Source organism: Schistocerca americana, chromosome 11 (assembly GCF_021461395.2).
Source record: "Schistocerca americana isolate TAMUIC-IGC-003095 chromosome 11, iqSchAmer2.1, whole genome shotgun sequence".
Lineage (NCBI taxonomy): Eukaryota > Metazoa > Arthropoda > Insecta > Orthoptera > Acrididae > Schistocerca > Schistocerca americana.
The window spans coordinates 122,080,879-122,369,236 of record NC_060129.1 but is presented as its reverse complement, the minus strand read 5'-3'; the positions used below and the strand labels follow the sequence as shown (position 1 = coordinate 122,369,236).

General features: G+C 40.4%; 2 protein-coding genes and 1 pseudogene across 3 annotated transcripts; all 3 read right to left on the bottom strand.

The window, feature by feature from the left end:
* Window positions 1–23,311: 23,311 nt before the first annotated feature.
* Window positions 23,312–42,248, bottom strand: LOC124553845 (S-phase kinase-associated protein 2-like). 2 transcript variants are annotated; one of them, XM_047127834.1, is made up of 2 exons: window positions 42,065–42,248; window positions 23,312–24,912 (listed from the first exon to the last, which is right to left on the bottom strand). In XM_047127834.1, the coding sequence occupies exon 2, from the start codon at window positions 24,908–24,910 to the stop codon at window positions 23,534–23,536; it is 1,377 nt and encodes a 458-aa protein (XP_046983790.1). In that variant the 5' UTR covers window positions 24,911–24,912; window positions 42,065–42,248; the 3' UTR covers window positions 23,312–23,533. The 2 variants fall into 2 exon arrangements, with proteins under 2 accessions (XP_046983790.1, XP_046983791.1); XM_047127835.1 differs by lacking the exon at window positions 42,065–42,248 and adding an exon at window positions 40,597–40,640.
* Window positions 42,249–95,363: 53,115 nt separating this feature from the next.
* Window positions 95,364–271,419, bottom strand: LOC124553360 (zinc finger protein 664-like). The gene is made up of 8 exons (XM_047127233.1): window positions 270,994–271,419; window positions 242,855–242,923; window positions 218,677–218,739; window positions 198,751–198,834; window positions 191,905–191,991; window positions 163,632–163,712; window positions 136,473–136,510; window positions 95,364–97,338 (listed from the first exon to the last, which is right to left on the bottom strand). The coding sequence occupies exons 1-8, from the start codon at window positions 271,036–271,038 to the stop codon at window positions 96,519–96,521; spliced, it is 1,287 nt and encodes a 428-aa protein (XP_046983189.1). The 5' UTR covers window positions 271,039–271,419; the 3' UTR covers window positions 95,364–96,518.
* Window positions 214,065–214,182, bottom strand: LOC124554306 (annotated as a pseudogene).
* Window positions 271,420–288,358: the final 16,939 nt, after the last annotated feature.

The following is a 288,358-nucleotide window of genomic DNA, read 5'->3' as shown; positions in this document are numbered from 1 at the left end:
GGAACTTGTTGATAGTTGTGGTGACAAAGCACAGGAATATGATAAGAATAATGAAGTGACAGCTGAAAATCAATTGCTACATGTCTTTCCTGATGAGCTCATGGTTAATCAAAGTGGTGATAACAAAAGTGAAAATATTGTAAAAGAATTAGATTTGTGTGATATTATTGAAAGTAAAGGAAGCCAATTCTTAGAATTCCTGTGGAACCAGTATAATGAGAGTTGTAGTAGCAAAGTGTTTTGGTATTGTCTAAGTATAATTAGTAGAGTTTTATGCCCACGCTTGTGGGAGAGTAAAAGAAAGAGTCTGAGTGAAAAGTACATAAAGAGTAGGGAGATATTTTGTGTGCAGCCAAAGTGTAAACTTGACACTAGTAACTTAGAATCTGAAAATCGGGTAAACCTGATGAAGACTGAAAGGGAGGAAGTAGATGAAAATTATAAAGAAATTGAAAAAGATTTATTATATGAAGTCCCCGAGGGGAAGGCAGATGAAAAGGAATTAGGCTGTCCATACATTAAAATAAGAGTAAATCAGTGGGAAGGGCACTGTCTTATTGATACAGGAAGCTCCATATGTGCAATATCAGAAAAATTTAGAGATAAAATTAGAGATGGTAAGAACTTTGTAGAAATGCCGGTTGTAGGGGTAAAAATCAGAGGTGCCCCTGGTAGGCAAAGTAAGGTAGTTAAGAGTCAAGTATTGTTAATGTTTCAAATTAAAAATGTGGAGTTTGAGCAGGGTTGCCTTGTGGTCCCAAGGTTAGAAGAAAATATCATTTTTGCATGGATTGGGTCTTAAAAGTGGGTGTAAGCTTCTCTTGGGAAGATAAGACTGTTATAATTACTGAACCTGAGAAAAATAGTATTCTGAAAACAGAAATGTACATCCTTAACTGTAGTAATTCTTGCAACCATATCAAAGCTGTTGTAAGCAAGGTAGATAATCAAGCCATAAGTGATAACACATCCTTTGATCTTATAAATGAACAAAATTTTGAAGAATTAGTCGAAGTAAAATTGAAGGAAGCTGTAAATCTAAGTGAAACTCAGAAAAATCAGTTAAGAGAAGTGTTATGGGAATTTCAGGATACATTCAGTGAGAGACCAGGGAAGGTAAAAGACTATCAGTGCAGACTTCTACTCAGAGATCATCATCCTTTCTTCCTAAAACCATATGGCATTCCATTCTCCAGGAAAAAAGATGTAGAAAGGGAAATCCAAAAAATGGAAACTTGGGGGATTATAGAAAGAATTAGAAGTGCTTACAACAACCCATTAGTAGTTGTGTCTAAGAGAAATGGTGGGGTTAGACTTGTACTTGACTCTAGGCACCTTAATAAGTTTTTGATTAGAGAAAATGACCATCCTGACAATATGGATGAACTCCTGCACAAATTTGATAATGTAAAATTTATGAGTAGCCTAGACTTGACATCTGGTTTTCACCAAATACCACTTGAACTTGATTCTAGGAAGTATACTGCCTTTTTGTATGGTGGCAAAAGTTACCAATATTGTGTTGTCCCTTTTGGATTGAATGTATCTGTGGCTGAATTTATCAGAGCACTGGATTTTGTATTAGGTGATGAATTGTCTTCAAAATTAATAGTATATGTAGATGACATTCTTGTAACTGGAAAAACCTGGGAAGATCATCTAAACCTTCTGAGACAAGTCTGTTCAAAATTGAGGGAAGGGAGAATGACTGTAAAATTGGAAAAATGTTGTTTTGGAGTTAATGAACTGAAATTTTTGGGGTATAATACGAGGGCAGTTCAATAAGTAATGCAACACTTTTTTTTTCTCGGCCAATTTTGGTTGAAAAAACCGGAAATTTCTTGTGGAATATTTTCAAACATTCCCGCTTCATCTCGTATAGTTTCATTGACTTCCGACAGGTGGCAGCGCTGTACGGAGCTGTTAAAATGGCGTCTGTAACAGATGTGCGTTGCAAACAACGGGCAGTGATCGAGTTTCTTTTGGCGGAAAACCAGGGCATCTCAGATATTCATAGGCGCTTGCAGAATGTCTACGGTGATCTGGCAGTGGACAAAAGCACGGTGAGTCGTTGGGCAAAGCGTGTGTCATCATCGCCGCAAGGTCAAGCAAGACTGTCTGATCTCCCGCATGCGGGCCGGCCGTGCACAGCTGTGACTCCTGCAATGGCGGAGCGTGCGAACACACTCGTTCGAGATGATCGACGGATCACCATCAAACAACTCAGTGCTCAACTTGACATCTCTGTTGGTAGTGCTGTCACAATTGCTCACCAGTTGGGATATTCAAAGGTTTTTTCCCGCTGGGTCCCTTGTTGTCTAACCGAACACCATAAAGAGCAAAGGAGAACCATCTGTGCGGAATTGCTTGCTCGTCATGTGGCTGAGGGTGACTATTTCTTGTCAAAGATTGTTACAGGCGATGAAACATGGGTTCATCACTTCGAACCTGAAACAAAACGGCAATCAATGGAGTGGCACCACACCCACTCCCCTACCAAGAAAAAGTTTAAAGCCATCCCCTCAGCCGGTAAAGTCATGGTTACAGTCTTCTGGGATGCTGAAGGGGTTATTCTGTTCGATGTCCTTCCCCATGGTCAAATGATCAACTCTGAAGTGTATTGTGCTACTCTTCAGAAATTGAAGAAACGACTTCAGCGTGTTCGTAGGCACAAAAATCTGAACAAACTTCTCCTTCTTCATGACAACGCAAGACCTCACACAAGTCTTCGCACCCGAGAGGAGCTCACAAAACTTCAGTGGACTGTTCTTCCTCATGCACCCTACAGCCCCGATCTCGCACCGTCGGATTCCCATATGTTTGGCCCAATGAAGGACGCAATCCGTGGGAGGCACTACGCGGATGATGAAGAAGTTATTGATGCAGTACGACGTTGGCTCCGACATCGACCAGTGGAATGGTACCGTGCAGGCATACAGGCCCTCATTTCAAGGTGGCGTAAGGCCGTAGCATTGAATGGAGATTACGTTGAAAAATAGTGTTGTGTAGCTAAAAGATTGGGGAATAACCTGGTGTATTTCAATGCTGAATAAAACAACCCCTGTTTCAGAAAAAAAAAATGTGTTGCATTACTTATTGAACTGCCCTCGTATTTCAGAAAAGGGAATCTTACCTGATAAGGATAAACTTGAGGCCATTGTAAACTTCCCTACTCCCAAGAACAAAAAACAACTCAGGTCCTTTTTTGGTCTCACTGGATTCTATAGAAAATTTCTTAGTACCCTAGCTTTAAATGCAAACTGCTTATGTAACTTACTAAAAAAGAATACTGTTTGGGATTGGACACAAGAATGTCAGGATGCATTCGTGGAAATAAAACAACAACAAATGTTGTATAGACCTGTTATGCTGTTACCATTCTGTATAATGACAGATAGTAGTGAGACAGGTTTAGGGGCACACTTGTTTCAAAACATAGAAGTAGAAGGAAAATTAGAACACCATTCTATTGCTTTTGCTAGCCGGGTTTTACAAAAGTATGAAAAATCATATACAGTCACAGAGAAGGAACTACTTGCCATCCATTGGGCATTTAATAAGTTTAAAAGTTATCTTTTAGGGCACAAGGTAATTGTTTTCTCTGACCATAAAGCTCTATCATACATTCAGGAGTGCAGACTCTATCATGACCATATAACAAGGTGGGTTTTATTTCTTCAACAGTTTGACTATGGGATCAAATTTATTCAGGGTAAACATAATGTCATTGCAGATGCCCTTTCCAGACTACCAGTAGGTGCAGATGTTGAAAATACTTATGGAAAAGAGGAGAAAGAGTTCAAACTTATGTACTTAAAGGGTGTAAAAGATGAAGTTGAAATACTGAAAATCTGTAATGATATTCGTAGAAACCAAAACCATGATGAAAATTGGAAATTGGTTAAAAGTTATATAGGGAAAAGGGGAGGAGAAAAGGTAGATCAGTATTATAAAGTACAAAAAGGGATTTTGTTTAGGAGACCTAGACCTGACTTAGACAATTGGAAACAATGTTGGCCTGAGCAATGTATTGACACGTTAATCAGTTACATACACGAAAGCTTCGGACACTGCGGGGCAACAAAATGTATACAGAAGATACAGGAACACATATACTTCTACAATATCAGTAGGAGAGTGAAGAAAAAACTTGAAACCTGTGATCGTTGTCAGAGAGTAAAAGTGAGCAACCAAACATCTAAAGGATTGATGCAAAACATTTTACCAAATAAAAACCTTGAATTGACAGCTATTGATCTATATGGACCACTACCAAGGTCAAGGGGAGGGTATAGTTATATCTTCGTTATAGTTGACGTTTTCTCTAAATTTATAAAATTGTATACATTAAAGAGAGCAACCAGTAAACAAATTATCATCAAGCTGACGAATCATTATTTCACAAATGTTGGTATACCCCAGGCCATCATGTCTGATAATGGGTCACAGTTTACATCTAAATTATACAGGAATAAAACATATTTTGATTTTGGTTTGTCACCCATCAAGTAACCCAGCAGGAAGGTACATGAGGGAAATTGGAAGGCTCTGCAGAACATACTGTAGTAAAAATCATGTTAATTGGATTGAAAATGTTACTGACTTTGAGGATATAATGAACAGCCTACAGCATTCATCCACTGGTTTTTCACCTTACGAAGTAATGTTTAATAGACGACCTGCAAGTTTGATTTCTGAGAATGTTGATTTCCCACCTTGTCAAACTATGACACCCCAGGAAAAGAGAGACAGCTGTTAGGAACACTATGAAAAGACAAGGAGAGGTAAGAAAACGGAGACATGATGCCAGAAGTAAAGGAGTACAGCTCAGGACAGGAGATCTGGTTTTAGTAAAAACACAGGAAAAATCTAAATTGATGAGTTCTGAAATAAAGAAATTTTTTGACATCTATATAGGCCCCTTTGAAATCAAGTAAAACCCACACCCTAATGCCTATAGGCTAATCTACCCAAAATCCAAGAAGTTATTTGGACTGCGCAATGTTACAGAGTTAAAACTCTACAAACATGACCCATAAAATAGTCATTAATAAGTAAAATGCTGCTCGGAAAGAACTAGTTGACTGGCCCAACTACATCACTTTATTGTTTTATTATTCAAGGAAAACTTCATGTCAAAGTGTGGGACTATGTCAGCTAAAAGTATGAAGTAGATTTTGTGTTAATGTGAATTATGTCTGTACCAATTTAACTTTGTTCTCAAGTATACCCATTCATTAAATTTGGTACGAGATCAGTGTGTTGGACTACGAACCATTCTACAGTGTCGTAGTAATGTCTCTTAACAGAAACCAAAGTTAATGATGTGGACACTTTTAAAGTAATAAGATATGAATAGTGATTGTGTGTAAGAAGACAAAACCTTGTCATTTGTAAGCTATGTCAGATGGAACATTATTTAATGGATAAAGCAAACTGGAGGTACTTGTCAGATTATGAGAGTGTATTTTGAAAGACCAGGTATGTTATAGTGTGTTAAAAATATAGTGGGTAGTCATGAAATTTAATCATGCAAATTAAGAATGTATTGAGGTTTAGAGCATTATGGAAACAGATGTTGGTGTATTACTTTTGAAACACTTGTGATGGATTGAAGGTTATGTGATACTAATTTTGAAGTTTATATCGTGGGAGAATATTTTGTAATAGTTTAGATAATTTAATGTTAAAGTGAATGAAGAGCTGTTAGGAATTTATCCCATACCCTGTTACACAATTTGGAATAATTTCTATTCATGGCAGTATGCTATTTGAGCACAGGAGAGTAAATAAAAATGAAACACTGCTTAATAATGATGTAAAGTTAAGGTATAAATACTAACAATCTTACACAATTTAAGTGTAGAGTTTGTCATAATTTGACCTATAAAGCTGAAATAGATGTACAATGTGAGGATACTGCAATTATAGTCGCAATCATATGGAACGTCTCAGCTATCTCATTATAAAGGAAACATAAAATCATAAATATGTAAACCAATCTGACTCTGAAAATACAGTGCTGATCACACATAATTGAATTTGCACTGGATTCACCATGTGATTCCATTCATCACGTATACATGAATTTTCCCTAAGAGACAACCATTTAACATTGCGTATAAGTATTACAATATTTTGAACTATGTCTATTTTATGTATGTGGTTAAAAGAACCTGTTGATTTTAGAATAATGATTTCTTTAGATTTAATGGTTGTTTTGGGCACAAGCCATGCCATAAGGTATTTTATTGAAGCACTTATATTAAAAGATTGTGAGAGATGCCTGCATTCCACAGTTCACCTAATATACTCTAAAGAAACCACTGAAAATCAGAAGAATGAGGTTAACTAAGATGCATTAAGTCAGTATTGAAGTAAACTTGCGTTTATGCATATACTATATAATCATGTACCCATCTTAACACGGCTCTGCAGCTACCATGATCAATTAAAAATAAGGTGCCATATTTTATTGTTAGTTATAAGCTCATTACACTTATTGCTCAATGCAGCCAATGTAACTTTCAAATTGTATATCATGGAAAGTGTATATATATAACTAAGATCACTTGGGAAACCAATTTTATTACTAACTTTCGGAACTGGAAATTTTATTATGATGTGTGTATTAGATATATTTTATTCCACAGTGACACACAATCCCATGCATGCCATGCACGGACTTGTGTGGGGGGGGGTATTATAACAGATCGTAAGATCGTGTATGTCAGTAATTTCTTTACGTGTAATGTTTTACGTAAATATAGCCTTTGACTGCGAGTTTAACAACTAAGAGACAGTTATCTTTGGTCATGCGGAAAGGAGGTCGATCTTTGGTAGAGGGGTTTAAAGGGCTTTGGAGAGGAAGCGTGGGCTGGAGGAGGTGGTGATACAGATGTGGTGTAAAACAATGTCTTATTTGATATTTTTGTAGAAGTGTTAAATGTGAATAAATGAATTAAATAGTGATGTGCAAAACTAAAAATCAAAATACCACGTCGCCCTACAAACCAGTTAGTCTCATCCAAACACAAAGAAAAACTGCGGGAACATCGCAATGGAATCACCTCTAGACTTCACGAAGACAACAACACAGCCATCGATATGAGTTAAGTACCAAACTGTTTGTACTTGTTAACGACCTTGGACTATAAATTTGAATCTCCTGTAGTGCCTGAAGTCACCACGTGGACAAAGGAGTAGGACAACTCAAAGAACTGTGGAAATCTTAGGGAAATACGGAAAATCTTAGGAAGAGGTCTGTTAAAAGTGATGTAAAATGGAATGATCATATAAAGTTGATCGTCAGTAAAGCAGATGCCAGACTGAGATTCATTGGAAGAATCCTAAGGAAATGCAATCTGAAAACAAAGGAAGTAGATTACAGTACACTTGTTCACCCACTGCTTGAATACTGCTCACCAGTGTGGGATCCGTACCAGATAGGGTTGATAGAAGAGATAGAGAAGATCCAACGGAGAGCAGCGCGCTTCGTTACAGGATAATTTAGTAATCATGGAAGCATTACGGAGATGATAGATAAACTACAGTGGAAGACTCTGCAGGAGAGATGCTCAGTAGCTCAGTACGGGCTTTTGTTGAAGTTTCGAGAACATACCTTCACCGAGGAATCAAGCAGTATATTGCTCCCTCCTACGTATATCTCACAAAGAGACCATGAGGATGAAATAAGAGAGATTAGAGCCCACACAGAGGCATATCAACAATCCTTCTTTCCACGAACAATATAAGACTGAAATAGAAGGGAGGACTGATAGAGGTACTCAAAGTACCCTCTACCACACACCGTCAATTGGCTTTGCGGAGTATGGATGTAGATGTAGATGTAGATCCCAAAACTTTTCCACTTCTTTCCTAGACTTTGTTAGAAAAGTCTTTTCATTAGTAGAGGCATGGACATTAATGATGGTATAAATTTTGTTGGATGCTTTTAAACTCAAAGTTGCAATTCTAGGGGAGCTGGCTTGAAAATTGAATCTATTATTTTCACATAAACCCAGTTCCAAATTGGGAACATTCCTTCATAGCCCTTATTCCAGGTCTCCCATTGTAAATTCTGTAGCCTTGTGATTCGAATGGTTCTTCTGAAGTATTTCTCATTTCCTGGAGTCCCGCTACTAAAATTTTCTGTTTATCTAATTCACCTGGCAAATTCTTTAGTTTTCCTGCTTTAAGTAGAGAATTAATATTATGAGTTGCAATGTTGCTGATCTGATCTTGTTTGATCCTGTTCTTATGAGGTGGTATAAGATTGGGCGATTGCCAATGCTCCAACTCATTGATGCCTTCTAGGTTTGCTACCCACTGAATCTGATGTAGCCTTCTTCGACAGGAGAGTGGAAAATTTTTCCTAAATGACCTTTCCATGGTAGACTTTAGAAGGTAGTTAACCTTGGATGGGGCAAGTATAGTTAGTATAGTAAGGAAGTATGTGATAGTGAAGGTTTTTGTATTTTTGAAATTTTCTATGTTACATGTACGTGCACTGTACACCATGTAATCCTACAGGATCAAATAAAATTCAAAAGTTATTGCAGTTAAGGGACAACCCTATGCCCTGTGGAAGGTCCAGGAGCAAGACGTGCCCAATCCACCCTCCCTATTCCAGTCCTTACCCAGTCCATCTCTACAACCCTTCCAATCCCAACCCCTTGCCACAGGGTTCATATCCACCAACCTGCTGTCCACCACAATTAACAGCCACCAACAAACTGTGGCTGAGAGCCAAGTAGACCACTGTGTGGCACAACATGCCCCTAAACATTACATGCCAGATTTCAATGGCTTCTTCACTACCCGAGCCACCTGTACCAACACCAACTCAAAGGAAGGCCTCGGCGCTCGTTGGTGACGTCACGTCAGCTAGGCACGGCGAAAGCCAGGTCTGTTGCAGGCAGAAACACCTGGGCGTGCTTATCACTATAAATCTCTTATTTTTGGACAAAATGTTTGGTATTGTTTTGGATTCTGCAGTTTTATTTAGATGAAAGGATTTCTTACTATCGTAAAGCTACAAATGAAGATCATAGTTCTGTATTACTGAATCCTGTCGAAACAAATGTAGATCAATATGCAAAGATGCTTTCTCCCATTGCAAGCTTCGGAAATTTTACATTCCAGTAACTATATTTACTTGATCCGTTTTGTTACCGAAACTTACCCCAACCTCTTTACAATTAACTCGTTTCTTTTATTTATTTATTTTTGTTTGACATCGTCACTGGAAATGTGAACTAATTTACATGTGTAAATGTCCAACTGTTGCCAGTCATTAGATTATAGTTGTTTTCAACAAAAGGAATTCTAAACAGGAAACAAAATAGCTTCATACATCAAAAATACTGCTGAGCGTAAACTTTTTTAAACAAGCACATTAGAAAAGATAAATATTCCCCTATTGCAACTGAAAGGAGAAACTTTATAAGATAAAACAATTTTATTTGATCAAACAAGTATCTCTCTTTTGCCTCTTCTTCTGTCCCCCACCCCCTCCCCCGACGTGTACAATCGCAAGATATTTCATTAACATTCAGTGCTCCTCACCCCATAGTCAACCAAGATACCTAAAGAAGAGCTCCAATATGTTCACAGTTTCTTGTAAAAGCAACCCAATACAAACATAACTTCCTCAGATTTACAAATAAGGTAAAGAAGCATGAATTCTGTTGCTGCTGGACCATGAAGTTGTTTTTGTATGTCAATCCTTAAAACAGGTGGAAATTTAAGTTCAGGAGTACACTATTTGTTAAGAAGTGTAATGAATTGCACAGTTAATTGATTGCAGAACAATATGTGTTGGTCAACTACCGCCAATAGTTTCACATTTTCCTGTGTCAGAGAGGGAGACACCACCATTATGAGTATGCCTGCAACTGACCTGGCGTTCGTTGTGCCTATAGTCTGGGAGACGAGTCTTTGGTATTGACAGCTCGGTAGCGTCTTTCCGTTGCCTAGCGACCGCAGGCAGGCAGCCAATGATGGCCTGACTTTGAGCGGGTAGCAAGGGCCACGTTGCCGCTCTGAAACCCGGTTGCGCGCACTTATGAAACTTACCAGCGTCTCTTGTGCAGGCGGTGCGGTCGTTCGTCTGAAGTTGAATTTGCAGTTTATTTCGTTTTTGTTGTTTTTAGTGTTTCTTTGTTTACGTTTCGTTGTAAACAATGTCTAGTGCAGCGGGTAGTACCAGCCCAACACAAGAAGTGAAACAGAGGAAGAAAAGTGTGCTACACACCCAGGCCCGTGAATTCGTGTGCTCTGTGAGGGATTACTTTGAGAAAGAAAAGGACAAAGGTGGGCCCTTAATTCCTGTTGTTCAGGTTGTGAAGAGAACTGCAGCAGCATTGAAAATAAGTAAGAACACTGTTGTAAAGATTGGGAAAGAACAGTATAGTGTAGATTGTGACAAGAGTGGCACAACAAAGCTGCACACACCAGAAAAGAAGCGACCGAGAAATAAGCAGGTGATAGCTTTGGACGATTTTCAGAAAGACGCTATTCCTCGTCATATATACAGCTATTATAAGATAAGGGAACATCCCACTCTATCTAAATTACAGGTGTCGCTTCAGAAAGACGATCTTTTTAAAGGGAGCAAATTCTCATTGCGTACAGTGTTGAAAGACATAGGCTTCAGCTATTCACTGTTTAACGGACGCAAAATATTAATGGAAAGGACCGATGTAGTTGCATGGCGGTGCAGATTTCGCCGCAGGATCATGGGTGTGGAATTCGAAAGTATAGTGTGGTTAGATGAAACTTAGGTCAATGCCAGCCATTCTTTACATAGAGGCTGGAATGATGGAACGCCTGAGGGGACAATGGCAGTGCCTGTTGGCAAAGGAGGGCGTATTATTGTCTTACATGCAGGAACATCGAAAGGTTTTGTGCCAAACTGCTTGAAAATGTTTTGGCCAAAAAAGACGGGAGATTACCATGAAGAAATGAACAGTGTAGTATTTCAAGAATGGTTCGAGACGTCGCTTATGACGAATCTGACAATTCCATCAGTGATTGTTACGGACAATGCGCTTTACTATTCCGTTGTTCACGATAAGGCACCAACCTCGGCAACAAAAAAGGACGATATCATTCAGTGGTTGAAACGGCGAAAAGTAGATTTCAGAGAAGATTTAAGGAAGGCGGAACTGCTCGAAATTGTGGCACAAAAGAAACCCCAATTTCCAACATATGTAATTGACAAGATTGCTAAAGGCACAGGCATGAAATCGTTCGGCTTCCTCCATACCACTGTCACTTCAATGCAATTGAAGGAGTGTGGGCGCAGATAAAAAATTACATTGCTGCAAACAATAAAAAATTCATGATCTCTGAAGTGGAAACTCTCCTTCCAGCAGCTATCAATAAAGTGACAAGCGAGACGTGGGTTAAAATTGTAAACAGCACTGCAAGTGCCATCAGAGAGGTGGCCAAAACCGAAGGGGTTGTGGAAGAATGCATCAAAAATTTAATTACACATCTGGGAGAGAGCAGTGATGGTTCGAGTAGTGCTGAGGAAGACAATGTCAAATCAGATTCTGACAGTGATGTGAGTGGTGTTTTACCATTACAGTAACTACAACGTATTCAGGAATGTAAGGAGGTAGTTTGCTATCGATCTACAAGCAGATCATCATACTGTGAGTACTTTCTTCAGATTATAACTCTTAATACACTGACCAATTATTCTGTAGCTTGTAGTAGAACAAATTAATAATGCTAATACTTAACAATGGAAACCAAAACTGCTAATGTTCAACAACTTGCGAAAATAGTTTTCATTTCAGTTGTGAAGTTTAACAAATAACTTTATTAAGTTTCAGCATCTTAGATACTTGTACTAAATAGCTCTTATCAGTTTTCTAGTTAATATATTTCAAGCATCAACTTTAAATAAATTCACGCGTACCAATACGACTTGTATTTTGTCTCGCTTTTATTTCTGCTGCTAGAGAATGCGTGTGGCAGGCAGGGCGCCGCGTGCTGTGAGCCACGTTCGGCAACAGCGCCGTCTGCCCGCCGGAACTGTCAGTACCAATCACTCGTCTCACGGACTATAGTTGACGTGACGTCACGTACAAGCGGCGAGGCCTTCCTTTGAGTCAGTGTTACCTGTACCCTCGCCTCCACAATCAGATTTTCTGAACTGTGCAGACGGGCATTATCCTTACAACACATTCTCCACTCCTGTAATTATCCCAGCCTCAAGCTGCAGTAACATTCTGTCCTCACACCATTCACCCGAAAGTTTCTACTCCCTCAGTCCTTATCACCTCCTCCCCATTCCCGTCTCCTAAATTCTGTTTGCCACCCTCTGCCAACACATGTGCCCATCTCCCCTGCTCGTCTCCTTTCTTCTCTAACTCCCTGCCCTACAAACTCCTGATGCTGCACCTGCTAGCACTATAGTACCTACACACACACTGCCCAACGGCATTCCTCACCCGTACACTGCTATCCCTTACCCTTCCCCACCCCCCTCAAGATGGCTGCAACCATACCACGTGACGGTTCCATTATGGCCTGAGCTGCCGGAGATGGCAGTCGAGTGTGCGTGAGGTGTGCTCCCTCGTGTGAATGAAAGGTGAATGCTTCTCTTTTTCCAACAAAGGCTGTGGTTGGTCATCAATCTACTGACTGGGTCGATGCGGCCCGCCACGAATTCCTTTCCTGTGCTAACGTCTTCATCTCAGAGTAGCACTTGCAACCTACGTCCTCAATTATTTGCTTGACGTATTCCAATCTCTGTCTACCTCTACAGTTTTTGCACTCTACAGCTCCCTCTAGTACCATGGAAGTCATTCCCTCATGTCTTAGCAGATTTCCTATCATCCTGTCCCTTCTCCTTATCAGTGTTTTCCACATATTCCTTTCCTCTCCGATTCTGCATAGAACCTCCTCATTCCTTACCTTATCAGTCCACCTAATTTTCAACATTCGTCTATAGCACCACATCTCAAATGCTTCGATTCTCTTCTGTTCCGCTTTTCCCACAGTCCATGTTTCACTACCATACAATGCTGTACTCCAGACGTACATCCTCAGAAATTTCTTCCTCAAATTAAGGCCGGTATTTGATATTAGTAGACTTCTCCTGGCCAGAAATGCCTTTTTTGCCATAGCGAGTCTGCTTTTGATGTCCTCCTTGCTCCGTCCGTCATTGGTTATTTTACTGCCTAGTTCCTTAACTTCATTGACTTCGTGACCATCAATCCTGATGTTAAGTTTCTCGCTGTTCTCATTTCTACTACTTCTCATTACCTACGTCTTTATCTGATTTACTCTCAAACCATACTGTGTACTCATTAGACTGTTCATTCCGTTCAGCAGATCATTTAATTCTTCTTCACTTTCACTCAGGATAGCAATGTCATCAGCGAATCGTATCATTGATATCCTTTCACCTTGTATTTTAATTCCACTCCTGAACCTTTCTTTTATGTCCATCATTGCTTCCTCGATGTACAGACTGAAGAGTAGGGGCAAAAGGCTACAGCCTTGTGTTACACCCTTCTTAATATGAGCACTTCGTTCTTGATCGTCCACTCTTATTATTCCCTCTTGGTTGTTGTCCATATTGAACTACTTTTTTCAGAATCTTGAACAGCTTGCACCATTTTATATTGTCGAACGCTTTTTCCAGGTCGACAAATCCTATGAAAGTGTCTTGATTTTTCTTTAGCCTTGCTTCCATTATTAGCCGTAATGTCAGAATTGCATCTCTCGTCCCTTTACTTTTTCCTAAAGCCAAACTGATCGTCACCTAGCGCATTCTCAATTTTCTTTTCCATTCTTCTGTATATTATTCTTATAAGCAGCTTCGATGCAAGAGCTGCTAAGCTGATTGTGCGATAATTCTCGCACTTGTCAGCTCTTGCCGTCTTCGGAATTGTGTGGATGATGCTTTTCCGAAAGTCAGATGGTATGTCGCCAGACTCATATATTCTACACACCAATGTGAATAGTCGTTTTGTTGCCACTTCCCCCAATGATTTTAGAAATTCTGATGGAATGTTATCTATCCCTTCTGCCTTATTTGACCGTTAAGTCCTCCAAAGCTCTTTTAAATTCCGATTCTAATACATCTCTTCTAAATCAACTCCTGTTTCTTCTTCTATCACATCCGCCAAATCTTCACCCTCATAGAGGCTTTGAAAGCTTACGTGTGTCTTAATTGTGTGTCTGCAGCTTAGTGTGTTATCCCTATAGTAAGAGACTATCTTTCCCTACATTGTTGGTATTCCCCCTACCTGAAATTAGTATTCAGGTACTGCTGTGATAAAGTGACAATCTTGACGCTCCCCAGAAACCGGCACCCATTCAGCCAAACACGTCAATACAAGAGCACCGCCCATAAAGGTGTTCTCTCCAGTGCGGCTCGGCAAGTGCGAGTGCAGGCTGGTAACGCTCGAGTGCGGGCCGGTAACACTCTGAGCTACAGGCTGAAATCAAGACCTTGTAAGATCTGTAGGATCATGTTCTATACTGACCTAATGATGACACCTTAGGTGCATTACTCCAAATAAGCTTCGACTCTATTGTGGTCATGTTTTAAAGTCTGTTTGCTGTCTGACACCTGCAGGGGTCACAGGGGTCATTCAGATGTACGTGATTTGTTGGTAATGTAACAAAAGATACAATTTGGAATCCAAAACGCATATTCTTAAGAAGGAAAAAAAAAAAGGAAACTGGATTCATTTGAAATTATATTTACCTTAAATGTGCATTTTTAAGATTGACTCTGATAGAGGTCATCAATTTAGTAGCATGTTTGCTCCTGCTGTGAGAGAATTAGCAGTCTACACTTATCATAGACGTCCAGGGGACGCCCGGATGTGCAGAAATTAGCAAGCGAAACACTTTTCCTGCTCCTTTTCACATTGGAAGGTCCATTAACTGCCATTATGATCAATATACATTCGACAAATGACCACACAAAACAAAACTTTACAGGCTTTGATACTAGCGTAGATGCTGCTACTAGACTGAGTAATATAACAGTGAGCGCGAACGCTTATAAGCAGCAACCGCACTGGCTCGTGGCTTGTTGTGACGCTTATAAGCGTCAGCCACAGCGAAAGTGTTAAGTGAGAAAAATAACATCAAAATCTTAGACCAAAAAGTTCATCACAAGTGGTCATTCCTATTTCCCCTCTCGAGGTAATTTTGCTTCAATACAAAACTACAGCATTTTGGCCCATTGACTGATACATTATTGTTGCCAAGTCAAGGGGGGGGGGGGGGGGGGGGATCTCAAAACACTGTAATGATAAAGACTTCCTTGTCTGTGGAAGACTGACACTGAACATTAACTAGTGTGGTGGCCAAAGATGTGGTGGATTCAGTATCAAAAGCGTAATCCATTCACACTCGTCTTCAAGGAAACTCTTTGACTGCATGTGGAATTTTACTTCACGCTGAAGTCTAAAATAGGTCACTCATATATACTAAGATGGTATCTGTTCTTTTGGACATGTCTAAAAGAACAGATAGCATTGGTGACCAAGCAGCTCGTTAGAATGAAATTACAATGAAATGAACACCCTTAGCTGCTTACAGGCGTTGACATACGTCAACGGGGACAGATGAAACTGTGTGCTCTGACCGGGACTCGAACCCGGGATCTCCTGCTTACATGGCAGACACTCTATCCATCTGAGCCACCGAGGACAGTGTGACTGCAGGGACTTAACTCTGGCATGCATCCCGCAAAACCCACATTCTCAACGTATTGTCCCGCACTACATTCGTAGTGCCACCGCCCATTATATTCATTACTCGCGACGCGTTGCCGATTCCCGTAAGAGTTCGGGCACTGTCTGTGCATCTGCACAGAAGAAGAAGATGGTCAAGTGGCCGGTGAGCCTTAACTATATATAGTTCTTTCGGACATGTCCTCAGTGGCTCAGATGGATAGCGCGTCTGCCATGTAAGCAGGAGATCCCGGGTTCGAGTACCGGTCAGGGCACACATTTTCATCTGTCCCCGTTGACGTATGTCAATGCCTGTAAGCAGCTAAGGGTTTTCATTTCATTGTAATAGGTCACTCAGTTACTCTGTCCAAAATTGAACAATTTCATTGTTATACTTCAATAAAGGCTGTACACAGGACCACAGGCTATAATCGAAAGAAGAAAAAAAGGAATGTTGGTGAACTTTTGCCCTTGTTTCCACCTGTTCATCACCACTACTTCCAAAATCGTCTTCCTTCTGTCACTCCTGGAGGCACTGGGCCACTGAATGGCAATGACAAGAGTAATGAGCACCAACAGAGATCTTGCAAATACAACATTGTTGACTGTCATGTGTATTTTCATAGAAAATAAAATATCTGTCTGCATAATAAGTGGTGTAACTTCCTTTAGGCCTTTGTACTTGTAACTTGATAAAATTTACTGCAATTGTTACGTTCACTTAGAAAAAGCTGTTCCCATAACATATGATAAAAAGTTAAAAATTGTATTGTTGAATTTCCTACAACAATCCCTTGACACCTCAAACCAAGATGTGAGGTTTATAGAGGGAGGGGGGCTAACACGCGTCTTGAAGTAAACCTCATATCAGTCTGAGTCAATTAGTGCAAGTCACAAGCTGTTAGCCACAGTGGCTGCTGTATGCTCTGCCATAGAATTTTTGAAACATAACATGTGAGTGAGTGAGTGAATGAATGAAATAATAGCATTTCATATTTTGGACTATTGCTCTGCTTGTTACTATTACAGAAGGCATAGGGAGGGGGAACATTTGGTGTTAGCAGAAGAGCCAACACCGTGCTACTAGAGGAGGCCGAAATGCACGCGTTTTAGCTCAGGCAGGCTGGCGTGAAGAGGGAAGAACTATACCGACGTGAGGTCTGGAACATGACAAGGAATGAGAATTCAGAAAGCGGACGTAATTAGTTTGATACTTAACTTTAATCCATTAATGATGAACGTCGCTCTTGAAGTTACATGATTCACAATATTATCTGTTCAGAAAACATTCTTGAAAATAGTACTTATACAAGGGCTATCCACAAAGTACATTAAGTTTTGGAATTAAAAATTAATAAAGTATTGGAAATTTTTTTTATTATACAGGGTGTTACAAAAAGGTGTGGCCAAACTTTCAGGAAACATTCCTCACACACAAATAAAGAAAAGATGTTATGTGGACATGTGTCCGGAAACGCTTACTTTCCATGTTAGAGCTCATTTTATTACTTCTCTTCAAGTCACATTAATCATGGAATGGAAACACACAGCAACAGAACGTAACAGCGTGACTTCAAACACTTTGCTACAGGAAATGTTCAAAATGTCCTCCATTAGCGAGGATACACGCATCAACTCTCCGTCCCATGGAATCCCTGATGCGCTGATGCAGCCCTGGAGAATGGCGTATTGTATCACAGCCGTCCACGATAGGAGCACAAAGAGTCTCTACATTTGGTACCAGAGTTGTGTAGACAAGAGCTTTCAAATGCCCCCATAAATGAAAGTCAAGAGGGTTCAGGTCAGGAGAGCGTGGAGGCAACCAATCCGTCAGTCACCGAATCTGTTGTTGAGAAGTGTATGAACACTTCGACTGAAATGTGCAGGAGCTCCATCGTGCATGAACCACATGTTGTGTCGTACTTGTAAAGGCAAATGTTCTAGCAGCACAGAAACTAAAATGAGCTCTAACATGGAAATTAAGTGTTTCCGGACAAATGTCCACGTAACACCTTTTCTTTATTTGTGTGTGAGGAATGTTTCCTGAAAGTTTGGCCGTACCTTTTTGTAACACCCTGTATACAGATGAAAGCCACACTTAAACACTACTTTTCTACATAGTTGCCATTTAAATTAAGGATGGACGGGCTTGGAAATTCCTTTGTCATAAAATTCGGCCGCCTGCGCCTTCAACCGCGTGGTTACCTCTTCTTTTGGGACAGAAAAGGTGTGATTTTTGTGGATTTCCTAGAAAGAGACACTACAATAAACTCTCAAAGGTATTGCCAAACTCTGCACAACCTCAGAAGAGCAATACAAAACAAGCACAGGGGAAAGTTGGGCTCAAAGATCTTGCCGATTCACGACAACGCCCGGGCCCACACGGCAAATGCCACTCGTGAAGTTCTCGAATCTTTTAAGTGGGAGTTGTTTCCTCATCCGCCGTACAGTCCCGACCTGGCACCAAGCGACTTCCACTTATTCCCAGCAATGAAGAAGTGGTTGGCTATGCAGCGTTTAGATGACGACGCACAGCTTCAAGAAGAGGTGACCACGTGGTTGAAGGCGCAGGCGGCCGAATTTTATGACGAAGGAATTTCCAAGCTTGTCCATCGCTACAATAAGTGCCTTAATTTAAATGGCAACTGTGTAGAAAAGTAGTTTTTAAGTGGGGCTTTATCTGTAAATAATAAAAAAAATTTCCAATACTTTATTTATTTTTAATTCCAAAACTTAATGTACTTAGTGGATAGCCCTTGTAGTAACTGAATATGGCGCCTTGCTAGGTCGTAGGAAATGACGTAGCTGAAGGCTATGCTAAACTTTCGCCTCTGCAAATGAGAGCATATGTAGACAGTGAACCATCGCTAGCAAAGTCGGCTGTACAACTGGGGCGAGTGCTAGGGAGTCTCTCTAGATTAGACCTGCCGACGTATACTAACAGACCGCGGCCGATTTAAAGGCTACCACCTAGCAAGTGTGGTGTCTGGCAGCGACACCACAGAACAACACTAATGTGACTTTTTTATATATAAAGTTTCACCAACTGACAACCAGACCACTTTCCAACCTAACCCCAGACCTTGGACTATGCCACAGATCTGTCTGTAACCTCAAATGAGATTCAGAAATTCTAAGGAAATCATTGACTTATTTCTGCATAACTAGTAAATGGTGAAGTAATCATTATATATCACTTACAAAGATATTGATATGAGGCAAATGCCGCAGGCGTCCACACACCCATAATCAAATAGCTATGACTGGTTAGTATGTGACAGCCACATAGAAGGTATTCAAAAGATAAATTTGAAGAAAAATAAAGAAGGGTATTCTTAAGTTCATCATTTAATAGTATCCAGGTGTCTTCATCATCAGACCGAAAACTGGCTTTATACAGCTCACCATGCTAGTCCATCCTGTGCAAGCCCCTTCATTTCTACATAACTACTGCAGCCTGCATCCACTCTAACATGCTTACTTCAGTCTAGCATTTGTCTCCTTCTACAGTTTTTAACACCACACTTCATTCTGTTATCTAACTAGCTGCTCCTTGATTCCTAAGCTAGCATTTAGTTTTTATGAAGTGATCAAAGCACAGTGGAATGGAAGAGAGTGCACATATGACAAGGGCAGTGTGTTGGCACACTATCAGTACAGTGTTCACACCGCAGTAGTGAAATATCAAAAGCCGAAGCGAGATCATTATTCTGATCTTTGCATAAAGATATAAAAAGAAACTAAATATGTCTGCTTGTGTGTGTGTGTGTGTGTGTGTGTGTGTGTGTGTGTGTGTGAGCGCGCGCGCGCGCGCGCGCGCGCGAGCGACTGTATACCTGTCCTTTTTTCCCCCTAAGGTAAGTCTTTCCGCTCCCGGGATTGGAATGACTCCTTACCCTCTCCCTTAAAACCCACTTCCTTTCGTCTTTCCCTCTCCTTCCCTCTTTCCTGATGAGGCAACAGTTTGTTGCGAAAGCTTGAATTTTGTGTGTATGTTTGTGTTTGTTTGTGTGTCTATCAACCTGCCAGCGCTTTCGTTCGGTAAGTCACCTCATCTTTGTTTTTATATATAAAAAGAAACTAAGTTCTCCTGGCGATATTTGGCCCTTATAAAATAGCAGGTATTCTGATCCCAAAGCTGTATTTCATGTGAGTCCCTGAACAGTCCACAAAAAAAGGTTTGTACAATGCAGAATTGATAAGACATACGTACATTAAGACTAAATGTCTAGGAAGACCTGTCTCATTGAATTTTAGTTTCTTTAACTACCTTAAACTACAATTAAAAAAACTATATAGCACAAGGGTGCAGTTGCTTCTACCAAGCAGTGAGAATCTTGTGTCTTGCTATCACTTTGTCAGTAAATTTTAGTGACTGTATGTATAGATGGACATCAGATATCTATTCAGAGATAGTTACCCATACTGATCTCTATAATATAACAGCATCACCTGCTGCAACTTCACCAAGGAAAGGGAAGGAATGTAGAAAACTGGGGAATGTTGATGATCATTTCAATATACTGTAAACACTTAACTGCATTCACCAGTAAAAACAGGTGATACGGAAGTAAAACACCTATACAATAAAAATTTGTTATAAAATAGAATAATAAATAGCATATTAAACAATACCTATTCAGCTGCAGTTTAGCACAGGTCAAGGATAATTTGTAAATCTTTAATAACATGAACTTGGGGAAGATGACAGCATGTGAGCCACAGCCGTCAGGTAAGATAGGCTGTCCTAACATAAGTTCTAGCTACAAAAGAGAGTACACTACCTTGAGGATAGAAAAGTGGTTGAAGGGTAGAACGCTGCTTCACAATTAATGCCCCACAATACGATTCAGTTAGGTGGACTCAATATATACATTGGGCAAGAAGTGAAGGAAACAAAAGAAAAAATTTGGAGTAGGAATTAAAATCCATGGAGAAAAATTAAAAACTGATGACACTAATTCTGTCAGAGACTACAAAGGACCTGGAAGAGCAGTTGAACTGAACGGACAGTGTCTTGAAAGGAGGCTATAAGATTAACATCAACAAAAGCAAAATGAGGATAATTGAATGTAATCTAATTAAATCAGGCGATTCTGAGGGAATTAGATTAGGGAATGAGACATTTAAAGTAGTAGAGGAGTTTTGCTATTTGGGGAGCCAAATAATATGATGGTGGAAGTAGGGAGGATATAAAATGTAGACTGGCAGTGGCAAGGAAAACGTTTCTGAAGAAGAGAAATTTGCTAACATCGAGTACAGATCTAAATGTCAGGAAGTCTTTTCTAAAAGCATTTGTATGGAGTGCAGCCATGTATCAATGTGAAACAGGGACAATAAGTCGTTTAGACAAAAAGAGAATAGAAGCTTTTGAAATGTAGTACTACAGAAGAATGCTGAAGATTACATGGGTAGATCAAGTAACTAATGAGGAGGTACTGAATAGAATTGTGGAGAAGAGGAATTTGTGGCACAACTTGTCTAGAAGAAGGGATCAGTTGGTAGGATATGTTCCGAGGCATCAAGGGATCACCAATTTAGTATTGGAGGGCAACATGGAGGGTAAAAATTATAGAGGGAGACCAAGAGATGAATACACGAAGCAGATTCAGAGGGATGTAGGGTGCAGTAGTTACTTGGAAATGAAGAAGCTAGCATAGGATAGAGTAGCATGGAGAGCTGCATCCAACCAGTCTCAGGACTGAAGACCACTACAACATGCCATCGAGGTAGGACCTATACCGTAAAAGAAGTAAAACGAGATAGAGGAACAATACCGCTGTAACAATTTAGAATTGTGGTGTTAGTATTTTTCTGCATGATTTAGTGTGTTCAACTGTTTTACAATGGTAGGATTCCATTATTTGAAGACTCACACTGAGATAGTAATGCGGAAGAATTTATCTGGATAGTGCAGCTCCTTCAAGTTACATATTTGGCGAAATGAATGAAAAACGGAGAGTGCACCTGAGTTTTGTTGTCTACATAAGACATAGAGAACACAAGTATCGAGTAAGGAGCAACAAAGAATTACAAGTCCCTCTTGGTCTTCAACTCCGCACCAAAACAATTTACGATTATGTAAGTAGAGTCATGTACGTAAAACTTGCTTGCTTACAACTTTAGCACAACCAATAGTACTTGTTAGATGCTATAAAATCTAGAAGAAGGGCACATATTTATAGATAAGCTTCTGGATGATGAAATGCATGTATCCAGGCTTAGCAGGTTTTCACAAGCTAAATTAATTGTTAGTAATCGCAGTTTCGAACATTTTTATACGAGTGCTGAACTACATGGTTTGGTTTGTAAATGTTCTTATGGGAAGGTCTTTATTTTGATGTAATTAGTCTCTCTGCAATTCCTCTGGCCTAATGGCTCCAACCAACGTGGATTAATTTTCTATGCTGAAGAATGACTTACCTGTTTCATGAGTAACAATGATTAGCAGTAATTAGTCGAACACGGAATGTACTTTATGGTACAGACAAACGTACGTACGTACGTGTGTGTGTGTGTGTGTGTGTGTGTGTGTGTGTGTGTGTGTGTGTGTGTGTGTGTGTGTGTTTTGCACATATTCCTGTTAATAAATTTAGAAGAGAACAAGATGGTATGAAGAAGATTAGTGTGAAAACAGAATTCTTCTGACTGGATTGAACGTTAAATCCACGGACTAATTTCAGCCCATGTACACTTAACAGTTTGAAACAAACCTAAGATGGGTTGAAGATCTTTTAAAATATAGAGACTAGTTCACTGCAACGTTAGGTGTTATGAATTTTAATTATACGTTTGGAACAGAATACCGAAGGAGCTGCGACTCCCATAGCATCATCCATCTCAATGGGGAACTATTAAGTGTAACAGATCTCTACAGTGTAAAGTGATATGTTATGACACACACACACACACACACACACACACACACACACACACACACACACACACACACACACTCTCTCTCTCTCTCTCTCTCTCTCTCTCTCTCTCTCTCTCTCTCTCTCTCTCTCTTTCTGCACCTATAAATGAGATGTTAAATTAGGGGAGGGTCATATATTCAATGAGAAATCGTTCAAATATAACTTGCAGAAAACATTCTTGGCAGATTAAAACTGTATGCTGTACTGGAACTTGAGGCCGAAACCTTGCCATCACGAGCAATACTCTTACTTATTCAGTTTTGTAGTCACGACTCTTTCTCCTCTTGTACTACCATCCAAATATCACAGATATTCTTCTGCATACCTCACAGGACTAGCAACTACTAGAAGAAGTGAGACTTTTGAGAAACAGATTAGCCAAAGCCAAGGTGTAGTTTCCAGAGTTAAGTGTTCACTCAGCAGTTCAGAGGTTCTTTTTGTAAACGGTTTCCCTCGACATCTTTTTTCTTAGGTGTGCTAGGCCAGTAAAGTATGCAGGGAAGTCCTTTTTAACTTTGGATTGTAGGAGAAGTGGTAGTGGCAGAAGTGAAGTTGTGTGGGATATTGTGGAAGGTGACTGGAGAACTCACAAGAAGTGAGGTTCGAGTTTGTATCCTGACATGGCACACAGTTTTAATCTGCCAGTAAGATAGAAAAAGGTGCACACACACACACTACTACACAGGGAAACATTTATTGAGCAAATGAACATACGTGGCAAATAAATATACATCAATCTATACAGGTGTTGACACCTCTGCTTAGAAAAGCTCGTGTAACAGAAGTTTATACAAAGCAATCCGAGCAATAGATTTTTACTTGGGGCAGACTCAATTGGATGACTTCACTGGTAAAGTTGCACACTAAGTGGTGACATACAAGGAGAAAGGTTCAAATTATTCAGGTGTTCAAGTTCCCAACGGGCATCCACCTCCAACCCGTAAACTCAGAAAAGCAACAAAGCGCGACGTTGCGACCACTGGCTGAGGGACCTCCCGGCGGCGTCCTGTACGTAGGCCAGCGACAGAGTGTCCAGTCGCGGCAGTGACGACACCGTTCCGGAGAGTACGTCCACATCGTCCCCGCACCTTCTCGGACCAACGTCTCGAGCCGCGTCAGATTGCACGGGCTCGACAGTTCCGACGTGTCGGGCCAGGTAGAGTTCTTGAGGCAGAGGCGGCGCAGTCTGCGACAGTAGCGGAGGAAGCCCAGTTGGACCAGCTCTGTGTTGCAGAGATTCAGTTCCTCGAGCAGCCGCAGGAACGGGAGCACCTCGGAGAGTTCGTCACCGGTCAGAGCGTTGTTGACGAGGCAGAGCGAGCGGAGTCCGGTGGGCAGGTGCTTCAGACCCGTCAGCACCACGTCCTCGGCCTCGACGCGGAGCTCCCGCAGCTGGCTGCAGAACCGCAAGAAGGACAGGTCCGAGAGCATTCCGCAACGGTCCAACTGTAGCTTCTCGAGAGACCTCAGACCTGCCGCGGCCACCTCCATATCCGCTCCCCCCACACGGCAGTCGCACAGCCGCAACATCTGCAGTTTCCCGAGGTGGCGGAGCTCCGCGTACGCAGCCGACGGCAAGTCGTCGCAACTTTCCAGTTCCAGTTCCTCCAGTTTATCCGAGCAGTGCCGTAGGAACGTCAGGTCGTTCAGACTGCGGCAGTGGATTCTCAGAACCTCCAGCCGGCCGAGCCCTTCCAGAGAGTCCAAGTAGTTCGCCGACAGGGACTCTACGTCGAGGCTCAGCTCCGTGAGAAACGGGCACAGCTCCAGGGCAGAGATGATGGCACATTCCGCCCTAGTGCCCGGCTTGAAGAGTGTCAGTGTCGGGTTCCCTCTGACGATCTTCAGCGTCCGGAGCGCTGTAAAACAGATAGGCGAACGAGAAGAGAAGACGATATCTGCAATGCTGAGATCAGTTGTCACGTGCGTAGACCCTAGTCTCTGACAGTCCTGCACAGCTCGTATGTCAGACATATTGGTCACTGACAAAAACAACTGCGGGTAGTAAATTTTCACCTCAAACATTTTGGCCACCTTGATTTCGATTTCCTGCAACAGTGGTACGATGGACAATACGGCGCACGTCTCGGCAGATTCTCTCGGACTTCTATTGCTGACGTACCTTTTCCCTTTCCACAGGTGGGTGAATCCTGTCACAATTTTGTACCACTGCTTGCACACAGTAGCACATCGGACCAACTCTGGGATGGGCAGATAGGCAAAGACGCAAAACAGTACGTCGTCTGGCGGGTTGCAGGCGAGTGTTGGCGATTCCATTTCTGTGGACAGAAAGTTAACAGTTATTCCACAGAATAAGTATCGCTAAAGATTTCGTGCGTGTCACTTTTATTTAAGGTATGTAAGAGAATGTCAGGCAGGGCAATTTCATGTCAAATTATACAAGCCAAAATTACTCAATCGTGAATTTCTGTGGAAAAAAATGTACGTCAGACATCTGTATCACCTGTGTTAATAAATAAAATATTTTCATTTTAAACTCATAAAAACTGTACAATATATTCTTTGCTTAATGTGTCAGTAGTTACTGCTATCAAAGTGGGTAATATTTTTTCTGTGTAAAGTGTCAGAAATTTTTCAACATTCTGCATATTTCACATCACTGAATTTCTAATGTAGAACATGCATATTGACAACACTGTTTCCATCTTTCTTCCATTTATAACAAACGAATGAGAACTTGCACATGAATTGTTCTGCACAGAGTTTTGTTTTTTTGTTTGAACTTTTTGTTAGATACAGTGTCAGTGAGGAAAAACAGGAATGAAAGAATGATGTGTGCGGAAGATGAAGAAAGACAAGAAGATGGTGTTTAAGAGAGTGAAAACGCTTCCCAATTGTTGGAAATCGGTCAGAGGTGTTGCAGAAATACCTCGGTCCTGCAGTAACTGTGTTACCATCACATCCGTTCTGCAGGAATGGTTATACTCACTACAACAAGAAATTTCACTGAACTTCTTGTTGTAGGCAACCTGAATAATCATCATCACTGGAATGTGATCTCAGGAAGACAATGCAGATGTTTATATTCCTGAGTGTGAAGTAGTTGATGTGTTGAATGTCAGCATATCTAATTTAGCATCTAATAGGTCCCCTTTTAAATGGCCAGGTAAGATAAGAAGCACAAGAACACAACAGTATGTAGAAAGAAAAGTGGAAGAAGTTGCACAAAGTTTTACAGAACCATCATCTACCAAATTTACTGAAGTTTATAATGAGGAGGCACTTGATGCAGAACCTAAATATAATGACAAATGCACTCAGTGTGATATGTGGTTTCAAAACCTAAACACTACTATTTTATTACAATGAAATGAACACCCTTAACTGCTTACAGGCGTTGACATACGTCAACTGGGACAGATGAAAATGTGTGCCCCGACCGGGACTCGAACCCGGGATCTCCTGCTTACATGGCAGACGCTCCATCAATCCAAGCAACCGAGGACACAGAGGATAGCGTGACTGCACGGATTTATCTCTGGCACTCTTCCCACGAAACCCACATTCTCAACGTATTGTCCCGCACTACATTCATAGTGTCCCTGCCCATTATACTCATTACTCTCGGCACGTTGCCAATTCCCTGTCGATCTCATTTTTGAGGCATTTGTATTCCTTTTTGCCTGCTTCATTTACTGCATTTTTATATTTTCTCCTTTCATCAATTAAATTCAATATTTCTTCTGTTACCCAAGGATTTCTACTAGCCCTCGATTTTTTACCTACTTGATCCTCTGCTGCCTTCCCTATTCCATCCCTCAAAGCTACCCATTCTTCTTCTAATGTATTTCTTTCCCCCATTCCTGTCAATTGTTCCCTTATGCTCTCCCTGAAACGCTGGTTTAGTCAGTTTATCCAGGTCACATCTCCTTATATTGACACCTTTTTGCAGTTTCATCAGTTTTAATCTACAGTTCATAACCAATAGACTGTGGTCAGAGTCCACATCTGCCCCTGGAAATGTCTTACAATTTAAAACCTGGTTCCTAAATCTCTGTCTTACCATTATATAATCTATCTGATACCTTTTAGTATCTCCAGGATTCTTCCATGTATACAACCTTCTTATATGATTCTTGAACCAAGTGTTAGCTATGATTAATTTATACTCTGTGCAAAATTCTACCAGGCGGCTTCCTTTCATTTCTAACCCCCAATCCATAATTTCACCACCGCCACACTTAATCCTACCAAAGAAAAAAGCACTAGAAAATGAAATTTGGAATCTAACACTTCCCTTGACCCCGGATGTTATTATTCAAAATTTATCCAGTCGGCTCCTTTGGGTGTTTGCTGCCAACAGCAAATCTTAGACCACAAAAACTTTACGGTTACCTTACAACAATGGAATGGCAATTGACATAGTATTCTGTAGCATGCTTTGGTTTTTGATGGGTTTTCTTCTTCGATAACATTATTTGTAAAAGTAATTATGTAAATAAAGGCTGCATATCTTTTTTACAAAATACTATTTCCCATCGAATGCTTACTCCGAAATTTTCTAGCTCATCTGGGATGTCAACAGTGGATCTTTCAGTCATAACATCATCGACAATGCGATGGGTGTGCTTTTGTTACACAATGTAAGTGCAGGGCACGTGACGCCCTTAGCCAATCAGAACACAGAACAGAGCACATTACACGTTGTGTAATCAGCCAATCACATATTCAAGCTGCGAACACACAAACGTTAAGCATGAAACTTGAACAGACACTGGAAAGTAATGTAGAATATATGCAGCACCAAGCAAAGCTATGCTGTAACATAAATTTAGTTTTGAGGAAATTGGAAACATAGGTTTCACCACAAGGCACGGAATTTTTGCTGCCAGTCATGCTTGCAACATTCTTCAAAAGAATTATTGCTTCACAGTTCCGCCGGGCGGGTAAAGTTCACCCACTTCAGCAAAAAAGTGATTTACAGTAAACCTTCGTTAACACGAATCCGAAGGGACCGAAAAATCAAGAGTTCGTGTTACAAAAAATCGTGTTAAGTGAAAAACACAGATTTTAATAAGTATACATGTACAGCAGTACACTACTGTGTAATACACCACTCTTTGAATCACGTTATTGTAGACTTACAGCACTATAAAGTGATTGTAAAATTACAAGTAGGCCTACTCACAAATTATGTACGTTACTTTCTCGGAAAAAATTCGGTCATGGTTCGCTGACGTTCACGGGAACGATAATATTTTGTAATTTCACAACCAATTTTAACGACAGCGTCCGTAAACCCAGAAGTGACGTCGGATGTTGAAGCGAACTGTTCTAAACAGTCCAGGCTGGTTGGTTGGTTGGTTTGGGGAAGGAGACCAGACAGCGTGGTCATCGGTCTCATCAGATTAGGGAAGGATTGGGAAGGAAGTCGGCCGTGCCCTTTCAAAGGAACCATCCCGGCATTTGCCTGGAGTGATTTAGGGAAATCACGGAAAACCTAAATCAGGATGGCCGGACGCGGGATTGAACCGTCGTCCTCCCGCTCGGTAGTCCAGGCTGTAAACATCTCCTGACGGGTAGGTGGAATGGTATCTGTTTTCTCTTCCTCTTCACTTTCTTCTGATGGCCCATCTTGCACCTCGTTCACAGCTTTTGGCACATCCGATTCCACAGACGCACATACGGCATCATCGTCTACACTAATTAATTCTTCGAAACTAATCACAGGGTTCGCAACGTCCTGCAGAACTGTCCGTTCATCAGTGAAGTGGCGGCTTCTAACTCGTGGACATCTTCAGTGTTGCTATGTCTCCAAGCTTTGTTAAAGCACTTCCCTGTATGATGTGGCGATACTGACAAGGGAACATCCCCATCGCACCCCCCTCAGATTTAGTTATAAGTTGGCACAGTGGATAGGCCTTGAAAAACTGAACACAGATCAATTGAGAAAACAGGAAGAAGTTGTATGGAACTATGAAAACATAAGCAAAATATACAAACTGGGTCGTCCATGCGTAAGATAGGCAACATTAAGGGCAATGTGAGGTGAGAAGAGCCGTGGTCCCGTGGTTAGCGTGAGCAGCTGCGGAACGAGAGGTCTTTTGTATTTTAACTTTTTATTTTCAGTTTATGTGAAAAACTCTTATGTTTTCATCACTTTTTTTGGAGTGATTATTACATCCACAAGAAAACCTAAATCGGGCAAGGTAGAAGAATCTTTTCACCCATTCGCCAAGTGTACTAGTTAGGTGGGTCGACAAATTATTCCTGTCATGTGACGCACATGCTGTCACCAGTGTCGTATACAAAATATCAGACGTGTTTTCCTGTGGAGGAATCGGTTGACCTATGACCTTGCGATCAAATGTTTTCGATTCCCATTGGAGAGGCACGTCCTTTCGTCAACTAATCACACGGTTTTGCGGTGCGGTCGCAAAACACAGACACTAAACTTATTACAGTGAACAGAGACGTCAATGAACGAACGGACAGATCATAACGTTGCGAAAATAAAGAAAGCAAAATTTTCAGTCGAGAGCAGATTTGAACCAAGGACCTCTCGTTCCGCAGATGTTCACGCTAACCACGGGACCACGGCACTCCTCGACTGACATTGCCCTTAATGTTGCCTATCTTACGCACGGACGACCCAGTTTCTATATTTTGCTTATTTTTTCATAGTTCCACACAACTTCTTCCTGTTTTCTCGATTGATCTGTGTTCAGTTTTTCAAGGCCTATCCACTGTGCCAACTTATAACTAAATCTGAGGGGGGTGCGATGGGGATGTTCCCTTGCGAGTTCCAGGCTGCTGTGATGGGATTTTATTGCGTCAAGCAGATTCGAATTTGGGGTTGCACTATTGTTTTCAGCGCACGAATTGCAGCTCTTACAAGTCACTTACGATAAGCTCTCTTTATGGGAGAGATTATGCCTTGGTCCAAAGGCTGAAGGCGGCTTGTGGCGTTGGGTGGAAAAAACTGGACCTTTATGGTTCAAATGGCTCTGAGCACTATGGGGCTTAACTGCTGTGGTCATCAGTCCCCTAGAACTTAGAACTATTTAAACCTAACTAACCTAAGGACATCACACACATCCATGCCCGAGGCAGGATTCGTACCAGTGACCGTAGCGTTCACTCGGCTCCAGACTGGAGCGCCTAGAACTGCACGGCCACTCCGGCCGGCGGACCTTTATGTTGGATAGGTTCAGATCATGAACGTTATGGGCAGTACATCTGTCCAATGTAAGAAGAACATGTCTATTTTGAGCAACCATTCGACTGTTGAAACGAAGAAGCCACTTGCGAAATGGTGTGTCATCGATCCCAGCTATCTTGTGGTGAGAGTGGATGCAAGGTAAAGTGTCCATATTTATGTTTTTAAAGCAACGTGGTTTCTCGGATTTACCGATAACCCAAGGACGAAACTTCTCACAGCTGTCAGCATTACAGCACAGTACAACAGTCACACGTTGTTTGCTTCGTCCTCCACCGTGACACTTGTCACCTTTTGTCCCCAGGGTGCGATTTGGAAAAAGATTGTAGAAAAATCCAGTTTCATCCATGCTAAACACATACTTTTCCCTCACTCGGTTGAATTCATGCAACCAGCTGTTTGCACTTTCTTCATCAACTTTATTTGCTTCACCACAAATTTGTACAGATGAAATTGAATGTCTCTCTTGGAACCGATACAGCCAACCAGCAGAACAACGCAAGTGTTCGATGCCCATGTCTTCAGCAATAACATTTGTTTTTGACTGAATCACAGAGCCAGTTAAAGGTATGTTACATGCACGCATAAGATTGAACCATTCGTCTCGATGTCTTCATACTTGGTGGTACGAAGTCGTTTAGATTTGTTTCTCGATACTTAATAATCGTAGATAAAGTAGATTTAGGTATTCCAAACTGCTCTGCAATTGCTGTTTTCTTGGTACCACGGTCCACTTCATCTAGAATCTTAAGCTTTAACTGTACATTTAGAGCTGTCCGTTTCCTCTTTGCCATTTTCGCGTGCTACCGTTGTTGTTGTTGTTGTTGTTGTTGTCTTCAGTCCTGAGACTGGTTTGATGCAGCTCTCCATGCTACTCTTCCTGTGCAAGCTTCTTCATCTCCCAGTACCTACTGCAACCTACATCCTTCTGAATCTGCTTAGTGTATTTATCTCTTGGTCTCCCCCTACGATTTTTACCCTCCAATACTAAATTGGTGATCCCTTGATGCCTCAGAACATGTCCTACCAACCGATCCCTTCTACTGGTCAAGTTGTGCCACAAGCTTCTCTTCTCCCCAATTCTATTCAATACCTCCAAATTAGTTACATGATCTACCCATCTAATTTCGAAAGCTTCCATTCTCTTCTTATCCAAACTATTTACCGTCCATTTTTCACTTCCATACATGGCTACACTCCATACAAATACTTTCAGAAATGACTTCCTGACACTTAAATCTATACTCGAAGTTAACAAATTTCTCTTCTTCAGAAACGCTTTCCTTGCCATTGCCAGTCTACATTTTATATCCTCTCTACTTCGACCATCATCAGTTATTTTGCTCCCCAAATAGCAAAACTCCTTTACTATTTTAAGTGTGTCAATTCCTAATCTAATTCCCTCAACATCACCCGACTTAATTCGACTGCATTCCATTATTCTCGTTTTGCTTTTGTTGATGTTCATCTTATATCCTCCCTTCAATACACTGTCCATTCCGTTCAACTGCTCTTCCAAGTCCTTTGCTGTCTCTGACAGAATTACAATGTCATCGGCAAACCTCAAAGTTTTTATTTCTTCTCCATGGATTTTAATACCTACTCCGAATTTTTCTTTTGTTTCCTTTACTGCTTGCTCAATAAACAGATTGAATAACACCGGGGAGAGGCTACAACCCTGTCTTACTCCCTTCCCAACCACTGCTTCCCTTTCATGTCCCTCAACTCTTATAACTGCCATCTGGTTTCTGTACAAATTGTAAATAGCCTTTCGCTCCCTGTATTTTACCCCTGCCACCTACAGAATTTGAAAGAGAGTATTCCAATCAACATTGTCAAAAGCTTTCTCTAAGTCTACAAATGCTAGAAACGTACGTGCTGCAGTACCGGTTGTAACTGTAGTTTTTATTCAGTATTCCAACTCGATACGGCTACTAACAGAGCACCTGTCAAATCTGGCACTGAGTGCGTTCCTAAATGCTGCTGCACACATTATTTCATGTCTTACTATGTCCAGCATGCGCCGATTGTTGAGGTGATAATCGCGGCTACCTACCTACAATACCCGAAATTCGTGTTAACCAATAATACATATCATTAGAATTAATGTATTCCTGGTGGGACCAATATTTTTTTCGCGTTAACCGCGAGTTCGTCTTATGCGAGTTCCCGCTAACGAGGTTATAGTGTAATTTTTTTTCTGGCGATCTGCTCTAGGGAACATGTACTCCGCTAGTTAACCGCAAAATGTTTATTAATCTTTCTGCCATATCGTGGGATTGCATCTCTGACGTCCCGCCGTATTTTTTTTTTTTTTTTTTTTGTCCTCACTGAATTCCGTCGAACATTCAATTTCCTACAATTTCACGTCTATTGTTTTGTTTCCTTTTCCCAAATTTCGCCTCGTCCATTTTAACGACGACTCCTGGTCTTCCAACTGTTAAGTGTGTACCGTCAACTCGATACCCGCTTCGTGACAGAAGAAATCCCAGTCCGTCGCCGTACGCATACATGCCGAAATTTGGGGTCTAGTGAAACAGGGGATACAACCCGTCGGCTTTGACCAATGACGTCATACATTAGTCATAGATAATAATGTCTGTACCGGATAAGCGCTATCATTGTACATTAAAATAATTATTCGTAATGATATTGAGGTAATTAGTATTGAGGTATTAGTTTGTTATTGTAGAACAATAATTAGTGTCTTATTTTCGTTTATAGAATTGGATTTGTCTGTTTGTGGGTATGTAATTTTCGTTACTGTCTGTCTAGGCGAGCTTCGGTTATTAATCGATATTTCCGTGTGATAAATTCACTTTCCCATTAGCTTCTTTCACTGTATTTCACTATTTTGACATTTCACTGCTTTTCCCCACCAATATGTGTATTTTCATGTTGTGAAGTATGTAACAGAAATTTCTCGGCTGTCGATCTTCTTTCGTTTCCCAGCACTAGTATCAGTAGGACATTTACGATTGTGTACTTGCTATATTACAGGCGAAACCCCTGACACAACTAAAATTTGTATCCCGTCCTTCACTTCGCCTTTACACTGACACTATATATGTCAATTGGCGAGCAAGATACAAATGTTGCGTATAGCTATATAGCTCAAGTAACGAATGGGATACTAGCAGCCTCCAAGGCAACAAGTAAACTGTACCCCATAGTGAAGTACGGGATACAAATTGTACATGTGTCGTCTTTTTGTCTCCGTATAGTTCAATTGAGGTACAGGTTGCAAATGTAACGTACGTCTATTTCCCTCTTTTCATTACCAGCGTACATATATCGAGGTCAACGGAAGTCTGGTATACATATATTACATACGTAGGTCCTTCTGTCATCAGTAGTACTGATATGTACGTAAGAAAAGACTGTTACTAATAGCGGAGACGAAATAAACAACACATCTACAATTTGTATCCCGTGTTCCACTTAGAGTTTACTGACGCGCAGGATACATCGTTCAAGGGAAGAACAGGACAGTAATGTTAGTGAAAACGAAGAAATCGACTTACGACAAACTCGTATTACGTAGTGTACTTAAGCAATGCAGTTCGAAAGAGTTTCGAGATACAACTGACATCCATATAACGTGATGTATTCTTTGCTAGTAATATATTTCATTCATTTCTTTCCATTGTATTTTGCGGAGAAATACTAAGATACAAACACGCGATATCGTTAACGTGAAAATACTACTGGCCCTTATATACGTGAAGTACAGTTTTTCTCTCTTCCATTCCTTTGTTTCTGAACATTCTTCTCAGCTCTTTCATGACCTCTGGCGAATTCTGACGTCATTGGTCAAAGCTGACAGGTTGTATCCCCTGCAAAACTAGACCCGAAATTTGTGACAAGTTTCACCGTCTTCGGATAACACATGGAGCATGCGACTACCCTTCGGCGCCCACCGTCGGCGCCAGCATCGAAACGATATCCTCATTGAATAAGAAATTCGAAAGGACCTTGCATTTAGGGCGTGGAAGCACATTATGAGAGACCATCCACGATCATAGAGTAAACATCTCTGGAGAGAGCATTGCGTTCTGCGCATGTCGTCAACAGTAAACCAGGATTGATTGTCACGTGTTTTCGGGACTTCGCTGAGCGTGTGTGCTTACTGCAGAGTTTGAAGTTTATAATATCAAGAGTTTTGCTGTGTTTTCAACGTCTGTTGGTAGTTTAATAGCGATGGTGAATTACTGTTGTTACGGATGCAAAGAAAAATATGTGAAAGGAGAGATAGTAACTTTTCATGGGTCCTATGTTTAAAAATTTCGAGACGCATTATAATTAAGGCTTTATTCTGTAGACCTATTTTTCTACGATTTTATGACTATATAATAGATATTACGGCTCGTACAAAAGCTTACAAACAATCGCTTCCTCTCGTAAATTTGCTAGTGGAACAGAAAAGGGAATGGTTAGTTGTTAGAGCAAATACTATCCTCCATGCATTTATAAGTGACTTGTCGATTATGTATATAGATTTGAAAGACGGGAGACAGATAAGTTCAATAGAGTGGGAGTCTGTAATTGTCTTCGTATAATGTGTGTGTCCAAACCTTTTTGTTTACTATAAAGTTACAGTAGGAGACCATGCTAAGTGTGTCTGGGACATGGAGAATGATTGTGTAATTTATATTTTATATTCCCGAAGGATGAACAACGAGTAAAGATGTGGCTCCAGAAAATAAGTAGGAGTAATTTCGTCCCCACAAAATATTCCAAAGTATGTTCAAAACACTTTGAAGAGGAATGTTTAGACAGAGAAAAGTTTGGATGTGTGTGGCTGACACGGCCGGGTTCCCGGGTTCGATTCCCGGAGGGGTCGGGGATTTTCTCTGCCTCGTGATGACTGGGTGTTGTGTGCTGTCCTTAGGTTAGTTAGGTTTAAGTAGTTCTAAGTTCTAGGGGACTGATGACCATAGATGTCAAGTCCCATAGTGCTCAGAGCTATTTGAACCATTTTTTTTTGTGGCTGAAGGTAGATGCTATACCAACTATTTTAAATTTTCCACAGCAGACAGCACCTACTACCAATTTTTGCATTCAGCTTAAATATATTTTCTGCACAAATCAGATTAAAAACACAATAGTGTAGCTAATCGAAGTACACATTCATCTTCTTTGGTGTACTATGCCTTCAATTTATTTTCTTCAGCATTTGATTAAGAAGCGTAAAATATTCGTAAACATGTCCCCAAACTCTTTCATTTGTGTCACTTTCCACTTCCCTTAATGGTGTTATATGGGTTGACTGTTACATGGCCAAATGTATTTGCTTTACAGTACATTTATTCTCCGATCCCCTTTTTTATCCCCTTCTTACTCAGTCTACTATTTGTTTAATAAACTGGGAGCAAGTACTTAAAATGCGATAAACAAACACTTCGAAGTGTCACCAGTAAGAAAAATTGTGCTTTAGGTCGCAAAAAAACTAGAAAATAAATACGCAGAAATAGCAGAAAAAGAACGAATTAGCAAGGATATAATCGCTAATGTGTGGCAAATTCGGTGTTTTTCGGACACTTGCAAAAGTACTAACGTACTGTCAACTCGTTTTGCAAGATTATCACTGCAAAAATGTACGTCAGGTTCTATAATACTGTAACGTGCCGTATCATACCGAAAACTACCAAAAATCGAGTGCATCTGAACTGTGACATCTATCGCAAAGAAGCGAGTATCACTTGCCCTTAAAAGTTATGTAGCTGGTTTATTCCCGGTATCAAATGGATACTGTTAAAATGTCTGCGTAACATACATAAATAATCCACGACACGTACGAAAAGAATCCGTCTGTACTAGGGATGTAGTGACATTCGACATATACAGGGAGCTATACGGACAAACACACGTCGTCCCGAGATCACGTGACCAGGCCGGCAATGTATGCTGACAACACAATCTCTGTTCTGCGCATGTGAATGCTCACTCCAGAGGATATTTACTCTATGACCACGATCATGGTTTACCTTTACTTATTCTATAAAATGCAGCCTCGCCGACAAGGCAGCGTAAGCTGCTGCCAGCCCGCCCCCTTCCGGAAAAAAAAGGCAGCCTTCACACACCATATTGCCTGAACTACGCCAAGGCAACTGATAGAGGGCTTCGAATGAGACCAAATTTCGTAATATGTCACAGTACTCCATACACAGCTCGCAGGATAATGTGATGTTTCACTGGCCTTGAGGGACCGCCAGAGTTGTACTGCGAAGATATCACATCAACTCTGGTCAAAAATTGACACTTCCGTGAAACATTTATAATTTAAGTTTTAGTGACGAGTTCCTGAAGTTATGCTCTTACTTTCCTGCCTACTCACGCTATGGCAATCTCGATACATTCGCGGAAATAGTCGATTATTCATGAAATAAGTTATACATTTCGCTGCTATGTCACAAGCTAACTCTTTCACCACATTCGCGTTGTTTTGCTTTGACATTAGGTGGTTTCTCCCACTAACAAATCAACAGTTCTTTGAGCGTAAACTCGACATCTGGCTAAGCTACAGACGAGTGCAACCCACAATCAGATTTTTTCTGCCAATTAAAGCTGTGCTCTTATGTCCCAGCCTAACCACACCAACGGAAATCGCAAAATATTCGGAAAATACAGTGGAGAACATTTGAACCACAATTGTAAAGAAGATCACGACCTATTCTTAAAACTGCCAAATATTTGCAACATCAGATAATGTAGAAGTCTCCACTTGTCTCTGAAGCAGTTTAACCTTAGATAACTAAACCCCACTCCAGCCCTCCCCCACCCCCCCAACCCCCAAAAAAAAAAAAAAAATCACGATTGCACTTTGTCCCAATTCGACATTCTCGTCAATAATTTGGGCAGTACAATGGTCAGTATATAGTGCGAAACGGCATTTTACTCTTATTTTGTATGTGACATACCACTGACGACCTTATTATTGTAATCAACTAAAGTGCGTGTCATTTACGACGGCGGCCAAGTTTAGGTTCGTTCTGTGCATCTGACGTCACAAAACACAATCAGCTAATGAACAGAGAACGACATTGCCAGAGCTCGACCGCAGTGCAGACCACGGACGAGTGGCTTCAGTTTTAGTCATAAATAAAGTAATTGAACAAAAGCAATGTCTTGATAGCAGACTTTCTTTTATAGAAAGTTTGGAAAAAGCATTCTTTGTACTAATTGCTTCATATTCTATTAATTAATTAACCCAAACAAGCAATAAGCCTCCTAATTCAGGCGATAGCAAGGAAAGGTGTTTGTATTATTCTCACGAACCGCTTTTTCGCAATAAAGAACAGCGGTAATTGTTTATTTCCTATTTTACTTCGATGAGACGTGAATAATTCATCGTCATACCAACAGCGTTTGTCAGCATTTTGCATGATGTTTTAAAGTCCTTCAGGTATGTCAATGAATGACGAGTTGCGCAAGCGTGATGGTTAAGGTGTTTGACTGCTAAGTAAAAGGTTCTGAGTTGAAACTTTGTTCGGTGCATAATATTTTCTTTATTTAAAAACAATATCGAAGTGTCTTACATCATGAATTTTATTAGTTTGAATTTAATTTTTTGAAATTTCTAGTCCTTTGTCTCTTCATTATAATCATAATAAGTTTTCGGTTTTTCTAATTTTGTCCTCCAATATTTCTTTTCACAGCAACTAAAACCAATGAAAAGCCCACATACAATATTCATGTTATCTGTTTTGTTTGTATATCTTCTCTTCCACAGTCGCTGTTTGACTATTCATATTGAAATATATTCTTTGCGACACTATTAGAAGTATTATTTAGAGCAGAATTTCGGCTCGTACGTTGCTGAGCTACTTGTTGTCTGACGCAATTCTTTGCTTCGCTGCTTTGGCAACATCATCATATTCAATGTTTTCGTCAACTGATCTATGTTTTGGCAAGTATTTGCTGTCCCTTGTGACAAACAAATTTTTTGCGTATTGCGCCTCACTGTCAATATATTTTAGTTTCTATGTTTTATTACGTCCACAATTCAGTTTTGTGTACTTCGCCAATTTTGTTTTAATCAGAACTTTTTAGAAAAAAGCGAAAAGACTCTGGTATAAATAAAACTTTTATTACAGTCGCGAAAGACGGAATATTTCTCAATATTACATACGACACATATCTGGTACTTAAATTATATGAGATATTGTTATACAGTAAATTTTATATGAAATTTGGGTATATTGTCCATATTTCATTCTCAGCATTATGGCAACCAAAATCGTCCATACGGAAAGTATGCGCTATGGACTTCTACCCCTGTAAAATCTTCAAAATTTCGTGCAATGGTTTACTACATTTAATGCTGCACAATAACTGCGTTAAACATCGAAACAAAATTAAGTCATTTATAGGGGGAAGGTACCGGTCAAGAAGATGTGTAAAAATCAAATTTTTGGGCAAAATAGTTTTTGTGAAATCAAATGATAAGTGTGTCAAAGCAGTCGGAACACCATGTGTCAGCACAGGCGAGCAGTGCAGTGATGACAAAATCGCGCACAGCGCGGAATACGTCTCTGTAGCAGCGAAAGGGTTAATGCGGCCGTGGTGGCTTTACTTCATAAACTGCGCGCTCCCCCCTGAACATAAGTTTGCGAACTATGCTATACTGTACTATGGCGTTGTTTCTCTTGGCGCATGCGTCGTTTGCAACTGGCAACGCAGCAATCTCCCGCGTCTGGGCGGGCAGCGCGAGCGGCCAAGATAAAAGAATTCAACTATAGTGTATAACCTATGGCTTCCTTCGAACAAACTACTAAGTTAAAATTTACGATATAGTTTAGTAACGATTTCACAGTCTCTCTCCCTTTAACAGTCTAGGATTAAGTTCTGTTGTTACGTCCGAGCCGTACCACACCCACGGAAATCGAGATAAGGAAACCATGACATATTCGGAATAAAAGAGCCATATATTTCTTGCACATAAGAACAGCAATATCACGGCTTCATTCGCATTCACTTAATATTTCGTCTTACATTCCTGTCTAACCACATCTACGGAAAAAAACACCCACTCTTTCTGACGAGCAAAATTACTTATGTAGCCACAGCTCTATTTCTATAGTGCATGTATATTAATGTGTGTGTACGAGCGCGACGAAACAGTCACTTTGCCATTGGTTGAATAGATCACGTCTGCTGTGTCGCTGTAATTGGCTAACTAGATCACGTGGCCTCAGATTAAGTTCGTTCGCGATACAGTTGCAACCACGCGAATGCGTTCGACGCACGCATTCTCCCAGTTCCTGTGGTTTGTGACTGGTTGATAGCTGGTTAAATTCGAAACACATACGTTAAATGATTATTCGTCGATGAGTATTTTAATACCATAAAAAATAAATCTGAAGTGTGTGCCCACTATGTACTTTTACCACTAGATCTATATAAACATCCAGCATCTGGGCACAGTCATTGGAAAAATGACTGATGTGGGGTATATAGAGGAATGTTCGATTCGCGTCGTCTGCTTTGACCAATGACATACGAAACATGCGACAACCGCCGAATACAATATGGCGACTGTAACTGCAAAAAGGTTTCTATCTGTTCGAGTTGCGGCCGATGGATGGTTGCAACTGGTTTCGAATGATCAGAGGGAATCGTTCTGACTGGCTCCTAAGACTTCCGTAAGACTGATCCAAAGATATTAACGCGCGCTTACCCAAAACTTTGTGTTTATTCTAGTTGGAAGAAAGTACTAGGTTAGTCTTTTCAAGGACCTCAACATTTCAACCTTCTGAAAATTTAATACATGTTGGTATAATTTTATTTTCTTGAGGGATTTTTCTGTGCAAATCTGTTACATATATGAAGCCTGGGTTTTCAAAAGCAAAAGGATCTCACTACCTTCTTTCAACGTTACTTTCAAAATGAATATTTTTTTCTCTTCAATACAAGCACCCGATCACAAGAGCCGATAGTTGGGGGGTCACATACTACAGTCATTGCTATAAATGACAAGCGATCATTCATCTGGCTCATTTTAGTGGGGAGGTTGCATAGGTAGAAATAAGCACACATTTATTAGTGAAATTAAGCTGGCTATCAGTTTCTTAAAAGTGGACACATTGCGGCCACTCCCAAATAACTAAATGAACGATAATTTATCTTCAAAACAATGTCTAGTATTTGTAACGTCTGGGCGTTTTCTAGATTTGTTTATTCACATTGGTACCAATTATCTGCAATGTAAAGTCAATCAGCAACAAAATTTGTGTTACCAAAATCAATGAGGCAAGCCTATCAATTTTTTTCATGCATAAAAAAAACAGGAAGTTGATGAGGAAAGTGGTATCAGGAATAATTAAGAACATTTTCAATTAACATTTTGTATCACTGGTTCTCAAAGAAGTGCCGACCACACGTGGGAGGTAGAAACGTCAGACTCAGTTTCATAACAAAGCTTGCTACTGCCACTCTATAAATACGTAATCATGAAACACTGCAACCCCCTTTTTTTTCGCACGACGCATTTCGACTATAGCCGTCTTTTTGTGATCAGAAGATACTGTGCCTATTACATTATACAGAAAGACCCACGTAAACCATCACTCATACTGTTTGTGAAATTTCAGTGTGTGTGTGTGTGTGTGTGTGTGTGATGTAGGCGGCGCAGTACTGTATCTTTACCTCAAAAAGACGACAGTACAGTGTTAGGTCAGCAGAACACACAAACAGCACACAAAAGACTTACGTAAATATTTTCACTTGACTTTGAGAATAAATTCTCAAAACTCTTAGTGCTAAGCACGAAGAAAATACGTACCCGATGTATTATTTCATTACTTAAATCAGGGTAATTAAATGAGAAACATCTGAGCAACGCGAAGACGGCAGAAACGTCAACTAGCGCTACAGGTCAGAAAACGAAACACGCGACTTTTTGCGTGCGAGTAAACGCCAAGGGGTCTGACAGTCTGAACTATCACAAAGCTGCGCAATCGCACTAAAGACAGTTTGAAGACGGTAGCACTTTGTTCTCATAGCATTACTCGAACGAACCTATTGTTTAACAAAAGCACAGCGCACTCCCGATTTCAGAGTTTCCGAAGCTACCAGGCCGTATTTGGTGGATTTTGTATTGATATTTGCGTATAACGCAAATTTTTTCAGTTTCAATGCTGCATCCCACAATAGACCTAACGAAGAGAGGTCCTTTTCTCCTGGATTTGTTGTGCTACAGTGCCAGGAAGTCCGATATCGATATATAAAAAATTTACATTTGTCCCCCCTCCACAGAAATAGGCTGGTCTATAGCATATCCAGAGATCCCTGTTAGACTGGAGGCAGATAATTTGGACGAGTTGGCGAAGGTAGCGACATAGAAAGTCGAAGCTTATCGTTGCAAGCAGGCCTGTAGTAGCCTAATTTTTAGGTTCGCGCCATGTGTAAACACACTTTGTAACAATTACCGCAGTTCTGATCCTAAAGAAAAATGCTGGTTAAATTTGAAACACATTCCGTTAAATGATTAGTCGTCGATGAGCATTTTAATACCACAAAAATAAATCTGAAGTGTGTGCCCACTATGTACATTTACTACTAGATCTATATAAACATTCAGCATTTGGGCACAGTCATTGGAAAAATGACTCTTATTGGGGAGGGGATATATAGAAATGTTCCATTCGCGTCGTCTGCTTTGACAAATGACATGCGACAACCGAGGAACATAATATGGCGACTGTAACGTTATGTTATTGATTTTTTGAAACTGGCTAAGCTACAAAGCAGTCTGTCACCACAAGTGTTTTTTCTTTAGCACCATATTAGTTGTCTTCGCCAACTAACGAACTGTCTTCTTCCAACCTAATCTACACCTCGCGCAAAGCTACAGATTAGTCTTGTCATCAAACCAGATTTATTTAGTTTCACATTCATTGGCTTCGTCATCTCACAACCAAACTGTCACCTTCCAACCTAACCCAATCCTTCGGATAAGCTACCTCAAAAGTGTTTTTTTTTTCTTTCAAACTTCGTTGGCTTCGCCAATTAACAACAAAAATGTTAATGTGTGCACCGACGGGTGACAGCAGCCATTAACATTACGTCACTGGCCGAAGACTCGTATTGATTAGATCCTCACGCGCACTGTAGTACAAGGACACATTACACACAATAACGAATCATCGTGCATGGAAGAAGTGGAACACGTAAAGTTTAATTTAACCACACAAAGTCTACATTTAACAATTTGTTTTTTCATACACAAAGCTAACTTGACATACACTTACTTTGTAGACAAAGTTTGGCGAAAGAAAGGCTTCCCTATAACAGCGAACTTTCCCTTCGTGATTACAAAGAATGACAAACAATATACATCAAGAAATACATCGACTATTCAGATTAGAACCGTACGAATTACACAAATAAAACACGGCCTCACAGCCGACGCGACCCGCCCTCCTAGCTCCTACTATAAGGCTATTGATTTTCGGATGTCAGTGTTGCCAAACGCTTCAGAGGAAATTCCGCTAGAATGCGTTCTATTTTGCAGTACAATACGCTAGATTATACCGATATTTTTTTATAATTACAAGTGCTAAAATGTACGCAATCAGAGAGGCAATGAATGTATGCTGCACAATGAAATGTTACTTGTTTGTGTAAACGTGTTGCACAAGGTCACTCGTAATCTTCGATGTAAAGAAGGCAGTAACAAAAATTACACTTTGCCGTACCACCTGCACAGGCACTGTCTCAGATCCTTGTTTCTAAATGCAACTAAAGAAATGAGAAAATCATGTCCAAGGAATTGCACACTACAAATCGAAACGAGAATTTGTTTTGTTGGCTCAGTTTTATGTCATATTTTTATACGTTACTGGCAACTGTCGGCAAATAGAAGCATCGATATATCAGGGCTTTAACATTTAAGAAAAAAGCATCGGTACGCTACGACGAGTATTTAATCTCAACGTTATACAGTAACTATATTACAAATTTGTTCAAGTTAAAACACTATAGGTATTTGTTACGTGGCAGACTCGTCTGCGAATCTTATAATTTACGTTAATGCCTGAATCCTGCCTACTGCATAGACTCGAGCTTTTCTCGTAGACTACCAGTTTGCTCTATATTTTTATCAGCCAGATTCTCCTTACTGCATCTGTACCTTAAGAAAATTTCTTCCCTTCGAGCGTGCAAAGTGTAGAACAACGCACAGTGCTGTAGCATTATTCAAACGAAAATTACGAATATACACAGTAATAAAGTAGAAGAGCTTTTTGGAAAATAAACATTCTGTGCCTGCCCGAGCACTACATAACCACAGAGTTAGAAAACATATATATGAAAGATTACACCCTTCAAACTGGACTCGCATTCGGGAGGACGACGGTTCAATCCCGTCTCCAGCCATCCTGATTTAGGTTTTCCGTGATTTCCCTAAATCGTTGCAGGCAAATGCTGGGATGGTTCCTTTCAAAGGGCACGGCCGATTTCCTTCTCCATCCTTCTCAAACCCGAGCTAGCGCTTCGTCTCTAATGACCTCGTTGTCGACGGGACGTTAAACAACACTAACCTAACCTAACCTAACCTAACACCCTTCAAGCTTTCTAATACAGAGCTAATGTCGGAAAAGGAGAAGTTTTTGCATATCTTAAAAGAACAAAACTTCAAAAACATCAAGCCTGATAGATTTTCTAGTGATTAGTACACACAAATATCTGGCTATGTATAATATAAAAAAATGGTTCACTTTTAATTGTAACTATGTATAGGTCCCATCTAGGAAATTTTAAATTGTTTATGAGGTATCTGGATTCCTTTCAAAGCTTTATATGTTTGTTATGTTATTGCTGATTGGTGAGTAAGTATTTTTATATATCCAGTTACATTATACTGTGTTATCTGTCAGACAGGAGCAAGCAGTCAATAGTCTGTGGTGACTTAAAGGGGAAAAAATGATCTGGAAACCTTATTAGGATCCTAGAATTTCAGCACAGCAATTCAGATCCTACCATTTGAGCTCAGTAATTAATTTGCCAACACTGGTGGATAAAGACAGTAGGACTGATAATGTTTTCTTTGGTGAAGCTGAAAGTAAGAAAGTAACTGTTTACCCAGCAAAAATTGCTTTGTCTGATCATGATGCACAGTTATTTAGGATAAATAAGCATAGTGCATCCAGTACAGATACTCCTCAGATACAATAATTAATGACTCCAGGACAAATGTGTTTAAGAACAGTTCACAAGAGATGACAAGGGATGATATTTATAACGAACCAAATGCTAACGTAAAATTTAATCTATTCCACGATAAATTAATATCATTATTTCAAAATTGCTTTCGACATAAGCTATTCAAGAAGGACATTAAACAGCTATGTAAAAATTACATGTACCACTAGAGGGTTTAAAGAATTTTGTGAAAGGAAAAGGGAAATGTATCTGTTGGGAAGAACAACAAGAGATATTGCAGTAGTTACACACTACTAAACTGCTCAAAATTATGAAGAGAAGTTATTTAAAAGTCAAGAAATGTGCACATAATGTCAGAAATCGGCAATTCTGACAACAGCATTAAAGCTATATTGAATGTAGTGAAAAAAGAGATAGAACAATCAGCTACAGAACAGGATAGCATCACTATCAAATTCAATGAAAGGACTGTAAATAATGAATCACAGGTAGCAAATATATTTAATAATAATTTCTTAAATATAGCATAAAGCATAAGGACAAACAGCTCAAGTGGAAAATTACAACAGTATGTTGAGAAAGTAACTCTCATAAAATTCAATCATATGGATGTACCACCAAGTACTCCTTCTGGAATTAAGAAAATTATATATTTTCTCTCTCTCTCTCTCTCTCTCTCTCTTCTCTCTCTCTCTCTCTCTAAAAAAAAAAAAAGATTTATTCCCATATAATAATCCCTGACTTAACGAAATGACTTACGTAATGCATCACTAACACAGTGCAATTTTCCAGAAGGACTGAAATATGCTGTTGTTAAAGGTCTCTTTAAAGAAGGTGATAAGAGGGATGGCAATAACAACTGACCTGTTCCACTTCGCATTTTCCAAAATTTTTGAGAAGGTGATGTATTGTAGAACATAGTCTCACCTTAGCAACAATAATATCCTCAGCAAATCACACTTCAGGTTTCAGAAGAATTGCTCTACTGAGAATCTCACATACATATTCACTCACAAAATTTTACAAGCATTACATAATAAAGTAGGGCCGGTTGGCATTTTCTGAAACCTATCTGAGGCACTTGACTGTGTGAGTGATAGTATTCTCCTATATAAATTGGAGTTTTATGGACTATATGATATAGCCAATCAATGGAAAATGTCATATCCAACCAAAAGAAAGCAGAAAATTGTATTTAGTAATTCGATCAATATAGTCCAGGGACATAATTCTGGCTGGGGAGAAAAAAAAGGGGGGGGGGGGCATGAATGGTGTTCCCTAAGGCTCCTTCTTAGGTCCGCTATTGTTCCTCATAAATGTAAACAATCTTCCACTAGTATTGTAATCAACCCATGCATATGTACAAAAACAGAAGAAATAATAAATATTTTTAAAAGTATTATTGATTGCTTTTCTGCAAGTGGTCTCACACTCCATTTTAAAATGACAGCATATTCAGTTCTGCACATCTAGGGGCACTACACCAATGATACATGTAACACATGGTGAGGAAATAATAGATAAGGTGGAAACATCAAAATGCTTAGGTCTCCGTATTTACGAGAATTTGAACACACTATATTTATGAGTATTTGAACTGGAAAAAGCACTTTTTGGAACACCTAAAACAATTTAGTTTAGCCAATTTACACTTAGAATGATTGCAAATCTTGGGGAGAGACAAATCAGTAAGTAGGCATATTATGCATATTTTCATTCAATAATGTCATGTAGAATAATGTTCTGGGATAACTCACCTTTCAGAAAAAAAAGTCTCCATTGATCAAAAATGAACCATAAGAATAGTATGTGGTGCTCACCTTGATCATCTTGGTCCACAGCTCATGGTCTTGTGGCTAGCATTGCTACCTCTGGATGACGGGGTTCCGGGTTCGATTCCTGGCTGGGATGGGGATTTTTCTCTGCCCGGGGACTGGGTGTTTGTGTCGTCCTCATCATTTCATCATCATCCTCATCATTCGTGACAGTGGCTAGATTGGACTGTGAAAAAAAAAAATGGACTGTGAAAAAATTGTGACTTTGAACGGGAGCTGATGACTGCGCAGTTGTGTGCCCTACAAACCAATCATCATGATCATCATCACGATCATCTTGTAGACATCTGTTTAAGGAGTTGGACATTCTGACTACTGTTTCACAGTGTATTTATGAACTCATGAAGTTTATTGTAAATAATCCAGTACAGGTCAAAAGGAACAATGATTTACATAATTACAATATCAGAACAAAAAATGACATTTGTTACTCCACATTAAGGTTGGCTTTAGCACAGAAAGATGATGCACTTTATACATACACAACATTTTAGTTTTTGGTTGTGATGGTGTCCTCTGTAAAGGACAATGTCCCAGAGATAAATCAACATGGTTCTGACCAAGGTTTTCAGGATGTTTCCCTAGCTTGTAGGGTATGTACAAGAACTGGTAATTCCCTCCCATTTACTCCTAATTGGGATCCCCAATTTGCCCCACTGTCAGATTGTTTTAATTGGGCCTTTAATGGACTGTATCTCAAACAGCTAACTCCACTCATTGGGGGAAGCGTGCAATGAAAGACAATTAGAAACTACAGACCAACTATTCTCAAGATGTCAGACTGATACAAGAAAAACGCAGAATTTACAGAGAAATTAAAAGGACAAATAACCCATAATTCAAACATCTATGGAATAGAATGAATGCTCAAATAAAGCGCAAAATTTCAGACCATCAATGCAGGCAGTGGGTGAGACTTGTAGACAGATAGACTTTCGTGATGGTGGCAAGTTCTGGAAGAAATTTAAAACCCTTACAGGACAAGCAATTAAGCCCAGCTCGCACATTCTCTTAGACGCAAAACCCATTACCAATGAAAGAGAGAAAGCTGAAGCCTTTAAAAACATACTGGAAGAAGTATACTCTTTCCCCCAAAGACATTAACTTTGATAACAATTTCAAACAGTCCACCTCCAGAAAGATAGCAGAACTATTAATGACACTCATGGTAATGACTGAGGAAGATGATACACTGAAATGTGATGTAACAGAGGATGAACTAATTAGTGCCACATAAGCTGGAGGTAATTCTGCCCCAGGTGGAGATAGCATAACTGGACTATATACAGGGTGTTACAAAAAGGTACGGCCAAACTTTCAGGAAACATTCCTCACACACAAATAAAGAAAAGATGTTATGTGGACATGAGTCCGGAAACGCTTAATTTCCATGTTAGAGCTCATTTTAGCTTCTTCCACCCACGCTCAATGGAGCACGTTATCATGATTTCATACGGGATACTCTACCTGTGCTGCTAGAACATGTGCCTTTACAAGTACGACACAACATGTGGTTCATGCATGATGGAGCTCCTGCACATTTCAGTCGAAGTGTTCGTATGCTTCTCAACAACAGATTCGGTGACCGACGGATTGGTAGAGGCGGACCAATTCTGTGGCCACCACGCTCTCCTGACCTCAACCCTCTTGACTTTCATTTATGGGGGCATTTGAAAACTCTTGTCTACGCAACCCTGGTACCAAATGTAGAGACTCTTCGTGCTCGTATTGTGGACGGCTGTGATACAATACGCCATTCTCCAGGGCTGCATCAGCGCATCAGGGATTCCGTGCGACGGAGGGTGGATGCACGTATCCTCGCTAACAGAGGACATTTTGAACATTTCCTGTAACAAAGTGTTTGAAGTCATGCTGGTACGTTCTTTTGCTGTGTGTTTCCATTCCATGATTAATGTGATTTGAAGGTAATAAAATGAGCTCTAACATGGAAAGTAAGCGTTTCTGGACACATGTCCGCATAACATATTTTCTTTCTTTGTGTGTGAGGAATGTTTCCTGAAAGTTTGGTCGTACCTTTTTGTAACACCCTGTATATGAAAGTGCCTGCTGACAATAATACTCCAACACTAACCACACTGGTTAACTACTGCTTTATAAATGAAATTATACCACTGGTATGGAGAAGGATCAAGGTCATACTGATCACAATAGCAGACAAGCCACCGACAGACCCAACATCTTACAGACCTATCTCATTTCTAACATACTCGCCAACTGACAAAGTTCGATGATGAAAACCACATGTTTCCAGACACACAAGCTGGCTTCAGAAAACAAATACCAATGAATGACCCTCTACTAAGGCTTACAACAGAACAGATGCGACAAAATCTAGCAGCGCCGGACACGGCACACTGGTTATCTTCCACACCGACTGTGCTTTCGACAAAATCTGTCATGAAGGCTTGCCGTACAAACTGACAATAGGAACACTGACCAAAACAGTAAGACTCACACGAATGCTACTTCGAGACAAACTATGCAGAGAACATGTCAATGATGCCACCTCAGATGATTTCACATCACAAGCAGGTGTAGCACAAGGGGGCAATCTGGATCCCCTTCTCCACACTTCGTACACTATTGACATTCCAGAAACCACTAGGGATAATGAGAAACTAGCCTTGCATCCAGATGGCACTGCTTATCGGCGGTCCACCCATATACAACAGAGGCAGACACACCAGTAGATAGACACGCTCCAGACGCAGATGAGAAAGTGGCAAATAAAGCCAAACGCCAATATATATTGGCCACGACATCTTGGTAGATGATTGTTGCAGTGTCTGTGTGTATATGGGCTGCATTTTTTCATGTGACTAGTCAAGTCGTCAATGGCAGCACGGCACCTCTTGCCACAATTGTCACAAGTGTATCTGGCTGCTGAGGCGGGAGCAGTGGTAGCATTGCAAAGCTTTTTCTGCCTCAATCTGTCTAACAAGCCTTCGTCATGTTTCGACCTTCCAGATGATATATCATCACGCCACTCTGGTCTCGTGCTAGCCCGTGCCTCCCATCTGTTTGTGTCGATTCCAAAGCTCTCCATATTTCGTTTACAGGAGTGCTTGAAACTCAATATAGGACGTCCTACAGGTCTTTTGGCTATAGAGATCTCTCCAAGCATCACCTCATGTAGTTATCTGTCAGGATCCATACGGTGGACATGTCCCAGCCAGCGGAGTCATCTCTGCTTCAGGATAGCTGAAATACTGTTGCAGTTTTAGATAGCACTGCTTCGTTGGTCACTCGGTCCTTCCACGTTACTTCGAGGATGGATCTCAGGCAACGCATGTGAAAAGCATTAAGGCAACGTTCTTATATGGCATAGGTAGTCCATGTTTCCGATGCATACAAAAGGATGCTCAGGACACAAGTTTGATATACAAGAATTTTGGTGCTCAAAGAGAGTTTGTTGTTTTTCCAAACACATGTAGAGAGTTTGCCAGAAGTTGTTGCAGCTCTTCCAATGCGAGCATCAATTTCCTTGTCAACAGACATGTTTGATTCTATAGTAGATCCAAGGTAGCAGAAGTTGTCTACAACTTGTAGAGTAGTGCCAATAAGACCCAGACAATACTGTTTCGACATTGTGCCCTGTCTCAGAAAAGGTGGCAAGATGTGAGGCACCTACAACTCCACCTATGGAATGTCCCACTGACACTATCAACAATACAAATTACCTAGGCAAACATCTACACAAATATTTAAATTGAAGGACACACTAAAAAAAGACCATTGGCAGAGTATGCAAAAGACAAAAACTAATATGACTTGTACAAAGACAATTCCATGGATGAAGTCCCACCAGCACTTATAAATCATATGTAAGAGCAGTGTTGAATTATACAGGGTGGTCCATTAATAGCGACCGGGACAAACATCTCACGAAATAAGCATCAAACGAAAAAAACTACAAGTAACGAAACTTGTCTAGCTTGAAGGGGGAAACCAGATGGCGCTATGGTTGGCTATGGTTGGCCCTCTAGATGGTGCTGCCATAGATCAAACGGATATCAACTGCGTTTTTTAAAATAGGAATCCCCATTTTTTATTACATATTCGTGTGGTACGTAAATAAATATGAATGTTTTAGTTGGACCACTTTTTTTGCTTTGTGATAGATGGTGCTGTAATAGTCACAAACGTATAAGTACGTAGTATCACATAACATTCCGCCAGTGCGCACGGTATTTCCTTCATGATACATTACCCGTGTTAAAATGGACCATTTACCAATTGCAGAAAAGGTTGATATCATGTTGATGTATGGCTATTGTGATCAAAATGCTCAACGGGCATGTACTGTGTATGCTGCTCGGTATCCTGGACGACATCATCCAAGTGTCCGGACCATTCGCCAGATAGTTATGTTATTTAAGGAAACAGGAAGTGTTCAGCCACATGTGAAATGTCAACCACGACCTGCAACAAATGATGATGCCCAAGTAGGTGTTTTAGCTGCTGTCGCGGCTAATCCGCACATTAGTAGCAGACAAATTGCACGAGAATCGGGAATCTCAGAAACGTCAGTGCTGAGAATGCTACATCAACATCGATTGCACCCATACTATATTTCTATGCACCAGGAATTGCATGATGATGACTTTGAACGTTGCGTACAGTTCTGCCACTGGGCACAAGAGAAATTACACGACAATGACAGATTTTTTGCACACGTTCTATTTAGCGACAAAGCGTCATTCACCAACAGCGGTAATGCAAACCGGCATAATATGCACTATTTGGCAACGTAAAATCCATAATGGCTGCGACAACTGGAAAATCAGTGACCTTGGCGGGTTAATGTATGGTGCGCCATTATGGGAGGAAGGATAATTGGCCTCCCATTTTATCGATCGCAATTTAAATGGTGCAATGTATGCTGATTTCCTACGTAATGTTCTACAGATGTTACTATAAGATGTTTCACTGCATGACAGAATGGCAATGTACTTCCAACACGATGGATGTCCGGCACATAGCTCGCGTGTGGTTGAAGCGCTATTGAATAGCATATTTCGTGACAGGTGGATTGGTCGTCGAAGCACCGTACCATGGAATGCACGTTCACAAGATCTGACGTCCCCGGATTTCTTTCTGTGGGGAAAGTTGAAGGATATTTGCTATCGTGATTCACCGAAAACGTCTGACAACATGCTTCAGCGCATTGTCAATGCATGTGCGAACATTACGGAAGGCGAACTACTCGCTGTTGAGAGGAATGTCATTACACGTATTGCCAAATGCATTGAGCTTGACGGATATCATTTTGAGCATTTATTGCATTAATGTGGTATTTACAGGCAATCATGCTGTAACAGCATGCATTCTCAGAAATGATAGGTTCACAAATGTACATGTATCACATTGGAACAACCAAAGTAAAATGTTCAGAGATACCTACGTTCTGTATTTTAATTTAAAAAAACCTACCTGTTACCAACTGTTTATCTAAAATTGTGAGCCATATGTTTGTGACTATTACAGTGCCATCTATCACAAAACAAAAAGAGTGGTCCAACTAAAACATTCATATTTCTTTACGTACTACACAAATATGTAATAAAAAATGGGGCTTCCTATTTAAAAAAACGCAGTTGATATCCATTTGACCTATGGCAGCGCCATCTAACGGGCCAACCATAGTGCAATCTGGTTTCACCCTTCAAGCTAGACAAGTTTTGTTCTTTGTAGTTATTTCGTTTGATGCTTGTTTCGTGAGATATTTGGCCCGATCATGAGCAATGGACCACCTTGTATAGCCTCTCCCGTGGCAGGTATAACCAGCAACAGAATGGCTGTACACCACCAAACAACACCAGCTGTGAAGCATCCTCCACCTACTGTGGTGCACCTCAGCTGATGACACCCACACTGTAGCCAAAGCTGTCCCACTGCAGACAAGACTCGCAACCCTTCACGCCAGGTTCAGAAGACACATCCTACAGAACAGACGAGACATGAGTGACATCCAGACACAGTGACCTAGACACACAGCCAAGTCCAGACACAAATACTTCAATCCACCAACAATCATAGCACATAACACCAGCACCGAGTATGGTGACACCTCAGAAGAACAGCTTACTCCGACGGAAGATGTGCCACTGCCACAACACCTAGGCCCTCACCATGAAAGTGGTGATAATGTTGATAGTTTTTAACAGATGACTGCATTGACATCAGTCTAATATTAAAGTATACTAATAAAATAAATAAACAAATGAAAATAAAAGAAGCAATGTAAACCAAATTTACGTTAAATCATGTACATACCATGTAAAGCAAAAATAGCTGTGTGTGTGTGTGTGTGTGTGTGTGTGTGTGTGTGTGTGTGTGTGTGTCTCCTATGTTTCATCTTTGTGTGATGATTATGTTTTTTTTATCTTCCCCTACAAACAATTTAATTTTCTTTCTTTGATCTTAATATGTTTTAGCACTATATGTAGTTTTCCATAACTGTAACAGTGTTTAACCTCTACTTATGCCAAAAAAGTACTTTTTAAAGACATAATTTTCTTTTTTAAAAACTAAACTACTGTTAACACTAGACAAGTTATGTTAACCTAATACATTAAAAAAGAAGAAGTAAAGAGAAAAATAATTCCTGAACAGAGACGACCCCACCCTTCTCCTTAAGGAAAGGGATTTATTTATTTATTTTTTTTTTTTAAAGTTACGTATACAAAGTCTAACTGGAATGTGAGTTGTGCTAGTATATGGCAATTACCATGGTGGACATGATGTTTGTTACAGCAATGAAATGTTGCTGTGTTCATACTTTTCCCTTTTTTTCTTATTTCTTCGAATGCTGCCGAGAGCCTCGTTGGTTGATCTGTAGCCCAAAAGCCTGGCTTCATTTCCCACTCACAGTTCCATTATAGATGTAATTGTATCTTCCACTCTGGTTTGCTCCCTAACTCACTGATGTATTTCCTGTACCTCCCAGTGATTCCCAAAATGTGCCTACACATTACTCTCAAACCTAACCTCAGCTTTTGAATAGTTCTCACATTTTGAGTTTACCGGCGTATATCATTGCTAAAAGTCAAAACGTAATTGCAGGATTTATGAAATTGGAAACCCTATTGAGTTTACAGCAAAGCACCCTACATCATTTCTACTCTTCTGTTTATTACTTTCCCTGTCCATCAAATCATTATCATCAAGTGTTTGTACAGGGTGGGACAAATAAAAGTGACTGGACGAGTGGATACAATTGGACAAGAATGCATGCACATTGTAATGGATCTGGGAGATGTTATTTTTTTACCGTATTTGTCGATACCGAATTGTAAATGTTTCCTTATATTTTTGTCAGAATTTATTATAATTTGTCTTATTATATGTTAATTTACTTCTGTTTTTGAGAGTAAAAGCATATTGATTACTATTAGAAAATGTATCAAAGAATAGCAAAGAGACTGATTGCAAATGGAAACTTGTGAATTGTGTAAAATATCTTTGACGATGGAGTCGTCTTTGACTATAGTCAGTCGGCAGCTAACTCTTGGTGTGTGTTGACGGAAGAACAATGTGAAGGTCGCCGTCATAAATAATTTTGAATTATGTTACTATTATTTTTGTATTAACTAAAAAGAAGAAACTACATTTGAAGAAACTGTATTTGAAACACCAAAATGAGAGAAACACGTTGAACCACGTCTTTTCTGCAGCTGACAACGATGCATTGTGGAATCATACTTAGACAACTGAAGCCAAGACTAATATCGCCTTGCAAACGTCAAACGGAAAAGGTACTGTCACGAAATATGGCAAATTTAAGTAAATAAAAAGTAGTGATCATATTTTCAACTTGTGTCTTAGCCGGGATGCCATATTTCAACATAGCCACACTCGATGATGTGCACACCACATATATGTCCACCATGTGAGCCACACCAGTTCAGAGCGTAGTGCAGGCTGTGTCAGTGTGAGTGGATCAGTGGAAAAGGATGATGATGATGATGATGTTTGGTTTGTAGGGTGCTCAACTGCACAGTAAACAGTGCCCGTACAAAGTCCCAATTTTTTCACAGTCCAGTTTTCTTTTTCACAGTCCAATCTAGCCACTGTCATGAATGGTGAGGATGATGACGAAATGATGAGGACAACACAAACACCCCATCCCAGAGCAGAGAAAATCCCCAACCCGGCCGGGAATCGAACCCGGGACCGTGTGATCCAGAGGTAGCAATGTTAGCCACTGGGGTGGAAAAGGAAGTGATGGTACTCACAATGGAGCAGGAGGTGTTTGTTGTGGAAAGGTATATGACCACAAAGTCATTGAAACGGTGTGGCCAGTTGTTTGCTGAGAAGTTTAATGGTGTCAAAGTGCCAACAAAGAGTGCCGTGCAATACTTGGTCCGAAAATAGCGTCAGACATGATCTGTTTTTAACAAGTCAAAAAACATTCCAAAACATGCTCGTACTCCAGAACATGTGGCTACAGTTCACCAGAAAATGCTTCAGAATCCTACCAAAGGAACTCGACACCTGTCACAAGAGATCGGCAGATCACTTCGTGTGAATGAATACTCCATTTGGATTTGCACATGCATCCCTACCAAGTATCTGTTGCTCATGTATTAAAAGCAGCAGATGCTCCTCAGTACCTCCAGTTTTGTGAGTGGCTGTTCACAGAGATAACAATGAATGGCTCGGACATGAATCTGTTCTTTATGTATGATGAAGCCTAGATTCACCTGAGTGATTATGTCAACTCACAGAATCACAGGTTCGGGCCAATGGAGAATCTGTGTAATTTCCATGACACACCACTGCACGATCAGAAGGTTGGGTGGGATTTGATGTGCAGTGTCTGCACATAGCATTATTAGTCCCACCTCTGACTTCGGCACATTACATTGCCAACATTTTGAAACCACTTGTGGCAACATTAACAAAGGAGGAAAAGATGCTCAGTTACTCCCAACAGGATGGAGCAAAGCAACTGCCCATACAACCAGCCAAATCTAGGAGCACATTTACACAGTTTTCAAGCCTGGCAGAGTTACTAGCACAGGTTAGTTCGTTCGCGGCCCTAGCTGGCCATCCATGTCACCTGCTCTGTCAGTGTGTGATTACTTTGTGCGGGAAGTCCTCAAATCTAAGGTGTATCGCAACAATCCTCGTAGTCTTCAAGAACTGCAGCAGAACATTTCGGATGAGACTGCAGCAATTCCAGCACTCCAGCTTTAATCTGCCTTCAACAGTTTGTTTACGAGGGCCCTAAAGTGCCAAGAGATGAATGGTGGTCACTTTCAACATCTGCTTTCAGGTTATTACTGTATTTCCTTTCCTCTGTTGTGTTTCTTTGTACCCTGGAACACTGGTCCCCAGGCCACTGTTATTTGCCTCACTCTGTACATTATTTTCATCGACATCTACATCTAATCTAAATTTATACTCCGCAAGTCACCCAACGCTGTGTGGCGGAGGGCACTTTACGTGCCACTGTCATTACCTCCCCTTTCTGTTCCAGTCGCGTACGGTTAGCAGGAAGAACGACAGCCGGAAAGCCTTCGTGCACGACCGAATCTCTCTAATTTTGCATTCGTGATCTCCTCGGGAGGTATAAGTAGGGGGAACCAATATATTCGATACCTCATCCAGAAACGCACCCTCTCAAAAGCCGGACAGCAAGCTACATTGCAATGCAGAGCACCTCTGAAAACATTGAGTTTCAGTCCTGTTTCTAAACTTACCATTTTAGGTCCTTACCTCAACTGTCCAGGTACATCTGCACTAGAGAGAAATAGCACGGTGACATCAGCCAAAGAAAGGTGGTTACAATATGTTCTATTAACATTTTTTTGTTTTTCCAGTTACAGATGTGGCCGTCTTAGTGTTTGTGCCAGTGAGGAGGGGAACTGTGTTTTAATTCCAGGTAACCAGAATAGGCTAGGAGCCATCAGTGGATGTCCTCAGTATGTATGGCAATGAAGAGGTAAACTACGTTTTATACTGCATGTTACCAGAAACAAATTTTGTGTAAATGAAGAACATTATACAATGGTGACTTACCGAATGAGGCAGTGCAGCTTTTAAGACACTGGCCTAATACCTGGAAGGTTGAGTTGGTCGGTCTGGCCATCCTGATTTGGGTTTTCTGTGGTTTTCCTGGATTGCTAACACAAATGTCGGGATAGTTTCTTAATAGAGGCCTCAACTGAACAGCTGTACTATCCCTGTAGGCTAACTGTCCTATCCTTATAAACTGTGTTGCGTATGCTGTGCACTGTATATTTTTGCCTACTGATTTGCATTGTATTATCTTGACAAGTCCTGTATCATTGTGAGATCATCCTTGGATATATAAAGGTGAATAAATAATAAATAGAGTTGCTGTAGAAGTGCCAGAGTAGTTTTTCTGGTATGGAATTCCTCTTACCGGCTCTTCTCTCATTTCTGAATCTGTCACTCACTGTTCTGATGAAGTCCAATGGGAACTGTTGCGATGTCTTTCTTTGACGCTGGGTTGGCAACTGCTATGATTTTTATGAATAACACGTGGTGCATGCAACTATTAATCTGCCTTTTTTCCCATGCTACTGTGCAGATTTGGGAATGCTGTTAGACCATTTTCAAGCACTTGGTTAAAAGATTATTTTATTAAACAGTTTAATACTGTTTATCTGTTACTGTTAATCTTTAGTACATAATATACACACAGAAAATCTAGTGTGTTCAGTATCTTTTTTAATGGCTTGGCCTAATAAGGATGACATGAATGAATTTATGTCTTATATCTTTTCTCCTTTCTTTGCAATAGGTTTTCATTCTTTCCGTATGTTTTTCTTTTCTTTCTTCTGTCTATGCTGCACTTGTCTTTTTAATTGTTTTAGTTTGTTTTTAGTTTTGCTCTCGACTTTCATCTTTAGCCTACTTATTCCCTAGTTATTTCCATTTCCTTCAGGTCTGTTCTTATTTGATCCCTATCATTGGTGTTTTCAGGTTTCTGCCAAAAAAGTTATCAATGTAGGAAAAGATAGATTTCTACTTACCGTAAAGAAGACACGTCAAGTTCCAGAGGCGCACAATTAAAAGACACTCACTTGTAGCTTTCGGCCATAGCCTTCATCAGTAAAGAGAACACAGGACACACACACACACACACACACACACACACACACAAAGCAAGCACACACAACCGCCAACTCCAGCACCTCGGGCCAGGATGCAACATCATGTGGGATGCAACCAGGCAAAGGGGAAGTGATAGTAGAGTACAGGTGGGGAGACAGATGAATGCTGTCTGGTGAGTGTGCAGGGACTACACTGCTGACAGGTGCAGCGTCAGGAGGTTGTGGACAGGGAGGTGGGAGAAAAAGGAACAAAAAAGGAGAGGTGTGGGGACAGACAGGCAGATGCAATGGCAGAGGGCTGCAGATAAACAGGGTGGAAGACAAGAACCGTGAGGTAATGATAGGACAGAAGGGATGGAAACAGTTGGGTGGAGGGTGTGGGGACAGTGTGTTACCATAGGTTCAGGTCAGGATAATTACCGGAGTGGAGAATGTGTTGTAAGGATAACTATCATCTGCGCAGTAGTGGTGGAGGGAAGGATGCAGATGGCTCGGGTAGTGAAGCATCCATTGAAATCAAGTGTGTTATGTTCAGCTGCACATTGTGCTACAGGGTGGTCTACTTTGCTCTCGGCCACAGTTTGGCAGTGGCCATTCATCATGGTGGACAGTTGGCTAGTAGTCATACCAATATAAAAAGCTGTGCAATGATTGTGGCAGAGTTGGTAAATGACATGGCTCCTTTGACAGGTGGCCCAGCCCCTGATGGGTTGTGGCAGGACTGGAATAGGAAATGCTGGGTGGCTGGGTTGGACAGGTTTTGCACCTGGGTCTTCCACAGGGATATGACCCTTATGGTAAGGGATTGGATTGGGGGTGGTACAGGGATGGACTAGGACGTTGTTGTGGTTGAATGAGCGATGGAACACCACTTTAGGAGGGTTGGGAAATACCTCGGGTAGGATGTCTTGTACAGTTTTAATGTAAAAAGATTTGTCATTAAAACTGACATTACCTTGCAGGTCAGTCAGTTACATCTGCACTTGCACAGGTATGCTTTCAACTGAAATGGTGGTTTCGAAAACAGCTTGAAAACAGATGTAAGAGTGAAAGTGTCCTCACAGTGTTTATAAAACTATCCTTATAATTCTTTCGAAGCCACAATGAATTCCCCAAACCTTGGATTTTCTTTAACACCAGTGAGCATAGGGAACTGGACTGTCTTTTGTCATAATGTGTCCCTTCTACAGCATGATTTTATTTTTAAATTCATCCCAATCAAATTAGAAAGAAGTTACCTTGCAATGTCTTACTGTGGGCAGTGTGCAGTCAAGTCCAAATAAGATGCAGTCTGCATTCCATTCCGGATGTCCTAGTATGCGTTCCTGCATTCAACAATAGCGATTTTGAAATTTAATTTGATTTAACGAGTGTACTTTGCAATAGTATATTAAGTCTCCAAACTCTGCGTTCAGTTCTATTGAAATTTGTTTGCAGCTGACAACGGAATAATGAATGTGACTTCAGAAATTTTACTATCTGTGCCACCGATTTCTTCAGTGCAACAGGCTTGCAAATTAGCACAAAGTGCATTTTGATGTACAGAGCAATGAATCCCAATTGCCCGTTGTTGTAATTTTTTGCTCTTTCATTATTATTCATCTTTAAATTCTTCCTGCACGGTATTGTAACGTCGTTTCAAAGCAAATATGTAGTACTTGTTATTTATGCAGTTGAGAAAACTTATCCCTCTCTTCTGTCACTCTCATTCATTTTAAAGGACTGTGATGATAGATTGCTGGCTGCCTCTTTTTGTGCAAACAGCCATCAAACCTGTGAATGTCCCTCATACCACGAACAAATAACAATGGTTAGAAAGTGCTGACGGCATGATTCTGCCACGAGTTGCGCCAACCAAAAAATGCCGCACCACAATGCTAAATGAAATGTCGCGCTGTTCTGTGTACTTTAGAGAAGTACCAAACAAAGCCGAATGACAGGGCGGGCCTATGCCTGCCGAAATCTCACAGGCCGTGGCTGGCCCTGAAATAATATAAAGAAAAACGAATGCAGCTAAGGCAATATGGCCAGCCTAGTGAACACATTATCGTGGCCAATGTACATAGAAAGGCAACACCTGCCACAGCAGTACAAGTTTTAATGCCTAGTTGCTCAGTAGATGACGACAATGAGACTGAAAAGACATATCATGATGTAATAGAAATTACTCATACAGTTAAGGGAGTTGCAATGGAAGGAGATTCGATAATGGGAAATGAAAGAGAATCAGAAATAGTAGGACAAGGACTGGGGGAAAAAGAATGAAAAAGGAAGCCGCCTGGTAGAATTATGCATCAGGCATTGTTTAATGAATGCAAACATTCAATTAGGAGAAACTGATCGGTTTAAGTTAGATTATGTAATGATTGACTCCTCTGTCAATTAAGATGACCTGTGTAGTGTGACAAGATACTGAAGCTTTCACTGTTGTCCTTCCTACCTAAGCGAATAAAGGGGAAAAAGCCTGAATAGTAATGTAATCCAGGGTTTCCCAAGAGGAATGGTTAACTTTCAGGTATATGACTGGAAAGCTCATTTAAAGCAAAGAACTTCGTATGGACATATGAGCTGTTCCAAACAGTTTCTGAGACAGGAAACATTTAATGTACATTGTTATTTATTTTCAGTTCTATTCAGTCCTTAGCATAGACGAATACATTGTTATTTATTTTTGGTACTATTCAATCCTTGTTGTTGTTGTTGTGGTCTTCAGTCCTGAGACTGGTTTGATGCAGCTCTCCATGCTACTCTATCCTGTGCAAGCTTCTTCATTTCCGAGTACCTACTGCAACCGATATCCTTCTGAATCTGCTTAGTGTATTCATCTCTTGGTCTCCCCCTATGATTTTTACCCTCCATGCTGCCCTCCAGTACTAAATTGGTGATCCCTTGATGCCTCAGAACATGTCCTACCAACCGATCCCTTCTTCTGGTCAAGTTGTGCCACAAACTTCTCTTCTCCCCAATCCTATTCAATACCTCCTCATTAGTTACGTGATGTACCCACCTTACCCTCAGCGTTCTGTAGCACCACATTTCGAAAGCTTCCATTCTCTTCTTATCCAAACTATTTACCGTCCATGTTTCACTTCCATACATGGCTACACTCCATACAAATACTTTCAGAAACGACTTCCTGACACTTAAATCTATACTCAATGTTAACAAATTCCTCTTCTTCAGAAACGCTTTCCTTGCCATTGCCAGTCTACATTTTACATCCTCTCCACTTCGACCATCATCAGTTATTCTGCTCCCCAAATAGCAAAACTCATTTACTACTATACGTGTCTCATTTCATAATCTAATTCCCTCAACATCACCCGACTTAATTCGACCACATTCCATCATCCTCGTTTTGCTCTTGTTGATGATCACCTTATATCCTCCCTTCAAGACACCATCCATTCCGTTCAACTGCTCTTCCAAGTCCTTTGCTGTCTCTGACAGAATTACAATGTCATCGGCGAACCTCAACGTTTTTATTTCTTCTCCATGGATTTTAATACCTACTCCGAATTTTTCTTTTGTTTCCTTTACTGCTTGCTCAATATACAGATTGAATAACATCGGGGAGAGGCTACAACCCTGTCTCACTCCCTTCCCAAACACTGCTTCCCTTTCATGTCCCTCGACTCTTATAACTGCCATCTGGTTTCTGTACAAATTGTAAATAGCCTTTCGCTCCCTGTATTTTACCCCTGCCACCTTCAGAATTTGAAAGAGAGTATTCCAGTCAACATTGTCAAAAGCTTTCTCTAAGTCTACAAATGCTAGAAACGTAGGTTTGCCTTTCCTTAATCTTTCTTCTAAGATAAGTCGTAAGGTCAGTATTGCCTCACGTGTTCCAGTATTTCTACGGAATCCAAACTGATCTTCCCCGAGGTCGGCTTCTGCTAGTTTTTCCATTCGTCTGTAAAGAATTCGTGTTAGTATTTTGTAGCTGTGGCTTATTAAACTGATTGTTCGGTAATTTTCACATCTGTCAACACCTGCATTCTTTGGGATTGGAATTATTATATTCTTCTTGAAGTCTGAGGGTATTTTGCCTGTTTCATACATCTTGCTCACCAGATGGTAGAGTTTTGTCAGGACTGGCTCTCCCAAGGCCGTCAGTAGTTCCAGTGGAATGTTGTCTACCCCGGGGGCCTTGTTTCGACTCAGGTCTTTCAGTGCTCTGTCAATCCTTAGCACAGACAAATATGGGCCATATAGGTAATACTACACTTTGGGAACTGTTATAATGAAATAAATCTGTACAATGTATTCCTTATGCCTCAAGTAGACACTGTCATTGGCAGGAATGTTTGACACCATGCTATTTACTTAAGAGCACCAAAAATATGGTTACGAGCATTGTCTGTGAGATTAATTTTAAATCCGATGGTATCAGTACCTAAAAAAAACCACATTAAATTAAAATTAGAGCGTTACTACCTAATTGCAATGCATTTTCCTGTCTGTGTGAAATGTAATTACTGTGTTACTAACAAAAACAGTAATTAAAATACATAAAAAAACCAATTTAAGGAACTTCCAGGCCATTTTTTGAGACTGTTATTACTGCAATTGAGTACATTTTTACTGATGATACGAAACATGTTAGGAAGGAATTATATTCGATATTTTTTATGCAATCCTCTAAAATGCAGTATGTACAGGGTGTTTCAAAAATGACCGGTATATTTGAAACGGCAATAAAAACTAAACAAGCAGCGATAGAAATACACCGTTTGTTGCAATATGCTTGGGACAACAGTACATTTTCAGGCAGACAAACTTTCGAAATTACAGTAGTTACAATTTTCAACAACAGATGGCGCTGCGGCCTGGGAAACTCTATAGTACGATATTTTCCACATATCCACCATGCGTAGCAATAATATGGCGTAGTCTCTGAATGAAATTACCCGAAACCTTTGACAACGTGCCTGGCGGAATGGCTTCACATGCAATGAGATGTACTGCTTCAGCTGTTCAATTGTTTCTAGATTCTGGCGGTACACCCGGTCTTTCAAGTGTCCCCACAGAAAGAAGTCACAGGGGTTCATGTCTGGCGAATAGGGAGGCCAATCCACGCCGCCTCCTGTATGTTTCGGATAGCCCAAAGCAATCACACGATCATGAAATATTCATTCAGGAAATTAAAGACATCGGCCGTGCGAAGTGGCCGGGCACCATCTTGCATAAACCACGAGGTGTTCGCAGTGTCGTCTAAGGCAGTTTGTACCGCCACAAATTCACGAAGAATGTCCAGATAGCGTGATGCAGTAATCGTTTCGGATCTGAAAAATGGGCCAATGATTCCTTTGGAAGAAATGGCGGCCCAGACCAGTACTTTTTGAGGATGCAGGGACGATGGGACTGCAACATGGGGCTTTTCGGTTCCCCATATGCGCCAGTTCTGTTTATTGACGAAGCCGTCCAGGTAAAAATAAGCTTCGTCAGTAAACTAAATGCTGTCCACATGCATATCGCCGTCATCAATCCTGTGCACTATATCGTTAGCGAATGTCTCTCGTGCAGCAATGGTAGCAGCGCTGAGGGGTTGCCGCGTTTGAATTTTGTACGGATAGAGGTATAAACTCTGGCGCATGAGACGATACGTGGATGTTGGCGCCATTTGGACTGCAGCTGCAACATGGCGAACGGAAACCCGAGGCCGCTGTTGGATCACTTGCTGCACTAGCTGTGCGTTGCCCTCTGTGGTTGCCGTACGCGGTCGCCCTACCTTTCCAGCACGTTCATCCGTCACGTTCCCAGTCCGTTGAAATTTTTCAAACAGATCCTTTATTGTATCGCTTTTCGGTCCTTTGGTTACATTAAACCTCCGTTGAAAACTTCGTCTTGTTGCAACAACACTGTGTTCTAGGCGGTGGAATTCCAACACCAGAAAAATCCTCTGTTCTAAGGAATAAACCAAGTTGTCTACAGCACACTTGCACGTTGTGAACAGCACACGCTTACAGCAGAAAGACGATGTACTGAATGGCGCACCCACAGACTGCGTTGTCTTCTAAATCTTTCACATCACTTGCAGCGCCATCTGTTGTTGAAAATTGTAACTACTGTAATTTCGAAAGTTTGTCCGCCTGAAAATGTACTGTTGTCCCAAGCATATTGCAACAAACGGTGTATTTCTATCGCTGCTCGTTTAGTTTTTATTGCCGTTTCAAATATACCGGTCATTTTTGAAACACCCTGTACGAGGTCTGATGCATAGATTTTTTCCTGACTATCGATAGCGTCAGTTGCTGACATGCAGCAGTTGAGTGAGGTAGTGTGTTGTGCTCGCGTCAGTTACTCATTGCAAAGGAAATGACTGAATGAATGAAGCAGCACTACTGCATCAAATTTTGCCAGAAACTGGGTGACAGCCAGTTAGAAATCTTTTGGGAGATTCAGACAGGTTTTACTGATGATGCTACAGCCATCACACACATTAAGGAGTGATACAACTGGTTTAACGATGGTTGCACATTGGTGGAGAGCGAGCCACGTTCTGGTCAGTCATCAATGCGCCGAAATGACCAGGTTGTTGCTAAATTGAACACTGTGGTGATGCGGGATCATCGTGTTGCTATTAGAGAAATTGTGTAAGAGGTCGGCATCAGCACTTTTTCGGCACATTTCATTGTGGCCGAAGATTTGGCTACAAAGAGTGTGTTGGCGAAATTCTTGCTGAAGCTGCTGACGGTGCAGCAAAAGCAACAACTTCATGCTGAAGTCTCACAGGACATGCTGAACTCCACAAACAGTGATCCAGACTTTGTGAACACTATAATCACTAATGACAAGTCACGGGTGTACGAGTACAACCTGAAAACCAAATCCCAGTCGTCACAGTGGAAGCATTCATCATCACTGAAACTAAAGAAGGCCCATCAAGTGTGCAGCAACGTCAAAGTGCTGCTGACTGCTTTCCCTGACTCCTGCGTGTGGTACACTAAGAGTACACATCACAGGGTCAGTCACCAAACTGTCATCAACGCGCCAAAATGACCGGGATGTCCTCCGTTGCCTACGTGATACTGTGCGGTGCAAGAGACCAAACTTGCGCTCAACAGGACGTTGACGCCTCCATCACGACAATGCTCCAGCACATTCCTCACACTTGATTCAGACTTTTTTGGTGGATTACTGTGCTCTCTCTCCTGATATGCCTCCCTGGCACTTCTGGCTGTTCCCCAAATTCAAGACGCTATTGAAAGGAACACAATTTCAGACAAGAGAGGACATTATGGCGGCAATGACAGCTGAGCTAAACTCCATTCCAAATGAGGCTTTTTCGGCATGCTCCCGACAATGGCACCACTGGGAGAAGTGTGTGGAGTCCAAAGGGAAGTACTAAGAGGGTGATTATGGTCCGAAGCTCCAGACAAGTCAATCTTTTTTTTCCCCCCAGCCAAAGGTCGGATAGTTTTCTAACAGACCTCGTATTTACATATCAGATTATTTTCACTCTGAATGAGACTGTTCTGTAACAAGATTCATTTACTACCTGGCGACATTTTAGTGTATGATTCATGCTATGGCATTTTTCGCTGAGATACATGTCAAATTTCATTGTGTCTTATCAATTTTCTGTTTTTAACAATCACTGAAATTGTAGCAAAATGTATATAAGGCTCATGCAGGACGACTTTCGTAGGTCAGTTTTGCACAAACTTTCAAGGTGGCCATTGTGCTGGGCTGATTTGTAAATATGTAGCAATTATTCAAGGCACAAACTGTGCCGATTTAGATCAGTTGTACTGTTGCTTGCTCATTATATGGATGACTTCAGATTGGAAATGAATTATTCAGAATTCATAGACATGTGTGGCACAAATTAATGTGGGCAAATTGCTCACTCTGGTCAGTTACTGTTACACCCAGATTTGGACTTCCATTTTCTACAGAAACAGCAGCAGATCATTCTTTTGACACAGATTACTCGAGTTAAGTATATGTCCAACAAGTTCACCCACTGCTTCACTTTCTGCAGATACTGGTATTTCTACATCTATACTCTACAAATCACAATGAGGTGCTTGACAGAGGGTATGTCTCATCGTACCACTTATTAGGGTTTCTTCCCGTTCCATTCATGCAGGGAGTGCGGGAAGAATGACTGCTTCAAAGTCTTTGCATGTATAGTAGTTATTCTACTCTTATTCTCGCGATCCGTATGTGAGTAATATGTAGAGGATTGTAGTAATTTCCTAGCCACCATTTGAAGCCAGTCCTTGAATATTTCTTAGTAGACTGTGTAGGGACAGTTTACATCTATCTTCAAGTCTGCAAGTTCAGTTTCTTCAGTATCTCTGTGACACTCCCCAACAGATCAGACAAACCTGCAACCATTTGTGCTGTCCTCCTCTGGATATGTTCAATATCCCCTGTTAGTCCTATTTGGTGTGTATCCCACACACATGAGCAATATTCTACAAGGGGTTGCACAAGTGATTTGTAAGCATCTCCTTTGTAGACTGATTGCATTTCCCCAGTATTCTACCAATAACCCTCCTACCTGCATTACCTGAAACTGAGCCTATGTGATCATTCCATTTTATATTCCTACAAAGTGTTACATCCAGGTATTTATGTGAGTTGGCTGATTCCAACTGTGGCTTATTGATATTATAGGATATTATGTTTTTTGTTTAGTGAAGTGCACTGTTTTACATTTCTGAATATTTATAGCAAGCTGCTAATCTTTGTACCACTTTGAAATTTTATCAAGAACTGACTGAATATTTATGCAGCATCTTTCAGATAGTACTTCATCTGCAAGAAATCTGAGGTTACTAGTAAAAAAACACACACACACACACACACACACACACACACACACACACACAAAACTTTTATTTAAGCAATATATCAATGTAATTCAGTAACTTTATAAAGTTCAGTGCATTAATTGACTATAAAGTATTTGAGACCAGTCAGTTTGTTACTTTAAAGACTGAAGGAACATTATTGGTTTTGTTATTGAAAACTTTTCAAAACATTTAATGTACATTGTTATTTATTTTCCGTATTATTCAACACATTGTCAGGTTTACGTGTATATACTTGTACAACAGTTAGCAAACATTTCATGTGTTTTATCAAGTATCAATTGAAAAGCGTGTATTTTTAACACATTAACCTCTAAGTATCATTGCACACATCACATTACAGCTATTGTACAAAGACCGCGGACAAATATGAATTCAACAGGCTACTTTGATTGCAGACAGGCATCCTGAGGAAGGAGGTTGAAAGTAACGAGGTAGGTTGGGCTAGAATAAAATTTCAAAGAGGTTGGGTGGGTAGGACACACGTGTATGCCACTAACACAAAAACATATATATATATATATATATATATATATATATATATATATATACACACACACAAATATCCATCCGCATTGGTATGTGCGGATGGATATGTGTGTGTGTGTGTGTGTGTGTGTGTGTGTACGAGTGTATACCCCTTCTTTCCCCCTAAGGTAAGTCTTTCCGCTCCCGGGATTGGAATGACTCCTTACCCTCTCCCTTAAAACCTACATCCTTTCGTCTTTCCCTCTCCTTACCTCTTTCCTGATGAGGCAACAATTTGTTGCGAAAGCTTGAATTTCATGTGTATGTTTGTGTGTCTATCGACCTGCCAGCACTTTCGTTCGGTAAGTCACATCATCTGTGTTTTTAGATATATTTTTCCCACGTGGAATGTTTCCCTATATATATATATATATATATATATATATATATATATATATATATATATAAAAAAACAAAGATGAGGTGACTTACCGAACAAAAGCGCTGGCAGGTCGATAGACACACAAACATACACACAAAATTCAAGCTTTCGCAACAAACTGTTCATCAGGAAAGAGGGAAGGAGAGGGGAAGACGAAAGGAAGTGGGTTTTAAGGGAGAGGGTAAGGAGTCATTCCAATCCCGGGAGCGGAAAGACTTACATTAGGGGGAAAAAAGGACAGGTATACACTCGCACACACGCACATATCCATCCACACATACAGACACAAGCAGACATATTTAAAGACAAAGAGTTTGGGCAGAGATGTCAGTCGAGGCCGAAGTGTAGAGGCAAAGAAGTTGTTGAAAGACAGGTGAGGTATGAGTAGCGGAGATTGAGGCCTGGCGGATGACGAGAAGAGAGGATATACTGAAGGAGATGGGAACTTGCCCTTCAGTATATCCTCTCTTCTCGTCATCCGCCAGGCCTCAATCTCCGCTAATTTCAAGTTGCCGCCACTCATACCTCACCTGTCTTTCAACAACTTCTTTGCCTCTACACTTCGGCCTCGACTGACATCTCTGCCCAAACTCTTTGTCTTTAAATATGTCTGCTTGTGTCTGTATGTGTGGATGGATATGTGCGTGTGTGCGAGTGTATACCTGTCCTTTTTTCCCCCTAAGGTAAGTCTTTCCGCTCCCGGGATTGGAATGACTCCTTACCCTCTCCCTTAAAACCCACTTCCTTTCGTCTTCCCCTCTCCTTCCCTCTTTCCTGATGAGGCAACAGTTTGTTGCGAAAGCTTGAATTTTGTGTGTATGTTTGTGTTTGTTTGTGTGTCTATCGACCTGCCAGCGCTTTTGTTCGGTAAGTCACCTCATCTTTGTTTTTATATATAATTTTTCCCACGTGGAATGTTTCCTTCCATTATATATATATATATATATATATATATATATATATATATATATATATATATATATATATATATTCTGAGGCATCAAGGGATCACCAATTTAGTATTGGAGGGCAACGTGGAGGGTAAAAATCGTAGAGGGAGACCAAGAGATGAATACACTAAGCAGATTCAGAAGGATGTAGGTTGCAGTAGGTACTGGGAGATGAAAAAGCTTGCACAGGATAGAGTAGCATGGAGAGCTGCATCAAACCAGTCTCAGGACTGAAGACCACAACAACAACAACATATATATGCCTCTACACTTCCGCCTCGACTGACATCTCTGCCCAAACTCTTTGTCTTTAAATGTGTCTGCTTGTGTCTGTATGTGTGGATGGATATGTGTGTGTGTGCGAGTGTATACCTGTCCTTTTTTCCCCCTAAGGTAAGTCTTTCCGCTCCCGGGATTGGAATGACTCCTTACCCTCTCCCTTAAAACCCACATGCTTTCGTCTTTCCCTCTCCTTCCCTCTTTCCCGATGAGGCAACAGTTTGTTGCGAAAGCTTGAATTTTGTGTGTATGTTTGTGTTTGTTTGTGTGTCTATCGACCTGCCAACGCTTTTGTTTGGTAAGTCTCATCATATATATATATATATATATATATATATATATATATATATATATATATATATATATAAAAATAAACACAGATCGTTACTTTGCCAACACATAGATTTGGAATAACAGCTAAGCGGAATGGATACCGTCTTGAAAAGAGGTTATAAGATGAACACCAACAAAAGTAAAATGAGAGTAATTAAATGTATTCAAATAAAATTGGGTGACACTCGGAGAATGTGATTAGGATTTGAGACACTAAAAGTACTGGATGAGCTTTGTTATTTGGGCACTGTGTATAGCAAGTTAAGCATTTTTGAAGAAGAGAAATTTCTTAATTTATATAAGGTTGGTGCAAAAGTTTGTAGCATTTTTCCATAAGTTCAATAAACACAATAGATACACATAACAGAGACTTTTGTCAGCAATAATACAGTCTAATTTACTGTTTGCAACATCCTGCCAATGCTGGGATATCTTTTCGATTCTGTGCTGTATAAATCACACGGTTTAGGTGAAGAACTCGCCGAGCCATGTTTGGAGAGTATTTTAATCTGTAAAGGAAGAAGTTTCTTAAAGATTGCTTCATAGAAAGTGGAAAAGTTGAAAATCTGAGATGCACGATCAGGTGAATAAGGTGGGTGCAGAATGACTTCCCAACCCAACTCTTGCGTAGTGTTTTTTGTCGATCTAACAGAATGCAGGCAAGCGTTATTGTGGAGCAGCATCACTTCACACTCTTTCTGGTCATTATCACTGGATTGCGTCTGCAAGACATCTCAGCAGTGATGGTTACACATCAGGGAAGCAATTCGTAGTACACCATACAGTCGCCATCCCACCAGATGCCTAACATTATCTTTTGTCGATGAATGCAGATCTTTGCACGGGGAATTATCGCTTTCTTTGACTCAACCATTCCTTTCTTTTCCTTCCGTTAGCATAAGACACCATTTTTCGTCACCAGTAATGATACAAGATTTGCTTGGTCAGTGTCGCTCACAAGCCAGTTGATGATGGGAAAGCGGAGACGCACGTACGGCCACTTGCTGATTTTTGTAATTTTGGCTTAGAGCACTCTGTACCCATACACCCGATTTTTTAACTTTCCCCACCGCATACAAATGTCACACAATGGTGGAATGATCACAGTTCATTACATCTGCCAGTTCTCGAGTCCACTCAGGTGGATCTCTGTGGATTAATGCGCTCTTACGATCTTCATCAAACCTCAAATTTCTTGCTGAATGTGGAGAATCACTAATGTCAAAATGATTCTCCTTAAAACAAGAACTCTATTTTCTTGCTGTGCTCTGCCCAATGGCATTATCCCTTTTCACAGCATAAATGTTTGTGGCTGTTTCCACTGCTGTCACCCCTCTATTGAAGTGGACTATGTCAAGCATCCACAGCTCCACTCACTATTACCAAATGACAAATCAACAGTATGTAAAGTCAAATAGCAACAGTGAGCTACAAATAAAAAATGACAACTGATAAATAAACCCATAGCTGCCCAAATACCAACATGCAAAACAAAAATGCTACAAACTGATAACGTTCGTATTCCAGCACAGTAACTGTGATGAAATCGACGCTAGCTACTTAGGTTGGTCGTCACATCCAGAAGATGGCAGTGTCTGTGGTCTGGAAGTAGGCCAAACTGTGACAAAGTCTGCTCCTAATATCGGATGCACTACATTGGGGACTATGAATTGCCATTTAAATCGATACTGGAGACCCAGGTTGAGTGCTAATGTCATTCATCCATGTGTTTGAATGCTGGAGCCATTGGTGGCAAACAGGTCACAATTATCATAACTATGGTAAGGTAGACATTTGGCTGGGCAAACAGACACATCTGCTCTGGTTTCTACCAAGAACAACTGTTTTGTGTACTGCCCAGTGACGAAAAGGCAATGGCTGTTATCTGTTGAGTCAGTTGCCGTCATCACTGAGCGCTCGTCATTGCTTCTCATTTCACATGACGGGTTACACTTGTTGGCCTACGTACTGATCACCTGTGGTACCAACATACCATCGTGGTTGATGAAGAGCGGCTACGACCACGTGTTGAGCTATGGCGCCAATGTCGGTTGGTACTTGCACGCAGAGCCACGACCTGTGCTTTAAGCCCTGCTAGTTGTGCCTGTAGCAATGTAAATGTTGCTGTGGCAGACCTCTCTGGTTGTGGTATGATAGCTGCCACACTTGCACATTGATACGAGGTGCGGCTAGAAAAAAACCGGACTGATGCTGGAAAAAACATTTATTTACAATTATTTACAATTTCATGTTATCTCCTTCAATGTGCTCTCCTCCTCGGTCTCTACACCGCTCCATACGAATTTTCCACTGTTCATAGCAGTGCTGCAGATCATTTTCAGTAAGTCCATACATTACTTCCGTCACTTTTTCTTTTACTGCTTCAACAGTCTCAAATCTAGTTCCTTTCAAAGCTGACTTGACTTTAGGGAAAAGAAAAAAGTCACAGGGGGCCAAATCAGGTGAGTAGTGTGGATGATCTAAGATGGGAATGTTGTGTTTTGCCAAAAACGTCTTCACTGACAACGCACTGTGAGCTGGGGCATTGTCTTGGTGAAGGATCCATGACTTTTTTCTCCACAAATCGTTCCGGTTTCTCCGTACTCGCTCACGTAGGGTAGCCAGGACGCTAATGTAGTAATGCTGATTCACTGTTTGTCCCTCTGGTACCCAATCAATGTGCACAATCCCTTTGATGTCAAAAAAAACAATAATCATTGCCTTGAATTTCGATTTTGACATTCGTGCTTTTTTTTGTCGTGGAGAACCAGGAGTTTTCCAATGCATCGATTGGCGTTTAGTTTCGGGATCGTAAGTAAAAAACCACGATTCATCGCAAGTAATAACATTTTGTAAGAAGGTGGGATCACTTTCAATGTTTTCCAGGATGTCAGAACAAATCATTCTTCGGCGTTTCTTCTGTTCAATTGTGAGACACTTTGGAACCATTTTTGAACACACTTTGTTCATGTTGAAACTTTCATGAAGAATCTGCCTAACACTTTTCTTGTCAACTCCTGTTAACTCAGACACTGCTCTGATTGTTAAACGGCGATCTTGTCGAACAACTTTACCGATTTTTTCAATGTTTGCATCAGTTTTTACTGACAATGGTCTGCCAGTGCGAGTGTCATCACTGGTGTCTTCGCAGCCATCTTTAAATCGTTTAAACCACTCAAACACTTGTGTTCGCGATAAACAATCATCACCGTACACTTGTTGCAACATTACAAACATTTCACTTGCAGATTTTCCTAGTTTGAAACAAAATTTGATGTTAACACGCTGTTCTTTCTGTACACTCAACATTTTCCGACGCACAGACACGTCAACTACTTAAAACAGACGCCACGGGCAGACTGAGTGCAGGAGGCAGATGAAACTCGAGCAGTAGGCGGAGCGAGAGTCACGTGACACGCCACGCGACCTTTAGCCTTATTGCATTCGTTTTATTGTTTCACCAGTACTAGTCCGGTTTTTTTCTAGCCACACCTCGTAAATTTCCACTGCACAGCCAGACATCTGCATGGCGGCGTCTAAATCTCCTGCACACTTAAGTATCTGACACACACAGCGATTACGGTTACTACAAGCCACACTACAAGTTGGGAAACGGGGCCAAATTTCTAGTAGTTTACTGTCGAGTTGAGATTTTCACACACAAATGTTTTATTCATATCTTACAGAAACTAGCAGTATGGCAATAAACAGCCTTTTAAACACGCCGCTTACGGCAATCTAGTAATTTATAGCAATACAACAATTTTAAAAAAAATTCTTTTTTAAAAAAAGAAGTGACAGTACGGCAATAAACAACCTTTCAAAACACGCCGCTAGTGGCAATCACGTCATTTATAGCACTACAACAGTTAAAAAAAAAACACCCACAGAAGCTAGCCGCTAACGGCCATCAACAAAATTATGGCAATGTAACAGCTTAAAAATTTCTTTTAAAAATGGCAATGAAGTCATTTATATCAATACCACAGTTTAAATTAAAAAAAAAAAAAAAAAAAAAAAAAAAAAAAAAAAAAAAAAAAAAAAAAAACACACAGTAGCTAGCAGTACAGCAATAACAGCCTTTCAAAACACGTCACTAATGGCAATCAAGTAATTTACAGCAATACAACAGTTTAAAAATTTCTTTAAAAAACAAAAAACACACAGAAGCTAACAGTACGGCAATAACAGCCTTTCAAAACACGCCGCTAATGGCAGTCAAGTAATTTATAGCAATACCACAGTTTAAAAATATTTAAAGAACATTAGTAAATAGGCTACTAAAGTAAATACAGAACTTTGTTAATAAAGTACGGTGGGGTAGTGAAGCTGCCAACATTGCCATAAAAAAAAAATACCAAAGGTCTCAGCAAACACACGATTAATGGCAATAAAGGAATGGAGGAATTTAAAAAAGTTTTTAAACAAAAGTGTCCTGGAATAGCATTAGAACATAACAGATATGATGGACCTGTGTAAGGCGGCCACAAATCACCCACTCAGGGATGCTCTGGCTAGGCAGAATACTGACCAATTTAAATACGCCTGTAAATACAATTGCCACTCTCGGGCTGGTCACTGCACTGACTTTTAGCCAGCGAAAACTTGTAATAAGATGGCTTAACTTGCTGACAGAATTAGAGCTAACCTCGTGCAAGGAAACATTACACCACACAGTCCTGAATGAGCGACCACATGATCAACCAACAAGAAGCATGAATTTACTCATATCACATGACAGAGTAGCGAAACAATTAAACTGCCAAAACTACACCTCCCATCGGGCAGTAACGAGAGGAGGAGGAAAGATCACTGTCTTCAATTACACCGGTGCCGGGGACAGGAAACCCGATCGCCGGAGGCCGCAAGGCAGAAGAGACACTGGTTACGCAAACTTATTACTTAATGATTAAACCTTCCACTAACTTAACTTGCAATTATGCTCAAACAGGCAGTACACGACCTCCGATGGTAAGGATCCCCACATCCGACCGCGTACGCGTCGCCAGTGTACCCGACACGCCACGGTCACGCGACGACACGCTCTGTCACCGGAGTTCACGTCTTCTCTGCAACGTTGACGGGTAGTGACCGCTCCTTCATGTTAGGTGTCTCCTTTTTAAACTCCAGTGTTGATACGGAGGACTTAAAGAAGCTTGTTAATGTCCTACCAAGGTGAAATGAACAGCAACTACTCGTGGGGCGATTCTGTATACAATCAACTCGCAGGGAGCTCTTCTGTCAACTCCACCTGCTCGTTACACACAACCGACATACATCACGTGGCGACTCGGTGCAACCGACCATGCCTGCTCCACACTGGCGAGCCACACGACCCTCCCGTGTCCACCAGACTCTCTCTGAGCGCATGCCCCTACTTCCGCGCCACCACACGAAGTTACCACTGGTCAAAGATCTCACTTTCTCCATAGCAGTTTCCCGGAAGCAAAAATGCAGATATCGATAGCAGGGAAAAGACAACCAAGCAGCCACTTAATGACAGACAACATATCAAACAAACATGTCAGGGAAGAAAAGGAAAACCAAAGCAATTTAAACACAAGGTGGGCAGGCATGACATCCATATGCTCCTCACTATGTCATCGCTGATTGCACTATTTGCCTAAGTGTGCAGATGAAGTAATACACTCCTGGAAATTGAAATAAGAACACCGTGAATTCATTGTCCCAGCAAGGGGAAACTTTATTGACACATTCCTGGGGTCAGATACATCACATGATCACACTGACAGAACCACAGGCACATAGACACAGGCAACAGAGCATGCACAATGTCGGCACTAGTACAGTGTATATCCACCTTTCGCAGCAATGCAGGCTGCTATTCTCCCATGGAGACGATCGTAGAGATGCTGGATGTAGTCCTGTGGAACGGCTTGCCATGCCATTTCCACCTGGCGCCTCAGTTGGACCAGCGTTCGTGCTGGACGTGCAGACCGCGTGAGACGACGCTTCATCCAGTCCCAAACATGCTCAATGGGGGACAGATCTGGAGATCTTGCTGGCCAGGGTAGTTGACTTACACCTTCTAGAGCACGTTGGGTGGCACGGGATACATGCGGACTTGCATTGTCCTGTTGGAACAGCAAGTTCCCTTGCTGGTCTAGGAATGGTAGAACGATGGGTTCGATGACGGTTTGGATGTACCGTGCACTATTCAGTGTCCCCTCGACGATCACCAGTGGTGTACGGCCAGTGTAGGAGATCGCTCCCCACACCATGATGCCGGGTGTTGGCCCTGTGTGCCTCGGTCGTATGCAGTCCTGATTGTGGCGCTCACCTGCACGGCGCCAAACACGCATACGACCATCATTGGCACCAAGGCAGAAGCGACTCTCATCGCTGAAGACGACGCGTCTCCATTCATCCCTCCATTCATGCCTGTCGCTGCACCACTGGAGGCGGGCTGCACGATGGTGGGCCGTGAGCGGAAGACGGCCTAACGGTGTGCGGGACCGTAGCCCAGCTTCATGGAGACGGTTGCGAATGGTCCTCGCCGATACCCCAGGAGCAACAGTGTCCCTAATTTGCTGGGAAGTGGCGGTGCGGTCCCCTACGGCACTGCGTAGGATCCTACGGTCTTGGCGTGCATCCGTGCGTCGCTGCGGTCCGGTCCCAGGTCGACGGGCACGTGCACCTTCCGCCGACCACTGGCGACAACATCGATGTACTGTGGAGACCTCACGCCCCACGTGTTGAGCAATTCGGCGGTACGTCCACCCGGCCTCCCGCATGCACACTATACGCCCTCGCTCAAAGTCCGTCAACTGCACATACGGTTCACGTCCACGCTGTCGCGGCATGCTACCAGTGTTAAAGACTGCGATTGAGCTCCGTATGCCACAGCAAACTGGCTGACACTGACGGCGGCGGTGCACAAATGCTGCGCAGCTAGCGCCATTCGACGGCCAACACCGCGGTTCCTGGTGTGTCCGCTGTGCCGTGCGTGTGATCATTGCTTGTACAGCCCTCTCGCAGTGTCCGGAGCAAGTATGGTGGGTCTGACACACCGGTGTCAATGTGTTCTTTTTTCCATTTCCAGGAGTGTAATTGCAACTGTGTTATTACACCGAGCTCTTCTGTGTGCAGCAATTTCGCCAATCTCTTGGTCTCTGACCGTGACAGGCATTTGATTAGTGCACTTTTAACTGTTGCGTGCCATTCCACGGCTGGGGGTGCAGCTAGGATATCCTGTACTTTGCCAGACATCTCTTCATTTAGTCGACGGTGACATGAGCCAATACAAACTCTCTCTCCTATAGAGCAAACCAAGGCATTGGGCTTTGTTTCACTGATATGCGGCTAACTGGCGGGATCACTGGCACCTTGCTTGTGGCTGCTGGTTCTGATTAGAGTATAGGCTAGGCTCCTCTGTAAGTTGCACGAGAAGTACGCGGTGCAATCATCAGATGTGTACATGTTTATGCATACGCTGTAGCTGACGTGGTCATTTAACTCGTTAGGCAGTGCGACCGTGTCAGAGTCACCACTACATGTTGGGTATTTGACAAGATTTATTCCAACGTTTACAAAGCACAACTACAGGGACAATGCATTACACATAGCGACCAATAGTAAAAACAAAGAATAAACAACACTATGGCTAAATGACATCTCAAAAACTTCTTTGGCAAGCGGCACTATGCAGCAAGATAATTTTCCGCTATCACTACGATATAATAAAGTTCCTGACTGTTTATTTCTGTCAGCATCTGGAGCCTAATCTCAGGAACTACTATAGGAATTTTGTTAGTTTTCACTAACAGATAAGGAAGGTTTTTGTATAGAAATTATTATTATAGTAAGGATGTGTCTGTAACATATGTATTATTATCTGTTTCATATTTAATTGGTATTTGGGGTGAAATGTCGTAGCGATGATGGGAGATACGAGTAGGTCAGCCGCAGAGATGGTAGTACATGGTGGAAAAAGCAGTAAACAGCTGCCGCAACTCCAGAGAGCAGTGAAGCTTTACGAGGGTCTTTAAATTTTTTCTGTCACTACAAATTATAATTTAAAGTCCCACTGTGTTTTTACTGTCTGCTTGTTCAGGATAACCTCTGGAACTACTGTAGGGATTTTGTTATGGTTTTCACTAATTGACAGTCTGTGTCACGAAGAAAGTTTTGTGTATAATTTATGTTTTTATATACAATTTATTACCACTACACCAGTGTTCAGCTATAAATACTTACAAGGGAACCTCCCCATCGCACCCCCCTCAGATTTAGTTATAAGTTGGCACAGTGGATAGGCCTTGAAAAAATAAACACAGATAAATCGAGAAAACAGGAAGAAGTTGTGTGGAACTATGACAAAAATTAGCATAATATACAAACTGAATACTCCATGAGCAAGATAGGCAACATCAAGGAGAGTGTGAGCTCAGGAGCGCTGTGGTCCCGTGGTTAGCGTGAACAGCAGCGGAACGAGAGGTCCTTGGTTCAAGTCTTCTCTCAAGTGAAAAGTTTAATTTTTTATTTTCAGACAATTATCAAAGTTCAGGCACTCACACATAATCAACTTCGCTCTCCAAAATTCCAGGACATGTTCAGATTTGCTTGGACATGTGCAGGATTTGACGGTCTACACACGGAAAAATTTGAAAACGTTAAAAACATATGTTTTGACAGAGCACAGGAATAACTGTGCGACTATGAAACTGTTGCATTCATTTGTTGCAGTTTATGTGACAAACTCTTATGTTTTCATCACTTTTTTGGGAGTTATTATCACATCCACAAGAAAAGCTAAATCGGGCAAGGTAGAAGAATCTTTTTACCCATTCGCCAAGTGTACAAGTTAGGTGGGTCGACAACATATTCCTGTCACGTGACGCACATGCCGTCACCGGTGTCGTATAGAATATATCAGACGTGTTTTCCTGTGGAGGAATCGGTTGACCTATGACCTTGCTATCAAATGTTTTCGGTTCCCATTGGAAAGGCACGTCCTTTCGTCTACTAATCGTACGGTTTTGCGGTGCGGTCACAAAACACAGGCACTAAACTTATTACAGTGAACAGAGATGTCAATGAATGAACGGACAGATCATAACTTCGCGAAAATAAAGAAAGTAATCTTTTCACTCGAGGGAAGACTCGATCCGAGGAACTCTCGTTCCACAGCTGCTCACGGTAACCACAGGGCTCCTGAGCTCACACTCTCCTTGATGTTGCCTATGTTCCGCATGGACTACTCAGTTTGTATATTTTGCTTATTTTTTTCATAGTTCCACACAACTTCTTCCTGTTTTCTCGATTGATCTGTGGTCAGTTTTTCAAGGCCCATCCACTGTGCCAACTTATAACTAAATCTGAGGGTGGTGTGATGTGGAAGTTCCCTGGTTAGTACTGTCTGTGCAACGCTGGGGTGGGAGGGGAGCTCCGAGGGAGGAGGAGGAGGACTGATTTCCATGGTGCCAGTTCGTCTCCTCCCCTGGCAATTTGGTATTTGCACCATCACACAACCTTGTATAGTTCCTCTGTATTCCACGTAGTGATTGATATCATATGTGCACATGCTGCAATGCAGTGGTGACAGCGGTGTCCATGGTGGCCACAATGTGTGGTGCACGCTCAGGTTGGCTCTCAGTTTCTAACTGCCCGTTTTTACGAGCCCATTGTCAGATAGGGGCAATATGGCAAAGAGGCGGAGTTGTGTTGGCCCCAATTGTGGGTTTTGATAGCTCGACTGCAGTCTGATGATGAACTCTGTGGTCTGGTTTTACTAAGCACATCATCATATGCAGAGTTTTAATGTTGTTGCCCACTGTTTTGAGTTATAGCATTAGCTCCAGTCAAGGTACAGACTTGTGTAATTTGCAGCCGAAAGTGGTGGTTATTCCGTGGTCAATCACTGTCTGTCGTACATTGCTTCACCGCTGTCAGCACCTTAAGGCGGTGAAAGACGACTCGAGAAAGTTTATTTCAAGTGTCTATTATTTGCAAAGGATTGTTATAACACATACCTACCATTGTAAAGTGATGAGAACGACTTACTGAGTTAGTGGTCACCTCTCAAAAATGTGATATGCATTGATTTTCTCTTTATTATTGTTGTCATCAGAATAATCGAAAAGGGAAGAACTGGCGGGCTGCCGCCTCGGTACGGTTTCCGAGACAGGGTAACTTAGAATGTCCTTACAGTGTGCTGTTGCACAGTCAGACTGTTCCCAATAGTGCAGGGCATTGTGAGATCAATTTTCTTAATGGTCACTGGTATTGATTTTGTGTAGTTTATTTTAAAGATTTTTATAGTGTTGCTCTTTTGCCTTTTGTGGCAGTTATTATACGAGGCACGTCTCTATGAAGTAGGGTGCTTCGCTCATGTAGAACAGTGAAGTGGCACACCACAGTAGTTAGCTACTTCAATTAACGGTGCTCGACCGTAAGCACTGATCTGGGTGCGGTTACACTGTCTTATTTGATTTGTTCTGCACAGCGCCCTAAGTTCAGCAGTACTAAAGCCTGTCTCGTGCTTCCCCTTTGCATGACAATGTCCAGTTATGGTTAAGTTTATTGGCATCTGTAGCTGATTTTGTAATTCTGTGGGTGTACTTACCAGCCTGTATGGCAGTAACTTAATTGTATTTGAGCATGGTAGTTATGAGCTCGGCCAGCCCTAATCCTTTTTAAAGTATATTAAGTTTTAAAAGTTTTGTTGCTAAAGTTTTAGCTCTGCTTCTCCTGTAATTTAAGTTGTTTGATTGATAAAATTAAGCCCTAGTTTTTAAGTTGTCCGCACCCTTGGGGTTTGTAATACATGAACATATAGTGATATTAAGTAGTGGGGTTCCTGCTGTTGGCATCGCACACCGGTGGCTTAAGGGATATGCTCGTACTAATTAGAGAAGGTTGAATAATATTTATCTGTTTATTGAATTTTAAGCCCTTATGTCTGTATTATATTAAAAGAATTTTAAGTTTTCTTCTTGTTGTCACCATGTTTTGCGCTGGATGTTTAGTCTGTCCTAAGTCACTTGCAGGATGAAAGTAGTAACTGAGGTGGTAGCTTCAAGGGTCCTATTACAATGTGTTGCAGTTATACCAGGGTCATGTCTCACAGCTGGTTCTGCGGGATGCCTCCCTGAGATTCGACTGAGCTGGAGAATTCCGTCAGCAGGACCAAGAGGGTGCCTTCCATCTTCTCATCATCCAGCAGGTGCCGGCCATCCTGGAGAGCTTGATTTTTTTGTTTTCTGGTACTGTTTAAGGAAGCAAAGGGATTTCATTTCATTCAATTCAGCTTCAACTGTTAATACTCAGTCCTCCACTTCCATCAAAATTAAGTGCAAGGGTGTTAATTCAGAGCATGGTTGATGAGTGTGGAAGTTGATGTTGAACTGTGTTAATTGATTTGTTAGTGAATATTTTGCGACTGTTTCAGTACGAGTGTATGTGCTGTAAGTGATGCACATCTGCTAAGGCAAGGTGAAATAAAATACGATGTCCAGATTGGAGAAGGCCAGGATGAAGGTACAGTGCAGGAGCTACTTAGCACACTCAGGAAGTTTGGGGAGGTACCTTTTTCTGTTTCATCTTGTGGCAGTGAAACAGTGAGTGATATGCTATTGCATATTAAAGAACCAGCTACTCGGATGCATGCAGTTCGAGAATTTTTTGTTGTCGGTAAGCTGTCGCTGTTTAAGCAACATAGGTTGAAGACAAAGATAGGACACAACCAAACAGGAGGAAGGATGCTCAACAAATTAAGGAAGAAGAGAAAATGCTTAGGCAGTTGGGGTAATTGCACCATGATTTGAGCAAATTATTGCTGTGGGTGGAGTTGGAGAGTTGAGGAGGGGTGATGATGTGGAAGAAAGGGGAGAAGAGCAGCGTCAGTGCAATCCATTGTTAATGACTTGTGGAAATAGGGGGATAAAAGGATTTGGTAAACTTTCCCATACCTTGCAGAATTTTACGAGTGATAATGGTATGATGTGTGACAGTTCTGTTGATAACATGGTTAAGTTCTTATATAATTTAGTTGATCTACACGAGAGGCAGATTATTTGGGGCTGCGGACACTGAATTGTTAGTTTTAATGTACAAACAGCTATAGATCACGATGATGGGACTGAGCCAACACTGAAGTCAAATTGTGTCAGAGATGATACCCGAGCACGCCCTCCACGAATGGTTTATGTACATTATGACAGAGAGCAGGCACGAAATATGTAGAGTAAAATGTAGTGTTAAGGCTCTTGGGTTGAGTTACACTGAACATCATGTTATTAACAGACTAAGACTTGTGGATAGACAAAGAGCAGTATTGTGTCAAGTACTGCAGAATTATCAGCATTCAGCAGTTAGAGGAGCTGTCATACCAGGTTCAGGGAATAATATATGCTGACCAAAGAAGGCAAGCTAATCTTAAGATCAGCCAGGTAATTGTGATCAGAGTAGGGGCAGAAGAGAGAAATTACAATTAAGGAGAGAGTGGCAGTCAAAAACAGATACTGTATAGCTGAAATATTGCAACTGAGGATAGGGACGCTCCCATTTGTTTGTTCCTAAATTAATGAGGAACTCATCTGCAGATTATTGGATTCTGGAAGCACCATCATGGCTACTGATCGTTGTTGGTTGGAAAAGAACCAACAATATTATAAATTTCCGCCAAAAAATCACAGGTTGTGCTTGTAGGTACTGTTGAAGTCAAATCGTAAATTCATAATTTCACGTGGAGAATATGGATTAGGGTCGTGGACAACCTTATGAGAAGTCTGATATTAGTATGTGATTTGACTGTCAAAGTCTGTCTTGTGCATAACTGGACTGACTGGTAGTTTCAGTTTAAGTTTTCCAAAGAAATGAAATTTACATTTTGTCAACATCATGGTGCAGGTGTCCATGGGAAGGTATGGTGGAGGAAATGGTGGGTGGAACCAGGGGTACAGTAGTGTGAAATGATGGACCAATTCCACCATTTGTCAGATGAAGATGAGACTAAGAAGAAAACATTAGGTGTTAAGTTCCCTCATGATCTAACTTATAGATTAGTGCTTACCCATTTGATGAAATAGAAGTGACGAGGTGCCCGTTCAGTGACAGCCTTATACATTGTCACCTCCTCGCATGAAACAGCTAAAGCTGGTGGTAGAGAAAATGTTACAACAGAGGGTTATTCAACGATCCCCTTTGCCTTACTCTTGTCCTTTATTTATGGATAAGAAACTGCAAGGAAGAATTCGTCCTGTTGTTAAGTACCAGGAATTGAATAAGAAAATAATTTTGTGTTCTGTACCTCTGCCGAACTTCCACTTGTTTTGCATTGTTTAGGGGAGCTAAAATTTTCAGCATCCTAGACTTAAACCAGGCCTATTATCAAATACTCCTTGAAGAGTTGTCTACAATAACTGCATTTAGCACAAATTGCAATTTATATGAGTTTGTACTTTCAGCCAGTGCCGCTATATTATCTCAACTTCTGGTTAGAGTGTACAAGAGGGAATAAGTTTGAATTTCCTTACCATTACTTGAATGATGTGGTAGTCTATTGTGTATCTATGCAAGAGCAACTTCGACATGTTGAGATAGTTTTTGAGAGGTTACCTAAGGCGAGCCTTACATTGAATCCTGACCAAGTGAAGTTTGCTTGCCCATCGCTAGTTCCTTGGACCTCACTATACACAATGAAAAGATTAGTCAGATTATAAAGTTTCCTAACTCTCTCCCCCCTCCCTCCTCCCACCCCACCCCCCTCCGGCCCCTGGTGCTGCGAAGCAAAATTTATATGTTTGGTCAGTTTTTTAGGTAGTTTATTCCTGGGTTTGCTCAGAAGGCAGGCCCCTTGAATGCATTGTAGAAAAAGGGAGTGAAAGTTTAGGCGGCCTTTCTCACTTTTAAAGAAGCATTGGTGGCAGTGCCGGTATCAGCATTGCCAGATTTTGATAAGACATTTATTGTACAGACAGACATATGCGTAACTGACAGCTGGAGGAGCCATCCTCCTTCAAGAAGACGAGGAAGAGCATCATCCAGTTGTCTTTGCTTTGCGTTCCCATACTCACATGGAGCAACAGTACTCTTGAACCTTTGGCAATATTTGCTCTGGAAAAGTTTAAGATACATTTAGAGCACGAGATTTTTGAGCTTGACATCGACAATCAAGCCCTTAGTTTAGGATAAGGCCAGGGTGTATACATGGACAAGGAAAAAAAATTCCCGGATTTCCCGGTTGAAAATACACTTTCTACCGGGAGAATATACACTTTTACCATGTTAAGTGACAGTATACTTTTCCTCGGCGCTGTAAAACTTATCACTCCTTAGAATGTTTATGGTTTTCTACATAGACGTAGAATTTCCTGGCACTTTAGCAAAATGAAACTCAGGGTGGAAAAACACTTTTTGAAAATATCTTTGATGTGCAGCAACATATACGCTGCATTTTTTTGTGCTACGAAGATATAAATTCCAACTCCATCAAATATCGCATGTTGGGGGGTTGTTTTGGGGGAAGAGACCAAACAGCGAGGTCATCGGTCTCATCGGATTAGGGAAGGATGGAGAAGGAAGTCGGCCGTGCCCTTTCAAAGGAACCATCCTGGCATTTGCCTGGAGCCATTTAGGGAAATCATGGAAAACCTAATTCAGGATGGCCGGACGCGGGATTGAACCGTCGTCCTCCCGATGAGAGTCCAGTGTGCTGACCACTGCGCTACCTCGCTCAGTATCGCATGTTACTTTCTGAAACATTGAAATCGAGATTGCGACGCGCTTTTGTAAGCCAGTCATAGCTCATGTCACGTGATCTCGCCAGCTGATGACCCATAGGACACGTAATGTAGTCAACCAATAGCAAGATCAGTCTTAAGTAGAGCGAACATACAAACAAGAAAAGTTAGTGGTTTAAATTAATATACGTGGTGTTGCTACAAGAAAAACAAATCTTTCACATATAATATTGGTCTCTAAGATTAATAAGCTGCAAGACAAGCTAAGCTTCCACATATAATGTTGATCTTTTTGTGCATGTTACACTTTAAGATACATCACACAAATGTGCCAGTAAAATTTTTAATAATGACGTAAATGTCTGATCTTCTGCGCTCAAAATTCTTCTAGATGGTCGTCCTCAAAGAGTTGATTTTTAAATGAGAGTCAAACGCTCTGTAATTTAAGAAATTCATTGTACATTCTCGCACATAGTCCATCTTGCGTGAAAGGAAATTTATTTTGAAAGTAACGCTTTTCAAACCACCATTCGCAATATTTTTCCCGTGACCTGTTAGAAGTTGGTTCGTTACAGCACTTGCCAGAGAGCGCCAGATAACAGGCGTCACTGCGCTTGTGCGGCTACGATGACGCAGGAAGCCAGTATGTTCGTAAGACATTAAAAGATCTTGAATTATCTTGTGAAAGGAACAAGACATCAGAAGATACTTCAAGAGCCTCGGAATTTTGTAAATCATACTAAAATGCATAATCCGGTTTATTTAGTGCACATTCGTTAGTCCAGATTCGGATGTACCAGTACTGTAGTATCTCATGTTCCTTTTTTTATGGCATAATTCCATACGAGCTAGAAGATGGAAAACGTGCACTTGAAATGCAGCGAACAGTTGAAACTAACCAACAATGTGAAATTAAACACTTCGTTTCAAATATACTGACGGCCTCTGTGGATAAGATTAATAAAAGCCAAATTTCTTCAGCAAATCGTCAAAAATAACTTCATTGCTCTGCAAGGCAATTAATCCTTGACTGTCAGAAAAGTGGAAATAAAATAAAATCTGAAACTAATAACATATTTAAGCCTTCCGTAATTATGTGAATGTTTTTTAATTCACTTGATAGCTCCCGGCCACAGAAACCTGTTTTGTTTTCATTTGACGTGAGAGCAATAAACAGAGAGGAAACAGCACAATCACTAAACGTAAACACAGGTCACGTGGAGACTACCCACCTCCCCACCACAACTTAGACTGCTCTGTGCATCAGCCCTGGATCTACCATATTTCCGAACCGGGGCAATATTAAGCAGTGGCCTCTAGTCACACATCTGTTAGCCAGAAGTGGGAGAAGGTACTGCTCATACGCGACTCAACTGCGCATGCGCATGAGCCCGCTCGCAACTGCTCAAATGAATCTATTTACAACAGCTGTCACGTCACGCTCATCGGAGGCAATTTGCTGTTGGCAGACGCTTGTATGAGCACTGTGTTTTGTTGTTGTATATGGTGCAATTCCTTTGCGACTTATGTTTTATTTTTCGTTTTTTTTATTTCCCCCTCATTCATGTTTTGTTGTTGCAGTATTATTCTACAGAAGCGGGATACAGTAATATCCTTTGTTAGAGTATTGGTTCTTATCAGTCAAAATCACAAAAATTTAACTGATAACTAAAACAATGAAAAATTCACGGATTTTTCCCGGACGAAAAACGAAAAAATTCCCTGGTTTTTCCCAGATCTTCCAGTTGTCCTGGGTTGTATACACCCTGAAGGCATATCAAGGGTGTGGACAATATGGTCACAGATGCCTGGAGTCGAATTTGAGGACCAGGACCAGGATTAACAATGTCTGGAGGAAAATGGTTCATTGCCTTATGTCTTGTTTGCTGTGTTGGTCAAGCATCCCAAACTGTTTCATAGAGTTGAGAAATATCAGAATTACTATTGACAGTTGCTTTCAGACTTATAGACGGGTCACCTCGGATGCCATTAGTGCTCGAGTACAAGTGTCCCATGGCAGTGTGCGTGCCACTGTTTGCAACACACTTGGTTACCGGAAGGTTTGTGCTCAGTGGGTCCCCAAATGTTTGTCTGAGGAACAGCAACAAAACAGAATGGGAATATCACTGAAACGTTTGGCGAGATATCAGAATGAGGCCTTTCCAAGATCACTGCCAGAGATGAATCCATATGCCCACTGTTTCAACCAGAATCCAAATATGGGAGTGTGCAGTGGAAGCACGCAGGGTCATCTAAACCAACGAAAATCTGTTCCACAATATGAGCTCCCAAGGTCATGGTGACTGTGTTCTTTGATGATTAGGGGCCTTTGCTAGTGGAATTCCTCTCCAAAAGAGAAACAATAAATGCCACAAACAGTGCGATGCTCTCCACCAGCTGTGGATAGCAACCAATAATAAACACCGGGGTATCCTCACTTCAAGCATCATCTTATTGCACGACAGTGCCTAGTCTCATGTTGCCAATCGAACACAGCATCTTTTGGCATCGTGGAAGTGGGACTGCTAGAACACCTCGAATGAAGACCTGACCGGAGCCTCTGTGCTCTGGGGCCACCACTATGGATTGGATGAAGAAATGCAGCAAGCTGTGACAGTGTGGTTCCACACTCAACCCAACGGCCTGCTCTTCCAGAGCATTCATCTCAAGCCAAGATGGGATAAGTGCCTCAACAGCAATGGTCATTATATATAGCTCTATTCAGTAATAAAGTCTGCATGTGGAAATTGACCTTTTCATTTGAGTGCACATATACATTTGGTATTACAAAGACGAATAAGTTTTGTGGTTGTTAAACACGCAATCCATGCTAAAAATGAGATTCTTTAAAAATTCACTGTGCAACATGGGAATGTTGTCCTGTACTGTACACTAATCTTACTGCAAAGTGGTATGTTTTAAAGCTGAACAGTACATTAGCTGAAACGAATGGTATTTGTTGTTTGAATACTGACTTGCTTTTTCTTTTCTGGTTAACACTTCAACTATGAGGTTTAGAAGCTTCTTTGCGAGGGCATACTGGGAATGTTTAGTGAATTTAGGAATTTTCTCGAGAAATTTATGGTTTCGAGTTGGTGTATCATTCTATCGATGTATTTAAATATTTTTTTCCTTCCATACTTTTCTTCTGTATTCACCGATTTCTTTGTCAAACTGTGTCATTTTTTGTTGTTAAAATTGTTTGTTCATGCAATCATTCAGTGTTTACATAGCTCTCTACAAGTGGATACATTTTTTTATGAATTGTGCACTGTCTTAACTACATTACACAACTCACCAGTTAAGAAGGTTTTGCTCAAGTGTGAATCAATGTGACGCATGCGATTTGCATTTGAGAAGACTCGTAAGGGGTTGAAAGCATTGTAACAATCTCAGATTTATTTCTTGGAAAATACATTTCTGTAAAAGCATCTGCAGATGTCCAGGTAACTACCAAAGTGAGAACTTCTGTGAAATTTAGAAGGCCGGGGAAGAGGTACTGGTGGCAGTAAGGCGGTGAGGATGGGTTGTGAGCTGCACTCAGGTAGATCTGCTCGATTAACACAGCCCCGCAAAAGGTAAAGGTCGCAGGTTCGGCACACAGTTTTAAAATGCCCACTCAGCTGCAGAGTAAAAGTTCACTTTGGTAACTAAACAACATACTTATGGAAACCATTAGAAATCTTAACCTGTATGGTTGAAGAGGATGTGAACTCCTCTGATCCCTAATTGGAATCCAGCAGCACTTACCCACTGCATACTGCAAACATTACAGAGGACATGGTTGGCACTCTTTAAATTACATTGGTAGAAGCCGACCTTGGGGAAGATCAGTTTGGATTCCGTAGAAATGTTGAAACATGTGAGGCAATACTGACCCTACGACTTATCTTAGAAGAAAGATTAAGGAAAGGCAAACCTACGTTTCTAGCATTTGTAGACTTAGAGAAAGCTTTTGACAATGTTGACTGGAATACTCTCTTTCAAATTCTGAAGGTGGCAGGAGTTAAATACATGAAGCGAAGGGCTATTTACAATTTGTACAGAAACCAGTTGGCAGTTATATGAGTCGAAAGGGAAGCAGTGGTTGGGAAGGAAGTGAGACAGGGTTGTAGCCTCTCCCCGATGTTATTCGATCTGTATATTGAGCAAGCAGTAAAGGAAACAAAAGAAAAATTCGGAGTAGGTATTAAATCCATGGAGAAGAAATAAAAACTTTGAGGTTCACCGATGACATTGTAATTCTGTCAGACACAGCAAAGGACTTGGAAGAGCAGCTGAACGGAATGGACAGTGTCTTGAAAGGAGGATACAAGATGAACATCAACAAAAGCAAAATGAGGATAATGGAATGTAGTCAAACTAAGTCGGGTGATGCCGAGGGAATTAGATTAGGAAATGAGACACTTAAAGTAGTAAAGGAGTTTTGCTATTTGGGGAGCAAAATAAATGATGATGGTTGAAGTAGAGGGGATATAAAATGTAGACTGGTAATGGCAAGGAAAGAGTTTATGAAGAGGAGAAATTTGTTAACATCGAGTATAGATTTAAGTGCCAGGAAGTCGTTTCTCAAAGTATTTGTATGGAGTGTAGCCATGTATGGAAATGAAACATGGACGATAAATAGTTTGGACAAGAGCAGAATAGAAGCTTTCGAAATGTGGAGCTACAGAATAATGCTGAAGATTAGATGGGTAGATCACATAACTAATGATAAGGAATTGGGGAGAAGAGGAGTTTGTGGCACAGCTTGACTAGAAGAAGGGATGGGTTGGTAGGACATGTTCTGAGGCATCTAGGGATCACAAATTTAGTACTGGAGGGCAGCGTGGAGGGTAAAAATCGTAGATGGAGACCAAGAGATGAATACACTAAGCAGATTCGGAAAGATGTAGGCTGCAGTAGGTACTGGGAGATGAAGAAACTTGCACAGGATAGAGTAGCATGGAGAGCTGCATCAAACCAGTCTCAGGACTGAAGACCACCATAACAACAAGTCTACATGTAGTAGCAGTACCTACAAATCTATTGTTTTTTAAGTATGTGTGTGGTAAAAATGCCACATGCTAGTTGGGCCTCTTTATAGCTAACTTACCTTCAGAAGCAGGAAGGAACAATTTTCACTGCATGTATTTCAGGTTCCGTACGTGACTCATGAGGCATAAACATCTATTCTTGACAAAGTGAGTCACTGGTTTCAGAACCCAAACATCAATGCACAAGGGGAAAATAATAAATTTACACATTTCTATAAGCCAAATACTGCATTTAATTTTCAAATGGTACACAGTTTCATTACTTGCAATCCACAATTAATCAACATTTATGGTCTGGCTGCTACACCAGTACTGAGTCCGCCACAATACTGCTTGCTGGACATTATCATTCATTCCACACAGCAAGTCTATAAATATATAATTTCCTAGCAGCTTTCAAGTAAATTGTGGACCAAGAGAAACCCACTTGGTTGCCAGAAATCTTTTCATGTTGCCTATCTACAGGCAACACACAATGCAAAAACTACCACTTTTGTACATAAAATTTTCTTCGTGAAGAAGCTGCATCACGTTTGAGTTAAGACACGAGCTTTTGAAGATATTCACTTCCCCTTCATAGGAGCTGACCCACTGTTGACAGCTGTGTGTATTTCTCATACGGAATATCCCCTGCTCCAAGTGATGTCACCCCACCACTAGCGACACAGACTGTCAGTGTAAGTGGCTCGAGTCTTAATTCAAAAGTGGTGCAACCTAGCCAGTGAGGAAGTTTTGTACATGGGCACCACTGTGAAAAACACAGGACCACTATTTTTGTGTTTACAGGATGGTGGTCGCTGCAGTTTTGTTATAACTTAAAACAGTATGTATTGTTAAAAGTATATGTAGAATAAATTATTTTCATAAAAAGGAGTTCAAAATGTTTGAAACAAGAAGTACGAATACAGTAAAGCTTCTAAAATAAGGAAACATGAACACTGTAAGAAAAAAAATGTGGAGAATCTAGATTAAAAGTACGAAAAGGAATTTTTTCACCCATAAAAGCTGTGGAGTCTTAGGCACTTTCCTAACGAGTCCACACAAATGGACAAATGGATCAGCTGACCAGTAAGCAGAAAAAGTGCACCCATTAGAACCACGATTCGGGTACTCGTGGGCGACAGCTTAGATTCCGAGTTCCTGAGAGAAATTTACTGTGTACCACTTTTGCATATCTCTGAATCTGAGCATCATTTAGGTTATACAAATATGTTTTTCCAGCTACGATTATTACATTACAATAGCCTAATATATAATTTTGCTGATCTTCTGTAAGGAGACGGTTCAATAAGTACCCATGTTTAAAGAAAGGCATCACTGCTAACGCAAGATGGTGTTACTGTCATGAGCTATGCTAAAACAAAAATAACACAGTTCCCCACATTGCTTCGGATTTTTCAGCCATTTCACTGAGCTGTGTTACGTGGTTTCCACTGAGATGGGAAAGTGGATTCTACTTTTGGGATGGGAAAATGTCAGACAATATAAAGGTGAAACTGAACACACCCTACAATACAAATGGTAACAGTAAGACATTGAATCAACAAACTTAAACAAGACTTAACCAGGACACCGGGCACATGTTATCACACGAACTGGAAAGGAATGGTCCATGATACAATTCTCACTCTCAAATTAAAGTGCACAAAAGGGCAGAGGCTGTAGTGTGTCTATAGGAATGGCAGTTTTTAAAATTTTATGTGCCAAAAAAATCACATGCTAGACGGATGTAATGCTTGCTGATTGTGGACCAAAAGTGGGTGTGACTCTGAACTTTGAAGCTGTTTTTGGAGCAGCCAAAGTGAGATCCAAAGGATCTTTTGAGTTTAGCCATCAAGGAGACCAGGAAATACCGAAAAAAAGTGTTGCTTTCCAGTGGGTATGCTCTAAAGAAGGAAAATTGGTCCCAGCAGCTGAAAAAGTAATGGTCGATTGTTTTCTACGATGCAAAGGATGTCATACTTGTATACTTCACTGGGTAATATTGCTGTGGGATATGGTACCTTCTCAATACTAAGCCGACGGGAATACAGCTCTATTACGCAAAGAAGAAAGTGCCATTTCATGGCGACAACACGATAGTTCCTCCATCGACAGTTGTCGCCGCAAAATTGCACAAAATCTGCCATGTCTTGCCGTATTCACTTAAAGTAGTTCAGATTCTGCAATCACTTCTCATTTGCTAATGAGAAGAAATAGCTTACACATAGGAAACTGCACCTATTACAAGACTCAATATAGAGAGGTTGACAATTTTTGCTTTTTTTTAGGGGGTTAAAAGTTGACTGAAATGTTTGGGAAAGTGTATATCCTTGTAAAAGGGACTACAAAGGGTAAAAGTTGTCATCAAACAGCCGGCCGCAGTGGCCGAGCGGTTCTAGGTGCTTCAGTCTGGAACTGTGCGACCACTACGGTTGCAGGTTCGAATCCTGCCTTGGGCATGGATGTGTGTGGTGTCCTTAGGTTAGTTAGGTTTAAGTAGTTCTAAGTTCTAGTGGACTGATGACCTCAGATGTTAAGTCCCATAGTGCTCAGAGCCATTTGAACAATTTTTTGTCATCAACAGGAAGGTTGTTTTGAACACTGCAGTGCTTTATCTAGGAGGCACGGTCCAAATGGCAATTGTATGCACTTGCTTTGCTTTGCTCCCACGCCTGAAATGGCTTACCCAGCCTATTATAATATTGGAACCTACAGTTTAATGTGGTCTCTGAACAATGGTACAACCTGACGTTTTGCACATTAACAAACATTACTAAAGCTAAAAAATGATCACCGAGTGATTAAAATACTACGACTGACAGCGAGTCGGCCGTGAGATGTTCGCAAAAATAGTTGGGCACTTCACCACCTCATGAATCCTGACATTGGCAGGGTTTGGTTTATTAATTTTTTTAATTAAAAATTTTTTAATGCCTAGACCACAATTTTCCTATTACAACAACATTAAAGTATGATAACTAGTTTCGGTCGCTCAGCTCAAAATGTCGTGTTTCGTGGACTTATCGTAAACTGGTAACTAACCATCTGAGGATCCTTGTCCATTGTAAACCATGATCCTGCTTCTCAAACCATTTCAGGAGAAAATTCAACATCAATGGCCTGCAGAACGAAACTATTCACTATCTGTTGCAAGACACACTTTTGGATCGACTTCACAGTGCCTGAGCTAACACAACAGATGTTGAACAGGAATGGTCCACTTTAAGAAACACTATCAAGAAGACTGCAGAGGAGGTAACTGTTTTTGATGCAAAGAAGAAAAATGAATGGTTTGATGACGACAATGAAGTGATTAAGATCATAAGAGTGTCAAGTGGGATGCTTACCTTTCTCTTGCTCAAGATCCATCCTTTGTGGAAAAGAAATCACACTTTCTAGAGCTCAAACAAAAATCTCAATAAAAAGCCAAGTAACTCCAAAATCTATCAGATGCCTGGGACTTGCAGAGTTTTTATGCTGGAATAAAAGGAATACATGGGCCTGTTCATTCCTCATCAGGAACCTTGAAAGCCACCAGCATGACCATTCTGACAGCCAGGACATCTTGAATCATTGGAAATACCATTTCAGCTCACTCTTAAACTGTGGTTCTACTGCTGGAGACGAGTTTTTCAAACATGTCCCACAACATCCCACACAACCTAGTATGGCAGTCCCACCGACATTTCATGAATTCAGCTAAGCTCTACATAGGATGAAACCAAGAAAGGCATCCAAACTGACAGCGTCCCCCTCAGGATCATTCATAGTGGTGGCTTGCCTCTAAAAACCAGACTCTTCTCCCTGTTTCTTCTAATGTGGGAAACCTGTAAGGTATCAGCTGACATTAAGAACTCCACAATTGTCACCATCTTTAAAAAAGGTGACAAAAACATATGTGGTAACTACCGTGGCATATCCTTGCTCTCTGTGGCTTGTAAAATTTTTGCTAGGACACTGTTGAATTGCCTGCAGACTCTTTCTGAGACTGTACTTCATGAATCTCAGAGTAAATTTTAGCCGCCTCCAGAGGAACTATTGATATGATCTTCTATGCACAACTGCAAGAGAAGTGCTGAGAACAACATAAACCTTTACTATTTTTGTTCTATGACCTAAAAAAGGCCTTTAAAACAGTGCCCAGAGAAGCTATGTGGAAGGTCTTAAAACGTTTTGCTGTCCTGAACACTTTGTTAGACTGATCCAAGCTTTCCATGATAACATGTCTGGGCAAGTGCTAGACACCAGAGTAAAACATCTGACAAATTCCATATTGCTAAAGGGCTCAAACACGGGATGTGTTCTAGCGCCAACCTTGTTTGCTCTGTACCTGGCAGCCATGCTTTACAAGACATCGTCTGTAAACAATGCAGGAGTAGAACTCGAATACAGATTTGATGGAGGGCTTTTTAATCCAGTCCAGACTGCACTCTAAAAGATTCATGAGTCTCACTCAGGTAACTGAACCACAGTACACTGGCAACAATGCTTCTCCAGCTCATACACACGCAGAGCTACCACTTTCTGTCAATTGTTTCCGTAATGCATATAAACCGTTTGGCCTGACCATCAACATCCAAAGAACAAAAGTACTAGCACAACCCACTCCTGGAACTGCCACTCCGGATCTCAATATCTCTATTTACAGCAGATCTTTGGAGTAAGTAGATCACTTCCTCTCTAGGAGGTATATTATGAACTAATTGCTTGTCAGAAAAGGATGTGTAGAACAGGATGCATGCCGCACATGTTGCTTTTAGTCTCATACATCAGGTCTTTCCAAATAAAGATCTGATACTATGCATCAGACAGATAGTTTATTGAGCAGTTGTAGTTTTTAGCCTGTTCTATGGTTTCTAAACTTGGACACTGTATCACTGTGATCTTCAGAAGCTAGAACGCTTCAGCTAACAGAAGCTTAGATACACTATGAACATTGAATGGATGCCTTCGTATCATACACTACGGTTCTCGAGAAGGCAAAGATGTATAGTATATAAGCCACCATTATTGGTCACCAACTCAGATGGATTGGGCATGTCCAGCAGATGAGAACAATAAACTTCCTCGACAAACTTTTGATAGCGAATTTAGCACAGGTAGAAGGCCCTGTGGTGCTCCTCTGAAGTGCTATAAGGAACAATTCAAGAACAACCCGAAGTCTAAACACTAGCAGAAGTTCAGCTACTGTGTTACATTCTGTGTAGGAATTTTGGAGGCAGGAAAATGAAAAACATCAGAGTTGCAAACTTCACCACACCCTCCACACTCTATTATGTGTAATGTATGTAGCGGCATGTTTCACGCCAGGATTTGTCTCTTAAGCCATCATACACATCTCCACACCTGAACTGCCATGCAACAATGAAAATGCAGGAGAAAAATGAAAACTTGGATATGAGTATCAGCAGCCGCTGACAAAATATTTTAATGCTTAGAAGATAATATACCGTTCAGACTATGTGGTGAATGAGCACTGGAAACTATCATTAGTGGTAGTAATGCAATAACATGCATTAGTAAAGACCAACACAATAACAGTTCGTAGTTTAAAAACATCACTGTTATCAAGTCAGGTCATCTCGCAGGATGACGGTAAAATGAGAAAATGTTTGTTTAGGCTTGTCTCACCAGGATGGTGGGCCTGCACCATTTTCCTATTATCCTTCAACGTGTACACATTAAGTAGACTACTTCATACACCATGCAGCATCATTCTTGTGTACACCAGGTTACAGAACAGCTGAAAATCTTTGTAACTGTTGCATATATTGCTCTCACAATAATTCTTATTGCAAGTCATAAGCTTTTGCTCATATATTCTACTCGATCATACATAATTTTCTTAGGCTATGTCTCCTCCATATGTTACAGATCTGAAGATGGTTGTAGACAGCAACAGAAACTAGTTATCATACTTTTAACTGTGGCAGGAAAATTGTGGTTCAAGCATAAAAATCTTTTCACTTAAAAATTTTTTTTATTTAATAAACTTTACCAAGTAGAAACCAATAAGTAATTAGTTTTCGCAATAATAATACTAATTTGGTTAAGGGCACACCAAATTATCCCACGGTCTGACTGGAATTTGATTCCCGAGAACTTTCGGTTTTGAGGTATGTGCTTTACCATTTGACTGTGGCACTAACTTTTTTTGAAAAAAGAAAAGTCACCTTCCTTTGTAACCTGGGTACTCAATGAACTGCCATCATTCTTCAGAGCTGTCTACTTTGATACACAACTGACAATTCCGACTTCTCTGAACTACCTGTCATTTAACTATCCTGGAGGACTAATGGCAATGATAATTCCAGCTTTTCACTGAGCTTTACACTACTAGTACCTTGACACGTTCTGTAGAGTCCACACAGAATAACTTGGCCCTGCCACAGAAACACATTCTCGTCCTGAGAGCTGGACGATTCCACGCTCTGTAACAAATGGGCAGCCACCTCAAAAGTCTGTCACCTGCCAGACTGCACACTCTGAGCATTCTCTTTGCTATCTCTTTATTACGCAACATTGCACCACAGTATTCGTGCTCCATAGCTGTGTGGAAACTTCTTTGTAACTGAGCACATGTGATTTTATGCAATGCCAATAAATTTTTGTCACAAAAGGAAAGAAAGAAAGCAAGCAAACATCTCGTTAACCCTTTGAGTACCGTGGTTTTTGACTGAAACCACCATTTTTTTAAAATTTTGTTTACTTTTAGCATGAAACCACCAATGCTGTTGCAAGACAAGACACAATGTAGTGCTACACTGAGGTACTTTAGGAGTGCAGTGCAGTACAGCAGTCACTTATAGTATTTAGAGCAACAGTCAACAAGCAGCTTAAAATTTGTCAAATTTTAGGTCCATTTTTGCTTGTTATTTAGGACTACAACTTGTTTTAGGCATTGTGAGTTCATGGAAGGTTTGAGTTGTGGGACTGTGTCTAAATCACCTCTTTAAAACAATTTATTGTTCACTTTTTACCAACTTTTTCTGGTATTCATTGCTTATTATGATGACAAAGGTTAATTATGTGAAAAATTTTAAAATTTTACATTTTTTTCATATTTTTAGGACTCCAAGGGTTAAAAAACGAGTTTGAGAGGGTTGCTGGAACTGCTAGGTATTCCAACTGCATGATAAAAAAGTAAAGGAAAGGGGGGAGGGAGAGAAAGCTTCCCAAGGCTATACTTCTTCAGGAAAAACCTCAAACAATGAGAGGAAAGTATTTATATTTACTTAATAGTGTTGACCAATTTCCATGTGAAACAAGTCCTTCATTTTATATCTGTATCATAATAAGGGATATGTTATAATACAGTAACTTTTAAAACACTTTTTGTTGTACGATATTTTCTTCTGGCCGTGCACAGTCGCACTTGTGCCACTTTGGTCAACCCTCTGTTTACACAACTATTTCTTTTCTGGTGATCTAGTGAGAAGCTACTAACTCTCAATGTGTATATTTGTCAAATTGTTTGTCTCACCAGACTGCTGTTATAAGAGCCAAAGGAAATGAATGGGAAATAGTGGTATTGGGATAGGGTTGTAGCCCGTCCCCAAATTTATTCAATCTGCATATTGAGCAAGTGGTAAAGTTGGTGTAATTCTGTCAGTGACAGCAAAGGACTTGGAAGAAGAGTTGAACGGAATGGCCAATGTCTTGAAAATAGGTTATAAAATAAACATCAACAAAAGTGAAACAAGGTTAATCGAACATAGGCGATACTGATAATACTGGTCTAAAGATCATGCACTAAAGTAGTATATGGGTTTTGCTATTTGGGAAGTATAATAACTGGTGATGGCGGAAGTAGATATGACTGGTATTTGTGAAAGAGACATACTATTAACGTTGAATATAAGTTTGTGTACTAGGAAGTTTTTTCTGAAGCTATTTGTCTGGATTGTGGCCTTGGATGAAAGTGAAACATGGATGATAAGCAGTTCACACAAGAAGGGATCAGTAGCTACAGAACAATGTTGATGATTATATGGGTATATCAAATAACTAATAACAAGGCACTGAATCATATCAGAGAATAAAATTTGTCTCAGTATTTGGCTAAAACAAGGAATCAGTTGTTAAGACTCATCTAGAGGCATCAAGGAATTGTCAATTTGGTAATGGAAGGGAGTGTGACTGCTGGACTACAGTTGGCATGTTCAACTAGATTTAGGGTGCAGTAGATATGCAGAGATGAGGTTTACACAGGATAGATGTGGAGAGCTGCACTAAACCAGTTTCCAACTGAAAACCACAACGACACTGACACAACCTGTTAATACCATTGTTCACTGACAGTATCTTACGAATTATGTGACGTGTGCATTTGTAGGTCAAACTGCAAATCCCCAAAGTGCAAGGGTTGTTTGCCCTAATGAAATCTCTCAGTGCCATTCATGCAGGTACGGGCCAAGTTATTTTATGTGCACTCCGACAAGCTCAGCGATGTGCGAATTGACTCAGAGTCACTAACCGTAGTAAGTGATGTGGTGTTCCACGAGGTTTCGTACTCTGCGAGCTGCACCGGTAGGACTGTGAGGTGCACAGAACACACTGTCATCGTCAAGAACCCGTGTCCCTCACACCAGGGCCTGCACGGCTTCAACTACGGCTGTGGCTAGGTAGACGTGGGAACGCGAATGCACCCTCAACCGGCCGGCCGTGCCGAACGAGTCGCCACAGACACCGCACGAGTAGCGCTTCCGACCCGTGTGCACCCGCCGGTGTTCGTGCAGGTTACCTGAGCTGACAAACGTCTTCTGGCATACCTCACAGGCATAAGGTCGCTCGCCTGTGTGCGTACGAGAGTGGACTTTGAGCTTCTCGTAGGACGCGAAGGCCTTACCGCAGGTGCGGCAGCCGAAGGGCCGCTCGCCTGTGTGTACGCGAGAGTGCGACTTGAGGTTGTCGAGCCGTTTGAAGGCACGTCCGCACGCCTGGCAGCGGTACGGGCACTCACCCGTGTGCACGCGGCGGTGCACTTTGAGCTTATCGGCGCGCGCGAACGTCTTGGGACAGGAGTCGCACGCGTACGGCCGCTCGCCCGTGTGCACGCGTGCGTGGATCTTGAGGTAGTCAAACTGCTTGTAGCACTTGCCGCAGACACCGCAGCGGTACGGCCGCTCACCGGTGTGCACACGCGCATGTGCCCGCAACTTGTCTGCACGGAGGAACGGCCGCGCGCACACTCCGCAGCGCAGGTCACCGGCATGTGACTTTGCGTGCACCTCGAGTGCCGCCGCCGTCTCGAACGACGCCTCGCAGCTGACGCAGCGGTGTCGGCCGTCGGCCTGCGGTCCCGGGAGGTGCAGTGAGGTAGGAAACAGCCCGGCAGCTAGGTTGCCACTCGAGCCTCTGTTCTGGATTCCGCTTCGGTTTTCACTGATGTCCTGGACAAACCTGTAACACATGAATAAAAAAATCAATTCTGATCAGTTCACAGCCACAACTTCCTCTTCTATTGAAACTGTATAGTGTATTACACTCAAATTAGTATATAATCTGATACACTACTTTACCATACCACAAATGTTACATGCAAGATACATAGGACAAAACTTTAATCCCTTGTTACTTAAGGATTAATTGTTAATTTCTTAGTGCTATTTAATTTGCGCATTGAGCAAGCAGCCAAGGAAACAAGGGAGAAATTTGGAAATGGAGTTACAGTTCAGGGAAAAGTAATAAAAGCTTTAGCATTTGCTAATGACTTTGTAACTCTATTAGCGAAGGCAAAAAACTTGGAAGACAAGTTGACTAGAATGGATTCCATCTTGATAGGTGATAATAAGACGAAAATCAATAAAAGTGAAATAAGGCTAATGGAATGTAGACAAATTAAATAAGAAGATGCAGATGACACATTAAAGAAGTAAATGAGTTTTGGTATTTTGATAGCAAACTGATGATGGCTAAAGTAGACACCATGTAAAACACAGAAGGGGAATAGGGAGAAAACTGTTTCCTAAAATGAAGAATTTGTCAACATACAATATTAATTTAAGTGTTGAAGGTATTTGGAGTGCAGCCTTGTGTGGAAGTGAAACTTGGTTGATAATCAGTTCAGAGATGAAGAAAACAAAATCTTTTGAAATCACGTGCTACAAAAGAATGCTGAAGATTAGACGGGTAATGAAAAGGTGCTAAATCGAACTGATGGCACAATTTGACTAGAAGAGGGGACCAGTTGATAGATATTCTGAGACATCGAGGGATCACCTGTTTAATATTGGAGTGAAGTGTGAGGGATAAAAATTGTACAGGGAGACTAAGAGATAAATAAAATAAGCGGATTCAAAAGGATGTAAGTTGCAGTAGTTACTAGGAGACGAAGAGGGTTGCACAGGGTAGAGTAGCATGGAGAGCTGCATCAAATCTGTCTTCAGACTGTAGATGACAACGACGACAACAGCACCACCACCACCACCACCACCACCACCACACATATGTGTGGGTACAGAATGCTTCTGATAAAGACGGCTGCCACTAAATTACTCAGAAAACGTTATATCTTTCGTCCATTATTTATATATAACTTTTTTCAAAATGCCCATTATTGTTATACGTTTGTAAGAAATATTAATATCAAAACATTTAGAAAATTATGTAATATAATGGAAAGTCTCCCATTTTTGTAAAAATACTGCTACTGAGACTACTAAAATTGGACACAAAATTGTCCTCTAGACAAAACGAATATGTTACCTAAATGGAAAAACTTAAATCTCAACATAAACAGATGGTGCTGTTAATTCTAATCGGATTTGTATAACAAGTATTATTATCTAAAAACACTCAAAAATGTTGCTGGGCACTCTTTTTCTGTGAACCCTTTTGGTGGCACAGTTCTTGGCTGGTTTCTGCATTGTATAGAAGTTTAGTGCAGGTACAATGTGTTTACTGTGTTTGGAACAGGAATAAAAGATATACAGAAAAAACTAATGGCCTGTGACAATTCATTTATAAACATGTGGTATGGATTGCAACCCAAAAATTCTTTTTGCAAACAGAGATCACTACTTATACTACTGTGCTAACAATAACAAAGGTGACTGATGGAAATATAAATGTTGGTAGGCAGAAAGAATATTCACTAATCTTGACACAAATTTGAAAATAATTTCCAACTTACCCTCTTATTTCATTTCACACTGTGGGACTGTCACAAATCAATTCACATACGATATTGATGAAGTTTGCAAAATAACGGTATAATCAGTGTTCAGCACTGGAGAGATAAGAGGAAGTAAGACTCCATTCACATTCCAGGACACACGACACAATACATGGTGCGTGTCTGGGAAATACATGTTCCGCAGCTGCATTCTGTTGCCATTTTATTGGAAATTCACTTCCACCCAGTTAACAGTCACCAAGACCTCTGCCACATCTTGGTTAAAATTTATAAATGGACGTCTGCACGTCATTTGCTATGTACAGCACGTCTTACCAACACACCTATGTGTCAAGTTGGAGTGCAGCCAAAGGGAAAATCATACACTACCTGATCATAAGCATACGGCATTAATACGAGGTGTCTCAAAAATCTGCGGAGGAATAACAACCCATTCCTTCTCCAGACCCAAAACTGAGAAGGTAGATGCTGGGTCTGGCGCGAAGTTGACATTCTAACTTGTCCCAGAGGTGTTCTGTTGGGTTCAGTTTGGGACTGTGAGCAGGCTAGTCCATTTCAGGAATGTTATTGTCCACAAACCACTGCCTCTTAGATGATGCTTTATGCCAGGGTGCACTGTCACGTGATACAATCATCGTCTCCAAACTGTTCACCAACTGAACACAGTACACAATGCCGTAAATTGTGTTCCTATTCTTTCACATATAGTATTTTCTTAAACACAATAAGGGGCCCACACACCCTATACTGTACCACCACCTCCTGCGTACCCCACTGTTAGCATTACGCATGACGGCAGCTGATGGTCTCTACACAGTTACCAAACCCCTCCACTGATCTGCCCCAGGATATATCGAGATTCGTCACTCCAAATCACTCATTGCCGGTCCTCCACTGTCCCACAATGTTATTCGTAGCATCGTGTCGAGCACCTCCTAGCACTGACTACAGAAATATGCGGCTTATGAGGAGCAGCTTCACCACTGTATAACAGGCTTTTTGACTCCTTATACACAGTACGTGCTACCTGGGCAACCGACAGCACTTCAGAATGAACAAATGGTTTCTTCCACCGATTTCGTGCAATTTTTTACGACCTCCATGCACAACACTTGGCTATATGAGGTCTGCCTGGACTCAATTTAGCTGCCGTTGTTTCTTTGCGTTGCCACTTCACAATGTCCGTCAGTACGTGAGGTCTGCCGTCTTAGTTTACCTGTGGTTGTCCCTTCATGTTTCCACTTCACAATGTCTGTCAGTATACGAACTCTTCCCAGTCTTAGCTTGTTGTCCTGAGACTGGTTTGATGCAGCTCTCCATGCTACTCTACCCTGTCCAAGCTTCTTCATCTCCCAGTACTTACTGCAACATACATCCTTCTGAATCTGCTTAGTGTATTCATCTCTTGGTCTCCCTTTACGATTTTTACCCTCCACGCTGCCCTCCAATGCTAAATTTGTGATCCCTTGATGCCTCAGAACATGTCCTACCAACCGGTTCCTTCTTCTTGTCAAGTTGTGCCACAAACTCCTCTTCTCCCCAATTCTATTCAATACCTCCAAATTAGTTACATGATCTACCCATCTAATCTTCAGCATTCTTCTGTAGCACCACATTTCGAAAGCTTCTATTCTCTTCTTGTCCAAACTATTTATTGTCCTTGTTTCACTTCCATACATGGTTACACGCCATACAAATACTTTCAGAAACGACTTCCTGACACTTAAATCTACACTTGATGCTAACAAATTTCTCTTCTTCAGAAACGCTTTCCTTGCCATTGCCAGTCTACATTTTATGTCCTCTCTACTTCGACCATCATGAGTTATTTTACTCCCAAAATAGCAAAACTCCTTTTCTACTTTAAGTGTCTCTTTTCCTAATCTAATTCCCTCAGCATCACCTGACTTAATTTGATTACATTCCATTACCCTCATTTTGTTTTTGTTGATGTTCATCTTATATCCTCCTTTCAAGACACTATCCATTCCGTTCAACTGCTGTTCCAAGTCCTTTGCTGTCTCTGATAGAATTACAATGTCATTGGTGAACCTCAAAGTTTTTATTTCTTCTCCATGGATTTTAATACCTACTCCAAATTTTTCTTTTGTTTCCTTTACTGTTTGCTCAATATACAGATTGAATAACATCAGGGAGAGGCTACAACCCTGTCTCACTCCCTTCCCAACCACTGCTTCCCTTTCATGTCCCTCGACTCATATAACTGCCATCTGGTTTCTGTACAAATTGTAAATAGCATTTCCCTCCCTGTATTTTATCCCTGCTACCTTTAGAATTTGAAAGAGAATATTCCAGTCAACATTGTCAAAAGCTTTCTCTAAGTCTACAAATGCTAGAAACGTTGGTTTGCCTTTCCTTAATCTTTCTTCTAAGATAAGTCGTAAGGTCAGTATAGCCTCATGTGTTCCAACATTTCTACGGAATCCAAACTGATCTTCCCTGAGGTCGGCTTCTACCAGTTTTTCCATTCGTCTGTAAAGAACTCGCGTTAGTATTTTGCGGCTGTGACTTATTAAACTGATAGTCCAGTAATTTTCACATCTGTCAACACCTGCTTTCTTTGGGATTGGAATTATTATATTCTTCTTGAAGTCTGAGGGTATTTCGCCTGTCTCATACATCTTGCTCACCAGATGGTAGACTTTTTGTCAGGACTGGCTCTCCCAAGGCTGTCAGTAGTTCTAATGGAATGTTATCTACTCCGGGGGCCTTGTTTCGACTCAGGTCCTTCAGTGCTCTGTCAAACTCTTCACGCAGTATCGTATCTCCCATTTCATCGTCATCTACATCTTCTTCCTTTCCCATAATATTGTCCTGAAGTACATCGCCCTTGTATAGACCCTCTATATACTCCTTCCACCTTTCTGCTTTCCCTTCTCTGCTTAGAACTGGGTTTCCATCTGAGCTCTTGATATTCATACAAGTGGCTCTGTTTTCTCCAAAGATCTCTTTAATTTTCCTGTAGGCAGTAACTATCTTACCCCTAGTGAGATAAGCCTCTACATCCTTACATTTGTCCTCTAGCCATCCCTGCTTAGTCACTTTGCACTTCCTGTTGATTCCATTTTTGTGACATTTGTATTCCTTGTTGCCTGCTTCATTTACTGCATTTTTATATATCAGCTTAGGTGTGGTTATTCCTTCACGTTTCCACTTCACAATGTCCGTCAGTACACGACGTTTGCCTAGTGCTTGCTCTCTGTGTAGTTACGGCTTTTCTTTCACGTTTCCATTTCAAAACATCTGTCAGTACATATAGTCTGCCTGATCTCATTTTAACTGTAGTCATTTCTTTGCGTACAGTTGACTTGGGCAGCTTTTAGAACAGATGATTTGTTGCTCAGGTGACATCCAATTACTAGTCCATGTTCAACATTGTGTAGCTCTCCTGACTGACCCATTCTTCTGTTATTGCTTTTTTCTTCTGACAACACCTCCTTTTATAGTGACAGGTTTGCCCGTCATGACATGTAGCGACCCACTCTATATTTTGTAGGTATGTCTGGATACTTTTTATCAGATGTTGTTTGTGGCAGCTAGTGAACAGCTATTAACTACATATGTAGACAGCAAGGTCATTAATAACATGTGCAGTTACAAGCCTGCCGAGTATACACAGCTCACTTCAAATGCGCTGATGATAGCTATTCTGTTGTTGAATCTGCAACAAAGTACAGACCGAACTGCGACTGACTGCTGAATTACTTGTTGTTTTGAATTACATCACAATTGTGCAGCGCAAAAGTTCTAATAGAATCTGATCTGACAAAATAGAGGTGCATTCTTGCTTTTCCTCCACACTCTGCTTTTAGCCAAATATCGACATTCGTGTTACTGATAAACACACAGTACATCTGCACCTTTCCTGCTGAAACGCAATTAATGATTACATGCAACTTAGGAATACTGGTTGTGCTGACAGCTTTCAAATTATTTGCTATGTGGGTAGCGCTTTCTTCATGTCCTCCATTAGCGTCGTCATATACTTCTTTTATGGTATGTGTTTTCAGAGGCATAATACATATTTTTTGGAGATGGTAGTATGTACTACTTTGGGTAAACATTTTGTATAATGTGTGGCCAATTTTTATTGCTTAGAGATTTCACATGTTGGTGCACCAGGTGCTTATCAACTGTCAATTTTATATTGTAGTCCAAGTTGTGAAGTTGTGGTTGAGTTTACATAACTTATTCTCAACTGATTGTGACTTGTTGGGCTGTTATCTCGCCATGTCATCTTACAAGTCCCTACTACGTAGACTTATTTGAAAATCATATTCCACTACTGGAAGCGGCTCCTTTAGCTACTGGAATGGGCGTGTTCGTCCAGCACGATGAGGATCCTGCTCATTCTACTCCCCAGGCGACAATGTCCTCTAAACCTGCCATTACTCAGTAGATGGAGCATCAGAAATGGTTACGACGGTCCCCGCACATCATCACTTTAGATTTTAGCCTGTGGCAATGGTTGGAAGGTGATGTCTACAAAGAAACGTAAACACGACAGATGAACTGATTATTCAGTAGGAGAAGGTAAAGGTGACGTCAGGAGAGTTACTGTGGTGTTGCCGAGAGAATTCGAAAGTTTATTGGAGTAGAAGGTGGAATTTATGAAACTCGACTTTGAACTTAATGTTTTATCCGAACCAGTCTATAATACTATTTTCTAAAATAATTACTACTACTCTACCAAACACACTATATTCAGTAAGTTTTGCACTGTCTGTGTCAAAATCATATTACAGTATACCCCCATTAGCACAAACTCGCATAAGACAAACTCGCAGTTAATGTGGAAAAAATACTGCTCCCGGCCAGAATACATTAGCTGTTACGGGAAGTCTTATTGGTTAACAAGAATTTTGGTTAAGGTGAATTACGAACTCTTTTTCAGTCGCTAGCACAATATTATTACATTGTAACATCCCATGTTACATTACTTCTATCCCATGTTACGTTACTTTTCAGTGTTAATTTTTTTCCAAAATGTATTCAAGAATAGCTAAAACCCCACTGTAAATTTGTTTCTAATGTACTAAAGGTTGGCAGTCATGATTATCACCTCAACAATCAGCATGTATGGTACATTAAATAAGTTCAATAATGTGTGCATTAAATTTAGAAATGTATTCAATGGCAAGTGTTCTTTAGTCACAACCCAATCAAGTCAGAATACTGAATAAAAATCTACAAATGGTAGTATGCAAAACATGGCAAAGAGGAAACATACAGCTCTAAATGTACACTAAATCTTAAGATTCTAGGTGAAGTGGACCATGGTACAAAGAAATCAGCAATTGCATAGCAGTTTGTAATTCCCAAATCTACTTTATCTGTGATAATTAAGAATTAAGAAAAAATTATTAATGCTGCTGATCAGGTTCTGGAAACAAATCTAAATGACTTTGTAGGGCTAAGTATGAAGACATCGAGACATTACTGCCAGAATGGTTCAATCATATGCGTGAATCTGACACATCTTTAAGTGCCCCTATGATTTAGTCAAAAACAAATGAGATTGCCAAAGATATAGGCATCAAATACTTCACTTGTTCTGCTGGTTGGCTGTATCAGTTCCAAAAGAGACATTCAATTTCATCTGTATAAATTTGTGGTGAAGCAAATAAAGTTGATGAAGAAAGTGCGAACAGCTAGTTGCATGAATTCAGTGGGATATGCCTCATGTGATGTGTTCAATATGAATGAAACTAGACTTTTCTACAAACTTTTTCCAAGCTGCCCCCTGGGGATAAACTGTGGTAAGCATCATTGTTGAGCACGCAGTACACAAAATGTAACTATTGCCTTCATATGTAATGCAGCCAGCAGTGAGAAGTTTCATCCCTGGGTTGTTGGTGTAAGTACGAGAAACCGTGTTGTTTTAAAAACATAAATACAGACACTTTACCTGGCAAATATTCTAACCATAAGAAAGCTTGGTTCGATGGACTTCTTCATTTCAACAGTCAAATAGTTGCTCAAAACAGACAAGTTATTCTTGCATTGGGTAGACACACAGCCCATAACGTACAGGATCTGAACCTAACCAACATAAATGTTCAGTTTTTTCTACCAAATGTGACAAGCCACCTTCAGCCCTTGGGCAAGGGCACCATTTCTCCCACAAAGAGAGCTTATCACAATTGACTCGTAAGAGCTGCAATTTATGCTGCTGAAAACAATACTGCAACCCCAAACGGGAATCTCCTTGATGCAATAAAAGCCACTGCAGCAGCCTGGAACTCCGTATCACCACATCATATACAGAAGTGTTCTCACAGAGCCTGGAGTCATAGCAACAGTGAAGATGTCTACGAGTTAGATAATGTCGCTTCACCTGATGAATGGACAGTTCTGCAAGACATTGAAAACCCTGGGAATAGCATAGAGGAATTCATTAGTGCAGATGGCAGTGTTGTCGTATGTGCTCCTGTGCCAAAAGTTGTGACAAAGTGCAAGAATGGTCACCAGAAGAAAGTAAGGAGGAGGGAAACACAGATACCATTCCACCTACCCGTCAGGAGATGTTTGCAGCCTTGGACAGTTTAGAATCATTTGCTTCAACATCTGACTTCACTGCTGGGTTTACAGACGCTATAGTTACAACTGGTTGTGAAATTACAAGATTATAATTGAAACAAATGAGCCCTCGGTCACAATTATTTAAGTCTTATTGATCAGCCTTCAACACTTCTAAGAGTGCCTTCAACAGAATTAAACAATTAAAATGGCCTATAAGATAGTTTTTTATATATATTTTGTGACTAAAGCCCTTCTGGCCTGTTAATCATTCTATATGGACACGTAAGTACTGCTTCTGTCTTTTATTGTTAGTTAATGTCTTTTCCTATAAATCTGTAAGTATGTTATAGGCCATTTTAATTCTTTAATTCGGATGAAGGCACTCTTAGAAGTGTTGAAAACTGGCCAATAAGACTTAAATAATTGTGACCAAGGGCTCATTTGTTTCAATTCTAATTTAGAAATGGTCACTGAACCAAGCAGCCATGTTTAAAACTTTGAAATTACAAGATGTTTTTGTTCCCGTGAATGTAACTGAACCATGCTTGAATTTGTTCCAAGAAAATTCTGTAATTTGTGAGTCTTGTACTTTACAGTCACTTTATAAGGTTATAAGCCTGCAGCAATGTAAAGTGATTGATACTGTAGTGTACTATGCATTACTGTACTACTGTACATGTATGAGGGACATACAAAAAGAACCGAGCTGGAGGCATAATTACAGAAACCAGAACTTGTATGTTAGAAGTACTGACCCTGGCTGTTGAGACACTTGTCCCACTGTTACACAAGATGGTGAATGGCTGTCTCATAAAATTTCCGGGGCAGTGATGTTAACCGGTTGCGCACATATAGCTGGACGTCATTGTCCGAGATGAATCGTTTGCCCCTCAGGGCCTTTTTAATGGGACCAAAAATGGCGTAATCACAGGAAGAGGGATCCGGACTGTATGGAGGTTGGCTGAGAAGCTCCCATTTGAATTTCTGCACGAGTGCTGTGACTGTGTTTTAGCACAGTTGTGGAGCAGAATGACCCCACGGATGAGGTTGCCTGGTCATTTTGATTTGATCGCTTGGGGAAGGGTGGTCAAGATTTGCGAGTAATGTTGGGCATTCACTGTTGTCCCATGCTGCAGGAAGTGAATCAGAAGGGGGCCATCTTGGTCAAATAAGAACGTCAGCGTAACCTTTCCTGCACTCGTGTGGACGGCGAAGTCCAGCTGTACGTGTGGAATTGGTTAACATCGCAGCACTGGGAATTTTATGGGACAGCCATTCACTGCCCTGTGCCACAGTGGGACAAGTGTCTCAACAGCCAGGGTCAATACTTCTAACATACAGGTACTAGTTTCTGTAATTATGCCTCCAGCTCATTTCTGTCTGAACGCTGCTTACATACGAGGGTTGTTTTTTAAGTAAGGGCCGTTCGCACGTATAGTCCCGTAGTTTGCGCGGACGCCGCAACAAGCCACCGCACCACTTGCTGGCAGCCTTCCCGTTCACACTGATGCAAGTTGCAGCTCTGTAGCTGACGTGTACGCATCGCTGTGCTACTTTATAATGTTTACGATTATTGAATCGCTCGCCGCGTGTGAGATACGGTCAGTGATACGTTTTTTGACCGCGAGAAGCCTATCAGCTGCAGAAAGTCATCGTCAGTTAACAGAAGATTATGGCTTGAATGCAATGAGTGAAGGTAAAGTGCGTCAATGGGTTAGAGAGTTTAAAAATGGCCGGCAAAACGTCCATGACAAAGAACGCTAAGGCCGGCCCTCTGTGATCACTGATGATTTGGTGGCTGCAGTCGAAACAAAGATTCGTGAGGACAGAAGATTCACAATTTCCACTCTTTCTTTGGAATTTCCACAAGTTTCAAGATCGGTTTTGTACAAAATTGTGTCTGAAAACCTAAACTTTAAGAAACTGTGTTCTCGGTGGGTACCCAGACTCCTCACAGAGGACCACAAAGGGAAGAGATTTGCCACTTCATTGGATTTTTTGATTCATTATGAGGAAGAAGGGGATGACATGTTGAGTCAAATTGTCACTGGAGATGAAACGTGGGTATCCCATATCACTCCCGAAAGCAAGCGACAATCGATGGAATGGCGACACACAACCTCACCCGTCAAGGTCAAAGCCAAACAGACGCTGTCAAAGCGCAAGATTACGGCAACTGTGTTCTGGGACCGGCGCGGTGTTTTGCTAGTGGACTTTATGCCACGAGGAACGAAAATCAACTCAGATGCCTACTGTGCAACTCTAAAGAAGCTCCGCAGAGCTATTCAAAACAAAAGGCGTGGCATGCTGACAAAAGGAGTTTTGCTCCTGCACGATAACGCTAGGCCTCACACCTCTCAAAAGACTCGGGATTTGATTGATTATTTTGCCTGGGAAGTTTTGGACCATGCACCATACAGCCCCGACCTTGCTCCTAGCGATTTTCACCTTTTCTGGTACCTGAAACACCATCTTGGCAGGCAGCGCTTCAATGACGACGATGAAGTGAAAGCGGTCGTGAACTCTTGGCTGTCGGAGCAGGTGGCCGAATTCTTTGAAGAGGGAATTAAAAACTTAGTTGTACGGTATGACAAGTGCTTAAATAAACAAGTCAACTATGTAGAAAAATAGGTAAAAGTGTGTACAATCAGAAAATAAAAGTTTTCTTACAAAAGTACACTCCTGGAAATTGAAATAAGAACACCGTGAATTCATTGTCCCAGGAAGGGGAAACTTTATTGACACATTCCTGGGGTCAGATACATCACATGATCACACTGACAGAACCACAGGCACATAGACACAGGCAACAGAGCATGCACAATGTCGGCACTAGTACAGTGTATATCCACCTTTCGCAGCAATGCAGGCTGCTATTCTCCCATGGAGACGATCGTAGAGATGCTGGATGTAGTCCTGTGGAACGGCTTGCCATGCCATTTCCACCTGGCGCCTCAGTTGGACCAGCGTTCGTGCTGGACGTGCAGACCGCGTGAGACGACGCTTCATCCAGTCCCAAACATGCTCAATGGGGGACAGATCCAGAGATCTTGCTGGCCAGGGTAGTTGACTTACACCTTCTAGAGCACGTTGGGTGGCACGGGATACATGCGGACGTGCATTGTCCTGTTGGAACAGCAAGTTCCCTTGCCGGTCTAGGAATGGTAGAACGATGGGTTCGATGACTGTTTGGATGTACCGTGCACTATTCAGTGTTCCCTCGACGATCACCAGTGGTGTACGGCCAGTGTAGGAGATCGCTCCCCACACCATGATGCCGGGTGTTGGCCCTGTGTGCCTCGGTCGTATGCAGTCCTGATTGTGGCGCTCACCTGCACGGCGCCAAACACGCATACGACCATCATTGGCACCAAGGCAGAAGCGACTCTCATCGCTGAAAACGACACGTCTCCATTCGTCCCTCCATTCACGCCTGTCGCGACACCACTGGAGGCGGGCTGCACGATGTTGGGGCGTGAGCGGAAGACGGCCTAACGGTGTGCGGGACCGTAGCCCAGCTTCATGGAGACGGTTGCGAATGGTCCTCGCCGATACCCCAGGAGCAACAGTGTCCCTAATTTGCTGGGAAGTGGCGGTGCGGTCCCCTACGGCACTGCGTAGGATCCTACGGTCTTGGCGTGCATCCGTGTGTCGCTGCGGTCCGGTCCCAGGTCGACGGGCACGTGCACCTTCCGCCGACCACTGGCGACAACATCGATGTACTGTGGAGAACTCACGCCCCACGTGTTGAGCAATTCGGCGGTACGTCCACCCGGCCTCCCGCATGCCCACTATACGCCCTCGCTCAAAGTCCGTCAACTGCACATACGGTTCACGTCCACGCTGTCGCGGCATGCTACCAGTGTTAAAGACTGCGATGGAGCTCCGTATGCCACGGCAAACTGGCTGACACTGACGGCGGCGGTGCACAAATGCTGCGCAGCTAGCGCCATTCGACGGCCAACACCGCGGTTCCTGATGTGTCCGCTGTGCCGTGCGTGTGATCATTGCTTGTACAGCCCTCTCGCAGTGTCCGGAGCAAGTATGGTGGGTCTGACACACCGGTGTCAATGTGTTCTTTTTTCCATTTCCAGGAGTGTATTTGTATCTTTTTTTAAAAATAAAAACGGCCCTTACTTAAAAAACAACCATCGTATGTATTAAAATCTGTGTTTTTCACTTAACACAAACTCATGGTTTTTCCTCCCTTCAGATTCTTGTAACACGGTTATGCTGTAATAATTTTGTAATGCTGTAATAATCTATTTCACAGCAACAGAATGATCTTTAGCACAGCCGAAGGTCTAGGTTACGTTGGTAGATGACTAGCTGAGAGGCTGGTTCTGGTGGCACACTGATCTGTAACATTGCCATAGGTTTTCATTATTTTTAACTAAATTATTTGGTTGTGTTTGTGGGCATCTCCCCTGCAAACTAAGTGTTTCTCTCCAGAAATACAGTTCAATCGTACTCAAGCACCTGGTATGTTAAGGTTGTTGATACATTAAATGCTCTCCCTCAATCAAAATGAAAGCATGGTTACACCACAGGCTCAACAAATTAGCTGATCTACCATCATAACTTCCCATGACCACTCGCGGCAGGTGTTACCAACACACCCTTTGAGGTTAGAATGTTGATGGTCTTTTGGAACTTATACCTGGGTTTCTGTGATTTTTCTGGGTAATAGACATTCCACAACTGTATTATGGTTTCTTTTTATGTATTTTTTTTCATTCTTCATTATTAGTTAAGGGGTCACAGCCCCATTATAGAACAATCTTGTATAAAAACAGTACACAGAGAGTGGATCATTACATTACGGTACAAATTTTGGTAAACTAGTGAAGAATAGCTACGTAATCTGCAAGCAAATAGGTCTACTTCATCACATGAATTAAACAAATATGGTGAAATTACAAGTTGTGTCATTCACCTTCAAAACTAATAGATAAGATTGAGGAGCAGAGCCCCTTCACTTTATTATTATCATTATTATCGAGGCTGTCACATTACCTCATTTGTTCCCTAAAACTGATAGTATAAATCCGTGTTTCTTGAATTTAGTACTGCAGTAAGAAACTGGTGGAGGTCATCAACTATCTTACAAATTTAATGACAGACATCCTTTCCTGCTTCATTCATATTTTAACAATGTTAAAACATTCACAACAATGTTTAGTTTCACAAGATGCATTTCAGCAACGTGCTGCCATGCCAGATGCCTATTTATGAATTACTTATTACTTTGTGATTCCAACAAAATCATCATACTTATAAAAAATATAATGTAAAATTACGAGCACTTGATGGTAGCAGCATGGTATCAGAAAGTGTTACACGAAACTGAATACATGTATTAAAAGGAGGCAAACAGAAAAAAGTGTTATTTATATATGATCTTTTCCACAATATGGCAATTACAGAAAACTGACTACTAACTACAACTAATAATAATAATCAAGAAGATATGAAGTAAGATTATAAGTTGATGTGTCTCCATAAGCCTTCACCAGTCTTCAAAACAACTCTAGGTTTAAAGACGATTTACTTCAAATCTCTCTGATTAAATTATATCAGTTTAAGTTTTTGTTCCACAGACCCAAAAACGAGATGATTCTCTTGGGTGTGGAACATGTAGAAAGTGTAACATAAAAAACATAGAACATCTGAATATAATTCTCAATTCCCTGAACATTTATCAGGAGATTGTTAAGCTATGTGGATATATTACAGTAAACTGGAACTGCTAATATTTACAGAATTAATACACTGTCAGAATGAAACACAGTTATACACTCTTAATAAATTTATCATACAGAAAACTGAAATTTTTATATAACCTGATCTAACAGTCCCTGTTAAGATATTTGTCTATACAGTAGGGATTGCTTACCAAAAAGTCTTTGAAACTCAGTTTGAACTGTGCTTTGCCTGAAACCGAGTTTTAAATGGTTGCTGGCAGGTTATTGATAATGTGTCTTCCTGAATACTGGACCCCTCTTTGGACCAAGGTAAGTGATTTTAGGTCTTTAAGTAGATTGTTCTTGTTCCTAGAACTGATACTATGTAGTGAGGTATTGGTTGGAAATAGAGACATATTATTTGCAACAAGTTTCATTAAGGAATAAATATACTGAGAAGCAGTGGTTAGAATACCCAGTTCTGTGAACAGCTTTCTACATGATTTACTTGAATTTACACCATAAATGAGTCTTACTAAATACTTTTGCTCTCTAAAAACTTTTGCTAGGTTTGACAAGTTATCCCAAAATATGACCCCCATATGATATAAATAAATGCAAGTAAGCAAAGTATGCAAGTTTTTTTTTAATATTTATATCTCCTACATCTGACATCATTCGCATAGTAAATACAGACTTGTTTAGTACTTCAGCAATTCTGTGGTACACCCTTCCTGCTTGATTTATTATCGGGTTTTAATGCCACAAGTTTAACACTGTCAACCTCTTCGATCTACATGTCTTCATATGTTAGACACATGCTGGAAGGAAATCTCTTACAGGTTCTGAACTGCATATAGTGGATCTTTTCAATGTTTAATGACAGTGAATTAGCTTCAAACCATTTATTATTGACAGTGAAAATTTGGCTAGCAGCCATTTCTAAATCTGTACAGGAACTGCTATTTATTGCAAGTTTGTATCATCTCCAAACAAAACAAACCTAGTATCTGGCAATGTAACAGACGAAAGGTTGTTAATGTCCACATGAAAAAGCAACGGACCCAAGATGGAACCTGGAGGAACACCACATTTAATTAATTCCCAGATGAAGACTGATTGCTTACACCACACGTATTTTGGAACAACATCCTTTGTTTCCAATTACTTAGGTAGCAGTGCCAGTGACACCACAATATTCTAATTTACTTTGGGGAATACTGTGATTCCCATGGTCAAAGGCTTTTGACAGGTTACAGCCTCTAATTTGTTATGTAATGAAGTAAGGACATTCTCACTGTACATGTACATCTATATCGAAATTCAACCTGTGTCTTGGATAATATATTATTTGCAGTCAGATGTTTAAGAAGACGCCTGAAAACAGCCTTTTCAAATATTTTTGAAAAGCCAACAAAAGCGACTTTAGTCAATAGTTTGACGGAATCTCTTTATCCACCTCCTTGTAAAGAGGCTTAACTTCAGCATATTTTAGTCAGTCTGGAAATGTTCCACTGATAAAAGATCGCCTTTACAAATAACTTAAGATAGGACTCAACTCAGATGAACACACTTTGATTAACTTCATTGATATGTTATCATAACCACTAGAATAATTCGATTTTACGGTGGATGCTACTTCTTTGGGAGAATGAGTGTAATTTACATTTTACTGGAGGTATTTGTAGAGACTGATCTCAGATATTCCACTGCACTGTTTCCTGAATCTGATAACACCAAGTTGTACTGCTGTCATATATTCTCCACATAACGTAACAACATGTCTGTAATAGTTGTACGCCATGCATCATTTGCAAAAGTCTCTCCCTTTTTTTTGTTCAAATGTTAGACATAAGTGTGCAAGGCATACAACTGTGACAGACCTGTTTTATTACACAATGTGGAGATTGTATGACAGCAGCACAGAAGGATCTGATTTAAATTTTCTTGACAAAGACAACTATTAGCTTCCGTATCAAGTTTCACATGCTACCTCTGCCGGCAATTTGTTTGTATTATAATGTATTTTTAAGGTACCTCAAAAATGTTACTTCCTGTCATCTTAAATTAGCTGAAAACTGCATTCACAAGATGCTGCATTATCACAGACAGTTCATTAACTAGTCCCACGGTGTCAGTATCTCACTATCTTTGCACTAAAATGAGCTGTATATTTTTCACAATTATATACAGAACTTCCATTTAAAGGTGTTTCTGAAGAAGAAATTACATTAGATGGAACGGTTTGATATGTGAGATCTGCTTTCCACAGCACTTATCACACTACTGAATATCTTCAAGCTCTCTAGTCCAAAGAGTTTCAGCCCAGTCCTCGGTCAGCAAAAATCAGAGGCCTTCGGTCAAAGAGTATGTTTGCTCCAGTATTTATATCCAACAAAACTGTAGCAAAGCAGCAAGCAGATAGCTGAACATGGGCACGTTGTATGGACACCAGCTGCTTCAACCATGTGCATTGTTGTCACATAACCATTCATTCATTAGAACCCATCAAACAGAAAGATTCTCAAGGACGTGGGATGAGTCAAGGTATACATTAACAAAAGACAAGAAAAACACAGAAACTTAATCTACATGCAGTATTAACAATAAACTATCACTATACTGCTTAATGTTATTTATGCTGATGACATAAGAGGGTAAGTGAATTATGATCCGAAATTTAGTTATATTTTTGTTTATTTTGGTAGTACTGTTGTTTTACATTTATGACGCATGCTTTGTTCTATCTTTGCAATTTTCACGCTGTTACGATAGTTTCATTATCGCTGCTGTGCTGTTAATTGTGGCTGCTTCGCTGTCTATTTGAACAAAGAAGAGCTGCGTTCAGCGATCCGTTTTTCGTGGTCGGAAGGCGTGTGAGGGGCCAAAAATGGTCGAAGATGTTCGGTACAGTACGGGAACAGTGTTTTGCCACAACAGAGTGTCTATGAATGGATTGAAAAATTCCAAAATGTTCGCGTAAGTGTTACGAATGATGAAGGAGCTGGACGACCGTTTACTGCCACAAATGAAGAAACCATTGAGCATTCATGTGAAATGATTCTCTTAGACAGACGATTAACTATTGACAAAGTGGCACATTGCCTCCAAATTAGTTATGGTTCTGCCTACAAAATCAATCCACAACAGACTTGGGTTTCATAAAGTTTGTGCAAGATGGGTCCCAAAACAATTAGCACAGTTACATGAACAAACGCACTTGGACATCTGCAAAAAATATTTGGATTGCTATGGTAATGAAGGGGACAACTTCTTAGACAGGGTCATTACTGGTGACGAAACATGGAGCCATCATTATAAGCCGGAGAGTAGACGCCAGAGTATAGTATGGAAACATACAAATTCACCGTGCAAGAAAAAGTTCAAGACCCAACCGTCTGCAGGAAAACTGATGCTTACGGTTTTTTGGGACACACCAAGTCCAGTACTGGAACATTATGGGGAAAGGGGCACGACAATAAACAGTGTACGTTACAGTGAGATGCTTACTGCCAGGCTAAAGCCTGCAATTCCAAGCGAATGCCGAGAATTGCTGTCAGAAGGTGTTGTGTTGTTGCACGACAATGCCCGTAAGCAGCCCACACTGCTGAAACACTCCAGAAACTCAAATTTGAAGTACTGGATCATCCTCCATATAGTTCGATCTTGCCCCTTCTGAGTGTCACTTGTTTGGTCCACTCAAACAGGTAGTAAGGGGGCATCGATTTGCCTCCGACGACGCAGCGAAAGAAGCGATGCATTCCTGGCTCACACCTCAACCGAGAACCTTCTTTTATGAGGGCATCAGGAAGCCTGTACAATGACGGATCAAGTGTGTTGAAATGCAAAGAGACTATGTCAAAAAATGATGGTCTTGTAAGTTTCCTATTTGATTACAATAAAATTTTATAACTACTTTGCAGATAATAATTGACTTACCTTCTTATAAATTAAATCAAGTAAATTAGTAAGGAAGCTGCTACTTTGCAAAAGGTCAGTTTTGCTGTACATCTGCTGCTTACTTGCCATTAGCAGCTTAATAATTACTTGTTGCAGTGGCATTTGTGAAGGGGAATATTTTTTACATCTATAAGTACCAAGTCCTATTTATAACACACTATCAAACCTGGCAATGCTTTGCAATTGCTACATTCCAATGGGAATCGGATTTATGAGGGCACACTGAAAAGTAATGGCTCTGACCTTTTTACCTCGTTCTTAATATAAGTGGAGACATTACATGTCACCCATATTACTCAGTCGACGTTCCCACTTTGATGATGCGAGATGCAACCCTCTGTCACTAGACGACTTCAAATTGCAACATGTAACATAGCGGTGTTTAACATAGCTCTGTCATTGCATGATAAACAGTGTGCTGTAATCGGGTTTCAACTGCAGAAAACGTGCCTTTAATTGAAATGCACAGAAGAATGAAAGCTGTGTATGGTGACGATTGTATCGACATCAGCACTGGACGATTCTGGGTTGTTTGTGTTCATAATGAAGGAAACGGTTGTGCTACCCTCAACACGTGTGACATAGCTCGGAGTGGACGACCACATACGGCAACTGGCGTGACTCATTGGAATCGGGATGATGAATTGTCAGAGAAACTGGTCGGATAACACAGACATAGCTCTAAGGTAAGTATTGCATATCACGAGAGTGTGTACAGACCGTCACTGAAGAACTGTGGTGTAGAAAACTGTGTGAATGGAGGGTACCTCAAATGCTCGTTCCTGATATTAAGCAGCGGAGACTGGGCATATGGAGAACCCTCATCTTCAGCAGGACAATGCCAGACCGTACGTGAGTGCTGCGACATCTGCAACAACCCGATGCCTCGTGTTCACTGCTGTGGGTCATCCTCCACACAGTCCCGGCTTGGCCCCATTCGACTTTCATCTGTTTCCAAACCCCAAAGAACAACACTTTCGAGGACTTCACTCTGATAGTGATGAAGCGATGATATCGTAGGGGAGGTTGTGGCTCCGTCAACAAAGTCAAACATTCTACAGTAACAGTATCGACAAACTAGTCTCTTATTGGCAGAAATGTGTTCGTCAACACGGTGACTATGTTGAGAAATAAATATGCAGGCATGAAATGCAAAATTTTAGTTCCTGGTTAAGATTTCCCCCACTTCGAAGGTATGAAACTCGAAATTATAGTAAATAGTCTGTGTCAGGAAGTTGTTTCTGAAAGTATTTGTATGCAGTGTAGCCATGTATGGAAGTGAAACATGGACGATAAATAGTTTAGACAAGAAGAGGATAGAAGCTTTCAAAATGTGGTGCTACAGAAGAATGCTGAAGATTAGATGGGTAGATCACATAACTAATGAGGAGGTATTGAATAGAATTTGGGAGAAGAGGAGCTTGTGGCATAACTTGACTAGAAGAAGGGATCGGTTGGTAGGACATGTTCTGAGACATCGAGGGATCACCAATTTAGTATTGGAGGGCAGCGTGGAGGGTAAAAATCGTAGAGGGAGACCGAGAAATGAATACACTAAGCAGATTCAGAAGGATGTAGGCTGCAGTAGGTACTGGGAGATGAAGAAGCTTGCACAGGATAGGGTAGCATGGAGAGCTGCGTCAAACCAGTCTCAGGACTGAAGACCACACCAACAACAACAGTCTGTACTAATACAGAAAGGAGAAAAGTTGCTACCAAAAAACTCAAAAAGTTCTTAACCATTTTACTTCAAATTTTCACATGCTACTCCAAAACATTTCAATTGTAAATCAGTTTCGATATATATGAATGCCCGATCTTGTGTCTTCTTTACTATTACTGCAAACAAAACCTTGTTTGGCTTAAAGTAACTGGGTAAATCAGTCGGGATCATTGGTATCAGCGTAAGAGAGACCTCTCCAGCTAGAGGATACTAGATTCAGTGACAGCATTTTGCATACTTTTAAGCTGCCAACTGGTAGTATTATGAAGTTTGGAATGATTTAGATTATAGTATTCTGATAGTAAGCCAATAAGATGTAAATACCAATTTGCTACTCTACATATGAGGGTTGGAACTTTAATAGTGGCAACTACTTATTTACACCTCGTACAAAATAGATACGTGTTTCAAAGTTTTACTGACCTTCAAAGTAGCCACCAGCATTGTGTATAACTCATTGCCAGCGATGTGGAAGTTGTAGGATACTCTTAACAGTGCCAGTTGTGTTGACAGTTCGAGCGGCACTGTCTATTGCCCGACGAATTAATAGCACTTCTGAAGTGAATGCTGTGAAGTGTTCCCTTCAGTTTAGAAATCGAGCTGAACTCACGAGGGCTTAGTTCAGGGTAGTGCAGTAGGTAATATAGCACTTAGCAGCCCCAACAGTCAAACAAATCAGTAACAGCTTGCACTGTATGTGCTTGAGCATTGTCCTGCAAAATGATGGTCAGGTCCTGCAGAAACTGTCATCATTTCTGTCTTTGTGCCGTTCGTTTTTGGACACAACCTACGACCAGCTTAGAGACAGAAGTGATGACACTTTCTGCAGGACCTCACCATCATTTTGCAGGACAATGCTCAAGCACGTACAGTGCAAGCTGTTATTGATCTGTTTGACTGATGGGGCTGCTAAGTGCTATACCACCTACTGCACTCTCCAGACTTAATCCCTCATAAGTTCAGCTTGATTTCTGAGCTGAAGGAAGCACTTCACAGCATTCACTTCAGAACTGCTACAAATTTGTTGGGCAATAGACTGCACCACTCGAACTGTCAACACAACTGGCACTGCTAAGAGTATTCTATGACTTCCTCATCACTGGCAACGGGTTATACACAATGCTGGTGACTACTTTGTACATCAGTAAAACTTTTAAACATGTATCTATTTTGTACGAGCTGTAAATAAATAGTTGGCACTATTGAAGTTCCAACCCTCATATTTTCTCTTAAACTTGACTGTGAGGAAGAAAACTAAACCCACCTTGCTGTGTACACAATTTTCCTTCATGTACACAGCGAAACAGCATGACTTGTAACTCTACTGACAAACTTTCAGAGGTAGTAGTGTGGATCAAAACCAGAGAAGGAAGTCTAGTAAACATGGGCTCTAAGATGTATACCTTAAGAACTGTGACCACTTGGGCATCTTTACTAAATCTAGGTCCTTGGTTTCCATATTTTGAGAGATGATAGCACAGACCAAAACATGAAAAAAATGTCCAATAAACATGGGCTAAAATGCAGAGCTCTTAAGGTGTGCATTTTAGAGTCCCCATTTACCATACATTTTTGTTGTTTTGGTCCATACTACCACCTCTGGAAGTTTGTTGGTGGATTCCTGGTTCACCTCGTTTGGGAGAAATAACTGTCTGTCTTTGATATGACATGATCAGAAGCTGCAGTATAGAATTAAAATTTTTGCCAAGGCCGGAACTTGAACTGAGGCCCCCAGCTTACTAGGACGTGCTTTTGTCAGTCAATTGTATCTTGTGTCACGTGATTTAGACAGCCAATGGCAGCAGATATTCAGAGCACAGGACACATGATGTAATCAACCAGTAGCAACATCACTATCAGGAAGTGTGAAGACACAAATAGGAAAAATTAATGGTTTTAATTAATATATATACAGTGTAGCTACAAGAAAGGCTAAGCTTTCAAATACGAATATCGTTCGTAATAATATTTTGCTGTTTTTTCCGAGATTGTGGTTAGGCAGGATCGAAAGAGCACACCTAAAATTGCAGCAGCTGGATATTTCTGATAAGCACAGTAACAAATTTCACTGCTATGCACCGAACATTTTGTGGGTTACCTCGCTGAAGATAAGTTCGGTCGAGCACTTCAGCTTTTCTGTAGAAAAGTCAATTACGTGTGAAATTGCTACAGGACTCACCTCCTTTTTTATGGATAACTGAATTGCTTATTTCAGAAGGATTATATGCCCTTATGACAGTTTTGAGAAAAATGGAACAAACTGTTTTAATATTTTACAAGGCCTTTTCTTAATTGTTTGCAGTCTCCTTGTGAGAGATACCACTATGAACAAATATTCTGACTTACTATATACGCTAATATTATGTGTATTTATTGATCGGAACTGAATATTTCTCTTGGACATAGGGCTTTTCTGAAATAAGTGAGAAATAAAAATGTTAAAACCTTTATATCAGCCAAGAAAGTGTTTAATGAACATAAAAGTAAATGTTAAAGACAATGTTTATAGAAATCACAATGTGTGTTCATGAAAACAAACTGTTTATCAATATTGTAAACCACAAATCACACATCATCTGTGTCCGGTACTGCTGCAGCATTTGGCCACTGACTGACAGTATTACAGAATTGTATGATGTGTTCTTCCTGCACTATATAAGCAGCCGACTTCTTTATATCTATCATCTTCTTTGCTTTGATAAGAATGTAGTCATCTGGATAGGCTGAAACAGCTGGGGAGTTTCATGTTGGATCAAGAAATTCCAGGTACCCCTGATCTGAAAATGTGTGGGTATTTAAATCATCGATCATACTGCAGGCTTTCACAGTCCCAAATACCTCATCATTGAAGACAAACTTATGAAATGCTGAAAAAAGTGAATGCTACTTTCAAGTACCTTTGTGATGTTACTGTCTCTATCTAGTGAATGTGTTGTGCTCTTGTAAAATCTCGTCCACCACGACTTGAAGTCCAAGATTTCGTCTGTTGAAATAACTGTTACAGAGAATTGTCATCTTGCACTAAATGACACGATCAGTTCAATGTAATCCGTAACAGTATATACACTGTCAATTCTTCACAGTGACATCTTGATTATTCCAAAAGCTCTATCAGATAGTAAAAAAAGACTGCCCACTGACAGGAAACAATACCTCTATTATCTGAATTCCAGGTTCCACGAAAACTTGACACATTCTTATTAAGCAGCGATTTTTGTTTTGCACTGGGTAGTTATCACTAAACAGATGAACAATTTTTATGTCCTTGCGGAAGCACATGGTGAGGTAGTGATACAATAAAGTGCACACTTCATTAGGACCTGTGTGGGCGACTCCTTCATGATAAAGGTAATTAAATGCCATATTGTCTTTCAAAATGTGAATGCCAAAAACATTAACCATCAGCTGCCAGAGATAAAATAGGTCTTGAACAGGTACTCCTGGTATATGAAGATTCTGCATGAAATCAAAACTCAGACTCAAAATTATGTTTATTTTCTTTGCACAGCCTTTCACTTATATTCAACACAGTATGAAATTTCTTGGCTCTCCTCTCATGCACCATTAAATCACAAACCGCAGTTCATCGAGATGCCTCATTCAAACTTGCTTTTTATTTTCACCATTAGTTGCTGACATTCACAACACACATCTACCTTGGTCTGTCGAAATAAAGGTGGTCAAAATCCCGGTTAAATATTTTCACATAGTATTCATTTGTGGTTGGAGTACGGAGACTTGTTTCTTTGGAAAGCTCTTGCATGATCTTTCTATTCAAATCAGCACTTACGTAAAGGTATGCTTTATCAGCACAATGTGACTCTTTCTTTCGAAATGATATGTGCTCATGAACTTTGGCATCTTCAAGTTCTGATGAATTACCACTATTTCTTTGTTAAACTGTAGGGCTCTCTCCAAACAGAAGTAGTGATCTTATTATTCTCACCGCTTTTTCACTGACTGCAAATAAGTGTACAAATGTTTGTCTGCAAATATGGATATGATTTGTTCCTACCATACAATGATATATGAAAGAATTTGCTTTGCACTCTTTCCTTCCCTTGGTCTATGTTGTTTTATTTTTTATGTCTGTATTAGGATCTCAAAGTAAAGATCTTGTTCATCTTTAATATTAAGGTCCAGAAAATGTGTGAGAATTGATAACTGATCATCTTGACTAATGGATTCAAAACATTTATAACTAAAGTTGTCCAACAGATTTTGCCGGTATTAGCTTACCTCGGTAATTGGTATGCTACAATCACTTTAGTTTAGCAGTTTTGATTACGTTTCATTTGTACAGCTCAGGTTGACATACACCTTTCCTCCTCTTTTTCTTATGGATAGGTTCAGCTTCACAATCAGATTCACTCATACTGATAGAATATCAGATACTATGACGACAAAATATCACGTCCTACTGTTTGCTCTACAACAATGACTTTGAAACAAATGCATTATTTATATCATTCTCCAGCCTTTTTGGACAATCACACCATCTCAATAAAGTACATGGAGTTGTTATTCAGAACTATTGAGAGCAAAAGCGCCCTATGTCGTGGAAACAAAAATTCTGCACACAGAAGACGGATCGCAAACATCTACTAAACTGAAAAGAAACTTCCTTTTAAAATTGCAGACATCATTTTTTGGACTGAAAGAGGAAGGTATAACACCTTGTTTTAAGCTAAAGCGATCCGTGGCACCTCGTATTGTGTCCAACGGCCTGCTAAGCCGAAGCCGGCGATCATCAGTATACAAGGGTGGTTTGAGAAGTCTGGCAAAAAATCAGTAAGAAAGGTTTGTTTTGTAAACATCTCACCTTGCTTCTCGACGTAGTCTCCACTGAGGGATATACACAACAATGGATAAGGTGAGGAATGAGGAGGTTCTCCACCACAGAATTGGTGGGGAAATGAACGTATGGAAAACACTGACAAGAAGTAGGGACAGAATAGTAGGACATCAGTTAAGACATCACGGAATAACTTCCGAGGTACTAGAGGAAGCTACAGAGGGTACAAATTGTAGAGGAAGACAGAGATTGGAATATATCCAGCAGATAATTGAGGATGTAGGTTGTAGGTGCTACTCTGAGATGAAGAAGTTGGCACAGGAGAGGAATTCATGGCGGGCCACTGCTCATAAAACTGACGAACAGGAGGGCGGGGTGGACATGGCAATCATCTGGCTTTTTCATTCCGTCAGAAAAATATGTTCTGTCAAACTTTGCAAAATACTCATTGACTGCCACTATCACTTCCTCATTTGATGAAAATTTCTTTACAGCAAGCCGAAGTTTCAAGTTAGGGAACAGCAAGTAGTCACTTGGGGCTAAGTCTGGTAAACAGAGTGGATGAGGAATGATTCAAAGCCAAATTAATGCGCTTTTGCCACTGTTACTGCGGATGTGTGAGATGGTGCATTATCCTGGTGAACAGTACTTTTTTGCATGCCAACCTTGGTCTTTTTTCAGCCAATGCAAGTTTCAAACAGTCCAACAAACAAGCTTAATAGGGACTAGTTATGATTCTGTCTTTTTCCAATTAGTCTTTGAGGTTTATTCCTTGCAAATCACAAAAAAAGAAAAAACAGTGGCCATCACCACACCAGCTGACAAAATGCTCTTTGCCTCCTTCTTTGCACTTTCACCATTATTTTGACTGCTGCTTTGACTCTGGGGTGCAATGATCGATGCAGGTTTCATCAGCAGTCAACAATCTGTGCAAAAAATCTCACGGATTGCATTTAAACCCCACCAAAGATTGTGTTGATATGTCGTGCCGAAGGCACTTTCAGTCGACTGTGAGCAATCGCAGTATCCCGCTTGCACAGAACTTCTTCACGGCCAATTCTCCGTGCAGGATATTATGCATTCACTCAGTTGAGATGCCTGCAATCTCAAGAATTTTTATTCGGCTGTCTTGCAAATCTCATATTGTGGACTTTGTCAATGGTTTCCTTTGTGCTGACCTCACTGGACACCAGGAGTGCACTTCGTCTTCGGTGTTTGTGTGACCACTTTTAAACTCAAATGGTTTTTCAGTTATGGTGCAGAGTCCACGTAAATTTCATCCAATTCTGTTTTGATTTATGTGGCAGTCCAACCCTTCAAATTAAAATGTTTAATAACAGCACAAAACTCAGTTTTCTTCATTTTCAATTGCAGCTGACACACTGATCAGTTCACACATCCGTCTGCAATGAATTGCATGCTGTAAATTGTTGATATTCTTCGTATGATCCTTGGAATAATCAAACGTAACAACCATGAAGGCACAGCAAAAACATTCCATTCTTTCGTGGAAATTTAGCAGACATATCATACTACCCTCGTATTTTGACTGGACTCATACAGTAGTGAGACAAGATACGAAGGACACCATTCAACCTCAGATATAAGTAGTGGTTACATGTAATACAGCATTTCCTCCTGGATAACCGTTGTAAGTACCTGGACTGTTTCTGTACAGGCTTGGGGACGTATCTGCCTAATGAAATAACAAGAGATGTCTGATTCTGTGCTATTCACAAAATTAAATCATCGTAAATTTTTCAGTATTGATCTACACTCTTTGTTTTACCTGTGGCTTGCGTCTCCAGTTTTGAGAGTTCTGTAGAAGCGTTTAATAATGAAATGAAATTGCAGTTGCATGGTTAATGGCTTGTATCTGGTATCACATAATTGTTTTCAGCTGCTTGCACATACGTGCACTGTGTTAAGTATGTACTAGCGTTACACGATTAACTTTTTGTCCACAAGTGAAATAAATCATGTATCAGCCAACGGTTGTTTAGGTACCAGGCAGACATTAACCAGTGTGATTTCCTTTCCTGTAACTTTGTTCATTACAATAGTATATACAGCAGCACGTCGTTTTTAAATAGCACCCTATATTTTTTATTCTTGATGCCACTTCCTCTCCTCAACACCTGTTGAAAAACATATTGCAATGAATCATTCGTCGAAATGTGATTTTGTTAAAATGTTAGACAAAATAGACCATCTGGGGTAATGTAAATTGTCCACTTGCTGCAGTCCAAAAAAAAAGGGAAAGACAAGAAGAATGTACACTGGTCATTCAATCAACCATCTTCAGTTGAAGGTTTGTGTGAGTACAATGTACAACAACCAAGAAAAGGTGGAAATGCTGTTTATGGAGAATGTAAGTTACCAGAATAGCAATTGCAATAATGTTTTTCTTATGTACAATATGGGTACACATATTACAGCACTTTGAACGATATGCAATAACTGTCTTGCTAACTTAATTCCCTAACTTACATTGTCAACAGTTATAGAAAGGATAGATCGCTGCTCACTGTGAAAAAGACACATTGAGCTGCAGACAGCAAGACGTTTACACCATGGGACAACCGGAAGATTCAGGAAAAACACGAGGTCCCCGCTTTTGATGAGTGAGATGTCACAGCTGTTTACATTTCTAACATATGGCGGGAAAATATTCCAAATGATGGTTTGAGAAGCCTTACTTTCAAAGTAAATTTTCTTATGCAAAAAATGAATTGCATTACGTGTGAGAATGTTTGATGAATTTCTTAAATCATGGAGCGTAATGATAATATGAAAAAGAAAATTGCTGCTCACCATATATCGGAGATGCCGAGTTGCAGATAGGCACAACAAAAATCGTGGAACGCCTGACTCCCATTCAAACATTTACACTTTGAGGACCAGCTATATCAGCCATTATTTAAAAATTTACTGGCACATTTGTGTTTGATGTATCTTAAAGGGTAACATGCTAGAAAAGAGCAAGCTTCAGGGTCAGTTTTTCATACTTATTTTAGTCGTATCATAGATTACAAATTATGCCATAATGATGGCAGAAAGTATAATTGAATAGCTTATTTTAGAAGGGCTGTAAGTCAACTTTTATGACATTTTTTGCTATGTTCTTTAGGGGTTGACTCATCATAGAATGTGGAAAAGCCCTCCATGTTCTATCAAATAGCCGAAATACACAGCAGAGAAATTCTCATCGATTTCAAAAGAGCCCCACATCCACGACATGCAATGAGTGCTAGAGTGAACGCAACGTATCTGTGAAACGAGGCAACAGACGGCAATATTACAGTGTGTTTCGACACTTGCTGCAGTGAGTGGCAATATGAGCTACTTACGTTCCATCTAGGAAATAGGGAGAAATAGGTTTTTTTAAAGTCATGATACTTGGGCCATGACCAAGGTAAAATATGCACACAAATGGATTGTTACGGATGTAGGCACACTGCAAATACAGCAGCAATTCTGTGTAGCGCAGATTCCACAAGTCCTGAATAGACACCCAGAGGGATCAGGTTCAGATCAGAAAAATCTGTTAGCCTCAACATCAACGTGAGTTCACTAACACTGCTGCACGATTCTGGCCTTGTGATACGGACAGTTATCCTACTGAAAAACGCCATTGCTGTTAAGGAAGATGTCAAGCATGAAGGGATGCAAGTGGTCCACAAAAATGTTCATGTGGTCTATAGCTGTCATGGTGCCTTCAACTATTACCATAGGTCCCATGGGCACCCAGGTGAATGTTCTTCACAGCATAATACTGGTACCACCAGTCCGTGTCAATGGCGCAGTTCACGTTTAGAGCAGCCATTCACTTGGATGGTGGCATACCCAGAAATGACCGTGCACACGATCTAGCAAAAGACATTAATCAATATTATGAAAAGGGTAGTTGCTACTCACCATATAGCAGAGGTGCTCAGTCGCAGAAGGGAACAACAAATAGATTGGGGAATGTTAGCTTTCTAGACAACATACACACACACACACCATGCAAATGCAACTCACACACACATGACCACTGTTTCTGGCAGCTGGAGCCAGAGACTCTGTGTGTGTGTTTGACAGAGGCCGTCTTGGCCGAGTGTGTGTGTGTTTTCGACAAAGGCCTTCTTGGCCGAATGCTAACATTCAGACAGTCTTTATGTCGTGCGTTTCTGCAACTCAGAACCTCCGCAATATGCGGAGCAGTAACTAACCTTTTCCTAATATTGTTACATTCCATCATGGATTTTCCGTTGTTTAAAACATATAAATAATCTGATTTGGTGGCAAGTTTCCATTGACCAGCGGTCCAATCTCGATGATCCTGCGGCCACTGCAATCGTAACTGACAGTGTTGTCAGGTCACCACATGAATATGTAAGGGTCGTCTGCTGTGGTAAAGCTTATATATATCTTAAAGGGTAACATGCTAGAAAAGAGCAAGCTTCAGGGTCAGTTTTTCATACTTATTTTAGTCGTATCATAGATTACAAATTATGCCATAATGATGGCAGAAAGTATAATTGAATAGCTTATTTTAGAAGGGCTGTAAGTCAACTTTTATGACATTTTTTGCTATGTTCTTTAGGGGTTGACTCATCATAGAATGTGGAAAAGCCCTCCATGTTCTATCAAATAGCCGAAATACACAGCAGAGAAATTCTCATCGATTTCAAAAGAGCCCCACATCCACGACATGCAATGAGTGCTAGAGTGAACGCAACGTATCTGTGAAACGAGGCAACAGACGGCAATATTACAGTGTGTTTCGACACTTGCTGCAGTGAGTGGCAATATGAGCTACTTACGTTCCATCTAGGAAATAGGGAGAAATAGGTTTTTTTAAAGTCATGATACTTGGGCCATGACCAAGGTAAAATATGCACACAAATGGATTGTTACGGATGTAGGCACACTGCAAATACAGCAGCAATTCTGTGTAGCGCAGATTCCACAAGTCCTGAATAGACACCCAGAGGGATCAGGTTCAGATCAGAAAAATCTGTTAGCCTCAACATCAACGTGAGTTCACTAACACTGCTGCACGATTCTGGCCTTGTGATACGGACAGTTATCCTACTGAAAAACGCCATTGCTGTTAAGGAAGATGTCAAGCATGAAGGGATGCAAGTGGTCCACAAAAATGTTCATGTGGTCTATAGCTGTCATGGTGCCTTCAACTATTACCATAGGTCCCATGGGCACCCAGGTGAATGTTCTTCACAGCATAATACTGGTACCACCAGTCCGTGTCAATGGCGCAGTTCACGTTTAGAGCAGCCATTCACTTGGATGGTGGCATACCCAGAAATGACCGTGCACACGATCTAGCAAAAGACATTAATCAATATTATGAAAAGGGTAGTTGCTACTCACCATATAGCAGAGGTGCTCAGTCGCAGAAGGGAACAACAAATAGATTGGGGAATGTTAGCTTTCTAGACAACATACACACACACACACCATGCAAATGCAACTCACACACACATGACCACTGTTTCTGGCAGCTGGAGCCAGAGACTCTGTGTGTGTGTTTGACAGAGGCCGTCTTGGCCGAGTGTGTGTGTGTTTTCGACAAAGGCCTTCTTGGCCGAATGCTAACATTCAGACAGTCTTTATGTCGTGCGTTTCTGCAACTCAGAACCTCCGCAATATGCGGAGCAGTAACTAACCTTTTCCTAATATTGTTACATTCCATCATGGATTTTCCGTTGTTTAAAACATATAAATAATCTGATTTGGTGGCAAGTTTCCATTGACCAGCGGTCCAATCTCGATGATCCTGCGGCCACTGCAATCGTAACTGACAGTGTTGTCAGGTCACCACATGAATATGTAAGGGTCGTCTGCTGTGGAAGCCCACATTCGACAATGTGTGCCAAACGGTATGCTTCAAAACACCTGTGCCTGCACCGGCACTGTCAGATCTGTCACAGATTACCACCTATCCCACTTTACAGATCAGGCAAGCCTCTGATCTCCATGTTCTGAAGTGACATGTGGATTTCCAATACCGTCTTGCCTACGTACGATTTTACCATCCTTCGACCATTTTCCACGGATGCTCACAATGGCAGCATGCGAACAGCTTAGCCATTTCCCAGATGCTAATCTTCACGCACTGGACCATAACAATCTGCCCCTTAAGATAAAAAGTGTGGTGTCACCGCCAGACACCACACTTGCTAGGTGGTAGCCTTTAAATCGGCTGCGGTCCATTAGTATACGTCGGACCCGCGTGTCGCCACTATCAGTGACTGCAGACTGAGCGCCGCCACACGGCAGGTCTAGTCTAGAGACACTCCCTAGCACTCGCCCTAGTTATACAGCCGACTTTGCTAGCGATAGTTCACTGTCTACATACGCTCTCATTTGCAGAGACAACAGTTTAGCATAGCCTTCAGCTACATGATTTGCTACGACCTAGCAAGGCGCCATATTCAGTTACTATAAGTAATATCTTCAAGAATGTATTCTGAACAGATAATATTGTGACTCATGTACCGTCAAGAGCGACGTTTATCATTAATGGATTGAGTTAAAACGCGTGCATTTTGGCCTCCATTCGTAAAACGGTGTTGGCCTTCTGCTAACACAAAACAAAGGAATTACATGCATTGGCTGTGAGTGGCCATTGATTTAAACCAATGGGGAAAGTTGAAATTGGTGCCAGACCAGGATTTTAACCTGGGTCTCCTGCTTACTAGGCAGCCAACCAGACACAGTGGTCATCAACACTGTACAGATTACTGCAGTGCCCCTCACCCGTTATTCCTTTTACTCGCAGCATTTTGGCGATTCCCGTAAGAGTTCGAACGTAATGTGCATCCACACTGAAGAGATCATTGGCCATTATTGCCTTAATTATTTACATATGTGGTGTCTGTTCTTTCAGACATGTCTCAAAGCTCAGACTCCACATATATAACCTGTCCTTTGTCAAAGTCACTTATGTCACTGAATTTCCCTCTCTGTTGCCTGTATTATTACCATACTAATTTCCCATTTGTCTCTTCTCTGCTTATATACGAGGGCTATTCAGAAAGTAGGAAACATTTCCGTTTGATGCCTCAAGGCTCATGCCGATCGCGTATATTTTGGCATGTGCATGCTCGGCAGTTCAGTCGGCATCCATCCGTCACAGCGGGAATGTCTCTGCACGTCTGGTTTTTTCAATATTCAAATTTGAAATGTGCACTGTAATCAAAAATCCTGCCAGTTGTGAGGTGCGTTCTGTGATACGGTTTTTGTTGATAAAAAAACCTATAACTTATAGAAATTTATCGTGAACTGTGCGAAGTGTACGGAAACAACGTAATGAACGAATGTTCCGCCCGGAAATGGTGCATTCGGTTTAAAAAGGGCCGAACCAATGTTCATGATGAAGAGAAGAGTGGACGCCTGAGCACTGGGACTGACGATCTTGTCGCTAAAGTTGATGAAACGATTCGTGAAAACTGTCGCTTCACAATAATGCAGATTTCATTTTCTTTTCCACATGTTTCACGGACTTTGTTGTTTGAAATTGTCACTCAAAAGCTAAGCTACCACAAATTTTGTGCACAATGGATACCCAAAATGCTTACAGAGCACCATAAAGAACAGCGAATTGGGGCATCGTTGACATTTCTGGAGGCCTACCACAAACATAGTGATTCATTACTAGATCGAATCTTAACCGGTGACAAGACTTGGGTGAAACACGTCAATTGCGAGACAAACTTACAGTCCATGGAGTGGGGGCACAGAAGATCCCCCCCAAAAACCAAGAAAATGTTTGCAAACCATGTCAGCAAGGAAGTTGATGGTGACAGTGTTTTGTGATACGCAAGGTGTGCTTCTTATTGATTTTCTTGAAAGTGGAGCAACCATAAATTCTGCTCGATACTGTCAAATTTAGCACAGCCTTAGAAGAGCAGTTCAACACAAACACCAAGGAAAGCTGATGTCCAAAATTTTGTTTTTGCAGGACAATGCCCGACCTCACATGGCAAACTACACTAAAGAACTCCTTAATTCATTCAAATGTGAAATTTTCCCTCATTCGCCCTACAGCCCTGATCTTGCACCACGTGACTTCCACTTGTTTCCCAAGATGAAGAACTGGCTTGCACCGCAGAGCTTTGATGATGACGCGGAGCTACAGGCGGGCGTGACTCAGTGGCTGAAGTCTCAGGCGGCACAATTTTATGATGAAGGTCTTTCAAAGCTCGTCCACCACTTTGATAAGTGCCTGAATGTGTTTGGTTACTACGTGGAAAAGTATGTCAGTTGCTCTTTCAGATGTATACAATCAAATGTATTTCTGGTACTCAGTTTTTTAGTTTTTTTTAATGCCAAAAGTGTTCCCTACTTTCTGAATAGCCCTTATACTTTACTTACCGTTCATGGGCCTATCAATGCCACCAAGCAGTATTCGATCTTGTGCGAGGTCAGTGGTCAATTTTCTGTCCCGTCATTTTAAGTTATCACTGTACAGTCTGCAACTGGACTGTGTGATACAAAGTGCCACCAACTGTGAGGTGAGAACTGTTATTTAATTCTTGAATGCTTAGACAATAAAAATGGCTGAAAGTTACCACAAACTAAAGGAAGTGCATGAGAATACAATAATGAATGAAAGAAATAACTTAAGGGATGAAAGTAAAAACTCACAGAAAATTTGGTGTACTGGCTCTTTCAAGGACACACACAAAAGACGGAGAACTATACTTGCTTTTGGATGATTCCTTTTTCGTATCTCTCAAACAGAATTCATCCAAAAGGGTTCACACAAGATCTAGCACAGTTCAATACCTCGTTTGCACTTCTCGATGATTCGACACCTCTGTTGTTTGATGAGTTGTTACCTTTACTCTGCAAATTATTTACCTTCCTCCAAGACTTTCCACAACTTTACCAATGCATGAAATATGAGGTGGTAGTGTGATATTTTCAACAACAGACCAACAAATGTGCCTGATGAAACCTGATCTGGCCACCTATCAGTCAACACACATGATTGGGAGAGCCAAATGACAAAAAAATATCATGCAAGCCACCATTACATGATACTTGAGTTTCTGGGTGGGAAATGTTTTGGAAATGATGCTGAAGTGAACAATTCACTGAAAAACTGGATTAACTGAGTAACTAGAACACAAGAAATCTAAAGCTTGTGGACAGATTTCACAAATCATCATCAAAGAAAGTTAGTGTCTTCATCTCTGAATAATTACAGGAGCCTATCCATTTGAACCTGCTTACTGTAGTCAAACTTTCATCTACCTCTAAAGTTTTTAACCGCCCACACTTCCTTTCATTACCAACCTGATGACCAGGATGTGTCCTTTCAACCAATTCCTTCTTCTATGCAAATTTCTTTTTTCACCAGTTCAATTCAGTAACTTCTCATTATTTATTTGGTCTACACAGCTAACCGCCAGCATTCTTCTGTAACATCACATATCAAAAGCTTCTATTCTCTTCTTTGTCTCTTGTTTGTTGTCCACATTTTAGAGGCATATAAGGTTAATCTGTAGACAAATTCTTACACAGAAGACATCTTAACACACAAATTTATATTCATCATTCACACATCTATCTTTCTCAGACAAGCTCTTCTCAGCATTGCCAGACCGCTTTTTGCATCCTTTCCACTTGAGCCATCTTCAGTGATTTTGCTGCCCAAATACTAAAAACTCATCGATTACTATTAGTGTCTCGCACCAAACAAAAAGTTTGTGGAAAACAATTTATGTCACCTGGGGCGGGTGTTGAGTCCTTGGGTAACAAGGTAATTCATGTACCGACATTAGGGTGGAAAAAAATATTTCTCGAATTTATTCAAACACATGCAAAAGCTTATAAATTTCAAAGGCAAATATTTTGAAAAACAATAAAAAATTTGTATCAAAAGGAGGCTTCTTTTTTTTTTTTTTTTTTTTTTTAAAAAAAAGAGGTGGCCTTTGTACCTTCATTACTAAGACATTTGTGAGATGATATAAGTTTTTGTAGTGAGTTTGGCATGCCATATAACACAGAAGCTCACTGGACAAATATGTCAACCCGAGGAGACATTGCATTAATACTGTGTAACACCACCTCTGGTGGTGACTGTGGCCTCAGTCGGGTGAGGGGGAGAGTTTTCTTCACATATCCCATACCTATTAGAGTCCACTCACTCACGATAGGATGCCGTAGAACTAACAAACTGCACGGATGTCGATTGCTACTGTTTCAAATAGACCGACACATTTTCAGTGGGATTAAGAAAGGGCACTTGAGTGTTTGTTAAACAAGGAATGTATGGCCATCTCCATTTGGATAGACAGAATGTCCACAACATACTCATCGCAAAAATTCGGAGGAAGGGAATATTCTCGGTTACTGAGAATGTCAAAGTAAACATCTTGGTTAATGTAGCGTACAACCTGAATGAGTGTGTCTCAAGTCACAGTATGAAAACCACCCCTAAAATGGCACAGAACTACCTCCAGTCTGAACAACAGGCTCCACACAGTGCAGGTTAAACACATCACCATACTGTTGGTGCACTCGATGCCTCGAGTCATTCGAAAAGGTACAAAATGGCGACCCATCGGATCACACTATGTCTCTCGACACTGTCCAGCTCCTGAGTTGTTTGGTCCACTGAGGACGTGCGGCTTTAAGTGCTGGTGTGAGTGACGGTGTTTTGAAAAGTGCCAGATTCGACATCCAGTTCAATGTTTTGAGCTGCACCAGCATTCACTGACAGCAACAGTTCCTGTTAGATCTGAAGCTGATCATCACTGGCAAGCTGTGCCACTCGTCTTTGGTCATTGTCAGTTAGGATCTTTTTACAACCACCGTTCTTATGCCGTGTTACACTGTCTCTTGCAAATAAGTTGGTCAGTCCACGTCACTATGCCCACAAATTGGGCAATTTTGTTAAGAATGTGGTCAAACGAGATATTTCCTACGTGCCATTCTATCACATCCCCGTGTCGACCATCCTGCTGCACTGATTCTGTACAACTGACTGGCGCACACACACACCATTTGATGAGAGACATTTTTATTTGTGTAGGTAAAGACAAGGCTGGTTTTTTCTTTTTCTTAATTTACTGGACCAGCATCAAGGACAAGAATGAAGCACACGCTAATCATCAGCGGCCCTATGTAAGGTGCATAAAATAATATATAAGTGCTATGGCTATAATTATATTATCTGAGTTTGGATGAGTTTACAATTAACGTGTATTTTGTGTTGGACTGTTCAGTACTTAGATACAGTTTACTTTTATGCCTTCATAGAATTTTTCAGATGTTTTATTAATTTTATACTCTTTCTCATACATTCTCATATGATTATAAATTAGGCAAATCGTGCTTTCAAATATCAGAGGCATATTTTGTTGTCAAAGATGTCGCTTCTTGTATATTTTTCTTATTCTTCAGTTTTGGTAACATGGGCTATCTCTATGTTCCGTTCACCCACTGATAATAATAATAATAATAATATATAAATATAATTGATATAAAAGTAAAATGTGTACATTTTGATTATGTTCTGCTTAAAGGGTTGCTTCATCTTTTGATGAGGATATTTGTAAAAGTTTTAATAAACTCTTTATAGTATTAATATTTACACATTTTACTTTTATATCAATTATATCCACACACATTATAAAAATGGATTTTGTGCATCTGTGTGTTTTTCCACATTTCCTAAACTACTGGACAGTTTTCAACCAAGTTTGGTACAAATATCTCTTACTGTCAGACGACAATCGTTTTGGGGATTAGGACCATCTACCTAAGAAAAGGGCTCGAGATGGGGGTGAACAAGAAGCATAGACCTCGACACACGAATTCCTACCCCAAAATGAGAGCATTTAGCAGCTTGCAGCAAACTTCATACATAATTTCAAACCTTTAAAAAGCTTTTTTCTTGCTGACATCCCTTACAAAATGATGAAAGGAAAAATGTTAATCATTTATCACTTTTCTCCGTTTATGCAGTAAATGTACTGCATGGAAGCACACCTATAAAGAAACACCTAAGAAATGCTAGATTTCTCTGCTAATTTTTATATATTTATTAGCAATGGGAGAAAGAAACACAGGCCACACACATTCCAGGATGGAATAATGACAATATTATGAAAAGGATAGATTGCCACTCACCATTTACTGGAGATGTTGGGTTGCAAGCAGGGACAACAAAAAGACTGCTAAACAAGTAGGCTTTCAGCCACAAGGCCTCCTGAAATGGACAATATACACACATACACATTCATGCAAACGCAGCTCACACACACAACCACTATCACTGGCTGCCGAGGCCAGACTGCGAGCAACTGCGCACGATGGGAGAAGCAGTCCGGTTGGTGGGGGTAAGGAGGAGGCTGGAGTGGGAAGGGTAGTAGGCTAGGAATGTGTGCACCAACATGCTGCTTATGGGAGCGTACAGGGACAAGGTGGTGAGAGGGTAGAGCAGCGAGGTGCAGTCGCGATTTTAAATGGTGGGAGAGTGAGGGAGGGAAGCTGAGAAGTAAATAGACTGTGGGTGCGTTGGGAATAGAAGGCCGTGTAGTGCTGGAGAGAGAGCACGGAAGGGATAGGTGGGTGACAGATGATGACTAACGGAGGTTGAGGCCAGGAGGATTATGGGAACATAGGATATGTTGTACAGAGGTTCCGACCTGTGCAATTCCTCCCTACCAAACAGTAGCTCTTCTGAGTTGTGCACCTATCCCTTTCCCTGTTCCCATTGCACACTCCACAGCCTCCTATTCCGCAAGTCTACCCCTCAGTCTTTTTTCGCTTCTGTCCTTTTATACTGCACCCCCCCCCCCCTCGTGCCCACTGTCTAACCTCCAGACTGAACCTAGCTGAACTACCCTCTCCTCCACCTCAACCCTGCATGCTCCCACAAGCAGCACTTAGCACTTTACCGAAACTTCCTGGCAGATTAAAACTCTATGCCAGACCAAGACTCGAACTTGGGACCTTTGCCTTTTGCAAGCAAGTGCTCTACCATATGAGCTACCCAAGCACGACTCACACCACGTCCCCACAGCTTCACTTCTGCCAGTACCTCGCCTCCTACCTTCCAAACTTTACAGAAGCTCTCCTGCGAACTTTGCAGAACTAGCACTCCCGAAAGAAAGGATATTGCGGAGACATGGCTTAGCCACAGCCTAGGGGATGTTTCCAGAATGAGATTTTCACTTTGCAGCAGAGTGTGCACAGATATGAGACATCCTGGCAGATTAAAACTGTGTGCCAGACTGAGACTTGAACTCAGGATCTTTGACTTTCGCACTGCAGAGGGAAAATCTCATTCTGGAAACATCCCCCAGGCTGTGGCAAAGCCATGCCTCCGCAATACCCTTCCTTCCTGGAGTGCCAGTTCTGCAGCTTCACAGGAGAGCTTCTGTGAAGTTTGGAAGGTAGGAGACGAGGTACTGGCGGAAATAGGGCTGCGAAGATGGGGCGTGAATCGTGCTTGGGTAGCTCAGATGGTAGAGCACTTACTCGCAACAGGCAAAGGTCCCAAGTTCGAGTCTCGGTCCGGCACACAGTTTTAATCTGCCAGGAAGTTTCATATAAGCGCACACTCCGCTGCAGAGTGAAAATCTCATTCTGGAAACATCCCCCAGGCTGTGGCAAAGCCATGCCTCCGCAATATCCTTCCTTCCTGGAGTGCTAGTTCTGCAGCTTCACAGGAGAGCTTCTGTGAAGTTTGGAAAGTAGGAGACGAGGTACTGGCAGAAGTGAAGCTGTGAGGACGGAGTGTGAGTCGTGCTAGGGTAGCTCAGACAGTAGATCACTTGCCCGCAAAAGCAAAGAACCCGAGTTCGAGTCTCAGTCCAGCACACAGTTTTAATCTGTCAGAAAGTTTCATATCAGTGCACACTCCACTGCAGAGTGAAAAATCTTATTCTGGAAACATTCCCCAGGCTGTGGCTAAGCCATGTCTCCGCAATAACCTTTCTTCCAGGAGTGCTAGTTCTGCAAGGTTCGCAGAAGAGCTTCTGTGAAGTTTGGAAGGTAGGAGACGAGGTACTGGCGGAAGTAGGGCTGCAAGGATGGGGCGTGAGTCGTACTTGGGTATCTCAGATGGTGGAGCACTTACCCGCAACAGGCAAAGGTCCTGAGTTCGAGTCTCGGTCCGGCACAGAGTTTTAATCTGCCAGGAAGTTTCGTATCAGCACACACTCCGCTGCAGGGTGAAAATCTCATCCCCCCCCCCGGCCCAGTCTCCTCCTTATTTCCACTATCCTCTTGCTTCTCCCAACATGCTGCTTCCACTCTGTGGCCTTGGCAGCCAAAGACCGTGGTTGTGTGTGTGTGTGTGTGTGTGTGTGTGTGTGTGTGTGTGTGTGTGTGTGTGTGTGTGTGTTGTCTACTTTCAATGAAGGCCTTTATGGCCAAAAGCTTACATGTTTAGCAATCTTTTCATTGTGCCTGTCTGCAACTCAAAGTTTCCACTATATGGTGAGTACCAATCTATCCTAATACTTCACAAGCATTCAATATATGTATCATATTTGACACAAATGAAATTCCAGTTCCCATAAGTCGAGCACCCGGGTCACGATACAATACCACTTTTTTACGTACGCAGAGGCAACGAGCTACATCTGGCAGGCAAGCACAAGCCACAAACCACCTACTTGGCACTAGCTAACTGCAGCCTACAGAGAGAATAAGTACGGGTCTTACCACGAACCGTCTGACGCTGCCCCGACAGAATCTTCTTGCTGAAACAATGGTAATGAGTGTTTAGATGAGATGAGATGTTTGCGTCTGAGGCACTGGTGGGTGTTTCGAGGTAGTAAAATTTGGAGGGTAAGTCGAGTGACGGGCCCGGTGCAGACAGCTTTTCAACATGCGCACACATTGTTACACCTACGTCACTCAAAAATTATGCACACTCACAGTACAATAAACAAAATAATTTTCATACAGTGTTTATCTCCTTCTGTAGTGTTCAGATTAGAGTTATAGACCCTGATATGAAGATATTTAACAATCTCCCATCAAACAAATCAAAAAATCATTACCAATTCAAAAATTATACCTCATTAGCCACCCCCTGCACAAATTAAGTGATTATCAAGACTCCTGGATTGAACAGTCCCATTAGGTACATGGAAAGTAAACCTGCAATGAGAAATAGTGTATTGAAAACTATTGTTACAGATGTAGGTAACTATTTTCTTTGAAAAATTCCAATGTAATCAAGTAAACACCAGAAACAGCAGCTATTTGGTACTACTGGGGAAGAAATAGCTTTTGTTAGGCTAGCAGTTTTCTTGCTGTTTTACTAGATTATATTTATCTGGGATTAGCAAAAACAGTGTTATACAATATAGTGATAGTTTATTTTGAATACTAGGGACTCATTTCCCTGTTTGATGGGATTTGTGGAACTCAATGAAGAAAAAAATGACAGAGCACAGCAATGAAATTAAAAATGGACTACACACCTAAAAATTGGTAAACTGGTGTTTTGAAAACCTGCGAGCAACAGGTGAGAGCTTAAAGACAAACTCACTTCAACAACAATCACACTACTATGCTGGAGCCTCAGCACAATATTTTTGACAACCAAATCCACATTGACTACAATACTTCACAAGCAATCGCGTAATGCAGAAAGGAGATATTTTGTGCCATTACTTGGAAGACAACATTATTTCACTGAGAGTGCAGATATGCACAGAACAGTCTTCTTTTTGGCCACTATTGCCAATCTCGTACACAGTCATTATCAAGTGGGTACATCTAGGAATGTATGCAATATTGCAGTGCTTGTGTTGTTCAGAGGTACTATGCCACGTTCTTTCGGTCACGCAAATCCGAAGGAACAGGCACTGCGGCGACTACAGCTGTTATACAAAATACATGAAATACATCTGCAGTTGCGAACACGGACAACCGTCAGCTGCTGCAGGCACGTGGTTGACAACATGTGGAAGTTTGGGCCTGGTCGTGAGAATTGCTCTGATAGCCTAATGGTAAAGCAACCACTCGCAATAAGTGGGAAATCTGAGCAAAAGTCCCAATCTAGAACAAATTTTCAATGTCGTAATTCCATTATATGCCTGATGGTTGTCTATATTTGCAATTGCAAAAATATTTAATGCGTTGGAATATATCTTGTCCAAAGTTCAAACTACAACTGAGGCATCTTTTGTGGGGCATTATTTGCGCACACATTATTGGGCTTGTCCACTTAAGAACAGTTATATAGCCAAACTACAGTATCCCACACTCTTACAAGCAAATATACACTCGCAGTGCAAATAATGTGATCTCCTGCGACATTTAAAAGAAACTGTGTTACCAAACCTGGAAAGAAAGAAAGAAAGAAAAACCGGTTATTCAGAACGTTCAGAGTAAAAGTGATGCAGATCCATAGTAGATTATTTCTCACTGCAAACCTCTAATATATAGGTATGTAGTACACAGATGATCCAAAGCATTATGACCATCTGCATAACACTTGTTGGTCCATTTTAGGAATGCGATACAGCAGCGATTGTGTGTGACACAAGTTCAGTAAGTGCTCGGTGGATTTCCAGAGGTATGTGGCACCAGGTGTCTACAGACAGGTCACGAAATCACTGTAAATTACAAGCTAGTAATTTGTGGGTGCAGAGCTGGCACTCAATAGCATACTGCATCAAGTTCAGAACAGGTGAATTTATTCACATCAAACTAACAAGTTTCTCAAAACACTGCAGCTTATTCTGGTCTTGCGAAATGGGCAGTTATCCTGCTGGAAGATACCACCATTGTTGGGAAAGACATTCTACGTCTACGTCTACATCTGCATCTATATCTACATCTACACACATACTCTGTAAGCTACCATACGGTGTGTAGTGAAGAGTATTGTGCACCGCTACTAGTCATTTCCTTTCCTGCTCCACTGGCAAACAGAGCAAGGGAATCACAAATGCCTCTGTATGAGCCCTAATTTCTCGTCTGTTACATTCGTGGTCCTTACGCAAAACGTATGTTAGCGGCAGTAGAATTATTCTGCAGTCTGCTTCAAATGCCGGTTCTCTAAATTTCTGAAAACTTTCCCTAGAAAAGAACTTTGCCTCCCCTCCAGCAATTCTCATTTCAGCTTCTGAAGCATTTCCATAATACTTGCATGCTGTCCGAACAGCCCAGTAACAAATCTAGCAGCCGACGTCTGAAATGCTTCCACGTCTTCCTTTAATCTGACATGGTACAGAGTCCAAACACTTGGGCAGCACTTAAGAATGGGTCACACAAGTGTCCTATATACAGTCTCCTTCACAGATGAACCTCAGTTTCCCAAAATTCTCCCAATAAACTGAAGTCGACCATTCGCCTTCCCTACCACAATCCTCATATGCTTGTTCCACTTCATATTGCTTTGCAACATTAGCCAAGACATTTGAATGACATGACTGTGTCAAGCAGGACACTATTATGCTGTATACAAACATTACGGTTCTGTTTTACCTACTCATCCACATTAACTTGCATTTTTCTGTGTTTAGAGCTAGCTGCCATTCATCACACCAACCAGAAATTTCGTCTAAGTTGTCTTGTATTCTCTTACAGTCACTCAATTTGACACCTTCCTGTACACCACACGGTATCATCAGCAAACAGCCGCAGATTCTGGCTCACCCTGTCAGTTAGATAATGTATGTATTTCAAAAATAATAGCAGTCCTGTCAAACTTCCCTGTAGCACTCCTGACAATACCGCTGTCTCTTACGAACACTCACTGTTGAGGGCATCTGAGGTGTAACAAATTATTCATAGAATGATGTTCCACATCCTTGATATCCACTGGCTAATGAAAGATGTTTCTCGGTTAAAGAAGTTAGTATGTAGGAAGCAAACCCCTTTTGGGAGGTTTTTCGAGGTTTGCACTGATTGTAATTGTACTAGCAGGACTAATGCAGCATTGGTAATGCAGGCGACCGCAAGAAAAAGTAACGAGAAGCAAGAAACCTAGCAAGATATGGATCAACCACTGAACTGGTTCAACAGTCTATTCCTAACACCACCATTATGGAAGTAAATACCAAGGAAACACTCTATTTGGTGACTGTGACAGGACATGAAGTGCAGTTCAACTCAGCACGTGATTTATCATGACCCACTGTTATGTGTCACCTGCTATATCATAGCAGTTCCAGTGGCAGTCCGCTACAGCAAGCCAGCAGCCTGACCGTTCACTGTAGCATACATCAATGGTGTACGGTGAGCTGTATTAGTTAGAAATATGTGACAAAATTGTATTATTTTTCAGAATAAAATACAGGCATCAGATGCAAAAATATTTGCATCTGGCGACTGAATTTTGAATAAAACAATAAAACTGTACAATTCGTATGTTCGCAGTGGACATTGTTAAGGAGTGACTTAAATATAGTAATGAGTAGTGGCAAACTCTAAATTATAATTTTAATATCAAATGCCTTTAACCACTTGTGCGATGGCAAACGAGGTACTGGAAGTAGGTTTATTGGCTAAATTTCAAAAGAATATGTTAAAGAAATTACAGGAAACTTTTACAGCTCAAGGAGATGATATCAAGGCAGGAGTAGCTAATACTAATACTAAACAAGCAGAAACTCATAAAGAAGAACTAGCTAATATTAATACCGAACTAGAAGAAGCCCTTTAACCACATGAAGATAGAATTAACACAAAACAGGAAGAAGCTCTTCAAGATCAAGGTGATAGAATATATATGAAACAAGAAGAAATACGAAGTGTAATATCAACACATGGAAACAGAATTTCTATCTTGGAAAATGTAATAATTAATTTACCCCAGGAGTTACAAAAGGCACTAAATGATCAGTCTGATTTAGTCTGTAATGAAGTTGATGAACATTTTGAAGATACTAATAAAAAAGTTGAGAACAGTAAACAAGGAAATCTCTAATACTAAAGAAAGGGTAGAGATACGTACTCACCAAGATATGGCATTCAATGAAATTTTGAATCCTCATACTACCTTACCTTCCTTGTAGGAACGACTGCAAGAGTTTGTAGAAAAAAAAGTACAGGAAAGAAATGATTCCTCTTTCACACCTACTTCTACTGGCAAGTCTATTCTAATCAACAAGAGCCATAGAAAATCTGGAAGAGTTAGAAAAAACACAAAAGGAGCTATGGAAAAAAAGAGTATGGTTTTTAAAAACAGTACAGGAAACCAAAAGAATGGCTAGGAGAACTTCAATTAGGAAGGGGTATGAACTTGACACAGTTTAAACCAGATTGGGAAGTGCATATCCCATATTTCTGAAGAGTGTTTTTCAGGACTTTATCTAAGACCCGGGAAGAACATTGTAGAATATTGATCAAAGCCTTGCAAAAATTTAGAGGAAAAGGATTTACGATTAAATGTGCAAAATCACACTTTGGAAGTGTAGAACTTAAGTTCCTAGGCCATCTGGTACAAGTACACAGAATCAAACCCGATCCAAAATTCATGAGAGGAATTAAGGAGTCTCTCGAACCAAAAATGTAAAACAATTATGTTCATTGTTCAGTTTAGCTGGATTTTATTGTAGGTACATACAAGAACAACAAATGAATGATCCAAAATTATTATCCATGTTAAAACAAAAATCAAAGTGTATATGGGATGAGGGAACATCAGAATATTTCCAAAACATTGAGCTATCATTAGTAAACACATCCATATTGCTACACCCAATGTTGAATGTATCGTTCAAGCTAGCAACAGATACCTCAAAACATGGAACAACATGTGAACTGTTTCAGGAACAATAGGACCCAAATAAAGGAGAGCTTAACACCATTGCCTTTCATGAGTCATAATTTAAATAAACAAGAACAAAATTAAACGGCTATGGAAGAAGAATAACTCACAATTGTATGGAGCATTAATAAGCTTCATACATCAATTTGGGGATAAAAAATAGTTATTTACACTGACCACGAAGCATTATCATTTTTACTGGAAAGCCGCCTTTTGGATGACCATCTAATGCAATGGGCATTATTCTTATACGAATATAATATAGAAACTGTTTACATTAAGAATTGAAAAATGTTGTTCCGGATGCTTTATCGTGATTACCTTTAGCTATGAACGACACGATGAGAACCAGTGGCCCAGGCGTGAGTTTTGCTATGAACTCCCTATCATTAAGTTATACGAATGATGAAATAAAAAACTTGATAGAAAAATTAAACAAGATATTAGACTGGATAGTTATATTGGTGATAAGATTAATAACGAGAAAACAGCATTGCAAACAACTTAAGATAAATCTATATGGCTGACAAAGGAGATGCAAAAGAAGGTAAGTCACCATGGAGGCTATGTACCCTGCAAACACATAGAGAGAGATCAAATATTGTTTATCCAAGATATGGTCAGCATGGAATACGAAAATGTCTTAACCACATGAGTAAATTCTATTGTTTCAAGGATCTGAGTAGAAAAAAACAGACATCTTACAATGCTGTGAATTGCGTCAGAGGGTGGAGGAAGATAATACAACTATCTCTTACTATTTATATCCTATAATACCTAAAGCACTACATGACTTAACTACTGCCAATTTTGTTGGTCAACTACCTCGTAGTCATGGTGGAGTCATGTACCTGTTTGTGTTTGCAGAGTGTTGGCCAAAATATGTTAAGCTTTATCCAATTAAGCAGTCCAATAAACCCACCATGATACAATGTTTACAGGAGTATTTTAAGGATATACAGAAACCAACATTGATTACTAACCAATAACAGCCAACAATTTATTAGTAATAATTTTAAAGAGTTTCTTGCATGGGAAGGAGTGAGACACGTAGCTATCTCAAGGTACCACCCGCAATCCAACCCATGTGAAAGAGTAATGAAAGAATTGGGAAAATTTTGTAGAGCATTCGGTTCAGAAAAACATACTGTGTGGACACAAATGGTCCCAGAATTTCAGGTTATAATAAATGAATTACCACACATGGCTACTGGATTATCTCCAGAAGAAAACTTGTAATATGTACACAGAATTGCAATTACACAGACATGCATGAGGGTATACAAGTTTAATAGGGAAGCACAGACTCCAATGTTCGATGCTGATGACGCAGTGCTTGTTCATGATCATTGTCACAGTTCATATATAAAGAAAGAAAATGGTAAATTCTCCCAAAGTATTGTGGACCCTACAAGATTATGAATACGTCACACACAAGGTGGTATATCTTGTACCCCCTCCCACAATTCTCATAGCAATGGCATAAAGGGAGTGTCCTGATGTGGAAAGATGTCACAAGCATGGAAAATTGAACAAAATTTATTAAAGAATAAGGTTAAAAAAAATTAAGACCACACTGATGCATGCGCGCACACACAGACACAAAAAATGAAATGATCGTACGGCATTGTTGGCCGGGAGACCCCATGCGGGGTGTTCGGCCGCTGAAATTGCAAGTCCTTTTTAGCTGATGCCACTTTGGTGACTTGTGAGTCAATGATGATGAAAGACACACAACACCCAGTCATCTCAAGGCAGAGAAAATCCCTGACCCCGCCAGGAAGACACACACACACACGCACGCACGCACGCACGCACGCACGCGCGCACACACACACACACACACACACACACACACACACACAAACTTGGTATTCATCCCCAAAATGAGATTTTTACTCTGCAGTGGAGTGTGCACTGATATGAAACTTCCTGGCAGATTAAAACTGTGTGCCGGACCAAGACTCAAACTCGGGACCTTTGCCTTCCACGGGAAAGTGCTCTACCATCTGAGCTACTCAAGCATGACTCATGCCCCATCCTCACAGCTTTACTTCTGCCAGTACCTCGTCTCCTACCTTCTCATTCTGGAAACGCTGTGGCTAAGCCATGTCTCCGCAATATCCTTTCTTTCAGGAGTGCTAGTTCTGCAAGGTTTGCAGGAGAGCTTCTGTTAAGTTTGGAAGGTATGAGACGAGGTACTGGCAGAAGTAAAGCTGTGAGGATGGGGCGTGAGTCGTTCTTGGGTAGCTCAGATGGTAGAGTAATTGCCCGCGAAAGGCAAAGGTCCCGAGTTCGAGTCTTGGTCTGGCACACAGTTTTAATCTGCCAGGAAGTTTTAAGCCTGTAATGTTTAAATGTTAATACCAACCAACGTGCTTGCATAATAAATGGATGTTTCGTTATGTTTCCTTTTGAACTGTTACCTAATAACTGTACTGCGTCATGCCTAATTCAGTTCCTCACTCAGAAGTGGATGAGTTAACCATCTGAATTGAAATGTACATTTCTGGATATGGGTTCCTATTCAAAATATTATGTACTCACTCCCCTCTACAAGCACTAAAGTTTGAAATGAGAATTTCCGAACACCCTGTATAAGAAATGCTAAACCGAAGAAATTTCATGGGTGGTTTGAAAAATTCTCGGAATCACCACGAGAGGTCAGCACTTGCGCAATGAGTTCTTCACGTGATATTCATTGGACTGTTGCCTGTAAACATGTGCCACGTCAGTGTTCTTGGAAGAGAGCTGTAGCAGTGACGTGGCTCTGTTGTTGTTACTGTGTAGTGATTAGCAAAGATGGAAAAAAAATTGAGATTTGAGCAGTGATTAAGCACTTTGTAAAGAAAGGTATGAAACAGAGGGCATTCATGCCGATTTCCAGAATACAATGGGAGACTCTGCTCCTTCATATTCAACTGTTGCCAAGTGGACAAATGAATTTAAATTTGATTGGGAGAGCTTAGATGATCATCCATGCAGGGGTTGACCAAGATGTGCAACTACTCCAGAAATCATTGCAACAGTGCACAAAATGGTCATGGAGGATTGCCAATTGAAAATGTGTGAAATTGCTCACACTTGCCAGATGTCATCTGAAAGTGTATATCACATTTTAACTGAAGCATTAGAAATGAAAAAATTATCTGCAAGATAAGTGCCACGCCTCTTGACACTGGATAAAAAACGCATGAGAATGGACATATCGGAACAATGTTTGGCCTGTTTTTGGAGAAACGAACAAGGTTTTTTGCATCGGTTTGTGACCACAGATGAAACTTGGGTGCACTATTATATCCCAGAGACAAAACAACAGTCAAAGCAGTGGAAACATGCTGATTCTCCACCACCAAAGAAAGCAAAGACAATTCCTTCAGCAGGAAAGGTCATGACATCAGTATTCTGTGATGCGAATGAGATTCTGTTTGTAGATTATCTCCCCACTGGGAAAACAATTACTGGAGAATACTACGCTAACCTCCTGGAAAAATTGCAACAAAAGATGCGCAAAAAAGGGCAGGTTTAGCAAGGGAAAAAGTCATCTTCCATCAAGACAATGCATGTCGCACACATGTTCTGTCGCCATGGCAAAGTTACATAAAATAAGGTATGAATTGTTGCCTCACTCGCCTTATTCACCTGATATGGCCCTGTCAGACTTCCATCTCTTCCCAAAACTGAAAATTTTTTTTGGTGGATGAAGATTCACTTCAAACAAAGAACTGATAGCCAGAGTTGACAACTATTCTGCAGGCCTGGAAGAAACTCTGGAGGAACTCATTTTTGAGATGGGATCAAGGCACTGGAACATTGTTGGACCAAGTGCATTAGGACCAAGTGCATTAATGTACAAGGAGACTACATTGAAAAATGAAAAAAGTTTCAGTGATGTAAGTACTTTTTTTCTATTCCGTTTCGAGAACTTTTCAAACCATCCTCATAAATCGAAGTTAATATATAACGATAATTAAAATCACATGAGCAAAGATTGCAAGTGGAAAAAGGAGGACAGAAAACAGAGCAAACGACAAAGGTGATACGATGATTAATATGACATGATGAAGGAATAGAAATGAGAAAAATTATACTTAAACAAATTACTTGGATAAAAATAATAATCACAGTCATTTCGATGAAGATTTAAAAATAAAAAATTTCAAAGTTCCTCACGAGATTCGAATCCACAAACTTTTGCACATTATTTTTTTGAAAGAACACTCCGCCATTTGACTGTATATTACAGTATTTTTTCTTCTGTACAATCTAGGTTTCAGATTTCACACCATTATCATGTACAATGTTCTTAGGTCATTAACATCATTTCGCTGAATACTGTGCAGGAATTTGACATCACTTCAAAAGTTACATCTTAAATGCATATTTGGGCTGACTTTACTGGATATGATGTGCTTGTAGAACAATGTGCTGCATTCCTACAAGATATTAATTCTATACCATTTATATCAACGTGAAACAAATTTGTTATACTGTATATTTGGCATCCTGTACAGCACACAGCAAAATGATGTCAGTAGTCTAAGAACATTATACTCGATAATTGCTTAAAAGCCAAAATCTAAATTGTACAGAAGAGAAAAATACAGTAATATACAGTCAAATGGTGGTGTATTCTTTCAAAAAATACTGTACAACTGTGGCTCAGTACACTCAGAAACTTTATTGCACATTACAATATGCAACCATTTTGTTTAACAATTCTGTTTTTAAAGGTGTATAGCACAATGCAAAATTCTGAATTTTTTTTTGTAGATTATTCACAAACGAGGGCTCACCAGAGTGAACGACTGCAGGGTGGACCTTAACTGACATCACCATACAGGAGGTTTCAAAAAGTCAATCCCACCGCTGAGGACGGTTGAAATGGGAAGACCACACAGAAAAAGTAAAGCCAAGAGATGAATGACTGATTGGATTACAGACAGTGTTGCCCCCCATCACCTCAGGGTATGTAAGTATATCAGTAAGTACATTAAGTAAACCGACTGATGCTGGTAATTGCGATCCCACAAACAGAATTGACGTAAATCACTTTGCTAAGACCTATTTAATATTTGTAAGTTTGATAGCTTCAGTTGACAGCTAAGTCAGCTATGTTATACAGGTTCATAGTCGGTTTATTCATACGGAGCTGTGTGTGGCAGTAGTAAAGTCTTTGCTAATGCTCACTGGTGTTGTCTTCGCCTGTAAATTTGTTTCATCTGTTATTGTGTTCTGTAATTTCAGTAAAGTTGTCAGTGTAATTTTTATGTTTTAAGTCAGTTTGTTCATTAAGAATTTTATCTGAATCTACATACACACATGCCAAAATCCAGACAAAATTCTGAACAGACACGGTTGAAACATAACAACTATTGAAATTATGCTGGGATTTGCAGACAAGAGTATCTCCTGTAAGCATACAGGAAATACAATGAATTATACAAGCAAAGAGCTGAAATGGACTTAGAATATATTTACAATGAAAAATATAGTGAAAAATATATTTATAGAAGATGCTGAAAGTGACCCCCTGCAACATCAATACACAGTTGTACACCTCTAAGCATATTCAGAAACATAAGCATAAAGTCCAGATATCGATGGTGGCAACTACACAGCTGATGCTGTCTTTCAGTTCCTCTATGATTACCATCATTGACAACCAATCCCAACCCCCTGTCACAAGGATTGTATCCCTCTGAAAGACCCAGGTGCAAGACCTGCCCAATCCACCACCCAACACTTCCTATTCCAGTCCTGCCGCAGGCTTATACTACCCCATCAGAGGCCGGGCCACCTGCGAAAGCAGCTATGTCATTTACCAGCTCTTCTGCAATCAATGTGCAGGTTTTTATATTGGTATGAACACCAACATTCTGTCCAGCACGAGGAATGGCCACTGCCAAACTGTAGCTGAGAGCAAAGTGGACGATCCCGTGGCACAACATGCAGCCGAACATACCAAGCTTGATTTCAGGGGCTGCTTCACTACCTGAGCCATCTGGATCCTTCGCTCCACCACTAGCTTTTCTAAACTGCGCAGATGGGAGCTATCCTTACAACACATTCTCCACTTCCATAATTACCCTGTCTCAACCTGCAGTAATATACTGTACCCACACCTCACTCAACAGTTTCTACCCCCTCTGTCCTATCTTCTCCTGCCTATTCTCGCACCCTATCCTCCACTTTGTCAGCCGCCCTCTGCCGATGTACCGTATTTACTCAAATCTAGGCCGCACTTTTTTTTGGTTTTTGCAATCCAAAAAACCGCCTGTGGCTTAGAATCGAGTGCAAAGTAAGCGGAAGTTCTGAAAAATTTGGTAGGTGCTGCCACAACTAACTTCTGCCATCGACTATATGTAGCGCTACACAGGCATGCTTTGCAAGCACGAAGATAAATACTGGCGCCAAAACCTCTGCACCACAGAAGGTGAGTTTCGACCACTGCATTTTCATTTTCATACATTATCCGACGAAATAAATACAAATTCCATATTGTTTATCTTCGAATGTAGCAGCATTTCAATGTACTCCGAAAATACGACTGGCAAGACTGTTTGGGATGTTTGTCAATATGGCGAACTCTACGTTCTGAATTTTTTCCTACCTGTGAGAAGAGATGGTTGGTAATAGGAACTTTTATGAATTGTGGATCACATGCAGTATTCTCTTCACCATAAGAATAATATGAATATAAACATTTTGCCATGTATTGTTTCGTGTTTGCTGCTATCTCATTTCATTTAAATCTTGTCTGCCAAATAAACTACGAGACAACAGCAAACATGGAAGAATATACATATCATGTCATGTTTATATTCATATTATTCTTATGCTTAATAGCGATACAGTCTGAAATGAAGCATGGCAGTTGACTAGATTTTTAAATCTAAGATGACTCTAACTTCTGTGCAGAATGTAATGTACTAAAGAGGCGCCTGCACAGATTTTCAAATGGAGAAAAATTTTCGCTAAACTCTCGTTCAGAACATCTTATATCATACGCAGTCTATTATTTGGTCCTTGTTGATCATTATCAAAGAAAGCAGCAGTGTTAAGTAACAACAAATAGTAGTCACTTGCCACTGTTTCGCTAATGAGATGATTCCTCTCTTTCCTTTTAATTGTAAGGGGCAGTAGCGTGCACAAATGCAAGCCATGCCACGAGAGGCCACACGTCGTAAACACTCATTATCAGAATGCAACAAACAATGCACGACACAATACAGTAATGCATTTTCAGCTTAGAGTGACGTAAACACCTATAACAAAGAGAACGGCACTTATCAGATCAAAGAAAAACAAGCAATCAATTCAAACCAGACGAAGCACGTGAAAAAGGAAGGGTACCCGTATAAATACGGACGCTGCGCCTGACCCATACCAATGGCTACCTGGTAAAGCTTAACTGCTAAGCTTACGACTCGAGCCAAACTACTGTAGCTGTATCGTCATTCATTTGACCTAAATTGTGTCTCATATTACAATGGACCAACTTTGTTTCGATTTGGAAGTGCGGCCTAAAACTTTTCTCTCCCCTTGAATTTCGAGTCTCAAATTTCAGGTGCAGCTTAGATCGGGAAATTTTTTTTCCCTTGATTTCGAGTCTCATTTTTCAGGTGTGGCTTAGATTCGAGTAAATACGGTATCCGCCCATCTTTCCCCACCCCTCTCCTTTTTTCCCCACCTCCCTGCCCCACAACCTCCTGATGCTGCACCTGTTGACATTCTAGTTCCAACACACTCTGTCAGAAAGCGACACCCCCCCTCCTCCCATCTGTACACTACTATCCCTCCCCCTTTCCTGCCCCCTCCAGATTATGGCTTGTATCCCACATGATACTGCCCTCCAGCCCAAGCTGCCAAAGTTGGCAGTCACATGTACATGAGGTGTGATTGCTTGTGTGAATGAATGGTGTGTGTTTCTCTTCTGCTGATGAAGGCCAGAAGCCGGAAGCTTTATGTAATTGTCTTTTAATTGTGCCTGTCTGCAACTTAATGTGTCTTCTTTATGGTAAGTACATTGTTGATATTACTACCTGGACTTTCCACTGTTTAAAACAGGCAGTCTCCGTGTTTCAGTCATCACGGACTTATGACTTAAAAGAGTATTTAATTGTTATACAAAATATATTTGACTGTTACAAATAATTTAGTGACATGAATTAACAATTTATAAGGTTAAGGTTCAAATGGCTCTGAGCACTATGGGACTTAACATCTCAGGTCATCAGTCCCCTAGAACTTAGAACTATTTAAACCTAACTAAACTAAAGACATCACACACATCCATGCTCGAGGCAGGATTCGAACCGGCGACCATCGCGGTCGCGCGGTTCCAGACTGAAGCATCTAGAACTGCTCGGCCACCAGTGGCCAGCTAAGGTTAAGGTTACAGGATTTTGTTTTGAGGTGATTTATGTATGTGTTTCGGAGTAAATCTGTGGTGTCGCTTTGTTTAGAGAATCTTTGTTGGTGGTGTTCTCTTAGGCTATTACTTAAGACTATTTCTTAACAATATTAGGCCACTTTATTGGCGGGAGGTGAGGTTAATTTTAGGACAATACACCACTTAGTTTATAGTGCAGCTGACAATTAACAACTTTATGCTTGAAACTTCCTGGCAGATTAAAACTGTGTGCCAGACGGAGACTCGAACTCAGGAATACTGACTGTGAGGACGAGGCGTGAGTCATGCTCGGGTAGCTCAGTTGGTAGAGCACTTGCCCGTGAAAGCTAAAGGTCCCGAGTTCGAGTCTCGGTCCGGCACACAGTTTTAATCTGCCAGGAAGTTTCATATCGGCACACACTCCGCTGTAGAGTGAAAATTTCATTCCGGAAACTTTATGCTTGCTTAAGCTACCCTTGTTTCTACATCATGTCCTCCTGTCATCATAGGGGAAGAGCAGTAGTGGGCAGTTACAAAATTTTAGTCCTTTAATCTATGCTAGGTTCTATGGCCAACTTAATTCTACTGACACGTGTGTGTACACTAGTGATGTCATATACATCGACACTGGAGGTTAGCCTCAGCAGTCTGGAGATGCTACGTAAAAGTCGTCTTTTGGTTAAGTAAAATCATTCCGCTACTGGTTTGTGTGTGTCCCTTAAGAGTGTCACCATATGTTCTATGACAGGTCTAATGTACATCTTGTATGTGTGAACTGCGGTTTGGTTGTCACATCTGTGGATTGGTCCTCGGACTTGTCTGATTAAACTTATCTCTTTCTTGTCTTATTTAGCAGTTTAGTTATGTGTGTTTTTCCAGTTTAGGTATTTGTCTAAGAACACATCAAGTTACATAACGATATCACTAAGCTTCAGAGTTGTGTCCCAGAGTGTCAGTTGTATTTTGTGTTGTTGTTTTGTTGGCATTTTTTAGTCACATGTCTTTGTCTGGACAGAACCACTTGGGTTTTGGATGGGTTTGGCAGGATTCTCCACTTAGCCATCCAGATTTCTAGTCGTCACAGATAGGTCTCTGTCTTTCATTGTACAGTTGTTGTCTTCAATTTTGGACACCAGCTGGCAGTGTCGTCAGTGTAGAGCCCTACTGTTTCTGAAGGGGATGTTCCTGTTGGTACGTCAGCCATGAAAAGTATGTACAGTAGTGGGGAGAAGATGCCCCTCTGTGGTACTCCTGCTCGAGGTGTGAATTCTCGGTAAGACGCACCGCCAACATATACCTCGCACTTCCTGCTGGTGATATACAGCTGCATTACTCGAACAACCTCAGTGGGGATGCCCGACTGGTTTAGCATGTATAGTAGTCAGGTGTGCCAGAACTGGTTGAAGGCGCACTCTATGGCTAAGAAGACTGTAGTTGTGCAGTGCCCTCTGCTGAATCCTTTTGATATTCTGTTGGTCAGATGGGTCAATGATTGATAGACTGATTTTGTCGGAAGCCTGTTTGTGTCAAGGGAAGGATTTCCTGACATTCTACGTGTGTTTCTCAGCTGTCAGTTAGTATTGTTCATATGTTTTTCCTAGGACGTCGAGTAGAGATATCGGTCTGTAGGATCACGAGGCAGTCTTTGGTTTCATTGGAATCATTATTGTTTTGCTAGTTTCCCGTCTGGTTGGTAATGTTCTGTTAGTGAGGCAGTAGTTGTAGTCAAGGGAGAAAGTGGGTACTATGAGGTTGGCTGGAGCTTTCTGGAGATTTGTGTGTTTTATGTGATTCTGTCCGGGGCTGTGTTGGTCTTGAGAAGATTTCATCCTGAATGGATTGCGTTCATGATTTCTTTCTCGATCATTACTTCAGTAGTGTGTTTTATGTCTTTTGTCTCTGTTGCTGAGGTATTTAAAGTTGGGGTTAATTGTTCCTTTATATGTTGTCTGAAGTTGTCACCGAATTTAACATCTTGTGGAAAGAAGTATACTTGATACTTCCTGGCAGATTAAACCGAGACTGGAACACGAGACATTTGCCTTTTGTGGACAAGTGCTCTGCCGACTGAGCTACAAAGCATCACTCATGACCTGTGCTCACAGCTTTATTTCCACCAGTACCTCATCTTCCACTTTCCAAACTTCACAGAAGCTCTCATGCGAACTTGCGAGACTAGCACTTCTGGAAGAAAAGATATTGCGGAGATATGGCTTAGCCACAGCCTGGGAGATTGTTCCCAGAATGAATTTTCACTTTGCAGCAGAGTGTGCACTGATGTTAAACTTCCTGGCAGATTAAAACTGTGTGCCGGACTGAGGCTCGAACTTGGGACCTTTGCCTTTCACGGGCAAGTGCTCTACCAGCAGAGCAAAGGTCCCGAGTTAGAGTCTCAGTCCGGCACAAAGTTTGAACCTGCGAGGAGTTTCACATCAGTGCACACTCCGCTGCAGAATGAAAATTCATTCTGGACACATTCCCTTGCACTATGGCTGAGCCGTATGTCTGTAATATCCTTTCTTCCAAAAGCGCTAGTCTTGCAATGTTTGCAGGAGAGCTTCTGTGAAGTATGGAAGGTAGGAGATGAGGTACTGCCTGAAGCAAAGCTGTGAGGATGGGTCATGAGTTGTGTTTTGGTAGCTCAGTTGGTAGAGCACTTGTTCAAGAAAGGCAGCTACAGACATGTCTGTGTATGTGTGGTCGGATATGGGTGTGCGCGCGAGTGTATACCTGTCCTTTTTTCCCCCTAAGGTAAGTCTTTCCGCTCCCGGGATTGGAATGACTCCTTACCCTCTCCCTTAAAACCCACATCCTTTCGTCTTTCCCTCTCCTTCCCTCTTTCCTGATGAAGCAACCGTTGGTTGCGAAAGCTAGAATTTTGTGTGTATGATTGTGTTTGTTTGTGTCTATCAACCTGCCAGCGCTTTCGTGTGGTAAGTCACATCATCTTTGTTTTTAGATATATTTTTCCTGCGTGGAATGTTTCCCTCTATATATATATATAAACAAAGATGATGTGACTTACCATATGAAAGCGCTGGCAGGCCGATAGAAACACAAATAAACACATACATACACACAAAATTCTAGCTTTCGCAACCAATGGTTGCTTCGTCAGGAAAGAGGGAAGGAGAGGGAAAGACGAAAGGATGTGGGTTTTAAGGGAGGGGGTAAGGAGTCATTCCAATCCCGGGAGCGGAAAGACTTACCTTAGGGGGAAAAAAGGACAGTTATACACTCGCACACACACACATATCCATCCGCACATACACAGACACAAGTAGACATTTGTAAAGGCAAAGAGTTTGGGCAGAGATGTCAGTCGAGGCAGAAGTACAGAGGCAAAGATGTTGTTGAAAGACAGGTGAGGTATGAGCGGCGGCAACTTGAAATTAGCGGAGGTTGAGGCCTGGCGGATAACGAGAAGAGAGGGTATACTGAAGGGCAAGTTCCCATCTCTGGAGTTCTGACAGGTTGGTGTTAGTGGGAAGTATCCAGATAACCCGGACAGTGTAACACTGTGCCAAGATGTGCTGGCTGTGCACCAAGGCATGTTTAGCCACAGGGTGTGTGTGGTTTTTTTTTTTTTTTTTTTTTTTTTTTTTTTTTTTTTTTTTTTTTTTTTTTTTTTGTGGCGCAAAACTTCTATGGTCATTAGCGCCCAGCCCGTGACGTTGAAAACAGGAAAAAAACGAAATTTAAAATCAGCAGCAATGGGAACAAAGTCATAAAATTTGAGAAACTAAAGGCAGAAGGAATGCTTAAAAATCCACTATAGAAAGGGGTTGGTTGTCCCCCCCAAAAAAAGCTTCAAATGACTGACGTCATTTCACTGTCACTAATAAACTGTAGAACGCGGTCAGCTGAGCGCGTGTCATCTGCTAAAAGCGACGATAGATCAGGCGATAGCTGTAGACGGGAGCGTAACGGATTAAAATAGGGGCATTCAATTAAAAGGTGTCTGACCGTCCACAGCTGAGAGCAGTGGGGACAGAGTGGGGGAGGATCACCGCTTAAAAGATGTCGATGACTAAAAAGACAGTGCCCTATCCGGAGTCGAGCTAAAATTACCTCCTCCCGACGACGCGTTCGGGAGGAAGAGGTCCAAGCGCAAGGAAGGGCTTTCACTTCCCGCAATTTATTGTGGGGAAGTGTTGACCAATGCGCATGCCATAAACGAGCAACTTGGCGATATAAACCGGTCCGTAGATCGGTAAACGGAAGAGACTGAATAGCTGGCCGAGGAAGAGATACTGCAGCCTTGGCCGCTATATCGGCCGCCTCATTCCCACAGATACCAGCGTGTCCCGGGAGCCAGAGGAACGCCACTGAGACGCCCCCCAGGTGGAGCAAGCGCAGACAGTCCTGAATCCGGTGGACCAGAGGGTGCACAGGGTAAAGAGCTTGCAGACTTAGGAGAGAGCTGATAGAATCTGAGCAGATTACGTACTGTATCCGCTGATGGCGGCGGATGTAGTGGACAGCCTGGAGAACAGCGTAAAGCTCCGCAGTATAAACCGAACACTGGTCGGGAAGCCGAAAGTGATTTGGGGTGTCGCCAACAATATAGGCACTCCCTACACCTAACGATGTTTTCGAGCCATCGGTGTAAATAAATGTGGCTTCCGTCATTTGTGCACATAGAGCAGCAAATTCCCGACGGTAAACAAGTGTAGGGGTACCATCCTTGGGAAATTGACATAGGTCTCTGAGCAAGTCGATCCGGGGACGGAGCCAAGGCGGTGCTGTACCCCAAGTTGTCAAGAAGGTTTTAGGAAAGCGGAAGGAAAGAGAATGGAGCAGTTGACGGAAGCGGACTCCCGGGGGTAGTAGGGAGGAGGAGCGGCCTGCATACCCGACATCAAAGGAGGCGTCGAAAAAAAGGTCATGGGCTGGATTAGCAGGCATGGAAGACAGATGGCTAGCGTAACGACTCAGAAGGACTGCCCGCCGATTGGACAGCGGAGGTTCAGCAGTCTCAGCATAAAGGCTTTCCACAGGGCTGGTGTAAAAGGCTCCAGACACTAAACGTAATCCACGGTGGTGGATAGAGTCGAGACGCCGAAGAATAGACGGCCGAGCAGAGGAGTAGACTATGCTTCCATAATCCAATTTCGAGCGCACTAAGGCGCGATAGAGGCGGAGAAGGACCACTCGGTCCGCTCCCCAAGAGGTACCATTCAGGACACGGAGGGTGTTAAGGGAACGCAGACAGCGAGCCGAAAGATAGGAAACGTGGGAGGACCAGCACAGTTTTCTGTCAAACATAAGACCCAAGAATTTAGCGACGTCGGAAAACGGAAGGTTGACAGGACCTAGATGTAAGGAGGGCGGAAGAAACTCCTTACGTCGCCAAAAATTAACACAAACGGTCTTACTGGGTGAGAAACCGAAGCCGGTTGCGATGCTCCACGAATGGAGGCGATCGAGACATCCTTGAAGGCGTCTTTCAAGAAGGCTGGTCCGTTGAGAGCTGTAGTAGATCGCAAAATCGTCCACAAAGAGAGAGCCCGAGACATCAGGAAGGAGACAATCCATAATTGGATTAATGGCGATGGCAAACAGTACAACACTCAGCACGGAGCCCTGGGGTACCCCGTTTTCTTGGGAGAAAGTACGGGAGAGAGTAGTGTTCACCCGCACTCTAAATGTGCGCTCTGCCATAAATTCGCGAAGAAAAAGGGGCAGCCGGCCTCTAAAGCCCCAAGAGAACAGTGTGCGGAGGATGCCTGTCCTCTAACAGGTATCGTATGCTCTCTCCAGATCAAAAAATATTGCTACCGTTTGGCGTTTCCGGAGAAAATTGTTCATGATATAAGTGGAGAGAGCAACAAGATGGTCAACGGCAGAACGATGCTTTCGGAATCCGCATTGGGCTGGTGTTAGAAGACTGCGGGACTCCAGCCACCAAGCTAAACGGTAATTCACCATACGCTCCAAAACCTTACAGACACTACTCGTGAGAGAAATGGGGCGATAGCTAGAGGGGAGATGTTTGTCCTTTCCAGGTTTCGGAACGGGAACGACAATAGCTTCCCGCCATCGCCTGGGAAAGGTACTGTCGGTCCAAATTCGATTATAAAGGCGAAGGAGGTAACGCAGGCTATGGGTTGATAAATGCAGCAACATTTGGACATGGATACCATCCGGTCCTGGGGCGGAGGAGCGAGAAGAAGAGAGTGCATGTTGGAGTTCGCGCATGGAGAAAACAGTATTGTAGCTTTCGCGATTTTGAGAGGAGAAAGCAAGATGTCGCACTTCCGCTGCACGTTTCTTCGGGAGAAACGCTGGCGGGTAATTTGAAGAGCTCGAAATCTCAGCAAAGTGCTGACCCAATGAGTTAGAAATTGCGACGGAGTCCACTAAGGTATCATGCGCGACAGTGAGCCCAGAGACCGGGGAGAAACTAGGCGCGCCTGAGAACCGTCGAAGCCGACTCCAAACTGCCGAGGAGGGAGTGAAGGTGTTAAATGAGCTAATAAAGAATTTCCAACTTGCCTTCTTGCTATCGCGGATGACGCGACGGCATCGCGCACGGAGCTGCTTATATCGGATACAGTTGGCCAAAGTTGGATGGTGACGGAAAATGCGAAGAGCACGTCGCCGCTCACGTATTGCGTCACGGCATGCCTCGTTCCACCAAGGAACTGGAGGGCGCCGGGGCAATTCGGAGGTGCGTGGTATTGAACATTCCGCAGCTGTGAGAATAACGTCGGTAAAATGTGTGACCTCATCGTCGACGCTGGGAAAACGACGGTCATCGAATGTCGCTAGAGACGAAAAAAGTGTCCAATCGGCTTGGGCAAACTTCCAGCATCGCGAGCGCAGATATGGCAGTTGAGGCTGCAGTCGAAGAACACATGGAAAGTGGTCACTCGAGTGTGTATCATCAAGGGCGAACCATTCGAAGCGCCGAGCTAGCGGAACAGTACCGACCGCAAGGTCCAAATGGGATAAATTTGCCGTGGAGGCAGACAAAAATGTGGGGACCCCAGTGTTGAGGCAGACTAGATCCGCTTGGTGGAAGACGTCTAGCAATAGTGAGCCACGTGGACAAGGATGTGGAGATCCCCAAAGCGGGTGGTGGGCATTGAAGTCCCCAACCAGCAAATAGGGGGGTGGAAGCTGATCAAGAAGATGAAGGAGGTCAGCTCGTGCCATTGGTGTAGACGGTGGAATGTATACCGTACAAAGAGAGAACGTGTATCCAGAAAGGGAAAGACGGACGGCGACAGCTTGGAAGGAAGTGTTTAAATGGATTGGGTAATAATGGAGAGTATCATGGAGCAGAATCATGAGTCCTCCATGGGCTGGAGTGCCTTCAACAGAGGGGAGGTCGTATCGGACGGACTGAAAATGAGGGAGAACAAAGCGATCATGGGGACGCAGCTTTGTTTCCTGAAGACAGAAGATGACCGGCGAGTAGGATCGTAAGAGGATCGACAATTCCTCCCGATTGGCGCGAATGCCACGGATATTCCAGTGGATAATGGACATAGGGTGAACAGAAAATGGATGAATGTGACCAAGGGTGCTGTCAACTCAACAACTGCTCAGAGCTTGCGACCGACAGCATGGAACGGCATTCAGTCGAAGGCAGAAGATCCTGATCCATAGGTTGGTCAGGAGCAGCTCCTGCCACCAACGATCGGCCAGTTGACCGGCCACCAGCAGTGCGCCTCGGCGACACAGAAGATGGCCGAGGGCGATTTCCGCCAGGTGGTGCTGTAGATGGGACACGCCTTGGCGGAGAAGGAGAGGAACTGTGTTTCTTCGTAGCCTTCTTGGAGGTATGTTTAGATGAAGGAGGAACCGACGGTTGTGAAATTGCAGTACGTAAAAACTCTTCACGAGAATGCTCTTTTTTCGAAGACTTGGCGTCTGACTTTTGGGCTCGAGATTTAGCAGAACCCGACGAAGGGTGAGCCATAGAGTGGGCAGGCGAAAGTGGTGAGGTTGAACGGGCGATCTTTGCGCTGGCCGATCTGACGACCGTGGTACTAAATGTGAGGTCGCAAGTCTGCGTGGCCGCCTCCTTTGTTGGCCGAGGAGAAGCAAGGACAGTGCTGTATTTTCCTTTCTGAGGCACGGTGGGCTGTCGACTGGCGAGTAACTTTCGAGCAGCAAAGGTCGACACCTTTTCCTTCACTCTTATTTCCTGGATCAGCTTTTCGTCCTTAAAAACGGGGCAATCTCGAGAGGAAGCAGCGTGGTCACCCATACAGTTGATGCAGCGAGGGGATGGAGGTGGACAAGCACCCTCATGGGCATCCTTGCCACACGTAACACATTTGGCCGGATTGGAACAGGACTGGCTGGTGTGATTGAACCGCTGACATCGATAGCAACGCGTAGGGTTTGGGACATAAGGGCGAACGGAAATTATCTCATAGCCTGCTTTGATTTTTGATGGGAGTTGAACTTTGTCAAATGTCAAGAAGACAGTGCGGGTTGGAATGATGTTCGAGTCAACCCTTTTCATAACCCGATGAACAGCCGTGACGCCCTGGTCAGACAGATAGTGCTGAATTTCTTCGTCAGACAATCCATCGAGGGAGCGTGTATAAACGAATCCACGCGAGGAATTTAAGGTACGGTGCGGTTCCACCCGGACAGGGAAGGTGTGGAGCAGAGAAGTACGCAGCAATTTTTGAGCCTGGAGGGCACTGTGTGTTTCTAACAACAGGGTGCCATTCCGTAATCGGGAACAAGACTTTACAGGACCCGCTATTGCGTCGACACCTTTCTGAATAATGAAAGGGTTGACCGTGGAAAAGTCGTGACCTTCGTCAGACCGAGAAACAACAAGGAACTGTGGCAATGGTGGAAGAACCGTCTGTGGCTGAGACTCAGTGAACTTACGTTTGTGAGCAGACATAGTGGAAGGTGAGGAAACCATTGCGGAAGAATCCCCCATGATTACCGGCGTCTCCGATGGCGCGCTCCTCCCTTGTGGGGGCCCTCACCGAGGGCACACCCGCCTTAGGTGATTGTTCACACCTCAGGTCACACCTCCCGACAAACGGACAGAGGGACCAATCGGCACTTTCGGAAGGTATCAGCTCGGGTAATCACCCCTCCCTGGGCCTGGCCGTTACCAGGGGGTACGTACGTGTCCTACCTGTCTACCCGGGGCGGGGAATTACGCGTTACCCCGTCACCGGCTACGCATGGAAGTGCGTGGGTCGGCCTTCAGACACGCACAGGGAGGAAAGAAGAGAAAGGGAAAGGAAAGGAAAGGGGGTCTCAAACGCCGCAGCGGAGAAAAGGGCAAGGAGAAGAGGGAAGGAAAAGAGAAGGACAGAGGAATGACGAGGACTTGCAAGTGTAAAAGCAAGGAATTTGGAACAGTTTCGAGCGTCCGTCTCCGGACGTAGGCACAAACCATACTCCCAGAGGGGGAGAAAGGGAAGGAAAGAGCCAGAGGTGAGGGGGGGGCGAAGATGGGGGACGGGGAGGGATGCGGAAAGGGAAGGGAAGGTATGCAGCCCGGAAAGGAAGGAGGGCCACATTAGCTCGGGGTCCCGTGCTCGCTACGCACGTGTCCACAAAAGAGTTGTGGACCCCCTGGGGGGGTAGCCACAGGGTGATCCTCATTACCAACAAACACTGTCTGCCTGTGTCCATTCATGCGAATGGACAGTTTGTTGCTTGTCATTCCCACATAGAAAGCTTCACAGTGTAGGCAGGTCAGTTGGTAAATCACGTGGGTGCTTTCACATGTGGCTCTGCCTTTGATCGTGTACACCTTCCGGGTTACAGGACTAGAGTAGGTGGTGGTGGGAGGGTGCACGGGACAGGTTTTACACCGGGGGCGGTTACAAGGGTAGGAGCCAGAGGGTAAGGAAGGTGGTTTGGGGATTTCATAGGGATGAACTAAGAGGTTACGAAGGTTAGGTGGACGGCGGAAAGACACTCTTGGTGGAGTGGGGAGGATTTCATGAAGGATGGATCTCATTTCAGGGCAGGATTTGAGGAAGTTGTATCCCTGCTGGAGAGCCACATTCAGAGTCTGATCCAGTCCCGGAAAGTGTCCTGTCACAAGTGGGGCACTTTTGTGGTTCTTCTGTGGGAGGTTCTGGGTTTGAGGGGACGAGGAAGTGGCTCTGGTTATTTGCTTCTGTACCAGGTCGGGAGGGTAGTTGCGGGATGTGAAAGCTGTTTTCAGGTTGTTGGTGTAATGGTTTAGGGATTCCGGACTGGAGCAGATTCGTTTGCCACGAAGACCTAGGCTGTAGGGAAGGGACCGTTTGATATGGAATGGGTGGCAGCTGTCATAATGGAGGTACTGTTGCTTGTTGGTGGGTTTGATGTGGACGGACGTGTGAAGCTGGCCACTGGACAGATGGAGGTCAATGTCAAGGAAAGTGGCATGGGATTTGGAGTAGGACCAGGTGAATCTGATGGAACCAAAGGAGTTGAGATTGGAGAGGAAATTCTGGAGTTCTTCTTCACTGTGAGTCCAGATCATGAAGATGTCATCAATAAATCTGTACCAAACTATGGGTTGGCAGGCCTGGGTAACCAAGAAGGCTTCCTCTAAGCGACCCATGAATAGGTTGGCGTACGAGGGGGCCATCCTGGTACCCATGGCTGTTCCCTTTAATTGTTGGTATGTCTGGTCTTCAAAAGTGAAGAAGTTGTGGGTCAGGATGAAACTGGCTAAGGTAATGAGGAAAGAGGTTTTAGGTAGGGTGGCAGGTGATTGGCGTGAAAGGAAGTGCTCCATTGCAGCGAGGCCCTGGACGTGCGGAATATTTGTGTACAAGGAAGTGGCATCAATGGTTACAAGGATGGTTTCCGGGGGTAATAGATTGGGTAAGGATTCCAGGCGTTCGAGAAAGTGGTTGGTGTCTTTGATGAAGGATGGGAGACTGCATGTAATGGGTTGAAGGTGTTGATCTACGTAGGCAGAGATACATTCTGTGGGGGCTTGGTAACCAGCTACAATGGGGCGGCCGGGATGATTGGGTTTGTGAATTTTAGGAAGAAGGTAGAAGGTAGGGGTGCGGGGTGTCAGTGGGGTCAGGAGGTTGATGGAGTCAGGTGAAAGGTTTTGTAGGGGGCCTAAGGTTCTGAGGATTCCTTGAAGCTCCGACTGGACCTCAGGAATGGGATTACCTTGGCAAACTTTGTATGTGGTGTTGTCTGAAAGCTGACGCAGTCCCTCAGCCACATACTCCCGACGATCAAGTACCACGGTTGTGGAACCCTTGTCCACCGGAAGAATGACGATGGATCGGTCAGCCTTCAGATCACAGATAGCTTGGGCTTCAGCAGTGGTGATGTTGGGAGTAGGATTAAGGTTTTTTAAGAAGGATTGAGAAGCAAGGCTGGAAGTCAGAAATTTCTGGAAGGTTTGGAGAGGGTGATTTTGAGGAAGAGGAGGTGGGTCCCGCTGTGACGGAGGACAGAACTGTTCCAGGCAGGGTTCAATTTGGATAGTGTCTTGGAGAGTTGGATCATTAGGGGTAGGATTAGGATAATTTTTCTTCGTGGCAAAGTGATATTTCCAGCAGAGAGTACGAGTGTAGGACAGTAAATCTTTGACGAGGGCTGTTTGGTTATAAAATGTAAAAGAATAGACCCCAAAAATTATTGACCAATATCCTTAAAACCAGTTTGCTGCAGATACTTGAACATATTCCAAGTTCAAAAATAATAAATTTTCTTGAGTCGTTTTCTCACACGATATACTGTGAACTCTGCATGAAGCGCAACAGGCAGACACCATTTTTTAGATTTCTGGAAAGCATTCGACAAGGTGCCCCACAGCAGACTGATATTAAAGGTATGCACATATGAAACAGGTTCCCAGGTATGGGATTGGCTTGAAGACTTCTTAAGTTACGGAACCCAGTATATTGTACTCCAGGGCGAGTGTTCACCTGGGAAAAGGGTATCGTCAGGAGTGCCAATGGGAAGTATGACAGGACCAGTGTTGTTCTCAATATACATAAATTTTCTGGTGGACATGGTGGGCAGCCTGTGGCTATTTGGCTGATGATGCTGAGGTGTACTGGAAGGTGTTGCAGTTGGATGATGCAGTTGGATGAATGTAGGAAGATATAAGATGACTTAGACGCAATTTCTATTTGTTTTGATGAATGGCAGCTAGCTCTAAATGTAGAGAAAGGTAAATTAATGCAGATGAGAAGAAAAAAAAAAACCTTTAATGTTCGATTACAGTATTAGTAGCGTGCCGCTTGATACAGTCATGTGATTTAAATATCTGGGCGTAATGTTGCACAGTGATATGAAATGGAATGAACATGAGAGGATTGTGGTAGGGAAGGCGAATGTTTGACTTCAATTTCTTGGGAAAATTTTGGGAAAGCGTGGTTCACCTGTAATGGAGATAGCATATAGGACGCTAATGAGTACTGCTCTAGTATTTGGGATCTACACTGGGTCTGAATAAAGAAAGACATCAAAGCAATTGAGAAGGGGGGTTCTGGATTTGTTCCTAACAGTTTCAAACTATATGGAAGTATTATGGAGATGCTTCGGAAACTTCAAAAGGCAATTCGTGGGAGGGGGAGGGGGGGGGGGGATGATAGGAACACTATTGGGAAAATTTATAGAACTGACGTTTGAAACTGACTGCAGAAAGATTCTACTGCCTCCAACATACATTTTGCGTACGAATCACAATGATATGACATGAGAAAGCATGGCTCGTACAGAGGCATATAGACAGTCATTTTTACCTTGTTCTATTTGCCAGTGGCTCACGGAGTATAGATGTAGATGCAGAAAACATATAAATGAACTATTTATATACCCGTTGGACCCAGATGGTTAGTGGTAAATTGGGTGCCTGGTAACTGAGAGGTTGCAGGATCAAATCTTGGTCACCCACATATGTTTCAATCTTCATTTTAAAGTCACCTTCAGCACTCCAATATGTGAGGGGTCACCAGAAACAACATGTGGTTCTGATTCCGTGTTAAACTGTAAGTTATGTCTCCCTGGATTGATAAATGGGGTAGGTGAATCACTCAGTAATCACTGAAGTGGCAGCCAATAGAAAGACTTGCACTAGACCACTGAGCCACATAAAATTATCATTATTATTATTATTATTATAATCATCATCATCATCATAATCATAATCTATATGCATAATTAAGTTACCATAAAAGCCTCAGAGTGTGAGTCCTATTCACACTTGTTCGTTTTTTCCTTCAAGACAACACTTGCTGCCTTCATAAGACGCAACTGAGACTAGAAGCTATTGGCTGAGTGGGTTGGGAGCTCCTATACAATCCTCCTTACAGCCCTGTCTTTCCGCCTCAGATTTTTACCCATTTGGTTCAATGAAAGAACCTTTGTGTGGCAATGGGTTCAACTGCTAGGGAGAGGTAAAGAAAAAAGAACAAAACTGGCTCTGAGAGCAAGGTAAAGAATTATTCAATGAAGGGATAAGAAGACTTTTACAAAGAGGATGGTATAAGTCTGTAAGGTTGGTGGGGATTATGTGGAAAAGTACACATAAAATTGTACAGATGTAATAAACTGTTTTTATTGTCAGAATTATATGTTTAGTTATTGAATGATCCTCATATCTAGCCTGACACGAGAGAAGATGCACCAAATGAATCTTAGGAGATACACCTGGCTCGGTGTTATATAATATACACACAAAATATGAAGCACAGTGCAACTCAGATTTCTCACAAATGGTGGTACTTACTGGTTCTTCCTTTGGTATAAGTGGAACCAATGCTGCAGTCTCCGGCTTCGTGTCGTTTGTCACTCCACACTCTACAGACACCTGCAATAAGAAGTATTTACTTGTATATTGTACGGCTTTTTGAAACATTAAAAAAAATACATATATTGAAGTAATAAAAGAATGTAACAATGAAAATAAGCAATTACTGACAATACAACGTAAATGGATAGACAAAGAATCTACTCACCAAGGAAAGGCATCCTTCTTGTCCCACCCGTTAACTCTCCCCTGACTGGCATTTTGCGTAACTTTTCTGAAGTGTACCCCCTTCTCTATACCTCACTAGTCCTTTTTCTTCACCCCTCTTCCTTCTCCTTCAACTTTTCTGCCAGAAGAAGAAGCCACTGGCTCCAACATTTTGTAAAAGTTAAACCTTTTTGTGTGTGTGTTCTCCTGGTGCCCCTTGGTGAATAGACTTTTTGTTATCTATCCACATACATAATAACAGAATTTGGTATATAATATGGAGGCCTTATTTGAAAAGTGATACACCCAGTTTTGTTCATAGGGATGACAGTTCTGTGAATGATGTACCTTAAATATTGCAGTCCATCACTTGTTGCAAGGGATTACCATTTCTTTCTATTGTCATCACCCAGTTATGTCTAAGCCTAAGTATCTTGAAATGAAATAATTGGAGTTGTACCACTATTGAAATAAAGCCTTTATATATATCACATAAAATATGGCACAAGAAAATTTAGGGTACGCACGTATTCTATTGACTTCGATGTCACCAGCAAGACATCTTCTGATCAACCATTGTACATTGTCACAAACCCCACAAATCTAGATTCTGCATGTTCAACCAGCTGCCCAAATGGGGTCCAACAGTGATGGCCCTTTTACACTCTTTCAGACACTGATAACTTTGTCTTGCACAAGCACGGGATACGTTCCAGAAGTTTGTGGCCTGACCTCGAATACAAGCGTGAAGGTTAAACTGCCACGGAGGGGAGCTAGTGACATCTGTCAGTAGATGTGCACACAAGTTGCAGCCTGCTTCTAGCCTTAGTCAGATGGTGACACTCGTGCTGCACTGGGTAAAATCAAATATCGTGCAGTGATTAAGTTCCTCACAAAAGAAGGGCTTGGTATATAATATGGAGGCCTTGTTTGAATAGTGGTATACCCAGTTTTGTTCATTTTCAAAGTCCACTTGGATGGTGATGCTTCCCCTCATATTCCACAATGAAGGAATAGTCTAAACAGTTTCATCTGGGTAGAGAGAGCATTACTGGTGATCCATGTGTCAGTCGAACTGCCAAATTGGGACTGAGAAAACCATCGCTATTGTTGAAAGTGAAGTTCTGAGTGACATGCTGTTGGAATCCGAGAAAACTGCAGAAAGGATATGGTTGTCTAAAACAACCATTTTCCAGATAATGTACGATCATTTGCACACGAAAAAGGTCAGTGCAAGACGGGTGCTCAAACTTCTCTCTGCAGTGCGTGACTATTTGCACCAAGTTTTTGGAGCTGTGCTGTGGCAACCAGAAAGAAGTACTAGAATCCATTGTCACAGGGGATGAAACTACGAATCTTTATTATGATCCTCTGTTCAAAAGAGAATCTCTCTAATGGTATAAACTAGGTGAAGCTCCACTCTGCCTACAAAGAAGGCCATGGCAACAATCTTCTGGTTCTGGAATTTCAGAGGAATTCTCTTAGTTGATTTTAAAGAAAGGAATTCCACTGTGAACGCATAAAACTACCTGCACAAATTACGCGACTCCATCAAGCTACAGACGCGAGGAGGGTTGTCACAATGTGTTCGTCTTCTCCGTGACAATGTGCCAGTGCACATAGCGGTAATTGTGAAGGCTGCAGTAAAGGAATGTTGCTTCCAGGACACTGACTACCCACCCTACAGTCCAGATCTTGCCCCAAGTAACTACCATCTCTTCTCCAAATTGAAGAAAGATCATGGAGAAAGGGAATTTGATGATAAAGTGAAACTGATGTAATGGGACATTTTCTACGTCTACATCTACATGATTACTCTGCAATTGACATTTAAGTGCTTGGCAGAGGGTTCATCGAACCACAATCATACTATCTCCCTACCATTCAACTCCCGAACAGCACGCGGGAAAAACGAACACCTAAACCTTTCTTTCGAGCTCTGATTTCTCTTATTTTATTTTGATGATCATTCCTACCTATGTAGGTTTGGCTCAACAAAATATTTTCGCAATCGGAAGAGAAAGTTGGTGACTGAAATTTCGTAAATAGATCTCGCCACGCCGAAAAACATCTTTGCTTTAATGACTTCCATCCCAACTCGCGTATCATATCTGCCACACTCTCTCCCCTATTACGTGATAATACAAAACGAGCTGCCCTTTTTTGCCCCCTTTCGATGTCCTCCGTCAATCCCACCTGATAAGGATTCCACACCGCGCAGCAATATTCTAACTGAGGACGAACGAGTGTAATGTAAGCTGTCTCTTTAGTGGACTTGTTGCATCTTCTAAGTGTCCTGACAATGAAACGCAACCTTTGGCTCGCCTTCCCCACAATATTATCTATGTGGTCTTTCCAACTGAAGTTGTTCGTAATTTTTACACCCAGGTACTTAGTTGAATTGACAGCCTTGATAATTCTACTATTTATCGAGTAATCAAATTCCAACGGATTTCTTTTGGAACTCATGTGGATCACATCACACTTTTCGTTATATAACGTCAACTGCCACCTGCCACACCATACTGTGCAATCTTTTCTAAATTGCTTTGCAACTGATACTGGTCTTCGGATGACCTTACTAGACGGTAAATTACAGCATCATCTGCGAACAACCTAAGAAAACTGCTCAGATTGTCATCTAGGTCATTTATATAGATCAGGAACAGCAGAGGTCCCAGGAGGCTTCCCTGGGGAACACCTGATATCACTTCAGTTTCACTCGATGATTTGCCGTCTATTACTACGAACTGCGACCTTCCTGACGGGAAATCACGAATCCAGTCGCACAACTGAGACGATACCCCATAGCTTGATTAGAAGTCGCTTGTGAGGAACGGTGTCAAAAGCTTTCCGGAAATCTAGAAATACGGAAACAACTTGAGATCCCCTGTCGATAGCAGCCATTACTTCGTGCGAATAAAGAGCTAGCTGCGTTGCACAAGAACGATGTTTTCTGAAACCATGCTGATTACGTATCAATAGATCGTTCCCTTCGAGGTGATTCATAATGTTTGAATACAGTATATGCTCCAAAACCCTACTGCAAACTGACGTCAATGATATAGGTCTGTAGTTCGATGGATTACTCCTACCACCCTTCTTAAACACTGGTGCGACCTGCGCAATTTTTGCGATCTGTAGGTACAGATCTATCGGTGAGCGAGCGGTTCTATATGATTGATAAGTAGGGAGCTATTGTATCAGCGTACTCTGAAAGGAACCTAATCGGTATACAATCTGGACCTGAATACTTGCCCGTATCAAGCGATTTGAGTTGCTTCGCAACCCCTAAGGTATCTACTTCTAACAAACTCATGCTAGCAGCTGTTCATGTTTCAAATTCTGGTATATTCCATTCGTCTTCCCTGGTGAAGGAATTTCGGAAAACTGCGTTCAATAATTCCGCTTTAGCGCACAGTCGTCGGTAACAGTACAATCGGCACTGTGCAGCGAAGGTATTGCCTGCGTCTTGCCGCTCGTGTACTTTGCATACGACCAGAATTTCTTCGGATTTTCTACCACATTTCGAGACAATGTTTCGTTGTGGAACCTATTAAAGTATCTCGCATTGAAGTCCGTGCCAAATTTCGCGCGTCTGTAAATTTTAGCCAATCTTCGGGATTTGATGATAAAGAATCAGGTTATTGTTGAAAGGCATAGAGCTGTTAATTCAGAGCTGTGAAAAGTGTACTGAAATGAAGGTTGATTACATTGAAAAATAACTTCTGGAACACATCTCATATGTAGCATCTTCATACCCTTCACAGTGACCACTCAACAGTTGTAGCTGTTCACGCTCCTTACATACACTAACAGACCTGCTATTAACACTAAACACAAACAATGCCAATGTTCTCTGGGGCCCCAGAGAACTGCTAACATCTGACCATCTCTTCTGTGTGCTCCACTTCTGTTGTCAGGAGTGTAGTTTGCACCATCAATATCTCAATGGTGTGGAAGATTTCTACTATCAATGATCTTTCTGCCCTACTCATTCGTGACAGCATTATGTGTTGCAGCTGAGAGGGCAGAATGTGGCTTTGTACTGGTAGTCATTGTGTACGAATTGATTTGATAACACTAAAAATCATCCTCATGGCATTACTTAGCTGGATGTCCATTTTTTTGTCGAGTGGGCCACTTAGTCAAACTGGGGAAGAATATTCGGCAATCAAGAAGACGAGACTAGAGGCAGATGAACGCTGGGTGGGTGTCGATGCTCCACATTTCACGACCGTAGCAGAAAGCTACACGTGCACTCTGGATAAAGCTAAATTAACTCTGAGACACTGGTGGCATATAATCTTGACCATAAAACATATTCTACATATCTCAAAACAAGAAGCAAACACTCTGACTCAGCCAATGACAAATGATACTCCAATAATCCTTGAATGCAAGCTACTGCCACTGCCTCACAGTGTGGAGCCTTAAGCTCCAGTTACTACGGACCAGTTAAATTCGAATTTTGTGATAAATGTGAAATAGATGCGAATTCTGCCTCAAAATGTGAAAACGCGAAATTACCTAAATATATTTCCCAGCGAATTGTATCCAGAGGCACTATTCTATCAGAAATAGTTTGAAAGAGCTCTATTTTCAGCATATTGATATCTAAAATGTAACCAGTTTTCAGTACCTGGTATTGTACAGCATCTGGTGAAGCCCAATTTGGACAGATAATGTGTGTCAGAACCTGCTTGCAAAATAAAAAGTGCACAAATGGAATGACCTATAAACGCACTTGATGTTTCGGTGTTGTGCCAACTGTGGGCAGTTAAGTAGGTTATCTGAGATACACACCACATAATGCAACATAGTATTCAGCCATGGGATCTAGAATTTTATTACAACTGCATACCTACATCTACATCTAAATGGATACTCTGCAAATCACATTTAAGTGCCTCGCAGAGGGTTCATCGAACCACCCTTCACACTTCTCTATTATTCCAATCTTGTATAGCACGCAGAACGAATGATCACCTATATGTTTCCGTACGAGCTCTGATTTCCCTTATTTTATCGTGCTGATCGTTCCTCCCTATGTAGGTCGGTGTCAGTAAATATTTTCGCATTCGGAGGTGATTGGAATTTCATGAGAAGATTTCATCGCAACAGAAAACGCCTTTCTTTTAATGATGTCCAGCCCAAATCCTGTATCATTTCTGTGACACTCTCTCCCATATTTCACGATAATACGAAACGTGCTGCCTTCTTTAAACTTTTTCGATGTACTCAATCAGTCCTATCTGGTAAGGATCCCACACTGTGCAGCAGTATTCTAAAAGAGGATGGTCAAGCATAGTGTAGGCAGTCTCCTTAGTAGGTCTGTTACATTTTCTAAGAGTCCTGCCAATAAAACGCAGTCTGTGATTAGCCTTCCCCACAACATTTTCTGTGTTCCTTCCAATTTAAGTTGTTCGTAATTGTAATACCTAGGTATTCAGGTGAATTTCCAGCTTTTAGATTACACTGATTTATCGTGTAACCGAAGTTTAACGCGTACCTTTTACCATTCACGTGGATGTCATACTTTTCTTTATTTAGAGTCAACTGCCACTTTTCGCACCATTCAGATATCTTTCCTAAATCGTTCCACAGTTCGTTTTGATCTTCTGATGACTTTATTAGTGGATAAACGACAGCATTATATGCAAACAACCAAAGACAGCTGCTCAGATTGTCTCCCAAATCGTTTATATAGGTAAGGAACAACAAAGGGCCTATAACACTACCTTGGGAAACTCCAGAAATCACTTCTGTTTTGCATGATGACTTTCCGTCAGTTACTACGAACTGTGACCTCTCTGACAGGAAATCACAAATCCAGTCACATAACTGAGACGATATGCCATAAGCATGCAATTTCACTACGAGCCGCTTGTGTGGTACAGTGCCAAAAGCCTTCCGGAAATCAATAAGTACGGAATCGATCTGAAATCCCTTGTCAAAAGCACTCAACACTTCATGTGAATAAAGAGCTAGTTGTGTTTTACAGGAACGATGTTTTCTAAACCCATGTTGACTGTGTGTCAATAGACAGTTTTCTTCGAGGTAACTCATAATGTTCGAACACAATATATGTTCAAAAATCCTGCTGCATTATCAACGTTAACGATATGAGCCTATAATTTAGTGGATTACTTGTACTACCTTTCTTGAATACTGGTGTGACCTGCGCAACTTTCCCGTCTTTGGGTACAGATCTTTCGCCGAGCGAATGGTTGTATATGATTGTTAAGTATGGAGCTAATGCATCAGCATACTCCGAAAGGAACCTAATTGGTATACAGTCTGGACCAGAAGACTTGCTTTTATTAAGTGATTTAAGTTGCTTCACTACTCCGAGGATATTTACTTGTATGTTACTCATGTCAGAAGCTGTTCTCAATTTGAATTCTGGAATATTTACTTCGTCTTCTTTTGTGAAGGCATTTCGGAAGGCTGTATTTAGTAACGCTGCTTTGGCAGCTCTGTCTCAGATAGCATCTCCATTTCTATTGCGCAGAGAAGGCATTGATTGTTTCTTGCCGCTAACAACTTCACATACGACTAGAATCTCTTTGGATTTTCTCCCAGGTTTCGAGACAAAGATTTGTTGTGGAGAGTGTTATAAGCATCTAACATTGAAGTCCGCACTAAATTTCGAGCTTCTGTAAAAGTTCGCCAATCTTGGGGACTTTATGTCTGTTTAAATTTGGCATGTTTGTTTCGTTGTTTCTGCAACAGTGTTCTAACCCGTTTTGTGTACCAAGGAGGATCAGCTCCGGCGTTTGTTAGTTTATTTGGTATAAACCTCTCAATTGCTGCTGATACTATTTCTTTGAATTTAAGCCACATCTGGTCTACTCTTATTAGCTAAAGTTCAAAAGTTGGTATAGTACACACACTTAATGTGGTAAATTAGATGGCAGATGATTTTAACGGTGATTGCATCGAATAGCGGTTGGGCCTGAACTACCTCATTAACAATACCCTGCCAACCTCAAGAAGCAGTTATGTGGTGACGGTTCCCAAATGCTTTGTGTTGTTTTCTTTTTCTTATTCTCAAATGAGTGATGTGATTAAATCTGGTACATCATGGATTTTGATTATGGCCCTTACAACACCAGAAGAGATCAGTGATCCCTGTGACAAGGTGTCAGTGTTGTTTTCTGCTCTTGCAGAACACAGGTGTAGCCGGCTGACCTACCCGAGTGAAACGGGGCCTGTTTCCCCACAATGCTTCCCTCCCCTACACATTGACTGCACTCTGCACTATACTGATTGGAAAACAAAATCTGTCCCATTTTTTTCACTGTGCCTAAGTTCTTCTCCTAACATTCGAATACAGTTATGGTACTTTCGGTTCTACTTCTGCGCTAAGTGCCTTGTCAGCTCTACCTCTAGTGTTGTAAAGCATGGGGTCGCACAGCTACTAGAGTGCATGCCACATAATGTGACAGGTGATATCTCGATACACAGAAGCACGGATATGTCACATGACGTGCCAACCGATAGCAGTCAGTCGACCGATGTGTGCGCTCGAGTTCATTTTGTATTGTGTGGAGTGAGTTTATGACTGGTTTTAGCATTCTGCATAGCACTCTTTCGAAAGTTATTTTGAGGCAGTCCGATCGATGTGAGTGGCAAAAGCAAATCTCACCCAGTATTACAAAAGCGGGTGAGAGAAATAGTGTTGCACATATATCAGTTCTTTAGACAGGATTCAGAAGCGATATCCACAACTGATCACAAAGCGTTTCCTGGTGTTGCCAAGTGCCACGAACGAACAGCTGAGGCATGCGGCATCGGGTTGAGAACTGTTTGACAGATTGCGAGTGAAGTCAACGCATCTGCTGAAGAGAACAGATCACACTATATGGCAAGCCGACACTGAAAGAGCATTTGACATTACAGCTGGTTCATGAAATACCCACCAGAGGCACTATTTCGTAGTTCACGGTAGATCATAATGAAATGCTGAAGTTTAGTTTAAAGCAGCTTGAAATGATTGCTGTTGCACTTGATGATAAGGAACAGCGAGGAAAAAGAGTATGTTAGAAAAATGTTAAAAACTTGAGACTGTGAAGGAGAGTTCTACACTCTTTACAAGGAGCTGGAAGAGGAGTCATCACTATGAATACCTCAGAATGTCTAAAGAACAGTTTTTTTTAACCTGTTATGCAAAATGCAAATAGAAATTACAAAGAGGAATTAAAGAGGCAGGTATCCAGTATCACCATGGTAGAAGCTGATTTTTGCCTAAGGCCATTTTGCTGAACAAAACAAAACAAATATGGAGGTGCTACCCGCTGGCAGCAATAGGGAAATATCACGTGACTCCGTCAATGGCCCGCTGAAACATTGTTCCCGAGAAACCTTGACGCGACATGACTTGACGTGTCGGTAACACTCTGTTGACGGCGTGTGTGAATGCCACAATCTGAACTACAGAGGAGAATCTTTTGAGGTGATGGATGTGACGGCAACATTCCGTCAAGTGTGAATCCACCTTTATTGTGCTTCATGCAGGTTCTCCAGAGACAGGGTTCATACAAGAAAGTAAATTAATATTTAAAGCATCAATCTCAAAGCATTTGAGTGACTACCACTCTGAAATGTCTTGCTGTCTTCAAGCGGTGGTTTGTACAACAGCTACATCCGTACCTGGTGCAGAATTCTGTTTTTGTCACGGATAATGCGAGTGTTCACTCTGTGCAAATGAATAAGGCTCCCACTTCAAACACGAGAAACAATTAAATTATTTCATTGTTGTCATCTAAAGGAATTCCCCACACTGCATCACAGACCAGGGCAGAGTTAACCGTGCTCATACATGCATACAAGCAGAAATACTGGACTCACGACACAGGTGAACCAGCAAGACAGCGTGGTCACCGAGTAATCTTGTAACCACAATATCACTGCCATTACAATTCTACTGACCTGGTATGGGTGCAAATTAAAGTCCATATCACAAAGATAAATAGCATCTTGCAGATTGCTGGTGTTGAAAAACACACATCGAGCAGTGGACAACATAATTATCTCTGCATGGGCAAATTGTGCTAGACATTCAGAAACACTGCAAGAAGAAGATTTTGAAAAGGAAATTGACAGGCGACTCAATGATGGAGCCTTTCCTAATTAATCTTCACAATTCTGATTCGTCTGAATCAGACAGCAAGGGTGAAGAGGATGTTTCAGGATAACCATATCAGTACTGCTTCGACACGTTGCCATTTACAGTCTTCGGTGAAAATTTTGGGGACCCACCTCACACACACCTTGTGATAGTCCGAATGTTCAGTCAAAATCTTAACAACTGCACTCTTACTGACTTCAGGGATCCATTCACAAGGCTCGCAAAGTGTCACATACCGATCTTTGCATACTTCTTTCTCCATTTTTGCAACTGTTTCAGCTGAAACCGATGAATGGCCAGAACACTGTTCATCACAGACATCTGTATGCCCTACTTGAGCTCTCTTACCCACTTTCACAGGTTCTGGAGGTCCACACACAGTAGCCCGTGGACTTCACTTAACACCGCCTTGGCACTCAAAAATGGGTAACTGCACACAACTTGCATCTGGCACAACAAGTGAAGGGGGGCTCCATCACAGTGTAAAAGTGTTCCTCACTGATCCAGCACCTTGGAGACTTTATTTTACAAACATTCCTCATATCATCATCATCATCACCATCATCATTGATATTGTAATAACTATTATTGTTAGTGGCAGTGGTCAGACACACATCACTCTACCACAAAGTCTTTCAGCTTCTACCAGTTCAGAAGTAAGGAGTCCAGCAATCAAGTGATTTACAAACACTAACCACAGAACAAGTATTTTAAGTGGATTAATTTTAAATGTGGGTGAAGCAAGTGTCACTTGGGAGAAGAGTGGCGTAGAAGGGTCATGTTTTGTAACAAGTGGCTACCCTCAATGTGAACAGTTAGCTTTCTTTTTAGAAAAGGAGTTGTACATATCACGGTGCACTGAGAACTGCTTCATAAAAAATGGTTGTTAGAAATAAGCTGTACCAACTGTTCATAAATTTGGACAACATGGACCAGAGGAGCAACAGCGATCTGGGTTAAAACAACAGTCTAGACCAAAATAAGGCACAGTGTATTTGCAAGCAAGGAAAAAAAATTCCCACATTTTCCCAATTTCACAGTTAAAAATATACTTTTTTCCCAGGTGGTGTAATGGATCTGGGAGATGTTATTTTTTTTACCGTATTTGTCGATACCGAATTGTAAATGTTTTCTTATATTTTTGTCAGAATTTATTATAATTTGTCTTATTATATGTTAATTTACTTCTGTTTTTGAGAGTAAAAGCATATTGATTACTATTAGAAAATGTATCGAAGAATAGCAAAGAGACTGATTACAAGTGGAAACTTGTGAATTGTGTAAAATATCTTTGACGATGGAGTCATCTTTGACTATAGGCAGTCGGCAGCTAACTCTTGGTGTGCGTTGACGGAAGAACAATGTGAAGGTCCCAGTCATAAATAATTTTGAATTATGTTACTATTATTTTTGTACTAACTAAAAAGAAGAAACTACATTTGAAGAAACTGTATTTGAAACACCAAAATGAGAGAAACACGTTGAACCATGTCATTTCTGCAGCTGACATAGATGCATTGTGGAATCATACTTAGACAACTGAAGCCAAGACTAATATCGCCTTGCAAACGTCTAACGGAAAAGGTACTGTCACGAAATATGGCAAATTTAAGTAAATAAAAAATAGTGACCATATTTTCAACTTGTGTCTTAGCCGGGAAGCCATATTTCAACTGGGGACTGTAGCCGGGATATTGTGTTCACGAGATCTTCAACAGTGCTACGAGGAAGAAACTTTTTGTGTGTTAATACCAGTTTCTTCAGAATGTGTGTTACAGTGTTTGTGTTCATCGGGAAGTAAAAGTTTTGGAGAAGAAATGTTTCGGCAAAAAATATAATTTTCGACAGAAGAAAATACTTCCAGAATTTTGGTCAACAATCACATGGATGGAAAACGTGGTTTTGCAACAGTAGAAGAGTGTTCCAGATAAGTCACTAAACCCTCGTATTTTGTTAAAACAATATTTTTATCTTGTTTTGTATTGTTGTGCATAAATTTTTGTTCTTCACAATGACTTATGAGATTTTCGAGAGTATTGTGCCTAAAGTAGAAAGTAGTAATTTAATAGACTTCGAACATCAGGACAGGTCAAATGAAACAGAAAGAACCGATCAATTTGATTTAAAAAGTTTTCTTGTAAATTTCACGAAAGAAATTAAACAATCAGTTGACGACAATAAGACTTACTGGGATGAAAAAATTGATAACATTTTGTTGCAAATCAAAGCAGTCAATACCCAAGTGGGTGAGCTTTCGAACAGAGTTGGCAGTATTGAGGAAAAAATTGAATCTGTGGAAGCAGAAGTAAATGAAATTGATGTTAAATTGAGTGGTGAAATTAATACTGTAAAAAATGAGTTACTGGTAGATAGGGAAAGAAATTTAATTGATTTTAATGAGACAAAGGGGAAATTAAAAATTTGGATGAGAATACAAAAGTTTTAGTAAAAAATGTAGAACAAAAAACTGACAATCGTTTGGTTACTCTAGAAGAAAAAGTAGAATGCAATGATTTAGAAAACAAAAAATCTGTCAAAGAACTTAGCGAAAAAATTGAAAGTTTTGACATTGAATTTCAAAGCAAAAATCCCAATGTCAACACATGCAATCTTGTATCTAATATTCCAGTGAAGCACTTTTCGGTAGATGGACCCCTACATCCCGTTGATTTTATGCAGTATTGTAAGGATTGTTTTTTACCTCACTCACCAGATGAAATAAAAATTAAATTTGTGAAAAAATTCTTGGAAGGGGAAGCTTTGACTTGGGCAAACCAGATTGCAACTTTGGGGATGACCTTTTCAGAATTTGAATCGAAATTTCTGGAAAAATTTTGGGATGATCTTAAACAAACTAGAATCAAAAGTGAATTTTTGAATGGGCGAAACTATAGAGAATCAGATGGGAACATGAAACAATTTTGCAAAAGCAAACTTCAAAAACTTATTCATTTAACAAAACCTTTGGATGACTTGATCAAAATTGATACCTTAAAGAGAAGATTGCCATCAGCAATGCAGTTGAGTTTAGTTCATTGTCCTGATAGTAATGTAGAGCAGTTTCTCAATTATATTGAAAAGTTGGATAGGGTAACAACAAGAACACACAGTGGGTTTACTCAGAAAGGTAATGGTCAAAATTGGGGAAATGATAACTTTCAAAAAAGGGAACAAAACAATTATCATGGTGTCAGTCAAAATTCAGGGGGATATAACAATTTTGAAAAGAAGGACCATAATTTTTATCCAAAACAAGAACAACATTTTCGCGTTAATAATCAACAAAATAGAGAACACTTTAGGGATCAAAATCACAGAAATTTTGATAGAGGTCAGTACAATAGAAACTACCAACAATCAGGTAATGTTTGGCATAGGAATGGGATCAGAAATGTTGATCAGAGACATTGGCAGAACCATAATCAGCAGCTCAAACAGGAACCGGAAATAAAAAACGAGTAGATGCCCCCTTGAAGGTCCGCAAGGTTGAGCAGAAGGTGAGCATGATGAAAGGACCAATGGATGTGACTATCATAAACCCAAACAGGACAGTTCCAAACCTAAGCTATCACATGAGGTCATTAGTTGTTACTTATTGAAAAAATTTCAAGAGGAAAATAATGATGATAAAGATAACATTTTCAGTACACAAGAACATACAGTAGATAAAAGTAATTGTGATTCATTTAATTTAACAGAGTTTTACGCTTGGGCAGAAAAGAACAACACTTTGTCAGATGATGTAATTTGTAGTAGTTCAGAGATGTGTGTGAATGAAAGAGAGAATGCATGCTGTGAGAATGAAAATGTTGGTGAAAGGGATCTGGTAACTTTAGAAAGGGGAAATAATATTTTGGGGGATAATTTGAATGTGTATGACCTGAATATGTGTAATGATAATGATGTTGTTGATAAAGTTGATAATGATGGTAATGGTATTGATGATGATGTTGAGGAAAGGTATTTCATTAGTTTAAATAGGGAGTTGGGTATACACATGGTTGAAAATGGATTAAATAGTGAGAATATTATAGAAATTCCCAGGGATGTTACCAGGATGAATAAAGCTCACAAGCTGGATGTATGTGAAAGTGTGAATTTTGATGTTGTTGGTAAAGAATCTGACTACACAAATAACGATGACACATGTATAACTTCTAACCTAAGTGAAACTTTTAGAGATACTAATGATACACACACATTTCTTATGAATATATGGCTGAACAGTGAAACTATTTCTTTTGACAAGAACTTTAGAAAGATGCTTATTAATGTATGTGAAACTGTACGTCCTGAGTGGTGGAAAAAGATGAGATATTTTATTTTTGAAAAGCTGAAGGATAAGTACTTCAATAGTATACAACGTGATTTGGATGAAAATTCTTGGCTATTTGAGATAAAAGAGAGTACTCATGACAATTTTGTGTCTTGTGCAAATTTTATAACTGTGACAAATAATACATGTAATGATATACCATATGATTCTGATAAGTATAGGTTTGGGGAAACTGAAAGTGATTTATTACATGAGGATACAGGTTCTGAGAAAAGTGATCAATTTTGCAGTCCTTATATAAAAGTTCAAATTGGGTCATGGATTGGTAAATGTTTAATTGATACAGGAAGTGAGATCTCGGGAATATCTGAAAGGTTAAGCAAGAAATTGAAAGTGGGGAAAGATTATGTTGAAATGCCAGTTGTTGGGGTAAAGATAAAAGGTGCTACTGGGAAGAGCAGTAAATTGGTAAAAAGCCAGGCTTTAGTGACATTTTTAATTGAAGGCAAGTTGTTCACACATGGATGTTTTGTAATTCAGGAATTTAATGAGGATTTTCTTTTGGGTATGAATTGGATAGTAAAAGTAAATACAGCATTTGATTGGGTTGGAAGAAAACTTTTGATATAAACTAGTGAAAGGGAATACATTCAGACAAATTTTGTGAACACACTTGGTGATCAGAGTAATGGAAATTTTGACAGTATCAATTTACTAAAAGAAAATAGATTGGAGAATATTGAAACTCATAGATTTGATATTGATGAAGTTGAATTTGGGAATTTAGTAAATTTCAAAATTTCAGAAACGCTAAATTTATCTGGGGAGCAAAAACAACAGTTAGAAAATCTGCTGTGGGAATACAGTGATGTTTTCAGTGACATACCTGGTAGGGTAAAGGGTTATCAGTGTGAGCTTCAGGTAAAACCTCATCAACCATTTTTCATAAAACCATACAGTACTGCAATATCAAAAAGACCTGCTGTTGAGAAAGAGCTGAAAAAGATGGAAGGATGTAATATAATAGAAAGGAGTATCAGTGCATATAATAATCCTCTAGTAGTAGTTTCGAAAAAAGATGGTGGAGTAAGATTGGTTTTGGACTCTAGACACTTAAACAAAATTTTGTTCAGACAGACAGACCATCCTGAAAATATTGATGAGTTACTCTATAAATTTACAGATATAAAATATATGTCAAGTTTGGATCTAACTTCGGGTTTTCATCAGGTACCACTTTCGGTTAATTCTAGAAAATATACTGCTTTCTTGTACAATGGTAAAAGTTACCAATATTGTGTTGTGCCATTTGGGTTAAATTCTTCTGTTTCCGAATTTATAAGAGCTTTGGATCATGTACTGGGGCAAGAACTTGCGTCTAAACTGATAATTTATGTAGATGACATTTTGGTTACAGGGCAAAATTGGGAGGAACATTTTTTGATTTTGACGTCAGTTTGTGAAAAACTTAGAAAAGGGGGGATGACATTGAAATTAGAGAAATGTAAATTTGCAGTTTCTGAGTTAAAATTTTTGGGTCATGTTGTCACAGACAAGGGAATTTTGGCAGATCCAGAAAAAATTAAAGCAATTTCAGAAATTCCTATTCCTAAGACTAAAAAACAATTAAAGTCGATCTTTGGGTTATGCGGTTATTACCAAAAACATATGTGTTCAGAGTCTGAATGCACCATGTTTACGTCAATTACTTAAGAAAAACACTGTTTGGGTTTGGGATAAAAGTTGTCAGGAAGAGTTTGATAAAATTAAGCAAGAGATGAGGAAGCAACACTTATTACACAGACCTGATTTTAATTTACCATTTTGTTTGAACACTGATAGCAGTAATTATGGGCTTGGAGCAGAGTTATTTCAAGAAAGAGTAGAGATACATTGTACCATAGCATTTGCAAGCAGAATGTTGCTCAAGCATGAGAAAAGTCATAGAAAATCCACACCCTAATGCTTATCGTTTGGTGTATCCTAAGTCAAAGAAAGTATTTGGTCTCAGGAATGTTGTCTCTTTAAAACTGTATAAACAGAAATCATAATTTCAAAATTTAAATAACCTATTATCATCTAAACCAAAAGTCCTCCACTGGAATACGCTTGTTAGAACAAAACTGCCTGTACAACCAAGTGTGTAAATTTGCATGTATAAATAAATAATTTGAAGTCACATGTTAATTGAAACTGATGAAAAAACACTGTTGTAACAAAGAACGAGACAAAGATTTATTTTTACTTTAAAAAAAAAAAGTCTCCATAGTGAGCATTTCTGAATTTTTCTAATTTTTGGAAGCTAAGTCTTCCCTGTGGGTGAAGGCATGCATGTGAGGACATGCATGCAAAGGTATAAGTTTCAAAACCAATTTTAGATAAAGCCTCATGATATATGAGCAGTTTATTGTTGTTTATACTGATGTTGTGGGGAGCAAAAGTACTCTTCACAAGAATGTGACTTGTAGAAATATTGTAGTAGAGAGGAAAGTGTACATAAATAATTGCAAAAAATTTAGATAATACTGATGTATCTTTAGCAGTACTAAAAGAAGAAAATCATACGAAAAAAAAATACAAAATAAAAAAAAACATGAGTAAAAAAAAATTTAAAAAGAAAATCATAAGCAAAAAAAAAATATACAAAAAAAACACTACACTATATATGTCCAGTATCATTTTTACTGTTACAATATGTAAGCATAATGAAATTAACATTAATATTAAAAAAAATTAATTAAATCTTATTCTAGGAAATGAGTTTTACCTTCCTATTATTTTCAATCTGTATGTTAGAATATTTCTCATGTATGTTTTATACCATGTATATTTGTCATGTCAAATAATTTCTTTACTTGAATTTTTTTGTGTATGAGATTGATGGGGAAGTATCATTGCAACAACAGCCAGTAACAAGTCCACAGATTCAAAGAGTCCAAATTTGGAAGAGGTTATCAGACTGCACCATTAGTGTATTAATTGTATAATACAGATCCATCACTGAGTGTGGTCGGGATTTTGCTGTATATGTCCATAACAACAAAAGCCCTGGGGAGCAGTTGTAATGGATCTGGGAGATGTTATTTTTTTTTACCGTATTTGTCGATATCGAATTGTAAACGTTTTCTTATATTTTTGTCAGAATTTATTATAATTTGTCTTATTATATGTTAATTTACTTCTGTTTTTGAGAGTAAAAGCATATTGATTACTATTAGAAAATGTATCGAAGAATAGCAAAGAGACTGATTACAAGTGGAAACTTGTGAACTGTGTAAAATATCTTTGACGATGGAGTCATCTTTGACTATAGGCAGTCGGCAGCTAACTCTTGGTGTGCGTTGACGGAAGAACAATGTGAAGGTCGCAGTCATAAATAATTTTGAATTATGTTACTATTATTTTTGTATTAACTAAAAAGAAGAAAATGCATTTGAAGAAACTGTATTTGAAACACCAAAATGAGAGAAACACGTTGAACCACGTCATTTCTGCAGCTGACATAGATGCATTGTGGAATCATACTTAGACAACTGAAGCCAAGACTAATATCGCCTTGCAAACGTCTAACGGAAAAGGTACTGTCATGAAATATGGCAAATTTAAGTAAATAAAAAATAGTGACCATATTTTCAACTTGTGTCTTAGCCGGGAAGCCATATTTCAGTGGAAATACACTTTTTCATGGGTGAAAGAGCATTCTTTCCATGTTAAGTGACAATATGCTTTTCCTGGGTGAAAGAGCAGTCTTTCCATATTAAGTGACAATATGCTTCCATGGGAGCTGTAAAACTTATCAATCCTTCAAACGGTAATGGTTTTAGATACTGGCATAGAACTTCCCAGCACTATAGGAAATAACACCCAGGAAAAACAACATGTTTTGAAAATATCTTTGATGCACAGCAACATGTACACTGCATATTTTCGTATCATGAAAGTATAAATACGAATTCCACCAAATGCAGCACGGTAGCTTCTGATGCACTGAAATAGAGATTGTGATGCACTTTTGTCAGCCAATCACAGCCCATGCCACATGACCTTGTCAGCCAATGACAGCAGATATTCAGAGCATAGGACATGTGATGTAGTCAGCAGGTGGCAACATCACTATTAATAAGCACAAACACACAACTAAAAAAATTAATCATTTTAATTAATTTACATAATGTGTACCTACAAGAAAAGATTAGCTTTCATATACAATATTGGTCATCAAAAACTTTTTGCTGTTTTTTCCGTGGGCGCAGTTGGGCAGGATCTTAAGAGCACAGCTTAAATTGCAGCAGCAGAATATTACTGACAAGCACAATTATAAATTCCACTGCTGTGCACTGAACATTTTGTGGATTGAACATTTTGTGGATTACTTGGCTGAATAAATGCTCCATCGAGCACTTTGACTTTTCCCATAGGAAAACCATTTATGTTTGAAATAGCTGAAGAATTCACCTCACATGATTTCTGAAGGATAATTATATTTTTTAACATCATTATTGCATTATATGTAAGCTATGAAAGAACTAAAACAAATATGAGAAACTAAGCTTGAAGCTTGGTCTTTTTAACATGTGTTACTCTTTAAGATATATCAAACACTAATGTGCCAGTAAAATTGTAAATAATGGCTAAAATGGCTGGTTTTCTTGGCCTGAAATTTTTCTAAGTGGCTGGACCTCAAAGTGTTAAGTTTTGAATGAGACTCAAACACTCTGCGATTTAAGACATTCATCGCATATTCACACACGTAACATGATTCAACTTTTGTAAAAGGAAATTTACTTCGAAGGTAATACTTCTCAAACCACATTTCGCAATATTTTCCCGCGACCTATCAGAAACATAAATAGTTAAGTCGACACAATAACTGAAAGCAGTTTGTTGTGACACAGTACTGCACAGACTTCGTCCTAAGCCCTTCGACACATTTTGCTGTCAGCAGATGCCTCTGTGTGCACTGTGTTTTGCTGCCATAAATGGCACATTTTCTTTGCAATTTAAGTTTTATCTTGGTGTTACTCCCTCATTTATGTTTTACTGATATAGTATTGTTCTGCAATAGTGGGCTACAGCACAATTCTTTGTTAGAGTATCAGTTCTTCAGTCAAATAACAAAAATTTGACTGAAAACTAAAATGAGGAAAATTTCCAGAATTCTAAAAAAGTCCCGGTTTTTTCCAGATGAAAAAATTCCTGAGCTTTTACCAGTTGTGTTTGGGTGTTTGCACCCTGTAATATTTCATTGATGACCAGTTTAGACTTCACGTAGAAGTCTTCTTCCAAAAATGAGTATCATCTGACTGTTTCTTGTGGCTCATCGGATACTCACGCAGCAACATTATTGTAAACTGCTCACTGCCTGCACCAATTTATGGTCATGAATGAAATTACAATTAAATCCAGACCTTTAGCTGCTTACAGGCATTGATAAATATCGACGAGGACAGTTGAAAATGGGTGCCCTAACTGGGGCTCAAACTTGGGATCTCCTGCTTACACGGCAGACGCTCTATCTCACTGAGCCAGCGAGGGCACAGCGGATAGTGTGACTGCAGGGACTTACCTCTATATGAGATGTTCGAAAGAACAGACACCGTCTTCATGTAGATAAGGCTTACCGGCCAATGATCTTCAATACGGATGCACTCACAATGCCCGAACTCTTAAGGGAATCAGTAGATTGACTGCCACAAGTAATGAGTATAGTGGGCAGGGGCACTACAAATCTAGTGTGTTGACAATACGTTGGAAATGTGGATCTCACGGGGAGCGTGCCAGTTGGATAGAGCATCTGCAATGTAAGCAGGAGATCCCAGATTCGAGTCCCAGTCGGGGCACACATTTTCAACTGTCCCCATTGATATTTGTTAACGCCTGTAAGCAGCTAAAGGTCTGGATTTCAATCTTCGAGAGCTGCAAGATCGCCAAGGGTATCTGTTCCCTGGCACATGTCCGAAAGAATAGAGTCCATCTTCACACATAATTTATGGTCATGTTGCTGTGTGAGTGACCGAGCAGCTGACAGCAGCAGCCAGATGGTGCTCATTTAAGAAAGAAAGCTGCTACGTGAAGTTGAAACTGGTCATTAATAAAATATTATTGCAATCTAGATTGCTCTTTTAATGCAGAAGTATCAATTGTGTCATGGACTCATTAGTTCGTGGTTTAATAAAATGTCTACAGAAACTAAAAATCATTTATCTTTCATTATTTTGAAAGAAAACGTGCTCATAATTGACGATGTTGTTGCGATAACAATGGAACACACAGAGATTGTCTGATGTGGAGTCCTACATTCATTAATGTGCACTGGACAGTGTGCTCCAAACACTTGTGCCTGGACCACCTTTTTTGTTCTCTGCCACCAGATCTGCCTCACATCACTGCCTATCCCACTTTATAGAGTAGGCGAACCTCCAACCTCTGCATTCTGTGATGATGTGCTGATGTTTGACACTGTTGCCTACCTGTGGCTTCACCACCCTTTGACCACATCCAATACATTCTCATGACAGTAGCACGTAAACAGCCAACCAGCTTCATTGCTTATAAATGCTCATTCCCAGGCACTGGGCCATAACAATGTGCCCAGGATCAAAGTTGCTTACATCAGAAAATTCCCCCCTTTTTGCCTGTATAATATCCAAAATGATTCTCATTCTTCCCTGCTCTGGTAATATACTCTTCTCAGCATGTCACATGTCCACTACGTAACCAGCCAACATTCAATCTCGGGTAGCAGTGATAATAATGTTTCGACTCAGCAGTACATAATTTACGATCATGTTGCTGCACGAGTGACCGAGCAGCTGACAGCAGCAGCCAGATGGTGCTCATTTTAGAAAGAAGGCTGCTACGTATAAGTAATGAAACACTTTTTTTTCTCGACCAATTTTGGTTGAAAAATTGCAAGATTTGTTGTGAGGTATCGGGGATTAAGGGAAGGCAAACCTATGTTTCTAGCATTTGTAGACTTAGAGAAAGCTTTTGACAATGCTGACTGGAATACTCTCTTTCAAATTCTAAAGGTGGCAGGGGTAAAATACAGGGAGCGAAAGGCTATTTACAATTTGTACAGAAACCAGATGGCAGTTACAAGAGTTGAGGGGCATGAAAGGGAAGCAGTGGTTGGGAAGGGAGTGAGACAGGGTTGTAGCCTCTCCCCGATGTTATTCAATCTGTATATTGAGCAAGCAGTAAAGGAAACAAAAGAAAAATTCGAACTAGGTATTAAAATCCATGGAGAAGAAGTAAAAACTTTGAGGTTCGCCGATGACATTGTAATTCTGTCAGAGACAGCAAAAGACTTGGAAGAGCAGCTGAATGGAATGGACAGTGTCTTGAAAGGAGGATATAAGATGAACATCAACAAAAGCAAAACGAGGACAATGGACTGTAGTCGAATTAAGTCGGGTGATGCTGAGGGAATTAGATTAGGAAATGAAACACTTAAAGTAGTAAAGGAGTTTTGCTATTTGGGGAGCAAAATAACTGATGATGGTCAAAGTAGAGAGGATATAAAATGTAGACTGGCAATGGCAAGGAAAGCGTTTCTGAAGAAGAGGAATTTGTTAACATCGAGTATAGATTTAAGTGTCAGGAAGTCGTTTCTGAAAGTATTTCTATAGAGTGTAGCCATGTATGGAAGTCAAACATGGACGATAAACAGCGTGGAGGGTAAAAATCATAGAGGGAGACCAAGAGATGAATACACTAAGCAGATTCAGAAGGATGTAGGTTGCAGTAAGTACTGGGAGATTAAGAAGCTTGCACAGGATAGAGTAGCATGGAGAACTGCATCAAACCAGTCTCAGGAATGAAGACAACAACAACAACATTTGATGTCCTGCCTCATGGTGTAATGATCAACTCTGAAGTGTACTGTGGAAACCTAACGAAATTGAAGAAATGACTTCAGTGTGTTCCGTCACCACAAAATGCAAACAAACGTTTCCTTTACTGTGAAAACACAAGGCCTCACACAAATCTGCGCTTCTGAGAGGAGCTCACAAAACTTCACTGAACTGTTCTTTCTCATCTACCTTACAGCCCGATCACCTTCCAACTTCCATCTGTTTGGCCCGAAGAAGAATGCACTTGGCAGGAAGCAATATGTGGATGATGGGAAGGTTACTGCCTCAGTAGAGTGGTACCATTTAGGCATACAGGCCCTCAATAAGGTGGCGTACAGCCATTGCAATGAACACAGATTGTGTTGAAAAATTGGGTTTTGGAGCCAAAAGTGTATATTGAAATCATGAATGTAATCAACCTACTTTCAGATAAAAAAAAAAAAAAAAAAACAGGTGTTGCATTACTTATTGAATGCCCCACATAAAAAAAAAGGAGCTTGAATCACTACACATTTAATTTTTTTGGTGGATTGGTACTTGCAGCTTTTATTATGTGTTTCAAAGGGATACAAGTGTCTGCAAGGTGGCAGAATGAAATCGAAAAATAACACAAGTTTGCTGTTAATTGTCTACCACACCATATGTTTTGTCACCAAGGATATGCACCCAGAAACCAATTAATGACTGACAATGAAAAGACACGTGGAAGGTCTAAATCCCTTTAGTTTGTATGCCTCATTATTTCATAAATATCTAACAGTTTGCCTTTTCTGAAAGTGTCATCTTGCTTCTACATGATACCTTTTTTAATTGTATAAAAACAAATTTCATATTGAGAACCATTCTTCCCACTAGCCGAGCACAACATGGATCGGGATTGGATACGTTCTCAGACTTCAAGGCATCACCAGTTTTCTATTGGAGGGAAATGTGACATATAAAAATGGGAAAGCGAGACGAAGAGATGAATAAAGTAAGCAGAATCAGAAGGATCAGGTTGGAGTAGTTATTTGGAGATGAAAAGGCTTGCACAGGATAGAGTAGTGTGGAGAGCTGCATCAGACCAGTCTTTAGACTAAAGACAACTGAACTGATGATACAAGGGAATGTCCACACATTCAATCTCATGTAACATAAACTCAAGTTGACAGTACTTACAAGGGAACCTCCCCATCGCACCCCCTTTAGATTTAGTTATAAGTTGGCACAGTGGATAGGCCTTGAAAAACTGAACACAGATCAATCGAGAAAACAGGAAGAAGTTGTGTGGAACTGTGGAAAAAATAAGCAAAATATACAAACTGAGTAGCCCATGTGCAAGATACGCAACATCGAGGATGATGCGAACTCAGGAGCGCGGTGGTCCCGTGGTTAGCATGTGCAACTGTGGAACGAGAGGTCCTTGGTTCAAGTCTTCCCTCGAATGAAAAATTTACTTCTTTTATTTTTGCACTGTTATGATCTGTCCATTCGTTCATTGACGTCTCTGTTCACTGTAATAAGTTTGGTGTCTGCGTTTTGCGACCGCACCGCAAAACCGTGCGATTAGTAGATGAAAGTTGGGAACCGAAAACATTTGATCGCAAGGTCATACGTCAACCGATTCCTCCACAGGAAAACACGTCTGATATATTCTATACGACACTGGTGATAGCATGTGCGTCACATGGCAGGAATATGTTGTCGACCCACTTAACTTGTACACTTGGCGAATGGGTAAAAAGATTCTTCTACCTTGCCCGATTTAGGTTTTCCTGTGGATGTGATAATCACTCCCAAAAAAGTGATGAAAACATAAGAGTTTGTCACGTAAACTGCAACAAATGAATGCAACAGTTTCACAGTCGCACAGTTTTCCCTGTACTCTGTCAACACATATGTTTTTAACGTTTTCAAATTTTTCAGTTTAGGTGTAGCGTCCCCATACTACGGCGCAGTTACCTCACATCGGACGGACGGACGGACAGATAATAATTGTCTGAAAATAAAAAATTAAACTTTTCACTCGAAGGTAGTCTTGAACCAAGGACCTCTCGTTCTGCAGCTGCTCACGCTAACCACGGGACCACGGCGCTCCTGAGCTCACATGTCCTTGATATTGCTTATCATGCACATGGACTACTCACTTTGTATGTTTTGCTTATTTTTTCCATAGTTCCACACAACTTCTTCCTGTTTTCTCGAAACCAGATGGCAGTTATAAGAGTCGAGGGACATGAAAGGGAAGCTGTGGTTGGGAAGGGAGTAAGACAGGGTTGTAGCCTCTCCCTGATGTTATTCAATCTGTATATTGAGCAAGCAGTAAAGGAAACAAAAGAAAAATTCGGAGTAGGTATTAAAATCCATGGAGAAGAAATAAAAACTTTGAGGTTCGCCGATGACATTGTGATTCTGTCAAAGACAGCAAAGGACTTGGAAGAGCAGTTGAATGGAATGGACAGTGTCTTGAAAGGAGGATATAATATGAACATCAACAAATGCAAAACGAGGATAATGGAATGTAGTCGAATTAAGTCAGGTGATGCTGAGGGAATTAGATTAGGAAATGAGACACTTAAAGTAGTAAAGGAGTTTTGCTATTTGGGGAGCATAATAACTGATGATGGTCGAAGTAGAGAGGATATAAAATGTAGACTGGCAATGGCAAGGAAAGCGTTTCTGAAGAAGAGAAATTTGTTAACATCGAGTATAGATTTAAGTATCAGGAAGTCATTTCTGAAAGTATTTGTATGGAGTGTAGCCATGTATGGAAGTGAAACATGGACGACAAATAGTTTGGACAAGAAGAGAGTAGAAGCTTTCGAAATGTGGTGCTACAGAAGAATGCTGAAGATTAGATGGGTAGACCACATAACTAATGAGGAAGTATTGAATAGGATTGGGGAGAAGAGGAGTTTGTGGCACAACTTGACCAGAAGAAGGGATCGGTTGGTAGGACATGTTCTTAGGCATCAAGGGATCACCAATTTAGTATTGGAGGGCAGCGTGAAGGGTAAAAATCATAGAGGGAGTCCAAGAGATGAATACCCTAAGCAGAATCAGAAGGATGTAGGTTGCAGTAGATACTGGGAGATGAAGAAGCTTGGACAGGATAGAGTAGCATGGAGAGCTGCATCAAACCAGTCTCAGGACTGAAGACCACAACAACAACATCCACTGTGCCAACTTATAACTAAATCTGAGGGGGGTGCGATGGGGAGGTTCCCTTGTTAATGACAGTTCTGCACCAATCTCAATGATGGAATGAAACTTCTTTTTTCTTCCCTGAGATACGAAGGGGGTTGAAAAGCTTTTAGCCTAACAAATAAAGAATGACAGAAATTTCATAATATCAATTTATTTTTCAATATAATACCCATGTACATTAACACACCTGTGGGTATGCTCAGATAACTTCTGCAAACCATTGAAATAAAAGACCTTTGATTTCGAGTCCAACCAAGCGTTCACAGCATCAATCACTGCATTATCATTGTCAAATTGTCATCCTTTGACATCATCTAATAGGTTTGGGAAAAGATAAAAGTCTGATGGAGCCAAATCTGGAGAACATGGCGGATGATGTAACAGTTCGAGCTCACAGTCGCGCGGACTTTTCAGTGTTGTGAGGGCTTTCTCCGCAGACGTGTTGTCCTGATAAAACTGAACTCCATACGCCAATTTTCTGCACAATTTTTTCTTTACTTCTTCTCTCAAATGGCGCAGGAGGGTGCAGTAGTCTGATGCACTGATAGTTACGCCCTTTTGCAAGTAATCCACCATAATTACCCCTTCTGCACCCCAGAAGACTGATGCAATCACCTTACTGGCTGATATTTGCACCCAGAATTCTTTTTGGGGTAGGGGATGAAGGGCGTTTCCATTGTTGTGACTGATGTTTTGTCTCATGATTAAAGTAGTGAACCAACGTTTCATTCATTGTCACATACCTTGCATGAAAGCCGTCTTCATCTGCTTCAAATTGACAGACGATTTCTTCACAATACTCTCCTGTCCCTTATCTGCATTCACGTATTTTGGAACCCACAGACGAAACTTTGCACGTTCCCAAAATATCCACAACAATGTCATGAGCACGCCCATGAGAGATTCCAAATGCAGTTTCAATGCGCTGCAATACTGTTTGATGATCCTACAAAATCATATCGTGAATTGCAGTCATTGTTTCACCAGTAGCAACGGTGACAGGCCTTCTGCTCCTTGACACATCTTCCACACTCGTTCTTCCACGTTTGAAGTCAGACACCCAGTTTTCACTGTCACATAAGACGGACCACTGTCCTTTAAGTGTATTCCGCATGTCTTCCCCAACTTCCTTGGGCATCATTCCCTTCAAATGAAGATATTCAATCATAGCACATTTCTGGATTCTTTCAATATTCACCGCTTTGCTTACACTATGGTATACAACACATCCTAGCGGCAAAACTAACGAAGCTGGAGACATGAAATTTGACTAGCGTACCCACAAAGGACCACCATAAAAGTAAGTGGTGGTGGTTGTGCGAGACATTACGGTAACTATCTCGAGCTAAAAACTGACCACCCCTCATAACCACGATTGTTATGGCACGTCCATTTGTCGACGGCACAACTCGCTTCTCGAGTTGGGATGTCAAAGCACAGAGTAATTGCCCAACCAGCAGGTAACACAATGTGTAGCAAAACTTCCATCGTCATCCCACCTCAGAGACGCATGTCGTCTTACAAGGCCAGTGTACACGCACTAATGATACAACTTCCGAACAGATCACAATCCCAAACAAATTAATTATAACAAATACTTTCACTATTGCGATCATCGTTCTTCACCAGGTAGATGTAGGGTAATACTTCGCTTTACCAAAAGTGATATGTTACACTACAGTAGTTACTGTTGCCAGTCCCAAGCTGGGTAAAGGACAACCGGTGACTACAGAAGCCACGTGACACACACACACACACACACACACACACACACACAGAGAGAGAGAGAGAGAGAAAAAGAAAAGCTGGAAAAGCTCTTCAGGATAAATATCTTAGATGTAAGATGTAACAATGAGACCAGTTAGATCTTCAACTTATTTGCATTATCTGGATGTGTATGGGAACAAGAAAGGAAAAGAAACATTTCACAGATTTCCTGGTTAAAAATACACTTTCTCCTGGGTGAAAATGCACTATACCCCGCTGAAGGCACTTTTTTTTTTCCATGTTGAATGACAATACACTTTTCTTGGAGCAGTAAACCTTATCAATCTTTTGAATGTTGAAGGTTTTATACACCGTAATAAAAACTGTTCCCACTTTAGGAAACGAAACTTAGCAAAAAACAATCCATTTTGGAAAGACCTCAGAGGCACAGCAACATTTACGATGTAATTTTCATATTATGAACGTATAAACATGAATTCCGAAACAGTAGCTTCCAAGGAATTGAAATCCAGATTTTGTCAGCCAACCATAGCTCGTGCCACATGGTCGTTCCAGCCAATGACAGCAGTTACTCAGCTCATAGGACGTGTGATAAAGTCACCCAATAGCAACACCACTGTTAAGTAGAGCGAACACACAAATAGGGAAAGTTAAAGGTTTAAATTAATATACATACAGTATCAATACAACAAAAGCTAAGATTCCATATATAATAATGGTGATTAAAATTTCTTCTTTTTTTTCCCTGAGGGTGTAGTTAGACAGGATCCTAAGAGCATAGCTTAAATTGCAGCAGCTGAATATTTCTGACAAGCACAGTTATAAATTTCACGGCTGTGCACCGAACGTTTCATGAGTTACCTGGTGAATACACGTTCTATCGAGCACTTCGACTTTTCCATAGACGAATCAGTTACGTGTGAAATAGCTCAAGAGCTCACCTTGTGCTATTTAATAATCAATAAAGGATCACAAGAGATAAAGGATCAATAAAATATAATCATAACTTTTACCATTGTTATTGCATAATTTGTAATCTACAAAAGAACCAAAGCAAATATGAAAAACTAGCCCGATGCTTGGTGTTTTTAGCGTGTCTTACACTTTAAGACATATCAAACACAAATGTGCCTGTAAAATTGTAAATAATGCAATAAATGGCTGGTGTTCTTGGTCCAAAATATTTATAAGTGGCTGCTTCTCAATGTGTTAAGTTTTGAATGAAAATCAAATTCTCCTTGATTCATTCCATGTTCTCTCACATAACGCAATTCATCTTGCATAAAAGAAAATTTACTTTAAAAGTAATGCTTCTCAAACCACCATTCACAATATTTTGCTGCAACCTGTTAGAAATGTAAATGGTATGATGTCACACTCATCAAAAGCAGTTTGTCGTTACGAAGTACTGCATAGTCCTCATCCTGATGCCTTTTACACATTTTGCTGTCAACAGATGCCTGTGGGTGCACTGTGTTTTGTTGCTGTAAATTGTGCATTTTCTTTGCAACTTAAGTTTTATTTTCGTGTTATTCTCTCGTTTATGTTTTATTATTGCAGTACTATTCAGCAGTAGCGGGCTTAAGTAAAATTCTATGTTACACTACAAGGCCTTACAAAAATGTAACCGAAAACTAAACGAACAAAAAACTCCTGGAATTCTACAAAATTCCCACATTTTCCCCAAATTTCTCCCAGATGAAAAAATTTGCAGATTTTGACAGTACATATACACACTGATTATGGAAATGAAAAGAAAATAAGTGCTATATATGTTCAAATGTGCTCTGCAGTTGGGGCAGAGACCAAATACATAAACAAAGTATGGAGGAGTGCAGAGGGTGAACGGATCCCCTGTTCACTCACCGGCTCCTTCTTAGGCACCAGCAGCGGTGCTGGACAACACACTCTCTCCGCTTCCAATATGGCATCCAGCTGTGCGTTCACGGAATTCTGATAACAGAAACAAACAGTTAGTTCATGGCACCTCATTTGGTGTGCAAACTACAAAAATAGCTCCACAATGAATACTTCACACTGCAGCAGAGTGTGCTCTGATATTAAACTTCCTTGCAGATAAAAACTGTGTGCTGGAATGAGACTCAAACTCGAGACCTTTACCTTTTGGGGCAAGTGCTCCACCGACTGAGCTACCTGAGCACAACTCACGACCTGTCCTCCTCACAGCTGGGTCATTCCATGTCAGTTCAACCAGGGGCTTCAGCTCATAGTCTCAGATTTGACTGAAATTCAGTACACAAATTCTATCATGTGTGGAACACTCGTGTACAAAGTATTAGTTTCCCATGCCAATTAGTTCCAGAATTATGACTTGTGAAAGAAGGTGGTGTGACCCGGAAATTGCAACCCGCATCCGGCAATCTATCTCCAAACCCAACTTCAGGTCTTAATAACTTTGGAACTATTCCACACACTCCAGTGAAATTTTCACAACCCAGTAACATCCATTTAGAGAACACACTCCATGAATCGAAACACCAACAACATATTTCTGAGGGAAAATAAAAAATTACAAGATGTGATTAAAAATTGTAATACGATAAAAGGTACATATTGTAGGATATTGTAGGTGCCCTCTATGCCAAATATAATTCATTTCATTGGCCACATTTGGCAGACAGTTGTTGGATACCTTTTGAACATATTCTTATGACAGTTCCAGTTCCTACCACAGTGTCAGGAAGACAGTACAATTTGCCACTCAATGTACAGAGTACAGTAGCTTAAGTGTGGGAGAACTTCTGTTCGAAGCACAATCAACTGGTTTTTAGCAGTTAAGGTGCAGTAAACATTAATGATAGGTTGTGTTAATCTGTCTATATGTTGTTGCTTAGTGATTTAACAGTTGTGGGAGAGGATAAGAAGAGGCAGAACAGTTTACGATATGTTTTTACAAAATTGTGTTGTGGAACAATGGCCACATCACCAAATAGCTCTGTCAACTTCCATTGTACACAAATCTCTTGCAATAACATGCTGAAATTTTGAGATATATATTATTATGGTCTACTTATGCAGTATGTGAAATTTGGCTTGGATACCACTTGTCCCTTTTGTGCTACCACACTTTGAAAATACATGTTTTTCAGGTAATTTTTCAAATTTTTGTATTTTCGTGTGCATGTAACTCTGTTTGTGTAATTGATATGGGCAAGATGAGTTCTGTGTGTGTTTAGGTCACATTAAGCTTACAACAACAAAATTTATACCCCTTTTGAGTGAATTATATTTGGCATGGAGGGCACCTACAATATGTACCTTTTAACGTATTACATTTTTTTAATCACATTTTGGAATTTTTTATTTTCCTTCAGAAATATGTTGTTGGTGTTTTGATTCATAGTGTGTGTTCTCTAAGTGGATGTTACTGGGTTGTAAAAATTTCACTGGAATGTGTGGAATAGTTCCAAAGTTATTAAGACCAAAGTTGGGCCTGAAGATAGATTGCCAGATGCGGGTTGCAATTTCCGGGTCACGTCACCTTCTTTCACAAGCCATAATTCTGGAACTAATTGGCACGGGAACTTAAAATTTTGTACATGAGTGTTCCACACTTGGTAGCATTGGTGTGCTAAATTTCAGCCAAATCTGAGACTATCAGCTGGAACATTTTCTCAAATTAGTTTAATTGACATGGAATGACCCAGCTTTACTTCCACCAGTACCTCATCTACTATGTTCCAAACTTCACCAAAGGTAGGAGGTGAGGTGCTGGCAGAAGTAAAACTGTGAGGATGGGTCGTGAGTTGTCCTCTGGTAGCTCAGTCAGTAGAGCACTTGCCCGCAAAAGGCAAAGGTCCCAAGTTGAGTCTCGGTCCGACACAAAGGAAGTTACAAAGGAGATATATCATGATGGCATTTACATCTACATCCATACTCTGCAAACCTCTGTGAAGTACATGGCAATGGGTATGTCCGATTGTACCAGTTATTAGGGTTTTCTTCCCATTCCATTCATGTATGGAGCGTGGGAAGAATGATTCTTTGAATGCCTCTGTGCATGCGGTAATTATTCTAATCTTCTCCTCACAATCCCTATTTGAGCAATAAGTAGGGGTTGTAGTATACTCCTAAGGTCATCATTTAAACCCAGTTCTCGAAACTTCGTTAGTATAATTCCTCGGAACAGTTTACGTCTATCTGCCAGTTTAGTTTCTTCAGTACCACAATAACACTATCCCACAGGTAAAACAAACCTGTGACGATTCATGTTGCCCCTTTCTGTATACAATCAGTATCCCATTACTGATATCGGGTATGGGTCCCACGCACTTGAGCAGCATCCTAGTATGGGCCACACAAGCAATTTCTACCCAACCTCCTTTGTAGATTGGTTGAACTTCCCAAGTATTTTACCAATAAGTCGAAGTCCACCACCTGCCTTACCCAAAACTGAACCTATATAATTCACTGTTATTATAGTCATAGGATACTACATTTTTTCATTTTGTGAAGTGCACAGTTGTACATTTCTGAACATTTTAAGTAAGTTGCCAACCTCTGCACGACTTTGAAATCTTATCAAGATCTGATTGAATATTTATGCTGCTCCTTTCATACAGTACTTCATTATAGGTAACTACATCATCTGCAGAAAGATTGTCCGCTAAGTCATTAATACACAACATGAACAACAAGGATACCAACACACTTCCCTGGGCATTTGAACGTTACAAATAAAACATACACAGGTGCCCACAACCCAAAAGTTTGCACATTTCAATATCCAAATTATGAAAAATATGCAAAGGGGAAAAAATCTACAAACTGTGGGTTTTTCTGAAAAGCACACTATGTTCAAGCCCTGAAGTCCCATTTTTAGATGTTTAACATCAGTACTTTTACACAGTAGTTCCTACTGGTCCTATTACAAAAATACAATTTCAGTTTTTGAATATTTCTTTTGTATGCTGTTTTGTAGGCAGTAATTGTGTGTAATGCATTGTAATGATTATCTATTAGACCAACTTTTTTATATATCTTTTTTATTTATTGCTACCAGTTCCAAGCATGGATCACTTTCAGCCATTGTAAGGGCTCCATAACTCAATCGGTAAAAATGAAAGCCTTAAAGTATCACTTTGTCGTCCATCTGGCTATCTGACTGTCTCTCCAACTGTTAAAAACCTTTTTTTCTCAGGAACGGGTACATGTATCAAGTTGAAATTTATTTCACCTATTAAGGCATATGGTGATCCCTTGGCGATGTAAAAACGTGAAGCTTCTAAGCTAATGCAATCAAAAGATACAGTGATTTATGTCACATATTTTGATTTCTACAAACACACTCATCAAGACCTACATTGTACGAGGGTGGTTTGAAAACTTCTCAGAACCGAACAGAAAAAAGGTACTTACATCACTGAAACTTTTTTATTTTTCGATGTAGCCTACTTGTAGTTTAATGCACTTGGTCCAACGATGTTCCAGTGCCTTGATCTCATCTCAAAAATGAGTTTCCTCCAGGCCTGCAAAGTAGTTGTCAACTCCGGCTATCAATTCTTCGTTTTAAGTGAATCTTAATCCACCAAGGAAAATTTTCAGTTTTGGGAAGATATGGAATTCTGACGGAGACATATCAGGTGAATAAGGTGGGTGTGGCAACAATTCTTACCTTAGTTCGTGCAATTTTGCCATGTCGACGGCACATTTGTGTGGCCGTGCATTGTCTTGATGGAAGATGACTTTCTTCCTTGCTAAACCTGGCCTTTTTTCGCATATCTTTTGTTGCAATTTGTCCAGGAGGTTAGCATAGTAGTCTCCAGTAATTATTTGCCCAGTAGAGAGATAATCTACAAACAGAATCCCCTTCATATCCCTTCATATCGCTCGCAAGGAACTGTCTTTGCTTTCTTTTTTGGCGGAGAATCAGCATATTTCCACTGCTTTGACTGTTGTTTTGTATTTGGGGTACAGTAGTACACCAAAGTTTCATCTGTGGTCACAAACCAGTGCAAAAAAACCTTGTTCGTTTCTCCTAAAATGGGCAAACACTGTTCCGATGTGACCATTCTCATGCATTTATGATCCAGTGTCAAGAGTGCAGTACCCATCTTGCAGATAATGTTTTCATTTCTAAGGCTTCAGTTAAAATGTTGTATACCCTTTCAGATGATATCTGGCAAGTGTCCGTTTTGTGCACTTTTGCAATGATTCCTCGAGTAGTGACACATCTTGCCGACCACTGCACGGATCATCATCTAAGCTCTCCCGACCAAATTTAAATTCGTTTGTCCACTTGGCAACAGTTGAATATGAAGGAGCAGAATCCCCCAGTGTATTCTGGAAATCAGCGTGAACGTCCCTTGCTTTCATATCTTTTTTAACAAAGTGCTTAATCACTGTCTAAATCTCGATTTTTTTCCATCTTCGCAAATCACTATGTGGGAACAACAGAGCCATGTCACCACCATGGCTCTCTTCCAAGAGCACTGAAGTGGCATGTGTTGACAGACAACAGTCCAATGAATATCACATGAACAATTTGTTGTGCTAGTGCTGAGCTCTCGTGGTATTTCCAAGAACTTATCAAACCACTCCTGTACATCCTGTTGGCTTAGAAGCATTAACTTTGGCGAGACACTAGGTTTAACTGTACAAGTAAAGGAAAAAATCTGAAAATTGTGGATTTATAATTTTATCACACATAAAAAAAACAAAGGAAAAAAGAAAGAAGAAAGGCCATTTGTTATCTGTCTGTTTGTCCATCCACCTGTTAAGCCCCCGTTCTCTCAGGAAAGGGTAGACGTATCAAGTTCAAATTTGTGTCACATACTGAAGTCTTTGGTCCTTTGGTGATATAAAAAGTCAATGCAATCAAAAGATCAGCCATTTATGTCACAAATTTTGATTCTCGAAAACTCTTATCATTAAAACTGATAGGGTACTTCCAAATGACGTAGAAGCATGAAGATTTCAAAGTACAAGTAAAGATGAAAAAAATCAGAAAATTGGTGATTTGTAATTATATCACACGAAAAAAAATTCTTTTATCATTTGTTACCTGTTTTCAAACTTGAAATTAAAACATTCTCAAAAGTTTTGGAATCCCTAGGACCAATACCTCACCAGTATCAATGTCGACAACAGGTAAAAATTGCCAGTAGTCTCAACTCTTGGAATTGGATTCACTGTTTACATACACAGTTAAGTTTGTACAAAACCCTCAGTGTGTGAATGCTACTTGCTCCTGGCAATTTTTTTATATAATAAAACAAAAGTAAATCACCTTTAAAAACTGGCATTTACTATCTCATTGCGTACCGCTTGGAAATTAGTCATGCTCAAAACATGTAGCAATAAATGAAAAGTATATAAAAAAGCTGCTCTGATGGACTATTACTACAATGCATTTTATACAGTTTCATTTGACGACAGAATAATTGTGACTGACACTGGGACTTAGCAACAGTCCCTCTTCAGTGTCCTTCATACTTACAGAATTTGAACGTCAGTTCCCAAATATCAATTTCCTAAAGCAGTACAACAAAATTCTGAAAAAAAAGAGGAACAAGGAAAAGAACTCAAAAACCTCACTTCTGACAATCAGAAGATTTCCAAGCTCTATGAAGTACAAAACATTTGCACTTTATAAAAATTCAGTGGAAACTGAACGCATAATGTGTATTCATGAGATTATTGATTCAGTTCTTGTTAGTAGCAATTTTTTTGCTTTTATTTTATTTATAAACTCTGTATTTATTGCCAAATGGAAATATTAATGAAGAATACTGTAGCATAGTTCTTAATGAAAATAACATTTTATTTTGAATTATTGGTCGCACAAAAGTGGAAAAAAATTAAATAGAAAATAAAATATTTTTTTCCTAGGGCTTTAATAAGATTACCGATGTATAAATTTTTAACAATTTCATATGCCTTTAGCAAATCTTAATTAACTTTCATCTGAGTAGTGTTCTTGCAAAAAAAAAAAAAAAAAAAAAAAAAAGTTACTTTTATTAGGTTGTTCATTCCAATCAACAGAACCTTAGATGCTGGTAAGTATTTAGCATCTATTAAAGCCTTAAGGTCATCCTGTATGCCACTTGTTGTGCTGAAAGAAATGACTGATAATCCATACCATGCACCATGCTGGCCAACATGTGAGTATGTAAAAATTTAGCTTGCCCTGGGAAGCCTACACTCACTCCTTCAGCCTTTATCAAAACGGCCTGTACAACACAAACAATAAGGGGAGTTATACAACCACTCACTCCAGTTGGGCATTTTTATTTATAAAGTTGGGTTGTACTCTAGTGGAAGACCTCACTGAGGAGAGTTATGATTGTTCGTTACAAATGTTTTGTCAGCATTACTGTCTCGAGTGCTTCCAGTCTCTTTGATTGGTAATTTTTGTGCTAAAAATGAAAGTATGTTCAAAACACTGAAGAATTATGACTGAAGTCGGACTTTTATTCTGATATTTCACACATGAAAGAGCCAGTTACTTCTGTGGAAAAGAAATAAGCAACAAATCTTTAGATCTCTGAAACAAAGGATTCCTTTTCTGACACAAAAAGTAAAATAAATAAAACTGTGTGAAACAAAATGGCTAAGATATAAAGAGTCCATATTCTTTTGCCTCCCTTTTGGTCAAAATTTTTGTGCTCACAAAACAAGTACTACCTACCAGACATTTTTATATAAAAACAATATTTTCCTTAATTTTATACTAACATTTAGAAAACTTACAAGTTCATCTTCTGGTATTGTGATGGTCGTTATGTCTCCATTCTCCAGTTTAAAATTGGACCCCATCTTAGAATTTACAGAACTCTGGAACAGAGAAAACATGGACATTCACTGGGCAATTAAACGTGAGGCATTAATATGTCTCAAGAGGACAAAGTGATATTGCAATCTGTCTGTATCAACATATGTTGGGGACACCCATTTCACCATATGTGGACACGTAAGGAATACTGAGGTTAATACAATCATTTATAATGCAAAACATATAAATTCGTTTGTACATATCCTACTATATATTATTATTATAATAAATATCATCAAAACTTTTAAAGTAATGATGTACGCAATGCACAATTCTAACAATTTATCTTCCACTCACAATTCTTTATCTCTGTCTCTTTCAAGTACAACATATAAATTCACCTGACACACAAATACGTAAGATGGAAAATAATTTTTGTCAGATATATATAATTTTGTACATCTCTATAGCATGATTAAAATAACTTCTGAGCAAGTGGAAGGGAGCACTGATGCACCACACCTACTTTCTAAGTCTGCTTATTAACTGATATCAGTGAAGCATAGTTATGTAATAACTGACAATACTGAGCACATTGCTTATGTTAGTTATTTTGTTATTGTTATTCTTATACACGGGATTAATTAGTACAAAGATGAACTGATAACATGTTGCTCCATTATTTTGAAGTACAGTCTTTCCAAGAAGGTCACGGTCTGCTGCGTCTCCATCTGCCAGGCAGTTTCCATTCAGCAATTTTCCCTGGCCATCCATGATCTGGCATTCTCAACAAATGTGCACATAAGATTAATATCCCATCTATCACTGTTTCGTTTATCCTCATTCTGGCTCTCACTTTGATAGTTTTTTTTCTCAATTCTTGACAGTCAGGCACATCTTTGTGAATAATCCATTTCAGTCTTCCTTCGAGGTCAGCATATAAAGTCCATAGTTTGACCAAACTTTGTACATAATTTCACCTTTCTGGAACTTTTTGCCACTGAGAATCTCCCCCTCCCCCCGCTCCTCCCATCAAATTTCATCATCAGGCATGACATTTTAATTTATTACTTCTTAATTACTTACTGTATTTGCAATACACTTTGTATATAGTATCTAGATATATCACTGAAACTACCTGCAACATCATATCACTGTACGACACACAAATCAGGAGATGTTGTTGTTGTGGTCTTCAGTCCTGAGACTGGTTTGATGCAGCTCTCCATGCTACTCTATCCTGTGCAAGCTTTTTCATCTCCCAGTACCTACTGCAACCTACATCCTTCTGAATCTGCTTAGTGTATTCATCTCTTGGTCTCCCTCTACGATTTTTACCCTCCACGCTGCCCTCCAATACTAAATTGGTGATCCCTTGATGCCTCAGAACATGTCCTGCCAACCGATCCCTTCTTCTGGTCAAGTTGTGCCACAAACTTCTCTTCTCCCCAATCCTATTCAATACTTCCTCATTAGTTATGTGATCTACCCATCTAATCTTCAGCATTCTTCTGTAGCACCACATTTCGAAAGCTTCTATTCTCTTCTTGTCCAAACTATTTATCGTCCATGTTTCACTTCCATACATGGCTACACTCCATATGAATACTTTCAGAAATGACTTCCTGACACTTAAATCAATACTGGATGTTAACAAATTTCTCTTCTTCAGAAACGCTTTCCTTGCCATTGCCAGCCTACATTTTATATCCTCTCTACTTCGACCATCATCAGTTATTTTGCTCCCCAAATAGCAAAACTCCTTTACTACTTTAAGTGCCTCATTTCCTAATCTAATTCCCTCAGCATCACCCGACTTAATTAGACTACATTCCATTATCCTTGTTTTGCTTTTGTTGATGTTCATCTTATATCCTCCTTTCAAGACACTGTCCATTCCATTCAACTGCTCTTCCAAGTCCTTTGCTGTCTCTGACAGAATTACAATGTCATCGGCGAACCTCAAAGTTTTTATTTCTTCTCCATGAACTAGAGTGCAAATTACCCAATTTATATTCATCCAGTGTTTCATAATGAGAACACTTATCAATTTGCAACGAACTTTAAGCATAATTTCAACCCTTTCCTAAACTTTTTCTCACTTATATGCTTAAAAGTAAATATTTAACACATGAACTCATTTGTCAAGAAACCACATGTTAGAAGCTGTTTCATACACAGGAGTATGATTACTTAAAGAGTCAGTGGTTTATGATATTTTCTAGCAGCAAATTGGAAAACTGCTCCATGAGAACTGTAGCTTTCATTTCCTAAAGACAGCCACCTCACTTGTTGGAGCAAAATAGCAGCACACAGTTTGGGATGAAACCACGAGCTGGATCAACATGAAGGGCTTTTATATGGCCACCATCTTCTTCCCTTTCAGTGCAATTCCTCCCCCTCCCCCTGCCCTTTTATCAATGTTTGACACACAGATGTCGCCTAGCCATATGTTATCATCGGATGAAATTCTCCTCATGGCATGCAGACACTATTATCTTCAGACCACTATATTCAGTTCCCCTGATGATAAACTTACAATGGAAAAACTTTTGTGCCTGGAACCCAGCTTATTATAGTAGTTTTGAAGGGTGACACTTCCTCGAAATAACTCTGTTTCTTGGTGACTAAAGAGAAACTTGTTTAACGTAAGGTGCTCCTTGGGCTGCTGACCATATACGAGGTCTGTCTAGAAAGTATCTGACCTTTGATTTTCCTGTGCAAAATAGAGATGATAGTGCAGCGCCCCTGTACACAGTACACAGTAAAAGAAGAGGCCTTTATGCGCATGTGTGAATTTTGTCCCTGCCTTCCAGCGTGTCAGTTGCTGCCTGTTGGTCGCTGAGTGAGGTGCTACACAATGTGTTTGTCGGATTACCAATTCCTGAAGATGACTGAACATGTTGAGCAAAGATACTGCATCAAAGCTTGATGATTCTCAAAAGCGAAACAATTCGTAAGATTCGGCAGGTGTTTGGGGAAGATGCAATGGTGTAACAAAAATTAGGGAGTGCTTCAACCGATTCAAAAATGGCCACACATCAGCGGAGAGTGACCAGCGTTCTGGCAGGCCCCAAACTGCTCAGAGTGCAGCTGTTATTGAGAGCGTGCAAAATTTGGTGATGGCAGATCGTCGTTTGACAATGCGGCAGGTGGCCCAAGAGGTTGGATTGAGTAAAGAGTCTGCACATGCGATATTGCATGATGATTTGAACATACACTAAGTGGCTGCGAAATTCGTGCCCAAGTTGTTGTTGCCGGAACAAAAAGACCTCCATTTTGACGTTGCACAGGACCTTCTGGACACCACCAACACTGATCCTGGCTTTCTGAACACCGTGATAACTGGGGATGAGTCATTGGTGTACGGGTACGACCCAGAAACAAAAAGACAGTTGCAATGGAAGCATCCAGAGTCTTGAAGGCCAAAGAAAGTGCAGCAGGTGAGTAGCAAAATCAAGCTGATGCTGACTGTCTTCTTTGATGTCTGTGGAATTGTGTATCATGAATATGCACCGGAAGGACAAACAGTGACGATGGAGTACTATCAAGATGTTCTCCGGCAACTCCGCAATGCAGTTTGGCACAAAAGACCAGACATGGTGACGGTGAAAAACTGGCAACTGCATCACAACAATGACCCCCCCCCCCCCCCCCCACACACACACACACACACACACATTCATCCCACTTGATCCTAAATTTCTTGGCCAAACATGGAATTACAGCCGTTCACCAACCTCCCTACTCTCCAGACATGGCTCCTTGTGACTTCTGGTTGTTTCCAAAACTGAAGACGCCACTGAAAGGATCCTGTTTTGAGAGTAGAGAAGAGATAATGAGGAACAACAACAGAGCTGAACACCATTCCAAAAGAAGACTTCCAGAGTTGTTTCCAGCAGTGGAAGGATTGGTGGGCTACATGTGTGCAAGCACAAGGGGCTACATGTGTGCAAGCACAAGGGGCCTACTTTGAAGGGGAATGGAGTCCCAACCCCATCGTGTATTCGAAATATTTTTTCTGGTCAAAGATCGGATACTTTTTAGAAAGACCTTGTACATGCATATGTACTGCATTGTGCTGTATTGTGGCCAACTTGGTTATCTGTCTGTCACGACTTGTTATCTTGTCTTATGTTTCCTGGAGAGAATGATCTGGGGATGTGTTATCTTCTTTCCTCTCCTCCTGCTTTTCAGTTCACAGCAGGAATGTTATGTGCAGTGGCTGATCAATCACCATTCTTGAAACTTTTAAAATCATACCTCCACTATTGCACTCCAGTTCAAAGCAATTACACACAGAGCATACAAATTCCCGGCCTTGTCTGTGAACCACAACTTCCCTCTCAATTCTTGATATTTTGAAGCCAGTAAAAGTGTTCTCAGATGGCCTCTTTTATGGCAAACCTTGTCAAATTGCCAATCTGTTATTGTGCCTTTTCAGTGTTGTGGATGTTCATCTTCACCACATCGCTTCAGTTAATTAATGGGTTCTTTCAGGAGAAATTAAGGATTTAACATCACAACACAGTCAAGTTTACTTTTCAGTTAATCTACATTTATTGTTATTAAACACACAATGATCAGCTTGCTTGTAATGTACTGATATATTATGTTGGTGCATAAGTTTGCACTGTTTTTGTTTTGTATGCTGGTATTATGGTAGCTACTAGTTTATTTATTGATTACAATTTTTATTTGTAGTTCACTGTTGCTATTTGAGTTTACTTATTGCCATTTTGTCATTTGGAGATAGTGAGAGGAGTTGTGAACACAAGAAACAGGAGTACCAAGTAGAGAAATCTGAAATTTTCTGACAGCCAGAAACATTGGCGAGTGTATGGGGAAAATGCCAATGGACAGAGCACGGCAAGGAAATGATTTCCTTGTTATAAAGAGGTTCATTTTGACATTAGTGACACTCTACATTCAGGAAGATGAAGTTCATCTAAATCCATTAATCCACAATGACCCAAATCAGTGTACTCAAGAACTGACAAATGGGATGAACTGTGATCATTCCACCATCACATGACATTTGCATGGAATGGAGAAGGTTCAGTAATTGGGTGTATGGATGCCACATGCTCTAAGCCAAAACCACAAAAATTAGTGGGTGGCCATATGTGCACCTTTTCTCGCTCGTCACCAACTAGCTCGCGAACACAGAACATTCCTATCCTGTAACATTATTGCTGACAAGAAATGGTTCTTTATGCTAACATAAAGAAAAGAAAGGAATGTCTGAGCCCAAACAAAGCAGCAATTTCCCATACAAAGACCTGCATGCATACACAAAAGGTAATGTTACACGCCTAGTGGAACACTGATGGTGTGGTGTACTATGAATTGCTTCTCCGTAGTGTAACCACCACGACTGACATTTATTGTCAATAACTGAGACGTCCTGTACACAAAATCCGAGACCAACGACCAGGAACACTGCGTGAAGTGACTCTACTTCATAACAACTCCCGACCACATTTTGTTATACTGACTAAAAACACTATACACGAGTTCGTTGGGAAGTCGTTCCGCACCCACCTTATTCACTTGATATTGTGCCCTCAGATTTTTACCTTTTCTGCTCTCTTTCAACCACCTTTTAAGGAATATCCTTTCTGGACAAAAATGCGCTCCAAACATTGCTTGACGAGTTCTTTATCTCAATAACATATGATTTCTACAATAGCAGGATTGAAAAGATATCCCAGTGTTGGCAGACCGTGTAAACAGCAAAGCAGAATATATTTTTGATGACTAAAGTCTCTGTTATGTGCATCTGTTGTGTTTGTTAAACTTATGGAAAATGCTACGAACTTGTGCACCACCCAACAGATTTCACAACACAGGCTGGTAAGCTACACAGAAGACAAGTTGTGTCACACAAGTTAACAACCGGCAACAAATTAGAATGGACACAGAAGTACGGCCATACTGGGGGCACAGCGAAAACCCCCCCTCCCAAGATGCAAGAATAATTGAAAAAATCCAAGATGGATACATAGTTTAACAATTAAACATGTGTTCACCCATCCCTCTCGGGTTCTTATCTTTGTATCTTCTCCCTTACCCTCGTCCTGTGACTAAATGAACACTGCTGTCACACTGTCAACACTACAGTGTCATTTAGGTTAAGTACAGGGTCTGGCAAAAAGACTTCCCATTTTTGGAGAGACCACCGTGCGAGTTGTGGTGGTGATGCTGATGTGGAGGAGGTATCAATCGATAGCAGTATATGTCGCATTTCCAGCAGACATAATGGCTCAGGTAGTTGAGCATTCTACATTTGTCGTGGATGAGTACATTCGTACTGATGGTTCTTCGATTATTGTGATTGGTTTGAACTTGGCTGAGATGAGTCTCTTCCTGATAGAAAAACTACTGGAGTTTGGGTATCGAGCTTTGGAGCATCAGGTTCTGCACTGAGAAGATCTACTGGCCGCCCCTGAACTGTAACAAAGCCAGAAAACGGTGTGTGTGAGTGTGCCTATCCAGTAATCTCCAAAGTGCAGCCACCCTAGGACTGTCTGATAGAAGTGTAAGAAGAATCTTGCATAGACACCTTCACATCACTCATAAAAAATGATGGCTACCAAAGAATTAAGCGAGAGAGATTTTGCAATTTTCAGAGCTGTGTGTGAGGAAATTCTTCAGAACATTGTGCCTGACACTGTATTGATTTCTTCTTTTGAGGTCCACTTCCACTTAAAGGATACAATAAATAAACAAAATTTCTGCCACTGGGCAGCAGAAAACCCTCAGAAATCAGAAACTTTGTCACCGAGCATTTCACAGCCACCTTGTGACAGTTTGCCAAAGACCTTGCCACAGTGGTAACACCAGTTCCTGTCCGATCACCAAAGTTAAGTGCTGTTGGGTTTGGCTAGCACTTCATTGACTGATCATATGGGTCTGCTAAGTGCTGTTGGCAAACGGAGTGCACTCACCTCTTGTGAGGCCAACTGAGGATCTACTTGATTGAGAAGTAGCAGCTCCAGTCACAAAAATTGACAAAGGTACAAGTCTATTATGTTTTAGCAAAAGTAAAGAAAATACAAAAACACAATAGGCAGTGAACCAATAATCAAAAATGGCAAAATGACAATACTGTTTTATGAACTGTGAGTCTTACTGTGCACTGGGATTTCCAAATTCTACTTAGAATTTTCTGGAATGTTAAATTTCCTAACTTAAATATTTTGCTATTTAAAGCAAACAATCAATTTTTGAAAATATAATGTAACTGGCTAGATATAAAAACCACAGAACGGTAGCAGGGGAACACACATATAACGATATTGAAATCTGCAAGTTTTTCATGTCGGTGCGTATTTCTTCTGACAGAAGTGAGGAAAGGAAGAGGTGAAGGAAAAGGACTGGTTATGCTTAGGAAATGGGGAGAGTTTGGAAAAGTTGCCAAGAATCCCACGTTAGGGGAGACTTACCGGACGGGATGAGAAGGAAAGATTGATTATTGGGCACTGCACTGGATGAGACGTGAAAACCTAAGAGCTTCAAAACGGAAGATGGGTAATACCCAATACAGAGATTACCAACTGAACGTTGTGCACGAGTTAGTAAGAGTGGAAAGCTATGCGCATTCTGTATTCTGTGTGGTAGAGGTGGGAGGCCAGGGAAAAATAGACACATCAAAAAATAAAACATACAGAAAACTATTAAGGCAGTGAAGAAAGCAATAGTAGTAGTAGTAGTAGTAGTAGTTGTTGTTGTTACGATCTTAAGTCCGAAGACCGGTTTGATGCACCTCTCCATGCTACTCTACCTTGTGCAAGCCTCTTCATCTCCGATGAACTACAGCTACCTACATCCTTCTGAATCTGCTTACTGTATTCATCTCTTGGTCTCCCTCTATGATTTTTACCACCCACACTTACCCCAATACTAAATTGGTGATACCTTGACGTCTCAGAATGTGTCCTACCAACCTATCCCTTCTTTTGGTCAAGCTGTGCCACAAATTCCTTGTCTCCCCAATTCTATTCAGTACTTCCTCATTAGTACCATGATCGACCCATTCATTAGTAACATGACCAAGACGTCTACTCTTTAGCATTCTTCTGTAGCATCGCATTTAGAAAACTTCTATTCTCTTTTTATCAAAACTGTTTATCATCTATGTTTCACTTCCATACATGGCTACACTCCAGACAAATAACTTCAGAAAAGACTTCCTAACTCTTAATCTATATTTGATATTAACAAATTTCTTGCATTGCCAGTCTACATTTTATATCTTCTCTACTTCAGCCATCATAAGTTATTTTGCTGCCCAAATAGCAAAACTCATCTACTACTCTAAAAAAGTGTCTTGTTTCCTAATCTAATTCCCTTAGCATCACTTGATTTAATTGACTACATTCCATTATCTTTGTTTTGCTTTAGTTGATGTTCATCTTATAACCTCCTTTCAAGACACTGTCCATTCTGTTCAATTGCTCTTCCAAGACCTTTGCTGTCGCTGATAGAGTGACAATGTCATCAGCAAACCTCAAAGTTTTTATTTCTTCTCCCTGAACTTTAATTCCTACTCCAAATTTTTCTTTCGTTTCCTTTACTGCTTTTTCAACATACATATTGAATAATATTTGGGATAGGCTACTCCCTGTGTCACTCCCTTCTGAACCACTGCTCTTTCATGCCCCTCGACTCTTATAAATGCCATCTCGTTTCTATATAAGTTGCAAATAGTGTTTTGCTCCCTGTGTTTTACCCCTGCTACCTTCTGAATTTCAAAGAGAGTATTCCAGTTAACACTGTCAAGAGCTTTCTCTAAGTCCACAAATGCTGTAAATGTAGATTTGCCTTTCCTTAACCTATCTTCTAAGATAAGTTATAGGGGCAGTATTGCATAGTCTTCCTACATTTCTCTGGAACCCAAACTGATCTTCCCCAAGGTCCATTTCTACCAGTTTTTTTTTTCCATTCTTCTGAAGAGAATTCATGTTAGTATTTTGCAACCATGATTTATTAAAGTGACTTCAGTAATATTCACACTTGTCAGCAACTGCTTTCGTTGGAATTGGAATTACTACATTCTTCTTGAAATCTGAGGGTATTTCACCTGTCTCATACATCTTGCACACCAGATGGAAGATTTTTGTCATGGCTGGCTCTCCCAAGGCTGTCAGTAGTTCTAACAGAATATAGTCTACTCCCGAAACCTTGTTTCGACTTAGGTCTCTCAGAGCTTTGTCAAATTCGTCTCACAGTATCATATCTCCCATCTCATCTTCATCGATGTACACATCCCTTTCTATGGTATTGCTTTCAAGTTCATCTCCCTTGTATAGACCCTCTACAAACTCCTTCCACTTTTCAGCTTTCCCTTCTTTGCTTAGGACTTGTTTACCAGTTGAGCTGTTGATATTCAATCAGCTGCTTCTCTTTTCCCCAAAGGCATCTTTAATTTTCCTGTACGCAGTATCTGTCTTTCCCCTAGTGAAATATCCTTACATTTGTCCTCTAGCCATTCCCGCTTAGCAATTTTGTTCTTCCTGTCAATCTCCTTTTTTAAACATTTGTATTCCCTTTCAGCTGATCATTTGCTATATTTTTATATTTTCTCCTTTCATCAATTAAGTTCAATATCTCTAGTGTTACCCAAGGATTTCTACTAGCCCTCATCTTTTTACCTACTTAATCCTCGGCTGCCTTCACTATTTCATCTCTTAAGGCTATCCATTCGTCATCTTCTGTATTCCTTTCCCCCCTTCCAGTCAACTGTTGTATAATGCTCCCTCTGAAGCTCTCAACAATCTCTGGTTCTTTCAACTTATCTAGGTCCCATCTCCTTAATTTCCTACCTTTCCCAATTCTTTCAATTTTAATCTACAGTTCATAACCAATAAAATGTGGTCAGAGTCCACATCTGCTGCTGGAAATGTCTTACAATTTAAAATCTTGTTCCCAAATCTCTGTCTGACCATTATATAATCAATCTGAAACTGTCCAGTGTCTCCAGGTCTCTTACACATACACAACCTTCTTTTATCATTCTTAAAAAAAGTGTCAGCCATGATTAAATTACGCTCTGTGCAAAATTCTAACAGGTGGCTTTCTCTTTCATTCCTTCCCCCCCCCCCCCCCCCCCCCCCAAGTCCATATGCACCTATTATTTTTCCTTCTCTTCTTTTCCTGCTATCGAATTCCAGTCTCCTTTAACTATCTGAATAATTTCTTTTATATCATCACACCTTTCTTCAAAATCTTCATCATCTGCAGGGCTAGGTGGTATGTAAACTTGTACTACTGTGGTAGCTGTGGGCTTTATGTCTATTAATAGCTTGCCTGTATTCCTATTTTCTTATTCATTATTAACCCTACTCCGGCATTGCCTCTATTTGATTAGGTATTTATAGCCCTTTGTTGTTCACCTGTCCAGAAGTCCTGTTGCTCTCGCCATCAAACTTCACTAATTCCCACTATATCTAATTTCAGCCTACCCATCTCCCTTTTTAAAATCTCTAACCTACCTGCTCAATTAAGGGATCTAACATTCCATGCTCCGATCCACAGAATATCAGTTTTGTTTCTCTTGACGATGACATCCTGAGTAGTTGGCACCTGAAGATCTGAATGGGGGACTATTTTACCTCCTGAATATTTTACCCAAGAGGATGCCATCTTCATTTAACCATAAAGTATAGCTGCATGTCCTCACGAAAAACTGCAGCTGTAAATTCCCCTTGCTTTCAGCTGTTCACTGTACCAGCACAGCAAGGGCATTTTGGTTGATGTTACAAGGCCAGATCAATAAATCAATCATTGAGACCGTTGCCTCTGCAACTACTGAAAATGCCCCTCTTCAGGTATCACACATTTGTCTGGCCTCATACAGATATCCCTCTATCGTGGTTGTACAGATAGCACAGTTGCCTGTATCGCTGAGGCACACAAGCCACCCCACCAATGGCAAGGTCCTTGGTTCATGCAGGGTGAGAATTGAGGACATACTGTAACGCTAGTTCCAACCTGCGGAGTTCTGAGAAACTGGTGTCTGGGGGTGAATCCAGATGGCAACTGTGGTGAAACAAGCACCAAGGTCACAACTGTCGTGTTGTAGAGCATGCTCTGCAACAGGATATTGTGTGTTGCCAGTATACACTCTCTGCCTACGTTCATTCATCTTAACTGGTAAGCTGGTGGTAGTAATGCCGATGTAAAAGGCTGAACAGTGTTTACATAACAGCTAGTATATGACATGCCATTTCACAGGTGGCTGACCCTTTGATAGTACATATTTTTCCAGTTATAGACCTGATGTTGGTGGGGTAGGAGGATGCACAGGGCAAGTATTGCAGCAGGGATGGTATGGGAGGGCCACGAAAAGCTATTCTACGTATGGTGGGCAAAATGTCAGACAGAATGGATCTCATTTCGGGGCAAAATTTTAGAAATTCACAGCATTGTTGAAGTAGCTGATTAATACAGTCAAGACCTGGACAGCACAAGAAGGGTAGCCCTATGTAGTTTTTTGAAGGGATCAGCAGTATCAGGATTGGACGTGATGGCCCAGGGAATCTGCTTTTGAGCTATGCTTGTGGGGTAATTATGTCCAATGAAGGCTGAGGTGAGAATGGTAGTGTAATGCTGTGAAAAAATGAAATGATCGTATGGCATTGTTGGCCGGGATGTCCCAGTCGGGTTTGGCCGCCAAGTGCAAGACTTATTTCAGTCGGAGGCACATTGGGCGACTTGCGGCCGACGATGAGGATGAAATGATGATGAGGACAACACAACATCCAGTCCCCGAGCGGAGAAAATCTCTAACCCGGCCAGGAATCGAACTCAGGCCCAGTGCAAGGGAGGCAAGCACGTTAACACCCAGCTAAGCAAGCAGACAGTGTAATATGCCGTAAAAAGTCTGCATCTGAACAAATATATTTGCTTGTGGGTTTTCACAGCCAGTCAAACAGTAGACGTTCTTCCTCCTGACGTTTTGTTGCCGACTGCGGGTAACATCTTCCAAGGTGAGTCAATGACTGGCTGCTGGGCCATGGAGGTCCCGTTTGTACAGACCTCATAGAGAGCGCCACCACTCATCACATGCTGTCGACACTGAATCTATCTCCGACCAACGTCATTACTCTCGATCGCAGGTAATCGACTGTCACAATGTTGGAACAAAGTCGACCGCCGTATCTTATCTAACTTTAAGCCTTCTTCTTTTCTGTTAAAATTATTGTGGTGTTCACAAAATTTTTTGGTTGTTTCAGTAATTAAACAGGCAGATGAGACTTGGGTGTTATTAAAACATTGGCACGGAAGGTTTAATTAATGAAATGCCGAGACTGTATGGGAGGGTACATCTGACATAGAAAGGATGGCAATTGTCAAAATGTAAGTACTGTTGTTTGTTAGTAGATTTAATGTGAACAAAAATGTGTAGCTGACCTTCAGTTAGGATGAGATCAATGTCAAGGAAAGTAGCTGGGATTCGGTATGTCAAATTTGATTGGCAGAATGTCTTTAGAGATTCCAAAAATTTTAACAGGTCAGACTCGTCATGAGTCCATACATCCCACCTCGTCACGAGTCCATACATCCCAAGAAAGCCCTCTCCAAGCATCCCACGAAAAGGTTGGCATAGGAAGGAGTGATCCTGGTTGGCATGGCCGTGCCCCTGATCTATTTGTATGTCTGGACCTCAAAGATAAACTACTTGTCAGGAAGTATGTTCAAGATGAACAGGAAGAACGTCATACATTCAGGATCAGGTGGACACTGACTGAGGAAATGTTCAGCAGCCGACAGACCATGTATGTGGGGGATGTTGGTATTGAGGGAGATGGCATCAATGGTGACAAGTATGGTGTGTGGTGGGAGTGGGGTGGGCACAGATTTCAGACGATCTAGGAAATGGTTAGTGTCTTTAATACAGGAGGGAAGTCTTTGTATTACAGGTTGCAGGTATTAAGGCAGATATAAGTTTGTTGGGTGCTCTGAAGCCAACAACTATTAGACGAGCGGGGTGGTTGGGTTTGTTGATCGCAGGAAGAAGTTAAAAGGTGGGGGAGGGTGGTTTGGGGTGGGGTAATAACTTCTATGGACTGATGTGTTAGTCCTTGTGAGGGGCCCTGGGGTTTTAAGGAGGGACTATAGGTTAGTTTTTATCACAAGGATTGGATCTCGATGGCAGATGCTACATAGAGGTGTCAGACAACTTGTGTAGGCCCTCACTTACATACTCCTGTCAGTCAAGTACCACAGTGTTACACTCATTGTCTGCTGGAAGGATAATGAAACCAGTTTTTAGGGAATGAAGAGGACAGGTTATGGTCATGTTGTAGAGACCAGTGGAAGGTTTGTGAAGCAATGACGGATGTTACACATTCTTGAGGTAGTGGTCGTGGATCAAGTTGGGACCTTGGACTTCTGTACATATCTGTGGAAGGGTTGTGAAGCAATGATGAATGTTAGGCATTCTTGGAAGGCTTGTAAAAGATTATTTTGAGGTAACAGTTGTGGCTCAAGTTGAGACCGTGGACTTTCACCTATCCAATTACGTTACATTAAAAGCATACATTTTTGTAATCAGAAAAATCACGGTTGCAAAACTACGAGAACAGAAATTTGACAGGAGCTCATTTTAAAGTTTGAATGTTCTGAAATACGATAATTTTTGAAGAAGTATAACTTTTTGGAAATGTAAGATGTTTGTATCAACATGGAGAATGAGGGCTTTTCAATTACTGCACGTCGATCCTAAAACAAGCAGTTTTTAATGGGGTTGAATTTTGAAGAGCACACTGTATTAATGAAGCATAAATTTAGAACATTTATCAAAGAAAACTAACTATATTGTTACAATAAGACATCCGAAAAGCATGCACTGAGTTATGAAGTTCAGTGACATACAGCATGGATAAGAATTTGAAAATTTCATGTACTCCAGCTATGTACATGGAATATATAATAGAAAACACGAAACAAAAAAAAAAATTAAGAAATGAAATAATAGCAAGTGGAATTATTTTACCATGCTACATTTCAACATCATATTGAGACAATAAAACTGTTACTATACCAATGCCAAAACAAATACAAGTTTACACAAACGGTGACAAAACCTCAGAAAAGCCCCCTCCACCAGAGCAAAGCATCAAAATTAGAAAGTTACTTTAATCATATAATATCATGAAATGAATTTGTACTGGCCGACCTTTCTCTTGTACTAATTAACATGATATCAAGTACTATTCTTCTAACTCTAAAAACCATTGTGTGCAGATGGTACATCAATTTTGTGCAAACACACAGCCCACGATTGTCTAGAGGTAGGGTGAAACAGGGTTACAAAATGAAATAGTCAAATTCTTCAATAAAAGCCATTTAAATGTACCTACTATAAAGACTGTAACAACGGTTCTGCAAACACACAGCACGTGATGATCTAGAGGTAGGGTGAAACAGGGTTACAAAATGAAATAGTCAAATTCTTCAATAAAAGCCATTTAAATGTATCTACTATAAAGACTGCAACAACGGTTCTGCAAACACACAGCCCATGATGGTCTAGAAGTAGGGTGAAACAGGGTTACAAAATTAAATAGTCAAATTCTTCAATAAAAGCCATCTAAATGTATCTACTATAAAGACTGCAATAATGAAATTTAACATCAAGAGACTTACACAGTTTTGTGTGAAGTTATCCATACATAATGGCATTGTAAAAATGAAAAACTGGACAAAATTTTTGGTAATTACAATCCAAGACAACCTCAAAACACAAGTAAACAGTGGAAGCTCTAGGTTGGAGTATCAACAGTTTAGGAAAAGATAAACTGCTGCTTACCATAAAGATGACACATTAAGTTGCAGACGGGCACAATTAAAATCTTACGACCAGAGCCTTCGTCAGAAAAAGAAAGGGAAACATACACAAGTAAGCACACCTCCGCACACAGGACAGCTCAGACCAGCATGCAACTTTCATGTGGAGCGGAAGCAGCAATCTGGAGTTGGGCGGGGAAGGAGGAGGGATATCATGGTACGGGGTAGGGTGAGAGAGGAGCCCTGTCTGGCAGAGGGTGCAGGGACTAGACTGTCAACTAAAACTAAACTCCTCCTGAACAGGCCACGAAGGCCCAACAGTACCGACCGGCCGCCATGTCACCCTCAGCCCACAGGCATCACTGGATGTGGATATGGAGGGGCACGTGGTCAGCACACAGCTCTCCCAGCCACGTGTCAGTTTCTGAGACTGGAGCCGCACTTCTCAATTGAGTATCTCCTCAGTTTGCCTCACAAGGGTCGAGTGCACCCCGCTTGCCAACTGCACTCGGCAGACCAGATGGTCATCCATCCGAGTGCTAGCCCAGCCCGATAGTGCTTAGCTTCGGTGATCAGATGGGAACCGGTGTTACCACTGCGGCAAGGCCGTTGGCTAGACTGCCAACAGGTACATCTGTATCTACAGCTACACTCTGCAAACCACAATGAAGTGCATGGCAGAGGGTACGTCTCACTGTACCAGTTATCAAAGTTTCTTCCTATTCCATTCCATCACAGAACAATACAGATCTGGTAATTGTGTCTGGTGACATGCCCTCGCGATTGCAAGTAATGGATTTTGTTGTGAACAGACCTTTAAATGCAAACATTTTTAGGTTATGCTTTTCTGTGACTGTTATTGACATTGAAATGACGTTTAAAGTGAACAGACCATTTAAGACTCACCTGTGACTGCTTTACAGTGAGTGGCCTTCAGGGAGACCATGTCCTCAATCCAAGAGTGGAGCTAAACAAACCCTTAGTGGCTGAGCTGGGCCAGTGGATCCTTACTGCCAGGGGCAGAATCTTAACTAATTCTATAATGAAAGGATTCAAAAAGTGGTGTGTATCTAAATGCTATGGATTCCTCAGTAGAGATTTAATATGGGAGAAGGGCCAGGAAGAAAGAAATGGCAATAGGCCTACAAATGAAAATGATGATACACATGGTGGTGGTGACGATGATTAAAAACACTAGTACCACAATATACTCACTTAACAACGAAATTCGCTACTTACCATATAGCGGAGAAGCAGAGTCGAAGATAGGCACAACAAAAAGACTGTCACAAACATAGCTTTCGGCCAGAAAGGCCTTCGCCAAAATCAGATGACAGACACACACACACACACACACACACACACACACACACACACACACACATGTGCGCACGCAAACACAGCTCACACACACAACTGCACTCTGAGGCAACTGAGGCCACACTCACAATATCATTCATTACATTGTTACATTCCATCCTAGATTTCCCATTGTTTGAAAGTATTCACTTAAATAACCAGGCAAATAGGAAGTGAAGATAAAAATTAATGCAAATCTATTTTTGTTTATTTTATATCACCTTGTGTTATCAAAATGTAAACAATGAATAAATGGCATAAGTTTAAAATGGGTATAATGTTAAGATTTTTAGGTAGATAAATTACATCAAGAAAACATTATGCACTTCTGATTAGTCAGAATATGTAAGAAAAATTGGGGGTTGTCTTATAGTTGGATGAATACGGTATGCTGATGTATTACTAATATGCAAATATCTAATGCAAGTAACAAGAGTTACAAGTTTTCAAAATATTAAAAGTTTAATTAAAGGAAGGCCATAAATAATATCCACGTACCGAATATAACAAAGATTGCAGAAAATAATTTGTCCAAAGTGTAAATTAATTAGCGCCTCAAGCACTGAGGAACAGGAAAATTCGTCTCTGATGCTTTGATAATGAATGTATAAAAAATTCATCTCTGGTTGACACTACTGTAATGGGGAAAAAATGCTAATTTGATACTGTTAACCTACTATAGTAGTACAAGTTTATATGCAAACTATCTCTGCAGATGATGAAGAATTTGATGAAATGTATGATGAGATAAAAGAAATTATTCAGGTAGTGAAGGGAGACGAAAATTTAATAGTCATGGATGGCTGAAATTCGATAGTAGGAAAAGGGAGAGAAGGAAACATAGTAGGTGAATATGGATTGGGGGTAAGAAATGAAAGAGGAAGCCGTCTGGTAGAATTTTGCACAGAGAATAACTTAATCATAGCTAACACTTGGTTCAAGAATCATAAAAGAAGGTTGTATACACAGAAGAATCCTGGAGATACTAGAAGGTTTCAGACAGATTATATAATGGTCAGACAGAGATTTAGGAACCAGGTTTTAAATTGTAAGACATTTCCAGAGGCAGATGTAGACTCTGATCACAATATATTGGTTATGAACTGTAGATTAAAACTGAAGAAACTGCAAAAAGGTGGGAATTTAAGGAGATGGGACCTGGATAAGCTGACTAAACCAGAGGTTGTACAGAGTTTCAGGGAGAGCATAAGGGAACAATTGACAGGAATGGGGAAAAGAAATACAGTAGAAGAAGAACGGGTAGATCTGAGGGCTGAAGTAGTGAAGGCAGCAGAGGATCAAGTAGGTAAAAAGACGAGGGCTAGTAGAAATCCTTGGGTAACAGAAGAAATATTGAATTTAATTGATGAAAGGAGAAAATATAAAAATGCAGTAAATGAAGCAGTCAGAAAGGAATACAAATGTCTCAAAAATGAGATCAACAGGAAGTGCAAAATGGCTAAGCAGGGATGGCTACAGGACAAATGTAAGGATGTAGAGGCTTATCTCACTAGGGGTAAGATAGATACTGCCTACAGGAAAATTAAAGATTGGAGAAAAGAGGACCACTTCTATGAACATCAAGACCTCAGATGGAAACCCAGTTCTAAGCAAAGAAGGGAAAGCAGAAAGATGGAAGGAGTATATAGAGGGTCTATACAAGGGTGATGTAATTGAGGACAATATTATGGAAATGGAAGAGGATGTAGATGAAGATGAAATGGGAGATACAATACCGCGTGAAGAGTTTGACAGAGCACTGAAAGATCTGAGTCGAAACAAGGCTCGGGAGTAGACAACATTCCATTAGAACTACTGACGGTCTTGGGAGAGCCAATCCTGACAAAACTCTACCATCTGGTGAACAAGATGTATGAGACAGGTGAAATACCCTCAGACTTCAAGAAGAATATAATAATTCTAATCCCAAAGAAAGCAGGTGTTGACAGATGTGAAAATTACCGAACTATCAGTTTAATAAGTCACAGCTGCAAAATACTAATGCAAATTCTTTACAGACGAATGGAAAAACTGGTAGAAGCCGACCTCGGGGAAGATCAGTTTGGATTCCGTAGAAATGTGGGAACACGAGAGGCAATACTGACCTTACGACTTAGCTTAGAAGAAAGATTAAGGAAAGGTAAACCTACGTTTCTAGCATTTGTAGACTTAGAGAAAGTTTTTGACAATGTTGACTGGAATACTCTCTAGAGAACGTTTTTGACAATGTTGACTGGAATACTCTCTTTCTAATTGTAAAGGTGGCAGGGGTAAAATATAGGGAGCAAAAGGCTATTTACAATTAGTACAGAAACCAGATGGCAGTTATAAGAGTCGAGGGACATCAAAGGGAAGCAGTGGTTGGGAAGGGAGTGAGACAGGGTTGTAGCCTCTCCCCGACGTTATTCAATCTGTGTATTGAGCAAGCAGTAAAGGAAACAAAACAAAAATTCAGATGGTATTAAAATCCGCAGAGAATAAAAAAATAATCTTTGAGGTTCTCGATGACTTTGTAATTCTGTCAGAGACAGCAAAGGACTTGGAAGAGCAGCTGAACGGAATGGACAGTGTCTTGATAGGAGGATATAAGATGAACATCAACAAAAGCAAAACGAGGATAATGGAACGTAGTCAAATTAAATCGGGTGCTGCTGAGGGAATTAGATTAGGAAATGAGACACTTAAAGTAGTAAAGGAGTTTTGCTGTTTGGGGAGCAAAATAACTGATGATGGTCAAAGTAGAGAGGATATAAAATGTAGACTGGCAATGGCAAGGAAAGCGTTTCTGAAGAAGAGAAATTTGTTAATATCGAGTATAGATTTAAATGTCAGGAAGTCGTTTCTGAAAGTATTTGTATGGAGTGTAGACATGTATGAAAGGGAAACATGGACAATAAATAGTTTGCACAAGAAGAGAATAGAAACTTTAGAAATGTGGTGCTACAGAAGAATGCTGAAGATTAGATGTGTACATCACATAACTAATGAGGAGGTATTGAATAGAACTGGGGAGAAGAGGAGTTTGTGGCACAACTTGACTAGAAGAAAGAATCGGTTAGTAGGACATGTTCTGAGGCATCAAGGGATCACCATTTTAGTATTGGAGTGCAGCGTGCAGGGTAAAAATCGTAGAGGGAGACCAAGAGATGAATACACTAAGCATATTGAGAAGGATGTAGGTTGCAGTAGGTACTGGGAGATGAAGAAGCCTGCACAGGATAGAGTAGCATGGAGGGCTGCATCAAACCAGTCTCAGGACTGAAGACCACAACAACAACAACCTATGCTGCTGAGCAAGTTACAATAGTATCTCGATGTTAGTAACAAGCATTCCCTACAGGAACCTGTAACTATAAAGATAAGAAACATAATACAACTCTTTATTTACATAAGTAACTGCACAAAATATACTGTTCGCAATACAGAACTACATGGTCACACAGCACGAGGCACAGAAAGATTCAAGTAGAGGTAGCATGCAGCATTTATCCCGAGGTGGTGAGGCATGCACAGGATAGGCTAGCATGGAGAGATGTAGCAAACCAGTTTTCAGGCTGAATACCAAAACAACAAACAATAACAACAACAAATATAAGTCTCTATATCTACTCATTGTCGGAGCTGCTGAAACCATTATTTTTCCAACCATTTGTGCAACTGTAACATCTGTATTGATACATCCTATACCAAACTATATAGAACTTGACCTCAGAAAAAAATAGGAATCAATTGAATCAGAGAGAACTTACCAGCCGTTCTCCAAAACTGGATGGCTCACAATACGGCAGGAATTCATCGCAGAACGAATAGTCCTGTAACAAATGAGATTGTAGCAATGGTGATCAAAGGTCTTGAGTATTAGGAGTGAGTTAGTTTTATGTTCCACAGATTATATGTATGTTTTATCATTATGATGTGGAATGAGTCATTTTCACTTTTATTACACATTCGTATGTAGATACATGGCCAAAGGTTCATTGTTTACAAGTGTTTTTTTTTTTTTTAAACTTTTGCAGTTTCTTTTCAAATTTTACTTTGCTGTCAGACATTTTATATCACTGCAATGTTACCAAACGTTTTTGTTGCAACATTGTTCAGCCCTTTTCGTGCCAAAGACAATCTTAATGTGCATTAATGAATGGCATTTGTTCTTCTTGTACTGTAATTATGTACAGTATTGTTCCTTTTGAACACAGTGTGTTACAACAAATTTCATGTGGGAATAAATAGATTGCAAAGTAGTAGTCAGAATGCTCGACTCCTTAAAGATGATCTTGGATGAACACTACATATTATTCTTACAGCACATTTGAGTAACAAAAACTTACTTTGTTGAAGATGACTCACCCCAAAACATTATTACCATTTGCTTACCACTCATTATATTTATCATTGGTATAATACCCCACCATGCGCAGAACTAAATATGTTATCTTTTCGAAACTGAGAGAGACACCATTTCCAGAAAACCATGTAATAACATTTTTTACAAAATTACTTACCATTTCTTCTGTTACTGTATGTATTGTGTATGCCTGGATTGATTACGTTACAACTGTTGTCTGCAAAAAGAACCAATTCTGCCTGCTGAGTACTACACAATCTTTTCTGAAGGTATCTGTCTGGAGCATAGCCTTATACAGAACCAAAATGTGGATGATAAGCGGTTCAGACAAGAAGAGAATAGAAGCTTGTGAAATGTGGTGTTATGGAGGAGGGCTGAAGTCTAAGTATTCGTAACAAAGATCCCAAATTTACTTACCTCCAGGAAATCTGTCATGCTCATATTACACTTGGAAGCAGAGCTGGCTATGAAACGTATACCATAGGAAAGAGTAGGGGTGGGGATAGTTCACTGCAGTCAACAAAAAGGTTGTCTATTGGGCCCGATTTTGAATATGACTGTAAAGTTATCTGGACACATATAAGAGGTCTAGGTGAAATCATGTAAATTGCTGGATTTTTTTACCAGACACCCAATTCTGCCATGACAGTTTTGGAGTCATTCAAAGGAAGTCTATGCTCAGTAGTGCAAAAATACCCAGATCATGCAATACTACTTAGCAGTGAACTTAACCTACAGAGTACAGATTGGGACACCTTCGGATTCATTGCAGGGGATACATGTTTTCCAAAAACTGTCTGTTTACTTTCATTGCCAGCATTTGTCCATTGCTTTGACTGCCGTTTTGAATCTGGTGTGTAATGATGGATCCAGGTTCCATCAACAGCCACAAATCCTTCAGATTGTGATCAAATGAGGCCGGCCATTCTGTTGAAATGTAGTGCCAGATCCGCTGTGAGCAACATCAGCACCTACCTCGCACACAGCTTGTTCACAGCCAATCACCCTTGCAGGATACTGCGCACTTGGTCAGCTCAGACGCCTACAGTCTTACCGAGCTTACAAATTTTTATTCTGTGGCCTTGCATGACATATCACAGATTTTGTCAGTGGTTTCCTTTGTGGTGACCTCAAGTGGAAGCCCGGAGCGTGCTTCATCTTTGATGCTTGTCTGACTATGCTCAAATTCATTAATCCAAATGCAAATGGTCTTCCATCATGATGCAGCGTCTGTGTGAACTTCGTCCAATTCTGTTTTGATTTACGCTGCAGTCCAATTCTTCAAAAATGAAAATGTTTAATGACAACACACAACTCGGTTTTCTCCATTTTCAATCGCAGGGAACACACCGATCAATTCAGATGGTTGTCGACAACGAACTGTACACTGTACATTGTTGAAATTCTTTATACAGTCCTTGGAATAATCAGACTTAACAATCATGAAAGTGCAACAAAGATGTTTCATTCTTTCACGGAAATTTAAGAGTGTTATCAAACCACCTTCGTAGCCATTCTGTTGGAACACAGTTCTTTGGTGGCATAGTTTGCCAGGCAAACTGCTGACATCTGGGACCACATATATTCTATGTGCCAGAGTGTAAGACACTGCTGTGTTGTGCAGCTCGAGACCTGCAGCTCCCAGCAGAGGGGGAAGATGTCAAATAGTCTTGTCGATGAAATAGTGAATGATTTGCACAATATTAAACAGCGGCAACAGATAGTCGGGAAAGCCTGAAAAGTCACACCAGGGTGTACTGTAATTATTTAGCACAAATGTATCTGAAATATAAATGTTTTTTGAAACATTTCTCCTTATACAGGCCTACTGAGTCCCCCCCCCCCCCCCCCCTCCAAATTAATTTGGCTAATATTTCACTCATACAGACAGCTGGGGAATATGGCCCATGCATGATGGGGAACTGTAAATTTTTTCTGCTGATGTGAGATGACACATAACAACGCAATACAAGCCAGCGCCAATATGGGCCAAGATAGGCCTAGATGGATAATTACCTTCCACCTCAAAGATCACCTGACCTCAATCCCCTAGATCAGTGTTTCTCAGTGTGGTCTGTGGACCCCTTGGGAGTCTACTAAATTTCTGCCCTGAAGCCAGTTAACCATTATGGAATGGAACATCATAATATTTCATTCCAGAATCTTACTCTTAATGCAAAACACTCGTTAAGTGAAACAATTTATCCCTTATAAATTAATGTAAAACACAGTAATAAGTTCGAAGCAGAAAAAGTACTAAAGTTTTATCTTATTCATGCCATTTATTTAAAGAAAATTATATTACATACAATACATAACTAACACTTTTGTACTAGGAAGCTGTCTATAGTCATTTCTTTTTGCCGATGCTTCCAACAACCTGGAGAAAATGCAACAGAGCACTAGTGTCAAATAAATTTGTAGCATGCATAGCCATTGCTTTATTGGGGTGATGATTTTCAATGTACGATGCAACCAATTTCCATGCTTTCAGCATTTCTCTTATTGCGCCAGAAGATTGCCGCTTTGTTGTCACCTCCTCCTCCTCTGAAGAGCTCCTCTCCACTACTTCCTGCTGTAAAACACACTGCAATTTCATAAGCTCTTTGGTGGCCATTTCTTGTCTGTGGTCTTCCACAAGTTCTTTGATACCATTGTTATCCACTTCTAGTCTAGTCCCATGCTCTTGACCAAAGACACAATCTCATTGACTACAGGCTCTGCAGGTACTGACTCAAATGCCTCAGAGTTACATCCGACAAGAAACTCTGGCCGAAACTTCTTCCAAGCAGAAGTGAGAGTTCTCTTGGTAAACCCCTCCCAAGCCTCTTCGATCATCTTGACGCAGGCGATGATGTTGAAGTGACATTTTCAAAACTCTCTCAGAGTGAGATTTGTAGCTTCAGTCAACTCAAAGCAATGCTCTAAGAGTGCTTTAGTGTAGAGCTTCTTAAAGTTAGAAATAATCTGCTGGTCCATAGGCTGGAGTAATAGAGGCAGAAATTGGATGTTGATGAATTGAAATTCTTCAAGGAAGTGGTCTGGTAGGACTGGAGAATGTTCTCATTAATAGGGTCACCTTGCAACTGCCTTCATTTATCCTTATAAGGACCAACCTTTCGGCATCATCCAGGATACGAAACCATTATTTAGATACTCTTTGTCACTTCCTTTGAAGCATCTATCTCCTTAATCTTGTCCTCGTTCTTGAGGTTAGCGTAAACAGATGATGCTAAATCAGCAATGCTCACACCACGTTCGCATTTCTCTATGACTTTACATTTTATTTCAGAGGTCCTTATCTTTCTCTTATGGTTGTCTTCTTTTGGCTCTGTCTTCAGGAACACTTCTACAAAGGTTTTAAAATTTGCACAAAAAAAAAAAAAAAAAAACACTATGTGAACAGAAGTTTGGAAAAATATGTGATCATAAGATGCACTAAGATGGTAGCAGAAACAGAGCTAAACCCAGTCTGCAGCTCATACTAACGACATTGTTCATGCCATTGCCAAGAATGAAAAGCGTTCATACTGCTGAACGTTTTCCCCCTGCATGCGAATGGCTGGTGACAACACACTAGGGTCCCAGTTTCGAATTAAGAAAATGAGCATCCCATAAATTGCTTTCGGGATGCCAGTTTAGCCCCGGTTTTGTTATGCCAAATAAATACTCTCATACCATCTATTTCTTCCCAAATTCTGGCATGGATTAGTATTTTAATTGTCACTGTTAAGCAAAATAATGATTTGTGTTTCACTGTTGCACCTGCCAGCATCTATCAAGGGCTTCTTTCTATTATTAGCTCTTGCCTTGGGATTCAGTTCAATTAAGACATTGCAGCTACACAGTTCTCTGTCCGAGGCTTATTATTCTTAGTTCACATTTGCGTGTGTGTTAAGTGAGCTCCAAATGGCAAAGTGAAAGTGTTCCTTTCAAGACAAATGGTCTTTCATCAAATGAGGAAGACATGACTATGAAGTGGAATACGTAAGTCATATGTACCCATTTCACATGGTAGATAGGTAGATATTACAGATTACTTAGGTAGGCAGCCAAAAGCATAAATCAAACATGTACTCTGTACTCTGCTAGCACTTTACAAAAGAGAGAGAGAGAGAGAGAGAGAGAGAGAGAGAGAGAGAGAGGGAGAGGGAGAGATCTTTTTTATTTCAAAGTTATCAAAACAGAGCCAACTAGTGGCAGCAGCTGAATTAGCAATGAGTTATCATATCGTTAAACATCATGTCTTTGAAATCTGTAGACTGTACTTCTAGGCTAAGCTCCAGTCTTTTTAGCGATTCTGTCACAGCAACGAGTGTGACATTGGGCAGAACCAAAACAACAGCACTTTTGAAAGCAGTTTTGGCACCCGACACTATCAAACAAATATGCGACGACCTTTCACTGGCCAGCTATTATTCAACAGCTACAGATGCGAGTAATCATAAGGCTGAAAAAATATTTCCATTAATTGTTCAATATTTTACACCTCAGAATTGTATTCTGAAATTGCTTAAATTAGTTTCGCTGCCAAGTGAAACCGCCTCCACAATAAGTAAGTACTGCATTACTGCATTAGAAGAAAATAAAATTGATAAGAGAAAAATTTTGCGGTGACAATGCTAACAATTTTGGAGTGCAACGAGCAGATACAAACAATGTATTTGCTACATTGAAAAGTGAAGTAAAAGAAAATCTTTTCGGAGTTGGCTGCCCTACTCACATACTACACAATGCTGCTAAGACAGCCGCTGATGTGATGTGTGTTGATGTAGAAACCTTTATAATTAAACTTTCCAATTATTTCCCCATATACACAGTACAAATGGAGCATAGAGTATAATGCACTGTTGTTACATACAAAAAAACGGTGGTTATCTTTGTTTGTTGCTGTAGAGTGAGTACTGAAGTTATATGATGCTCTTAAATCATTCTTCCTCTTGGAAGAAAAGGCACTTAAATTTCTGGCAACCCTATTCCAGAACCTGTTAATGGAGGCATATCTGAGGTTCCTGCTAGTCAGTTGAGCGCATTTCTGAGACAAATACTTACTCTTGAGAAAGCAGACAGCAGTGTTATAGAACTAGCTGTGATTTTGGAAAATACTAGTAGAATCATAAAACGTTGTAAAGTGAGTGACATCTCTCTTGCAGAACAGTGAGGTTGCATGAACTAGCGAAATTCAAAAATTTCATGTTGATGTAGAATAGTTTTATGAAATGTGTACAGCTTATTTAGAAAAATGGGCAACAAATCTCAGGGAGTATTCCATTTTTAAATGGATATTGCTGGAAGCAGCACCTGAGTGGAGCAATGTGGAAAGGACAATAACATTAGTACAAGGTACAGGACTGTCAGTAGATGATAGTTTATTGTGTGAGCAGTTTTCTTTACTCAAGCAGTTCACTGAATCAGAAATCAACGAAAATAGCAATAACTGGGGTAGTAAATCATATCAGGAGAAATGGACCTATTTCTTTCGACAGATTGGAAAAACAGCATTCTCAGTTGCTGAATCTATGTGAATTCGTCTTCAGTATTCCAGGGCATAATGCAAATGTGGAATGAGTATTTTCTCTCATGAATGTGCAATATACTGAGGAACAAACAGATTACAAGTATCAATGGTCAAAGCAATAATTAAATGTTTTTAATTATTAAACGAGTTGCTCTAAGTTTTATGAATACATAATACAGCAGAAAGATCTTATCTCCAAAGCTCAGAATTCAGATAAGTATCAGGTGTAGGATAACAAATTATGTGATCTTTGCTCTTCAACATACAGTGTTTCAGCAGACAATTTAGTATCTCATATTAATATTTCAAAATAAAAAATTCTTATGTTACCAGTATTAATACTGTAAAATGTTATTACCATTTGAATGCCCTCCCTTGAGTACTATTAAATTAATTACAGTATGTGAAGTGTTCATTTATTTATTCATTTTAATAAATCAATTGAATACAGCAGTAATTTGCACAAATATTTCACTTTTTTTAACATTAAGAAACATGTCCAGAAATGTCCCAGTTTATGATTCACAAATTATGGCCATTTTAGTTAATTTTAGAAAAACCTCCCGGTTTGCTAGCAACAAATTTGGACAACCCTATATCACACTAAATCGTTGTCACTCGTTATGAGAAAACACCTCTCATTAAGCAAGTCTTTTTTTACAATTTGTTTTGCTCGCTACGCAAATTGCGAGTTATGGGAGGTGTTTGCTAAGTGACGTTCAACTGTACAGGGCTACTTAGGACTACTTCAAGTGAGTGAAATACCTTCTCTGTTGGGGCACTTTTTCAAAAATCATTGTACATTAGCTGCACAACATCTCAAAATTTCATGGATTTCATCTCCAAGTTTTCCAGTTTTTTGACAGGCCTAATGGTTTGAGTGAAACCGTTAGCACCAGGAGTAAAGTGTACTCATTGGTTCATAAACAGAGAAACTTTGGCAGTGAGAAAAATGCCTGAGGATTTGAAATGTCTTCTGTATGAAGTTACAAAACACGTTAATTTCATAAAATCACATTCTCTTATTTCTTATCTTTTCACAGTTTAATGTGAAGAAATTGGCAGTGAACACACTCAACTTTTCTTACATACTGACACCCTTCTTTGAGCTGCATAATGAAGTGTGTTTGCTATTTTTAGACAAGCAACATTTGTTACAAAACACTTGTAGGACACTTAAGAGAACTATCCAAAAGTTTTCGAGGATATTTCCCTGTCCCACAGCCCGGTAATTGTTGGACTAAAAATCCTTTCACTAATGTAGAAATTGATGACATACAGGGTATGAATATCTCTGACACAAGACAAGAACAGCTATTGGAACCGTCCTGCCCTACTTCACGGAAAAACATTTTAAAATATGAATTTTGTAGCTTTTGGTTGCATGTGTGCTATGTGTATGAAGAGCTGTCTAAAATATCATTGCAACATTTTTGAATTTCCCTACCACTTACTTATGTAAGCAGACCTTTCCTGCTCTTTGCAGTAATAAAACCTCAAAGCGAAATCGTCTTCATGTGGAGTTGGACTTAAGATTGATGGCGACACAACTTATTCCAGATTTCAATGGAAATAACAAAAAATGCAATGGAAACTGCATGTACGAATATCAACAACGGAGGAAAAGACATATTGCTATTTGCCATAACGAAGACAGGTTAGGTTGCAGACAGGCATAATTAAAAGACACTTACACAAAGCTTTCAGCCACAGCCTTCATCAGCAAAAGAGAAAAACACACCACTCATAAACGCAAGCAAGCACACCTCACACAATTCTCTACAGTAGCTAGCACTCTATCTTCTCTTACTTTGTTGTTACTTACTGGATTATTTTCCTTGATCTTTTTCTTGTCAGTGATAACTCTAATTAGTATATTTAAAACAACACTGCAAGGAACTCCACAGATCGCTTTCCGAATAAACAGGGGTTCACGTTATCGGAAAGTTTGAAAACCACTACTCTAGATTTTTCTCTCTCAGCAGTCAGATGTACAGCTGATACCGTCTAAGAACTAGAGCAGCGAACTGCACAGTCTTGTCAAGATTTACGAGACAATCGTACAGTATCTGAGATAATTCGTATCTTTGAATGTTACGATGACATGTCAAACATCTCCCTTTAACAGTTACCAGTTTACAGTGAACTGTAACATGTAATGGACTGAAGCAATACTGTATTTCTTGCCATGGCAGGCCAGAGGTGAAATTTGTGACCAATTAGTTGGGAGCTCGATCGAAGAATTTACATTTCAAATTTACTAACTATAGTCCGATTAAATCCCAAAGAAAGCAGGTGTTGACAGATGTGAAAATTACCGAACGATCAGTTTAATAAGTCACGGCTGCAAAATACTAACGCGAATTCTTTACAGACGAATGGAAAAACTAGTAGAAGCCGACCTCGGGGAAGATCAGTTTGGATTCCGTAGAAATATTGGAACACGTGAGGCAATACTGACCCTACGACTTATCTTAGAAACTAGATTAAGGAAAGACAAACCTGCGTTTCTAGCATTTGCAAACTTAGGGAAAGCTTTTGACAATGTTGACTGGAATACTCTCTTTCAAATTCTGAAGGTGGCAGGGGTAAAATACAGGGAGCGAAAGGCTATTTACAATTTGTACAGAAAGCAGATGGCAGTCATAAGAGGCGAGGGACATGAAAGGGAAGCAGTGGTTGGGAAGGGAGTGAGACAGGGTTGTAGCCTATCCCCGATGTTGTTCAGTCTGTATATTGAGCAAGCAGTGAAGGAAACAAAACAAAAATTCGGAGTAGGTATTAAAATCCATGGAGAAGAAATAAAAACTTTGAGGTTCGCCGATGACATTGTAATGCTGTCAGAGACAGCAAAGGACTTGGAAGAGCAGTTGAACGGAATGGATAGTGTCTTGAAAGGAGGATATAAGATGAACATCAACAAAAGCAAAACGAGGATAATGGAATGTAGTCGAATTAAGTCGAGTGATGCTGAGGGAATTGGATTAGGAAATGAGACACTTAAAGTAGAAATGGAGTTTTGCTATTTTGGGAGCAAAATAACTGATGATGGTCGAAGTAGAGAGGATATAAAATGTAGACTGGCAATGGCAAGGAAAGTGTTTCTGAAGAAGAGAAATTTGTTAACATCGAGTATAGATTTAAGTGTCAGGAAGTAGTTTCTGAAAGTATTTGTATGGAGTGTAGCCATGCATGGAAGTGAAACATGGATGATAAATAGTGTGGACAAGAAGAGAATAGAAGCTTTTGAAATGTGGTGCTACAGAAGAATGCTGAAGATTAGATGGGTAGATCACATAACTAATGAGGAGGTATTGCATAGGATTGGGGAGAAGAGAAATTTGTGGCACAACTTGACTAGAAGAAGGGACTGGTTCGTAGGACATATTCTGAGGCATCATGGGATCACCAATTTAGTATTGGAGGGCAGCGTGGAGGGTAAAAATAGTAGAGGGAGACCAAGAGATGAATACACTAAGCAGATTCAGAAGGATATAGGTTGCAGTAGTTACTGGGAGATGAAGAAGCTTGCACAGGATAGAGTAGCATGGAGAGCTGCATCAAACCTGTCTCAGGACTGAAGACCACAACAACAACAGTCCGATTAAAATTACTTTGTAGTTGATGTCTGTCAGTTGTCGCTGCAGTGTTGCCACATCACCTATCGACGACCGCTGTGTTGTAGGTGCCACACAAACATGGTTGATCACTTGACAAATGCTGTTAATGTGTGCAGAGCAAGGTTGGAAGTGGCCGCCGTGAAGTACGAAGGAAATGTGAGATGCTCTGTGGACGGCTGCTTTTGAGTGACCAATGACTAAACTTTGGCTGACAACGGGTGTTGTTGCCCTGACTTTAACTCGTGTCCTAAACTAACCACAATCACATGATGTGCACTGTATCCGAGAAAACGGTGATTGACCATCTGCGGCAGAAATAAGATCACGATCACTTTGTTCACGATGTTTGAGTCTGACTACTGGTGCAAACTCGAGACAGAAAAATTTCACAATATGTTTGTTTGCATAGCCATCTTCCACAGCAAAATTTCAGTTTTTGTGGTAAAAGCAAACTGTAATTTCTTGCTGCCACGGGTCACCTGTACCTATGATCTCACACTGGCTACATGGGATGCAGCATTATCAACCAATGAGCAGCTCTGGCTCTCGGTTGCAGATTATAGGAGACACAGGCAGAATCCAAATGAAAAAAAGAATGATAGGAAGAAAAATATGAGCAAATAAAAAAGTAAATACAATGACAAAAATGGCGTGGCGAAGTATTAGAAAAAAAAAAAAAAAGAAAGAAAGAAAAAAATATATATTTATCTCAATTAACTGAATAAGAATGATAATCAGTATCTTTTGATTAGATTTGGAAAAATAAATAATTTTGCTCCATTTGATGAGAATCGAAGTTACAACCTTCCAGATGTCAGTTTTACATGCTAGCCACTACAAAATGCCATTACACTGCAAAAGGCTGTTGTTATTTATGACAACAGTGTCCCAGTCATAATGATTAACTGACAGCCTTCAAAAATTCGGTTTCACACTATGTCGTGATACATATCTAATGAAAGCCAATCTCTGTGATTATAATAACTCTATAAATAATGCTGAATTGAATCTTGTGTGGAACGATCCAGTAGTGCTTGGTTAGTACAGTGTATGAAGCATGCATATTTAATTAGCATCGGTGTGTGAATGGGGGCTGGGCAAGGGAGGGGGAGGCGGAGGGGGAGGGGGAGCAAGTGTTTGAACGTCCTATTGACATTGAGGTCATTAGAGATGGAGTACAATCTCCTATGAGGGAAGGAAAGAGAAAGAAATCGGCCTTCCCCTTTCAAAGGAAATCTCTCGGCATTTGCCTGGAGCAATTTTGGGAACTCACGAAAAAACTAAATCTGGACTGCTGGACGTGGGTTTGAACAGTCGTCCTCCCAAATTCAAGTCCCGAGTCCAGTGTGCTGATCAATGTGGTACGTCGCTCAGCGTGTGTGTGTGTGTGTGTGTGTGTGTGTGTGTGTGTGTGTGTGTGAGATCATCATGTGTGATGAAATAAGATTATAAATAAAAGGGCGAGACCCAGGATTCAGTATCCAAACACATCAAGAAAGAAAACCAGACAAGGAATTGGAAGTGAACTTGTGCCAGTTTGGCTACGACAAATGGTACAGGCATGATATTTAGCAATCTGATTGGAGGAAACCACCTACAACACATGAAGTGTCAACTATCACATAATTTTAATCGGTCTATAGATCAATAGTTTATATTGAAATCTGTGGCATCTCATAGCCACACTTTTGAATTGTTACAGCTTGTTTGCAGATGCAACATGTCAGTTTTAGTATTAATTAAAAGTTTGAACATACTTATACAATGTAATGAAATAATAAGCAACCATGTGCACAAAAGAAATTTAACTTCTTCACCAGTTTTGGGCACTTAGTGCCCTTCTTCAGAATGTTACACCTATCACATTATTAAATTCTTTTATATGACTGATTGCTTATGATTTCGTTACACAGAACAACGGTTGTTGAGGAGGCATAAAATACTATACTTATACAAGTAATTTGAAAATTATTTAAATAGGCTTATTTCACACAGTTTACATTAATATTGTCTTTCTTAGTGACAGAATCAACATTCTCGAGTGTCTGTTTAAAGATTAATTAATTAAACTATATTTTTCTACAGCAGGATTAAAGAAGGCTTCATTATCATATTGTTTAAATAAACAATGAAGTCTTTAAATTGAGAACTTTCAGCAGCTTGTAGCTGACTAGATAAAATCAAACATATTTCTATAATTAGAAAAAGTACTTTGATAATCCATGCAATACAATGAACAAGCACAATTTTGTGCTTCACTTAAACTGATTGAATTATCCAAGGTTGAACATTATAAGTTCACAGCAGTGTAGGTACATCAAATCAATCAATTTTTCAAATGCTCTACCTATATAACGGCTAACACAGCTCGTAGTGTATGATCCCAGTTGCAGGCCGCCTACCTAACTGCTCCCAGGGGCAACAAAAATTTTGTATTTAGTTTTCAGCATTTCATATGATTACTGACTGAATTTAAAAATTTAAAATGCTGTCATAATTCACTCATTAAGAGATATAATCTTACATTAAAGGTTTAACACAAAAGTGAAGTATTACGGTTAGAAACAGCGTTATGTCTTAAGGCAGTGTAACTCGTGGTGCACAAATTACTCAGACTATATTCACTCAGTATTTGAAAATGAGAGTCCTCAGTGACTTAAACAAACTTTACATATAATTTCAAACATTTTGGAATCTTTTTGCTTGCTGACATGCCCCTAAAAAAACAATGGAACGAAGAAAGTTCATCACTTATTACATCCGTGCAGTAAAACTGTAGCATCATGCAGTATAGTATCAATGCATCAGTATTAATCTGATAGTTCTTTACTACTGACTCTGTTCAGAACACAGTTTGCTGACAGTACCTACATACAGGGTGTTTGGAAATTCCCTTTACAAATTTCTAGGATTTGCAGAGGGGAATGAGTACATAATATTTTGAACAAGAACTCATGTCCAAAAAGTCATTCAGTGACGATGTGGGGCATCAAAGTAAAAGGTGCTGGCACCTGTGAATGCGTGTATATATAGGATGATTAAGTGATGACGTTACAAACTTTCAAGGATGATGGAGAAGGATAAATGTGTCAATTTGAGGTGAGGATCCATGTACTGGAAACAAACGAGTCTAAAGTTATACGCAAAAACCATTCTGATACCTCTGTCATGTACTGGGATTGTTGCAGCTGAGATTGTAGGGCAGGCAACTTTCAGAGTTGGTATTATGGACCAAAAAAAGGAAAAATGTCCAGTAAACATGGACTCTAAAATGCATACCTTAAGATCCATGAGCATTTGTCCAATAACAGTGATATGAAACTTCCTGGCAGATTAAAACTGTGTGCCAGACCGAGAATCGAACTCGGGACCTTTGCCTTTTGTGGGCAAGTGCTCTACCAACTGAGCTACCCAAGCACGACTCACGCCCCGTCCTCACATCTTCACTTCTGCCAGTACCTCGTCTCCTACCTTCCAAACTTTACAGTAGCTCTCCTGCGAACCTTGCAGAACTAGCACTCCTGAAAGAAAGGATATTGTGGAGACATGGCTTAGCCACAGCCTGGGGGATGTTTCTAGAATGAAATTTTCACTCTACAGCGGAGTGTGCGCCGATATGAAACTTCCTGGCAGATTAAAACTGTGCGCCGGACCGAGACTCCAACGCGGGACCTTTGCCTTTCGCGGGCAAGTGCTCTACCAAGGATTAAAGCTGTGAGGACGGGGCGGGAGTCGTGCTTGGATAGCTCAGTTGGTAGAACAATCATTGTGCTGCAGAAATATGAAGATGCACACCATTTTATTTGTTTTAAGTATGTGTTAACTGAAAAATTTGGTCAGTGTACTCGAGAGCCGGCAAATGTGATGAACTGTGATAATTTCATCATTGTGTGGCATCTGCATGCAATGGGGATGGTTCAAAAAATCGGGTGTATAGGTACTTCATGTTATAAGCCAAAACCCCATGGATGACCATATGTGTATTTCCGCATGATCGTCATCTATTGGCTCGTGAACAACAACCGTTCCTATACTGTATCATTACTGGTGGTGACAAATTGTGTCTTTATGCTTAACCGAGGAAAAGAAAAGAATGGATGAGCCCAAACAAAGCAGCAACTCCCTTAAAGAGACATGCATGCATCCACAAAAGATAATGTTAAGCATCAGGTGGAAACTGACGGTGAGGTGTACTATGAAATGCTTCCCCGGAGTGAAACCACCACCACTTACATTTACTGTCAACAAATGAGACCTCTTGCAGATGCAGTCCAAGGACAACGATCAGGAAGACTGCCTGAAGTGATGCTACTCCACAATAACAACTGCCCGCATTCTGCTAGACTGACAATAAACGCTATACAGGAGTCAGGTTGGGAAGTCATTCTGCACACACCTTACTCCCCTGATCTCGCACCCTCATATTTTCACCTTTTGTGCTCTTTATCTAACAAACTTCAACAAACTTCCTTTCCAGATGAAAATGTGCTCCGAATATGGCTTGACGAGTTCTTCATCTTAACCCTTAACTACTATAGACATTCTCTCAGACCGCTACTAATTTTTGTGCCGAGATATTTCTCACACCCCTGCAAAGCCAAATGGACTCTTCTGTGTACCTTCCTATTGGCTGTCAAGCTACACGTGCCAGCATTGTTGCTGCTCTTTGTTTCGTAATTATTAGCCTTAAGAGGTCTCTCAGACGTACCATAGTGTTTGCGCGCCGCGTTTTTGTTGCATGCTAATGTTTCTCCATAGTGGGGAAAGCTGGGCCTTCTATGCAACGTGTATTATGTGAGGCAGATGTGGATGATCAAGATCTCCCCGTTGAATCTTCGGATGAAGACTTTGATGACAGCGATAATGACCCAGATTCTGAGATGTTTAGTGATCACAGATGTTTAGTGATCACGACACTAATTCAGAGCACGAAACTGCAAGTAAGAAAAGATGTTTTTGATGGAGAAAAAATCAGCCACCAGCTAATGTAAGAACAAGGGAACACAACATCGTCTTGCAGCTTCCTGGACTGCGACAGATGGCGAAAAGTCTTGGAGAAAACCCTGCTGTTTTGGAGGTATGGAAACTGTTCTTTACATCAGACATTCTAGACGAAATCATTCGATGGACAAATCTGAAAATATCTAAGCTTGCACAGTATGCTAACGATCACTTATCCTATCTACAAGATGTTGATTTCATTGAATTGAAGGCTCTAATTGGTCTGTTAGTGTATTCAGCCATTTTCAAGTCTGGGAATGAGTCTGTTTACAGCTTGTTTGCAACCGATGGAACAGGCAGAGATGTTTTCAGATGCACTGTTAGCAAAGAAAGATTTCTGTTTCTATTGTCTGCATTACGATTTGACAATCCAGATGGTCAGATGGAAAGAAAGAAAATAGACAAATGAGCAGCAATTTCACAAATCTTTTTGTGTTTCATCAAAAACAGTCAACTTTGCTACTCTGTGGGTGCAACAGTGTGTGTCAATGAAATGCTTCTTCCTTTTAGTGGGAGGTGTGGGTTTAGAACGTACATGCCAAACAAACCGGCAAAGTATGGCCTGAAAGTTCAGTGTTTGACTGACGCTCGTACAAATTACTTGTACAATACATATATTTATTCTGGAAAAGGCAGCGACAGTCACACCCTTCCCAGCCATGAGAAAGGTCATAGTGTCCCTACAAAGGCTGTTCTTCGATTGGTGAAACCCACTGAAAACACAAGGAGAAATGTTACATGTGACAACTGGTACTGATCAGTAGAACTAGTCAATGAACTTTCAAAAAAAGGTATCACATACGTTGGAACGCCGAAAAAGAACAAAAAGGCGATCCCACAGAACTTCTTACCTAATAAGAAACATGGTGTGAAGACATCTGTTTACGGTTTTACAGAAGACATGACTCTGGTTTCCTTCATGCCCAAGAAGTCCAAAGCTGCAATACTGATCTCTCCTATGCACCATTCAGTAAACAATGATCCTGAATCAGGAACACCTGAGATCATCCTGTTTTATAACACAAAAAAAGGTGGTGTGGACTGTCTCGACCAGAGGTGTGCAGCTTATTCGTCAAGTCGCCAGACAAGAAGATGGCCTTTGGCCATTTTCTTCACATTACTGGATGTTGCTTGCGGTGTAAATTGTTATGTGGTACATCAAGCTTATCCAAAAGCAGAGGTAATGTCGAGATTGAGCTTCATGAAGACTCTAGCAAGAGACCTAGTTGAACCTCATATGAAGAGTAAAATTTCTATTGGACGCTTGCCATGAGAGTTGAGTGACACCATCAGAAGAATACTTCACTTACAAGATGAGCCTCAGACACCGAAAGAAGAATTCTAAAATCGAAAAAGGTGTGCCTTTTTCCCTCCTCGTCTGAAGAGGAAAACAAGTTATCCGTGTCAACAGTGTGGTGTTTAGATTTGTTTGGAGTGTTCCAGGAAGGTCTGTGTGATGTGTTTGCAGGTAGAAATCGACTAAAGTACGATTCAGTGGCACATGAGAACAAGTATTTAGTTTTTACTTGTAATTTTAGAAGAAAAATGTGGCAAAGTTTCTCCATTCGTAGACTTATGGACTGAAATATTCGCTCTACATTTCAAAGATGAGTTGTAAACTGAAAGTTGACTTCGCGCACAATTTATCGTAAGTCGAGTTGGATTTTTCCACCGAGTTATATTGCCAATCAGTTGTATAATCCCACTGACCAAAATCTGTGTGTGAGTAGAGACCTCACTATTTGCTGTTGTTTTCGTAACTCATAAAATAAAAATATACTCCAAATTTCGCTTTGTTTTAATTGTCGATGTGTTTAAAATACCGCAGTGTTTTAAAAAAATCAAATTTCTACAAAGACCATCTCTAAGAATTCTAATGAACGACAGGAAGTCAAGAAACTATATAGATTCAGCAAAATTCTTGTTTGATATATAAAATATAAAACTGCGGTCTGTGAGACCCCTCCATAGTAACTGTGTTCCTGTGAATGACCATAGTAGTTAAGGGTTAAGACCACATGATTTCTATAGTCACGGAATCGAACAGTTACCCCAGCACTGGCCAATGACTGACCTTTGTAAACAGTGAAGGAGAATATATTACTTATGACTAAAGTCTCTGTTTTCTGTATTTGTTGTGCTTATTAAACTTATGGAAAAATGCTACGAAATTATGCACCAATCCAATAAATAGGTAAAGAAAACAAACATTACATTTATAGTCCATGGTACTCTGCAGCAAACGATGTAGAACTCAGTGGAAGATGCAAAAAACTTTATAGTCTCGGCCACCACAGCCATGATATGTGTTGAGAAATAATACCACTTCACCTGTAAAATCCTTTTATTCTTAGGCACTACTCGTTTTGCAGCACTTATAGCTGCATCTTCAGGTACAAATCTGTATACAAGTGAAAAACAAATCATGTAGAAAAATACATACCATAATCACCCAGTTATAGGACGAGATTTTCCCCAAATTCGTCATTCGAAAAATACAGGGTCATCTTATATTCCCAGATTAAACTACTGATGCTTAGGTTAACATTTTACATTGCTTAACAGAATATAGATGAAAACTTGGATATTGAGGTCGCAGGTAGATATACGTATTGAAGAATTTGATAGGGCAGGACTGGACAAACGATAGAGTATCGACATTGCTCAAACAATCATGTGACATTTGACACATGTGGCACTAGTGTAACGACTACGCGAGAAACTATGAACTAGTCATAACAATGATCTACTGTTCTGCTTAAAATTTGACAATGTTCTGAAACACAGGGCGAAACAGCATAAAATTCTATCATCTTACAAACTCTTGTAGTATCTGAAAGGTTAGGAATAAAAGTTCACACACCTGTATTGATACCTGGTACAAACACCAACTTGCTTTTTAAGTAAAAGTAACATTCAAAAGGGGAATTGTTCTTCAAAAAACATTACTTGGTTCTAAACCCTGATTAATAATTAACTTGAGACTGTAAAGATTTACTAAGTTGGTTGCAAATAAGAAACACTGTGGCTGTTCACATAAAAAAATGGTTCAAATGGCTCTGAGCACTATGCGACTTAACTTCTGAGGTCATCAGTCGCCTAGAACTTAGAACTAATTAAACCTAACTAACCTAAGGACATCACACACATCCACGCCCGAGGCAGGATTCGAACCTGCGACCGTAGCGGTCACGCAGTTCCAGACTGAAGCGCCTTTAACCGCACGGCCACACTGGCCGGCGGCTGTTCACATATTAGAATACCAGGTAAAAATGTTGCCAGCTTTTAATCGGCTTTAGAACATGGTGGCATTCAGATGAAACAAGTTAATCGAGAATGAAATGTCTAACAAGCAAAGTCACTCAAATTAAACTGACTGTAATTGCTATAAGAATAAATTACAGCAGCGAGAATCGTCATGGAGATAGTACAAACAGAGGTCAGTAGATTGAGGGCGACCAAAAGTTCGAGAATTGGACAGAATTGTGCTTGTGACTGCGATCTTTTATTTATGTATTAGTTGCTGTTGTTATGTATGACTTGTTACATATGACTTGCACTGGAGGAGATATTGTGGTCCATGTTTCACGGCTGCTGAAGCACAGTAACATGGAAGGGTTGGAGGGGTAACAGTGATACCAGCTTGGCTGAGAACTAGATGAGTGTGGGGAGGGAAGTAGCGAGCGGGTAGCAAATTACGTCATATTACCAACTGTGGGAATCTATACCGCGTACTTTGGCTTTTAGGAACATCTACCACATTTAAACTGCAGTTTGTCTGAACCCATTCATTCATAGTCAGAATTGAAGTGACATTAAAATCTGACAAATACTCAACAATAGCGGTCATTTCTGCTGGAGATGATCAAAGTCTAGTTGGGAGCCAGGGGTGCACTTAGGTGCTTCGTGTTGCAGTGCTGTTGACACTCACTGTGACCTATGACAAGAATGACAGAGGGTGTGTCAACTGCTAGTTCTACACAGCCAAAGAGAGAGCAGTGGGCAGATGATATGTTTGGAATAAACAGCCAAATATTTGTGACAATGAAGATATAAATTTCTCAGATGTTCCATTAGCATGATGATGATGATGATGATGATGATGATGATTACAAAAGCTTAACACAAAAGACGACATGGTTAGTAAAGGAAAAATGTAGAAAAGGAAATGGTCCACAAATTAATGTTAACCATTTCTTTCTGTTTATTTTATTTCTACCGGTTTTATCAAAATGCGGACAACCAAAAAATGGCATAAATTTGGTATAGGCATAATGTTAACATTTTAGGCATATACTTTAAGTCAGTAAAATAGTATATAATTTTTATAAGTCAGAACATGTTAAAAATAAATTTTTCTTAAGAAACCTCTTGTAAAAAGGGGGATTGTCTTATAATCGGAATCATCTTATACTCGGCTAAATACAGTAAGCCTGAGATAAAGATTTAGGTTTTAATGGGAACGCTTGCACTGCAGTCCATTTTTCTTGACATACTATTATTATGGCAGTGGATTGCCACCTAGATATCATGTGATGGTGATTTTTCACCTCTACATGTTTATATTCAGTGATTGCCTCTTACATTTCCCCCTTATCCACTGAGACATTAAGCAAAATTCCTGTTCTTTGATTTTGATCCTTGTCTATACGTTTTATGAGAGAATTCTCCACTGTATCTTATTACCGTTAAAACATTCACCTTTTGCAGATAATCTATTGCACAGGACTGACTCTGAATGGTGGGTCTTCCTGTAATATGTTATGTAGGTCATGACTTGACTCCAGTAGTATATTTCTCATTACGTCCACATCTTAGGTTTGGGGTTATGTATTTTTATACATGACTGATTTCTCCACTTGTACACAGCTTGAAAATGCAGCTGTGAGTGCTGTGAAACCATTACCGTATTTACTCGAAATTAAGCCGCACATTTTTCCGGTTTTTGTAATGCAAAAAACCACCTGTGGCTTAGAATCGAGTGCAAAGTAAGTGGTATTTCTGAAAAATGTTGGTAGGTGTCGCCACAACTAACTTCTGCCGTCGAATATGTGTAGCGCTACACAGGCCTCTGCGGTAAATAAATTTAAAAAAAAGGTGGAAGACGAGCTTTTTTTCCTCCGCCCCGAGTTTCGACCACTGCATTTTCATACATTATACATCGAAATAAATACAAATTCCGTATTGTCCATCTTTTAGTGTTGCAGCGTTTCAATGTACAACGAAAATCCGACTGGTAAGACTGTTTGGGATGTTTGTCAATATGGCCATCTCTACGGTCTGAATTTTTTCCTACCTGTGAGAAGAGATGGTTGCTAATAGGAACTTTTATGAATTGTGAATCACATGCAGTATTCTCTTCACCATAAGAATAATACGAATATAAACATTTTGCATGTATTCTTTCGTGTTTGCTGCTGTCTCATTTAAATCCTGTCTGCCCAATAAACTACGAAACTACAGTGAGACAACAGCAAACGCGGAAGAATATACATATCATGTCATGTTTATATTCATATTATTCTTATGACTAATATTGATACAGTCAGAAATGAAGCACGGCAATTGACTAGATTTTTAAATCTAAGATGACTCTAATTTCTGTGCAGAATGTAATCTACTAGTGTAAGTAACAACAAATAGCAGTCTCTTGTCATTGTTTCGCTAATTTTAATTGTAAAGTGGCGGTAGCGCGCACAAAAGCAAGCCATGCCGTGAGCGACGACAGGCCGTAAACACTCATTATCAGAAAGCGACAATCAATGCATGACACAGTACAGTAATGCGTTTTCAGCTTGGAGTGACGTAAACACCTATAACAAAGAGAACGGCACTTATCAGATAAAAGAAAATAAGCCATCTATTCAAACCAGATGAAGCACGTGAAAAAGGAAGGGTACTCGTACAAATACGGATGGAGCACTTGATGCATAGCAATGGCTACCTGGTGTAGCTTAACTGCTAAGCTTACGATTCGAACCAAACTACTGTAGCTTAACCCTTAACTACTATGGTCATTCACAGGAACACAATTACTATGGAAGGGTCTCACAGACCGCATTTTGCTATTTTATATATCAAACCAGAATTTTCCAGAATATATATAGTTTCTTGACTTCCTGTCATTCATTACACTTCTTAAAGGTGGCCTTTGTAGAAATTTGATTTTTTTTTTAAACAATGCTGTATTTTAAACACTTCGACAATGAAAACAAAGCAAAATCTGGAGTATATTTTTATTTTATGAGTTATGAAAACAACAGCAAATAGTTAGCTCTCTACTCACACACAGATTTTCATCAGAGGGATTATATTACAAATTGGCAATAAAACAAGGCGGAAAAATCCAACATGGCTTACGATAAACTGTGTGCAAAGTCAGCTTTCAGTTTACGACTCATCTTCGCAATGTAGAGTGAATATTTCAGTCCATAAGACTATGGATGGACAAACTTTGCCACATTTTACTTCTAAAATTACAAGTAAAAACTAAATATTTGTTCTCATGTGCCACTGAATCATACTTTAGTCAATTTCCACCTGCAAACACTTCACACAGACCTCCCTGGAACACTCCAAACAAATCAGAACACCACACTGTTGACACGGATACCTTGTTTTCCTCTTCAGACGAGGAGGGAAAAAGGGAGATGTTTTTCGATTTTCAAATTCTTCTTTCTGTGTGGGAACACTGTGACCTTCGTCATGGCTGGGAGGGGTGTGGCCGTCGCTGCCTTTTCCGGAATAAATGTATGCATTGTACAAGTAATTTGTACGAGTGTCAGTCAAACACTGAACTTTCAGGCCATACTTTGCCGGTTTGTTTGGCATGTACGTTCTAAACCCACACCTCCCACTAAAAGGAACAAACATTTCATCAACACACATCGTTGCACCTACAGAGTAGCAAAGTTGACTGTTTTCGATGAAACGCAAAAAGATTTGTGAAATTGCTGCTGATTTGTCTATTTTCTTTATTTCCACCCGATCACCTGAATTGTCAAATCATAATGCAGACAATAAAAACAGAAATCTTTCTTTGCTAACAGCGCATCTCAAAACATCTCTGCCTGTTCCATCAGTTGCAAACAAGCTGTAAACAGACTCATTCCCAGACTTGAAAATGGCTGAATACACTAACAGACCAATTAGAGCCTTCAATTCAATGAAATCAACATCTTGTAGATAGGATAAGTGATCGTTAGCATACTGTGCAAGCTTAGATATTTTCAGATTTGTCCATCGAATGATTTCGTCTAGAATGTCTGGTGTAAAGAACAGTTTCCATACCTCCAAAACAGCAGGGTTTTCTCCAAGACTTTTCGCCATCTGTCGCAGTCCAGGAAGCTGCAAGACGATGTTGTGTTGCCTTGTTCTTACATTAGCTAGTGGCTGCTTTTTTCTCCATCGAAAACATCTATTCTTACCGAAGCAGTAAGCTCCATTGTCATCAGCTGTCACATCTTGATCACTTTCAGTTTGCTGCTCTGATTTAGTGTCGTGATCACTAAATGTCTTGAAACCAGGGTCATTATCGCTGTCATCAAAGTCTTCATCTGAAGATTCAACAGGGCAATCTTGAACATCCACATCTGTCTCACATAACACACATTGCATAGAGAAGGCCCAGCTTTCCCCGCCATGGAGAAACAGTAGCATGTAACAAAAATGCGGCTTGCAAACACTATGGTACGTCTGTGAGACCTCCCAAGGCTAATAATTATTAAACAAAGAGCAGCAACAATGCAAGAATGCTAGGATGTGTAGCTTGACAGCCAATAGGAAGGTACATGGAAGAGTCCATTTGGTTTTGTAGGGTGTGAGAAATATCTCGACACAAAAATTAGTAGCGGTCTGAGAGACGGTCAATAGTAGTTAAGGGTTAATCATCATTCATTCAACCTAAATTGTCTCATATTACAATGGACCAACTTTGTTTCGATTTAGAGGTGCAGCCTAAAACTTTTCTCTCCCCTTGAATTTCGACTCTCAAATTTCAGGTCCGGCTTCGATTCGAGTGCGGCTTAGATTCAAGTAAATACGGTAGATGCCATTGACGTGTATAAGGCAGGAATGGTGTTCTGTGGCATCTGTGCTGCATTCACCGGGTTCTAAAGTTCATCTGTGGTGGTTGGCATTGGGTCACAGCGTTGCACCCATCGTTCCACCATATCCCAAACATTTTAGATTGGCGATTGGCGAGAAGTCTAGTGATCTGATGGGCCAGGACAAAAGGCTGACCACTTGAGACACCAAGAAGGCACTTGTTCATGCAGTAACATGTGGTCATGCATTGTCTTGCTGAGAAATGGTGTCTGGGCAGTTGTGCAGAAAGGGTATGGCTACAGGTCACGGGATGTCATTCACGTACGTCAGACTGGTCACAATGTCCTGGTCATGCGCCAACTGTGATTTATGGCTGTACCCAACAGCAGCCCACAGCATAGGGCCTCGAGCTGTCGCTGTATGTCTCGTGTGAATGCAGTCACTGTGATGCTGCTTCCCCTGTCTGTGGCAAACCAAAATGTAGCCATCACTTTCAAACAAACAGAACCTGGATCATCCGAAAACATTATCTGGTGCCATTCCTGTCCCCACTGACATCCTTCCATACACCATTGCCGCCTAGCACGTTTCTGCATATTCGTCAAAGGTAGGGGGAGAAGTGAACAACACACACATAACTCGTGCCATAATAAACGGTGAACGACTGTCACCTGTGATAGTGTATGATGTGTCACATTGTTCCACTGTTGGGCCAGAGCCGAGGAGGACACAGACCTGTCCTGAAATTCCATTCAGATGAGGTGTTGATCTCCTCTAAGCGACGGTCTGGGTGGTGCAACTTGACCCATTTCGTTGTGTTCTATGGCCTTCCGAGAACCGTTCTGCACGCACCCATCGCATGCCAAAACCGTTCCACACACCAATTTTCCAGGTGGATGCATAACATTCTCTCATGCCAATAATGTGCCCTCTTTCAAACTTATTGATTTGACAGTATGGTTTGTGCATATGTCTGCGAGTTATCCTGCACGTCTGGTCGAGTCAAACTGATCCATTACCCTCGGTTTATAGCGACAACGAGAGCTGCAGGCACATTTTACCGGTAGGTGGTGTTGTGCCACGATATCAGAGTTGACCTCGATCCTGCAGGCCGACACAATTCAAATGCTAATCATTTCTGCAGAACATACTAATGTACATGTCCTGTCAATATGAATATCCTGTCGCTAGTCGTTCAAGGTGTTGTGTTTTCTCGGAACATAAGTGTATTAATTTTATGATGCTCTTGTTGTCCATTATCAGAAATTTAACTGAAATGTAAAAAGATCTTAAGCTCACAAAGCGGCATTTGAAGTGTGCTCCTCAAATTCACACACAGAACGAAACACAATATTGAAAGCAAGAAAAACAAGAAAATGTTTTCCATCACAACTCACAATGTACTCCTGCTTAATGAAGATGTCACTTGGTATTTGGCAATGAGATCCATTTGCTTGACTGAACACCTATAAAAAAATAAAAATAAAATTTCAATTAATACAAGTGAAATGTATAAAGAAACAAAAATTATAAAATCAGTTATGTCCAGTATTGGATACAATCCTGCTATAATAGATAACCTAGTCCATGCAACAAAATTAAAGAACCATTCACAAACAAGAAAGGCACGTCTGTAAGCCTACTTACTCTTCTCTTACCAAATTGGCAACCTCTTTAAAACAACACATGACATAATAACAATTTTCTACAAGAACAAAAACAAAATAAAATTATAACAATACCCAAACTAATAAGCAACAATACCAAATGTCAGGTGCATACAAATTCATTTGCAGCTATGTTCAAGCTTCTATAATGGACAAAATGGGAGAAGCTCCACAACCACATTGAAAGAGCACATGAATGCACTCCATCTTAACTACCTGAACAAATCCAGCTTTGCCACACACCTTACCCTCTGCAAACAGCATAGAACAAAACCTTTAGGTATACCTCTTGCTAACAAAGGCATAAAACTCTACCTTCTTGAAGAAACTGTTATCTTTATCAGTACACATACAGCATCAAACCATCTTCTCAATTACCAGAATGAACTGAAAAACAATTTTTTCTGTTTTCTAGACATCATAGCTTAGAATGGGCAATCAACTGGCCCCATTTGATCCCACACCTGACATCTGAGCTGCATTTGTATCTATATTACCAGCCAATAACCTGCACAAACACTGCAAGAATGAGACATTATCGTCCACATGTGGATTGGCTGGTGGCCGCTTTTGTGGATTCAATGAAATTGACAGAACATGTAAAATGGCTCCACAGGAATGGCTAGGTGGCAAATGCAAGGCTGCAGAAGCATGCATGACTAGGGCAAAGAAAGATGCCGACTATGGGAAAATTAAAAAGATCTTTGGAGAAAAGAGAAGCTGCTGTATAAATATCAAGCGTTCAGATGGCAAGCCAGTGCCAAGCAAAGAAGGAAAATCAGAAAAGTGGAAGGTCTATATACTAGGAACAAACATGAGGATAGTATTATAACACATTATGAAAAGAATAGTGCTATTCATCCTATGGCGGCGATGCTGAGTTGCAGATAGGCACAACAAAGGCTGTCAGCAAGTAACCTTATGACCAAAAAGTCCCTCATCCCTCTCTCTCTCTCTCTCTCTCTCTCTCTCTCTCTCTCTCTCTCACACACACACACACACACACACTCTCTCTCTCTCTCTCTCTCTCTCTCTCTCTCTCTCTCTTTCTCTCTCTCTCTCTCTCTCTACGCAAACGAATCTCTGGCCTCAGCACCCAGAGACTGTGGTCATGTGTGTGAGAGTTCCTCAAGGAAGACAAGGTTCAGTTTCCAAGAGATGCAGGTACATACGAGGCAATACTGATCTATGACTGGCCTTAGGACATACGTTAAAGAAAGGCAAGCCTATGTTTACGCTATTGTAAACTTTGCAAAAGCTTTTTACAATGCTGACTGGAATATGCATTTGAAATTGTGAAGGTAACAGGGCTAAAATACAGGCAACAAAAGGGAAGTTTGTTCAGAAACCAGATGCTGCCGTGTGTCAGACATGAAAGAAAGATTATACAGTGAACATCAACAAAATTAAAACAAAGGTAATGGAATATTGTTGTGGTCTTCAGTAAAAAAGAATGGTTTGATGCAGCTCCCCATGCTACACTATCTTGTGCAAGTCTTTTCATCTCCCAGTACCTACTGCAACCTACACCCTTCTGAATCTGCTTACTGTATTCGTCTTTTGGTCTCCCTCTATGATTCCCCCCCCCCCCCCCCCCCCCCCAGTATTAAATTGGTGTCTCAGAATATGTCCCACCAACCCATCCCTTCTTCTAGTCAGGTTGTGCCAAAATTTCTTTCCTCATCAGTTCTGTTCAGTATCTCCTCATAAGTTATGTGATCTACCCATCTAATCTTCAGCATTCTTCTATAGGATTACATTTCGAGAGTTTCAATTCTCATCTTGTCTAAACTGTTATTGTTAATACCTGACTACACTTCACACAAATACTTTCAGAAAAGGCTTCATAAAATTTAAATCTATATTCTATGTTAACAAATTTATCTTCTTGAGAAACACTTTGCTTGCCATTGCGAGTCTACATTTTATATCCTCTCTACTTCGGGCATCATCTGTTATTTTGTTACCCAAACATCAAAACTCATCTTCTACTTTCGGTGTCACGTTTTCTAATTTAATTCTCCCAGCAACAACTGATTTAATTCGACTATACTCGATTACCCTTGTTTTGCTTTTGTTGATGTTCATATTATATCCATCTTTCAAGACACTGTCTATTCCATTCAACTGGTCTTCCAAGTCCTTTGCTGTTGTTAACAAAATTACAATGTCAGCAGCAAACGTGAAACGTTTTATTTCTTCTTCTTGAACGTTAATTCCTATTCCAAATTCTTCTTTGGTTTCCTTTACTGCTTTTTGTATATACGAGGGCTGTTCAAAACATAAGGTGACTTTTCAAAATGCACAGGCAACGTAAATTTGATTATCGATTTTTTATTATTATTTTTTTTTATGTTGGTACACATGTCCCGAATACATGATCACAGTTTACAGTGTAGAGCACACTTTGTTTGTTTTTGACAGAAAGGTTAAACAAGTTTTAGTGTGCTCGGCAATTTTTGATTGTTATAAAAAATGGATGGAGCAAAGAAATTGCGTTAAATTTTGTGTGAAAAATGAAATCAAGCACTCTAAGACACTTGAAATGTTGACAGTGCATACGGTGAATCTGCTCTAAGTAAAAAACAATGTTTACAAATGGTAAAAGCTCTTCCAAGATGGCCAAGAAGATGCCAATGACGAACCTCAGTCTGGATGCCACAGCACATCAACAACAGATGACAACGTCAAAGCTGTAAAGAAAACTGTTTTGGAAAATCTTCGAATTACCATAAGAGAAGTTGCTGAGGATGTTGGCATATCAGTCAGCTTATGTCATGCAATTTTTTCAGGCTTTTGGGCATGAGATGTGTGCCGGTGAAGTTTGTTCCAAAACTTCTCAATTTTGATCACCAGAACCATCGCATGAGCATCGCCCAGGAGCTCTTGAATGACATCAATGATGATCCTAATTTGCTCAAAAAGATCATAACTGGTGACAAAACATGTTTTACGATTATGATGTTGAAACCAAATCCCATTCATTCCAATGGAAGCATCTCAGAGAGCCATGACAAAAAAGCAAGTTCAATCAAATTTCAAAGTTTGGCTCACTTTTTTTTTTCCTTCCCCAATCACCGTGGCGTAGTGCATCATGAATTTTTGCCTCAAAGTCGTACAGTCAATAAGGAGAACTACCTTGACGTTATGCACCATTTGTGAGAAGCATACACAAAAAACGTCTGGCTTTTCCATCACAACAATGCACCTGCTCATTCATCATTGCTTGTGAGACATTTTTTGGCCAAAAACAACATGACGATCATGCCTCAGGCACCATATTCACCGGATTTAGCCCCCTGTGACATTGCCCTGTTCCGAAAACTGAAGAGACCGATGATAGGATGAAGGTTTTCGATGATTGAGGAAATAAAAACTGCGTCACTGGAAGCAGTGAAGGCTGTACCAAAAAGTGCTTTGACGATTGGAAGAAGTGTTGGTAGAAGTGTATTTTATCTCAGAGGGATTACTCTGAAGGGGTTGTTGTTGTTGTTGTTGTTGTTGTTGTGGTCTTCAGTCCTGAGACTGGTTTGATGCAGCTTTCAATGTACTCTATCCTGTGCAAGATTCTTCATCTCCCAGTACCTACTGCAACCTACATCCTTCTGAATCTGCTTAGTGTATTCATCTCTTGGTCTCCCTCTACCATTTTTATCCTCCACGCTGCCCTCCAATACTAAATTGGTGATCCCTTGATGCCTCAACACATGTCCTACCAACCGATCCCTTCTTCTAGTCAAGTTGTGCCACAAACTTCTCTTCTCCCCAATCCTATTCAATACCTCCTCATTAGTTATCTGATCTACCCATCTAATCTTCAGCATTCTTCTGTAGCACCACATTTCAAAAGCTTATATTCTCTTCTTGCCCAAACTATTTATCGTCCATGTTTCACTTCCCTACATGGCTACACTCCATACAAATACTTTCAGAAACGACTTCCTGACACTTAACTCTATACTCAATGTTAACAAATTTCTCTTCTTCAGAAACGCTTTCCTTGCCATTGCCAGTCTACATTTTATATCCTCTCTACTTCGACCATCATCAGTTATTTTGCTCCTCAAATAGCAAAATTCCTTTACTACTTTAAGTGTCTCATTTCCTAATCTAATGCCCTCAGCATCACCCGACTTAATTCGACTACATTCCATTATTCTCATTTTGCTTTTGTTGATGTTCATCTTATACCCTTCTTTCAAGACACTATCCATTTCGTTCAACTGCTCTTCCAAGTCCTTTGCTGTCTCTGACAGAATTACAATGTCATCGGCAAACCTCAAAGTTTTTATTTCTTCTCTATGGATTTTAATACCTACTCCGAATTTTTCTTTTGTTTCCTTTACTGCTTGCTCAATATACAGATTGAATAACATTGGGGAGAGGCTACAACCCTGTCTCACTCCCTTCCCAACCACTGCTTCCCTTTCATACCCCTCGACTCTTATAACTGCCATCTGGTTTCTCTACAAATTGTAAATAGCCTTTTGCTCCCTGTATTTTACCCCTGCCACCTTTAGAATTAGGAAGAGAGTATTCCAGTCAACATTGTCATAAGCTTTCTCTAAGTCTACAAATGCTAAAAACGTAGGTTTGCCTTTCCTTAATCTTTCTTCTAAGATAAGTCTTAAGGTCCGTATTGCCTCACGTGTTCCAATATTTCTACGGAATCCAAACTGATCTTCCCCAAGGTCCGCTTCTACAAGTTTTTCCATTCGTCTGTAAAGAATCTGCGTTAGTATTATGCAGCTGTGACTTATTAAACTGATAGTTTGGTAATTTTCACATTTGTCAACACCTGCTTTCTTTGGTATTGGAATTATTATATTCTTCTTGAAGTCTGATGGTATTTCGCCTGTTTCATACATCTTGCTCACCAGATGGTAGAGTTTCGTCAGGACTGGCTGTCCCAAGGCTGTCAGTAGTTCTAATGGAATGTTCTCTACTCCCGGGACCTTGTTTTGACTCAGGTCTTTCAGTGCTCTGTCAAACTCTTCACGCAGAATTATATCTCCCATTTCATCTTCATCTACATCCTCTTCCATTTCCATAATATTGTCCTCTGGTACATCGCCCTTGTATAGAACCTCTATATACTCCTTCCACCTTTCTGCTTTCCCTTCTTTGCTTAGAACTGGGTTTCCATCTGAGCTTTTGATATTCATACAAGTGGTTCTCTTTTCTCTGACGGTCTCTTTAATTTTCCTGTAGGTTGTATCTATCTTACCCCTAGTGAGATAAGTCTCTACATTCTTACACTTGTCCTCTAGCCATGCCTGCTTAGCCATTTTGCACTTCCTGTCGATCTCATTTTTGAGACGTTTGTATTCCTTTTTGCCTGCTTCATTTACTGCATTTTTATATTTTCTCCTTTCATCAATTAAATTCAGTATTTCTTCTGTCACCCAAGGATTTCTACTAGCCCTCATCTTTTTACCTACTGGATCCTCTGCTGCCTTCACTACTCCATCCCTCAAAGCTACCCATTCTTCTTCTACTGTATTTCTTTCCCCCATTCCTGTCAATTGTTCCCTTATGCTCTCCCTGAAACTCTGTACAACCTCTGGTTTAGTTAGTTTATCCAGGTCCCACCTCCTTAAATTCCCACCTTTTTGCAGCTGCTTCAGTTTTAATCTACAGGTCATAACCAATAGATTGTGGTCAGAGTCCACATCTGCCGGTGGAACTGTCTTACAATTTAAAACGTGGTCTGTCTTACCATTATATAATCTATCTGAAACCTGTCAGTATCTCCAGGCTTCTTCCATGTATACAACCGTCTTTCATGATTCTTGAACCAAGTGTTAGCTATGATTAAGTTGTGCTCTGTGCAAAAGTCTACCAGGCGGCTTCCTCTTTCATTCCTTACCCCCAATCCATATTCACCTACTATGTTTCCTTCTCTCCCTTTCCTACTGCCGAATTCCAGTCACCCGTGACTATTAAATTTTCATCTCCCTTCACAATCTGAATAATTTCTTTTATTTCATTATACATTTCTTCAATTTCTTCGTCGTCTGCAGAGCTAGTTGGCATATAAACTTGTACTACTGTAGAAGGCGTGGGCTTCGTATCTATCTTGGCCACAATAAAGCATTCACTATGCTGTGTTTGTAGTAGCTTACCTGCATTCCTATTTTCCTATTCATTATTAAATCTACTCCTGCATTACCCCTATTTGATTTTATGTTTGTAACCCTGTAGTCACCTGACCAGAAGTCTTGTTCCTCCTGCCACCGAACTTCACTAATTCCCACTATATCTAAATTTAACCTATCCATTTCCCTCTTTAAATTTTCTAACCTACCTGCCCGATTAAGGGATCTGACATTCCACGCTCCAATCCGTGGAACGCCAGTTTTCTTTCTCCTGATAACGACGTCCTCTTGAGTAGTCCCCGCCCGGAGATCCGAATGGGGGACTATTTTACCCAAGAGGACGCCATCATCATTTAACCATACAGTAAAGCTGCATGCCATCGGGAAAAATTACGGCCGTAGTTTCCCCTTGCTTTCAGCCATTCACAGTACCAGCACAGCAAGGCCGTTTTGGTTAGTGTTACAAGGCCAGATCAGTCAATCATCCAGACTGTTGCCCTTGCAACTACTGAAAAGGCTGCTGCCCCTCTTCAGGAACCACACGTTTGTCTGGCCTCTCAACAGATACCCCTCCGTTGTGGTTGCACCTACGGTACGGCTATCTGTATTGCTGAGGCACGCAAGCCTCCCCACCAACGGCAAGGTCCATGGTTCATGGGGGGGGGGGGGACTCTGAAAGGGATAACATGAATATTGATGAATAAATAAATATTTATTTCATAAAAATATAATGTCACCGTACTTTTTGAACATACATCGTATATATTGATAACATTGGGGATAGGCTACAACCCTGTGTCATTCTCTTCTGTACTACTGCTTCCCTTTCATGCCCTTTGACTCTTATAACTGCCATCTGGTTTCTGTACAAGTAGTAAATAGTGTTTCGCTCCCTGTATTTTACCGCTGCCACCGTCAGACTTTGAAAGAGAGGATTCCAGTCAACATAGTCAAAAGCTTTCTCTAAGTCTACAAATGATAGATACGTAGGTTTGCCTTTCCTTAATCTATTTTCTAACATAAGTCGTAGGGTCAGTTTTGCCTCACATGTTCCAACATTTCAACGGAATCCAAACTGATCTTCCCCAAAGTCAGCTTCTACCAGTTTTTCCGTTCGTCTGTAAAGAATTCATGTTAATATTCTCAGCCGTGGCTTATTAAGCTGATAGTTTGGTGATTTTCACATCTGTCAACACCTGCTTTCTTTGGGATTGGAATTATTATATTCTTCTTGAAGTCTGAGGGTATTTCGCCTGTCTCATACATCTTGCTCACCATATAGTAGAGTTTTGTCAGGGCTGGCTCTCCCAAGGCTATCATTAGTTCTGACGGAATGTCGTCTATTCCTGGGGCCTTGTTGCGACTTAGGTCTTTCAGTGGTCTGTCAAATTCTTCTAGCATTATAGTATTTCCCACCCACTAATAATAATAAAGGGTTCATTTGTCCATAATAACTTTTACAGTCATGGACACAGTCTGTTTATAAACATATGAACATTAACAACAGTTTGGAAATAAAGATAAATTATATACTAGAGCATTAGAAATTCTTGATGAAGTAGAAACATTTATCAATTAACAGTTGCCTTAATTTTGTCTTAAATATGCTTCCACTTAACAGTTTTCTGTTATTTGGCAGTCTGCTACAAAAATGTCTTACCACAGAAAATGGACAATGATTGTTGTTCTTTTATTACTAAATTTTTTGTGGTAATCCCCTCTTTTTGTTGTATTACAATTATGGATTTCACTACTGATTATACTATGCTCCACACTTTCTTTTACAAGCAGTATAGTTCTGAGAACATACAAGGAATACAGATAGTGTTGTAAAATTCCCGGGAATTTAAAATCGAAGAAATATCCCCAGGAGACAGTGCCGGCAATATTCCCAAAATTCATAAATTTGTGGGAATTTATGATTAAGGAGCAAGATAGTTCAAAAAATTGTTAATTAATAGGTAAAAGTGGTAATTATATGGTTAAATCAAAATCAAAAACTGCGATATATTTAAGATAAAAATTATAATTAAATAAAATTCATGGGAATTTATAATTTTAAAAACAAAATCACTCAGATTAATTGGCCAATGTGGTAATTGTCTGATCAAAAAAAAAAAAAAAAAAAGACACGAACACTCTTACATGTTCAAAAATTATTGCTGTTGAATAAAAACATCAGAAAAATAAGCAGAATGTAAAATGTTACTGTTGTTGTTAGAAATAAACACATTTTTTGGTTTTTTCCCCTGAAATGCCACTTTCAATGACTAATATTTACAAAATTCGCATGACTTTAAAATAAACTTTATAACCTAAAATATCTCTAACATTGACAGAAAACTTAACAGATTAAAATAGACAAATTTCCCTGTGTATTTTAGTACTAGTTATTCACTAGATGGCATGTCAATATTATAAACTCAGTTTTTCTAAATGTAATTATTTCGACGTTGGCCTTCAATGTACTCTTTCCACCTATTCACTCTCTCCTCTGCATTTAACAGCTTGGAGTTTCCTTTGCACTCCTAATTTTACCACCCTTGTTTTTAATTTCACTGAAGGTTGTGTTGACTTTCCTATGTGCAGAATCAGTCCTTCTGACAATCATTTCTTTTTCGATTTCTTCACATTTTCCATGCAGCCATTTTGTCTTACAAGGGGAGGCCATGACTCTGGGATCACAGATCTTTAGAAGGTCATTAAAACAACATAATGTGCAAGTAGTAAGGTGCACTACTCCGGCAATTCTGAGAAAATTGCAAGAGAAGTCTTACAATTTTACTATGTGGCTTATGTATCTGTGGGAAGATACTGGATGTAAGAAGTCACTGCGGTCAAGTGGTTAGCGCTTGTGCTGCGCAAGAAACATGGGGACAAAGCAACAGTTCGAATCCAGCTAACACCTACTTTTTAATCTATATTGTTTTCATCCCTGGTCCCTTTATTTAATGTATATGACATCTGGGAGGTAATGTAATTAAAAAAAAAACCACATGCATTTTTATAACGTTGTAGTCAATTTCATGTGTCATTTGACTATTTACTATCTGCAACTTGCAGAATATAAATTCTGGGTATTAGAGTAGACGAACATCTTACATGGAAGGAGCACAACAGCTACATGTGTGTAAAAAAAAATCTCCTATGACACCTACCTGCTAAAACCCCTTCCTAGCATAATAGCACCACCTGTCTTAAGACAAATGCAGTTGTAGGGGAAGGAGTAGAAAAAGGATTTCCAGGAGAATACGGGCTTGGTACAAGGGAGAGAAGATAGACTAACTGAGTTCTGTAATAAATTCCAGCTAGTAATAGCAAATACTCTGTTCAAGAATCACGAGGTGAGGAGGTATACTTGGAAAGGCCGGGTGAAATGGGAAGATTTCAGTTAGATTACATTGCAGTCAGACAGAGATTCTGAAATCAGATACTGGATTGTAAGGCATACTCAGAAGCAGATATAGACTCAGATCACAGTGTAATAGTGATGAAGAGTAGGCTTAAGTTTGAAAGATTGGTCAGGAAGAATCAATATGCAAAGAAGCGGGATACGGAAGCACTATGGAATGAAGATATACGTTTGAAGTTCTCTAAAACTATAGATACGGCAGTAAGGGATAGCTCAGTAGGCAGTACAGTTGAAGAGCAATGGACCTCTCTAAAAAGGACAATCACAGAAGTTGGGAAGATGGACACAGGTACAAAGAAAGTAGCTACGGGGAAACCATGGGTAACAGAAGAAATACTTCATTTGATTGATGAAACAAGGATATACAAATATGTTCAGGGAAATTCAGGAATACAGAAACAAAAGTCGCTGAGGAATGAAATAAATAGAAAGTGCAGGGAAGCTAGCAAGGTGAGACCACAACATTGGGATCACAGATTTACTTCAAACTTTGTACACCTTTAATAGGCCATTAAAACAATGTAATGTTGCAGTAAGATGCACTCTGGCAATTCCGAGAAAATCGCAAGAGAAGTTTTACACATCTATTATGTGGCTTATGTGTCTGTGCATAGCAGACGGATGTTAGAGCCCATTGTGATCAAGCCATTTGTGTTCGAGCTGCATACAATGAACGTCTATCAAGCAACGGTTCGATGCAAGATGTTTATTCTAAAAAAAATAGGGTTTATCTATAGGGAGAGGCGTGTAATATACAATATGTATAAGAACCAAGAGAGAATAATGAGAGTAGACTACTAAAAACAAAGTACTCTGAGGAGTGTAAGACAGGGATGTAAACTTTCACCCCTATTATTCAGTCTGTACATCGAACAAGCAATGATGGAAAGAGAAGGAAGGTTCAGGAGCGGAATTAAAATCCAACGTGAAAGGATATGATTCACTGATGACATTGCCATCCTGAGTGAAAGTGAAGGATTACATGATCTGCTGAATGGAATGAACAGTACAGAATATGGACTAAGAGTAAATTGAAGAAAGATGAAAGTAATAAGAAGCAGCAGAAATGAGAATAGCAAGAAACTTAAAATCAGGACTGATGGTCACGAAGGAGATGAAGTTAAGGAATAGTCATCAAAATAACTTATGACAGACAGAGCAAGGAGGACATTAAAATCAGACTAGCACTGGAAAGAGGACATTCCTGGCCAAGAGAAGTCTACTAGTATCAAATATAGAGCTTAATTTGAAGAAGAAATTTCTGAGAATGTACATTTGGAGCACAGCATTGTATGGTAGTGAAACATGGACGGAATAGAACTGAAGCACTTGAAATGTGGTGCTACAGACAAATGTCGAAAATTAGGTGGACTGATAAGGTAAGAAATAAGGAGGTTCTGCACAGTATCAGAGAGGAAAGGAATATGTGGAAAACAATTACAAGGAGAAGGGACAGGATGATTGGACATCTGTTAAGACATCAAGGTATAACTTCCATGGTACAAGAGGGAGCTGTTGACGGCAAAAACTGTAGAGGAAGACAGAGATTGGAATATATCTAGCAAATAATTGAGGACATAGGTTGCAAGTGTTGCTCTGAGATGAAGAGGTTGGCACATGAAAGGAATTTGTGGCAAGCTGCACATCAAACCAGTCAGAAGACTTATGACGCAAAGAATTCCCCTTCATCAGTTAAATTCAATCTCTCCTATTTTATCCAAGGACTTCTGCTAGGCCTTGTCTTTTACCTGTTTGATCCTTGCTGCCTTAGTCAAACTGAATCGGGTAATACTGAAGTGTATCATTTGCGTAAACATGACATTGTCAGAAAAATAACACTAACTTGTCTGGCTTTAGTGTATTAACACACAGTGCAGATGGCGAAGGTAACTTAATTCGCTTACTTGATGTAGAAGACAGTAAGCAAATAGAAATGTACAGAAAATGCACGGAAGTCATCCGGTCAACCGTACTCAGTTCAAGATTTGTTTGAGTACAATGTACACAACCAAGACAAGTTAGAAATGGTACTCATCTGTAGGGAGTATAAGTTAGCAGACCAGTAACTGTAATAATGTTTTCTTATTTAGAACACAGGTATCTGCAGTACTAGTGAACAACATGTAGCATTTCTATCTTCGGTCTGTTGGTGTACATCGTACTCAAACAATAATTCAACAGAAGATGGTTGGCTGAACGATCACCGTGCATGTTCCTTGTGTTTCCATTTCTTTACTGACAACTTTAGCAAGTGGACGACTTACATTATCCTGGGTATCTGCTCTTTGTGATAGTGAGAGAATCAAAGTAAATTATAACTTATGTTTTTAAAAAGTCCTGTTTACGTGAATGGTAAACTGTGATATGGTTTTGAATAGGTCTTGAGGAAAGCAAGTGAATTACTGAATAAAAAATACAACATGCTGTTTATCATGATAAGGAACAAAGTTTTAAAAAACATAACGATGCTTGTTAAAGTCCCCCAGGTAATTAAACAACATTTGCTCAATATACAAGAGGTGTTCAATAAATAATGCAACAATTTTTTTTCAGTCAATATCAGTTACAAAAAAATGCAGACTTTGTTATCAGGCAGTAGAATATACCCGCCTCAGCCCCTATTGTTTCATGAAGTTCCAAAAGGTGGTGGTACTATACACAGCCTTAAAAATGCCGTCTGTAAAAGAGGTGTGTTCCAAGCATAGAGTAAATATCTCTGGAGTGAGCATTCACATGCACAGAACAAATTTGTGTTGTCAACATACATTGCTGGCCTGGTCACGTGATCTCGGGACGTCGTGTGTTTGTCCGTATAGCGCCCTGTATATTTAGAATGTCACTACCTCCATAGTACAGACAGATTCTTTTCGTACGTGTCGTGGATTATCTATATATGTTGCGCAGACATTTTAACACCGGGAATAAACCAGCTACGTAACTTTTAAGGGCAAGTGATATTACATTCTGCTTGTTTGCGATAGGTGTCATAGTTCAGATACACTCGATTTTTTGTAGTTTTCGCTATGATACGGCACTTTATAGTATTACAGAGCCTGATGTACATTTTTGCAGCGATAGTCCTGCAAAACGACTTGACAGTACGCTAATACTTTTGCAAGTGTCCGAAAAACACCGAATTTGCCAGACATCAGCGATTATATCCCTGCTAATTCGTCCTTTTTTCTTGTATTTCTGCGTATTTATTTTCTCGTTTTTGCGACCTAAAGCACACTTTTTCTTACTGGTGGCACTTTGAGGTATTTATTTAACGCATTTTAAGTACTTGCTCCCAGTTTATTAAATAAATAGTAGACTGAGTAATCTATATACATAATCAACAAGTCACTGATAAATGCATGGGGGATAGTATTTACTGAAACAACTAATCTTTCCCTTTCCTGTTCCTCTAGCAAATTTACGAGAGGAAGCGACTGTTTGTAAGCTTTTGTACAAGCCGTAATATCTGTTTTATAGTCATAAAATCGTAGAAAAATAGGTCTACAGACTCAAGCCTTAATTATAAGGTGTCTCGAAATTTTTAAACATATACAGAGTCTCTTACTAATATGATAACTATAATTAGAGCTACATGGTATGTACCCATGAAAGGTTACTATCTCTCCTTTCACATATTTTTCTTTGCATCCGTAGCAACAACAGTAATTCACCCTCGCTATTACACTATTAACAAACGGTGAAACACAACAAAAACTCTTGATATTATAAACTTCAAACGCTGCAGAAAGCACACACGCACAGCCAAGTCCCGATAACACGTGACAATCCTGGTTTAATGGTTCCAAGCAGAGAACTCTCATGGAGATTTTTTTTGGTGGAAAACCAGAGCACCGTAGATATTGTAGAATGTCTCCGGAGAGCTGGCAGTAAACAAAAGCAAGATGAGCTGTCAGGTGAGGCGTCTGTTGTGACTGCAACGAGGTCGCACAAACTTGTCATACATCTCGCGTACCAGCCAGCTGCACACAGCTCTGACTCCTGCAATGTTGGAACTTGTGGACAGATCACAAACACGTCACTACACAACTGGACATCTCTGTTGGTAGTGCTAACACACTCGACCACCAGTTGGGATACACAAAGGTGAGGGCCGCTCAGTTCGTCACCGAGTAACAGAAGACCGTAAAGAGTAATGAAACACCATCTGTGCAGAATTGCTTGCGTGGTATGAGGCCGATCGTGACAATTTTTTGTCGAATGTCATCACAGGCGATGAAACACAGGTTCATCACTTCAAACAGCAAACAAAACAGGAATTCACAGAGTGGCACCACACCACCTCTCCCCATAAGAAGAAGTTCAAAGCCACAATCTCGGACGGTAAAGTTATGGCGATGGCCCTCTGGGACTCGGAAGGGGTTATTCTGTTTGATGTCCTCCCTTGCGGTGCAAAGATTAACTCTAAAGCATACTGTGCTACCCTCAGAAATTGAAGAAACAACTTCTGTGTGTTCGTCATCATGGATACGCAGAACAGTGGCTGCCAACAAGGAGAGACTGAAAGTGGAACAGGACACTGCCCATCCACTGCACGGACATAATCCACCACAGCAACAGCTGAGATCGCGAAAGAGCTTCCTGAGAACATGCGAGAAGCTCACCATTTCACCAGAGAAGGCAAGGCTGGAGTTATGGAAGAAGTCGACGCCTCACCTGCAGACGCCAGAAGCTGAAGAACTACGACCTGGACACATCGAGAGCTGGCCGGTGTGGAAATCTTTAAACAGATTACGATCAGGAGTTGGGCGATCCAGAGACAACCTGAAGAGATGGGGCTTCATAGCAGAAGATATGTCCTATGATTGTGGACAAGAACAAACCACAAGCCACATGCTCCAGTGCCTTTTGTGACCTACATCCTGCACGAAGATTGATCTCCTGCAAGCCACTACAAGTGCCTTGGAGGTTGCAAAGTACTGGGCACACGTAATATAAATACAATTTGTGTATATATATGTACATATTTATTGATGTGTTTGGCTACTGTAAATTTGTATGTTTCTGATTCGAGAATATATATATCACAAAAATGCACATGAACTTCTCCTTCTCCATGACAACACAAGGCCTCACAAAGGTCTGCACATCCGAGAGGAGCATACAAAATTTCACTAGACTACTCTTCATCACCACTCTACAGTCCAGATCTCTCACCTTCTGACTTCCATCTGTAAGGTCAAACCAAGGATGCACTTCGCGAGAAGCAGTACGTGGATAATGGAGAGGTTACTGATGCAGGAAAACATTGGCTCAGACATCGACCAGCAGAGTGGTAGAGTGGAGGCATACAGGCGCTCCCAGTAAGTTGGTGCAAAGCCGTCACATTGAATGGAGATTATGTTTAAAAACAAGGTTTTGTAGCCAAAAGAGAGGGGAATAATATGGTGTATTGGAATCCTAAATAAAACCAACCTGCTTCCAGAAAAGAGCTGTGTTGCATTACTTACTGAATGCCAATTATTCATATCTTTTTTAATTTTTTTTCCAGGCAAAAATTCATTTGGGGTTGTGAAGAATCTCATAGATAGGGTGAGCAGTGGTCTGCCACTGTTTGCAGGCAACACTGTAGTGTACAGTGGTGTTGAGAAACAGCTGAAATCTTTAAAATTGAACAAAGCTCCACGGCCTGATGGAATCTCCATTAGATTCTATACTGAATTTGCGGCTGAGTTAGCCCCTCTTCTACCAGTAGTGTATCAACAAAGCTGTACAAATGTTCAGTCAGACCTCGACAAGATTTCAAAGCAATGCACTGATTGCCAGTTTGCTGTAAGTATTAAAAAATATAAAACTGTGCATTTCACAAAATGAAGAAACATAGTATCTTATAACATCAATGAGTCACAGTGGGAATCAGCCAACTCATACTAATAGCTGGGCTCAGTTATGGGTAAAGCAGGTGGTGGACCAGTTTATGGGTGGAATAATGGAGAAGTGCAGTCAGTCTCCAAAGGAAATTGCTTACAAAACACTCATGTGACCCATTCTAGGATATTGCTCAAGTATGTGGGACCCAAGCCAAATAGTACTAACAGGGGATATTGAACATATACAGAGTAGGGTAGCACAAATACTCACAGTTTGTTTGGTTCGCAGGCAAGTGTCACAGGGATAATGAAGGATTTGCACTGGGAGACCCTTGAAGATAGGGAAGCTATCCTGAAGAAGTCTACTGACGAAGTTCCACAAACCGACTTTAAATGATGACTCTACGAATATACTACAATCCTCTACATATCACTCCCATAGGGATTGTTAGGACAAGATTAAATTAATTGCAGTACACACTGAGGGATTTAAGCAATAATTTTTCCCACACCCCGCACATGAATGGTGTTGTGTTGGCAGAAGAGCCAACACCATGTTACGAGAGGAGGCCGAAATGCACGCGTTTTAGCTCACACAGGCTGGCGTGAGGGGGAAGAACTATACTCACGTGAGGTCTGGAACATGACAAGGAATTAGAATTCTGAAAGTGGACGTAATTAGTTTGATACTTAACTTTAATCCATTAATGATGAACGTCGCTCTTGACGGTACATGAGTCACAATATTATCTGTTCAGAAGACATAGTAACTGAATATGGCGCCTTGATAGGTCGTAGCAAATAACGTAGCTGAAGGCTATGCTAAACTGTCGTCTCAGCAAATGAGAGCGTATGTAGACAGTGAACCATCGCTAGCAAAGTCGGCTGTACAACTGGGGCGAGTGCTATGGAGTCTCTCTAGACTAGACATGCCGTGTAGCGGCGCTCGGTCTGCAATCACTGATAGTGGCGACAAGCGGGTCCGACGTATACTAACCGACCGCGTCCGATTTAAAGGCTACCACCTAGCAAGTGTGGTGTCTGGCGGTGACACTACAAATGAAATGGGAAAAAGCCGTAATAACTGGTACAATGGGATATACCCTCTGGCATGCACTTCACAGATGTGGATGTCTTGTCACTGAGTGACTGTAAGAGGATACAGGACCTCTTGGACAGAACTTCTATTGGACTTATAATGGCAGCTTCCTCCAAATGTGGAAACATATAAGATAATGCAGATAAATAGGAAAAACAATCCTACTTTACTTGAATACACTATTAGCGGTATATTACTGGACACAGCAATGTCGATTAAAATCTAAACACAATGTTGCAGTGTGATAAAAATTAAATGAGCAAATAAGGTCAATTGTAGGGAAGGCGGACGGTTGACTTTGGTTTATCGAAGGATTCTAGGAAAGTGCTGCTCATTTATAAAGACAGACCAGTTGTGCGACCCATTCTTGATTACTGCTGGTGTGTTTGCAATCCCCATCAAGTGGGAATAAAGAAAGATGGGAAAGAAATTCAGAGATGTGCTGTCAGACTTGTTGCTGGGAGGTTCAATCAACATGCGAGTATTACAGACATCTGCAAGAGCCCAAATGGTAACACTTTGAGTGAAGAAGACATTCTTTTTGTGAAACAGTATTGGGAAAATTTAGAGAATCGTCATCTGCAGCTGACTGCAGAATGATTCTACTGCCACCAACATACATTTTGCTTAAGGACTGCGAATATGAGGTACGAGAAATTAGGGTTCATATAGAGGCATAGAGACAGTGGTTTTTCCGATCTCCATTTGTGAGTAGAACAGGAAAGAGAATGATGAGCAATGGTGTTAAGTACCCTCCACCATCCATCATATGGTGGCTTGTGGAGTATGTATGTACATATAGCAAGCAGTGGTTGGGAAGGGAGTGAGACAGGGTTGTAGCCTCTTCCCGATGTTATTCAATCTGTATATTGAGCAAGCAGTAAAGGAAACAAAAGAAAAATTCGGAGTAGGTATAAAAATCCATGGAGAAGAAATAAAAACTTTGAGGTTCGCCGATGACATTGTAGTTCTGTCAGAGACAGCAAAGGACTTGGAAGAGCAGTTGAACGGAATGGACAGTGTCTTGAAAGGAGGGTATAAGATGAACATCAACAAAAGCAAAATAAGGATAATGGAATGTAGTCAAATTAAGTCGGGTGATGCTGAAGGACTTAGATTAGGAAATGAGACACTTAAAGTAGTAAAGGAGTTTTGCTATGTGGGGAGCAAAATAACTGATGATGGTCGAAGTAGAGAGGATATAAAATGTAGACTAGCAATGGTAAGGAAAGAATTTCTGAAGAAGAGAACTTTGTTAACATCGAGTATAGATTTAAGTGTCAGGAAGTCGTTTCTGAAAGTATTTGTATGGAGTGTAGCCATGTATGGAAGTGAAATATGGATGACAAATAGTTTGGACAAGAAGAGAATAGAAGCTTTCGAAATGTGGTGCTACAGAAGAAAGCTGAAGATAAGGTGGGTAGATCACGTAACTAATGAGGAGGTATTGAATAGGATTGGGGAGAAGAGAAGTTTGTGGCACAACTTGACTAGAAGAAGGGATCGGTTGGTAGGACATGTTCTGAGGCATCAAGGGATCACCAATTTAGTATTGGAGAGCAGCGTGGAGGGTAAAAATCATAGAGGGAGACCAAGAGATGAATACACTAAGCAGATTCAGAAGGATGTAGGTTGCAGTAGGTACTGGGAGATGAAGAAGTTTGCACAGGATAGAGTAGCATGGAGGGCTGCATCAAACCAGTCTCAGGACTGAAGATCACAACAACAACAATAGCAGTGACAAACGTATTTAATAAATTCTCTACAGGTATTGTGGAAGATTTGGTAAATCACCATTTAAGCTAAAGCTCCAGCTACTAAATTATAAACAGTAACATGTTATAGGATGATGTTTATTAATCTTGTCTCTAGGGACAAGGCCATGAAAGCTATAAAAGAACTGATAAACCATTATCTAGGTGAAATTCATGATATTAAAGTGACAATTCTGAAGAAATGTATCTATATTGTAATAATACCATTAACATACTTGTGACTCCTCTCACTCCAATCGAATACTTTTCCTGAGTCATTGAAAACATCCAAAGTCATCTACATGTAGTAGATGGGGTTGGGGGGAGAAAGGGAGGGAGGTAAGACAGCATGAACAACTATAGGCCAATTATCATTTCATCAACAGTTTCAAAGGTTTTATAGGAAATTAAGAAAAAAACGATATTATTTACTGAGAAGAATAATAAATTGTCTGTACCTCAGCATGGATTCATACGGACAAAATCAGCAGAGATAGCCCATTGAGATGTTTTAACAGCATATTAAATCGAAAGGATAACAAAATATTAAGATTTCTTTTCTGGCAAACAAGGGCACAAAACCAAGGTCACTGTTTTCACACTGCAGAAAAGGGCCGCAAGAAAATAACAAAAAGTAGTACACAGGCTCAATGTAAAGAACTATTTAAGAATCTGGGTATCCTTACTGCATCAAGTGATCTACCACACATCTCAAGAAAATAACCAAAGGAGTAGGCAGACACAATATAAAGAACTATTTAAGAATCTGGGTATTCTTGCTGCATCAAGTGAGTTCACCTACCATACATCTACCAATCTGTTGTGCACAACGGACAAACTATACCTAATCATGGGACAAGAGCTAGTTTGGACTTAAATTTGTCATGGAAAAACAAACAAAAAAATTAAAAACAGCATTTTCTCTCAGGGCACAAAATTGTACCAGCTGGTTGTAATTGAAGTTCAGCTACTCAATGGACCAGTGTGGACTGTAATTATTGTATGGCAGTGAAACTTGGTAGGTACGCTGCATAGCAGAAGATCAATGAGCCACTGCTGAAATCAGCTAACTTATACAAAAACCAGGGAGTAACACTTTGTAATGATACGAAATGATCACATACACAGAGTCATAAGTAAAGCAGTTGGTGGCAGACTTCAGTTTACACATAGGATACTGAGGAATTGCAATCACTCTACAAAGGAGATTGTTTACAAATCACTCTTGTAACTAGTTCTAGAGTATTGCTCATGTGTGTGGGACCTGTACCAAATACGACTAAGATGGGATACTGAATGTATACAGAGATGGGCAGCACAAATGGTCACAGGTTTGTTTGATCCCAGGGAGAATGTCACTAAGATACTGAAGGAACTTAACTAGAAGACTCTAAAAGCTAGATGTAAACTATCGCAAGAAAGTCTATTTACAATGTTTCTAGAACCAGCTATAACTATGACTAGGAATATACTACAACCCTCCATGCATGCACTGACATATAGATAGTGAGGACAAGATTAGAATAATTACAGCACACATAGAGGCAATCAATTATTCTTCCTGCACTTCATATGTGAATGGAAAAGGGAGATACCCCAATAATAGGTACAATGGGACAAATCCTCTGCCATGCACTTCATGGGTGGTTCACAGAGTATAAATGTAGATGTAAATGTGGAACCAATTTACGCTGAAAAAAAAAAAAAAAAAAAAAAAAAAAAAAAAAAAAAAACTTCCAATTTTGGCCACCAGGTGCAAATCTAGTGCTGCACACTGTTTGTATGACTGTATGACAACCACACAGTCATTTGACAAGCCACAACCTGAGTGAACAGTATGGTCAAGCACTCCAGTTTAGTTGTAGTTACATTTTCCCAACACGGCTTCTCTTCCTCAGCTGCTTTGAAACCTTTTCAATCCCCAACACCAATGTAATTGACGTATCTTTGCTTCTTCAACTGTCCACATTCTTGGAACGTGGTCATGCCCACCTTGTTTTGTTTAAATGAATCAATAAACCAAAATAAGACAATAATATACATGTATTATATAAGATTGGAAAGGGGAAATTCTGTAGACTAAGATCAGTGCAAAAATAAATAAATAAATAAATAATTGAAAATTCCAAAATTTCAACTCGTATTGAGACCCTTAAGTATGGTCATGCACAGTAGCCCAAAAACAAAATTCCCCGGTGTTTGGCAGCATGAACTAAACACACTGAGCACATTAAAGGTAAATTAAGTCAAGAGCATGATGTGGTACATGTCCTAAAGTAATGTACCAACATGGCCACTGTTAACAGTGCTTGTTATATTGGTCTTTATCCTGAAAACTTGTCTGATAGAGCTCTCTGTACTACTGTAGCTTGTGCCAGCATCTCCACCTCTGCATAACTACTGCAGCCTACATCCATTTGAAAAGTGCTTACTGTAGTCAATCCTGTCTCCTTCAACAGTTTCTGACTCCCCTCGCCAAATTGATTCCTTGATTGATGCCTCAGGATTTGACCTCTATCAGCTGATCCTCGTTTTTGCCATGTTGTGCAACAACTCCTTTTTTCTCTCCAATTTCATTCAGTATCACCTCATTAATTATTTAATCAACCCATCTGATGATAAGGTCTTCTATAATACCATGTTTGAAAACTTTCCATGTTTCACTCCAGTACAAGGCTAAGGTCCACACAAATACCTTCAGGAAAGATTTCCTAATGCTTATATTTACATCTGATGTCAACAAATTCCTCTTTTTCAGAAATGCTTCGCGAGATAGAGCAATTTTCATATGCCATCTATTTTGGCTACTATCAGTAATTGTTTTACTTTTGTTGGTGTTTATATTATAGCCTTTTTTCAAGACCCAACCCATTCCACTCAACTACTCCCTGCTGTCTCTTACAGAATTACAGTGACATCGGCAAACCTCCAAGTTTTTACTTCTCCTCCCTGAAATTTAATTCACTCTCTGGTCAAGAGTGTTTACTATGTTTATATTCAATCACACTTACGCTAAAAGTTTGGGGAAACTCTCCAGCGGCACTCAGTATATTTAAAGTATAAAAAAGGCCCTTACGATAATCGGAGCGAAATAATGGATTGGAAATACAGAAGCGTCTGATTCCACCCGTCTTCTTTGACCCATGACGTCACAAATATGGCGGAAACGACCATACACTATGACTCCCATATGGTGCCCATGACTTCATTACATAAACATGACCACAAACACGAAAATACATTGAAAAAACCAACACACACACGTTCCACAAGGAACCTAATGAAACTAAAGGGACAAGCGTGGGAAATTGGGGGTTTTTGGGTGGGGACAAAGTAAATATAAACAAATTTAGATGCACACCACCATACCAAACCACACAAAACAACGAAAAAACCGACAACACAAAACTCCCCAAATTCCACTAAACACAATATCCTCTGGAATCTGACGCTTCCCTTGACCTATATCGCTCAACAGCAGCTCCCGATCCCACAAATTGGAATTGAACACTTCCCTTGACCTATATAGTTCAACAGAAACTACCGATACCAAATCATACAATCCAAAACTACAACCATGTCCACAATCATCACTACCTGAAAAAACACAACAAACCGACAAAATTGGAATCGAACACTTCCCTTGACCTATTATCCTTATGACATCTCCACATATAGCCGTCCCTGGTCCGAGACGCCGTAACTGTGGTAAGCCTCATTTCTTCACGACACAATGAACACTTCACAACTTCATCCAACAATCCAATTAGTTGAAGAAATTTTATTAGAGACAACGCACTGTCCCCCATCATCGTCGACAACCGAAAACTGTTGACCTTGCCAGTCATATCCATAGCTACCAAAGACATAAAAAAAAGCAATTTACCAAAATTCTACAATAACATCGACATAACAAAACCAAAATCGTTAACTCACTGAAAAATATTCCGCGGAAGGCACAGTCACTGCCGATACCACACACGTGCAATGCTACAACGCAAATGAACCCCATACGCCATGTAACACACCACCAGAGAGAACCACCGACTGCAACAATATGCCACCTATAAACACGTCACAGCCGTAATTTTTCCCGAGGGCATGCAGCTTTACTGTATGATTAAATGATGATGGCGTCCTCTTGGGTAAAATATTCCGGAGGTAAAATAGTCCCCCATTCGGATCTCCGGGCGGGGACTACTCAAGAGGATGTCGTTATCAGGAGAAAGAAAACTGGCGTTCTACGGATCGGAGCGTGGAATGTCAGATCCCTTAATCGGGCAGGTAGGTTAGAAAATTTAAAAAGGGAAATGGATAGGTTGAAGTTAGATATAGTGGGAATTAGTGAAGTTCGGTGGCAGGAGGAACAAGACTTTTGGCCAGGGGAATACAGGGTTATAAATACAAAATCAAATAGGGGTAATGCAGGAGTAGGTTAATAATGAATAAAAAAGTAGGAGTGCGGGTAAGCTACTACAGACAGCATAGTGAATGCATTATTGTGGCCAAGATAGATATGAAGCCCACCCCTACTACAGTAGTAGAAGTTTATATGCCAACTAGCTCTGCAGATGTTGAAGAAATTGATGAAATGTATGATGAGATAAAAGAAATTATTCAGATAGTGAAGGGAGACCAAAATTTAATAGTCAAGGGTGACTGGAACTCGATGGTAGGAAAAGGAAGGGAAGGAAACGTAGTAGGTGAATGTGGATTGGGAGTAAGGAATGAAAGAGGAAGCCGTCTGGTAGAATTTTGCACAAAGCATAAATTAATCATAGCTAACACTTGGTTCAAGAATCATGGAAGAAGGATGTATACATGGAAGAACCCTGGAGATACTAAAAGGTATCAGATAGATTATTTAATGGTAAGACAGAGATTTAGGAACCAGGTTTTAAATTCTAAGGCATTTCCAGGGGCAGATGTGGACTCTGACCACAATCTATTGGTTATGAACTGCAGATTAAAACTGAAGAAACTGCAAAAAGGTGGGAATTTAAGGAGATGGGACCTGGATAAACTGAAGGAACCAGAGGTTGTACAGAGTTTCAGGGAAAGTATAAGGGAACAATTGACAGGAATGGGGGAAAGAAATACAGTAGAAGAAGAATGGGTAGCTTTGAGGGATGAAGTAGTGAAGGCAGCAGAGGATCAAGTAGGTAAAAAGACGAGGGCTAGTAGAAATCCTTGGGTAACAGAAGAAATATTGAATTTAATTGATGAAAGGAGAAAATATAAAAATGCAGTAAATGAAGCAGGCAAAAAGGAAAACAAACGTCTCAAAAATGAGATCGACAGGAAGTGCAAAATGGCTAAGCAGGGATGGCTAGAGGACAAATGTAAGGATGTAGAGGTCTATCTCACTAGGGGTAAGATAGATGCTGCCTACAGGAAAATTAAAGAGACCTTTGGAGATAAGAGAACGACTTGTATGAATATCAAGAGCTCAGATGGAAACCCAGTTCTAAGCAAAGAAGGGAAAGCAGAAAGGTGGAAGGAGTATATAGAGGGTTTATACAAGGGCGATGTACTTGAGGACAATATTATGGAAATGGAAGAGGATGTAGATGAAGATGAAATGGGAGATATGATACTGCGTGAAGAGTTTGAGAGAGCACTGAAACACCTGAGTTGAAACAAGGCCCCCGGAGTAGACAACATTCCATTGGAACTACTGACGGCCTTGGGAGAGCCAGTCCTGACAAAACTCTACCATCTGGTGAGCAAGATGTATGAAACAGGCGAAATACCCTCAGACTTCAAGAAGAATATAATAATTCCAATCCCAAAGAAAGCAGGTGTTGACAGATGTGAAAATTACCAAACTATCAGTTTAATAAGCCACGGCTGCAAAATACTAACACAGATTCTTTACAGACGAATGGAAAAACTAGTAGAAGCCAACCTCGGGGAAGATCAGTTTGGATTCCGTAGAAACACTGGAACACGTGAGGCAATACTGACCTTACGACTTATCTTAGAAGAAAGATTAAGAAAAGGCAAACCTACGTTTCTAGCATTTGTAGACTTAGAGAAAGCTTTTGACAATGTTGACTGGAATACTCTCTTTCAAATTCTAAAGGTGGCAGGGGTAAAATACAGGGAGCAAAAGGCTATTTACAATTTGTACAGAAACCAGATGGCAGTTATAAGAGTCGAGGGACATGAAAGGGAAGCAGTGGTTGGGAAGGGAGTAAGACAGGGTTGTAGCCTCTCCCCGATGTTGTTCAATCTGTATATTGAGCAAGCAGTAAAGGAAACAAAAGAAAAATTCGGAGTAGGTATTAAAATCCATGGAGAAGAAATAAAAACTTTGAGGTTCGCCGATGACATTGTAATTCTGTCAGAGACAGCAAAGGACTTGGAAGAGCAGTTGAACGGAATGGACAGTGTCTTGAAAGGAGGATATAAGATGAACATTAACAAAAGCAAAACAAGGATAATGGAATGTAGTCTAATTAAGTCGGGTGATGCTGAGGGAATTAGATTAGGAAATGAGGCACTTAAAGTAGTAAAGGAGTTTTGCTATTTGGGGAGCAAAATAACTGATGATGGTCGAAGTAGAGAGGATATAAAATGCAGGCTGGCAATGGCAAGGAAATCGTTTCTGAAGAAGAGAAATTTGTTAACATCCAGTATTGATTTAAGTATGAGGAAGTCGTTTCTGAACGTATTCGTATGGAGTGTAGCCATGTATGGAAGTGAAACATGGATGGTAAATAGTTTGGACAAGAAGAGAATAGTAGCTTTCAAAATGTGGTGCTACAGAAGAATGCTTAAGATTAGATGGGTAGATCACATAACTAATGAGGAAGTACTGAATAGGATTGGGGAGAAGAGAGGTTTGTGGCACAACTTGACTTGAAGAAGGGATCGGTTGGTAGGACATGTTCTGAGGCATCAAGGGATCACCAATTTAGTATTGGAGGGCAGCGTGGAGGGTAAAAATCGTAGAGGGAGACCAAGAGATGAATACACTAAGCAGATTCAGAAGGATGTAGGTTGCAGTAGCTACTGAGAGACGAAAAAGCTTGCACATATTAGAGTAGCATGGAGAGCTGCATCAAACCAGTCTCAGGACTGAAGACCACAACAACAACAACAAACACGTCACACACGGAAACTAAACCGAAAACATCACCTAACACACAACACAGATACACACCACCAGAGAGCACCACCGATCACATCAAAACGAGACCTACAAACACGCCAGTCTCAGAAACTAAATTCCCGCTGTCGTGACGTCACACACCACAACAGCCTTACGTCGCGGGTCAAAGCCGAAGGGTGGGATCGGACACTTGAGTCAACCCAATGGATTCATAACCTGCTGTATCAGCAGTTAAATACTTCCACTACCATGCATTTAAATGAAACTATTTTGTTTTTCAAAAAAAAAAATGTAGCAGACAGCCACAGAAATCTGCAGAGGAACGACAACGCAAGACTCAACAAAAAAACTTTCGTACACATATCATAATGTGTCAGAAAGTTCCATTCCACATAGGACTACAGTACACTTACGGTGCATCAGGCTCTTCTGTTGCATGCTGATGTTGGAAATTTGTTTCCGTTGGTTATCAGCAATTGGGAGAGAGCACACATCAGCTAAGAAGACCCACTAGATCTAATGTTTTCTTCTGGCAGAATATGCAAATTGATTTGTTTTTGTTGTGGAGAGGAGGAAGGAAACTAGATTAGCTGACAGACCAGGGCCTATGTTAAGCTGGACTGTAACAATTTCATTGTGGCTTGGAAGAAAACTACTTATACTGACAGACTAATCTGCCGTGAAGCCAAATGCTGCTGTTATTGATTCATGTGTAGTACAGTCCGATATATGCATAGGGCTACATCATTACAACAACTTACCTGTACTGCTGATTTCTGATTTTGCCAAAAAATTTGACATGTGATAAAATTCTAACATAACAGAACAAAATATCAGCTAATTTTATTCATGAAACATAGAAAACCACAAATGAACATTGGTACTGGATCCTCCAATCCCCCCACCCTGATATCTTGGCTGTTGTGACAGACTATCCTGTAGCGCAGCCCGAGGTCGAGATTAGCTTGAGAAGTGACAATTTGGTTGAGAGTTGGTGGGCCAAAGAATGTGAAAGCCAAATAAAGGCTGTGATAAACAATCAACTGGTAGCACATCCTAATGTTTATGTCCACTCCATATTGAAATATGCAAGTGGGACCAATATGTACCTTTTATCCTGATTTGCTACCGGTAACCAACACATGATCGTTCATGTTTGCTTCCCATCATTCATCATGTTTTGCCAGCTTCCAATGACATTGCCACATTCCAGTGAAAAATGGGCCTCAGGCTTTGCTACAGGTCAGTCTGCAAGCACCTTTAGATTTTCCTATTCACATTAGTTAGCATCCAATTGGTTGCAACTGACAGAAACAAACAGCCAACAGCTGGACGTAGCGGATGAGCACGGTACACTGTAGCTGCACTTCTGCTCCACATCAATTCAAACTTTTTCATACACTCCCTGGGAAAATAAAAGCTATTGCCCCCATGTAGTCCTTAAACATCTTTACAGTTTTATCTACATTGTTGTTGTTTTTATTCAGTGAGTGAATACATGGACATTTGTCTATAAGTGGCATGTCACACATTTATTTGCTTATTACATGTTCCAACTATCTAAGTTTATATCATACATTTAAATTATTTATATGCATCATAATCTGTGAATGTACTATCATGTGTTGTTTACATCTTTGTATGTGAAGGCAGCTATTGTGGGCTTCGGTAATTTTTATATTTCATGGCCACTGATAATTTTAGCACAAAATACGTTCAGAAGTTTTGATGTTTATCTTCATTTATTTGCTGTTCAAGCTAAAAGATCCTATTTGCTACACATACCAAAATTTTCTATTGTTACAAGTGCCTTATAGTCATGCAAAAAATAAATAAACCACATGTACATTAAATATTTTGTGTGGTGAGTCCAGCATTTTAACTCGGTACAATCGAAAAGAAAACACCAATATCTGATAGAATTACCTATTATTTTTACTTTATTGTATTAACCGGCACGGGGCACATATATTCAACGACATACAAAATCTTCCCGGACAAGCACAGGAAACACCAATCAGACCCTTCAACGTCGCGTTTGTTGACGAAAATAGCTAGAGGTCTGCTTTTCGAAATTTAATCGTACATCTGTAAAATTAAATTAAGTTTAGACATTAACCGTTATCAACATGAACTTCAATATTCAAATGGGGTAAGGGCACGGGAGTTTCTGCAACAACTTAAATAATTCAAATACAATCGTCTTTAAATTCCTATGAGTCAAGTATTATAACACATATTAAGTCATTTTTCCCAAAACTATTCAGAGTAAAAAAATGCCTACATTTTTTAATCTACACCCTCATTTTCTGGAGAATTTACGTGTCATAAACTGCCGGGATCTGTTTTCACGTGTTAGAAACGTAGAATGGAAATTTCAAAACTGCTCAGTCATTATTAACATTGTTCGCCTATCTTCTCGATCCAGTATTTCACCGGCAACGCGGAGCAAAGAAGGGGCTACGCTATTATAGGGGCGGATTACTGTTAATGATTCACTGCATAAAATGCGAAGACCTGCTCAGTAATTTCAAATAAAGCATGCACAGAAAGTACGTTGTTACCTGCGATGAACTCGTAATTGTACTGTCTGTCGGATATTCGTACATGATAGTAACACAACCAATTTTGCCGAAATTGTAATTTGCACACTGCAAACAATTCAGCCGCTATCCGCCATATTTAAACTTCCGAGTATAACTCGTAACGAAATAGCTCAGCTAATACGATTCTTTTAATTTCGAAAATCGCGCGATGTCAATGGAAACACGAGCGTCATTTTTGAGCATGATTTAATATACCGCGCCATAGCTGTACTTGAAACAGTAGTAACATGATGAATGCTTGATCGACCATTAACCGGCATTAATGCAGTACGCCTTAATGATCGATAGCTCATCCATGTCTGCACACGAAATTAACAATTTCATACACACACCTATAACGAACATTTTCGTGAGGTTTCTAAACATATACAAGCAAGGCGCCAAACAGGCAGTGGAATCGTATACGAAAGTTCCGCTTGATATATTTGACATATCAGCGATTATTATCTCATCTGTTCGCGTAATTCAACGCGCGCATGCGCGGATAGTAACTGATGACATTGCCTGATTGTACATCAGAAGTAAATGTAACCCACACAGTGTGCGGTATCGAAATAAGACCTAAATAGCGTTCACTCTCAAATTCCTGAACAGTTTATGGTCCTGCGTTTTCTTTTGGCGTGTAACTCAATTCTCAGTAACTGGGTAACCACTGACACTCCATTCAAGTCAACTAGGGTGCAATAAGATTGCAATGTATTGTGAATGTCACTGAAATTCTGCTCTGGAAAATTATAGTAATAGTTAGAAATTTACTATGGCCTACCACAGGTGATTTTTTGTTTATACAAACTAGAAACGACATGGAAGAAAGAGCATTTTAGATATAAAATATTTTTTAAAGATAATAAATTAGCTATCAATCATGATAAAACTGTAAATGTAGAATTTATTTTCTGTAATTATGGCACTGGACATAAGTATGAAAAAGAACTTGCTGGATCTGCATTTTGACACTAAAAATAATGAGTCACACACAGAGATTATGTTCTAAGTTACCACAAGTCATATATTTCTTACGCAAGGACACCTATACCAAGGGGCATAGGGGGGAGAGGGGGGGGGGGAGTGCACTGCGAGCACTTGTCCCGTCCCCCCTCCCTCTCAGAGAAAGGAAAAAAATATAGTGTAGTAGGTGTTTTTCTTAGACGAAAATAATTGAAAGGTTGGGGTGGCTCTGGTTTTTAACAGGGTCGAACCAGGAACTTTTTATGACTATTTTCAAGTTGTCAGTCATCTTTTAAAATATTAAAAATACTAAATATCTCCAAGTCTTACTCCAGCCCCTACAAACTACTGTATTGGTGCCCTTGTTCTCATGAGAAAGAGGGGTGGTTGCACTGTTGTGGTCTTCAATCCAAAGACCACTTTGATGCAGCTGTTTTATGCTGCTCTATCCTGAGAAAGCCCCTTTATCTCCAAATAACTACTGCAGCTAACATCTATTTGAAATTGCTTACTGCATTCACTTCTTGATCTCCCCCCTACAATTATCCACCATCTTCCACCCACTTCCCTTCAATACTAAACGAATGATTCCTTCATGTTTCCGAATATATCCTATCAACCAATCCCTTCTTTTAGTAAAGTTATCCCATAAATTTCTCTACTCACCTATTCTATTCAGTACTTCCTCAGTAATTACATGATCTATCCATCTATATTCGGCATTCTTCTGTAGCATCACATTTCAAAAGCTTCTTACATCTATCTTTCAAGGCATCATCCACTCTGTTCAACTGCTTTTCTAACTCTTTTGCTGTCTCTGATGGAATAACAATGTTGTCAGCAAACCTCAAAGTTTTTATTTCTTCTATTTGAACTTTAAGTCCTTTTCCAATTTCTTTTTCTTTTATTTCCTTTACTGCTTGCTCAAAGTATAGATTGAGGAACAACTGGAATAGACTGCAACCTGTCTCACTCCCTTCTCAGCCACTGCTTCCTTTCCTTTTTATATTTTCTCCTTCCATCACTTAAATTCAGTATCTCCTGTGATGTCCAAGGATTTCTGCTAACTCTTTTCTTTTTACCTATTTGATCCCCTGCTACCTTCACTATTTCGTCTCTCAAAGCTACCCATCCATGTTCTGCTGTATTCTTTTCCATAATAATAATAATAATAATAATATTTATTCAACATCGAATAATCAAATATAATCCCTAGATATAATACAGTTTCAGGACATCATACAGATTATTCTTCTGAATACGTTGCTTAATGTTCCCTCCAAAACTCTCAACAGCCTCTGGTTCTTTCAGATCATTCAGTTTCCATCTCCTTAATTTCCTATCTTTCTTTTTGTAGCTTCTACAGTTTTAATCTGTAGTTCACAACGAATATATTATGATCAGAGTCCACATATGCCTCTGGAAATGTCTTACAGTTTACAATCTGGTTCAGAAATCTCTCTCTTGCCCTTAAATAATCAATCTGAGACCTTTCAGTGTCTCCAGGACTCGTCCACATATACGACCTTCTTTCATAATTCTTAAACCAAGTGTTAGTGGTGATTAAATTATGCTCTATGCAAAATTCTATGAAGTGGCTTCCTCTTTTATTCCTTTCTCCCAGTCCATTTTCACCTACTACTTTTACTCCACTTCTTACTACCAAATTCCAATTCCACATCACAATTAAATTTTCCTCTCCCTTAACTGTCTGAATAATTTCTTTTATCTCAGCATACATTCTTTCAATTTATTCATCATCTGTGTAGCTAGTTGGCATACAAACATGTGCTACTCTGGTGGATGTTGGCTTTATATCGACTATGTTAATATGTCCACTACACTGTTCATTGTAGCTCACTTGCATTCCCATTTGCTTATTCATTATTAGACCTTCTTCTGCATTATCCCTATGTGTTTTTCTATTTATAACCCTGTATTTGCCTTACCAGAAGTCCTGTACTTCCTGCCATTGAACTTCACTAATTCCCACTATATGTAACCTCGACCAAACCATTTGCCTTTTTAGATTCTCTAACCTGCCAGTCAGATCAAGGGATCTAACATCCCACGATCCAATCTATAGATTTTGTTTGTACTGATGACATCTCCCCGAGTAGTCCCTGCCCAGACATTCAAATGGGAGACTATTTTACCTCCGGAATATTTTCCCCAAGAGGATGCCATCATCATTTAACAATGCAGTAGAGTTGCATGCCCTTGGAAAAAAATTGTGGCTATAGTTTCCCCTTGCTTTACAACCATTCACAGTACCAGCACAGCAAGGCTGTTTTGGTTAGTGTCACAAGGCCAGGTCAGTCTATCATTCAGACTGTTGCCCCTGCAGCTACTGAAAAGCCTGCTGCCTGTCTTCAGGACCCACATGCATGTCTGGCCTCTCAACTGATATGCCTCTGTTGAAGTTGCCACTATAGTACAGCTACCTGTATCATTGAGACTCCCTAGCCACCCTACCTTGGCAAAGTCTGTGGTTCATGGTGAGGGGTGTGCCTACATAAGCAAGAAAAAGTGTTAAATCTCAGGCCCTCCAGGTTAACAAAACATTGAATACTGTGCCACAATAATGGGTCAGGAAATACTCAAGCTTGTAGTACAGACAGTTTATGGACCATTAGCAGGAAGTATCTTCAGCTTCCTAAAGCAGTGAGAAACAGCTTTAATAAGGCTATGTACACTTAACAGCAGAATTATTGTTTTTAGGGGATTCCAAAAACATTGAACATGTGAAAACCAACTCACACATTTCTCAAGTGACATACTGAAAGCTTTGGATCAAGACAGTCAGTTAGATGCAGTATTTTTTTATTTCCAAAAAGCATTTGACTCAGTACCACACTTACACTTATTGTCAAAAGTACGATCATATAGGTTATCAAGTGAAATTTGTGACTGAATTGAGAACATTTTGGTAAGAAGGATGCAGTATGTTATCTTGGATGGAGGTCATTGTCAGATGTAGGCATAACTTCAGATATGCCCCAGGGAAGTATGTTGGAGTTCCTGCTGTTCATGTTGTATATTAATGATCTTGCAGACAATATTAATAGTTACGTCAGACTTATTGCAGATGATGCTATGATCTATAATGAAGTACTCTCTGAAAGAAGCTGAATACATATTCAGTAAGATCTTGATAAGATTTCAAAGTGGTACAAAGATTGGCAACTTGCTTTAATCTCAAAAATGTAAAATCATCAGAAAAATAGAAAACATCCTATGAGTATACCTGGATGTGACACTTTGTAAGGATATAAAATGGAATGATCATTTAGGTTCAGTTGTCGACTGGGGAAGTGCAATCAGTCTACAAAGGAAATTGCTTACAAATCATTCATCTGACCAGTTTAGAGTATTGCTCAAGTGTGTAGGACCCATGCTGAATAGGATTAAGACGGGTTATTGAATGTATACAGAGAAGGGCAGCACAAATGGTCACAGGTTTATTTGATCCACGGGAGAGTATCACAGAGATACTGAAGGAACTGAACTGGCAGACTCTTGAAGATAGATGTGAACTATCCTGAGAAAGTCTATTAACAAAATTTCAAGAACCAACTTTAAATGATGACTCTAAAAATTTACTACAAACCCCTACATATTGCTCACATAGGGACTGTCAGATTCAGATTCTTTATTAGTCATTCAGCATTATTACATGCAATAGATTTTGTCAGTTCACTTAACCTATTAATTTTACAAAATAAATTTTTACATATTTAAGTTGATATTTGGCATTTCTAAAAATTCTTCTAATGAATAGAATGGCTTAGTTAACAAGAAGTTATGCGCATTTTCTTTAAATAATTTGTCAGGCTTGATTGATGCATTCTTAGACAGTTTCTTATATATTTTAATTGCCACATACTTATGACTATTGTTAGTTTTAGCTAATCTATTTTGTGGCCTTTGATTTGTTACACTTAAATTAGGTAGTTCAGCAAGTATGTTGTTAACACTGTCAAGAATATATGAATTAATAACTGTTAAAGTTCTGTATTTAATGAACAATGGTTTACAATGTGTTCTATTATCTACCTTAGCCATTACTCTGGTTGCTTTCTTCTGGATCACCATAATTTCATCTATTTTTCTGGTGTTTCCCAGAGTATTAACCCATACCTTAAAACAGATTGAAAAAAGGCAAAGTACACTGTCCTTACGTACTCAAATGTCACACGATACATCAGTCTCTTCAACAAATATATAACTCTTGACAACCTAACCACTATGTGATCAACATGAGAGTTCCATGTTAGACTGTTGTCAAGTATTTGTCAAGTATGATACCTAAAAACTTTGCCTTTTGATTTTCTATTTTTGTAGTAGACTGGACCAATTCCGCATTTAATAGTAGAACATTTGCACTAAACCATGATGTTGCATTTTCTTTTGCCAATCTCATATCACTTACAAGATTACCATCAAATACATAGTTTACAGATAGAAAAGTTGTATCACCTGCATACATATACATCTTTACATCTATATTTCCTGGTAAGTCATTTATGTGTACAAGGAAGAGAAGCGGTTCCAATTTAGACCCCTGTGGCACTCCATGTTGAACCTCGAGTGTGTTTGACTGATGATTTCCTGAACTCACCACCTGTTTCCTTTTATTGAGGTATGATTTGATGAGTTTTAAACTTTCATCACATATTCAATTGTACTTAAATTTAGAGAGCAAAAGTGAGTAGTCAACACAGTCAAAGGTACAATACAAAGGCTTTGCTCGGATCTCATAAGGTTACCTGTGTGTGAGCACCGTCCTCGAATGCTGCTAAAATGTCTCTGACTAAGAGCTCTATGGCATGTATAGCTGACCTTCCTTTTCTGTAACCTAACTGTGATGCACATAACATATCATTTAGTTCTAGGCACTCATACATCTGCTCATATACGAGGGCGGTTCAGAAAGTAACCTCCGATTGGTCACAGTGCGGGTTGTGGGGGGAGTAGCGACGCCATCTGTGCGTTCACGCACTCAACAGGTCATTCGGCATCAAGCCGTGGTCGAGTGAACGTCGTACCTGCGCTAGTTTAGTTTTTGTGGCAGTTTGAAATGTGTGCTGCAATAGAAAACCCCGCCAAATGTGAAGTGCGTGCTCTCATAAGGTTTTTTACAGCCAAAGGATATTCTGCAGCAGCTATTCATCGTGAGCTTTGTGCCGTGTACGGACCAAGAGTTATGAGTGAAGGAGTTGTCCGTGAATGGGTACGTTTATTTAAAAGTGGACGAGAAAACGTTCATGATGAAGAGAGGAGTGGTAGACCATCATTGGTGACTGACGAACTCGTTCAGACAGTTGATGCAAAAGTTCGTGAAAATCGACGTTTCTCAATGTCAGAGTTGTCTACTGGTTTTCCACAGATTTCTAAGACTCTCTTGTACGAGATAGTGACAGCAAGATTGGGTTACCGTAAGTTCTGTGCACGATGGGTGCCCAAAATTCTTACCGACCACCACAAAACTCAAAGAATGGCCTCTGCATTAGACTTTCTGTCACGTTATGAGGACGAAGGAGAACCATTGTTAAACAGAATCGTGACCGGTGACGAAACCTGGATTAAGTACGTGAACCCTGAGACAAAAGAACAATCAAAGATGTGGGCACATTCAAATTCGCCTACCAAACCAAGAAAAGCCTCGCAAGATTTTTCTGCCAGAAAACTGATGGCAACGGTGTTTTGGGATGCCAAAGGGGTGTTGTTGGTTGAATTCATGGAATGTGGTACGACCATTAATCAAGACGTGTACTGTGAAACAATAAAAAAGTTACGACGGGCTATACAGAACAAACGCCGTGGTATGCCGACTTCCGGTATCGTTTTTTTGCACGATAACGCCCGTCCTCACTGTGCTCGCAGAACAACGGCCCTTCTTGAGTCCTTCAAGTGGGACGTTATCAACCATCCACCTTACAGCCCAGGCCTGGCGCCAAGTGATTATCACCTCTTCATGCATTTGAAGAAATGGCTCGGGTCACAGCGGTTTGATGACGACGAAGAGCTCAAAGATACGGTCACAGGCTGGCTCCAGGCACAAGCGGGTGATTTTTATGCAGAAGGAATTTCAAAGCTTGTGAAGAGATACGATAAGTGCCTCAATCGCTATGGAGACTATGTAGAAAAATAGTGTAAAGATGTAGTTGTAAGATGTATATATTAAAATATTTTTATTTAACTTGGTGTATTTTTTTAAATCAACCGGAGGTTACTTTCTGAACGGCCCTCGTATTATTCCTTCAAAGACTTTTCCTAGTACTGGAATTAGTGAAATTGGTCTGCAGTTTGCAGGATCTGATTTGATACCCTTCTTAAAGACTGGAGTTACCTTGGATAGTTTGAGAGGATCAGGAAAAACCCCTTCTATGAGACACAGGTTTATAGAATATGTTAATGGTGCTGCAATGTAATTTATGATTTCTTTCAAAAGATTGTCTGACATATTAAAAATATCTGTACTGTATGACTTTTTCTTTAACTATTTTAAGAACTTCATGTTGGCGTACCTCTTTAAAGTGTTTCAGTGATGATCTGGCCCTTTTATGATTTAGGTTTGCACTCTTAAGCTAATCTATACATGTTACATTGTGTTTTCTGCTCAACTTTTAGATATCATCAGCACAGCTTACAAAATATTTGTTGAATGTATCTGATGGTATTGGGACTGTCTTGTCAAAGTTTCTGACTTCACCTTTAACAGTATTAATTACTGACCAGGCCGTTTTGCATTTGCTTTTACTATTTCTTATGAGATTTGTGTTGCATCTTTGTTTCACCAATTGTAACTCTTTCTTATACAGTTTCTTAGTGGTTTTTTTGAGATCCTTAATTTCATTAGAATTGTTTAGTTTGACAAGGCGCTTCAACAGTAGTAGCTTATTTTTTTTAGATTCTCCAGTTCTTTGGTGTATCACAATTTACCCTTTCTTGTTTTATGATATTTCTTTTGAACAAGATGGGCTTTTAAAGTACCTTTTAAGTAATTGTGGAATGTTTTATACACTGTTTGGGCACTGGAATCACAGTTTTGAAATAATTTGTCCCAGTTTGTTATGCTCAGCTGGTGTGTTAGTTTTATGAGACTGTGTTTTGTTAATATTAAGGTATTAGGTTTTGTTAACTTTTGTGCAGGCTTGCTCTCATCCCCTTTTATAAAATGTCTTAACTCTACTCTACTAACATGGAGTGGTCTGAGAAAAGAAATTCGTTTACCTTGGTGGAGTACATATCACGATCACAGTTGACAAAAGCATTATCCAAGCACACTTTTAGTCTTGTTGGTTCTGAATTTACATGATGGAAGTTGTGGTGCCTTAGCATATTCAGTAACTTATTTACACTGGGTTTTTTACATGTTACATCAAAGCTTGAATTAAAGTCTCCCACAATTACAGTTACATTATGTTTCCACTTCGTTATGTAGCAGAGTACGCTGTCTAAATTATATAAAAAAGTTTTTATCATCTGACAAGGGAACCTTCCCATCGCACCCCCCTCAGATTTAGTTATAAGTTGGCACAGTGGATAGGCCTTGAAAAACTGAACACAGATCAATCGAGAAAACAGGAAGAAGTTGTGTGGAACTATGAAAAAATAAGTAAAATATACAAACTGAGTAGTCCACGTGTAAGACAGGCAACATTAAGGACTCTGTGAGCCCAGCAGTGCCGTGGTCTGGTGGGTAGCGTGAGCAGCTGCGGAACAAGAGGTCCTTGGTTCAAGTCTACCCTCGAATGAAAAAGTTTACTTTCTTTATTTTTGCAAAGTTATGATCTGTCCGTTCGTTCGTTGACGTCTCTGTTCACTGTAATAAGTTTAGTGTCTGTGTTTTGCGACCGCACCACAAAACCGCGCGATTAGTAGACAAAAGGACGTGCCTCTCCAATAGGAACCGAAAACATTTGATCGCAAGGTCATAGGTCAACCGATTCCGCCACAGGAAAACACGTCTGATATATTCTATACGACACTGGTGACGGCATGTGCGTCACATGACAGGAATATTTTGTTGACCCACCCAACTTGAACACTTGGCGAATCGGTAAAAAGATTCTTCTACCTTGCCCAATACTATGGCGCAGTTACCTCACATCGGACGGACGGACGGACAGATAATAATTGTCTGAAAATAAAAAATTAAACTTTTCACTCGAGGGAAGACTTGAACCAAGGACCTATCGTTTCACAGCTGCTCACGCTAACCACGAGACCACGGCGTTCTTGGGATCATATTATCCTTCATGTTGCCTATCTTGCGCATGGACTACTCAGTTTGTATATTTTGCTTATTTTTTTTCATAGTTCCACACAACTTCTTCCTGTTTTCTCGATTGATCTGTGTTCAGTTTTTCAAGGCCTATCCACTGTGCCAACTTATAACTAAATCTGAGGGGGTGCGATGGGGAGGTTCCCTTGTGAGTCAAGGGAATGGTAGATACATACTATGATAAGTTTCATTATATCACATATGATCCCGGTAATTTCAAAGTGTTTCTCTACACGTGCCCAACTAAGATCTAGTGCTCTACACTCCATTTCATTTGAAACATAGATAACAGTACCACCAGTATGGTACTGAGATCTGCAAAAACTGTTTCCATGTTTATAACCTTCTGGTACATAGAATTGTATTTGTTCTGGTTTAAGCCAATGTTCAGATAGACATACGAAAGAATACTTATTCTGTGGCAATGACTCCTCCAGAATTTCAACTTTACTTTCAAGATCCTGAATGTTTAAAAATAAAATGTTGCTGTGACCTATCTGTGAGTTAGCAGGCTCGTTTTTCACATTTTTATTTTCTTCTTGGCTTGAAACCATAAAAAATTATCACTGAATGACACAGATGTATTTTTCCTTTGGCTCCTCCTTAAGCATTGCTGTGTTGCTGCTCCAGTTGTTGTTGGTTCTGCTGCTGCTGCTGCTGCTGCTGTTGTTGCTGCTTCTGAAGATAATTATGGTGCTGCTGCTGTTTCACTTATTTCTGGTGTTTGTTGTTCCACAACTGCTGTGCCTTTCTGAGAATTGTTAAGATTTGGGGTGTTCACGTGCATTAATAAAATTTCACATTTGTCTTGGAGAGGTGTAGCTTCACAGACAGCAGATTTCACATTTGAGTCTCCAGGTAACACACACTTTCTGTCCATGAGAGGTATGACTTTTCTATCATCACACTGCATATTTGAGATTTTATTTACTAGTTCTAAAGCTTTTGTTACTATTACATTTTTTCCAAGTACATTTAGATGAGAACTGTGTGTTGTGTGAAATCTTTTCCCTAAATTGCTGATGTTCGCAAATGTTACATTTTCAAACCACTTGCAAATATTTTGCATATCATTATTTGCAGTTTCAATTTCTTTATTTACACAGGACCATTCTATTGAGTTGTAATGGTGTGGCACTGAAAAATCAATAACATTTGTTCCTCTCAGCTCATACAGTTTTCTTTTTATTGAGATTAAGAGGTCGTTTTTGTCATTCCTAGTGACATCATTTGATCCTGCCAGGAAGATGGAAAAGTCCTTTTTGCTCAATGAGGAAATTTTTTCTTGACTCATTGACTTAGCAGCACTGTGAGGATAAGATTAGAATAATTACAGCACACACAGAGGCATTCAAGCAATCATTCTTACTGTGCTCTATTTGTGAACGGAATGGGAAGAAACCCTAACTGGTACTATGAGACATACCCTCTGCCATGCACCTAAAGGAAATCATGCAACAGCTGCCATAGTGAAAATTTGTTTTTAGACCCAACAACCTTCAGTGATTTACGTGGAAAAACAGTAACTAATGGATTATATGAAAACAACTGTCATTCTGTTGACAATAAAATATATTGGCCAGTTAGGTGCAGATTGTATAAGGATAGTAATGTATTGCAGAATTACAAACAATGACTTGATTACAGTGGTTAGAGAGAAGTTACAGGTAGAACGCTGGGATTTTATAAAGAGATAGTGTTTTTGGGAAATCAACTCTTTGTTGTACATATACCTACAACACTTTGAATTTTACTTTTCCCTACTACAAATAAGTGCAAAATTGAACAGAAGCAGAGATAAGGGTTGGATAATTCCTGGAATTAAATTATATTCTTCTAGGAAGCAAGAGCTCTCCATTATTCAGAAAGCAGGCTGTAGTCAAGATTTGAAACTCCACTACCATCAGTATTGTCAAATTCTCCTCTTCATGAAACTTCCTGGCAGATTAAAACTGTGTGCCCGACCGAGACTCGAACTCGGGACCTTTGCCTTTCGCGGGCAAGTGCTCTACCATCTGAGCTACCGAAGCACGACTCACGCCCGGTACTCACAGCTTTACTTCTGCCAGTATCTCGTCTCCTACCTTCCAAACTTTACAGAAGCTCTCCTGCGAACCTTGCAGAACTAGCACTCCTGAAAGAAAGGATACAGCGGAGATATGGCTTAGCCACAGCCTGGGGGATGTTTCCAGAATGAGATTTTCACTCTGCAGTGGAGTGTGTGCTGATATGAAACTTCCTGGCAGATTAAAACTGTGTTCCCGACCGAGACTCGAACTCGGGACCTTTGCCTTTCACGGGCAAGTGCTCTACCATCTGAACTACCGAAGCACGACTCACGCCCGGTACTCACAGCTTTACTTCTGCCAGTATCTCGTCTCTCATGTTACATGCTTTTTTTTTTTTAAAAAAAAAAAAAAAATAGTACCTCCAAGAATAAAGCAACATTTTGGAGTATTATTGAACAAGAAACAAATAAAAATAGTGACCCCACATCAAACTGAGACTCCAGAAAACAGTTCTGGCACAAAAAATGACACTTTCCTATCCTCTGCCACAACATTCAGTGATTACTTCCTCACATTTGTAGTGTATGGGCTATTTTGTAGGAAATAGCAAGTCACACTCAAGGCTTAACTTAACTGCCAAAATATTCACTTTGACAGGAAAGTTCCTGAACAGTTTTTTTTATTTATTTCTGAGTTTGCAATACTGAAAAAGAACAAACGTTGTTTTTATGTTACCTAGTGTGTGTGCATCTTTGAAATGACCTTGACCATGTTTCTGCACAAACTCACTAGATGGCAGGGCTGTGCTTAGCAACTCACTGTTTGGGTTCTTTGCACATTAGTTACAGTGACATAATGAATGCTGATTGTGAGCAAAGAGTGAACATTAAGTTCTGCTTTACACTCAGGAAAACCCCTAGTGAAACATTCACTGAAAGACAATGCTCATCTGCAGCACATACTGATGCAAATGTGGAGTGTGTATGTAAGGCTGTCATGTAACTGTGCATGTGATATCAGAAGAACTTAATTTGAATTGTGATGTGTGTCAAATGGCCATGAGCACTATGGGACTTAACATCTGAGGTCATCGGTCCCCTAGACTTAGAACTACTTAAACCTGAGGACATCACACACATCCATGCTCGAAGCCAGATACGAACCTGCAACCGTAGAAGTCACGCGGTTCCGGATTGAAGCACCTAGAACCGCTCAGCCACAGCGGCCGACGTGATGTGTCGTAAGATTTTACCTGAAGATTTAGGGTAACGGAAACTTAATGCATAACTCATCCCTCACACACCAACAGACAAACAGAATTTCTGCTGAACTACTGTATAGAGCCAGATGTGTCCCCACATTTCTGTCAAAGATCACTGCCGGGGTTGAAAGTTGGTGCTACAAGTATGACCCTCACACAAAGTGTCAACGTGCTGAATGGCTGAGTCCTGGATCACCAGCCATGAAAAAAGTCAGACAACAACCTTCGAGAACACAGACAATGTTGATAGAATTTTTTGATAGTAAAGGATTAGTTCACTATGAGTATGTTCCTCCAGCTTGAAAAGTGAATCAAACTCTTTACATCAAAATCTTTAGACAAATGTGACAAGCAATTTGACATTGCTGCCCCGATTTGTGGCATTCTCAGGACTGGTTCTTACCGCATACTGCTTTATCTCTTACCAAGTATCTGACCAAACAGTCTGTTATTGCCATCCCATGTCCGCCATATTTTCCCGACCTCTCACCCTGCAATTTTTTCTTGTTTCTGCAAGTGAAAAGTGACTGAAAGCAAAGCTTCATCAAGATATTTCTGACATGCAACAGGCTGTGACAAAAGAGCTTACAACCATCACAGTTGAAAATTCCCCTTCTTACTTTCAAGACCTCCAGAAACATTGGCATCTATTTATAGATAGCCAAGGGGACTACTTCAATAGGAGCTAGGATCACTACCTGGTAAGTGCAAATTTGCAAAAAAAAAAAATTTTTTTTAATACTCTGTCTTGATGGAACTTTTCTGACAAAGGGAGTACATCAAAATATTTATTAATATATCTAAAAACAAAGATGATGTGACTTACCGAGCGAAAGCGCTGGCAGGTCGATAGACACACAAACAAACACAAACACACACACAAAATTCAAGCTTTCGCAACAAACTGTTGCCTCATCAGGAAAGAGGGAAGGAGAGGGAAAGACGAAAGGATGTGGGTTTTAAGGGAGAGGGTAAGGAGTCATTCCAATCCCGGGAGCGGAAAGATTTACCTTAGGGGGAAAAAAGGACGGGTATACACTCGCACACACACACACATATCCATCCACACATATACAGACACAAGCAGACATCAAAACCTTTATCAAATGCGACAAGCAATTTGACATTGCTGCCCCGATTTGTGGCATTCTCAGGACTGGTTCTTACCCCATACTGCTTTATCTCTTACCAAGTATCTGACCAGACAGTCTGTTATTGCCATCCCATGTCCGCCATATTTTCCCGACCTCTCTGCTTGTGTCTGTATATGTGTGGATGGATATGTGTGTGTGTGCGAGTGTATACCCGTCCTTTTTTCCTCCTAAGGTAAGTCTTTCCGCTCCCGGGATTGGAATGACTCCTTACCCTCTCCCTTAAAACCCACATCCTTTCGTCTTTCCCTCTCCTTCCCTCATTCCTGATGAGGCAACAGTTTGTTGCGAAAGCTTGAATTTTGTGTGTGTGTTTGTGTTTGTTTGTGTGTCTATCGACCTGCCAGCGCTTTCGTTCAGTAAGTCACATCATCTTTGTTTTTAGATATATTTTTCCCACGTGGAATGTTTCCCTCTATTATAAAAATATTTATTAATGTATAAGTTAGGCAAAAAGACCAGACAGCCCACTGTGTAGGAAATTCTGTGGAGAGGCAGAGTAATCCATGGAAGCCATATGTCTGGGGAGTGGTGTAAAAACATCGATGCCTGCTGTGACGTGAAGCCCCTTACTCGGTAATGGTGTCGTGCCAGAGATGAGCCCCGCAACAGTGCACAACAGGCTTTGGCTCTGTGCAGGGATGTCAAATTCATAGATTTTGGACCTTAGGTGATGATCCACGAGGGTTGACTGAAAAGTAATGCTTCCACCTACATAGCTCTTCAACAGTTGGCAGCATTGGTATGCAGCAGGTACTGGCTCGTTCTGTAGCCTCTTGTCTACAGCTCCAGTTGGCAGGAAGCATTAGCACTGAACAGTTGTGTTGTTACAGTGTAAAGTATGGAACCCTGCGCAGATGGTCAGTCAATGCGATTTAAGCAACGTGCAGTCATTGAATTCTCGAGAACAGAAGGTGTCACCCCAAAGGAAATTCATCAGAGAATGAAAGCAGTTTATGGTGATTGTGTTGATGTGAGTACTGTGCATCATTGGGAGAGTACATTCAAAGATGTTGAGGCGGGAACATCTGACATGCATGACAAACAGAGAGTTGGACATCCTGTGACAGCAACCACTGAGTTTCACAAGTAAAATGTTGACATTTTGATTCAGGATGATTTTCATATCACTCAGAGAAAAATTGCAAGTACAATCAGCATTTCACAAGAACGTGTGGGTCACATGATGGGTACCCTGGATGCTAACTCCTGAAACGAAAGCGCACAGACTTGAAATTTGCCAGGAACTCCTCTCGCATTATAAGAATGAAGGTGATGCCTTTCTCCATTCAACTGTGACAGGAGACAAAATGTCGGTACACCATTATGACCTGGAGACGAAACATCAGTTTATGAAATGTTGACACAAGGACTCGCCTCAGAAAAAGAAATTCTTACGTGATGGCTTCAGAGAACTTGTTCATCGTTGGCAGAAATGCATCCAATTTGCTGGTGATTATGTGGAAAAGTGAATATTGGCAATTAAAGATCATATTCTAAGAATTATTTCTGCAAGTGATTTATTAAAAAATTCCCATCCAAACCCAATTAACAAAGGTGGAGGCATTACTTTTCATTCAACCCTCGTATCACACAGAGAACATTGTCTACTGTGGAATTGTAATATTAATCTGATATTCTGCAAGATGTTAATGTGGAACATTGTTTATGATGTTGAAAAATATATAAATTAAACTGATGTCCAAATATTTGTCGATTTAGTGGCGTTAGTTGGAAAATGGCCTCTCTTACAGCTCCATGCAAATGGTGATCGAATTATTTAAGGAAATCATGAGTATTCAGAACATCAGACAAGAGAGTGTACACACTTGCACATATTACATATGAAAGTACAAGCATCAATTGCAAGACTAAACCCTGGCAAAAAACATTGCTTTCTTTCTTCTTTTTCATTTCACCCTTTCCCATTTCTCTACAGCATCGGCATTTTCATACAAGGGGCAGTCAAATGAAAACTGAACAGTTGCCTAAATACACAGTCTGTGCAACAGGTGGTTCCACTGGTAATATGTTTTGATGCTGTCACTGCTAGGGCAGAAGAACAGCATAGGTCCACATCACAAGTGCATGCAGCAGTTGGTTTATGACCTTGGTCTAGTTGAAGCGAAACTAGTGCTGTATCGTTTGTGAGATACAGAGGCAAGCGAGTGTGATGGGACTTACCCCAGTTCACTGCTAGTAGCGCCACGTCACCTTAGTGCATCTGCATGTAGCGCACAAGTTTTGTAACATAATTAAGTATAAAATTAAAAGTCAAAATTTCTTATTCAAACTTTGTCAACATATACTTTAATGTAATAACATTTTAAATGTCAAGTCTTAATGTAATCAAACCATTAGTTTTCATAAAAATACAGTTTTAAGAAAAAAATAACTGGTGATAAATAATAAAGATAGAAAACCAGAATTTGGTCATAATGTGCCAATCCATGTCAGAAATAAATTTTGCAAATTTCAAAAGGATAGAATAAAAATTATATCCAGAATCCACGTTTTGAAGAAAATCGAAGGCATTAAATATCAGACTTAGAAATGAAAAAAATTCTATGTTGCTTCAGGGCAACCTAAAAATAATAGCTAAGAGGCCACGTTAAGCTACCTCTAATACTTTTTGAGTAATTTAAGGAAACCAAATTTGTAACTAAAACATACCCATTTGTAGTAGATTAAGTACCTGTAATTTTAATGCTAGAAAATTTTGGTTACACACATGAGAAAACTTATTAAGTAGTAGAGCTATAACAAATTTCAGGATTGAAACATTAAAAGCAACCAATACAAATGTAACCAGTTCTCATCCTCATCATCTGCAGATTCTAAGCTTAAACATTCAGTGTCTTAGAAATAAATCATTAGAACTTGAGGTAGCTATGAACAGTGCAAATGTTGACTGCATGTGCATTATGGAGCATTGGTGCAGAAGTTTTGAACTAAGTAGCATTAATATTCATCCGTTTAAGTTGGCAAGCCAATATTGTAGAAAAAATACCAAAAATCGAGGTGTATGTATATTTACCAAGCCAAGTATCAGCTACACTGCTGGAAATGGAAAAAAGAACACATTGACACCGGTGTGTCAGACCCACCATACTTGCTCCGGACACTGCGAGAGGGCTGTACAAGCAATGATCACACGCACGGCACAGCGGACACACCAGGAACCACGGTGTTGACCGTCGAATGGCGCTAGCTGCGCAGCATTTGTGCACCGCCGCCGTCAGTGTCAGCCAGTTTGCTGTGGCATACGGAGCTCCATTGCAGTCTTTAACACTGGTAGCATGCCGCGACAGCGTGGACGTGAACCGTATGTGCAGTTGACGGACTTTGAGCGAGGGCGTATAGTGGGCATGCGGGAGGCCGGGTGGATGTACCGCCGAATTGCTCAACACGTGGAGCGTGAGATCTCCACAGTACATCGATGTTGTCGCCAGTGGTCGGCGGAAGGTGCACGTGCCCGTCGACCTGGGACCGGACCGCAGCGACGCACGGATGCACGCCAAGACCGTAGGATCCTATGCAGTGCCGTAGGGGACCGCACCGCCACTTCCCAGCAAATTAGGGACACTGTTGCTCCTGGGGTATCGGCGAGGACCATTCGCAAACGTCTCCATGAAGCTGGGCTACGGTCCCGCACACCGTTAGG

What these genes read in the sequence shown, in the direction of transcription:
- LOC124553845 (XM_047127834.1), bottom strand. Translation starts at nt 24,910, where the DNA reads ATGGAATCGCCAACACTCGCCTGCAACCCGCCAGACGACGTACTGTTT.
- LOC124553360 (XM_047127233.1), bottom strand. Translation starts at nt 271,038, where the DNA reads ATGTACGAATATCCGACAGACAGTACAATTACGAGTTCATCGCAG. An exon ending in CCAGTTTTGGAGAACGGCTG is followed by an intron (nt 198,835 to 218,676) that starts GTAAGTTCTCTC and finishes TCTCTGTTCCAG; the next exon opens with AGTTCTGTAAATTCTAAGAT. An exon ending in GCAGCGTCAGACGGTTCGTG is followed by an intron (nt 97,339 to 136,472) that starts GTAAGACCCGTA and finishes CATGTGTTACAG; the next exon opens with GTTTGTCCAGGACATCAGTG.